The sequence below is a fragment of the Rhinichthys klamathensis genome, unplaced genomic scaffold (genome assembly GCF_029890125.1).
Source record: "Rhinichthys klamathensis goyatoka isolate OS25496 unplaced genomic scaffold, OSU_Roscu_1.1 h1tg000109l_1, whole genome shotgun sequence".
Lineage (NCBI taxonomy): Eukaryota > Metazoa > Chordata > Actinopteri > Cypriniformes > Leuciscidae > Rhinichthys > Rhinichthys klamathensis.
In genome coordinates, this window is record NW_026606647.1 from 2,594,578 (window position 1) to 2,882,935 (window position 288,358).

General features: G+C 38.6%; 14 protein-coding genes and 1 non-coding gene across 21 annotated transcripts; 11 read left to right on the plus strand and 4 right to left on the minus strand.

Annotated features, from left to right (window-relative positions):
* Window positions 1-9,635: 9,635 nt before the first annotated feature.
* Window positions 9,636-9,708, plus strand: trnaf-gaa (transfer RNA phenylalanine (anticodon GAA)). The gene has a single exon. It is a non-coding gene; the product is annotated as a tRNA-Phe (tRNA).
* A 55,953-nt stretch (window positions 9,709-65,661) lies between these two features.
* Window positions 65,662-71,015, plus strand: ip6k2b (inositol hexakisphosphate kinase 2b). The gene is made up of 5 exons (XM_056253862.1): window positions 65,662-66,192; window positions 67,828-68,041; window positions 68,572-68,720; window positions 68,879-69,054; window positions 69,571-71,015. The coding sequence occupies exons 1-5, from the start codon at window positions 65,970-65,972 to the stop codon at window positions 70,099-70,101; spliced, it is 1,293 nt and encodes a 430-aa protein (XP_056109837.1). The 5' UTR covers window positions 65,662-65,969; the 3' UTR covers window positions 70,102-71,015.
* A 5,189-nt stretch (window positions 71,016-76,204) lies between these two features.
* On the plus strand, window positions 76,205-84,017 carry sec61a1a (SEC61 translocon subunit alpha 1a). The gene is made up of 12 exons (XM_056253863.1): window positions 76,205-76,363; window positions 77,226-77,293; window positions 77,397-77,462; window positions 77,601-77,679; window positions 78,216-78,347; window positions 78,460-78,569; window positions 78,709-78,862; window positions 78,941-79,101; window positions 81,986-82,183; window positions 82,349-82,540; window positions 82,625-82,701; window positions 82,798-84,017. Exons 1-12 carry the CDS (start codon window positions 76,357-76,359, stop codon window positions 82,982-82,984), a joined length of 1,431 nt encoding a protein of 476 aa, XP_056109838.1. The 5' UTR covers window positions 76,205-76,356; the 3' UTR covers window positions 82,985-84,017.
* Window positions 84,018-84,761: 744 nt separating this feature from the next.
* Window positions 84,762-86,120, plus strand: chchd4b (coiled-coil-helix-coiled-coil-helix domain containing 4b). Its single transcript, XM_056254020.1, has 3 exons — window positions 84,762-84,783; window positions 85,435-85,533; window positions 85,673-86,120. The coding sequence occupies exons 1-3, from the start codon at window positions 84,762-84,764 to the stop codon at window positions 85,996-85,998; spliced, it is 447 nt and encodes a 148-aa protein (XP_056109995.1). The 3' UTR covers window positions 85,999-86,120.
* Window positions 86,121-87,005: 885 nt separating this feature from the next.
* On the plus strand, window positions 87,006-97,414 carry uroc1 (urocanate hydratase 1). Its single transcript, XM_056253864.1, has 20 exons — window positions 87,006-87,218; window positions 87,304-87,434; window positions 88,528-88,658; window positions 88,764-88,857; window positions 89,031-89,090; window positions 89,538-89,666; window positions 89,762-89,823; window positions 90,523-90,589; window positions 90,678-90,821; window positions 91,317-91,405; window positions 91,483-91,545; window positions 91,619-91,798; window positions 91,880-91,977; window positions 93,675-93,747; window positions 93,823-94,012; window positions 94,504-94,602; window positions 94,700-94,799; window positions 96,719-96,800; window positions 96,990-97,089; window positions 97,219-97,414. The coding sequence occupies exons 2-20, from the start codon at window positions 87,309-87,311 to the stop codon at window positions 97,357-97,359; spliced, it is 2,028 nt and encodes a 675-aa protein (XP_056109839.1). The 5' UTR covers window positions 87,006-87,218; window positions 87,304-87,308; the 3' UTR covers window positions 97,360-97,414.
* Window positions 97,415-98,060: 646 nt separating this feature from the next.
* Window positions 98,061-101,968, plus strand: si:dkey-197j19.5 (EF-hand calcium-binding domain-containing protein 12). Its single transcript, XM_056253865.1, has 7 exons — window positions 98,061-98,533; window positions 98,696-98,836; window positions 98,946-99,099; window positions 99,204-99,289; window positions 99,676-99,877; window positions 100,005-100,164; window positions 101,631-101,968. Exons 1-7 carry the CDS (start codon window positions 98,141-98,143, stop codon window positions 101,848-101,850), a joined length of 1,356 nt encoding a protein of 451 aa, XP_056109840.1. The 5' UTR covers window positions 98,061-98,140; the 3' UTR covers window positions 101,851-101,968.
* A 236-nt stretch (window positions 101,969-102,204) lies between these two features.
* si:dkey-197j19.6 (actin nucleation-promoting factor WASL) lies at window positions 102,205-106,621 on the plus strand. The gene is made up of 8 exons (XM_056253685.1): window positions 102,205-102,451; window positions 103,851-103,982; window positions 104,864-104,953; window positions 105,228-105,315; window positions 105,406-105,505; window positions 105,760-106,060; window positions 106,136-106,177; window positions 106,272-106,621. Exons 1-8 carry the CDS (start codon window positions 102,374-102,376, stop codon window positions 106,311-106,313), a joined length of 873 nt encoding a protein of 290 aa, XP_056109660.1. The 5' UTR covers window positions 102,205-102,373; the 3' UTR covers window positions 106,314-106,621.
* A 1,876-nt stretch (window positions 106,622-108,497) lies between these two features.
* Window positions 108,498-118,840, plus strand: pfkfb4b (6-phosphofructo-2-kinase/fructose-2,6-biphosphatase 4b). Of its 2 annotated transcripts, none has more exons than XM_056253867.1 (14): window positions 108,498-108,663; window positions 115,195-115,311; window positions 115,398-115,494; window positions 115,603-115,669; window positions 116,072-116,146; window positions 116,287-116,343; window positions 116,531-116,652; window positions 116,777-116,984; window positions 117,076-117,222; window positions 117,300-117,404; window positions 117,485-117,614; window positions 117,696-117,758; window positions 118,528-118,592; window positions 118,685-118,840. In XM_056253867.1, exons 1-14 carry the CDS (start codon window positions 108,513-108,515, stop codon window positions 118,742-118,744), a joined length of 1,464 nt encoding a protein of 487 aa, XP_056109842.1. In that variant the 5' UTR covers window positions 108,498-108,512; the 3' UTR covers window positions 118,745-118,840. The 2 variants fall into 2 exon arrangements, with proteins under 2 accessions (XP_056109842.1, XP_056109841.1); XM_056253866.1 differs by lacking the exon at window positions 108,498-108,663 and adding an exon at window positions 112,082-112,290.
* Window positions 118,841-120,120: 1,280 nt separating this feature from the next.
* On the minus strand, window positions 120,121-172,441 carry itpr1a (inositol 1,4,5-trisphosphate receptor, type 1a). 3 transcript variants are annotated; one of them, XM_056253868.1, is made up of 61 exons: window positions 172,286-172,441; window positions 169,010-169,118; window positions 168,216-168,286; window positions 165,063-165,178; window positions 164,047-164,133; window positions 163,736-163,894; window positions 163,521-163,619; window positions 162,300-162,383; window positions 162,035-162,181; window positions 161,843-161,938; window positions 161,646-161,690; window positions 161,287-161,441; window positions 161,101-161,200; window positions 160,852-161,012; window positions 159,302-159,443; window positions 159,047-159,205; window positions 158,743-158,915; window positions 153,023-153,142; window positions 152,082-152,276; window positions 151,747-151,998; window positions 151,515-151,656; window positions 150,934-151,081; window positions 149,996-150,186; window positions 149,720-149,846; window positions 149,584-149,638; window positions 149,334-149,499; window positions 148,433-148,600; window positions 148,241-148,318; window positions 147,989-148,126; window positions 147,765-147,890; window positions 147,460-147,660; window positions 147,221-147,336; window positions 146,716-146,851; window positions 146,426-146,551; window positions 146,224-146,352; window positions 146,013-146,133; window positions 144,078-144,262; window positions 143,577-143,725; window positions 143,281-143,392; window positions 141,545-141,580; window positions 140,791-140,838; window positions 140,419-140,545; window positions 140,164-140,336; window positions 139,488-139,671; window positions 139,037-139,290; window positions 138,618-138,818; window positions 138,401-138,511; window positions 128,798-128,893; window positions 128,512-128,640; window positions 127,711-127,806; window positions 127,413-127,605; window positions 126,938-127,060; window positions 126,662-126,837; window positions 126,348-126,512; window positions 125,928-126,117; window positions 125,743-125,832; window positions 125,426-125,538; window positions 125,179-125,344; window positions 124,910-125,070; window positions 120,804-120,965; window positions 120,121-120,616 (listed from the first exon to the last, which is right to left on the minus strand). In XM_056253868.1, exons 2-61 carry the CDS (start codon window positions 169,099-169,101, stop codon window positions 120,530-120,532), a joined length of 8,148 nt encoding a protein of 2,715 aa, XP_056109843.1. In that variant the 5' UTR covers window positions 169,102-169,118; window positions 172,286-172,441; the 3' UTR covers window positions 120,121-120,529. The 3 variants fall into 3 exon arrangements, with proteins under 3 accessions (XP_056109843.1, XP_056109844.1, XP_056109845.1); XM_056253869.1 differs by lacking the exons at window positions 140,791-140,838; window positions 141,545-141,580; XM_056253870.1 differs by lacking the exons at window positions 140,791-140,838; window positions 141,545-141,580; window positions 161,646-161,690.
* A 1,763-nt stretch (window positions 172,442-174,204) lies between these two features.
* sumf1 (sulfatase modifying factor 1) lies at window positions 174,205-180,527 on the plus strand. The gene is made up of 9 exons (XM_056253871.1): window positions 174,205-174,513; window positions 175,368-175,541; window positions 175,899-175,973; window positions 176,551-176,633; window positions 176,789-176,911; window positions 176,997-177,111; window positions 178,461-178,574; window positions 178,674-178,733; window positions 180,344-180,527. The coding sequence occupies exons 1-9, from the start codon at window positions 174,253-174,255 to the stop codon at window positions 180,443-180,445; spliced, it is 1,107 nt and encodes a 368-aa protein (XP_056109846.1). The 5' UTR covers window positions 174,205-174,252; the 3' UTR covers window positions 180,446-180,527.
* Window positions 180,528-181,656: 1,129 nt separating this feature from the next.
* On the minus strand, window positions 181,657-202,514 carry endou (endonuclease, polyU-specific). Its single transcript, XM_056253873.1, has 7 exons — window positions 202,408-202,514; window positions 200,145-200,301; window positions 199,870-200,069; window positions 198,987-199,100; window positions 198,801-198,907; window positions 198,540-198,682; window positions 181,657-181,897 (listed from the first exon to the last, which is right to left on the minus strand). Exons 1-7 carry the CDS (start codon window positions 202,457-202,459, stop codon window positions 181,783-181,785), a joined length of 888 nt encoding a protein of 295 aa, XP_056109848.1. The 5' UTR covers window positions 202,460-202,514; the 3' UTR covers window positions 181,657-181,782.
* A 1,319-nt stretch (window positions 202,515-203,833) lies between these two features.
* On the plus strand, window positions 203,834-206,822 carry tsfm (Ts translation elongation factor, mitochondrial). Its single transcript, XM_056253872.1, has 6 exons — window positions 203,834-203,935; window positions 204,166-204,318; window positions 204,914-205,042; window positions 205,149-205,265; window positions 205,354-205,435; window positions 206,185-206,822. The coding sequence occupies exons 1-6, from the start codon at window positions 203,888-203,890 to the stop codon at window positions 206,574-206,576; spliced, it is 921 nt and encodes a 306-aa protein (XP_056109847.1). The 5' UTR covers window positions 203,834-203,887; the 3' UTR covers window positions 206,577-206,822.
* A 1,088-nt stretch (window positions 206,823-207,910) lies between these two features.
* myl6 (myosin, light chain 6, alkali, smooth muscle and non-muscle) lies at window positions 207,911-213,984 on the plus strand. Of its 2 annotated transcripts, XM_056253875.1 has the most exons (7): window positions 207,911-208,041; window positions 208,355-208,382; window positions 210,117-210,260; window positions 210,742-210,915; window positions 211,700-211,777; window positions 211,871-211,906; window positions 213,594-213,984. In XM_056253875.1, exons 1-6 carry the CDS (start codon window positions 208,039-208,041, stop codon window positions 211,897-211,899), a joined length of 456 nt encoding a protein of 151 aa, XP_056109850.1. In that variant the 5' UTR covers window positions 207,911-208,038; the 3' UTR covers window positions 211,900-211,906; window positions 213,594-213,984. The 2 variants fall into 2 exon arrangements, with proteins under 2 accessions (XP_056109850.1, XP_056109849.1); XM_056253874.1 differs by lacking the exon at window positions 211,871-211,906.
* Window positions 213,985-215,131: 1,147 nt separating this feature from the next.
* Window positions 215,132-232,232, minus strand: smarcc2 (SWI/SNF related, matrix associated, actin dependent regulator of chromatin, subfamily c, member 2). 3 transcript variants are annotated; one of them, XM_056253878.1, is made up of 26 exons: window positions 232,094-232,232; window positions 230,678-230,797; window positions 230,491-230,576; window positions 228,555-228,636; window positions 228,331-228,423; window positions 227,476-227,545; window positions 227,170-227,239; window positions 227,010-227,085; window positions 226,571-226,815; window positions 225,777-225,901; window positions 225,647-225,703; window positions 225,286-225,323; window positions 224,595-224,725; window positions 224,369-224,440; window positions 223,946-224,059; window positions 223,682-223,835; window positions 223,386-223,502; window positions 223,179-223,241; window positions 222,520-222,778; window positions 222,147-222,308; window positions 222,008-222,072; window positions 221,039-221,159; window positions 220,574-220,737; window positions 220,346-220,480; window positions 219,221-219,524; window positions 215,132-217,474 (listed from the first exon to the last, which is right to left on the minus strand). In XM_056253878.1, exons 1-26 carry the CDS (start codon window positions 232,202-232,204, stop codon window positions 217,410-217,412), a joined length of 3,099 nt encoding a protein of 1,032 aa, XP_056109853.1. In that variant the 5' UTR covers window positions 232,205-232,232; the 3' UTR covers window positions 215,132-217,409. The 3 variants fall into 3 exon arrangements, with proteins under 3 accessions (XP_056109853.1, XP_056109852.1, XP_056109854.1); XM_056253877.1 differs by having other exon boundaries at window positions 222,008-222,075; XM_056253879.1 differs by lacking the exon at window positions 225,647-225,703 and having other exon boundaries at window positions 222,008-222,075.
* Window positions 232,233-235,526: 3,294 nt separating this feature from the next.
* Window positions 235,527-247,429, minus strand: c1ql4b (complement component 1, q subcomponent-like 4b). Its single transcript, XM_056253880.1, has 3 exons — window positions 247,349-247,429; window positions 246,455-247,101; window positions 235,527-235,831 (listed from the first exon to the last, which is right to left on the minus strand). Exons 2-3 carry the CDS (start codon window positions 246,986-246,988, stop codon window positions 235,652-235,654), a joined length of 714 nt encoding a protein of 237 aa, XP_056109855.1. The 5' UTR covers window positions 246,989-247,101; window positions 247,349-247,429; the 3' UTR covers window positions 235,527-235,651.
* Window positions 247,430-288,358: the final 40,929 nt, after the last annotated feature.

The window sequence follows — 288,358 nt, forward strand, 5'->3', positions numbered from 1 at the left end:
GAACCCTTCTGGATCCGCCATCAAATTGATACGTTTAATTATATCAAGTGCTGTGAGAAAAGGCTATAAATCTCCACCTCCAACATCCTCACATGCAATATAGCCTACTACCGAGACTCCTTCTTTATGTGTACAGATGTGACGTAATGACGCAAAGACATGCTCGAATCTCCCGCGGAAATCCACCAGTACCATTGGAATTAAAAAGATTATTACAAGCTTACCATTTTGAATCGAGCTAAGGCAAGCAGATAGTTTTGAACACTGGCTGGTTATGTACTTGCTCTATTTTGGATCATTTTTAACCCAAAAAAGTTACGGAATGCAGCTTTGAGTAACTTGCAATTTATGGTTTTAATTTTTTTTTTCTCTGCCAATGAAAATTGTTTCGAGCAGACAGGCTTGAATTGAAAACATCAAGCAAAAGCCGATCTAGAATACAGTATAGTCAAGTCACATTTATTTATATAGCGCTTTTTACAATACAGATTGTTTTAAAGCAGCTTAACAGAGATAACAGGAAAATAATGCAACAAAGTTTGTTTCTAGAAGAAAATAGCGTCACAGTCCAGCTTAAGCAAGTTCAGTGATGTTTCATTTTTGTTGTAAAAAAGTTAGTAATTTAGTTCATTTATATATGGAGAAATTTATCTCTGGAGAAAACCGTGATGTCATCGTCCAGCTCAGATCAGTTCTCATATAATGGTGTCAATGCAGGCAGATCAAATATTATTGTTGAAAATTGAATGAAATGTTGAATTTAATGTCCCCAACTAAGCAAGCAACAATGGCGAAAAAGGCGACAGTGGCAAGGAACCAAAACTCCATCAGGTGGCAGAATGGAGAAAAAAAACCTTGGGAGAAACCAGGCTCAGTCGGGGGGCCAGTTCTCCTCTGGCCAACGAACGAACAGTGTATGATTATGATTCAGGCAGCATTATAGGTCAGAAGCAGTAGCGGAGATAGCTTGGGTGCGGCCGCCCCAGGGCCCCGTGCCAATTAGGGGCCCCTCAAACGCCGCCGATCTTGCGTCACTGGACAGGAACGGGGCCCTCGCCAGCAGTGATGCCGGTAACTTTTTTCAGTAACGAGTAATAACGCGTTACTGTTTCCAAACCAGTACTCAGATTAAAATTACTGATCCAAATTACTGTGCGTTACTATTTTTTGTCATTTTCTTTAGTAGAAATGATGGCTGATATGCGATATGAAACCGAAATGTGAGTGAGAAGGCAGAATCGCGACACACTCCAACTCCCAGCGTTATCCTTCCCGTCCAGATCCAATGCTACCACATCTTTAAATTACTATTAGTAGGCTATTGTTTGAAGTTAACATTATAAAATACGTAGACCTACACTACACCACAAAACTAGTTGAGGATAATTTCTTTAAAATTGGGCAATTCCAGCGTTATGGACGTGACATTTGGTAAAAAATTTGAAATGTAAATTCTCAGAAAATGCATTTAATACCAATATATTGAAACGTCTGTTTATCCTCCTTAATAAAGGAGTCCAGACTCCAGACAATAGAAAAATATCAGTCTACACATGCGTTTTATATTTAATATGAGGGAAATACACGGACGTGACACAAAAAAAACGTTAACTTTTAGGTGGCAAAAGTACAAAAAGTAATATCCACCGGATGAAGAAGGGCTGGCTCTCCACAGAACAAAATATTCCTTTTGTCTTATTTTTCGTGTTCGCATTTAAGAGGGAAAAACAATGTTACGAGACAGTTCCCCATTACGGACGTGAGCGCTCTGAAAGCGGCACTGAAAGACTGCTTTAAAATTTTCCCAGAGACATCAAACATAAAGTACAAAGCCATTCATTAAGGCGAATTTTGTTTTGTATTAATAATCACGACACGGAGGCGCCGGCGCGTGAACTGGAGCTCGTCTTGTGAGTCATAAATGAACCGAAACACAGAGTAGGCCTACTTGCCTCACACACCTGAGAAATATATCTATAGAAAGCTCGAAATGTGTACTTTTACAGAACAATTCAAAACGAAAGAAAACCGACTGTTCTCTGAAAAGAACGAGATAGCCTTTGTGTTTTATTTAACATACACTCACCGGCCACTTTATTAGGTACCCCATGCTAGTAACGGGTTGGACCCCCTTTTGCCTTCAGAACTGCCTCAATTCTTCGTGGCATAGATTCAACAAGGTGCTGGAAGCATTCCTCAGGGAGTTTGGTCCATATTGACATGATGGCATCACACAGTTGCCGCAGATTTGTCGGCTGCACATCCATGATGCGAATCTCCCGTTCCACCACATCCCAAAGATGCTCTATTGGGTTGAGATCTGGTGACTGTGGAGGCCATTTTAGTACAGTGAACTCATTGTCATGTTCAAGAAACCAATTTGAAATGATTAGAGCTTTGTGACATGGTGGAAGTAGCCATCAGAGGATGGGTACATGGTGGCCATAAAGGGATGGACATGGTCAGAAACAATGCTCAGGTAGGCCGTGGCATTTAAACGATGCCCAATTGGCACTAAGGGGCCTAAAGTGTGCCAGGAAAACATCCCCCACACCATTACACCACCACCACCAGCCTGCACAGTGGTAACAAGGCATGATGGTTCCATGTTCTCATTCTGTTTACGCCAAATTCTGACTCTAACATCTGAATGTCTCAACAGAAATCGAGACTCATCAGACCAGGCAACATTTTTCCAGTCTTCAACTGTTCAATTTTGGTGAGCTCTTGCAAATTGTAGCCTCTTTTTCCTATTTGTAGTGGAGATGAGTGGTACGCGGTGGAGTCTTCTGCTGTTGTAGCCCATCCGCCTCAAGGTTGTGCGTGTTGTGGCTTCACAAATGCTTTGCTGCATACCTCGGTTGTAACGAGTGGTTATTTCAGTCACTGTTGCCCTTCTATCAGCTCGAACCAGTCTGGCCATTCTCCTCTGACCTCTGGCATCAACAAGGCATTTCCGCCCACAGAACTGCCGCTCACTGGATGTTTTTTCTTTTTCGGACCATTCTCTGTAAACCCTAGAGATGGTTGTGCGTGAAAATCCCAGTAGATTAGCAGTTTCTGAAATACTCAGACCAGCCCTTCTGGCACCAACAATCATGCCACGTTCAAAGTCACTCAAATCAACTTTCTTCCCCATACTGATGCTCGGTTTGAACTGCAGGAGATTGTCTTGACCATGTCTACATGCACTGAGTTGCCGCCATGTGATTGGCTGCTTAGAAATTAAGTGTTAACGAGCAGTTGGACAGGTGTACCTAATAAAGTGGCCGGTGAGTGTATAAGCTTACGTGGCTCAACAAGTTTAACACATTATTACATATGCATTCATCAGATATTTTACGTTTTTTTTAACGGTTTTAATTTTAAAATGGCTTAGTAGCAGAGGGCCCCATGATGAAGCTCCGCCCCCACTGTACTGAGAGTCTAGCTCCACCCCTGGTCAGAAGTCAGATTGAATTGGAACAATCAGAATATTATCCAGTTCCATCTGGTTGAAGATCGGAGTCATCACACGGTATGGAGATGGGTATGTTGAGGATCAGTGCCGATGGCTGTTGTGTTGATGAAGCCTTCACAGGGGAAGAGTCTAGTTGACACAACCTCTGCTGACACTTCAGGGATGCGTTGTGGTCGTGTCTAGGTCGCAGGTCCTCCATCTGATCTGGATACGGCCCAGATCCGGCTGACTACATCATGCGTTGTGGTCGTGTCTAGGTCGCAGGTCCTCCATCTGATCTGGATACGGCCCGGATCCGGCTGACTACATCATGCATTGTGGTCGTGCCTAGATACAGGTCCACCTGATCTGGATACGGCCCGGATCCAGCTGACTTCATCACACGTTGTGGTCGTGTCTAGATACAGGTCCACCATCTGATCTGGATACGGCCCGGATCCGGCTGACTTCATCACACGTTGTGGTCGTGTCTAGATACAGGTCCACCATCTGATCTGGATACGGCCCGGATCCAGCTGACTTCATCACACGTTGTGGTCGTGTCTAGATACAGGTCCACCATCTGATCTGGATACGGCCCGGATCCAGCTGACTTCATCACACGTTGTGGTCGTGTCTAGATACAGGTCCACCATCTGATCTGGATACGGCCCGGATCCAGCTGACTACATCATGCGTCGTGGTCGTGTCTAGATACAGGTCCACCATCTGATCTGGATACGGCCCGGATCCGGCTGACAACATGCGTTGTGGTCGTGTCTAGATACAGGTCCACCATCTGATCTGGATACGGCCCGGATCCCGCTGACTTCATCACACGTTGTGGTCGTGTCTAGATACAGGTCCACCATCTGATCTGGATACGGCCCGGATCCCGCTGACTTCATCACACGTTGTGGTCGTGTCTAGATACAGGTCCACCATCTGATCTGGATACGGCCCGGATCCAGCTGACTACATCATGCGTTGTGGTCGTGTCTAGATACAGGTCCACCATCTGATCTGGATACGGCCTGGATCCGGCTGACTACATCATGCGTCGTGGTCGTGTCTAGATACAGGTCCACCATCTGATCTGGATACGGCCCGGATCCCGCTGACTACATCATGCGTCGTGGTCGTGTCTAGATACAGGTCCACCACCTGATCTGGATACGGCCCGGATCCAGCTGACTTCATCACACGTTGTGGTCGTGTCTAGATACAGGTCCACCATCTGATCTGGATACGGCCCGGATCCAGCTGACTTCATCACACGTTGTGGTCGTGTCTAGATACAGGTCCACCATCTGATCTGGATACGGCCCGGATCCGGCTGACTACATCATGCGTCGTGGTCGTGTCTAGATATAGGTCCACCATCTGATCTGGATACGGCCCGGATCCGGCTGACTACATCATGCGTCGTGGTCGTGTCTAGATACAGGTCCACCATCTGATCTGGATACGGCCTGGATCCGGCTGACAACATGCGTTGTGGTCGTGTCTAGATACAGGTCCACCATCTGATCTGGATACGGCCCGGATCCAGCTGACTACATCATGCGTTGTGGTCGTGTCTAGATACAGGTCCACCATCTGATACAGCCCGGATCCGGCTGACTACATCATGCGTTGTGGTCGTGTCTAGATATAGGTCAACCATCTGATCTGGATACGGCCCGGATCCGGCTGACTACATCATGCGTTGTGGTCGTGTCTAGATACAGGTCCACCGTCTGATCTGGATATGGCCCGGATCCAGCTGACTACAGTAAACCTCGTAATAATCAGAAAAACTAACATTAGAGTAGATGCCATTCTTTTTATGATGTAAACGAGTACATTGGGTGTTATAGGAAGTGTTCCCGGTTCCGGCTGACCTAATTCATGCAACCTAATAATCATTTAACTGATTTGAATAATAGGAATGTATAATTTTCTATTCTAGCATAGGAGTGGTGCGGTTCTGTAATCACTCTGTTCCAACTCCACTCTGGGTTTTCCTGCTCTCTCCCAGAGAAATTGGTGTTTGTTAGGCCATAGTGAAGACGAAAAAAACTAATCTGTACATTTTGATTCTTCCTGATTAAAAAAGTTTGCTGTTTTGAATGATTAATAACAGTCTGAGTCGCTTGCTCTGATAGTTAATTGGTGTATGGTAGCGTCTTCTCATTACCTGAATTTATTAAGAAGTGCAGGCTGCTTTAATATATACAATTAGTCCAAGCTGAGAAAGGTTGACTGACTTCATCCTAGTTGATAAAAGTCAAACAGGCAATTAAGAACCTCCTGTGTCTCTGTCAGCGTTTGCAGCTTCACACAGAAGATCAAATGCCATATGAGGGATACTCAATAAAGTACCTGTTCAATCAGTGAAATGGACGCCTTTCAAACTCTCTCTCTCTCTACCGGATTCAGAGACCTTAAATGTTATTCATCTTTAAAGACTTGGTTGTGGTTCAGTCAACATGTGTGTGCAGTGAATGGGAGACATTCATTCCTTATTATGGGAGATAGAAGCTGCACTCCACTTGTGAAGTCTGATCGTATTAACACTTATTAATGTTTGATGACACATACTGACATTTTCAGGAGCCTAATAATTGGAGGGCCAATACTGGCAACGGGGTCTTGCTCACAGACGTGGATGTCTCCACATCATGAAACATGAAAAGAACTCTGACCACACTGGTTAATGAGGGTTAATAAGCATCTGGCTTCTACTTTTTCCTTAATTTCATCATTTAATTATAATTTATTTCGCATCACCACAAATATGAAATTGTAATGTGTGTTTTTATAATAGGCTATTTATTTAGTGGTCATATTGTGTGATTTGCTAGTATCTAAAATTTGTGTGTAAGGTTTACACAAAATATTGTGGTTGTACCATGCAGCTGTGGTACAATGAGGTTCTGAATGATGACCATATTCATGCATGTATTTACACCGTTCAAAAGTTTAAGGTTGGTAAGATTTGTCAATGTTTTCGGAAAAAGTATCTTATACTCACTAAGGGTGCATTTATTTGATCAAAACTGAAACAGTAATATTGTGAAATATTATTACAACTTAAAATAACTGTTTTGTATTTGAATTTTAAAATGTAATTTATTCCTGTGATGGTAAAGCCAATACTGAAGTCTTCAGTGTGACATGATCCATCAGAAATCATTCTATGCTGATTTTGTGCTCAAGAAATATTTAGCCTTATCACAGTTGAAAAATCCTTTTTGATTAATATTTTTTGTGGAAACCGTAATAACTTTTTTTTTTCAGGATTCTTTGATTATTAAAGTTCAAAAGAGCAGCATTCATTTAAAAAAAATTGTAGCCTACCACTGCAAAAGTCTTACAGTAATTTTTAGGGATGTCCCGATCCGATACTCAGGATCGGTATCGGCTCCGATACTGCCATTTTTGCGGGATCGGGTATCGATCAGACATCGATCAGACGAGGCCGATCCAAATCCGATATTGTGGGTATACTATATTATGTGTTATTGTTAAGCCCCACAAAAGGCACAAAAACATTCTAAAGTACCATAACGTTTTCGTGCACTCTATTATAAGTGTTCTGAAGCCATTATGTGAGATATAAATTAATATTTAAGTCATTAAATTCAAGATCACGTAAACTTTTCCCTCTCGCGGCTGTCAGTCATTCCCCATTCAGCATTCAAACAGCGCGTCGCGTTCGGTTACAGTCAATGATGAAACTATCTTCAAGATGATTCAATGTTAATACTATTATACTTGATCTGTAAGATAAAGGTCTATGTTTTCGCATAAAACAACTTTATCTTGCTGGACTTTATTGCTGTAACTCAATCGTGTTACTCTCTACCGGGTGTCGGACGCTGTCGGTTTGATCACAACACTAGAGTCAGAGCACTATAATTGTTCTTCACGCGCACAGTAACTGAAATTTAAAACTGTTAAAAGAAAAGGCTCAATAAACGATTGCATAGATAGATACTGTATAATACACTGTCCATCAATATGTATCTCCGTTGTGCTTTGAACTTTTCAAAGCGGACTCGACGCGCTGCGTGCTGTAACTCCACGTGGCTTCAAGCGCATCATTCTCCGCTCGGGATGCGCATAAGCGCTTTGTGCCGCACTGTATAAGCCAATTAAAGCTTATTAACATTAATAATTATTAATTTTGCTGCCTCATTAAATAGCTGTGCAATACACTTAAAACATGTCTCAATTTTATAGCAGATTTAGCTATATCTAAAATAATTATCTTTTTCATTTTTGTTATCTTGTTTTTCATGAATGTATTTTACAACAATAAAAAGAGCAATGTGTATTATCCACTAATCTAGTTTATATTAGCATTTTTGTCATAGATTATGATAATATATTTTGGGGATTTGTTGTTTATCTTTATAATGAAGCTGTCTGTATTAAGTAGATTGTGTTTAACACACACAAGAGTGATAATCAGTTTAACACACAGTTATAGAAATTCGACTTGATTTAAAAAACAAAAACTGTACTGGTATTTACAATGTAGAATGCTGCTGTTTAAATTGTTTTAACTTTAAGCCTGTTGGTAGCTAGCTAGCTTTAAGTACTGAAGTACCTGTTTTTTCTTTCATTTATATATTTCTTTATTTTTTTGTAGTGTTTGAATAAAGGGTGACAATCTTTCATAATCAACTTTTGTTGTGGACTATATAGGAGGTATATTTTAGGTGGCTAATTGAGAAAATTGCTATATTTTTTATTAGTTTAAGAATAAAATAAAACTATCGGATTAATATCGGTATCGGCAAAAGCCAAAGCTGCGGCATCGGTATCGGTATCGGAAGTGAAAAAGTGGTATCGGGACATCCCTAGTAATTTTTGATCAGTTTAATGCATTCTTGCTGACTAAAAGTATTAATGTCTATTAAAGAAAAAAAATGCTGACCCTAAATATCTGAATGGTAGTGTGTACATTGTTCCCCAAGGTACTTTAAAAATACCATAGTATTTATTTTTATTCATTTATAGGTACTTATGTACAGTACAATATAATATATTAAATTGTATAGCCACAGACATTTTATTTTATTAGGCAAATTAATTATTACTCAGTCAAATATGAGTATGCACATGCATATGTAAACACACGGAATGGAGGCCATTATTATGGCTGCATTCAAATGACCTATTTGGAAATGCTCATTTATGTGTTGATGAGGTAAAATAATGTACATAATCAAATTTACTAATTACACGTTAAATTGTTTAATCAGCATCTCCCTTCCCTCTGTCTGACAAGCTCCCTCTTTTTATTTTGAAAACTCAAGTATGCTGATTAGTATGAACGCCTTCTGTTTGTGTGCCTTCACGAGCTAGGAGAGGAAGACAGAAAAGGAGAAAAGGAGAAAGAGAGAGGGTGGGTGGGTAATATTTTTTTCTTACTGTATGCAACATGAAAATACTGCCATGTATTCATTAAAATCTCTCTCTCGCTCCCTTTCTCACTCACACAAGGATATTTTTAATCTCATATGTTCCACTCACTGTCATCATCTTTCTTCATTGCTTTCTCTCCCTGTCCTTACTCCTCTCTTCTCCAGACTTGCATAAGAACAAAAAAGATCTGCTTGTGCAAAGGGAAAGTCACCTTGAAGGAGAGAGAGAGAGAGAGAGAGAGAGAGAGAGAGAGAGAGAGAGAGAGAGAGAGAGAGAGAGAGAGAGAGAGAGAGAGAGAGAGAGAGAGAGAGAGAGAGAGAGAGAGAGAGAGAGAGAGGAATAACTAGCAGAGGGATGAATCTCATGTTGACTGAATCAGGCACATTCCTATGTGTTTGTTGCTTACAGATTCAGTACGTAAACGTTATGCCCTCTTTGTTTTCGTGTAACTAGATCATTTTCTAATCTTTTTTCTTCTAGATTTCCTTGTTCGTAATGGCTTAATTTGATTAAATTCATCTTTTCAAAAATGCTTGTAGAATTCTTGTGCGAATACTGTATACTGCATTTAACAGCATTTCTATCAATCATCTTTCTTTAATTCAGGTGTTTGCTGTATTAAAGCAAAAATAAATTCGAGTCAATTATTTCTAGCAAACAAACAATTTAATATGAATATCGTGTAGCCACTTTAGCAAACCTCCATTACCAGAATGCAACAACCGATGTTAGATTGTAAAATCGTGAATAGACACGCAAAATCCATCTAAGATCACTGGCCGAAATAGCTCAGTTGGGAGAGCGTTAGACTGAAGATCTAAAGGTCCCTGGTTCGATCCCGGGTTTCGGCAGTTTTTTTTTCTCGCCTCACAGTACCGAGCTGGTGGCTGGTGCACACGTAAAGTTTAGTTCCATCACACACATACCTGTAGTTTTCAAATACGCCTGCCCTGAAGGACTTGGTTAGCTGGATCAGGTGCATTTAGTTAGGGTGGAGTCGCGTGTTGGTCTCTGTTTTATGCAGCGTGCAGTACATATTGTGACCTGATGATGACGCTGTAGTATTAGTTCATTCTTAATCGCCACTGCGATTGTTCTTTAAGAGCGCCAGAGGGCGATGTTTTTCAACCATTCAGTAGTCTTACCACTTAGAAAACGTTAGAAAGACCGTGTACTTGTGTTGACTGCTGACCAGAAAAGCATGGAAGTCACTGGACTGCAGAATGATTTTACGGTACAGTACCTTTAACGGATTGAACCTAGTGTACCTGTTTTGATAAATACAGCTCAACTGACTGAAGTCGTCTTATCTTGTGCTTCACAATGCTGCTATGTTGGGCCTGTATATCTCTTGATACCTTAAACACAAATAGGTAGGTAATCATCTGGGTATCTGTTTTATTTATTTAACCTACAAGAAAGAGTTCAGATCCAGGATTTGTGGTGTGTCAGTAGACCCACCTTTGCAACATGTGCCATGATTCACATATAGTACACACACACACACACACACACACACAGACACACACACAGACACACACACACACACAGACACACACACACACACACACACACACACAAAGAAATAAACACATTTTAGTACTGTTTCATTTCCAAAGATTCACATGTAGTACACACACAAAAATAAACACATTTTAGTACTGCTTCATTTCCAAAGATTCACATATAGTACACACACACACACACACAAATAAACACATTTTAGTACTGCTTCATTATCCAAAGATTCTCTCACACACATACTACAAAAACGTCTTCTGTTTGGTTATGCTAAATCAATCATCACATTCTTGTCAGTCAAGCTCCCATATTTGACATTATGTACTATATGTCTTTGCGGCTGCTTATTGAAGCTGCTCGCTAATTTATGTTTACACAATTTTAATTTATGACACCGAACCCCGTGAACCATAAATTTGACACGTGAGTCTGGTATCTACTTCCAAGTTTCTACTCTTTAACATTTGGCACGTGCATAAAACATATAGGCCTAGATGTAATTTTTTTGGTCGTTAAAAGAGTGCAGGTCACAATTAAATATTGTTGGTTATCATGTAGTTTGCTTTGGACTGTATGTTCCAGGAGAATCATCATAAAATGTCTCCAGTTTCATTGTCCAGGCCCTCACTGGCTTCTCATTAAAAACGTTATGGTTCTTTATAACCCTTGGATATCTTGCAGTGGCATAAACGTAGTTGTAATGATTAGCCTAGTGCCAAGCAAATAGTTCTGACATACATGGAGCCGCCTCTTTTTTATGGTGTAATGCGCGGTACACATTGTACGATTTGTCCCAGACGAAAGATGACCAATCGTGGCGATTTCTGTGGTCAAGTCAGGTGACCTTTATAGCGTTTTTTTACAATACAGATTGTATCAAAGCAGCTTCACAGTGATAACATGAAAATAATACAACAAAGTTTGTTTCTAGAAGAAAATTGCGTCATCGTCCACCTTAAGTAAGGCAGATCAATAATATAGTTGAATATTAAATGTCCCCAAGTTAAGCAAGCCAAAAGCCAAGGCAACAGTGGCAAGGAACCAAAACTCCATCAGAATGGAGAAAAAAACCTTGGGAGAACCCAGGCTCAGTCGGGGGCCAGTTCTCCTCTGGCCAACGAGCGAACAGTGTATGATTATGATCCAGGCAGCATTACAGGTCAGAAGTCAGATTGGATCAGAACATTCAGAATATTAATCCAGTTCCATCTGGTTGGAAGTCGGAGTCATCACGCCGGTATGGAGACGAGTTTGTTGAGGATCAGTGCCAATGGCTGTCGTGTCGATGAGGCCTTCACAGGGCTGATGAGGCTGGTACTTCAGGGATGCGTCATGGATGGGTCCAGGTGCAGGTCCACCATCTGATCTGGATACGGCCGGGATCCGGCTGTAGACAGGGAAGGGACTGGTTGACACTTCAGGATTGCGTTGTCATCGTGTCTAGGCGCAGGTCCTGCATCAGATCTGGATACGGCCTGGATCCAGCGGACTGCGGTAAACCTTGGATAAACAGAGTGACTAATATTAGCATAGACGCCATCTTTCTTATGATGTAATGAGTACATCAGGATTTGTGGGGAGTGTTCCTGGTTCCGGCTGATCTAAACTATGCAGCCTAAATTGAATTATAGAAGTCTATAATGTGTTATGTGTATGCTAGGCCAAAGAGATGTGTTTTTAGTCTAGATTTGAACTGATAGAGTGTGTCTGCTTCCTGTAAAATGTTAGGAAGATTGTTCCAAAGTTTTGGTGCTAAATAGGAAAAGGATCTACCGCCTACAGTCGATTTTGATATTCTAGGTATTACCAACTGGCCGGAATTTTGAGATCATAATAGACGTGAAGGACTATAATGCGTTAAGAGCTTGCTCGAGGACTGGGGAGCTAAACCATTTTGCTTTGTGCTTTGTAAGTGATCAGCAATATTTAAAAATGTATACGATGTTTAATAGGGAGCCAATGCAGTGTTGACAGAACCGGTAATGGTCAGGGGCCGTATTCACAAAGAATTTTAAGGCTAAAAGTAGCTCCTAACTGGCGAATTTAGGAGCAACTCCTAAAAATAATGGGCGTGTCACTCCTAACTTTAGGACTCCTAATTTTTTTCACTAAGAGTAATTCACGAAGCATTTTAGCCCTAAAAGTAGCACCTAAGTCTGGGACAGCTTAAAAGAAGTCGAGAGGACTCCTAACTCACTAAGACCTATTCACAAAGGATCGTAGCGCACACCGCTGCCTCTCGCAGTCGTCCCGGGTCCGCGACACAAGCGGGAATGCTGCATTGATCTGCAAACAAATCCTCTCCCATTCTCACGCTTAGTTTTGCTTGATATCCCAGTGCCGAATTTCACTTTTATTATTTTTTTTTTTTTAGCACCAACCCGGCCAGCAGCAGTAACTGATCCTGCGTCCAGTTTGGCTTTCTTTTACGTTTTGGCGACTTCATAATCCACTGTCATTCAACTATTACATTACTTCAATTAGAGCAACATTTCCTTGCTTTAAGTAGTCTATTTAGGCTAATAGGATGTCAATTAACCAAGCAAGTGTTAATGCAAGTGTTGTTTTTCATGATTAGGCAAGTGGAGGTTTTCATTAGGGTATTAGGCTACCTTGATTTAATTTATTTTAATTCACGACTTTTCTCTCTCTCTCTGCCTTATTAGAATTACACTTCACTGGGGCCTGCACAAACATGTCATTATATATGCATTTCGATGACATTACTATTATTTATTTTGTGTAGGACACAGACATATTTAGATGTCGTATTTCCATGATTTGTTGCGTCTGTGTTATACTCTGCATAATGGCCCTGTCATCTAACAACCAATCACCGTGATCATTGCGAGGAAGCTCGTGCATGATAAGTGACGTCATCCATAGCAATGAAGACTCACTCTTAGTTTAGGAGTTGTCATTTTTCCTTACTAAGAGTAGGTCTGAAAAGCGCTGTGAATAACTTTTAAGAGAAAACTCCTAGCTAAAATATTTTAGTGCGATTTAGGAGTACTCCTAGTGGTAAGATAAGATTCTTTGTGAATACGGCCCCTGATAATTATGATTTAAACCATGCTTATGCAATTCCACTAATGCCAACATAATTTTCGAGTCTATTTAAAAGAATGTTGTGGTCGATGGTATCAAATGCAGCACTAAGATCGAGTAACAATAATAGAGAGATACAACCATGATCGGATGATAAGAGCAAATCATTTGTGACTCTAATGAGAGCTGTCTCAGTACTATGGTACGGTCTAAATCCTGACTGAAAATCCTCGCATATATCATTTCTTTCTAAAAAGGAACACAGTTGTGAAGATACTGCCTTTTCTAGTATCTTTGACAGAAAAGGTAGATTCGAGATCGGCCTGTAATTAACTAATTCTGTAGGATCAAGTTGTGTTTTTTTAATAAGCGGTTTAATCATAGCAAACTTAACTTTTTGATACGTATCCTAATGACAAAGATGAATTAATGATATTAAGAAGAGGATCTTTGACCTCTGGAAGCATCTCTTTCATTAGCTTAGTTGGTATAGGGTCTAATATACATGTTGTCGATTTAGATGATTTAACAAATTAAAAAAATTCTTCCTCTCCTATAGTAATGAATGAATCGAATTTTTCCTTAGGGAGACTACAATGCACTGCCTGATGCGATACTGTAGTAGACGGTTACAAAGTTATAATTTTCTCCCTGATATTATCAATCTTATAATTGAAGTTCATAAAGTCATTACTGCTGTGCTGCTTGGAAACTTCTGGGCTTGAAGCTTTATTTTTCGTTAGTTTAGCCACTATTTCAAATAAATACTTAGGGTTTTGTTTGTTTTCTTCTAATAGGGTTGAAAAATAAGCAGATCTAGCAGCTTTTAAGGCCTCTCTATATGCAATCGAGCTCTCTTTCTATGAAATGCGAAATACTTCTAGTTTTGTTTTCTTCCAGTTGCGCTCCATTTTTCTGGCTGCTCTCTTAAGGGCCTGAGTGTGCTCGTTGTACCACGGCGTTGGACTATTTTCTTTAATTTTCTTTAAGCGCAACGGAGAAACTGTGTCTAAAGTACTGGAAAAGAGAGAGTTAAGTTTCTGTCGCAATATCGAGTTCTTCTAAGCTATCTGGGATGCTGAGATGATGAAACTGACCAGGAAGATTATTAATAAAGCAATCTTTAGTGGCAAAATTGATAGGTCTAACATATTTGTAACACGGAGTCGGCTTTGCAGCCTTGGCTAAATGAAGTTTACACAAGACTAGATAATGATCTGAGATGTCATCGCTCTGCTGCAGAATTTCAATGGCATCAACATTGATTCCGTGTGGTAATATTAGATCTAGAGTATGATTACGACAATGAGTAGGTCGTGACACGTGTTGTCTAACTCCAATAGAGTTAAGAATATCTTTAAAGGCCAATCCCAATGCATCTTTTTCGTTATCTACATTAAAATCACCAACAATTAGGACTTTATCTGCAGCCAGTACTAACTCTGATAGATAGTCAGCAAATTCTTTGATAAAGTCTGTATGGTGGCCTGTATACAGTAGACAGCACAAATCTCAAACGTGATTTATCATTTACACTATATTGTTACATTAAGCACCAACACTTCAAAAGAATTATATTTGAAACTAGATTTCTTTGTAATTCTGAAAATATTACTATAAATTACAGCAACACCTCCCCCTTTGCCTTTCAGACGAGGTTCATGTTTATAACAGTAATCCATGGGGTGGACTCATTTAAAGTAATGTAATTGTTTGGTTTTAGACAGGTTTCTGTCAAACACAACACATCTAGGTTATAGTCTGTAATCATATCATTAACACTAAGTGCTTTTGAAGTAAGGGATCGAATATTCCAAGCTTTATCATTTGCTCATTTGTATTATGTCTGTTTTTTATTTTTTGAACATCAATTACATTTTTACCCTTAGATGGGTTTGGAAGTTTTTTGTATGTCCTAATTCAGGGAACAGACACAGTCTCTATGTGATGGGATTTATCTGACCTTAGTGACGTGAGACAGCTGGCAGACGGTCGGTTTAGTCAGTCTGTCTGCTTCCTGACCTGAGCCCCAGATTGTCATGTTTGAGCTCTAAGACTATGTGCCATATTACTAGAGAGAAGAGCAGTACCATCCCAGGAGGGATGAATACCATCTCTTTTCAACAGGTCAGCTCTGCCCCAAAAACTTTTCCAATTGTCTATGAATTCTATATTATTTTGCAGACACCACTTAGACAGCCAACCATTGAGTGACATGTAGCAGGCATATTCCTGGAACGCACTATGTGTTTTGCATGTCTCCTTAATCAAACACACCTGTTTCAGGTCATCAGCTCATTAGTAGAGATTCCAAGACCTGCAATGGGTGTGTTCGACAAAGGAGACATGCAAAATGTGCAGTGTTGGGTGAGCTCTAGAGTTGTTCCGATTCCGATACTAGTATCGAAAATGCCGCCGATACCAATAAAAATTCTGGCATCGGTATCGGCGAGTACTTCTATCCGCGTACCGATCCGATACCATTTTCTTAAACAATAACTAGTTATGCACGCTAGCTTTGCGTAACGCTGCAAATCGGAGCTCAATTCTTCTTCGCTGCTCTAAACAGTGGTTGCTTGTGGCGACACAGGAAGTCGTGCTGTTGCCACACAAGCAACCACTGTTTAGAGCAGCGAAGAAGAAAACGCGCGCGCGCCCTGCAGTATGTCCGCAGTTTGGCAGTTTTTCAGACTGGACAACCAGCTAGTAAAACGGCGACATGTCTCATATGCCATACTGCAATTTCGAGGGGTGGAACAAGTATTAGCAACTTACGCAGAACACGATTACACAAAGGCAAGGGCAGAGAAGGATGAGCCGCGCCAGAATCAACAATCTCTGAAAGCTTCATTCAAACGAAGAGAAATGTTTTCAAAAGACAGCCAACGAGCGATAAATATAACCGACAACATGTAAGTTATTAAGTTTATTATTCTGGATGACCAGCCGATGTCAAAACTGAAATGCCGTTTATTTAACAAAACTGTTTATGGACCTTAAATTATAAAGAGATCATTTTCTTATATTATTCATATATAATTTTTTTAGATTCCTAGATTTATTTGTTGCACTTTTTTATACAGTTATATATTGTAAATCTAAAATACCTTTTTTCAGTTTACATTATTAGATGTGTGGCTGCATTTTAAGTTCTTTTTCACTTAAGAAAGATAAATAATATATTGCTGTGAAATGTATGTCAGATAATAAAAATACTCTAGTTCACTCTATGTATTTGTTCATGTTTAATTAAGGGATAAGTCTGAAGCACACCATAAAATAATTTTATCAATTCATGCAGTGCTAGTATGAATTGCAGCTGTATAGATACTGTACACACCCAGGTATCGGATCAGTACTCGGTATCGGGCGATACCCTGAGTCCAGGTATCGGAATCGGTATCGGGAAGGGAAAAAGGGTATCGGAACATCTCTAGTGAGGACCTCCATGAGCGTGGTTGGCAATTCCTGGTGTAAGGCATTTGCTACGTCCCAATTCATAGGCCGCATCCTTCGATGGGCACATTCGAAGGCCGATTACGTCACCGCAGCGTGACGAAGGCTGTCCCAATTCGAAGGCTCCTTCAAATGCTTCCTTCGTTTCCAGTGAAATGAAGGATACAACAGATTGATCCTTCGCGGACTTGCCTAGCCCATAATTCATTGCGCACCAGTGTTTACAAGAGTATAATTGTCCAATATTGATACTGTTAACTGTGGTGGTAAAGCTTTGAAAGATTCACCAAATCAGTTGGATAAACTTTCATCAGAATCAGAAATCAGAAAGAGGTTTATTGCCAAGTATGTTCACACACACCCAAGGAATTTGTTTTGGTGATGAACCTGCTCGACTCAGATGTGTGGAATACCAACACTAAATATTGGTTATATAGCCAACACTAAATGATTTAAGTTGTGCTCTGCTCACTGCAGTGCAGAGCCAAATGATGACATCCAGCTTACCCTCTCTGGATGTAATAGGTGGGGCTAGACCTAGTCTGGCTCCACCTCTGTGGACTAATGGGTGGGGCTTGACCTAATTAAGTTTACGTTTAGGGATAGGGTACGTTAGGATATGACTGGATCTTCAAATTGCAAGTTTTTGAAAATGATACTGTCATCATCTCCATGTGAATTACAAAATTTGAATTTATGAAAATGGCGCCGTCATGTGCATACATATTACGTGTTCAGTCTATAAGCACATTGTTTTTTTTACAAAGTGACATTGCCAAATACTGGCCTGGCATACATAACAGCGTTTTTAGTGGTTTTCTCAGATCCGTGTGAGTGAATCTCATTTTGACAACGTTGTATGCGAAAAAGCAAAGGAAAAACTTTTCCATTTTTACTACATCAGTGTCGTGTAAACATACCATTAGTTAGTTATAGAGGAGCTCTACAGTTACCTACAGTAGTTCCTAGTCAGCCCATATTTTTATATTCTAAATTAGTTTTTGAACTATAAACCTGTCAGTATAGCACGAGTATAGAGTGAGTGTTTTGTGGTCTTATTTTTCATAATAAGACTCCTTATCCCATAGTATCTGCTTTGTTTTTGTTATTGACAGTGCAGTTATTGTCACAAAGCAAACAAACACATCAGTATGTGGTTCATTTATGCTACTTTATATATGAGGATATGCCACTGTTTTCTTATCATTCTTGTCTTAATATTATAAGCTACTAGATCAATTTAAGCACAATATCAAACTCAATAAGGAACACATTCATCTTCCTTTAACAGAAATGCTGGTAATTTCCATCTTTTTTATTGCACTCAAGCAATATATTCTGTGAGTGTGTTTACTTGTTCATACATAAAATAAAAATCACACAGCTTCAATAAATTGTTATTTGTAACTGAAACCGCACCCCACCTGCTTAGTGCTCTGGCCTTCCTTGATGTTATTGTTTTCCTGGTTTACAAATTCCAGGAAGTTTCTGTTTATTGTTTGTCCTCCATCTCAAAATTAAGAACAATATTCAGACCTCAAAAAGGAGTCAGCAGGGAGCTGGAAATTGGTTAGAGGTCAAGATTATTCCCCCTTTCCCTCTATAGTATAGCCTCAGTAAGTTTTGTATTAGTTGTCAGTAGTGTTGAGAGTTATGATTGTGTTGCCTGTCTAGACCACATTATTGTGGCCTTGGTCTGGAGGTGGGTTTTGGTTTTTGCTTTCAGACAAGGTTACAATCTGTTTCTAATTAATTGCGATAATTACCTGAACCATGTTCACCATTACAGAAAAACACGTGGCTCCGAAAGGCTACTTAGCCGCTAGCAACCTTTTTTTACTTACTACTAGCTTAAGTTCTCTAGATTGCATCTAATGTTTTTCAGTAGCCAGCACTGTAATTTAAGAAGCAGAGTCCTTACAAACCAAAAATTTTGTTGACTATTCAGACCTGTTTTGCAGGATGGGAATGCATGATAGAGATGCTCTATGACAGGTCACGAATAATAACACGTGAGAAAGATGCTGACAAGACTACGAGACAGAGATAAAGACCATCCTTTAGTCTTACAGAAGCATTTTCTAATGACGGTCCTGTCCTGCGGCAAAATCATCCATTAGTCTCGACTCTTAGTGTGTGGAATTACTTATGAGGGAATCACATGAAGAATGAATCCCAAAATCAAAAGAAAAAAATAAGAAATAATATTTTTTATAAATAATCACTTTTTTTATTTATCTTTATTTTGCATTGACAATGAATTATATTGAACCCCAAGTTCTCATCAGTTTAATGGGGGAAAAAATTAACTACTGTAATACAATAACAAAAATCATCCTGTTCATCTACTATAATGGTTGTAAAAATATGTTATTGTCTTCCAAAATCCATTTGTGGGGTTACTTTACAATCTTTTCACTTACAGTGTATATGTGTGTGTGTGTGTATATATATGTACAGTATATACAATATACACACACACACACACACACACACACAAACAAATACAGATGTACCACCTTCAAAAATATTAATATAAAGGTAGTGTTCTGTCCTTGTGTGTATCAGTGTGATTTAATGCACATCAAGGTCACCTGTCACCCTGCTGTTTTTATATTTCGTGTTTGTGAGCGCGTGCAGGTCCTCTTTTATTTGATGTCCTGTCTGAAGTATAATAGCTTCACTGGCAGTGATCCAGATTGACTGTAGGGGCCATCTGTCTTAACATGCTCTACATACAAGTAAACAAATGTTTTCAGCACTGATAGCTGACCTAAGAATAGCAGGATTTGGCAAATTACCATAGCAACTGCAATAGCTGAGGACCCTGTTTCAAATTAATAAAGGGCCTATACCTTTGTGACACATAAGACTAGGGAAGCACAAGAAAATCACATGATGGGAAAGGAAACACATAGAAACAGGAAACATGATGATTATGAGAATTTAAAATACAAAATAATACGTACACTGACTCCGGCATGGACACACCGGCACGAACACACTGGCACGGACACTGGCACCAGACACACCGAAACGGAAACCAGGCACCGGACTCCGGCACGGACACAGCACGTAACGAAACAGGCACAGACACCGACATGGACACGGACTCCGGCACCGACATGTACACGGACACCGGAATCTGACATGGACACCGGCACGGACACAGACTCCGGCACCGAAACGGACACAGACATGGACTCCGCCACTGAAACAGGCACAGACACGCGCGAACTCCGGCACGTAACAAAACTGCCACCGAAACGGACACGGCACCGACATGAACACGGACTCCGGCACTGACACGTACACCGGCGGATACAGGTTTCCGGCACGGACACTGGCACCTGCATGAACACCGCCACGGACACCGGACTCCGGCATGGACACCGGCACGGACACCGGCACTGACATTGACCCCAAAACGGACACCGGCACGGAAACAGACACTGACACCGTCATGGACACAGACTCCGACATGGATTCCGGCACAGACACCAACATTGGCATGGACACTGGACTCCGGCATGGATTCCGGCAAGGACACGGATTCCGCCACGGACACCGAATCGGGCACAGACACTGGCATGGACACTGGCACCGGTATGCGGACAGACCGGCACAGACATGGATACCGACACGTCGATTAATCAGTGGGAAAATATCATCACGTCACATCCCTAACGGACACCAACACGACGCAACAAAAAACGTGAATTTGACTTGGTTACACGAGACTCACCAACAGTGGTTACAAAAACAAAACTAGACAAGATACAATAAAAACATGAGGGCTATTTATGCACCAAGACTAATGACTAACAAGAAACGCCTGTGAACAATCAAGACGGTCAACCAAATAGAATATGTGTACAGACTTTAGCTGTTGACAGTGCCTCAATAAATGTAGGATACAGCTCTTTCTCTGTTGTTGCCTTTCAAGGGATTCTGAAATGCAGCTCACACGTGTTTGGCACTGAGAGGGAGAGATGTGCTCTGAGATTTGGACTCTTTCAGTTTTGTACACATGAGATCACTTAAAGTAAATCTCTGCAGGCTGCTGCTCTCACACAAATATATAGAGGAATAAACATCTAACATTTGCAAACTATTTTTTCTTTTTTTTTCGTCATTGTAAAGCAGTGACCATGAAAACATTTCAGGAATACTTTTTCCAACAATTAAAATTCTGTCGTTATTTACTCAGCCTCATGTCTTTCAAACCCCATCAGAAATCTTTAAATAAATTTCATTTTTCAGTTGTATAATACATCTGCGATGCTACCATACACCCATTTCTAATGGATGAAGCCTTGGCCTGGGAGAGAGGTCATCAGGTGGTCCTCAACCTTCACTGGGTGTTTCGACCCTTAACCACAACACCCTCCAGCTGGCGGGTCAGCAGTGACTGGCCAGGTCACTGCCCCTCTCTTCCAGGCTTCCAGCTTATGTCCTCTCTCTTGTGCCAGAGCCAACAGGAGGCTCTCTCTGACGCTTCTCCCAGCCTACGAATGGCTGCTTTCCTTAAGTGGCCCCTCAATCCAACCTTTGTTAATAAATTCCATGCAGATTGAGCGGGGAATCCCCGACATCCGACTTCCACCGTCATCAGCCACGCCGTCCACCCTTTGTCCCGGCAGTCTTGAACTAGTTGCTGGTATTTGGCTTTCTTCCTTTCTGCAGCTTCCTCACAGCCCTCCTCCCACGGCACCGTCAACTCCACCAGAATGATCTTCTTTCCCTCTGGAGACCACATGATGATGTCCGGCCTTAGCGTTGTGGACAACACCACCTCGGGGAAGTGGAGTTTCCTCCCCAGATCAACCTCCATTTCCCATCCCTGGGCTGATTGCAGGAGATTCTGCCTGGCTTGGCCGTGGACGACTGGTCTTTGGCCCTCTTTCACAAAGCCGAGGGTGCTCAGCAATGGTCTTGGTTTGGCTGGTTGTTTCTTTCTCCTTTCTTGCTCCAGAATGTCTGCAAGCACTGCCAACACCTTGTCATGGCGCCACCTGTATCTCCCCTGTGTCAATGCGGTCTTACACCCTGACAGAATGTGCGCCGTTGTTCCTTTCCCGCCACACAACCTGCACAGTGGGTCCTCCCTCATCCTCCACCTATGCAAATTGACTGGGGTTGGTAAGGTGTCGTACACTGCTCGGAGTAGAAAGGATATACGGAAGGGCTCCATCCGCCACAGTTCACTCCATGTGATTGTCCTCTTGGGGAGGTTCCACCTCGTCCAGGCGCCTTGGGTTGCGAGCTCGATGGATTTTGCTCTTCTCCCTTCTTCCTCAAGGTTTCGGACTTCATCCTGGATCATGGTTCTCTTCTCCCTTGGGGTGGACTTTGACCACTGCTGGAAATGTGCTGTTCCTAGACCCTGTCTTCCAGTGCAAGGGTTTCCGATGATATCTTTGGTCCTGAGAGAACATTCTGCCTGGGTAATTGCCGTGCTGGCGGCCCACTTACGGCCAGATCTTGTTCTTACTCCTGCTTCCCTGGTGAGTTGGTCTTGAGAGTGCCTATATGTCAGGGACTGTCTGCATTTGGCAACTTTAAACTCCTCCACCACTGAAGACAGGGGAAGCTGGAGCTGGCCCGACTTTATGTAGAGCCCCAAGGATGTAAAGCTCGGGGGTATTCCCAACCATTTTCTAAGGTGCTTGTTGAACTTCCTCTCCATATTTTCAACAGTTGATAGAAGCACCTCGTATACCGTGAGAAACCACATGAGTCTCGGGAGCAGGCCATGTTGGTAGATCCAGCACTTGTATTTCCCAGGCTGGCCAGACTTGTCAATCTTTTTCAGCCATTCTTCAACCTGCTTTCCTGTGCTGGAGATGCTGTTCCCGTCTGACAGGGAATCATCATACCACTTTCCAAGGCATCTAATTGGGTTCCCCTGGATGTTCGGGATCACTTCCCCTTGAACAAGTAGCTTGAACTTTCCAGTTGTTTTGCCCTTTTGGATCACCAGGCTCCTTGATTTTTTTGGCTTAAAGACCATCTTTGCCCAAGTGGCCATACGATCCAATTCTGCCAGGACCCATCTTGCCTGCACGTGAGTTGGTGTTATCACGGTAAGGTCATCCATGAATGCCCTGATTGCTGGCTGTTGACAACCTGCTGCGGTCTTCGGTCCTCTTGACTTTGTACTCGCTGCAGAGATGATCAGGTTCATTCCCATGATGAACAAGATGGGAGAGATTGTGCATCCTGTCACTATCCCCTTCTCCACTGGCTGCCACTTTGTTGTAAACTTGGCAGACTGGAATTGTAGCTTGATGTCTCTGAGGTAACTGGTGATCATGCCCTGGATGTTATGTGGGATGTGGTAGTAGTCCAAAGCAACTTGGATCAAATTATGGGGAATAGACCCATATGCATTTGCAAAGTCAAGCCAGACAACTGTTAGGCTGCCTTTCTTCTCCTTTGCTTCTTGGATGAGTTGGCTGAGGACCCCTGTATGCTCCAAGCACCCGGAGAACCCTTCAACACCACCCTTCTGGATAGAGGTGTTAATATATCCATTCCGGGTCATGTAAGCGCTCATTCTCTTCGCAAGCACAGCAAAGATAATCTTTCCCTCCACACTAAGTAGGGAGATAGTTTGGAACTGGCTGATCTGTGTGGATCCCTGTTCTTTGGGCACAAACCACCCTTCTGCCCTTCTCCAGCTTGTTGGAATGGTTCCCTTGGACCAAATTACCCGCATAATCTTCCATAGCCTTCGGAGGAGCTTGGAGCATTTTTTGTATACTTTGTACGGTATACCGCTGGGACCTGGAGCAGAAGATGATCTTGCGTGCTTGACTACCTCTTGAACCTCTCTCCATGATGGGCACTCTGTGCTGAGGGATATAGTAGGTGGGTCGATGTTAATAAGCCCATGATTTCCTTCCAGGGCATCGTCTCTTGTAGGGTCACTGAACACCTCCTCAACAGACTGCTCCACCACCTCCTTGGAACTTGTTAGAGTCCCAGACCTCGCCTCTCCCAGAAGTGATTTGGTGAAGCGGTAAGGGTCCTTTATAAACTGGGCTCGAGCAGCTTCCTGCTTCTTCCGCCTCTGCTTGAACCTCTCAGCTCTTCTTGTTCTGATGAGCTGCTCACGAAGGCTGGATGTAAGCTCTTTTATTCCTTCCTTTTCTCCTGTGCTTGCCAGTTTGAATTGTTTCCTCAGGGTTTTGATCTCCTTCCTAAGTTGTTTGATCTTTCTTTCTCTTCTGTTTTCCTGCTTTTCTGGTCTTGCTTTATTCTCTCTCCTTGGCACTGTTCCAAACCGTTCCTTTGCCAAATTGTAGGTGATGGCTGTCAGTAAATCCACCTTCCTTTCCGCTGATCCTGCTTGAACTGCTCCAAGCACTTTGTCTAGATCTTCATCTAACATGGACCACCCCTTCCCTTCACTCATTTTGGGCCACTTAATTCTTTCCTTTGTTGGCTGGGGTGGGCTTTCTGGAATGGCGTTGGAGGCTCTCCTTTTGCGATCTTGGTGGATTGCCGGCACTGAGAGATCACTAGGACTATGGTGTGCTTCCTGCCTAGGGTTCTCCTGCGTCTCACCAGACGGTTCGTCTGAGCGGTGTGCATGCATCCGACCTTGTCCACACGTGGACTTGCTCTGGTGTATTTTGAGCCCTCTTACGCCTTTGCAGATTCTTCCGCAGCTGCATTTAACTTCCGGTGCCTCCCCGGTCAAGGTGGTTTGTCTAAGCCTTCTCTGCGTCTGTGTCACTGCCCGTGTCGTTAGCCTGAAATCTGTCCTGGTGAGTCTCTCATCCTCCCCCCCTCTCGGGAGACTCTGGGGGTATTGCTCATTTGTTAATTCTGTAGCTTGCTTGGTGCCCTCTTGCGAGTGCTGCAACAGGGGTTGCTGGCCCCTGTTATCCCGCCAGTCTTTCCTGGAGGTCAGCTGTCTCTCCAGCGTCACCGACCTTCCTCGGTTGCCATCCAGACTTTCCTGGAAGTCACTGGTTGCCCAGAGAGTTCAGTTGTATAATACATCTGCGATGCTACCATACACCCATTTCTAATGGATGAAGCCTTGGCCAGGGAGAGAGGTCATCAGGTGGTCCTCAACCTTCACTGGGTGTTTCGACCCTTAACCACAACACCCTCCAGCTGGCGGGTCAGCAGTGACTGGCCAGGTCACTGCCCCTCTCTTCCAGGCTTCCAGCTTATGTCCTCTCTCTTGTGTCAGAGCCAACAGGAGGCTCTCTCTGACGCTTCTCCCAGCCTACGAATGGCTGCTTTCCTTAAGTGGCCCCTCAATCCAACCTTTGTTAATAAATTAACAAAGGTTGGGGTGGGGTGGTGATGGCGCAGTGGATAAGACACATGCCTTTGGTGTGAGAGACCCGGGTTCGAATCCACTGTGAGACACCAATGAGCAAGACACTTAACCCCTAGTTGCTCCAGAGGCGTGCGACCTCTGAAATATAGCAATTGTAAGTCGCTTTGGATAAAAGCGTCAGCTAAATGAATAAATGTAAATGTAAAAATGTAAATTCCATGCAGATTGAGCGGGGAATCCCCGACATCCGACTTCCACCGTCATCAGCCACGCCGTACACCCTTTGTCCCGGCAGTCTTGAACAAGTTGCTGGTATTTGGCTTTTTTCCTTTCTGCAGCTTCCTCACAGCCCTCCTCCCACGGCACCGTCAACTCCACCAGAATGATCTTCTTTCCCTCTGGAGACCACATGATGATGTCCGGCCTTAGCGTTGTGGACAACACCACCTCGGGGAAGTGGAGTTTCCTCCCCAGATCAACCTCCATTTCCCATCCCTGAGCTGATTGCAGGAGATTATGCCTGGCTTGGCCGTGGATGACAGGTCTTTGGCCCTCTTTCACAAAGCCGAGGGTGCTCAGCAATGGTCTTGGTTTGGCTGGTTGTTTCTTTCTCCTTTCTTGCTCCAGAATGTCTGCAAGCACTGCCAACACCTTGTCATGGCGCCACCTGTATCTCACCTGTGTCAATGCGGTCTTACACCCTGACAGAATGTGCGCCGTTGTTCCTTTCCCGCCACACAACCTGCACAGTGGGTCCTCCCTCATCCTCCACCTATGCAAATTGACTGGGGTTGGTAAGGTGTCGTACACTGCTCGGAGTAGAAAGGATATACGGAAGGGCTCCATCCGCCACAGTTCACTCCATGTGATTGTCCTCTTGGGGAGGTTCCACCTCGTCCAGGCGCCTTGGGTTGTACATTATTAGTTCAAAGATTTAAAAAAAAAACTCTGCATAGTTTTCTTTTTATAAAAAGAAATAAATTAATCCTCCTTATTAAAGTTATTTAGTCAAGGTCAGTGTGTGATTTTCTTATTCCTTTGTTCTTTGATTAACAGTAATAACACAGACGGTAGCAGGTTTATTAGGCTGCTGTCACTTTAAGACCTGAAGCTTGCATCCAGCTGTTTTCTTTCTCAACTGTTTACCTTCACTTAAAGCTGCAGTCCGTAGCTTTTTTGGGGTTAAAGATTATTCAAAATACATATTTGAGAAAATACATAAGCCAGTTTTCAAAACTATCTGCTTGCCTTAGCTCGATTTCAAAGCGGTAAGCTTGTAGTAATGTTTTTAATTTCAGTGGTACTGGTGGATTTCCGCGGGAGATTCGAGCATGTCTTTGCGTCATTACGTCACATCTGTACACACACATCTGTACACACAAAGAAGGAGTCTCGGCTAGTAGGCTATATTGAGTGTGAGGATGTTCGAGGTGGAGATTTATAGCCTTTTCTCACAGCATCATGTTGGCACTTGATATAATTAAACTTATCAATTTGATGGCGGATCCAGAAAGGTTCAAACGACAATCACCAGTGACAACTAGAGATTCACGCGCTGTAAAATGCAAAAGACTTCGTTCAGACTTCGGAGTGGCTACAGAGAAAAAGCGACTGCAACTGGCCCATGCGAAAACAAGGATACATATCGGAAGGACATTACAAGTAGTCACGCAATGCTGACGTTGTTAACATTAACAATTTGAGAACAAAGTATAATTTGCACGGTTTTGCGTGATATGATAAGCGATTGTTAGATTTAATCAGCGCGATTTACTGCAATGTCAGAACCAGAACAAAAGTGGATGTTACTTGCTTATTCAGATGACATTTTCCGCTGAAAATTATTATGTTGGTCATACTTCCAAAAAGAATAATCTGTGATTCTGAATGCCAGTATCCACAGCGGCGCGGTGACTGACAGCTGCCCACTCTCCTCAAACATTGTGTTCATCTGCGCTGTGCCGTGTCGAAGTACAACTCACGTAAAGTTGATAATTATGCGAATAACTGCAATTGTAGATTTCTAACAGAGATGGCGACAGAGGAAAAACTGCGGACTGCAGCTTTAAGACATAACGACTGTGTTTAAGAGGATATTTTGACAATTTTGTCTGTATTGGTCCGTTCAAGCACAAAAAGATGCAAAGGAGAACTCAAGTCAGTACTCGTGCACTAAATGAGAGGTGGCTTTTTGTGCTTGTGCTCTGAATGTGCCCAGCACAGAAAACGGCGCATTTAAATAAAAAATGTTTTTATTTAAATGCTCCCAAATAATAGCCAAAGTATATTTTAAACACTTAACTAGCATTGAGAGAAATTCGGTTACCCTAAATTTAGCTTTCCCTGAAGGCAGCCAAACTCCATTTATTGTAATGCCGTTCACTGAGCTGCATGCATAAAACAACAGAGTGGTGGCAAAAGCTCAACATCACTTTTTTTTTAATGCTGCTTTCAGGAAATAATGAGAACACCACTGGATGCCAGGCAGGCTTGTTGACTCAACAAGAGCTGGCTGGCATGAATATTTGAATTGCAAAAAAAGAGGGTAGTTTCCGGTAGTTCTCACATTGAAGACGTTTAATGCCTTTTCCTGACCGTGTTGAATGAGTCCGCTATTACGGCAAAACATCCTACTACTAAATGACAGCCTTTTTATCCGATTAAATCCACCTTATCAATTCAAACAAACAAAAGCCGTTGGCTAGATGTCACAGCCCTCACACAAGAACAGACATTTAAGAAAATGAACTCTTTGAAGGTTTGTTTGTATGTATGCCTGATGGATCATCGAGCACTTTTCCAGAAATAAAGTAAGCCAAGTATGTTTAGAAAAAGTGGTCTTACCTTCTGATTATCTTATAGCTGTGCTGGAGAAGCTACTTTAAATAGCTTCAAAAAGCTACAAGGTTCTCTAAATTTAAATTAGTAAAGCTGTTAATTGTTTAGCTACATGACAAGCTATTAACAGATATCTTCAAACCATATTGATGCCATTTAAGGTAATATTGCTATAATGATATATAATAATAATAATTTCATCAAAAAATCCTAAAAAATGTATCATGGTTACCACAAAAAAATTGTAAGCAGCACAACCATGTTTAGCATTGATAATAATAAAATGTTTTATGAGCACCAAATCAGCATATTAGAATGATTTCTGAAGGATTGTGTGACACTGACTGGAGAAATGAAAATCCAGCTTTGCCATCACATGAATAAATGACATAATTGCATAAAAGGATCTTTTCAAAAACATAGTCTTACCAACCCCAAACGTTTAAATAACATAATTATTTTATTTATTTATTTATTTATTTAGCAGTCATAGCAGCGTTCAATTGACACCAAACCTAGATATTACAAAATATTTTTCTTCTATAAAAAGTTGTTTTGTTTGTTTTGTCAAAACAGTGATAGTAATGTAACATTTAAATTAATACAAAAATTTATAAAAATGGCTACAAAAAGACTACCTTATTTTATGTAAAATTCCTAGCAACTCAAATTAAACTGTTAATCATTATTTTTCATCATGTTCATTGAAATGAACCCTCTGCATGTATCAATGTGCTATAACGAATCATCCGATAGATATGAGAGGGGGCATAGAGATTGTTTGATTGTTATTAATGCTGCATGACATTAAATTTAGTATTCGCTATAGTTACACTGGACTGAAGTTTTATAGTTTTTTCAATTTAACAAGTGAGGAGGGGATTAGTGTCTATGTCGTCTAATACTTCTACTATTTAAAATATAGGGAATAGCAAAAGTATATAATATAAGGAATAGCAAAAATAATACAGCTAATAATAGCATCTCTCTCTCTCTCGCTCACTCACTCACACACAACTTTCACTCTGTGTATGTTTGCACCCTACGACTGTCATTTCTCGGTTCCATTCTGTCTGGTCTTTTTGGTTATACTCCAGTAATGTGATGCTCTGGGCTAGATTTATAGTGCTTATGTTAGAGATAGCTTCAGTAGATGATACAGATCGACTGTCAGCGGTCGACCTTACCCTTTTGTGAGTTTGCCAGAAGTATTTGAACGTCTGATTCTGCACGTGTCACCAAAACATGGTCAAGTTTGTTTGCCCATAACTCTGGTCTCTGCCTGAGCCAGAATATAGAGATGTCCTACTGTATAAGTGTTGTTCTCCATGAGCTGACGCTATCCTGTGTCTGTTAGAGATTGTTCACATGACTTTTAAAATGTGGTCCGTATCAGACACCGTTCTAAACAGGTGTCTCCTGAACTGACCTATTTATACCAGTATTTCCTGGTATTTAATGCAAATTTAGTTTGATATAGGCTAATATTAGGTTATCAAAACATCTTTTAACAAAACATTGTGTGTATGTATGTGTATATATATATATATATATATATATATATATATATATATATATAATATGACCCTTTCTGTGTAATTATTCCTATAGTGTGCAAAAAAGGAAAAATGTTGAATGGCAAGTTATTGGATATGTTCCAGTATTGTTTTAGATATGAAAGAGGTTGAGATTGCAATTTAAAATTCAAATTCAGCGGGATTTTTATTGTTCACACGGTCTAAAAAAACAGATCCATGTCAGGTGGGGAAAAAAAAGCTACCTTCAACATGAACATAGCCTTAGAGTCTTTGGTGAAGTCAATAGGTCTTGTGTTTCAGAAAAAAAAATGACTTGGAGAGACCTAGATAACCACCATCTCAAATTGTTTGACCTCTTATGCCGGGAACACACTACATGACTGTCAGGACGATTATGCATGTATTGTAATTTGGTCGTGACGACTGAAACACACTGGGTCTTGTCCAGTTGTGTTTACAGTGTTTAAACTCGTGTAGTGTGCGGTGTGTCTTAGAATTTAAGAACCAGATGTTGGCAGATGTTGCCAGTCGTCTTCACAAAGATTTTTTTGAAACGTTTAATATTTTCGACTGACGACTGCTGTGGATATGCATTCCCTGTCAAACATCAGTCATCCTTATTTTTGTAATTTTGCTAAACATCTTTGTTTTGAAGGTTTATTTTATATTATTTCATAAGTTCATCGCAAGTGAATTGTTTTTAGGCTATTTATTGTGTTCTGCTGATGAAAAAAAGTGAAACTGCATTCTGTAAAAGTTCATAATAAACACTAAACAGTGTTTTTTCCCTCATTTTAAAAATAATATGATTAAATATGAAATAATATTATAAAATAATAAACTACTAAAAGTTAAACAGAAAAAATAAAATCGCTTATTTAGGTTATATAACTGCACTTGTTTCTGAATATGTATTAATTTAAATAGTCTAAACGGATAAATAAAGCAGTATTTTATATCGTAAACCGCAAAAAAATAGGCTAGTTAGCCTAAAAAACCAAACCAATCCGTTTTTTTTAATTACTGGTTTAAGAATGGCCTATCAGTTTACATTATTGCTTGGTTTAAAAAAAGCACTAGAAATGTTAATTAACAAAATTAATCTGGAAAGATATAATGAAATGTGTCCAAAAGGAAACCGTGAAAGAGAAACCTAGGACTTTTTTCAAGAAAAGATTATTCAAGGCACGTTGCCGTGGCAGCAACATGCATTTATCATTCTTACAGTCAATCCATTTTTTTTCTGCACATATTCCACTGAAAATTCCAGTCCGAGTTTGTTTCATTACATAATTTCAGACATTTGAGTTCGCCAGACCACCAATCGTTAAGTGTGTTGTGTAGTGGACTGACTCAAGTCAGTTTTTAGCTTTGTGCTCTTATCATACTGTCAAAGACTAAAATCTGCTCCAGTCGATGGAAACAGTCTTTTGTGTATTGAGTTCAGTCTTAGAATGTTTCAGCTAGTCTTTTAGTGTGTCCCCAGCTTTATTTTCCTAGATTATGTTACTGGAATGCAACTGTTGTCACGGAGACGGCTGATTCACTACAGCAAATGGAATATCAGGTGGTTTCCCTTTTAGCTTAGTGTAATGCTTGTGAGTCTGTGGACTTTCCATGGGACGTCTGCATAACAGGCTCTTTGCCTGGTTAATTTTATCCATTATTTCAGCATCTTAAATCGCTGTAAATAGAAATACAGTTCTCTCCAACTCCATCTCTGTATGCACTGAGTTTAACATGCATTCTTCACTTGGTTCACTTTATTTACACCTTTGCATAATTTCCAACATTTCATTTGAAATGATAAACGGGTTTGAACATTTTGTAAAAAATTGTTTTGCAGTGATATGATATATTTATGTCTTTTTTATAATTTGAGTTGAAACTATTGCTGCTAATATAATAATAAAGACCCTGAAAAAGGTCTTTGGTTTCAGCAGCAGATGAAATGTCATATCGCTGTTAAAATCGCCATACATGGCCAAAAAAAATTTTTGCAATTATTTTGTCAAGTTGTGCAGCCCTATATAAATCATTTTAAAGAGTAAATACTTTATGTAAAGGGTTTCGCTGACAAAAAAGATCCCCTGATCTAGACAACTGTACAATTAAGTGTCTTTCAACAACAAAATCATCATTTGTAATATCTTTTAGTTTATCAGGGAGAGCAGTCATTTAGGCATATATTTCAAATGGAAAATGAAATTTTCAAATTTCATATATTTCTATTCCATTTTGATGAATAGGAAATTGCATTTAAACATTAACAAAGTTAATAAGGGCCTTTAAAGTGTGTGAATGTATACGATGGGCACATCCTGTTTTTTAAGAATAGCAAATAGGCTTTTTAAACCATGTATTAGTGACCTTAACCTTCTGATTGAACAAAAGTATGTTCAGTGCAGGAGGAATCATCAATATTTTTGGTCTGAAAGATTTAAAACTTTTAGGCCTGGTTTCACAGACAGGGTTTAGATTAAGCCAGGATTAGGCCTTAGTTCAATAACTACATTTAAGTAGCTATTATAAACGTTGCCTTAGAAAAAAACATTACTTGTGAGCACCTTGAGACTAACCAATTGCACTGAGATATTTTAAATGTTATGAGATATTTGGTATGTTAAATATGCAAACATTATTTTATGTATAGCACAATGTAAAATAAGCTGCTTATTTCTGTAAGCATATTATTATCGATGATGGATCCAGACCCAGAGGACATTTATGGAGTGTGTCATCTGATCTCTGCACTGTGAACCTATTATGTAGGGAGAGGAGACCCATTAGCTCGACTTTCCCTGACCCAAGTGTGTGCTTTTGAGTGTGTGTTTGCATGGTTATATAAGTGAGTTGCTCTGTCTCTCGGCAGCAGGAACGGAGGCAGCTCAACTCCACTGTCATGACAAATATGCCAGCAGCTTCATTACACATATGGCACACCACATCTCCATACATCTTACTTAATTGCTGATGTGAGTGTGTCTGCATGCATTGGAAAGTGTTTACTGAGGGTGTTCTCATGTCTCACTTGATTCTGATTCACATGCAGGAATTAGCTCCATTAACCTTTGAGGAACGTCATCCTGTTTCAGCTACCATTTCCAGTTCCTCCACACACACACACACACACTCATTTATACACACTTAGTATACACAGACGGTCAATGGGGAGACTTGAACGATGCCAGACAGAATTGTGAGGACTATTAAACCCCTGGTCTGATGCGACAACATGAACACGCCTCTGCCAGTTACACAATCTGCGTTCAGAGCTAAAATAGCATATCTAATATTTTTTTCACCACTGATATTTTTAGAAGCGATTTGAATGGTTTACCTAGAATTGATCTACCTCTATTAAAGAAACTGGAGGTTTCTGTGCCCTGCATTAACTACAATTGTGTTTGTGATGCAATCGGTCTGATGAAATCTACTGTAATTTGCAATTTATTAGCACACCAGAAGTTAATGATTAATGGATTCACTTTTGAGTTGTTGCTGATCTCTAACCACAGTAATGGGAATTTCTGTCTACAGGGACTTTCTTGTGTGTGGCAGTGTACAGATGCATTTTTGGATATGGACATTGGCTCTTATGACTTAAATTAGGGATGCACTGATATTAAAACTTGATATAAGCTGATGTTACAATAGCCTATGTTATGGCCAATAATAAACATATTTTTGTCTAAATAAATTACAAACAAAACACTAAAATAAATCATTTGAAATACTACAAATGAACATAGGCATCACAACATTATAGTATGGAAAAATGGATAGGCCTATTCATTTTGAGATTTGCAAAAGATTACTTTTAACAGTTTCATTCAATTATTATTGTTTTGAAGGGATAGATCACCCATTAATTAAAATTCTGTACAAGGGATATGAGCACGCACAATTCTATGATTTTTTTTAAAACTCCAGATTTGACTTTCTAGTATTCTATTTCTTGTGGTCTTTCATTCTCAACTTTGCCATCTGTGCTTTCTGTTCTTTTTGTTGTTGTTGTTCTTTCTCTTTAAACTCTGGTCTTAGTGGGACAGTGCTAAACGTTATGCAACAGACTGATCCATACAAAAAGGTCACTCAATAGCATACACTCTCCTAAGCATGAAGCCTGGACACACTGCCAGAGGGTTATATAGGATGGAATTGAATGTTTTGTGTGCGTGTGAAGTGTGGCGCCTCGGCTTGGGAGGCGTGTTATTGTGTCTTATAAAAATAATTTTCTTGTTTCACAGGGCTGGCCAAACATAAGACGTGAAAGAATAGCAAAGAGGAGGAATGAAGTGCAGATGGAGGAGTGGAATGATGAAAGGATTTAGTAAAGAATGAAAAAGCTGCAGCGACAAAGCTTAATATCATCACTCTGCTCACGCAGCTGCTGTCTTTATAAGAGATACATTGTCCAGGTAAGAGATATAGACTATGAGCAGGCGTATGTGTGAAAGCTGTTTTTATCTGTTGGATTGCAACTCTGTTATCGCATTGCCGTCTAAGATTCATTTTCTCCTCATTGCTGTTCCTGAAAGCCTGCAGTCTGAATCATGCCTACACACTCTCAGCTGAAACTGCGTCACTTCTCGCATTTGCACGGACGTCATAAACACCAGTCGCCCTTCAGGTGCAATGACAGTCCAATCACAGACACTCCCGCACAATTACACTGTCCACTGAGCGATAAACTGTCAAAACGGCAGCATCAGCACTGCGTGACACTACACTGGCACATACTTTATGATAATGTTAGCAGGAGACTGCTGAATGGTTTTCAGAATATGACTTGTCCATTTAAGGCCATTTAGCAGATGCTGACTTGAGATCTTGTGAAGCAATTATTTTTAGGTGCTTTTATGAAATCCTCCAGTGTTATAAGCTTGCTTTTGTTACCTCCATTTTCTCACCCTCACTCACAAAACGTGCATGACTTACTTTCTTCTGGAGAGTGTTGAAGAATGTTGGTAACAAACAAAGTTGTAATTTTGTATAAAAAAAACACTGAGACATTTCTCCGTATAGCTTCTTTAATGTTCCAAAAAAAAAATCAGATTAGGAATGACATGAAGATTAGTAAAATCTATCTATACATCTATCGTTCTATCTATCGTTCTAACGTTCCATCGTTCTAACGTTCCATCGTTCTAACGTTCCATCGTTCTGTCATTCTATCTATAGTTCCGTCGTTCTATTGTTCTTTATATCTATCGTTCTAACGTTCCATCTATCTAACGTTCTATCTATCCTATCTATCTGGTGTGTGTATATTTTTATGTACAGTACGTGAATCATTCAAACCTAGTTTGACCTCTAAACATTCTCACACTATGACTGATGCTGACAAAGTCGTGGCTCTTGCTGCTATATATCCAAATATATCCAACAGAGACCATGTGGACCTTGAGGAGAATCTAGATGCTCCCCTGATAACATTTTGAATAGAATGATCATTAAAGCTTGCAAGTGAGTGAATGTAAAGGTTGAGCGTCTAATTTCTATAACAAAAGAACAGCTTAGATGTCTCTGCATATTAAACATGGGAGACGTGTCTTTCCTCTCAACAAAACACCAAGCATCTGATTTCATGTTAAGGGCAGATGGGGTCAGATTTGATATGCTCTACGTTATTGTTGTGTCATGCTTGTGTAAGTCTGCTTTGGATAAACATGTTGTGATATAAAGGAAGACTGTGTATGAAATGAAACGGCGTGACCGTAAATGCGGGCAAACGGTTACGTGTTGTCTGTGTGAAATGTGCCTCTTGTTCTATTGACAATGCAGGTGTTGAAGTTTGTGCGTGTGCGTGTGTGTCTCTGTGTCAGCCGGTATTTTTCCACTCCTGTGTCCTCTGTGTCCTGAGCTCTTTTATCAGGTAACTGGTCACATATATTGCTGCTTTCTGCTTGGAAAATTCCATGCTGCATTCTTGAAGAGGAGAGAGAACAGTAGGGAGGGAGAGAGTAGAGATGAGAGATGTGATGGAGAGAGTGTTCGAGAAGAAGTGTGAGAAGGACAGGAAGAGTGTAATGAGATGAGATTAGATCATGCTTTGGTGTGAAGAGGAACATATCGACCCTTATATCTAATCTAATGCATCTAATGTGAATGGAAAGCTCAGGAAACAAGAGCAACCACAAAGAGAATGAATGTCACAGGGAAAGTGTCTCTTCAAACCATTTGTTAGCAGAGCTTTAAATTGCCTCAAAAGTATTTTTTTTTCATTTGCTGTAGGCCTATAGAACAGTGTTCCCACAGGCATGGAAGCCTGGAAACATCAGGGAATGGATTTTTTTTTTCTTCTTCAAAGAAAAGTCAGGAAAATCTTGTGGGATTGTACATTCTATCTCTATAAAATGATGATGAAAATCCTTACTCTGTAATCATGAATTGCTAGAAAAGTTGCTTGCCAAAAAGAGGTGGAACCTTGTATGAAAATGTTACTCACTGTTGCGTATTTTTACCTATAATAATTTTTGCAAATGATAGATTAACTGTTTTTTTTTTTTTCTGCTGGTAAAACATAACATTTTATTAATCAGCCTTACAATGGTCCAAGACAGGTAAATTGATAACCTAAAGAAGTTAAAATATTAATTTTCAAGTTTCCCTTTATCTTCATTGGCCCTTGTCAAATTCTGCAGAATCTCTACCCATTGCTTAACAGCTTTTTAGGTCATTTGCATTCTGCTTTGCCAGAGCAGTCAAAGAAAATTGGTTAAACATCCAGGCAGTAACAGCCATTTTAAGGTTTATTAAGAGTGTGGTAGTTATGAAGTTCTGGTCCCCCATATATTTTCATCTGTTCCCATACAGGACTCGCATTAAAAATCTGTTGAAACGTTTTGGCCCATTGTTGGCTTTTGTAACTTCCACTGAGTAATCTATACCTGTGCCAGATTGAACACCATGTTTGCTCTTTGATTTACTGTCCAAAGATTAGATCCAGGCTTTTTTTTTCTTACCTCATAAAATCAACTAAGCGATTCTGTTTAACTAATTATTAAATAGCAAAGATAGTTTTGAAGTCCGTGAATTCACGGTTATTGCATTCAATATGCTTCAGTGTATTTTTGTTCTTGATCATCTTGTTGATAAAAATGTAGTTGATGTTCATTTACCATGTAATATTGAAACACTGGTTGGCATTATAAAAATTGTTTCAGATGTTTTCATAAGTATGTGATGTTACAATCAATTAGGCTAATGGACGATTATTTGAGAATATTTTTTTGCTTGATTAGTGCCAATTTGTCAATTTTGAGTCTATATCTGTGTCTACTTGGCTGATTAAATTGTACCACTTCACGTGTCAGTTCATATACCAGTACAATATCACTCTTTTGTGAATTTTGAGTGAATATTGTGAAAAATAAGTGCATTTAATTTCAGCACTTTAGCAAAGTCTCATAATAGAAATGCATTATGTATAGGCCTGTTGCTAATATATTGGCCAGCGGGCACCAAGCTGTCTTGATATTGGCACCATTTGACAGTTTGGTCATTGGAGATGTTTTGTTGTATAGCAGTGGATGTTTTTTGCAGAGAGGGAACAGAAGATGGATGTGTTCAGCCCTGAAGAGAGGTAGTTGCAGTATGGAGAGAGGCAGATGAGAGAAAAGCAGATAGACTACATAAGAGGATAGAGGGGAACTACTACTTTCTGTACCAAAACTGTGTGTGTGTGTGTGTGTGTGTGTGTGTGTGTGTGTGTGTGTGTGTGTGTAGAATCACGTGCTGCTCTGCTCACATGCAGCAGTAATTAAAAAATTCTGCAGTACCCCTCAAATACCAACACTGAGTCACTCATCCCTCTGGTACCAACCCATTTCAAACTGTATTCTTCAAGACACATACAGAGTCCCTACAGGATTGCCATTTTCTGCACAGTTTTATCAGCATTTCTCCAGAGAATTTTGCTAATGAGCTGTCGCACAGCGACAGAACACTGTTGTCAGTCACGTTTGGAGCACTTGGTATGGTTTGCTCATACAAAGATCAGTTTTGAAAGAGATTGATTTTCTATCTCATATAAGCGAAGATGTTTTCTTAGTTTTTTTAGGAATCAAAACCGAATTTTGAGAGTGACTTCGGTGGATATTTGCTTTATGAATGGCACCACAGTCGATAACTAGTATTTGTCATATCATCAACATGCGTAAAGGATGAGGTGCATGCTTCGTGGGTATTTTTTGCTGCCTATCACTAATGTCTGATGGTTAAGTGTTTGGGTGGAGGACAAAAATATAGATTTTTTGGGTTGGAAGTAGTTGGAGCTGCCCCAAAAAATAATTTAATAAAAATTATATTCTAATAGTGGGTATATAAGTTTGGTATATAAGAACTGAGTCGTTTACCAATGTGCAACACCACCTATGCTAGCTAACTTTAGCCTCCCTATCGCCATCTGTGGTTGAAACACAAAATTGAATAAAAGTTAGTATGGAAAATAGAAATTCTGTCTTTTTTTTAGCAATGTAGCTCAGAGGGATTTTGTTCATTTTACCCCAAAACATTAGTATCGCAGCTTTAAGTAAACTGTTTACCAGGTATAGTTTTGTTTAAAAAATGTGTTATCTAATTTTTGCATTAAATTGAAATCGTACATTATGACACAAACAAATGACCCTTTTGGCCATCTATAAAGTGACAGTGACGTGAAATGCCTTCTGCGTTTAACCCATCCAAGTTAGTGCACACTGCACACACACATTAGGAGCAGTGAGTAGTACACACACACACACACACACACTGCAAACTGTGGACAGCAGTGGGCAGCCATTCAATGCTGCGTCCCGGAAAACTTTAATATTATCTTTTGCTGGGTTCTAACTTCCAAGTCACATTGGACTGACTGGTAATGAGAGAGCGGACACGGCTGCCAGGGATGCGCTTGGCCTGGAAATATCTGACTGTCAAAATACCACCTTCTGATTTTAGACTGTTAATTAACTAATACATCACTAACAAGTGGCAGAAGTAATGGGACGAATATACAAATGATAAACTGTATGAAATAAACCCTGGTATAAATAGAAGTGTCTCCCATAACTTCAAATCGAGACATGACCAAGTTTTCTTCACTAGGTGCCGACTGGGTCACTCAAGTCTTACACTTGTGTTTTTATTGAAATGCGAAGTTCCTCCTTTATGTCTCTTATGACTGTTGAACATATTCTGTTGGATTGTAATTTTTATGATACTGCTAGAAAACGCTTTTATTCAGAAACATGTTTACATGGAATATTTCAGAATGTATCTTAGATTTTCTTAGATCTTATGTCAAGGTCAAGTTGAAATATTTTATATAATTTAATTTAATTTAAATGTTTGCCATGTAAATAACCCTGAAGCTAACATGGCGTTAAAAACGTAATAAAAAAACAATGGAGCGCCCGGGGAGTGATTGGGTTAGGGCACCTCAGTCGTGGGTGCTAAAGTTTGGGAGAGAGTGCTGTTCATTCACTCCCCCCACCTACATTTTCATGCCGGTATTGAGAATTGAACCCGCAACCTTCGGGTCGCAAGTCTGACACTCTAAACATTAGGCTACAACTGCCTAATGGTATTACAAGTGTATTATAAAGAGTGTACCTACTTTCAAATCATTTTAGGAGGATTAAAAAAGCTGATTTTTTAATTTTGTTAATGTGATCTGGCAAGTTGCAGTCAGAGTATCTGAAAGAAACTTCATGTCCTCCATTCCTAGTCTCTAGTGACCCACAAAAGACATTACACTCGTATTACAAAGTGGCCAATTTGTGCAGCAGAGATACTTCATTGGGGGTAGATATTAGAACACACACACATAAATACACACAACCTCGCAATCACTTTAAAACAGCTGCACACACAAAACTGTAGTGCTCCGCACGTACACACCCAGTACTCCCCCCTCACAGTGTCATGGATGCAGTTAATTAGAAAATGAAATTGATTGACCCAATCGCAGCACTGTCCCAGTACATCACTGGTTGGGTGGGTGTCCATGTGCACAAGAAACACATGCCAAAGGCAGCAACTGCACTGAAAAATATTTCATCATAGCTGTCTTCTCTTTTTATACACAACAAGATAGCCTTTAAGGAATTATAAAGCGGTAGAGGGACGCATAAATGGTAACACTTTACAATAAGGTTCCATTTGTTAACTTTTAGTTAACCACATTAGTTAACATGATCTAACAATAAAAAAAATTTAAGCATTTGTCAATCTTAGGTAATGTTAATTGTAACATTTACAAATATATTATCAAAATCCTCAAAAGTTGTATCTGTTAATATTATTTAATGGACCTTAGCTAACATGAACTAACAATGAACAGTTGGATTTTTATCAAATGAATAAGTACTGTAACAAATGTATTGGTAATTGTTAGTTAATGTTAATTTATTTTACTCTTAACTAATGGGAACTTACTCAGATCAGATTAACTTCTGTTACTCAGAAATGAAATGAAAGGGAGAGAGAATGTAAGTGAGGACAGACTAGATATCCAACTGTGAGACTGGTCACTTCTAGAAACGTCTGCAGATAGTGTTACTCTCAGTCTTGCTCAATGGTTTTTGTTTTGCACTTATTACCAGCAACTGCAGAGACTCCACAGTGTCTCACATAGTGTTTGGGGTTGTCTAACAGGTGTGTCAGAAATAAGGGAGAAATCATAATGCTTAAAGTGATATGGTCCCACTTTACATTTTAAAAGAACCAATTGTGTGTTTGCTTTCTGTAGAATGTGCATGTGCATTAGCTGGACCTGCCACAATTTGATGTTATTAGCTTTTTAGTAGCACAATATCATTTTAAATATGTTGCGTAGATTTCTGTCTTTCCACTAGATCGGAGATTAACATGCACATAAATACACTCACCGGCCACTTTATTAGGTACACCTTGCTAGTACCGGGTCGGTCCACCTTTTGCATTCAGAACTGCCTTAATTCTTTGTGCCATAGATTCAACAAGGTTTTAGATTTTGGTCCATATTGACATGACGCAGTTTCTGCAGATTTGTCAGCTGCACAACCATGATGTGAATCTCCCATTTCACCACATCCCAAATCTGCTCTATTAGATTGCGATCTGGTGACTGTGGAAGCCATTTGAGTATAGTGAACTCATTGTCATGTTTAAGAAACCAGTTTGAGATTATCTAAACTTTGTGAAATGGTGCTTTATTCTGCTGGAAGTAGACATCAGAAGATAGACAGGTACACTGTGATCATAATAAAAGGATGGACATGATCAGCAACAATTCTCAGGTAGGCTGTGTCATAAACAATGCTCAATTGGCACTAAGGGGCCCAAAGTGTGCCAAGAAAATATCCCCCATACCATTACACCAGCACTAACAGCCTGAACCGTGGATGCAAGGCAGGATGGACTCATGCTTTCATGTTGTTTACACCAAATTCTGAGCCTACCATCTGAATGTCACAGCAGAAATCGAGACTCATGAGACCAGGCAATGTTTTTCCAATCTTCTATTTTCCAGTTTTGGTGAGCCTGTGTGGCAGCTGGTGTGGGCTTCTGCTGCAGCCCAACTGCTTCAAGGTTCAACGTGTTGTGTGTTCAGATATTCTCTTCTGCAGAGCTCTGTTGTAAGAAGTGCTTATTTGAGTTACAGTTGCCTTTTTATCAGCTCAAACTAGTCTGCCCATTCTCCAACTTCTGGCATCAACAAGGCATTTTTGCCAACAGAACTGCAGCTCACTGCATAGTTCCTCTTTTTCTGACCTTTCTCTGTAAACCCTAGAGATGGTTGTGCGTGAAAATCCCAGTAGATCAATCTTTTGTTTTCTTTGATGGGCTTCTTATATACTCATTGATTATTTACTTGTTTTCTGGCATTATTCCCTTTCTTAACTAGTTTCTTTATTTTTCAGAGTTTTTTTTTTTGTTTGTTTTTTTTGTAAAGTGATCTTGAGCTTTGGAAAGATGATTACAGTTTTTCTCAAATGCTAAAACACAAAAGCCAATCCTCTAAATCAAATGACCAGTTGTCTAAACACATTTACTAAATCTAGCCATCATTTTCCAATATCATAAACACATTTCACATGAAGACACAATTCACAAAACACAATCCTCCGTTCTCATAAATCTTAACACATTTTTCCTTGCTAAAACACAAGTTGCAAAAGAACTCTGCTCATATTCTCAAATGAAAGCTCATGTGATGCAAAATGCTTGCCACAGTCAGCAATATTTGAACACAATGAACACACCTGGCGTCATTCATTACACACAACGACTCAAAATTGAAGACACTTGTTGCTAATGCTGTGACCACATGTATAAAAGCAAGTTCAGAGTGCACAGTTTGCTGAAGATTACAAACAAACACAATGGATGAAGGCAGAGTCAGGGGAAGAGGAATTCGAGTCAGAGGAGGGAGAAGAGCTGGCCATGGAAGAAGAGGAGCAGGCCAACGAGGAAGAGGAGAAGGTCCAGGAGGGAGAGCAAGACAACCTCGCACCATCATTACGGACGAGATGCGAGCAACAGTCATTGACCATGTCATTGTCCATGGCATGACAATGGCTGAAGCAGGACTAAGAGTCCGTCCAAACCTGAGTAGGTTCACCGTGGCCACCATTATCAGGGCATTCAGACAACACAACAGGTATTGTCAACACATGTTTCTTTCTTTAGAGTTGAAAGAATGCCACATAGAGGTGGGAGGGTTGCCATATTTACAGTGGCACAAGAAACCCTCATTGTGGATATGGTTCGTGAGAACAACCTCATTAGACTCCGGGAGATCAGAGACAAAGTCATTGCCGATAATGTCAACTTTGAGAGCATTGATGATGTCAGCTTGGCCACAATAGACCGAGTTCTCCGGCGCCAAAAGATGCGGATGAAACAGGTCTATAGGGTTCCCTTTGAGCGCAACTCTGCGCGACACAAAGACCTACGTTACAAGTATGTGCAAGTAAGTATACATCCATGTTCACAGTACAGTTAGTGGACATACTGTGTTGCTCAGTGGCCTACAGTACTTCTGGACAATACTGTGCTACCTGATTGACTGTTGTTCTGAACACCTGTGCACTTTCACATTTTCACAGAGGATATTACAGTTGGACGCGATGGCTAGACCTCATGAGTACCTCTTCCTGGATTAGGCTGGCTTCAACCTGCAGAAACGAAGGCAAAGAGGCCGTAACATCATTGGCCAAAGAGCCATCACTGAGGTTCCTGGCCAACGGGGGGGGGTAATATTACTCTTTGTGCGGCCATGGGTTTGGAGGGGCTTGTCCACCGGCATGCTGTCCTTGGGTCTTACAACACCCAACGTCTCCTCACCTTCCTAGAGGAGCATTTATGTGATCATTTGGGACAATGTACGCTTTCACAGAACAAACCAAATCAGAGAGTGGTTCACCACCAACAGTAACCACTTTTTAAACGTCTGTCTGCCACCCTACTCCCCTTTCCTGAACCCTATAGAGGAGTTCTTCTCATCGTGGAGATGGAAGGTTTATGACAGACAACCATACACTAGAGAGAACCTCCTAAGGGCAATGGAGCTGGCCTGTGTTGACATCCCAGTGGAGGCCTTCGAAGGATGGATTCGCCATTCCAGGGCGTTTTTCCCACGGTGCCTGGCAAGAGACAATATAGCCTGTGATGTGGCCCGATGCCGCACAGTGATTGTGGTGTGTGTGTGGTGTGAATAAAGTAAATAAAAAACTTCACACCCTGATCATGTTTTCAAGAGTACTGTTGTGTGCAATAGATTCTGTTTTTGCATTGAGTTGTGTTACAGTAGTGTACATGCAGAATTTATACTCTTCATATGAAACTCACAAATCTAAATGCCTAATCCTCTGCAGAGATCTAAGAAGATCCATTACTGTAAAGTTTCTAAAAATATGCATTGGCAGTTATGAAACAAAGAACCTTCTCACAAATTGAGCATTGTGTTTTCAATTGTTTTGCTGTAGTGTGTAATGATGTGTATAGTGTTTACATTTTTGAAAGCTTCGAGCTGCTCTTTTGGTGTGAAAGTTTGAGTTTTGAAGTGAGAAGGTGTGGTTGTGTTTATGTAGCTTTAGAAAAGGGTGTTGTGTTTAGACATTGGGGAACATGGAGGAAACGTTTGTGAAATGTGTTTTAGCATTTGAGAAAAACTGTAAAATACTTCTAGCAAATTTCCTAGTTTGCAGTGACTGTAGTTATTGTTGTTGCAATATACTGTAACTGTAAAAAAAAAACTGTATTTATTTATTTAAACCAGGTATATAACTGTTAGGCAGAAACATAGGTTCATAAGTTCACTGTGGTTCTGGTGTTAGCTGCAAGCTTGTAGTTTTCCTGGACATGTTTATGAACACAAGTCATAGCTTGGTGGCCAAAAGGTGTCTGATAGTTTTATTTTTATGAGAGACAGTGGAGGTGGAGAGATCAAAAAAACAAGAAGGGTTTAGAGATATATTTACTGAGCGAGCAGTAAACCTGTGGGGTGACTGAAGTTTACTGAGGTTATTTTTGGCTCCCTATTACCCTCTGAGCAACCGGGCTTGTATGTGCACGCGCACATCTGAGCATGTGTTTGCTGAGTCATCCCTGCTTTCTCCTTGACATTACTGTTGTGATTGGGTGGTCCTGAGTTGTGGAATCAGGAGAATGTGATGGAAATGGCATATGCTAGACTTCTGTTGGGTGTGAGAGGCTCTCAGCTTTCCTCTTTTAAAATACTGTTTCCTAAAAAGCATTGTTTAAACATCACCTTAATGTCAATGGATCTTTGATAATGGTCAACTATAATATGTTAATGGTAAACTCTGATGAAACTCTTCCCAGACTTTAAAGGCAGGGTAGGTGATTTGCTTTAAAAAAAAATTTTTTACTTATGCTGGTTGAAAGTCTCTTCACATCCCAATAGCAATCAAAGTGGTCCAAATGTATTTATATGCATTTATATTGTCTTTGGAAGGCCATAAAATGTTCATCCGGTCATTAACCTTGGATACGATGTCCTACCTACCTGTCAACTTGGGCTGGGCGATATATACAAAAATTTGATATCTCGATATTGTTGAAATTTTATGATATTCGATATAAATCTCGATATGTTTGCATTTGCTTTTAAATAATAAAACATTCTTTTGATTAAAAAACAACAAAAACAATTTAGATAGAACAGCTATTGTTAGTAAATACAAAAGGTTTAGTGCAAATTTAAGGAGTTAATAAAATTCTAGACCAAGTGATCACTTGCTGTTTTTTTATTAAATGAACACATGAGAATGTAACTGAAGTAGAGCGAAACAAGTACAGAGAGTGCATTCTGCGATGATCTCCCTCTCTCTCTCTAAGTCGTCCTCAGACGAGCCTTCCATCGTTGCCTCCAGGCATCCCGATTCTCCATGCATCCGGCCAGTTCGTTGGTGCTCTGGGCTCCTGTATCCCTCTTGAGTATGTCCACGTATGTTAGCGTGGGACGTCCTCTTGACCGATGGCCATGTGTTGGTTCCCATAGCACCAGCTTGCTGGCTGGCAGCTCGCGATGCCTTCGGAATGTCCTGCAAGTCTCATTCTCCTCACAGCAATCTTGTTGCTCACTCTTGATACTCCCTCATACAGGATTTTGTTGGTTACATGCACACTCTTACTGATATTAAGCACTGCACGCAGCATCCTGGTGTAGCACCCGTCCAGGGACTTCTCTAGGGTTGGATTCAGGGTCCAGCATTCACTGCCATAGAGGAGAACAGACTCTACTGTCGCGTAGAAGAAGCTGAGTTTGATTTGGCGGGAGAGGTTGGAGTTCCATTCACTGTTCATGCCGTTCAGGGCCCTCCATGCAAGTGCCTTCCTCACTTTTAGATCTTGCTCAGTTGAGTTGACCCATGCGCCCAGGTACTTAAAGTCCTCAACTTCTTTCAGCACAGTGTCTCCTACTGTTATCAGAGGTTGATGTTCTGGTGGTACGTTGTAGGTCATGACCTCAGTTTTCTTTGCATTTACCCTAAGGCCAACCTTAGTGCACTCTAGCTCCACCCTGTGTAGTAGTTCCTGAGCTTGTTCCATGTTATTGGAGAGCAAACTAATGTCATCCGCATAGTCAAGGTCTGTCAAGACTACTGCCGGGTGCCGACTTGACTTCCTTGGTGTCAACGTGAAGCCAAGTTCCTGCTCTCGCCCACTGATTGCCTTCTTGAGCGCATAATCAAGGACTATGATAAAGAGGAAGGGTGCTAATGTATCCCCTTGCATAACTCCAGCCAGGATGTCAAACTCCTCGCTGTTGCCATCTGGAGTCACCACCCTGGCCCTTGTTCCTGAGTACATGGACTCTATTGCCCGGAGTAGTTTCGGAGGAATTCTGTATGCCTTCAGGATCTTCACCATCATGCCTCGATGAATCGAGTCAAATGCCTTTTTGAAGTCTATGAAACATAAGACTGCAGTCAGGTTGTCCTTCCTCACCTCCTCTATCAATCTCCAGAGTGCCAAGATCTGGGTTGTAGCAGTTCGCCCTACTCGAAATCCATTCTGATTTACTCTCAGGTGAGGGTCGATTGCTTGCCGGACCCTGTTTAGAATCATGCGGTTGTAGATTTTCGCAGTGATACAGGTCAGGCTGATACCTCGGTAGTTGTCCGGCTTCGAGAGGTCTCCGGATTTGGGCACTGGCACGATGTTTGATAGAGACCACATATCAGGCTGCCGATTGTGAAGCAGAGCAAGGTTGCAGAACTCTAGAATGATATCATCAAGAACACAGTTCTTCAGCACCTCTGGGGGTATTCCATCCGGACCAGCGGACCCTGGTGTGTTCCCTGGTGTGTTCATTGGAAAGTAACTGGTTTGCAGACAGCGGATTTCAGCTCCCAGCCATCAATAAAATGAATGGTAAGACTGATGTAGGGTTCCCAGGTTCGGCTCGTCCATATATCGGAAGTGGTCGCGAAGTGCGTTATCTGAGAAAGCTTCTGTGACAGCTGTTGGCGAACTTTAAAATACAATTTCCGGAGTGCGTCCTGGGCAAAGTATTTACGGCAAGGCGGGTCGGGGGTCGATTGCCTTTAGCAGACGTTTGAAGCCAGGTTTTTCCACGGTACTGACAGGTATCATATCTTTGGCTTTGTGAAACGTGACCGCTGATGTAATTTCTTCCCACTTTTAACTATTTCTTCTTGATCTGCTTTACAGCAGAAACAAACTTTGTTGCATTATTTTCCTGTTATCTCTGTAAAGCTGCTTTGAAACAATCTGTATTGTAAAAAGCGTTATATAAATAAAGGTGACTTGATTTGACCCTGTTCACGCAGACATCATCATGCTATGCCGAGTTAGACAGACGTCAGTCACCAAGCACCACAACTTAAACAACAGCCACCTTTTATAGTTCCTCCTGAACCAAAACAACGAGCTTAAACTCACACCATAACTACTGTAATTTTAAATTTGAAGAATTTATGCGTTTCAATGTCAAAACGATCAGCACCGAAATGTTCTGCAGCAGTCAAGTGTTGTTTGTTCATTATTATTGAAATTTTATGTGCTTTGAATTACCAATTACGTAACACTTAAAAATAAGGTTCCATTTGTTAACGCTAGTAAACAAGAATTAACAATAAAATATACTTGAACTGAAGTTAAAATATGAATTTTAAGTATATGTTAATTTTTACATTTTTGAATACATTATTAAAATCAAAAGTTGCATCTGTTAATATTATGTAATTAGCTAACATGATCTAAAATGAACAGTTGAATTTGTATTAATGTAAGATCAATAAATACTATAAAAAATGCGTTGCTCAATGTTAGTTAATGCGTTAACTAATGTGACCTTATTGTAAAATGTTACCAACAACTTTTCTTTATTTTTTATCAAATTGTATTTTGGGGGGTGTTCACCACATTTGAATAAGTAACAATCTGAGTCTATAAAACACGTTTACACCACGAAGCACAAGCGTATCGGTGAGAAGAACACTCGTTTAAATGGCATACACACCAGGATTTTTGACTGCACATCACATTTTTGATACTGCAATCGTAATGCAAAGGACCAGTCTACAGGACATAAATTAAGCCTTTAAATAAAAGGGTTGTTGAGCTGTTTACACTGTCATACAATAAATGAGCCTACACAGTGACAGGAATTTTTTTAATAGCTCACTTAAAGTGTTTATTTTAAATAAATGACTAAATGCTAAAAATGGATAAATGTAAATGAACAAAAAATGTTCGTTGCATTTACAATCCTTGAAACCACCCCTACTTCCCGCGCCCCTGGTTGTGCTTCAGCTTTACATGACTTTGCAGATGAACATGACCCTTCACGACAGATAATGCTTTAGCATATTCAGCTCTCTAACAGAGTTCATAGTAATTTCTCTGTTCAATAAAATACCTTATTTGCCTGTTAATAAAATTACCATCTCTTAAAACATTTACAACATTTTAAATCCCTCATTTCTTGCCATCTACAAAAGCCAAGTCAATGTTGATTCTTGTTTTATTACGAGTTCTGTTGCATTCTCTTTTTGCCAGTAGACTCTCCTTTGTTCTCCTTCTTTTTTTTTTTTAAACGGCTTACCATAGTGAATAAGACAAAAACACGTTTTGGAAGAAGGATTGATGATGTAATGACTTTAGTATCCATGCCTGAATGATCCATTTTCTGGCTATGCAAAAAATATGTAGTGCTCTTTTCAATCAAATACAATCAACAAAGACCACAATCACCAGATATTAAGAGTGTTGTCTCCTGTTTTCTTAAGCTGTCTCCTCATTGCTACGGTAGATGTGCTTCGTCACAGAGCTTTACTTTCTGCTCATTCATAAGCTGCAATGTATGGCAACTGTTTATTTGGCTCATGTGATCCACACTGCTTCCCTTTACATTGAGGATGCTGCAATTTGTAAACCTCGTTTGAGATTTGGGACTGTTGTGTTTTCGTGTCCACTTTGGTTACTTGCAGAGCAGCTCTTTGTAGTTGGAGACTTTCCTGATTTGAACTCTCTTTAGCTTTGTACTGTAATCCAAAGCCCCAGTCAGTCAGGCTATCTTTGCTCCGGTGAGCTCAAACCGGACTCTCCAAATATGGCCATGAATGCCTCTCATATAAATGGCTTCTGGTTCAAAATGTGCTCTATATAGTTTACAACCCATATGCCACTAATGAGTAATGATAAAAGTCTATAACTGCATTATGTATTATGTGATATGAAATGCCAAGACTTTCCGTGTTGCTAAATGACTCTGCAGTAGTTTGGCACATGTGGTTATGACCAGTGTTTTCTATTTTTCATAAAAGGTCCCTAAAATTTCTAAATGCACTCTTTGCATTCTGCATTTGTTATTTTTATTGGTTGTCTTAAATAAGCTGCAAACAAAAAATACTAAAGCTATATCTGCAGCTAAATAATTAAAATAATTGTAATCATTATAATGATGAATATAATTATAAAGCCCTTTTATTTATGATCCAATGATCAAGTTGTTCCCAATTAAAATGTTTAGAAATGTTTTTACCTTTTAATGAAACTGTTCCAGATAATGACTGTTTGTCAGCATAAATGTGCTGTTGATTTCGTTTTTTTCTTGTAAATCTCCCAGATGACCTGTATTTGTCCTGCAGTTGTGTTGTTTGCTGATCCCTGCAAATTTGTGTATGTTTTGAATGTGGCCACTGACCTTTGGCACAAATGTTTTGTACACCCTGAACCCTGTGGTTGAATGTGAACAACCTTTTTTCTTTTCTTATTTTTCTTTTAAGAAAACTTGCATAGCATGGGAACACTCTCATAAATAATGTCTTGCTTTTGGCATTCACAACTCCAAGATAACAAACATGTGTACACACAAAGCCACAAGTGTAGACATGCCTTTATCTTGGGAACTCCTAGAAGTCCAGGGACATTGAGAACTTTAAACATCTGCTGAAAATGTACTCGCTGAACTTGCAGCCAATTAGAGGGTGTGTGTTTGTAAACTTTGGCTCACTTCTTTGTTCGCTGGAATTTATATGTTGTATTTGACTTTTTTTTTATTTATTTTTTTATAAGAAAATCTTGCTTTGTTTCTATATATATATATATATATATATATATGAATTCTTTATTTGTTGTTTGCTGCTTCATTTGTTGTTTGATTTTGTCTGTTTCATAAATGTATCTCTTTGTTTATTATCTAAAAATACTTGCATATGTTCATGTAAGTGCATGTGTTTACTGTTTATGCATGGCATTTTTAGATTTTGGGCATTTAAACATATTATTTTTCTAAATAAAGTTTATGATTTATATAACTATATTTTCCATGTGAAAAATCAGTATGTAAGAGCATGTGCATTAAGCAAACCTATAAGAGTTCAGGGGAAAAAAATTAACAGAAAAAAAAAAAAATTGACTTTATGTGATATGAAATTGTTTCTTTTGTGATGTCTAGGATAAATTCCTGCATCATAGGTAATTTACTAAAGGTAAAGTCATATTCGGTAACACTTTACTTAAAGCCTTTATATACAATGATTTAAAAAGTGTTTTTAATGCATTAATTATGTCTTGTAATGCACCTTATAATGCAAACAAACAACTAGTTATTCAACATATCGCAAGGACGAGTTGAGCAGGACGTTTCTCAGTGAAGCACTACTCATTTTGAGGTACATTATGAGATGTTGCAACTGTAATTGCTCACCATCAGCATTGACAAGAGTATGTCCATCAACAAACCGATGTGTCTATTTCTAATTTATTGCGGTGCACATGCGTTAACTGTATTAACTGTATCAATATATGTTAGCAGAGCACTATCGTGAATGACTGATGTAACAAACATTTGTAAAACAAAACTTGCTTCATCCTTTAGCTTTACTCAAAGAAGTAAGAACGACAGACAATCTGCATTAATAGACACAGTTATAGGTAGTGGCCCACAACTGCTTAGCAGAAGTATTTCAGTAGGACAGTAATAACGTGGGTTAGCCACGTTATTATACGTTATTATACCACGGAAGCTTACACAATATAAAACCAAGGGGGTAATCCATCGACCGGAAGTTGAAGCCGGCCGGGTGCTGCCATGTTGTAGCAGAACATCACTTGCGTTAGCATTTCCATTGACTTCCATTCATTTTGACGTCACTTTGACAGCGAATAACTTTACATCTGAGGCGTTTAAAGACTCCATTTGTCCATTATTTATTTCTAAAGAAACACGACAATGTATAAAGGGCTCCATTACCTTCTATGTTACATTATGGCCCCGTAGAAACAGATTTAGTAAAAATAGGCTAACGATTGCGTCATAACCACTCGACTCTCTGTCGCGCTGTACAGAAATTACCGTACAGACAGGAGGAGAAGCTCGCAGGCAATCAGGGGGACGTCCCGTCAAGGGAGAAGCCCATTGATAATGAGTCCATAAAAGCAACGGAATACTTACTCCTGCTCACTCACGCCAAAGAACTCTTTGCTCAAGTTCCCCGTCTCTGCAAGATTAACTTTGGCAATTTTCACGCACAGCTACTAGAAGATTAACGTCTGTCAGACAGGTTGCTTACGTCATCAAGCTTAGTTTGAGTCGGTTTGAGTCTGCGCGTCAGGAACGGAAGTGCTCAAAAATCGCTAAAAATGGGCTTCAACTGTCTCAACTGAGTTCCAATGAGATGGCTCTGTCCACTTCTTATACTGTCTATGTATAAAACACTAAACTGTTCATTTTGAACACCCTGTAGAAAAAAATATATACATCAATATTTATTCATACTTTCAGGTTGTGATTCTGAGGAGCAAGCTGGTCCAAATAAATTGAGTACTGACCCATCTTTCAAGAGTAAAATTTCAGCTTTACAAGTCAGTCAAATTTGAGGGCTGGTCAAGTTTTTTGCGGTGAACAACGTACAACATAGGTGGGCATTATGCAAATGTCTTTTTTAGTGACATAGACCGTCCCGCACTGGGATTCGAAATACAAATGACTCGTAGGCTATAGGCGGTTCAGAGTCAATTCTTTCTTTTGGGAGACAATAACTTTATTTATCGTGCACTTTCGACTTTACAACTTTGCAGAACGTTTACATTCACAAACAGTTATGTTACACACTGCATGAAAGGGAATATTTGAAAAACCATAATGGGGGCACTGTAAGTAAAATGTTACCTCATATTCTATTGGGTGCTATGTTATATGTCTCCATCTGTTACTGGGAGTGCGATTTGTGTGTGTCAATGTATATAGTGTGTGTGTGGGTGTGTCTGCGAATGTAATCTGGTTTTTGGCAGGCTGGATACTCTGTAGACGGTCCACGTGAGCCCTTCTGATCCACGTGCTTGTTTTGCTTTGGTACCTTCAGGCCGTATGGATTCAATCAAAGTACAGTTCCACAGAGAGAGTGGGAGGGTGGTATGGTCAGAGGGAGAGTGTTTGAGCCCGAGTGGAATAAAATGGATTCAGTAAGCTTGAAAATGTTACAGAGTATATGCCAGAAAACAGTTTGTGAACTTGAACTTTAAGACCGAGTTCATGAACAGAGAGTCTCCTTATTGTAGAGATGCAGATAGAAAGGGAAGGCAGAGTGACGTGTCCTTCATAACCTCTAATTTGAAATGGATATTGGTGTGATATTTGGTGCATTTATTTTTAGTGTTTGTAATTAATGATGCATATGGTGCAACTTAATGCAATTAACTTTTATCCTGCACAGTTTCTTTTACTGTATCCATTGTTTTGCTATTACCTTTATTTTCTGTAAAAATAAAGCTTTTGAATTTTGTTGTTTTATGTTAATGCCTTGTTAATCTCTTTATGTTAATGTCTATACAACTTTAATTCTGTGACACAGTACACCTCAACTAACATCTGGAACATAATTTTGACGTGATAATTTTTTTTTTTTTTATATATATTTTATGGCTGATTTATTCAATAATTCAGTATTCATATTTTAGAGGTCTGTATATTTTGTTGACACTAGCAAAAGCAGATTACTCAATTTTAAAACTGAAGTCCAGCAGTTGTGGCCAAAATTTCAGTTGTGTACTATTAAACCGAGAAATCAAATTCCTACATAACACATACTTTTTACTTAAAAATAACTTAAATATCAAACTAAATGGGTTAGCTTTACTTCGCTAAATTATAAAGATGTACAGAAATAAAGATGTATATGGTATGGTGACTTGCAATTAAAGATACTTTTTTTTTTTTTACTCTTTTTACTATCCATTTACTAGGGTTTGTTATATTTAAAAAGTTATTTTAGTGTTTAAAAATGTTGTTGTTGTATTATACTACTGATAGAGTGATCAATCTGTGTATTATTATCTTAAGTATTTAACCAGTTGAACAACCATAGTTACCACAAAACCTTACCTAAGTACAATAGTCAAGCTCCAGTCTCGGACCATTAGCTTATACTCAATGGAATAAATATCCATCACTTTAAGCATTTACCATTTACCATCAAGGTCTCTAGCAAATAGCTTTTATTTGCTAAAATATGAATACACACTATATGTAGCCTACTGTAGAGCTACTGCGTCTCCTGGGAGACAGAGTGATTTCTACAAGTTTCTAGTGAATTGAGGGGGCTGTGTCATTCACATACACATATACATGTCAGTACTACATCAGAGCACATTACACACGCACAGAGGCAGGGGGTCACATGAGGGTCTGTGTGGAATCGCCGCTGTAACTGAAACTATAGTCGTAAGTAACCTGCAACTTCACTATAATAGGACAGGATTGCAGGGGGGTGTGTTTAAGGGTGTTGATGGATGAAGTCCAGGACAGTGCTGAACACTCATTATAGGCCTGAACTTCAAGGTAGAATTTAAGTTTATCAAACAATTTATTGGGGCCCAGCCAACAATCCCAATACCGAAAATGCCTTAACCCATTAACATAATTATATTAATTATTATTTTTATGTTTAAAGTTAGATGTAGGGTTAAGGTATAAAAAATATCATTAGCTTAGTATTAGAACGATAGAAGTCAATGGCAATCACCATGGTAGAAAAACAAAAGTGTGTGTGTGTGAACCAGAGAATGCCTGATATTGTGCAGAGCTTGTTGATGGGTTTGTTTGTATATGTGTGTGGGAAAGTATGTCAACAGTGTCTGGGGGATATATGGGCTGGGGGTGTATTTATAGGACCTTGTCAGAAATGTCACCGCAGAGCATTGACTGCACCATCTACCCACCGTACTGTGCAGACTTCACAAGCATTGAAACACACGAATGATCTTTCTCTGCAGACATGCGTCATTGTGAAACAGAGGTCAAAATCTCCCTCCAACTCTATCATTGGTATCTCGGCTGTAATTTTTTAGGGTAGAGCTAAAGGCATTGATGCAGAAGGACTTTAAAATGGGTCAGAGTCCAGACACAATGACACACGCACATTGCTTTTTGATGTGCATCAACACAGATTGATAACGGCATGTAACACAACACATTTGGATGAGCTGCTGTAGATGCTCACTTGGTGAAAAAATCGAAATCACTATATGTTATACATTTGTTTTGTTTTTTATTCTTATTTGGGCAACTTCGTTCTGTGCAATATATGCAGTCCATGGCTATGTTCATAGTGTGAACTGTTAAATCTGTTATATTCCTTAAACATCAAACGTCACTGCATAAATGTGAATCACTGGTGTCAAAATTCAATGCCAGTGTCATCTAACTAAACAAAGTATAAAGAAATACTGAAATTGGAAAATTGAAATCTAGACATTGTGCATATCATTTCTCAAATCAGATTCACAAACACTTATTAAAAGTGTTTGTGAACTGTTATATATTATGAATGCACAAACACTAAAAGTGTTTGTGTATTCATAATATATAACTGTTCACAAAGGACTATTTCAGATTTCTCTCTCTCTCTTACTAAAAGTACTGTATTTACCTGATATTATTCATATTTATAATGGTAATGAATTTTACCTTCGTACACCATGCTACTCCAATGTACTTTGCATTTAAATAACATTTTATTCAGTTAGATGGGGTTTTTTATCCACAATGATGTAAAAACCAATAACACTTGCAGTATCAATAAACCAAATTTCAAGAGGAAACTATTACTTCAAGGAATACCTTGATACATGTACAAAGAAATGGTAATATGATAAGTACTTTTCCATAGAGCTGTAGCTGAGTGAGTGAAGGATATATGTGTGCGATAAATAGAAATGGAAACTATGGTGCCACTCCCTGTTTTTTTTAAGTTACAAAGTTAGGAACAAAGTTCAATGATTAAACTATGCACTCGTTATGATTCTTCCCTAATAATGTTTAAAAGTAGGCCATATACAGTGCTCAGGCTTCTGGGTTAAGCTTCAATGCCTTGAATGGATGTGAATTTTGTGCTTAAAGAGTACTTATGTTCACTGAAAGGGTACATGTTTGGCAGAGGTGTGTGTCTGATCCAGCCTGACTTGACCTTTTATTGTGAAGTCCATTATAAAATGTCCACCTCTGTAGCCATGTTTCCATCCACTTGTCAATCGAATTATCTGAAGTTCGGTAAAAAACCTCATGCGAATAAAGCTGGTGAAAGTGTGTTTCCATCAAACGGCTTTAAAGCGGATAAAAACCTGTGCGTAATGACGTCACATGCTGTTTTGCGATCAAATTGGTATATCGAATTGATTTGAGACATGTTAAGGTGTTTCCATTCATTTTCTCACCGAATTGCACAACATTCAAGCCAACATTTGCGAACAAAGTTTTACTAGGCAAAATGGATCGCACCATAATAACGTTTCCATCCGTGTTTATCGCATAAGCCGTATATCGATCAAGATAAAATCCGATGAGACCGATCGTATTTCATTTGAGTCGATATTCATGAAATTCAATCGAATTTTACTGTTTCCATAAGGCATTTTTCATTCGATATCACTTAATACGGATAAAAACGTGTGGATGGAAACATAGCTTGTGTCCGGGTCTTAAATCCCATACTGCCTCCAATCCTCGTAATGCATTTGAAAACAAAATGTTTCTGCTTGTCTGTCTGTGTTTCACACTCTCTGTTTTTGTCCAAAAGAAGCACATGCTTGCATGCTGTGTTGAATGTAAATACTGGACATGATGAGTGTAAATAAAGTGTTTTACAGTTCATTGCTAAAGCAACAAACAGAATTTAAACGATTTTGTGCTCATATGCCTTTCAGGAACAGAAGCGAGAAATATTCCATCACAAAGAAAGATGACTTTCTCTGGAAAATATTGATGTTTTTGTCAGAACCTAACCGTAATGTGTGTCTGTGTGTATGTAACGCAATAAGTTTGTTGTGTGAGTGTGTGTGCTATCCTTTGACGCATTTCTTTATCATTCAAATCGGTCCCATCTGTTTCCATGACGTAAAATGTGTGTTTTTTGACAACTTTTTTCTGCCTATGTTTGTCAAACACTTAAAATTTCCAAATATCAGTGTGTATGTGCAGGTGTCTATGAATAGTGAATTTTGCTTGTCTTGCATTTTCTGTTAGGTTTGAACTTGTTTTTAATCTTAAAGGCAGATTTTCTACATGTTGATGACGATGATGACCTGGTCTATCTATTCTGGATTAAAAGTGCACCTGTTAATTTTTTTTATTTGTTTCAATGGGTGAAGCAATAGTTGCCTTTAAACTGAAATGCCTTTGTAGAAACTGAAATACATTTGTAGATACTGAAATTGCCTTTGTATCAAAACCAGTGAATACTTTGTAGAGATACCACAGGACTTATACCACAATCAAAAGTGTCCTATAATAGGGGGTTACCAAAAAGAAGTTTGAAGCATTTAGCTGGTTATTGGATCTCGATATGGTGGTCACCATGAAGGAGAACTTTGGTTCTCAAAGGTGTCTGAGTGTAGAGAAAGAGGAAGTAAACACTGGTTGCAGTGGCTTGGGAAAGAGGTCTGACATTTTTGTGTCAATGTGAGAGCATGTGTGTAATTTCAGAGCATCAGTACCCTCATCACACAATCAACACGTCTATATTTTGCCACAGAAGGGGTGTGAATCTGTGGGTCAATGTGTCTGTCACGTCCTCCTTTTCTCTCATATTGACACACATTTATTGCGAATACCTTTGGCAGGAAATGTAGGCCATCATCCACATTAATCATTTTTAGCACCATCTGGGTCATACAATCTGACACGTACACACACAAGGATATGTGTCTGTGTCGCTAACTGTCACACTTGGTCAATCTCAGCATTACAAGCTTGTATTTTAGGTGTGTGTGGTGAGGGAACAGCAGTTTCTCATAGCTAATTTGATATTGCAACTAGGGATACATGATATATCAGGACCATATCGGTTATTAGTGTCTGTTGATGTCAGATATTTAATTATGTATGCTAATTTTTCCTATTTTTACATTTTACATTTATGGTTTGCAACCTTTTTTATTCTAAGCCCCCCCCAAAAAATCTCCACAATATTTGAAGGCCCTATGACTGTTTTTAAAATAGTTTTACTCACAATTTCTCCTTGATAAATATTTATTAATATTTAGAGCTGGCCATAACTAGAAATGTTACATCCCGGACGAGCCCCCATTTGTTGCGATCCCGAAGGATCATCACAAATAAGGAAAGAAGACGAGTGTAGTTACGTCAGAACATCTGAGCTTTATTTAACAATCATGCTAAAATAGAATCAAGATTTAAACCCATCTCGAGCCAAAGGGTACAGACACGATGACTAGAGAGCTGAAACTTCACCCAACTCAGGACAAAGACTGCCAGTCGAAAGGAAGAGGCTGTTTTAGTAGAGAGAGAGATATCTGCGCGCCAGTGTTCCCAATCATGCAACAATCACCCGATCACCTGCGAAAAGACAGACACAACACACACACAAAACGGATAGCGACTGACAGGGACGTCACAGTATGATAATCATATAAAAATAATTGTGCTAATTTACATGAATTTTCCAGATCTAGAAGTCACACTTTTAAATATATCCAGGGTTTTTTTTTTAAACAGTGCGCTGGGTCTTCAAAGAAAGAAGAATTTTTCTGTCATACTGTAAAACTGTATTATACAGTGATGTGATGACTAAGTCACTTGTAGAATTTGAACTGATTTTAGTTTTTAGTGTTTTATTTTTAATCAAATGAATTAAATTTTAATATTAGCAATTTATTGAATTTCAGCCATAACATTCAAATATATAGGCTTATAACAGCAGCATCAGTTTTTTTTTTTTTTTTTTTTTTTTTTTTTTGCAATCATGAGTAACAGTGTTAAGTACATATCATGTTTTTTTTATCTGATAAAGAAAAAAAAATCTCATCAAATTAATTAATCAATCTTTCTCTGTTTACATTTTTTTAATAAATGTCACTCGTCACTTTTTTGACTATCTATACAAAAAGTACTATAGAATTATCATCAAATGATAATGCCATGGTACTTCAAACTTTCATATTACCATAGTATGTGGTAAAATAACAGTAACCTAGCAAAAAAACAAAACACCTTAGCAACCACATAGCAATGCACTAAAAAACATTATTTTATAGTAATGACCTGGCAACTAACCACAACATCATGACGACATCATTTGCATGGACAAGTACCACTCAAATTTTCTTTATAAAATGTCCAGCTCTGTTGTGTCCTTGTCATGCTTGTACTGTCTTTCTTAATGTGTAGGTAGGCATTAGCCTGTGCATCTGCAAATTATGAGAATTACTATAATGAGCTGCTTTATTTGTGGGTGTCTTCTAACAATGATCTCAGGTGTTTCTATAACTTTCTGTTGACGTTACATAAGGTGTCTCTTTATCGTAAATGCACAATCTCAGTCATCTAGACTAAGTGACTTATTTATCATCTAACTTTATTGTTTCAGACAGATTCATGGATGAATGGAGTGCAGGAATAGGTGGCGTAAGAAGATCTGGCTTTGTCCATGTTGACCTTTCCTGGTTGCATAATAGTTTCCATTAGCGCCAGCTTGTATTGTCTGGACCCATAATAGTGTGTGAACCCCACTGTGGGTGCCAGGCTAATATCCAGTAATATAACGCACAAATACACCATGACCCCTACCATAAAGCCCCGTGCCCACTGGCTCATGCTCAATGGCCTAGTTTCTCATTGTCTGTGGATTACGGTTTGGCCGAACCGAAGAACACCAAAGACCTTGTGTCAACATATTTCATAATCACATTTAGATACAGCAGCTTGCTCTCATAATCATAATTATTCTAATCCATCATTATCAGATGCATCACATTCTTATATTTGGATCCAAGATTATAATCAATCAGCACATTTAACATCAACCACAGTCAAACAGTCACCATCTCCCTATTAGCTGGTTGAATGGTTATCATTCCTGCTGCTCATTGAGGTCAGTGTGTGTTAGTAGGTCGAAGCCCAAACCCATCTCATCCAATTTTAATACTGAACTTGACCTGAAACTGAAATACTTTTTTGCAACGATTCGTTGTAGTACTCTAATCTCAAGCTCAAGCTTTTCTCTGTCTTCAGGATCGCTCCGAGAGGGGTTTCTCTCAACGGCTAGTGGGGAGTGGAAAACGGAAAACCCGGAGTGTTCTAATAGAGAGAAATCTAAAAGTTATTACAAAGCGTTTTAGTGGAGTGGGGAAATGGTGGTCTCATCTCCCCCTCTCAGACAGGTTACTTCTATGCAGTGCTTGTCAAAATGCAAGAATTTTTATGTTTTTTTAATAAAGAAAATCCAATACAAACCCAAACCCATCTCAAGCCTTGACCGAGACAGAGTAGTACTTTGTCCAATCCTGTCGGGTTCAGGTCTGGCGACAGACCTCTAGTAGCTCATTGCGATGAAAGAAACTGAACAAACTTTGTGAATCAAAGAGGATTATTTTTAAAACTAAAGTAATGATTGATGGCAGTTATAATATGTATTTTTAATGCAGATTAGTGGCATTGAGGATTTATATAGAAAAATAACAATAGATAATCTGTTTTAATATATACCCCAGATTATGTGAGGGTTTTTTGAGGCAAGATTTATGTGAAAGCATGTGAAACTTTAAAGGGAAGTATGTGATTAAAATGATTTTTCCTAAAAGTCTAGATCAGCGTTTATGATTTTGTATTCACCCAACGATTGCTTCTAGATGAACAGATTATAATCTGTGTCTATGGCTCTGGATTAGGATTGAGTCTTCACCCAGTGGTCATTGATCACGCACACAAATCCCAGTCTGGGGATGTAGCACAGGGAAGATTACATTGTATTTGTGTCCACAGAGGTTTGTGTGCAAAGGCATGGTTGTCTCGTTGTCCAGTTGTCCCATTGTTGTCCCAGGGCCTCAGGGATCATTTAATGTGTTTGTATGTGCGTGTTTATGTAACCATGTGCGTCAGCCTTGCCTGCTGTCTCATTTTTAAACTGAATTACAGTATTGCTCACTTCTAGGCTTAGATTTATTATCGAGTGACTTTAGCGAGAATTGTATTGTGTGTGTGTGCGATCAAAACATTACATAAAACCGACATTAAGCGTGTTCACATGCACTTTGAAAATTCAATTTCAGTCAGACTAAAACAATAATTTGTATTTTTAATGTCTTACTGAAATCGTACCAGTTTGATTTTTGCAAGTCAGACTAACAGACATAGATAACATGTGAGAACAAGAATGCAACTTTGTCCAGCATGTGTACGTTAATCACACTACAGTTGGCCTCAGCTTTGTGCGCTTGACCCGAGAGATAAAGGACATGTGCAACCTGTATTTTATTTTTCAAATATAGCATTTTGCATTGTGTCATGTATACCTGGACATAGAAATGAAGACTTGACTGGCATGGTGCAATTTGACTATTCTGTAGCTAACATATTTGTTGAATCAACCAATGGTGTGAGTTTGGGGTGGGACTATCTGTTTGTCTAACCAATAGAAGCACTGTTCAGGATTTTTTAAGTCTCTATTTTTGCTCTCTTAACTTAAGCCCAAAGTCTACTTCAGTTTTCATGTGAGCACTTAGCATATGAATACAATAAAGCTCACAGGCAGTCAAAACATGCACACTATAAAGATTAATCCTTGTCCAGTGTCTGTGCTATTTTTCTCCAGAATCCTCTTACATACAACCTCACATACTACATAGGTGTTGTAGTTTGCTGTTCCATGTCCTTTGTTTATTTAATGGTTTGGGCTAGTGTTGTCACCTTGTGGGCAAACTATTTAGTGTAAAAAAAAAAGAAGCTGATTGAGCATACAGATTAGCGCAGATAGTGTGCTGTACTTGTACTATTCTGATATTCTGATATATAATATATATATTTTATCTTTTTATCTTTTTTTATCTCTTTTGTATATGTATCCGTTTTTATGTATGTTGCCTGTTATGTCTGTGCCTTCTGAATGGACCAAGAGTCTGGAAATAAATGTTGATGATGATGATGATGATATATATGCCTAGTTCTGTCATGAAACTCTAAATGGCGCAGGCTGGTGGGTCCTTAACGCAAGCTGATGATATTTACAGCGTTAACTACTTGGCACAGCTGATTGGTTCATGTCGCATCTGTAGCCAATGAGGTTGCTGCTCATCATTTAAATGGCTGGTTAGCATTCACTATAGCAGTTTGTAGCACCCTCCACCTTCCCCCACCTCCACCTGTATAGATCTGATATGGGTAATTGATATATGCCATTTGGGCAGCAGCAGTATGTCTTACATACTCACAGCAGCGTATTGGCGTATGTATTGGCAGTAGCAAGTTCCTGTACTTGCTCTGCAGCAGTAATAATGTACAATAACCGCAACAATCAACAGCAGCAACAATTCAGCAGTAGCAGCATAGCAGATCTATTCCGCCAATACCAAATACATTAACATTGTCATATCCATTACCATGCTAAAAATTTTCCGAAAGTTGTCATGATAGAAATGATAAATTATGTCCGACACAATGTAAGCACACCTTAGCGTACACTTACAAACTGAATGCTTTGGGCTTTAAGCTTTAAAACATTGTGAATTCCAAGGATGTAACTAAAATACTCAAGATTAAAGGGATACTTCGGCCAAAAATGATATTTAACACATGCATTACTCACCCTCAAGCCGTTCGAGATGCATATGTCAATCTTGTTTCAGTTATTTTAGAAAATGTCTTAGACCCTTCAGTGGATATAATGTGAAGCAATGGGGTCCACCTCCTTCAAGTCCCAAAATGTGCATACATCCTTCACAAAAGTAATCCATCCGGTTCCAGGGGGATAAACGAAGGCCTTCTGAGGGTAATCCGTGCGGTTTTGTCGTAAAAATATACATATTTAAAACTTTATAAATGAAAATATCTGACTTCCGGCAACGATCGACGCGCGTTGGCGTACGAGGTAGTCGGCGTACGAGGTAGGACGTAGCGTAGGAACCGTCGTGACGTAGACGTTGTTTTGCTCTGCTCTCTGGCTGCGCAGGCGCGTTCGTTCTACGTCACGACGGTTCCTACCAAGGGGGTAATCCATCAGCCGGAAGTTGAAGCTGCCTCCGGGGGCCGCCATTGTTGCTGGCTATCACCTGCTGTTAGCATCCCATTGACTCCCATTCATTTTGGCGTCACTTTGACAGCGAATAACTTTACATCTGAGGCGTCCAAAGACTCCATTTGTCCATTATTTATTTCTAAAGAAACACGACAATGTATAAAAGGCTCCATTACTTTGTATCTTACGTTATGGCCCCATAGAAGCCATTCTTGTTAGCCTGGCTAACGCCAGACCCAATTCTCGTTGAGACTTGGGTCTGGGAACCACATGTTCATTTTCTCGTATTTGAGGCGTGGTTTACGAATGCCCAGAGCCGTTTATTGGGTGCTAAGAATGTCTATCAAAATGCGCCTGTACGTAGCTCATAGTTAATCGTTTCAATTATACCAGATGACGTATGTAGAGCGACAGAAATTAGACGAGGGAGACGACGATGGCCGATGGGTCAGAGATTTATGTGTAGCCTGCCCTACACGATGGCGTGTATCTAACGGCCGTTTCACACCGCATGCGTGAGCGGCGCGTATTTTTTTCGGCGTGCATGTTAATCAATGAGTGCATTCACACCGGGAGCAGCGCGTGAGCGTCGAGCAGGAGCGGTGCGTGAGCAGCAGTGAAGCGGGGGTTTCGAATCTGTTTTTTGCTGCATTGCTCACGCTAAATTAAGTGAAAGCACACTTTTGATGGACAAAAATAAAAATGATTTCACACAAAAAGTGCCCAAAATGCACAGAATTAGCATGTCTAGTGAGTTTTAACAAGAACTTGAGTAGGCTAGGCAAATAAAAGAAAATAAAGACTCTAAAATATTTATAGAAGATTTAGGCTACCCGGTAAAAACTTGTTTTTAATTATTCAATTTGGGTGAAAGTTGTGTATTATATATATATATAAAAACTAAAGTAAACTAGCCAGAAATTATTATATATAAACGTTCTTTTAGTTCATGTAACGTTAACACACAGACAACTACAGGCTAGCACAACCCAAATCAAACCCGAGTGTGTGGTTTATTTGTGTTTTGTTTTTTATCCGCGGAGTTGCAGTCTTGTAAACATCGAAACGAAAGTATGACTGAAACTAAAAGATTGGAGCCATTTTCTGGGTTGATTTGTTGTATTACATTTAACTTGTATGCGAATGTTGTACACCTCCCCATTACAAACTTTCAAAACTATCAATGTTATAAAATGACCAACTTCTAAAAACAAATAGTTGTCTTTGTAAAGAATTACTCGCTTATATATAATGCCGAAGTCATATTTCAATGTCTTTGGAAAACAAGAAAAAACACAAAATGACTTAGGCAATTATGCTATGAGGCTAACGATATGTAGCTTTGGAGCCGCTGCTGTGACACTGTACAAAGGCTTCCAGTGTGAATACTCTCGCGCGTCTACAGCTGCAGTGACGATGTAGTTATACGCTGACGAGCTGCTCAAATGCCGCTCACGCTTGCGGTGTGAAATCTGTGTGTGAAACGGCCATAAGGCTGCATCGAAAGGTAACTTCGCGTCTACTGCCATGTTTGATCCATAGGTATAAACAAACTGCAATCGGTGTGTCGCATAGACGCGTCATCGTCTTGCTGCTCCCTCCCCGTTCTGTGATTGGTTCCCTAAATGAGGCGAAAGTTTGGTCCATGGTATCCAGACTGCCTTTCAGCGTGAATAAAATCGCGCTGCGGGAAGGCAGCATGGGGAAACCCAGACTACATTCTTGTAAAAATAGGCTAACGATTGCGTCATAACTACGGAACGCTCTGTCGCACAGTAGAGAAATTACCGTATAGACAGAAGTAGAAGCTTGTAGGCAATCGTTTACTGTCTATGATGCAATCGGGTGGACATGGAGGCATAAAGTCAAGGGAGAAGCCCATAGATAGAGAGTTCATAAAAGCAACGGGACAAAATATTTCAACAACAGATTTGTTTCAGATTTCAATTCAGATTTGTCCCGGCACAGCTACTAGAAGGTCAGAACGGTTGCTCACGTGACAACTACGTTGTCAAGCTCAGTTTGAGCCTGCGCAGAACGCTTGGCTATCAGGAAGTGAGTGCCCATGTTGGGCTTCAACCAAGGGGGTAATCCACCAGCCGGAAACTGAAATCTCCCCGGGGGCCGCCATTGGCTAACAAGCCTTCACCTGCTGTTAGCATCCCATTGACTCCCATTCATTTTTGCGTCACTTTGACAGCGAATAACTTTACATCTGATGCGTTTAAAGACTCCATTTGTCCATTGTTTATTTTTTAAGAAACACGACAATGTATAAAACGCTCCATTACCTTGTATCTTACGTTATGGCCCCGTAGAAGCCGTTTTTGTAAAAATAGGCTAACGATTGCGTCATAACACGCGACTCTCTGTCGCACAGTAGAGAAATTACCGTACAGACAGAAGTAGACGCTCGCGCGCAATCGGGGGGACGTGGAGGCATAAAGTCAAGGGAGAAGCCCATAGAGTGTCATAAAGTTGCTCCTGCTGCTAGCTCATGGACAGCTAATACTCACGAACTCCGGCTCTGCAAGATTCGGAAGGGAATGATTCAGATTCCTCTTGGCACAGCTACTAGAAGACGTACAAGTTCCCCACGTCACATCTACGGCGTCAAGCTCAGTTTGAGCCTGCGCAGTACGCTTGGCAATCAGGAAGTGAGTGCTTCTAATTGACTTCTCTTTTCTCCGTTGAAGTCTATGGGGTCGCTGTGTCCATTTCTTTTACTGTCTATGGCTTCAACTCTCTCCGTTGAAATCAACGGGGTCGCTGTGTCCATTTCTTTTACTGTCTATGGTTCCTACGCTAGGTCCTACCTCGTACGCCGACTTCCATCACCCGTGAACGCGCGTCGATCGTTGCCGGAAGTCAGATATTTTCATTTATAAAGTTTTAAACATGTATATTTTTACTACAAAACCGCACGGATTACCTTCAGAAGGCCTTCGTTTATCCCCCTGGAGCCGGATGGATTACTTTTGTGAAGGATGTATGCACATTTTGGGACTTGAAGGAGGTGGACCCCATTGCTTCACATTATATCCACTGAAGGGTCTAAGACATTTTCTAAAATAACTGAAAATGTGTTCGTCTGAAACAAGATTGACATATGCATCTCGAACGGCTTGAGGGTGAGTAATGCATGTGTTAAATATCATTTTTGACCGAACTATCCCTTTAAGGGAACCAAAAGTAACATTTTATGAATCGCTCATTAAGAAAACTGTTTTGATTAACCACTATTCTGAAGACTAGTGGCATGCCTCATTGCCTCCCCATCAATGTCCATTGTAAATACAAATTTCTAGTTATATTGTCATTTTCCATGTTTCTACTGTTTCTCAGCTTCCTAGTCATGCAGGAGAAAATAGCTGAGAACGACAGTGTACTTTCTCTTTCCTTTCCTTGTTCCTCATATCTCTTTGTTTTGGTCTTTAACACCAACCCCCCACCTTTATCTCTCTCATACACTCTCTTTCCTTTCCCTTTGTTTGTTCAGTTTCCCCTTTCTCACTTCCCACCCGACAACAGCTGCTGTGCTCTGATTGGCTGAGTTTCAGGAGGGGGTGGAACCATGTGACCTGTTGTGATATTTTCTTGCCTGCCTTGAACAAATCTCTCAGTTACAGAAGAGACGGGGACAGACGCACTCTCACATTCTATCCTCGGTGTCAAACAACACTGCTACGCGTTTAAAAAAAACATTATTGTATTGTATGTCCTCCTGGATTACAATTTCCATATTCCTTTAACAGAAAAAAACAGGAATATCTTTCTTTTTCTCTGTCTTCTTTTGGTTTTCTAAGCCTTTTGTGCCTGAACTGCCACCAGGGAAACGGGAACAACAGAGAAGGAAAAGAAAGAAAGCAAAACCGATAGACAGCATAGATCAGCCTGAGAGAGACGGATGTGTACGGAAGATGAGTCCGGCTTTAGAAGCCCTGATGGAGGGGTGTAGATACCCAGGGAAAGGAGAAATGAAGGGAGGGGTGATGTTGGAACCGTTTGTCCATCAAGTTGGCGGTCACTCTTGTGTACTGCGGTTTGGGGAACAGACTATCTGTAAACCACTAATACCTAGAGAACACCAGTTTTACAAGAGCCTGCCACCAGAGATCCGCAAATTCACACCACAGTACAAAGGTAAGTGGGCACTTGATCATTACAGCCAATCAGGCACATCTTGTTTATGTCCTATTGTGTGGCATAGTCTTCCTTTCTCTATCTTGCTTTCTATTTTGCTCTATCTTGCTTTCTATTTCGCTCTATCTGTGCATAAATTTGAATAACAAGTGCTTTAAATCATCGTTGTGAAGAATTTGAATAAGTTACACTGACTTAATTCCAACAGTTCTGCGTGACTCCTATAACAAGGCCACACAGACTTTCATATGCTGTAACTGATTGGATGGCCCTGGAGTTTTTATTTGAAATGACATTTAAATTGCCATAGATAGACAGACAGATTGATACATTTAAAAATGTAATGGATTGAAATGGTAGATTGAGTTATGCCACAAGAACACACAAAAACACTCACTTTTTGACACTCAGATTTATGCTCATGGCATCAGATGGAATATCATGTTCAGTTTTTTTAGTCTGGTATATTTAAACATACTCACCCACACAGACACTCTGGCATCTCTCGCAGTGTATTTGGCGGTGTCTTTGACTGGGCAGCGATGTAGGGCTAAAAAAAGCTGTCAGGCAGAGAGGATATGACATATAGGAAAGTATGTGCACACTCTCACATGCTTGAGCATACTTGCATTCTCTTAGACGCAAATATAAGGCTCAAATATGATTTAAAAAAATGTCTTGCTCACCATAAAGCCTAACACATCAAAGAGAGACTAAACACACATGTACTCTGACTCAGCAAGTATAGACCAAAGTGTGAATGAGCGTTGGTGCAGAGACGTGACATCACTGCTATTGATGTCATTGTTCTACCATGACTGCAGAGGTTGAGAGGCTGCAGGGTCCTAGTGCCTGGCAGGCTCCATCACATATACTTGCACACAAACACCACAGACAGGTTACAGCAGTTAAAGCTTCTGTTTTGTGATCAAAATGATTTGATTTAATGCTTATGCCATTCAATGTTAAAAAGATTTTGCTGTTCTCTTTCTTTCTCTGTGTGTACCCCCTACCCCACTCAGTTACCCATAATCCTCTTGTGACGCTTTGTTCCATCTATGGTTATCGTGAGATACCAGCTTAAATCATGTCTTAGGCCACATGCTACTTTGTATATGTATATTTTTGTATTTTATGTATTGATCTGTATTCCAAATGTATCAAAACAGTTTTCCAATTTGTTGCTGTTTGTAAATTTCAATGATACATTTTCTGTAAAACTTCTTATCTGCTTCTTATCTGTATTTGATATCTGATGTGGGAATCCTGCAGATGGTTTGTCCAATGAGTCGTAATAAAAAAGCTCATTGAATTGTACCTTCTCGCCTCCTGTGTTTTTTGTGTGTCTTTTTTTGCTTAGCACTAGAAGGCATGCAAAACACTCCTGCAGTCTTACATTTTCATGACAGTGTTGAATATTCACTATGTACACAATTACATTCTCTTCTCAAACCCTTGCTTTTATTTTGTTTTATGCATATTAAAGTACAGTTTAAGCCGGATTGGGTAAGAACTACACTTTTTTAATCATCATATGATTCATCATATTTGAATCATATGTTGTTTGTGTCAACGCAACATCCAATGTACTCATCATCTCTCTTTTTCTCTTTCTTTCCCTCGTGCTCTCTTCAGGTGTGGTGTCAGTGAGTTTTGAGGAAGATGAGGAGGGGAATCTGTGTTTGATAGCATACCCGCTTCTCAGTGATCCAGCTGATTTGGAAAACAAGGAGCCCTCTCCTGAGTGCGAGCCCAAGAATAAGCTTGTTAAGTGGGGGAAGAAAAAACCATCAGGCCTGCTCCCGGACGAAAGAGCCAGACAGAGTCGCAAAGAGGAGAAGGGCAAAAGGTGAGGGAGGGCACATGACTCAAAAATCTGGGATCAGTATGATTTTTAAAAATACAACTGTACATTGTTACAAAAATGTATATTTAGAATAAATGCTGTTCTTTTGAACTTTCTATTCTTCAAAGAATCCTGAAAAAAATATCACTGATTCAAAGAATAATATTAAGCAGTACAAATGTTTTGAACATGAAATGTTTTCTTGGATATTAGGATAATGTGACCGAATACTAGAGTAATGGCTGCTGAAAATTCAGCTTTGCCATCATAGGAATAAATTACATTTTAACGTATATTGAAATAGAAAACAGTTATTTTAAATTGTAATATTTCACAATATTACAGTTTTAAAATTATTTTTGATTAAATAAATAGTCTTGGTGAGCATAAGAGACTTCTTTTAAAAACAGCTTTTAAACAATTGTGTTTGTTGTATGTACAGTACATCCTTAACATGTAATTCAATGTTTAAGTACACACAAAAACGCATGAGGATTATAATTTGTTAACCCTTTCTCCTCTGATCTCTGCAGTAATCGGGATGATAAGGCAGAGGTATTGTACTTCAGCCTGGAAAAAGGAAACGTGGTTCCTCAGATCAAACACAACCCTTGGAGTCTTCAATGTCATCAGCAACATCTACAGAGGATGAAGGAGAACTCCAAACACAGAAACCAGCACAGTATCCTTTTTAACAAGTGAACACACAAATTACCACTGAATAATGATTAGAAAAGAATACCAGCACAAAATCTTATCATACGACATGCAAACACATTCATACAATCAGACATTCAACCGTGTTGTAGTATTTCCTCCTTGACTCCTGACCCCTCTTAGAATTTATTCTGCTGGAGAATCTAACATGGCGGTACCGGGTTCCATGCGTTCTCGATCTGAAAATGGGAACACGTCAGCATGGGGACGATGCCTCTGAAGAAAAGAAAGCAAATCAGATTCGTAAATGCCAACAAAGCACTTCCTCTTCTATTGGAGTACGCCTCTGTGGCATGCAGGTAATTACACATCTTCTAAATAGTCTATATACATGTGCACACCAAAAATGTTTTGAGGTATACACAAAATATGTAGTCATTTTTAAACTGTATAATTCACTGTTGTTCAGGCAACTGATTTTGTATATAGCCATGCTGGTTTAATGGTCGTAGTAGGGATGCAAGGGAGTAGTGCAAGTAGGGATCCCTAGTTTCTAGAATCACTCTTTGGTCTTTTTTCACATTATAAAATTATTTCAAGTCAGCTGTGTAATGTGAGAATGAAAATGTCCTGTCGCCAAGTAAACATTTTCGGGGTGATGCAAAACCTAATGGTCCTAATCACCCCATCAGAGTTTATTTTGTAATGACTGGCTTCCCTCCACGTTTTCTGCTGTGCATCGCTTTTTTTCACGCATTCCCACCAGTTATGTGCACCCCTGATTATATCTTATTAATGCAATGTGTTCTTTTTAATATTTTAGTGATTAGTAGTAAAACCCTAAGTCTAATTCTGATCTGTGTTTCTCTTAATAGGTGTATCACAACGCTACGGGGCAGCTGATATTCATGAATAAGTATCACGGGCGTAAGTTGAGTCTGGCCGGGTTCAAAGAGGCTCTGTGCCAGTTCTTCAGTGACGGCCGAGTTTTCCGCAGAGAACTTCTGACCCCAGTCTTGCAAAGACTAAGAGAAATGAGAGCGGTGCTGGAGGCCTGCGAGAGCTATCGTTTCTTCTCCTCCTCTCTTCTCGTCATCTACGACGGGGCTCCACCACCTGCACCATCTAGATCACGCCCCTCTCGTGGAGGAGAGGAGGAAGATGAGGAGGACGATGATGAAGATGATGACGATGATGACGAAGAGGGAGCCTACGGAGGGCGTCACGATCACTCCAGCGGCATTTCTCCAACGGTGGATGTTCGAATGATCGATTTCGCCCACACAACGTGCCGTGATTACGGAGAGGATGGCATCGTTCATGAGGGTGGAGATAGCGGCTACATCTTCGGCCTGCAGAATCTCATCAGCATTCTGTCACAGCTTGAGGAGCACAGCAATGACTAAGCGCTTGTGCGACATCTTACCGTGCATCTGCCATGCCATGCTTACCGTGGGCACCCTGAACATGCCATCAGGGGTTAAAGTTCACGCTTAGCTCGCCCCGCTCTGCTTTTTCAAAGCCTTAGCGGGGAGCAGTTACGTAGGCAAGGGTCAAAGGAAAATCCTGAATTCCTGGAATCCTTCAGGAGCTGAACGGACTAAACTGTTTTGTCATTTCTCGCTGCGGCGATGGAGTGCGGTCCCTCTCCACGCCTGTAGTTTCTGCTTGCCCTGAATCGCAGATGGGCGGCATTAGATGAGTTTCTGTGACATCTCATCTGCTCCTGTATCTTTATCTGTTCCTTCATCTATGAAAGATAAGAGACAAAAAGCTGATGCTTGCATTAAAAGAGCGGTTTATACAAAGACATTTGCAAAAACTTATGTTCTACACACCTTTGAAGAGAGGTGTGTTTGTAGCAACTGTAGCACAATCATAAATTGTAATGAGAAACAACTTAGCAACATACATGAAGGTGCTTTAGAAACACTAACCTGCAGGACTCAAGGGAAGAGACTTACTCTGTGCTTGTAGGGAATGATGGGTTTGTGGGAAAGGGAATTTGCATAGTCCTTTCCACATTCCGGATCATAAAAGACTTTTTCTCTTGGACATATTAATATATCTCAGTGTCTTGGATCCTCTTCATTCCATAGCCATGTGTTGAAGATTAGCATCCTCACTCCAGAGACTTTAAAGAGAGCCCTATTTATTTATAAGAATATTTCTATCAAACGTGAATGGAAATGTGACATTCCATCCTTTAGTTCTACCGTATGTTGTAAGTGATATAGGTAGATAAATGATTTTTATGTCATGGTTTTCTCTGTTTTGACATCATGAAACAAAATAAAGAGAAATCTGTTTTGTTGTGGTACATTTTGAAGCCTATTATTTCTCTGTGTGTTTGTTTTGTACAAAATAAGATTATGACATATCCCTTTGACTTGTCTCAATAAAACAACTACAAAGTACCAAAAGCCAACTAATATTAGCTCTCTGGTTAGCGCAAATGTTTGTTTACTTGAAACAATTGGCCAAGCAGCAAGTCCTCCAAAGGCAGAATAAATTTTGTCAAAGACTTGTGTAAATGGCAATGTATTTGTACAGCAGGCTCAGACCCTGGTTAGGGAACATGGTTCAAATATAGGCCGTTGCTATTGATATGAAATATAACGAAGTGAAAGGCTTTTTAAACCACAAATAAGCAACATCACTTTCATTTGACAGAAAGCACTGGATTCAGACATCAGATGTACAACTCACTGCTGCTTTATAGGCATAATACCGGTTTGCTAAACCTTTCACTAAAAGCTTTCCGCAAGCACTCTCTAAGCCTGCTATTTGTGCGTGTGTGCGCAGGAGTGAGGGGGGATTTGAGCTGGGGGACATGAGGAAACGCATATTAGAACTGCATACATGCAAACTGTTTGTTCGTTTCCTCATGTCACCTCCCTTGAGTAAGGATTTTGTGGAATACGTTAGTAGATATTGTGTTTTGGTGCATTCACCATATACAGTATGTGTGTCCTCTTGTGGCCTTGGCGCAGTCTGAGACTGTCTCAGCTGTTCTAGCCCTCACATTCCTGAGTAAAGCTCTGGATTACATTCTAAATGCCGGAAAACTACTCGTGAATGGGAAACACCATCGCCACATTTCTAATCAGGTCAGCATGTGAATGCCCGTCTGGAAGAGAGTAATTCGTTTAAAACCGAAACTATTGCCAGGTAACAAACACTAAGTGGAAAATATACATGGAATGTTGTTGTACAAGAGTCATCCAAAACAGAGCATGGATTAAAACAAAAAACAAAGAACTGCTACGTCATGATTGCTACATTTTTCCCTCGAAACAGGAAACATCTGATTACTCAGATTACTTTGAATGCCTTAAATAGTTTAGCTTTTCTCCACATTTGTGTATATACATTTTTCTCCACAGAAATGTAATTGAAAACCTCTGTCTTCAAACTCCTGAGTTATGGTAATTATGCACTTCCAGCTTAATTTAGTCTAGTTGTAATTGCTGACATTTGAGTGTAATGTTATGTTGGCTGTGACTAAAGTGGTTAGATTTATTTTGAACATTTGTGTGCTGTCTGCATGATTTTTTTTTTTTTTTTTTTTTTACAGCTCCCATGACATCCCTTCTCATCTGTTGCTGTGAGCATGTTTGTAATAATGATGGATTACTATGGAGCTAGATCCATAAAGTGAACGGGAAAAAAAAGATACTTGGCCCAAAAACCCACAAATGTTTTTGGGGCATAAACTGAAAAAAAGCAGAAATAGACTATATATAGGCCATAATGTTAATATAGGCCATATCTTCCCTGTTATGTAATACTAATGTGCATAGAGTGCTCTATATGTGTACATATGTATGTATATATATATATATACACTAGTACATACACACATATGTAGCAAAATATGTATATTATGTGCTACCGGAATGCTTACACAATATGTTCATTATCTGATTATCTACTTAATTGCCTTGTCCATCCTTATCAACAAGGCCACAGGAATAGTGAAGCACTTAAACTGTAAGCTAAACTTCTGTACTACAAACTCCCATTGTCTGTGTCCCAGATAAGGTTGTATTTTTAACTTGTTCCTTATATGTACTTTGGTACTAAGACTTTAAGAATGTGTGTAAGCACTTTATTCACAGGACATTTAGCTGGACACTCTGATGTAATGATTAAACAGAACACAGGACAGCAGTCAGGTGTTTATTGTCTATACCCGTTCCACTAATTTGAATAAAATAATAAAGATGCATAAAGACAGAATGAATAATAGCATTAGAGTGACAAATAAAATGGGAGGGAGACAGAGGTATTGGCTTTGGGGTAAGAAGGAAGGGAGAATAGAGCAAAAGAGAGAGTTATTTAATCTGACTGTGAAGATGAACATTCAGTTCTGGGCAAAGTTCATTATACTGCTGACAAACATTATGGACAACAACATCACCAACAGAGCAGAGAACACACATACATACATATTAGTATGTTTTTTCATTGTTGTTGGGCTGTTTTTTCAATCCCTGATGTTTCAGATGAGATGACCATAGCAAATATTCTCTTATTTTATAATTTCTCTTATTTTGTTCTGATGAACTCAATTAGTCTGTTTGAGATTAAGGGGTATTTAGGGCTGTGTATGATAACTTTCATAATGTGCAGAACTGATTCTTTACCCTTTTGCCATAAATGAAGTTCTACACTATTCAAATGAAATGGTGACTTAATAGTTTTGATCTATGACTAACACAATTTACAATCTCAAAATGACGTCCAAATGTTCCACTAATGAATCATCACACACAGCAAGTCCCACAGAGAGCTGACGGCTATGTGTGTGTCATGTAACAACAGAGGCGATGGCGGCCCATAATCTGGAATAATCTGGTATAATCCAAATCTGTTTACTACCGATGTTCCCAGTAGAACTGGTAGTAAAGGACAATTAGGGTCTCCTTCTGAAGTTTTATCTCATGTTTGTTTGTTTTTATTTTAAAACAGGCTCCAAAAGAAACTGACACATGGGATCGAGTAGCCTACTTTTGTGTTTTCCAGAATCTTCTTGGTTTGTGTTTATACATGAATATATGTAAAGGTTGCTTGTAATGGTCTGGGTGTGTGTTACTTTAAGAGCCATGTTTGGGTTTCCCTGAGCCTTGCATTTGTGGGAGAAAGACGGAGGTGAATATATGCTGCGGCATTTGGTTCTGCTTTGTGCTTTTTTTAAAACAAAATCGTTACCGTGTTAACCTGTCTCATGTGGATCATTTACAATGCACTAGGTTACAATGTGTGTAGGTGGTTACAGGATCCTATGATCCAACTGCCTCTAACATGACACTGTCATCACTGGTCATCAAAACCCCCTTGACATCACAGCCTTCCCACTTATCTGAGGAGACATGGAGTATGGTGAAATCCAAACTGGAAATCCTTCTGAGAATAGCATGGTTGTGTTGGCATGTGGTGTGTGGTGGTTACACCCATTCCCTCTCTGTATAACACACACAAGATGGAAAAGAAAAGGGTGTGACCACCACACGCCACACATTCCTTAAAAAGAAAGTGAGACTTATATGGAAATTTGAGTAAATCGTATGTAAAATCATTCATAAGTCCATTCATTTGGAAAGTGTCCCATTTAAGTGAGGTGACTTATATTGACACAAAATATTAAACATCAAAACTGGCTTATGATTGGAATAATGTGATAAGAATAAACTATTGTCTTGTCTGTTTTTAAATCAATGTCTTACATAATTTTTGGACAGTTTATTGTGTCTCACACAGGCCCTTACTGTAATGTGTTATGGGATGGATAAGAGAGTCAATTACAGAATGAGAGATAACCGTTTATCATAAGCATTTTTGTTGACGCAGCGTTCTCATTATTGTCGCATAGGCTGAGAGTGACCTGATATTAACTCTGGTCTCAGTACTCAGACTGTCTCTAGTTTGTTTCTTTTAACACTTTTATTATCCGTGCTCTCTTATATTGAAAACAACATTCATATTCACAAATGCATGTAACAGGTTATAAAAACCACGAAAGCCTGCCTGCCATGGATAAGACTGAGACTATAATTTTGACAACATCAGTGACCTTTGACATTTTAAGACAGTAGGTCTGACCAAATAAAGTCTGATATTGTCTGGTAGGTTAAATTGTGATTGTGGAATGTGAAGATCTAAGTCTGATTGTGTGAAAGAAGAAATAAAGGGAAGAGGGATACCGAAATTACAGAGATACCTTGTGATGCTGTCCTATAAGGGCAAATTTAGTTACGTAAACACAATAGACACTGTCCACTGTTCAGCAGTGTGTGTGTGTGTGTGTGTGTGTGTGTGTGTACTATAGTATGTAGCTATTTGCATTGTATTAGGTTGTATTAGGATCAATTCCCCATCAAAACACCAACACCAATGATATCCACAACACGTCTTGTTTTTGAATTACCATGGTCTATCCAACTCTTGCAATGTGGTACTCAGTGAGTGACAGTGTATACGCCAGAAAAATGACAAAAAATACTAGCCATAGACAAGCATCTATTTTGCTGAATACATGGAGCCCTCTGCTGGTTAGAGAAATGAACTGTGGAACAGAAAAACATGAATTTATTTTAACTTTAAACTAATGGCTCCACGACACCACTGATCGAAAGTGAAAACTGCTCGTTTAATTTAATTGGATTTGATTGGATTGGATTTAATTGAACATCATTAATAAGACTGATTCGCTGACTTTGAATTCTTCCAATTTGGCCTTTGAAAATAAGGAAGGCTCTGAGAAAATCTCTGAAAGTTATTTGTTTTTATTTATTCTTTTATTTTGGATAAAGATAATTAGGATAAAAAATAATAAAGGAAGTCTGCTGAGTTGGTGATTAAGCTTCATAAATGTTTTCAGCTTTGAAAACAAGACCAAGACAGATAACAAGACAGTTAATAATGTTGAGAATAGCCTCTCAGTTTGGCCTCGCAGCTTCAATATAATCAATAATATAAGAGCAGAATTTGATTTTAGAATCGCTGAAGTGAAAACTAATGTATCTTTAACAATATAAAATAATTAAAATGTCATAAGTGGACGTCCATTTGCTCTGGATACATTAAGGCGCAAGCCTTTTTAACCGGAAGTACATGATAATTTAATTTATTGTTTAGCGTTCCCCCTTTTTAACTTTCTTCATAACTCTTAAACTTTATTTATTTTTGTCATAACAATAAATATTCTAAATGATATACTAATTATTTGAAGAATACAATCTATTTAAACGTAACTCAATTAAATAAAATTAATTTACACAAAATGAAAACAAACACTTTAAATACTAATCTAACCACTTGAACGGGTAGCTAAGTTAACTTTTAAAATTATAATGTTTTCTTTACTTTGTAGCCCTAGATATTAAAAAATCGAAGTGAAATTATTCTACAAAGAGACACACAGCGGCCATTTGATCAAATCACAGGACGTGAAACAGAAGATCAACTCGCTGTACATCTGACGTGTGGTAGAGTATATGTAGTGTTGACGTGTCTCTAAAGCGCTCTCCTCCCTTCAGCTCTCTCGCTTCAGTCTTTCTCTCTTACCCGGGCGGCGAAGCGCACCGGCAGGGCTGTAATATCCATTTACAGCTCGGTGGGACTCCAGATAGTGACCGTGATTTCAGGGAACCGTCACCATGGGGAGTGAGTAGATGGGCTTTAAGTGTTTCTCGTATGTTTAATGGAGTTAATTAATGTAATTCTGCTGTAATATCACACTCGAGTTCTGTTAGCATTATTAGCATGCTAGCCAGACAGCTTTCTTTGATTTGGGACCTGAAAGATTGGTATCAGATGCGTGTACTTTTTCATATTTATTTAGATCTATATTTTACTGCAAGTAAAATGTTTCTCAATTTCCTTATGTTTTGTTGTGATTCGTATGTGAATTTACATGTATATTGCTTTTCTGGGGATTTAAAGGTAGCGGGCAGCTAGTGTTAGCCTGTTAGCTATTTTCTTTACACATCTGTATGGCTTTGTAGTACCACAAAATTGTAAAGGACACCTTAAAATATATATAATTAAAGGACATTTAACGGCTTATATTGTCATACCAACTTGTTTAGAGTTCAGTTGGATTGCCAGATCAGAGGGAAGCGGTCAGATATTACCCAGTCTAGCAAATAGGCATGCTGGTTAATTGAATCTAATTGTGTTTAACTTGATAATTAATTGGCACTTCATGAATACGCATACACAGATTCAGAGAAATCGTTGTGTTATTAGGTCTGTTGTACTTTACGTATTATTGTATAAAATGTCGAAACTGTGAGTTTAGCCTGTCAGTTTAATGATGACGACGCTTTAGATTGGACAGCATCTCCCTACTGTTGTCCTCTGGGAAGAAAGTCTCAGTATAAACAATTTTCGCCTCATAATGAGGTGTTAATATGTAATATTGGAATATGGTTCAGTAGATGTTATGTTGCATTTAATAAAATTGAAATTTGATGGTACCAAATCAATGCTTTGTGTAACATTTCTCTTGTTCTTCCATTTCTAGTTAAGTTCTTGGAGGTAATAAAACCGTTTTGTGCGGTTTTGCCAGAAATCCAGAAACCAGAAAGAAAGGTATGACATTGTACACCACAAATAGCATGTGGTATTTTTTTATTTATAAGATAACGCATGTAAAAACCTGCATTTTAAACCCATACTTGTGCTTGTCAATCAGATCCAGTTCAGAGAAAAGGTGCTATGGACTGCTATCACATTGTTCATCTTCCTTGTTTGCTGCCAGGTAAGTTTGATTTCTCAATGTATAAAAAAAAATGCACATAAGTACTTGGCTTGCTAATGCTTAAGTGCTCCAGATATGTTCAGTGTAAAAAAAAAAGTTAAGAGCTCATTTAATATTCTGTTTTTCTCCATCTCTCAGATCCCGCTGTTTGGGATCATGTCTTCAGATTCAGCAGATCCATTCTACTGGATGAGAGTCATCTTGGCCTCCAACAGAGGTAAGTCTGTTTCTGTACATGCAAGATTATGATTTTATGGTTTGCAGTGTTCAATTCACCATTGATATTATTGGTCTACACTACCACCTAATAGTCATGTTAATAGCTAGTTTATTAAAGCATGTAATATACACTGCTGTTCAAAAGTTTGAGTCAAAAGAGAGAAATTTTTATCCAGCAAGGATGCATTAAATCGATCTCAATTTTTAGTAAAGACATTTGTAATGTTATAGAAGATTTCCATTTTGAAATAAATGCTGTTCTTTTAAACTTTCAATTCTTCAAACAATCCTGAAAAAAAGGAAGCATGTTTTCAGCATCGAAGATAAAAAAAATTCTAAATCATTTAAAATCTTATTGAGCCCAAACCGAATAACTTTTACCAAGTTTGAGTAAAAGCAGTTTAGTCTATTTTCATCTGTGCTCAATGATTACCTATAATTTGTGAATAGAACGTATGTTTAGTTGGTTCTGTGGTGTTCTCATGATGTTAGGTATTGGGGGTTGTCCATTTTATTAATGACCGTGTTTTTCAGGTACTCTGATGGAGTTGGGTATCTCTCCCATTGTGACCTCTGGTCTGATCATGCAGCTGCTAGCTGGAGCTAAAATCATTGAGGTCGGAGACACGCCTAAAGACAGAGCGCTCTTCAATGGAGCTCAGAAACGTGAGATTTTGTTTATTTTTAGTGTTTTGCATTTAAATAGTTAAATATTATTGAGTTATGGATTCCAGTTGTTATATTGATGATAATGGCAATTATTTGAATGTTTTTTCAGTGTTTGGTATGATCATCACCATTGGCCAGGCTATTGTGTACGTCATGACTGGAATGTATGGAGACCCTTCAGAGATGGGTGCTGGCATCTGTCTGCTGATCATCATTCAGGTAAAAAAGCATGCTCAAATACACACAAAATGACGTGAGTTTTATTTGTCATATGGAGAGGCTTTTCTTGGGCTTGTGATTAGAGAGTTTGTAAATTAATAAAAGACTTCTGAAAGAAATCTATGTACTCTTCCTGTAGTTGTTTGTGGCCGGTCTGATCGTGCTGCTGCTGGATGAGTTGCTGCAGAAAGGTTACGGTTTGGGCTCTGGTATCTCTCTCTTCATCGCCACAAACATCTGCGAGACGATCGTATGGAAGGCATTCAGCCCAACCACAGTCAACACTGGCAGAGGTATGAGTTTAGGACACTGCATCTTGTTTTAAACCATTCTTTGGCGATGTAGACTGAATTCCATTTGTGCATATTCAGGTACTGAGTTTGAGGGAGCCATTATTGCTCTGTTCCACCTGTTGGCCACTCGTACTGATAAAGTACGGGCTCTGAGAGAGGCCTTTTACAGACAGAACCTGCCCAACCTCATGAACCTCATCTCTACAGTCTTCGTCTTTGCCGTTGTCATATACTTCCAGGTCAGTCTTTTTTGTATTGTTTTGTTGCAAATTAATTAGAGCCATAATATGCAAGACTTTTATTTAATAATGGAGTTAGGGCTGGGCGATAAAACTGTATCTGTATTTATCGACGGTACACCATTGTCGGTAACAATATAAAAAAATTTCCGATAGCGCTCGATTTTCATTAAAATGAAACCACCACAACGTTGCCCAATATCAAATTGGCAAACGTAATGAAAGCGGAACGAAACTGTGCTACTCATTGTTTTGTGCTTCGCGGACATTTTATCAGTTCGGATCAATGTCAGTGCAGCGCGAGCCGATCTTGATCAAGCGACACTGTTACTACACAGCGCTAAGACATCCAGTAAAGGAAGCATTTGAGCATTTAAATTCGCCACAGAAGTAATAACATCGCTGCAAGATCTAGTGAGAAGCATTCACATTTCTCTGTTATTAACAGATCAAACAGCGCTGGCGTGGAAACCAGGAGAAACATTGTGCCATGAATGAACTAGTTATAGGCTTTAAGTCCATAGATCTGTAACATTAACCATAGAAGTTTGGCAGGAGTGGTAAAATGCTTTCAAGTAACGTTACGTCTCACATGTTTTTCCAGCACTTCAAAACTCAAATAATATCATATTTAAATGTTATTTTTAATGTGATTACCAAAGCATTATTTGTTCATCGTTCAAAGATTACCCCCATTTATAAAACTAAAAGTTTTAAGATGTAGGAAGATTTTACGCCGGTCAAATGCACTCGGGCGCCGCATGATTAACATCGCGCAACATCAGCATCACACGGAACGCACATGTAAGAAACCTTGTGAATTACGGCCGTTTCACACCGCAAACGTGAGCAGCGCGTATTATTTCTGACGTACATATTAATCAATGAGTGCATTCACACCGGGAGCAGGAGCAGCGGTGAAGCGCGTGTGTCGGCGCAGAGTATTTTTGCTGCACTGCTCACGCTCAATTAAAGTGAAAGCACACTTTTGATGTACAAAATAAATATGATTTCACACAAAAGTGCCCAAAATGCACAGAATTTGCATGTCTGGTGTGTTTTAACAAGAACTGGAGTATATGTCAGAAAAGAAAATGAATTTTCTTTTTGAAATAAACACATTTTTTTAATTGGATATTGGATGTGAAAAGAAGGAAATGGTTCCTCCATAACACTGCACTTTAGATGTTTGTGAATTTCCCACACCAGGAGTAATTTATATAGTCCTATTTTATAGCGATTACTGTTCAAAAATGTTCTATGTAAAATGTTCTACTAAAGAAAAGAGAGAAAATAAATATTTGTGTGTGCTGTAAAGTGGTTAGAAAAAATGAAATCGGAATCGGCTAAAATCGGTATCGGCAGGTCAAACTCTGAAAAATCGGAAATCGGAATCGGCCTAGAAAATTGTAATCGGTGCATCTTTGTAATATTATTTAAAGCTGCAGTCCGGCATTTTTCCTCTTTGTCGCCATCTCTGTTCGAAATCTGCAATTGCAGTCATTCGCGGAATTATCAACTTTACGTGGGTTGTACTTCAACACCCTCGACACGGCGCAGCGCGGATGAACACAGTGTTTGAGGAGAGTGTGCAGCTGTCAGTCACCGCGCCGATGTGGATATTGTCATTCAGAATCACAGATTATTCTTTTTGGAAGTATGACCAACATAACAATTTTCACCGGGAAATGTCATCTGAACTAGTAAGAAACATTCACTTTTGTTCTGGTTCTGACATTGCAGTAAATCGCGCTGATTAAATCTAACAATTGCTTATAAGTTATCATTTCACGCAAAACCGTGTAAAGTAGCTATACTATGTTCTCTAATTGTTAATGTTAACAACGTCAGCATTGCGTGACTACATCATGTAATGTCCTTCCGATATTATCCTTGTTTTCGCATGGGTCCGGTTGCAGTCTCTTTTTTTCTGTAGCCACTCCGAAGTCCGAACGAAGTCTTTTGCATGTTACAGCGGGTGAGTCTCTAGTTGTCACTGATGATGATCGTCGTTTGAACCTTTCTGGATCCGCCATCAAATTGATAAGTTTAATTATATCAAGTGCTGTGAGAAAAGGCTATAAATCTCCACCTCCAACATCCTCACATGCAATATAGCTTATACTAGCCGAGACTCCTTCTTTATGTGTACAGATGTGACGTAATGACGCAAAGACATGCTCGAATCTCCCGCGGAAATCCACCAGTACCACTAAAATTAAAAACATTATTACAAGCTTACCGTTTTGCATCGAGCTAAGGCAAGCAGATAGTTTTGAACACTGGCTGGTTATGTATTTTATCAAATATGTATTTTGGATAATTTTTAACCCAAAAAAAGCTACGGACAGCAGCTTTAAGTTCAAGAGTTTCTTTAACACTTTTTTTTTTCTTAATATAAGACATAAAGAAGATATTTTTGTTTACATTTTATTTTTGTTTTTGACTTCTATAACTAATATAATTTGTTGTTCGCCTTAATAATGTGGATAAATAAATAAAAAAATTCAATAATTATCGATACTGAACGATATGAAACATTATATTGTGATATTTTTTTTAGCTATATTGCACAGTCCTAAATGGAGTTTAGATTTAATTGCAGCAAAACTACTTGATGAATATAATAAAAGACTATATATGTACATGTTTTTTTGTTCATTATGTCTTGATAAATGTTCATATATTTATGCATGTTTTTTAAATTATTTTTATTTTGTAACTTAGCACCTTTAACAAGTGTATTGGTTTCTGTTAATTTAATATTGTATATTTATTTTTCTTGTCATTAATTGTTTTGTGTAATGCTTTGGTAATATTGTACATAAACACAATCATGCCACTGAAGTACTTTAAAATTAAAAATTAAAATGGTTTTGTACAGGGCTTCAGAGTCGACCTGCCCATCAAGTCTGCACGTTACCGTGGCCAGTACAACACATATCCCATCAAGCTGTTCTACACCTCCAACATTCCCATCATCCTGCAGTCTGCTCTGGTTTCGAACCTTTACGTCATCTCTCAGATGCTCTCCACCCGCTTCAGCGGGAACTTTCTGGTCAACCTCCTGGGAACTTGGTCTGTAAGTGTCACCAATGCTTCTTTTTTTTTTTTTTGTGTACCTTGTATTGAATTTGACACTATATTTATTGTGCAAATCCAGAGCATGTTTATAGGAAACAGTCTGAAAACAAGTTGGATATAGAAAAGAAAACCTTCCTTAAAGCATATCTATTTTTTGTTGTAGGATACATCATCTGGTGGCCCGGCTCGTGCCTACCCTGTAGGTGGTCTGTGTTACTTTCTGTCTCCTCCGGAGTCGTTTGGTTCTGTGCTTGATGACCCAGTCCATGCAGTGATCTACATTGTATTCATGCTGGGATCCTGTGCCTTCTTTTCTAAGACCTGGATTGAAGTTTCTGGATCATCTGCCAAAGATGTGAGTCACTAGCGCTTGTTCATTTATCAACACTTAATTTGATTATTTGGTATGAAGTTGTAATGGGGTGTGTGTGTGTTTTAGGTGGCCAAGCAGCTGAAAGAACAGCAGATGGTAATGAGGGGACACAGAGAGACCTCCATGGTTCATGAACTCAACAGGTGAGCTGCAAACACACTTGCTCTGTAAGCTTAGCTTGTAAATACTTGATTATCAGGACCTTCATTCACCTCACGCTTTCTCTTTCTGTTATTCAGGTACATCCCCACAGCTGCAGCATTTGGTGGACTGTGTATCGGAGGCCTTTCAGTAATGGCTGACTTCCTGGGTGCCATCGGCTCTGGAACAGGAATCCTATTGGCTGTTACCATCATCTATCAGTACTTTGAGATATTTGTTAAGGAACAGAGTGAAGTCGGCAGCATGGGAGCGTTACTCTTCTAAACAAGGACACTGACAAATCACACACACACACATACTTGCTGACACCTTGTAAAACACTTTTATCATTTTTATGATTGTTGTTGTCTTCTTTTTTTTTTTTTGGTGTGATTTGAGCATTAAAAATGGTCTGTCACGAGTGCCGTCTTGGGAGAATGTGTTCTTAGCCTCTAGTTCAGGCCGAGTTTGTTCTCCTATTTGTCAGAAGTGGCAAAATGTTTCTAAAATTCAGTGATGAAGCTGAACTTCAGTGATTGGACAGTAAAGATGGACTCTGTGAGCTCTGACTAGGAATATTCAGGAATTTTCCCTTTTCATCAGTCTGTCCTTCCTCAGTCTCCATGAATCCCTTCATTCACCCTTTGCTTTATTTCCTGTCTGAACCTAGTTATGCCTGGTAAAAGGATTTTCCAGAAAGGATTGCTAATGCTGGATGAGTGATTTACTCAACACTGCCAATTTTGTCTCCACACACACACAAACTGTCTCAGTTTGTCAGTCATATCTATCTTATGTGAAGCTAACAGGCTTTTTTTTGTGTCCATAATAGCTATTGTTTAGGCTCATAACTACTCATGCCATATTTAATCATAGAAATTGTGATGGTTTAGTAATAGTTAGAGGTCTGAGAACCAAACAGGTGCCTGGTTTCCAGCCAGCAGAATAGCTTGTCAATTCTAAACAAGACAGTATCACAACAGAGGAAATGCAATACACAGTGTGGCACCAATAGTGTGGTGTTTTGTTTGTTTTTTGTGTGGTGTGTGTGTGTACACAAGCTGGAATCCTTTTGTACAGAATACATCAGTGAGAGCTTAATTGGCAGACAGAACTGGTTACACCTAAAGTCTGTTTACTTTCTAAATTAAGCCATTTCTACTGTATCATTGTGTGTCTGTATATATGACATTTAATGCAGTGCGCAACCATGTAAAATAGACCCTTTTTCTTTTTTTTCTGACTGTAAAAAGAAATGTTCCGAACAAATATATTCAGCAAAGACTGATCATTCTCAATAAAAACTCATTTTTTGGGAGAGGAGATTGTTTCATTTGTGTCTGTGAGAATGGCTAAATAGACCTTTAATGATTAAACATGGCTCAGATTATTTATTTTGGCACTTGAAATAAATTTAATTATGCAGGTTTCTGTAAAATGTCTAAAGCACCTCTCAAGCCCTCTGCATTGTGTTAGTTATTATGTTTAACTGAAAGAATTGCCACGTTTAAGGAACTCCAGTATAATATGGTATGGCTTTTTCCTTTTCTGAAATTTGGGCAAAAGCTGATGGGATGTTCAGAGTTTGTGTTAGTGACTTATGTTGTTTATTCATATTTAAGACTAAGAGTACTGTTCGTTTCATTGGCTCTTTTTAAATTTCACAACAATTATAGTAAAGTAAAATGCTTTCCAAAAACGCGCACTCAAAGGAATGGGTTTATTCTATTTTTGCAGGCATTCTGAGAGGCAAAAATTTGGGGCCCTCGTCTACTGTATATGACGTCATGTTTTTGAAGTCCTCCCCCTGGGCGACCTACCTGGGTTGTTGAAAGCTTTACTGTCTATGGTTGAAAGCGGCATGCGGTGAAAGATTGATAGGAGGACGGATAGATCAAAGTCTCTTTCAAGTCTTTGGGATAGACAGCAGCGGTTGATCGTTGCTGGTGATCCGGTCTCTTTGACACCGCAATATATTGATAACAAAGCGCCGTGAAATCAGCGCAAGCACTGCATTATATCTGCTAAATTTCCATTACAAATTGATTATACGTTAAAAGAAATGACTGCAATCAACGGGGAAGGTAATACAGAGTAAATTCCTGAAATGTGTGGGGTATTTTTCTTCTGTTTTTCTGTTGTCTGTTTAACGTTACTCGTTGAGTTTCAGTAATGTCTGTGAAACATGAATCTAGCCATAAGACGAGTGATAGCGACGACCTTCTCATAATAGCGTGAAAACTGTGACACGTGCGATTATTGTATTTTCACCTCACTGATGCCACACTAAAATATGTTTTATTATTATTTGAGGATTTTTATTTTTAGTATTTATTTCAAGAATCATGGGTTGTATTCCCTGTCAGAATAAAGTAACGAATAGATAAACTGAAAAAAATGTTCTAAAAAGGCATCATTGTCCACACCACAATAATATTGTTTAGACAGAAATAACATTAACATTACACAGTGTAACAAAAATTAACTGTAAGAGAATTTAGTGTGATGGGGGAAATCACCATGTGTAAATCTGAATGTTGACCTTGGAAGAAGTTTTACCACAACTTTATTTATTTATTTTTTATTTTATTTATTATTTATTTTTTACAAATGAATACAATTATTAACACCAGTGATGTAAAATAAAGGGGCAGGTTTTCTTTTTAAATATATATTATATATTACTTATTTACTAACTAACTAGCCTATTAATTGTCTTTATGAACTCTTTACAGGGAAGGACCAAGTCATATTTGTTACCAAGGAAGAGCATGAAATTCCTAGCACTGTGGAACTGGTTGAGGAGGATGCAAATGAGGACAATGAAGAAAAAGGTGAGAGAGGAAACAGGAAGAAAGTTAGTTAATCTGCGAATTATATATCGATAGAAAGAAATACTTCCTTCTTCAGATTCAATTTAAAGCTGTATAACTTTGTAACTTTATATCTACCTCATTATCTCTGTGTATTCAGGTCTCATCTTGCCAAGTGGTGAGATAAATTGGGATTGTCCGTGTTTAGGGGGGATGGCAAGTGGAGTATGTGGAGAGCAGTTTAAGACCGCATTCACCTGCTTCCACTTAAGTCAAGAAGAGTTGAAGGGCTCGGACTGTCTGGAGCAGTTCGGAAGCATGCAGGAGTGTTTTCGTCAACATCCTGAACTGTTCCCTCAGGAAGATGATCTTCAAACTGCAAATCCTGGGGCAGACTCAGAGCAAAAAGATTCCCCTTCTATCTCTGACTTCAGCACAAGTGAAGAGTCTGGCCCTCTGCCTTCACAGTTGCCCATAGCTACTTAAAACTGTAGAGAACCAAACTCCATCTCATATTCCACAAATTATTTTTTACTAAAATATATTTATATCTGTTTTTATCTGTTATATTTATATCTAAGATGAGACATTAAAAGGGAGACGAGGACAATGTTTACATAAATGTAGAAAGTAACATTACATGGATTATATATTTTTTCAAAACGTTTTATGATTAGGTTAAATGACAATTTGATATTGAAAAAAAAATGGTGAGAAGTCCAGAGAAATAAAGCATATAAAGGATGAAAAACTAGGATGAAAAATACCATCCTCATATTTATAAATCCATCATAGTTTGAATTGTGTTCTTTTTTATTTTTGTGTTCTATTTTTTCCCAACAAACATCTTAATCAAACTGTAACTTTGTTACATATTGACACGCAATATGTGTGAAAGTGTAATTTTACATCAACTGAGACATTGTGTCAAACATGGTGCTTTAGATTACAAGTGTTTGTGTGTACAATGTGAAATCATATTTTAATTAAAGATTATAGACACATCAATTATATAGTTTGCCCATTTAAGTATAAATGTATATAACTGTGTGTGCTTCTTTAGTCAAATGCTATCAGTAAAATAAAGAAAAGTTTATGAATCAACATTCATAGTGGGTGCAAAAGTTTAAGATTACATGAAAAAGATGGGACTCAAAACATTGCCTGTATTCCACAAGACAGAGTAAGAAGAGCCATACCAGTTTGGAATGACATGAGGGTGAGTAAATGATAACAGAATTTATTTTTATTTTTTGGGTGAACTATCCCTTTAAGGGTTCTAGAAAATTCTGTCAGGCAAGTATCTACTGACATATTTGAATGATATGTAAAAAGAAAGGTATGACCCAGAATGAGGCTTCTTGAATTATATATTTTGACAGCCAGCATTGAACATGGTGGAAGAATTGGCTTTTAAATGATCAATGACCTTAAACCAATCATCCAATGTTAGTACAATGAAATTCGTCATGTTTCTGAGCTTGGGTTTGTTTTTATGTTTTTGGGAGAGTGCCACATCATGTCTGGCTTGTTCAATGATTACCTGAAAGAGATATCCGAAGTTTCTTATTGGGTAAGACTAGATAGAAAACCAAGTAAACTGACCAATGGACTGATGGGGAGGAGGTTAGAGGGTCAGCAGGGCAGTGTTCATATGAACCTCTGTGATTCTTCCTAAAAATTTCAGACTAATCCAGTGAGAACGTGTAAGTATAAGCCTCAGCTGACAGAGAGAACTTTTAAATTGATTTCTGCTGTTTTCATTTCTTTGTATCTCCTCTCTGAATGCAGGAGTGATGTCCAGTCTAAAGGAGATCTGTGCGGGACTGCCTCTTGATCCTCTTCCCCCAAACCGTGGGAGAGACCCCAATGTACCTCATGCACCTGTCCGAACTCCAAACCTCACGCCAGCAGAAGAACGGGTGGGTCAACATATCTCTCACACCTATGCTCCGTCATTTAATTATTCATAATAAATGAAAATTTATCATTAATAAATAAAAATTTGCAGAATGTCTGAGTTGCTTTGTTTCATACAATGAAGGGGGGACCAACAAGGACAAAAATCATAAAGTGTTGTAAATGTATAGAGCATATGACTGTGCTGTATTCAGTTTTTAGAAGCCATACTATAACTTTATACTGACAAATCACACAGAAGTTTATTTATAATTTGACATAGTTGTGACTCAAAAGCAAGGCTGTTTACAATCCCCCAAAAATCAATAAAAAATGTATGTTGAAATATACAGTACAAAAATTTGGGGTCAGTAAGATATAAAAAAATGAAAATTATACTTTTATTCAGCAAGGACACATTAAATTGTTTAAAAGTGACAGTAAAGACTTTTACATTGTTACAAAAAATCTATTTAATTCATGAATAATTCGTTTTACAGTTTCCAAAAAAAATATTAAGCAGCTCAACTGTTTTGAATATAATAAGAAATGTTTTTTGAGCACCAAATCTGCATATTAGAATGATTTCTGAAGGATCATGTGACACTAAAGACAAGAGTAATGATGCTGAAAATTCAGCTTTTCCATCACAGGAATAAATTACATTTCACAATATATTAAAATATTAAACACTTATTTTAATTTGTAAAAATATTTCACAATATCAAAGTTTTTACTCTATTTTAAATGAAATAAATGCAGCCTTGGTGAGCAAAAGAGACTTTTGCCGACCCCAAACTCTTGAACTGTTGATGAATTTAAATGAATTAAATGCTTCAGGTCCACTCAGTGGTCAGCAAAGGTAAAAATAAATAAATACAGAATCTCCCTAATCTTTCCACACTGCAAGTCCTGTCAATCATTAAAGATAAGAGTCTGAATTTCAAACAGAGAAAGGGAAGAATGCTCAGTATTAGAGGGGTTGAGGGACAGAGACCAAAACCTTTTGTAAATTGATTGCATCATGATCACTCATTCTCTCTCTTCAGTTAATCTTTACTGGACTCGCTTGGGTCTCTGTCATCATAGTGTCTCTCTCTGTCTCTGTCTCTCTAGCTGGCTTTGAGGAATGCTTTGAGATACTTTCCTCCTAGTCTGCACGCGACTCTGGCTGCAGAGTTTGCGCAGGAGCTCAGGCAGTATGGACACATCTACATGTACCGCTTCTATCCTGCACTGCGTATGAGGTACAACAAAAGCAATTGCACAGCAATTTAGGCAACTGTATTGATACGGTATGTCTTGACTATGGCAGTTCACACACCAAATCCATGACTACATGTGTGTTACAGAGCCTATCCTATTGATCAGTACCCATGCAGAACAAGACAAGCTGCTTCCATCATGCTTATGATTATGAACAATCTGGATCCTGTTGTAGCACAGGTACATTTTCACATGTTGTATTATGTTTTGATGTAATAGTTAAGAAATTGCTGCAGCTTCATTGCAGTATCAGCAAGTGGGTCTGTTCCTAACTTCAAGAAAATATGTTATAGTGTAATGATCTCCAGAATTCCATTAAGCTCTGATTTTAATACTTATTTTAATTCTCCCAGTTCCCACAAGAGCTTGTAACGTATGGAGGAAATGGACAGGTGTTCAGCAACTGGGCGCAGGTAAAGTGTGAGATTTTTATATGTATTTATATATTACTTTTATTACAGCTATATCTGTCTGTGTTATATTAAATTATAACAAATTAAGCTAATTGTTATTAATTAAGTTGATGTAATGTTTATTTTTAAGTCCCGTACTTTTCCATCCACGAGGGGGCGTAAGGGTATAAATATCGCGTGAGCTCTCAGCTAACAGATGCTGATGATGAGTGACGCAAAAAAAAAAAAAGAACTAACCTGTGCGTCTCCGTTTCTCCTGTTTATTCAGGGTTTTAAACTGTCCTCACTCCCCCTGCCTTGGGACTTGTGATATATTGTAGTTGATATGTAGTAAATACTTTTAGTTTCTTTTTAAACAGAGAAAACCAAGTGAAACTAAGTATTGGGCTCAGCAATTCAACTGGCAATTTATGTCCATTATGTTTATGTGTGTGTTCGTATACGTAGTTCTGGCTGGTATTTCACTATCTGAGCACCATGACTGAAGAGCAAACTCTTGTGATGTACAGTGGTCATCCATTAGGTCTCTTTCCCAGCCTCCCCTCTTCTCCACGCTGTGTTATCACGAATGGCATGGTAAGATACACAGACACACAGGCCATTCTGCATGGGATATAAGTAAGGGAAGGAAAATAACTGTTTATTTTCTGTTTCTTCTTGTGTGGTTTCAGGTTATTCCAAACTATTCTTCCAGAGAGGAATATGAGAAGATGTTTGCTATGGGCATTACCATGTGAGATTTCACCAATACCTAATAACAATCTAACTAGGCTCTTTTAGTAATGTACATGTTTGCATACATTACCATTCAAAAGTTTGGGGTCAGTGATATTTTTGAAAGAAGTCTTTTATGCTCACCAAGGCTGCATTTATTTGATCCAAAATACAGTAAAAACAGTAACACATGTTTACTTTCTATTTTATATATATTTTAAAATGTAATTTATTCCTGTGATGGCAAAGCTGAATTTTCAGCTGTAATTACTCTAGTCTTCAGTGTCACTTGATCCTTAAGAAATCATTCTGATATGCTGATTTGGTGCTCAAGAAACATTTCTTATTATTGTCACAGTTGACAACAGTTGTGCTGCTTGATATGGAAACCATGATACAATTTTTAAAGGATCCTTTGTTAAATAAAACAATTCAATTCTTTAAAAGAATCTGACCAACACTTTTGAGTGTTAGTGAAAATTTGATCAAAATTTTTAAAGGATCCTTTGTTGAATAAAACAATTCAATTCTTTAAAAGAATCTGACCAACACTTTTGAGTGTTAGTGAAAATTTGATCAAATTAAATGTGGTTGTTGATTTTACTGTCATTTAAATGACCTTGAATGCCTTACAGTCCACATTTATCATTGTAGAACTGGGCAATAGGATAGTGTGCATAGTCTAGTAGTGTGTATGTTTCTCTGTGTGTATGGTCAGGTATGGACAGATGACCGCTGGAAGTTACTGTTACATTGGCCCTCAAGGCATCGTTCATGGCACCATGGTAAGAAGAACATACAGAACTAATAAAAATGTGCTATCCAAAACTTATCCAAAAATGTACTAAAAGAGTATCCTCTCTGCCTGTTTAGTTGACAGTGCTTAATGCAGGTCGAAGATACTTGGGCTCAGATGACCTGAGGGGTCGTGTGTTTGTGACATCTGGTCTGGGTGGCATGAGCGGAGCACAAGCAAAGGCAGCAGTCATTTCTGGCTGTGTAGGGGTCATTGCCGAGGTTAGATGATGGTGGTGTATGCTTACTCTTACCTAACCATCTCAGTGAATACTTCAAACCAATCACAACATTCAGTTTCTAGTTAAAAGCAAATTGACTCACCAATCAATCAAATTTTACAGTTTAGATTCAATCAAAGAGAAAATACTCTAATCTGAAGGGATAGTTTAGCCAAAAATTGGAAATTCTGTCATCATTTATTCACCTTGATGCCATTCCAAACCTGTATGAATTTCTATTTTCTGTGGAACACAAAAGAAGATATTTTGAAGAATGTTGGTGACCAAGCAATTATGGACAAAAATACTAAAACTGTTTGGTTTACGCTTTTCCTGGCCATAAAAGTGGGCACGGGACTCCTTTTGGTCCATGTTAGCTAGCTGCAATAACTTACTAAATAAAAAGTCTTCACATTTAAGTCCAAATTGCAACCCACCCTCAGACCCCTGAAATGATGCAAAGCCCTAAGCACACTATCATAACTGGCCTCTACAGGTTGATGAAGCTCCCCTAAAGAAAAGGCATGAGCAGGGCTGGCTGATGGAAGTCACTAGTGATTTGAGCCACTGCATCAAACGCATCAGGTACAGTATGCAAGAAAACATTGAAACACATTGAGACTTACAGACATATCTTAAACTTCTAGCACTTAATCTTATAGAGAGGCCAGAAAAGCAAAAGAGGCCTTGAGTTTAGGCTACCATGGCAACATTGTGGATCTCTGGTAAGTTGTGTACTTCATATTCTCTATTTTTTGTGAGTTTTATTTGGTAAATTATAAGTGCAATATGTTTCAGGGAGTGCCTCTACCAGGAGTATAAGAAGACAGGAGAGTTGTTGGTTGATTTGGGTTCTGATCAGACATCACTTCACAATCCCTTCAGTGGAGGATATTACCCAGTGCAACTCACCATCAGACAAGCCAACCAGCTCATGAACACTGACCCCCAGTGCTTCAAAACCTTAGTACATGAGAGGTACACACAAAAATACATCTTAATGCCACAAATAACTAAAAGTAATTTAAATCTACATAAGCTCCAAACTCCCTTGTGTAGTCTTTGCAGGCAGGTGGAGGCCATCAATAACTTGTCAGATGCAGGGATGTTCTTCTGGGACTATGGCAATGCTTTTCTCTTAGAGGCTCAGAGAGCAGGCAAGTAAAGAGTAATTGTCACAAAATAAAGCATGACACGGTGATTAGGTATTACTCTGACGGGGTTTATTTATTTTAAGATAAATCCTTCAGACTGTATATTATCCAAATACTTACCAAATAAATGAATGAGCATTAAATAATGAATAATTTTATTCAGTGAGAAGGAGACCACTAAGTGATTTGAGAGATGTAAAACTGTAGTTATGTAGCAAAAGGAAAAAAGGTAAATTCAATGTCATAATACAATTAAATTATCTGTCATAATACAAAGATAATACCCTAGACCACAAAATGCCAAGATTAGCCAGTCAGAATTAAGTGTAGTGAGACTAACATCAAACTATGCATAATAAAAGTGTGCGGTTACACTGTGTTTTAAGGTGTAATTGTTACAATGTAATTATACATTTAAGTAATGAATAACATTAAAGGTCCTATATGGAACTTTTCTTCTAAAATGAATCCATTTTTTTATTGCCTGTGTGTGAAGGGGTTGTAATCACACATTACAATGATCCACTTGTCGGGTTCTGCTATTACCTCTGAAGGCCAGTATTCCTATTTCTATGTGAATTCTCCAGGGTCGGATTTTCTGCGAAATCCATCGGATGTGACGTGCATGCGCGCTCCCGAGCCTCTCTCCTTTTTATATACAGTCTATGCGACGGCACTGCAGCTGACGACATGGAGTCTGATAACACCAAACAACGACCTGCCTCCAGCACAACACACACTCCAACACAAACTCCACATAAATATAAAAAACTAAACAAAAATGAATCTGCTGAAGCTCGTCAGGCCAAACGTGAATCGGATCGACTTAGGTCGAAAACACGGATCAACATCGGCAGAGCGTTTGAATTATGGAGAGACCTCCGCTATTTTTATTGTGATAAATTACAAGTTTTCAGATATGCTGAAATAATGGTAAACTGTAATGAAATAGCAAGGTAAACTACAACATATATGAGACATGAAATGAATACAAAAGACTGTTCCAGGATAACAAAAAGTAGGTGCTTTAGGATGTAACTTTTATTTTATGTACTAGATCTACTGTCTAACGTCACTCATCCCACTACTATCATATTGTTTATAATACACATTTCCAGACACGTTCAGTACAGTAATGTTACTTCCTACGATCTTACTGTTACACTGAAATTGTTCAGTCTAGGCACTAACCGTTTTCGTTATCATATTATACATTCACCTATGTTGACATTGCTGATTGTGAAAGATACACGAATAGTTAGTGAAATGCCTTATGCTAGATAACAACACAAATGTAACGTTATCATGGTACGTTATCAACGTCAAGCTGATAAAAGTAGCCTATTATTGTAACGTTGCAGTGGGAGTTTACATGAGTTTCCAGCATGTTGTGTGATGCTTTCTCCGGTGTGTTGAAAGTCTCAGTGTGGCCGTGTACCATGATGGCTTGCTCTTGAGTTCGAGCACGCGCAAGAGCACGAGCGCTCTTGTAAAAATTGGTTGCAATCTGAAACATCACCGATAGAGGCTGCTAAGAAATACATATAGCACCTTTAATTCACTACATGTACCTAGGGTTTAGTTTAGGGTTAGTTGCATGTAATTATGCATAATTTATAGTTATTATAGTAACTACATGTAATGTGTAATAAGGACACAGTAAAATAAAGTGTTACCAAGTTTTCTTCCGTCTCTTCAAGGTGCCAAGGTAGAGAAGAAAGGGGGAGGGGCTACTGAGTTTAAATATCCCTCATATGTCCAACACATAATGGGGTAAGTGACCATCCGCAGGCCACTCACTCACTCACTCACTCACAGACTAGTTTTAATCTTTGCCCCTTTCTGTAGGGATATTTTTTCACTGGGTTTTGGGCCATTTCGTTGGGTCTGTACCTCTGGTGACCCGGCTGACCTGGCTGAGACTGATGCAATCGCCACTGCTGTACTAGAAGAGATAAGTTCCACAGTAACTGAACGTGTCCGACAGCAATATAGTGACAATATCCGCTGGATACGTGAAGCTGGGAAACACAAGATGGTATGGCTCACAGACACCCAACTCTAAATAAATAAAATAAAATATATTAATTTTGTCGTCACGTTAATTTATTTACCCATCGATTTTGCACTTATACTGAGAGCTAGTGGAATGGACTATGGATGCAGCATAAAACAAAAGCAAATATACTAATGCTATTGTAAAAATGTGCTATTCAACCAAAATTTATTTATTCAGTCCACAAAAGTGTCCAATATAAGCGGGTTATACAGCATGTATTATTCAACTGGCCATGTGATCTCAGCATGTCGGCCACCATGAGGCAGGGTTATTATAGTTAACTAAAACTAAAACCTAACAATAACCCTGACATGAGGTGACCTACTCCATGTAAAATAAAACAGCTTTCATTAGGATACTATTTTCAAACGTATGTTTTAAAAGTACTAAACTTTAAATAAATAAATTGTCTTAAAATAATGTTTTGTGTGTTTGCAATTTTTGCTTTATCTGGTCTCTTTTGTGTTTAGGTTGTGGGTTCACAGGCCCGTATTCTCTATTCGGACCAGAGAGGGAGAGTTTCCATTGCCTTGGCAATAAACCAAGCCATTGCTAAGGGCAAAGTCTCGGTAATTTGCGTGTGCATACTACCGAACTCATTTAATTATAGTTCATTAATACACACTTTGCAACATATCAGTGCAACTGTCTCCTCTCCCCCCCCAGGCTCCAGTAGTCATCAGTAGAGATCATCATGATGTCAGTGGGACAGACAGCCCCTTCAGGGAGACCTCCAATGTTTATGATGGCTCTGCCTTCTGCGCAGGTACACAAAGACACATCTACACCATCTTTCAAATTATTATGCAAGTGACATATCAGTAGGATCTCAGTACAATAAACATTCACATTTTGTTTTAGTTCTCAAATATTTTTTAGATAACTGGTATCAATCTCAGACAGGTTTGTTAAATAGTTTGCCATGTCTTCTTAGGTAAATATGAAACCTACTTAAAGAGGTTGTTCCATATTATTAAGCAACACAATTATTATTATTAAGTCACAGTTTTCATGCAATATGGGGAGGATGAAAGATCTTTCTGAAGATGAAAAGCGTGAAAAGGTGCAGTGTCTTGCAAAAGGTATAAAAAAAACAAATATTTTGTGAAAACTGAATAGTGATTATCGAACTGTCCAAAGATTTGTGAGTGATTTATTTTAGAGCACAGAAGCACACGGTCAGATAAAGCCTTATTAAGGAAAGTTTCTGTCAAACAAATTAATTGTATTAAAAGAGCAGCTGTAAAAAGCCACTGTTGAGCAGCAAACAGGTATTTGGAGTCTCAAGCTACTGGAGTCTCAAGAATCTCGCCATGCTGGCTGGCAGTTGTGCATAAAGTGCATTTCAGACACCCTTAACCAAAGCTCACAAGGAGAAATGGTGGGTGTAGAAATACATGAAAACTCATTTTTTAATGGTTTTATTCACTGAGGAATGCCGTACTACAATAAATGGTCCAGATGAATGGATGTGTGGATAGGTTGTGAATGGACACCCCATTCCAACAAGACTGTGACATCGACAGGAAGCTGGTGGGTGATGATTTGGGCTGTAATATTGGGAAGTGAGATGGATGGTACCTTTAGGGTCTCAGAGGGTCTCAAAATGACTTCTGCAAGAGATGTGGAGTTTGTAACTGACCATTTTCTACTCTGGTATAAAAAGAAGGATAGTGCCTTCTGAAATAAAAAGGATTTTCATGCAGGACAACGCACTTATCCCATGCTGCAAAAAACACCACGGCAATAAAATTTCTACACCCACCGTAAACGTTTCTCTTTGTGAGCTTTGGTTAGAGGTGGCTGAGTGCAACTTTACGCACAGCTGCCAGCCAGCATGTAGAGGTTGTTGAGACTCCACAGACACCAGTAGCTTCAAATATCTGTTTGCTGCTCAAAAGTTTTTATTTTATTTATTTTTATTTATTTTTACAGCTGCCCTTTTGTTTGACAGAAACTTTCCTTAATTAGCCTACTCACAAATCTTTTGACAGTTCGAAAATATCTATTCAGTAAGTTTTTGCAAAATCCATTTTTTCAAAAAAAAAAAAAATTTATTCCTTTCGCAAGACACTGCACCATTTCAGGCTTTTCATCTTCAGAAAGATCTTTATTCCTCCCCATATTGCATGAAAACTGTGACTTGCTGAAGAAGAGAAGACCTGGCAAACTACTGAACAAGTTTGTCTGAGATTGATACCAGTTATTTAAAAAGATATGAGAAATAAAACAAACATTTTCGTTGAAAAACTAATATCTGAATGTGTATTGTACTAAAATCCTACTTATATGTCACTTGGATAATAATTTGGAACATAGTCTAGATATACAAATGAACTACAAGTTGTATATAACCATATACTCATACACTACTAACTATACACTAAGGGATAATGTATAGTCATATTGACATTGTAAAATAAAGCTGAGAAGGTGATCAGGAGGGGTGTTGTGTTATCCTGAGAGGGTTTATTGTGTGATAATGAATGGTTGAATATACATTATCTTGCATATTACATGCCTTCTTAGAGAACAAAAAATAAATTACCATAATTTAAGTTTAAATAATTATTTATAGCTGTCATTTTACAAAATATCTGACTACAGAATGTTGTGATTGACCAATCAGAATTAAGTTTTCCAGAGAGACTATTTAATGGATTCATGTCTGTGCATTTATTATAGACATGGCAGTGCAGAATTTTGTTGGTGATGCATTCCGTGGCGCCACATGGGTTGCTTTGCACAATGGAGGCGGAGTTGGATGGTATGTAGAGATTTGATTTGTTATTGGTGAAAATTAATTATTTTCTAGTTCTAGATAAACATGTTACTGATTTCTTGCTATTTTGTATTATTGATTGACCAAAAAAACTTTTTTGGAATAAAAATGTACCATGAAAAAAGATATTAGTTATTAGTGCTTTAATTATTGACTCTGTATTGATTTTTTTAGGGGAGAAGTGATAAATGGTGGTTTTGGATTGGTTCTGGATGGTTCTGAAGAGGCAGGGCAGAGAGCTAGACTAATGTTGAACTGGGATGTCTCTAATGGGGTAAGTATCTTTGTGTGTGTGTCCTTCTGTGTTTATATATATATATATATATATATATATATATATATCACATGAATGCATATACATGATTATACTGTTATATGTGAATACTGATGTGTATAACAATAGGTGGCACGGAGATGCTGGTCAGGCAACGCTAATGCTTATGAGGCGATTCAACGTACCATGGAGGATCAGCGTCAGTTGAGAGTCACAATGCCCAACCCAGTACAGGAAGAACACATTCTGGATCATGCACTGCTGGGATAAACTAAACTCCACATTTAAATAAGAAATTATGCATTAATATGCAACAGAATGTCTATACGCTTTCATCTTATCTTACCAGAAAAAAAAGTTCACAAGTACTGTTCTATTCACTCAGGAAAAATGGACAATGGAATGCAGACTGTAATATTAAAATTCTACAGGCAAAAGCAACGTTCAAGAGTATCCTGAACTAGTCCATTATTTACAGCTACTTTTGAATTTGATGTCATGAATGATAACAATTGAAAGCTATAATTGCTCGGTTTTGAAAATGTATTTCAGTAAATTGGTTTAAATTAAGTAATTGAGGTACCTGATGTGTATTTTATATGGTTATAAAATAATAAGCTCCCATAAAGGTAAAAATGGTCCTGAAAAATAAATTACAAGGGGCCAAATTGTCTTTGGCACTAGTGCAATTATAGTTAGTACATGTCAAATGGTATTGTGGTAGTATCGTGCTACAAACAAAAGTATCAAATTCAGATGCAAAACTGAAGGTTTGACCTTTGAGTAAGAATGGGAGTCATGGATACAAATGTCAACATGCCACCAATAGACTTTAGTTAGCCTACTTCGCAGCTTCAAGAAATGAGTGGCGTTGAATAAAAATCATGATATGTTACAATTTAGCGTCCTCTTTATTTTAATATCTTTAAGATTTTTTTTACACAGAGCCAAAACTTCAATAATGGCGGAGTGCTTACTGGGTGATCCGACGCTGAAAGAGGAATTCAGGCGGTTAAAAAAACGTGATTTGACAGAGACGTACCTATTTCAAATGGCATGTGGCTCGTTTAGACCACAAAAATGCAGTGGGAGTGCCTTTAGGAAGCATATCATGGATAAGGTAAAAACCTCTCCCGCAACTCGACCGCAACCGAAGCATTTTGACGCTCGACCTGCAATACCTACATCAGACCTCAGAGGCGCTGCTGAGTTCTACACGCGCTTCCCTGGAGACAAGCCCGCGGAACACCCGGACTGGATCCGCGATAGGAGAGCGTTTAGAGAAGCGCTTGACGGTATGGGAGATCTGCGCAGATGGCTCCATAATAAACCGATTCTCACCGACCTGGAGGTTCTCATCACGGAACGAGACAGTCAAGATAAGCGGATGTCATCACCCCCTTCAAAAACAAGCATTTTCCCTCCACCACCAGATGTTACAACTGTAGGAACATAATTTGATACTGATATTGAGTAGGCTAGGCCTACAAACTAGAAAAGTGGCTAAAAAAGGCCACAGTTAAAAATATTACAAAAAGTTCGAATTTTATTGCATTAGAAACAAATTCGTAAACCAAATATTTTGGGGGGCACTGTTTTTTGTTAGTCTCCGCGTGCGCTCGGGCGTGAAGCTGAAGAAGTGAAGAGCTTTCTGCGCGCCCGCGAAGCCTGTAATCTCTCCAAATTCTTGGACTGGTATGGGACTGGTAAATTAAAGCGTGTAGACCTCTGTGCTCTGTTTAAGAAGGTGAGCATTGTGCAATGCATAGCATTGGCAATTATTTATTTTGAATATTTTTGATTTTGCACAAATTTAAGAACATTTTGAGTAAAAACGTGTGTGTTTTGGTTTGTAGGACGGTCTCTTCATACAGCCTGAGCGGATGAACGTGCTAATGTCCTCATTAAATAGTGAGGATGGAAACTCAGTAACTGTGGAAAACCTGGCTGTTGGGATCCAGGCCTGGAACGGAAAGCATCAGGAAAGGGAAGAACACAAATCAAACGCTGGTATATATTAGTCAAGGGGTAAAGGGAGAAACTAAATAGTTTTTATTAGGAACATTATTTCTTTCAGTTTGTAACAGCATAAGGTATTGTGTATTTATGTTTAGGTTGGAACGCAGACCATGAGAAAGGGACTTGGACAAGACACCATCTTCCAACACATGGAATCTCACTAGAGGAGAAAGATGATGAGGTACTGCAACACATAAACATATAAACAATCACAGTCCATTTTTGTTAAGATTATGCTTAAAAAAAACAACTTTTCGTCATACCAAAAAATTGTGATAATTCCATGGTATATATTGTAATACTTAATATACCATGTCTTATTGTCATACTTTTATATGGTAATCATGTAAAAGCCTACCATGGTAAATATTAAAGTATTGTATTACCAACAGAAACCGTCACAGTACCATGTTCCCACCACTGCAATTAAAACTATAATTATAATCACACATTTATAATTATTACTAATAGTTTTGTATTCAAAGAATATTAATTACAGTATTGATAATATGTCAGTTGCGTTATGTTACATCTGTAATAGAGCTCTTTGAATGTGAATGTTTCTAGATGGGCATGCAGGACGTGGAGGTGCTGGCGATCATGAGGAGAGTTTTGGCAGCCACCAAGACCTCTTGCCCTTCTTCTCTGAGTGGCAGTACGGGCAGAGAAGTGGATCGTTTCAGGACACTTTGTTTTAGAGAATACCTCAAATCTATAGAGCAATGCCAACGACAGGGGCTTAATGTGAGCCAAGCCACTCTACAGAAAGGTATGTTTTTTGTTGTTTTTTATAGAAATTGCTCATACACACAAGCACATATAGAGATGACATTTTAAACCATTGTAAAAAAGCATGGTGGAATACAAATGTAACCTGACAGTGTGTCTTTCTCTAGTCCTGTTGCACCCTGGTGACATGAGCTTGTCTAGCAGCTCCAAATTGGGAGGGAAAGGTCACTTGTCAGGCTGTGGTGGACAAGAACAAGTCCTGACATTCCTCAGGACATCCAAAACACACCGAGTTGAAGGTGGAGCAAATAAGGGCCACAAAGCGATGTAAGTCTCTCTATGACAAAAAAAAAACAAGGACAATGCTGTTCTTTTGAATTTTATATTCATCAAAGGAACCTGAAAACATATATTATGGTTTCCACAAAAAATATTAAGCAGCACAACTGTTTTCAACATTGATAATAAAAAGAAATTACAAGACAATCAGCATGTTAGAATGATTTCTGCAGGATCATGTGACACCGAAGACTGGAGTAATGGCTAAATAAAAATAGAAAACAGGTATTTTAAATTGTACAAAAATATTTCACATTTATTACTGTTTTTACTGTATTTCTTTATCAAATAAATACAGCCTTGATGAGCATAAGAGACTTCTTTTAAAAACATAAAAAAATCTTACCAACTCCAAACTTTTAAACAGTGTAGGCCCATGCCTTAAAGGGGTCATATAATGCCATTTTTGTACAAGCTAATATGATTATTTAGGGTCTAAATTATAAGTTTGTAATATACTTTAATTAAAAATTCTCATTAGTATTGTAAGAAAACACTTATTTTACCTGGTCAAAAACAGCTCTGTTTTCAGCACGCCGTTTCAGTGCATATGACTTTAAATGATAATGAGCTTTGCTCACTCCGCCCCTCTGTTCTGCGCATACACCGTTTGTAACACAATAACCACGCGTTGTTCATTATAAACATGGGATTATGAATTATATTGAGAACGTTGTACATAGAAAACATGCTGTAATGTACCCTGAGTGTAAACCGACGCATTCATCGTGAAGCGTGCAGCTGGCGATTTGCAAAGATTATATAAATATTAATATAAAGATTAATAAAACGTTACACTCACTTTAGTTCTTCTGAAGGTTCAGCAGGAAGACGAATAGGTTCCGATCCTTTATTCAGGTGCAGCTTCTCAGCAAAACCATCTTTACACTGATCCTCGTTTATAAAGCAGTCCACTGAGAAATGATTCGGCAAACATGAGAGCATTGACGTTAATCGTGGGGAATATTCCCTTCGAAAACAAACTCAGCCACTGCGTCTTCAGCGGTTCGGATTTAGGAACATTAAAATGACTGTGTTCGTTATTACACCCAAGAACAAAACACCACAATCGCTTAGACGCCATTCTGCTCATAGACAGTGCTCCAGCATATCAACAATGACGGCGCCGATCCGCGCAGACTATGATTGACAGGACGAGCGAGGGCGGGTCTGTGTTGAAACTCCTGTGCTGACTCCTGTCAATCAACAATCGTGGGAGGGGCGTCCGTTTTATTGACGTCACAAAAACGAACGGCTCAATTTGAGGCAGGGGAAAACATATAAGGAGATTAAAACAAAAACACTGGATGGATTTTTATCATTATATGATGGTTGTGTACAGGCACTGCCAACACACATTTCAGTACAATCAACTTGTAAAAGTGCATGTACCATTATATGACCCCTTTAAATAAGAGTGTTTGTATTGAGTTATGTCTGTATATGTGTTGTAGGAAGAAGCAGTCAATTCGCTGGGCGGACCCTAATGCCTTCTGGCCTGGAAAGGAAGATCATGTGCGCTTGTTTCTGCCTGTAGTGACAAACTCTCCTGCAATGGTTTTATTTCAGCGTATTGATCGTGCTGTTGCGCCAAGTCCCGGAAACTGGCCCGTAAATCATTTAGGATACTCAACCTCTGGAGATATAGAAGCTCGCAAGATGTACACTCTCTAGAACATTTTTGACTGTATTGAATGTCTATATGAAGTCGGCATGAAACGGAAGTTGCAACAAGATAAATCATTTATTAAAAAAACTGCAATATTCCATAAAAAAAGAATTGTCCAATGACATTGTTGTTTTGACTTACAATGCTAATTTCCACCATTATGGCGGCACGCAAATACTTCTGTAGATGTGCTGCTCTTTTTAGCCACACAGGTCTTTATTTTGTCACTCAACATATTCTCATACATGTATGTGATGCAAAGTAGACTCACGCAGCCATGTTTGATTTAATAAATACTAAAATGTACTGTTTTTTTTATGTAGGCTATAGAATGAATTATGAACATACAAATAACTTGTGTGTGTGTGTGTGTGTTTTGTGAATAGAGCTCTGTTGTTTTTCCTTATGTCAGGATATTTGCATTAGGAAGTATGATGCAGATTGATTTGTTTGATATGGATCAGGACACCTGTGAATTTAGAAAACAGAAACGGCACACTGTTGAAGACAGACGTCAAAGACGAAGAGATGTCACGGATTTTGAGTCCGCTCCTGTCGACTCGTGAGAATGGCCTTCTCTGCAGTTTACTTAGTCATGATTGCAGTGTGAGTTCACTTTTTTTGTTATACATCAATTGATCAAAATATTATATTTCTAAAAGAAACCATACCTTGTGCAGGAATTACTGTTATTCCATTCCCATAATTCACTGTTAGTCTATAGTGTGTTGTTTAAAATGTAATTCTATGACATAATTTTCAGGTGAGATTCAGAATATATAATAAACAGTTTCAGGTCTGTATTGCATCCCACATTACTGTGTGTATATGTTTTCAAGTGAGTGTTTCTTATTCTAAAGATTCGAATTCCAACTCCACAGTACCCAGTGGGTTATCAAAACACTTGGTTATTTTTTCTAGCTCTTTTCATGCATTTGTTTCACTTTTTCTGGAACTTTTATGCAATGCTCATAATGTTTTACTGCTGTCCTTACACATCCTGATCCTAACTGATCACTGGTTTTTCTGGTTTGTTGAAAGAACACATGGTGGTTATTTTAATAATTCACAAGTAGAGCCGTAGAAGCCAGGGCTGCCGCATAAAATTGTTTTTCAACTATGCAAACTTATGCAAACAGCATATTTCGACAAAACTGCGTATTTGTACAGACAAAAAGACATGGCACAACTACACCGCTGACCGCACTGTCTGTGGTGCAACTGGATCTTTCTGGATACTTGTGGTTGAATGTGTATTTTTAAAACAATATTGTGTGTCTGTGAATATGTACTTTATATGCACTCAACATGCAGATTTAGAGACACACTCTATATTTACAGTGCTTAGCATTAGTCAACACACCCATGCTAAAGTTGAATAAAAAGAGGAATAAAAAAATCATCTTTTGGAAATTGATCTTAATGCCTTAATTAAAAAAATGAGGAAAAATCCAACCTTTAAGGACACCAATTTTCTTTGTGAATGAATAATGTATCGTAAATAATTAAATGTTCTTCCTTAAAATACAGGGTGCATAAGTCTCTTACCTTTGGCATGGTTTTATTTCAGTTAGCCTGAGAGATGATCTTATGGAAAGTACCCCATGCCAATCTCTAGGTATGGTGAAGGCTATGTGATGATGTGGGGCTATTTTAATTCCAAAGGCCAGGGGAACTTTATCAGGATGCATAGTATCCTGGATCCATGAAATAACTGGCCTTTAAAAATAAAAATCTGCCTGCCTCTATGGGAATTTAACATAGAGGTGTCCTGACTTATGCCCCCTGTATTTTAAGGAAGAACATTTATTTATTTACGATACATTATTCATTCACAAAGAAAATTGGTGACCTTAAAGGTTGGAGTTTTCCTCATTTTTTTAATTAAGGCATTGAGATCAATTTCCAAAAGATTATTTTTTTATTCTTCTTTTTAGTCAACTTTAGCATGGGTGTGTTCACTTATGCTAAGCACTGTATTTGTGTTTCTTTGTGTACATTACAGGTTTTAGCATGTGGTATTGTCCAGCTGGTAATTGCAGAGAAAAAGGAGTGGAAAAGTCACAGTTTTGGAGTTTTATGTCTGGTGCAAGATACCTCCATTCATTCAACATTCATGAGACTCTACTGTCTTAAGGTGAGGCTAACAGATATTACAGAGAGAGCTTACCCACTCAGTGTGTTTATCTCAAATGGTAAAAAAATTTCTTCTAAAAAAAATGATACGAATCAACAGTTGAAATCATTTCAATAAATTCTTTTATTAAAGGGATAGTTCACCCAAAAATGTACATTTTGTCATCATTTTCTCACCAGCAAGTTGTTCCAAACCTGTATGAATTTCTTTCTTCTGCTGAACAAAAAAGAATATATATTTTGAAGAATGTTTGTCCATTGACTTCCATAGTATTTTACCGTCAACTGTCTGGTTACACACATTCTTCAAAATATATTTTTTCTGTTCAACAGAAGAAAGAAACTCATACAGGTTTGTAACAACTTGACGGTGAGTAAATGATGACAACATTTTCATTTTTGGGTAAACTATTCCTTTAAATACTAAAACATTCAATAAAAAAAAGTGTTTTTATATATTTAACACTGATGTTCCATCACATCATTCTCACAAATCTCATAACCCTGACATTATTATATATAATACTCTCTTATAAATAAAGGTTCCAAATGGGGGTTTTCACAGTGATCCAGAAGAACCTTACAGTGAACAGTTCTTAAAATAACCATTTTTTCTTAGTGTGAAGAACATTTTAAAAATAACGAACCTTTTTCCAATATAAAGACCCTTGCCTGTACTGATTCTACTCTACGGGTTTATTTGCATGCATTATTCATTCATTCTGCACTTTTTTCCCCAGAAATCTCTTTATTGATTGTCTGCCCTATTTCCATTTCAATCCATTGTGTAATGATTCTACATTGGATGTTTAGCCCATTTCTTATTGGGATGCTACTACTTTTTTAGTACCACCTCGTCACCGGTTTTTCTCTTTCTCTCAGCAAAAGGCCAAGCTGCAATGGGAACAGGAGCTGTATACACCATTTGTGTACTCAGAAACTTGTCCTTATTTCCACACCTTTCCTGGTGACGTGAGTGACAAATGCATTACTTTTAAACTCCAAGTCTAATTCTAAGGCTGTTCAGAGTATCTCGCTAGCGTGTTTATATGCATCAGGTTTTTACTACATTATGGAGACCAACCAAGCAAACTAAATGCCTTACTCGTGATTATGATTAAAAAAAATGCTAAAAGATTTGTGTAACATTCAGGTTTAGGACTTAGGAAATATTATTAGCTGAACAATAGAAGTCAATGGAAAGTCTTCATCATGATGGAAACCAAACGTGTGTGTGTTCATGCAGGAGTGTCAGATAGGAATAAACTTTGCGGACGAAGGTGAGGCCAAGCAGTTCTACATTGCTATGCAGAAGCAGATCAGTGACAACAAAGGTCTGACCCTCTGAACACTCCTCACAAATCACATCAAATAAAGAACACTGTGTATCCGAGCCCCATTACACCTGTTTCTCTCTTCTCCAGCATCTCACTCGGGACTTACACGCAGATACAGTGTGGGGGCTATTTCTGATTGGAAAGACAAGCTTGACAATTGTCTTAGAGGACATGAAGTGCAAAAGAGGTGAGAAACAAAACAGACACAGACAGGCAACCTTGGAGTCTGTGCTGAAATCTACATCATATACATTGTAAAACATGAAATTTTCGACGTTATAAAAAAAAAGATTGGTGGAATACGTTTTGCAAGAAATTATGTTACTTACTGTTTCTTTGTAATTGTGAAATTTACTAGCAATTTCTGAGAATTGTTTCAAAGTAAATCATTAATTGTTTTCCAGTGTAGAATATTTGGGTTCTGATTCTCTGGTCATATAGTCTTTCTCTAAGAAGTGCATCCAGAGTTCCACCCCATCTTGATTCAGATGCAACATTTCCAGAGAGCAAGTCCAGCCAAATAAATAACTCATCGCAGACTCTCTCCAGCATTAACGAAGAGTCGATCTCGCTCGCCCAGAGGAAAGGGCCCCTCCCACCTCTTCCCCTTCATGCCAGGGCAGCCATGCTGAAGTTGAATCGCAGTTCTAGCATGCAACAGTTTGACTCCACCATTGCTGTTCCATCAGGGGTTCCACCCCCTCCATCTTACCGGGCTCCCACAACCCCTCTAAGTTCAGCTGTAAGTATGCTCATATATACTGTATGAAATACCGAAATGTATGTAAATACCCGTTTCAAAATGTGTTTGTTGTAGGTTAAAGATCACTCTTCAGCTAGAAGGAAGCAAACTTTTCATTATAATGGTAACTCCTCTGTCTAAATCTCATTTGTTTGACTCAGTTTTCTCCTTAAGGACTACTAAATATGGCAGACATGTTTCTATATTTACAGCTGGCATCGAGGATGAATCTGGCTATGATGATTACCTTTAAAACCACCATCCTCTCCATCATAAGGGACTTTATGACACAGCAAAAGAAGGATCTGGTCATGTTATCCCACTATTCCCTCCGGACACTTAACACATTGAATATATATCTTTATATGATAGGAATCTCTGCACCACAATGTGGTTCTTTTTTATGAATTGATGCAGTGAAGTAGTCAAATCTAATAAAAACATAACAGTGGCCCCGAACAGTTTCTGAACTAAAGAGAACTGCAAAGTGTCTAAATACTTAGTCTTAAGTTTGTCCATTGTTTTGGAATTTAAAACCTCAATAAATTCATTTTTGTGAAATGTTTTGCTTGAAATGTGTACTTGTGTTATATGCTGTAAAGGGATACTCCACCCACGCGCCGTTCCAAAACCGTATGACTTTCTTCTGTGGAACATTAAAAAGATTTTTTAGGAAATGTCTGTTTTTGTCCATTCAATGGGCTCTTATGTTGTTTGGTTCCCACTTCAATATTCTTCAAAATATCTTTTGTGTTTCATAGAAGTCATGCAGGTTTGGAGCGACAGGAGTAAATGATGACAGAATTTCCATTTTTGGGTGGAGTGTATGAGTCTGAGATTCATACATTTTAAGGTGTAGCTTAAAGGGGTCATATAATGGCATTTTTGTACAAGCTAATATGTTTCTTTAGGGTCTAAATTAAAAGTTTGTAATATACTTTAATTAAAAATTCTCATTAGTATTGTAAGAAAACAGTTATTTTACCTGGTCAAAAACAGCTCTGTTTTCAGCGCGTCGTTTCAGTGCATATGCCTTTAAATGATCATGAGCTGCGCTCACCCCGCCTCTCTGTTCTGTGCGTACGTTTTTAACACAATAACCATAACGCGTTGTTCATTATAAACGTGGGATTATGAATTAAATTGAGAACGTCGTACATAGAAAACATCCAGTAATGTACCCTGAGTGTAAACCTTAGACTCATTCATCGTGAAGCGTGCAAGCGATTTGCAAAGATATAAATATTAATATAAAGGTTAATAAAACGTTACACTCACTTCAGTTGTTCTAGAGGTTCAGCAGGAACACGAATAGCTGGTACCGATCCTTTATTCAGGAGCAGCTTCTTAGCAAAACCAGCTCATATTGATCCTCGTTTATAAAGCAGTCTGGTGAGAAAGATTCGCGCAAACATGAACGCATTGACGTTGCTAGTGGGGAATATTCCCTTCGAAAACAAACTCAGCCACTGCGTCTTCAGCGGTTCGGATTTAGGAACATCAAAATGACTGTGTTCGTTATTACACCCAAGAACAGAACACCACAATCGCTTAGACGCCATTCTGGTCATAGACAGTGCTCCTCCAGCATATCAACAATGACCACGCCGGTCCGCGCAGACTATGATTGACAGCTGGCTCACGAGCGAGGGCGGGTCTGTGTTGAAACCCGGCTGTCAATCAACAATCGCGGGAGGGGCGTCCGACCGTGTGACGTCACACGGTCGAACGCTCGATTTGAGGCAGGGGAAAACATATAAGGAGATTAAAACAAAAACACTGGATTGATTTTTTATCATTATATGATGGTTGTGTACAGGCACTGCCAACACACATTTCAGTACAATCAACTTGAAAAAGTGCATGTACCATTATATGACCCCTTTAACTATCCAAATATTTTGAATAGGCCTACTATTTATCATGACTTTACTTCATTTACGTAGACAAAGTAGAATGAAATATGTTTTGTTAGAGCTATGATGACAGCATTAGACAATGACAGCACAAAATGTATAATGTTCTGTGATAGTGACTGATAAATTATCAGCTTGAGATTACTTCCCTCACTGATTGATAAATGGCAGCATATCACCACATTTTGCCCTTGGGTTCTTGATTTTAAGTTGGCCCACTGGAAGTGTGCATTACTGCTGATGAATTTAAAAGATGAACAGTGTGTACAGATCAGTTTCTGTAAGTGGATTATAGGCGTAGAGAGAGAAACATGTTGCACTAAATTTCTCCATTATCTACAGGCCAGCTCATTTTAATTAATCTATTGCAAAGCAACTCATCTGAAATTACATAATGAGTGTGAGAGTTATAAGCGTTACTCTGCCCTCAATCTGTTTCTCTAAAGTCTGGTAGACTTCTCCTATGTGGCTGTTTTTAGACGCGCGTCTGTTATCTAAACCCGCACACAAATCCTGTACCGGAGCGCTTCTAAGCAATGTTTCCACGAACCAACGGGGACGGACAACCACAAGCTCTTCCACAAAAGCCAGTGCCTGAAGACGTTAGCCGCCCGCTGCTCTTTATTATAACCTGGACGATGAGGAATTCTAGCCGCATCCGAGACGGACAAAACCGCGACGGGACAGGTAAGACACGGTATCTTCCCTATACAGCAACCTAAACCAGCATATCTATCTATAAATTCACTTTGATTTGTTGTAAATAATGCATGGGGGAAGACTTCTAATGGTTAGTAAACAAACTTTATAATAACTTCTCGAGAAAACGAAAATTATTGGATGATACACATTTATTTGTGTTTTATATAAATGTTATATGTAGCCTATATTTAGCAGCATGGGTTAAATAAGAATTTGTAGAAAGGCACACACTCCGAGTGTTACTACGCTGGCATATATGCAAGACAAATCGGTCAGAGTATGTTAGAATGAGGAGAATTGTGTGTCTGTGTGTGTGTGTCGCGTTCTTAGATCAAAATGCATGGTATGTGCCTCCTTAGCTTAGTCAGAATTGCAACTGCACTATCACCCAAGATAACCATGATACAGATGTTTCTTTGTACTGTGCAATTGTACTGTCCAATATAATGTGTTTTAGTGTGCTGGTTTAAGATAAAGGGGTGGACAGGGGTTTTCGGAGCAGATCTGATTAAGGTCACCAGTGAGTCCTATTGGTGGGTGGATTACTATGGTAACACACCGAGCAAAATATTGCAGGCCTTTGTGTGAGCCAATAAATCTTACTGTGGTCTGTGACCCGTGTGATAATTTATCTCCTTTTTGTTTATCTTTTCTTTCCTGAGATATGAAGCCTACTTCCTATCTGCTCTCATACTTATACTTTTCTTGTGCTCTATATCCACAGAGAGTTGTTCCTCCTTCTGTGCTTTCCCATTTTCCTCCTCCTTATGTTGTTTATTTCTTGCTCATGTGTGGCACACTCTCCACCTCTGTCTTGCTCCCTCTCCCTTTCTGGTTATCTGTGTGAAAGTTCAGCTCTATTCCTCCAATCCCATTTAAGGATTCAGATCTAACTCGGGTTTTGTGTCTGCGTTTGTGTACGTGTCTTTTTCGCATGTCTATTGAATTTGTATGTTATATGTGCAAAGTCTGCTGAATCATAGCTGCATACCTAATGCAGTTTCAGCCCACTCCCATATACAGAATACTCTCATCTGTTTCTGAGTTTAAAAGGCTCTGATGTCACAGGCTGCAATGTGGGCGGTTGACATCTAGAGGAAACCTAACCTCAACCCTATTTTTGAAAAACAAATGCACCATGCTCGTTTAAAAAACTCAAAATTAACAGGGCGGAATATTTACAATTTTAAGGAAACATTTACTCAAACTAGAGAATTTGATAGTGATGTCTTTTTTTCAAAAGCTGGCTGGATGGTGAAATTGTGCTGTACACTGTGTCTATAATGGCGGAAAACATTTTATACACATCATTATTCTATAATAATCTAATATTATTTTACAAACTATATTTCTTTATCTTTTTCATCTTTCTGTGGACCTAATGCCTACTTATTTCTAAAAAATTGTCTATGATAACCACACACAGATCTCAGGTGGAAAATATCTGAGTGTCTGAGTACCTGAGCTGCTTGCTGTTGTCCCCCTGCTAAGGAGATTAGTCCTCTTGACCCGCTGACTGGACATTCACCTTTTCCCCCCTCCCTCCCTTTCTTTCTTTCTTCATCACCTGTTTTGTGTCTTTGCCATCTAAAAAATAACTGTGGATAGTTTTTTTTTAAAGTATAATTAAGACAAATTATAGCCTGCATATATTTTAGCAAAATCTTGAATTCACTTAAACAACATAGGCCTACATCTTTTACACAAGTGTGATTCATCATTCAACCACAAGATGGCCCTATTATCCTGCTGTTTTGTTTAACCATTTTCTGTTAAGTAGCCTATCCCATCCGCGGGATATCCCTCTGAAGCACCTGCAAAACCTACTAACAATAAATACACTACTTGTCTAAGTTTAGACACATCTGACCTTTTGATGTACAGGCTTATACTAAAATGGTTGAAACAATTTTTTAATGGATGAGTTGGACTGGATAATAAAGGAAAAGCAGCCAACAAATGACCAGCACACATGGAAATGTTTAAAAAGCAAAAGCTGGTTGATTGGCTGGCTAAAATAAGATAGTTGTTTAACTTTTTTTTGGTCACTAAAAATACTTTGATTTGTGTTGTTGCATTATTTTGATAGACTTACTAGGCTATTATTTGACTTGACTGGAAGTGTAGCTACATACTAATTTCATTGTATTATAAATTATTATGCATAGTAGCTAATATTACAGTATGCATAGGCCTATATGTATGATTATTTTTAGTAAACCTATACAAACTGATATAGTTTATGTACAGCCAGAAATATTGCTTATGATGGTCTAAAATCAGTTTCCGTACTTGATACTGCACTATTTCTCAAAACTATTCACACAAAAAAGCTTTTAAAGAGAGGAAGGTGCTCTTATTCTTATTCCCCTTTAAAACCAGCTGCTAAACCTGCTTTGACCAGGCTGAAACACCAGCTAAGACCAGCTAACCAGATTAGGCTGACTTTAGCTGTTGTTTTTTCAGCAGGAAAGACCATACAAAACATTACTGTCCACAATATGTCTGCTTCCAACGATGAACCTGTACTTGCTGCGTATATATTTATAGGGCAAAGTTCTTAGTAATATTATTCACGGGTTTGGTGGCGAAAAGGAACAAAATGTTCAAGTCTTGTAGATATTTACCATACTGCATTCATGCCGCACGCCTCCTCGTGCAGTGTTTTTGATATTCTATTGGTCGACTCATTTCTGTCGAGGGGCTTTGATTGGACAAAGACACATCATCATTCACGACCCATGTGCAATTCATGTGAACAGCAGCAGAGCTGTTTTCAACCAAACTTCTGCGATCACTTGACTTAGGCTACTTCTTTTTTGCCTTCCTGAGCAGTTTTTCTTTTTTGTTTGTTTGGCCACATCATTGAGTGGTTTTACGGTAGATTTTAATACGATATACAATGTGATATTTGAACTGTAAATTGTGTAATTTTCAGCGCATGTGTACCCTCTAACCCAGTACTAATAATAACCAACGACCAACCAACGAGTTTAAAATATTCAGCGAGGTAGCCTATTATGCTTTTTTTGCGTGCAATGAATCGCTATTCAGCGAAAATAAAAATCATGTTAGTCATCATGTTAAATGCAGGGGACTTATTCGTTCTCATAACAAAAGATTGAGTATTCAACTTAAAATAATCAGTTTTATTCATATATTATTGGCCAGTTGCATGAAATACGTAGAGTCACATATTCATCTAATTTGTTTAACTTATACTTTTTCTAAAATCAGATAAAAACGTATATTGATCTCATTTTAACCCAAAAGTAGTGGCTGTGTTGATGCACCTAGTCTGCCTGATTATGAAACTTTTTTTGTAGCAGTTGCGCGTTTTTTGTTGGTATTACGGTAAAGTCTGTCATTGATAACGCTCAGCCGATATGACATGTTACACAGCCCACATTGAGCAGCTCGGCTTCAGTCCGCTCAGTAACAGCGATCAGTGGCAGGAATCGGAAGAACCTGGTCATGATAACACAGCCAGGATGAGTTCTAATGAAGATATTATCATGGCGATTCCCAGAGAGCTTACACAAAACCCACTGCGGAAAATATGGATGCCATGCAAGAACGGGCTGCCGGAAAAACACATTTCTCAAAAGAGAGGTATGTGTTAGCTTTCGTCAAATACCAGCTTTCCACGACTAATTGATCAGACACAATGTGGTTATGTATAGCACTACGTGTTCGCTTTATATGTAATTGTCCCAAACGCCTAATTTTTTTTAATTTTTTTTTTACAAATTCCCGCTTAATTAACGATACTTGCATTTTACATGTGATGTATCTTTTAGGTTTGGGGGAAATATGGGGGAATATGTTCAAGTTACCATCTGGAATTGAGTAATAAAATACTCCCGGTGCGGAAGTAATGGTGCATGTTCTGTATTTAGAAAAAATCTCAAAATATGTGCTTATTTATCTCATTGATTTTATTACCAGGAAATTTATTCGAATACTATTCCAATTGCACTTTGTAGCCTTGCATATAAAGATGAAGAACCATACTGTAAGTAAACCCAGTGATACCTTTAAGTAGGTGCAGCATAATAAGACGGGAATTATGCAATCAGAATGCACCGAAATCTACCGGTTAGATAAAGTACAGTAAGTTACCTTGAAGCTCCAGTCTAAGTACTATATTTAGCTACAGTATTTTCCTCCCGGTGTCTGGTATTAGTAAACCCTGGGTGTTTGAGAATAACATGTGTCCAAAACGTCACAAGTCTAAAGTGCTGTATCACTATCAGCTCCGCAGCCTCTATTTGCTTATTTACTTAATATCAGTATCAACTCGGCATCATGAGCATATCAGCTGAATATCCTGTACTGATACAAGCACAACGCGGGCATGTTTTCAGCACCGGACCGGTACAATGGCTGCGTGCATTGTTTTGCGTTGCTGGTGTTCTATTGGCTGAACCCTGACTGTAGACTGTCTCTGATTGGTCAATGGTGCATCAACATTCGCGGCCCATGTGTGCAGAGTGTGAACACGGAACAGCAGCGGGGGCCTATGCTATGAAGCCGGTTTAGGTCTTTAGGTGGCAAGCCAGGTATGTTTCAGTTTAGTTTGCGCCAACCCTGGGTTTTAGGCACCATGAAAGTGGTTTGGCTTTTAGCAGTGTTCATCGCCATTGTAAATAACGCTCCACCTGTTTCTACTCCAAATTAAAGTTCACTACATAGCAAATGATTTTTAAAGACAAAATCGTCTGGCTTTTAGTAACGCTGATTTAGATATTATTTATGTAATTATTAATCGATCAGACATGTACAATTTTAGTTTATCAATTATTATTATTACGCACAGTTTAAATGAATAAATATATAAAAGGTAATATAAAATCAATAGATAAAGCTATAAAATGACTACATGTGTGCTTAAATGTTCAATTCTCCCTAAACCTTTATCAAATGTATTTAAACTAACTTCACAACTTATACTTGCATTGATATAGCAAGACTTTTTTCTTTTAGTTGTTGTTTCATAGACAGCTATTTTCTTCTTGCTGTGTACATTTATTTAAATTCTTAATATTTTTTAATCTCGTAATATTCTGCAGAAGAGAGAAGTGAATTGCGCTGCTTCTCTCACGAGAAATAAATCGCAGTTTCGCTCTTTCTCAGCATGCGATCAAGCCTGAGTTGACAGAGAAAGTTGATGATCAGCATCATGGTACCAACAAAACCTGGTTGGATTGCTTTGGTTTTGTCAACTCGAAACTAATCCTGTAACCCTGAGTTTGTTTAACTACCATCATGGTACTCATGATGATCAGACATCCGGGTCTCAGATGATCAGTGACCTAGTGTTTGTCATTTTTTTATATACAGAATGTAAGAATTCTTTACAGTCTTCTAGTTTTCTTGGCTACTGGGATACAATTGTATATTTTGTAATATTTAAGAATCTACAACTCTTGGTTTCTAATCAAAGCAATCTCAGCAATTTGTGGCTTTGATAATGATCCTTTTGGAAGTATTTTTGGAATTATTTTATAGTGGAAATTGTGTTTTCTTGTCTCCTGCTGTCTTACCCAGTGTGGCTGTGGGTGGAAAATCAGGATTGCGGTTTGACTTTAGGGATGTCCTTTAAATTCCTTGGGGCCTGTTGCGTTTAAATGGGCAAAAAGTAACCGTGCAGCAGTTGAGGTTTTTTTCCCCCAGATCACTGTCACATCAAAGCTGCTGCCATACAGGATTTTAAGAGGAAGTTTATAGCCATTTAAAGAGCAGGTTTGCTGAGCGAAGGCTGCTTATAAAGACTGTTTTCACTTGTATGGTTTCACTTAATTATATGCTGATTTTCATCTAATTAACAGATTTGTTTTGAACTCCATGAACCTGGTTGAATAAGCTGTACATGCAGCACAATCTGATGCTGAACAGTCTCAGTATGTTTCCTATTTAACTAGTCAGCAGAAAATAAAGTACACCGTGCACATGATCTCTCAGTTTTTGAGGATTCAGGAGAAATCGGCAGATATTGAGAAGAGCTTGATAACCATGAGTTTTAAGGAAATTAAGTTCAGTAAATAAAATATCTTATAAGTCAAATAAGTATCAGAAGGATTGAAGCAAATGTATTAAAATGGAGATAGAATTTGAGGTTGTTACATTGTATATAAATCAAAAGATTTAGTCCCGGCCATAAATTGATATAATTCTGCAGAAATAATTTTGCATGTCAATATTTTGGTTGAATTTGGTCAAGGTAAAACGTATAAAGGCAATGAAACCAATGTTTCCAAAGACTATTTCACAATAATCAGAATAGATTTATGAACATCAAAACATAAACAAATAAAAATTCTTTCAGAAGCTGCAGAGACGCTTCACGTCTGTTACCCTGACCAACAATAGTCTGTGTATGCATGGTTAGCTCTGTCAGATTCTTTATACTAACTAAAAATGAAGCAAAGACAGAATTCACTCTCCTTTCTGCTGTACACAGAACAGTTGACATTTACAGATGCATTTGTATTCTCGTTCTCTGTCTCTTGGCAGTTTGCATGACCAACTGTCCTACTCTCATTGTGACGGTGGGCTTGCCAGCGAGAGGAAAAACCTACATCTCTAAAAAACTCACACGCTACCTCAACTGGATTGGTGTACCAACAAAAGGTACGGTAATGATGCACAATGCTCACATACTTATGAACAATTAAACATTAAGTCTACAGCCAATAAATCTGTGTATTTTTTTGCAGAATTCAATGTGGGACAGTATAGGAGGGAATGTGTGAAAATCTACAAGAGCTTTGAATTCTTTCGTCCGGATAATGAGGAAGGGCTGAAGATAAGAAAGTAAGATGCAGCATGTTTTATTAGTTTGTGGATGCTTGTTTTTATATTTTTGCTGTTGCTGTGCATTTTGTGTTGTCATATGATTTAAAAAAAAAAAAAATTCTTCAGGCAGTGTGCTTCGACAGCACTCAATGATGTCAGACAGTATCTCAGTGTTGAGGGTGGCCATGTTGCTGTGAGTAGATTTTTTTTTTTTTTAAAGAAATTAATACATTTATTCAGCAAGGACACATTCAGTTTGATCAAACGTTATAATGTTAAGATTTCTATTTCAAATAAATGCTGTTTCGAGCTGTTTCTAATAATCAAATATTCTGTATTACAACATTGATAATGTTTGATCAACATTGATAGCAGCAAATTAGCATAGTATTATGATTTCTGAAGGATTTCATCACAGGAATAAATTACCTTCTAAAATATAAATAGAAAATAGTTATTTTGAATTGTAATACTATTTTAAAGTATTATGATATTATGGGGTTTGATCAAATAAATGCAGCCTTGGTGAGAATAAGAGTTTTTTTTTTTCAAGAACAAAAAAAAAACTTATTTATAAGTGTGTTGATTTTTTCAGGTGTTTGATGCTACGAACACAACCAGAGAACGAAGGGCCACCATCATGAGATTTGCAGAACAAAATGGCTATAAGGTAAAACACCATGTTGCGCAGTCATGTGAAATTTATAAACCTTTGGCATTATTTTGTAGAAGGCTAAATCACAGCAGTGTTTTTTCCCCCCACTGTTTTACTCACTAGTTTTTATATTCAAGTCTCTGTTTTTTCCTTAGGTGTTTTTTGTTGAGTCTTTGTGTGAAGACACCAAAGTTATTGCAGAGAACATTGTGGTAAGGCAGTGATTAAATACTGACGAATGATTCAAAGTTGTAATATTCCAGTGATTTTAATCAGTGATTGGATGATTTTTATTTTTTTATCTAAAAAAATCTCCAGCATTTGTCCTCAATACATTACTAGTTTTTTATCAAATTATCTCAGCATTCATTTCTCTTCTTTTTGTGTGTTGGAGAACAGCAGGTGAAGTTGGGAAGTCCTGACTACACTGACCGTAACACTGAAGAAGCCATCCAGGACTTTATGAAGAGGATCAAATGCTATGAAAACAGTTACCAGCCACTGGATGAAAACCTAGACAGGTCAGAAATCCAATTTCATTGGTTCCCTCTTTCTGAGAACGAGTTCCACTCGAGAGTAAATGCAGCATCATATTATTTATGCGGTTTGTGTTCTGTTTCTTAAATATTGTGTATTTTCTTACAGAGAGTTGTCATACATTAAGATAATGGACGTGGGTCAGCGGTATTTGGTGAACCGCGTGCTCGACCACATTCAGAGCAGAATCGTTTATTATCTGATGAACATCCACATCACGCCACGCTCCATCTACCTCTGTCGCCATGGAGAGAGTGACCTAAACGTCAAAGGTCGTATCGGAGGGGATTCAGGCCTGTCGCCCCGTGGTAAAGAGGTGCGTCATGGTATATGCGTCTGTGAAAGAATGTCTACTAGATTGGTCATTTGGATTCACCATCTCTCTTTCTGTTTCTCGTATGTATCAGTTTGCTCAGGGTCTAGGGAAGTTTATTCAGGATCAGAATATAAAGGATCTCAAGGTGTGGACGAGTCAGATGAAGCGGACCATTCAGACCGCTGAAGCGTTAGGTGTACCGTATGAACAATGGAAAGCGCTCAATGAGATTGATGCTGTAAGTGTTATACGATGATGTTCTCTTTGTAATCGCATTTAAAAGTACCAAGTCAGTGACTTTCAGCGTGTGTGCAGGGCGTGTGTGAGGAGATGATGTATGAGGAGATCCAGGAAAATATTCCTCTGGAGTTCGCCCTCAGAGACCAGGACAAATATCGGTACCGCTACCCTAAAGGAGAGGTGTGTTGAAAAGCTAGATTTACAATCAGAAAAAAATCCTTATTAAATCTGAGAAAATGTAACATTCTCTCTCTTTACAGTCTTATGAGGATCTGGTCCAGAGGTTGGAGCCCGTCATTATGGAGCTTGAACGTCAGGAGAATGTTTTGGTTATTTGTCATCAGGCTGTTATGCGTTGTCTACTTGCCTACTTCTTGGACAAGAGTGCAGGTGTGTAGATGGGAACGTGATCGTGGTCAAGGAACTATTTTCATATTGTTATGATCTTTAACCTTTTTATTTGCCTTCCAGAAGAGCTTCCGTATTTGAAATGTCCTCTACACACAGTCCTGAAGCTTACTCCTGTGGCTTATGGTGAGAAACTCATCTCTCTCACACGCATAGACATTTACTGTGCATGTGAACAGCATATTCTTGTATCTTCACCCAAAAAGGAAATTTGAGATTGGTTATGATCTCAATATCTCATATGTACGTAGCCATGCACATTACAACAAATTAATTATTTAATATTAAAGGGCTTTACGCTAACTTTTATTTTAACATAGCACAGGCCACACAATTGTAGCACAAGTATAAAACGTCTGTTACCATCTCTGAAAACAACCACAAGTGGTGCATGCAGTTCATCACTTCAACAGGCATGTTCTGACAAAGGACATTAATGTTCCATACTGGGTACACAAAATATAAACCTTAGTAAGAATTGTTTTCAGACAAACATTTTCTTTAATTTCTATTCTTCTGGATCAGTATAATAGCTTTATGTGAGTCCAAAATTAAGTAAAAAAAGAAAAAAGAATGGGCTTACTGTACATTTAAGACGACCTTGACTATGAGAGGTGATGAGGTGTTGTTCTGTGTGAAACAACAGCACTGACAGCAAAAACTATTTAGTTTAACACTAAGAACAGAACGTGGAAAGCCGACCTTAAGTAGTTTTAGAGAGGGTTTTACGGCAGTGATTTATGAAACCAGTTCAAAGACGCATTGAGAAATTTGCAGGATCCTTGAGGGAGCATTTCTCCCTGGTGTCTTATTTGTTGAAGAGTTAATTTAATTACCTGGAAACATGACCTCTTGAAATGTACTTTAATGTAACCTAGATTCTCTCCTGCACTAGGCTGTAAAGTGGAGTCAATCTATCTTAATGTAGAAGCAGTGAACACTCACAGAGACAAACCTGAGGTAAGGAAACCAGACAGTCATTTTACATGTATACATATTAATTCTGTTGGTTTTTGAACCTAAATTAAAAATCCATTCTTTGACGGTGACAGAATGTGGACATCTCCCGTCTGGCAGAAGAGGCTCTTCTCACTGTTCCGGCCCACTATTGACCTATGACATTACAAACTGTTCATCAGCAACACTCCATCATGCTCTTCCATCCTTTTTATGTGACTCCTCTTATTGGTTTCTTTGTGTTTGAACAGTGGGGAAAAGTCAGTTTTGAGTCCTGAAGATGAGCAACTTTAGGCCTTAGATTTGTATTTTCTCTCTTCTCAATTGCCACATAGGTGACTGGAATCCAGTTATTGATTTATTAACCCTAGTGTTGGGGTGTGAGTGTGCGTTCACGCGTGTAGGTCTGCTTGCATTTGAGACTGGTTCAGAACAGATTTGAATGAGATGCAAGTATTGTTTCTATACATTTCTACTTAAGATTTTTGCTAGAATCATTAACGCTTTGTTGAGTATGTGGGACTAAATGATCAGTGCAGGTGTGTGTGTGTGTGTGTGTCTTCAGATAATGACTGTTTAATGCTTTTGTTTTTTGATTTGCTTTCTGGCTTCACATTTCTTTAAGCAATACTTTACATCTCAGTCATTCACACAGTGGAGTTTCAATTAAGTGATTTGGCTTTCATTTAACACTAAATGCTATTCATAAAAATAGAATACTAACTTGGTTTATAAAAAATGACTGCAGATTTATCAGCGCACATGGACTTTACTTTGTACAGTGTTGAAACCACCGGGATCTTTCAGCTCTTGTGACGTGAGCGTTTTAAAAATGCTCAAAATGTAGCAAGAATTTTCAAATATATTACCTCTGTTACATTTCCTGCAAGAGCAAAATATAATGTTTACATTTTTAAAGTCTTGTTACAATAGTTGGGTGATTTTTATTTTATTTTTTTGCACATTAAGCATACTTATTTTCTTTTACTATTTTTTGACAAACTATTTCCTAAATCTCAACTATATATTTGAAATTGATTTGTGCTTAAATTTTTATTTTATTTTTTTTACTCTACAGTCTAGTGTTTAAGGAGATAAGGTGATTGAAATGTGTTCATCTCAATTACTGTCATGCTTATTACCAGGACTATTTCTTCTTCATCTATTATTTGAAGAGAACTAAATGTGAAGAGCTCTGTGAATCTGTGATGTATTCTGTTCTGCAGGTCGCTGTGATCAGTAGGGCTGAATATGCTCATGGTTCTCAAATTTGATGCACAATGTCACATTTTCTCATTAAATCATTCTGTCATGTAATATTGTCTCCAAGTTCTGCTGAATTTACTTATTTCTGCATCTTTATAGCAGACATGTTCCTATAAAGTGAACCCAACTTTTAAAGCCAGTTTAGTCTCAGTCATTGTTACATGTTACTTACTAGAAAAACTTGTCTAAAAATATTTTAATCAGTGTAGGTGTTTATTAAACATTCATATGGATGTCAATCAATCACAGTAATATAAATTCTAAAAGAGAAATATCAAAACATCAAAATAAATATATAAAATATACAAAAATTTCACACATTATATTAATCTCAAATTGAATCCATTTTGATAAAAAGGTGCGAAGAAAACCAGAGGGACATAATTCTGAGAACCACTCTGTGAAAGCATCCTATAATACTATACTTATACACAGTGCAAAGATTCATGTGATCATGTCAGTGCTTAAAATATGAATATACCACATCATACAGCAATGGGGGCCAAAATATCACGATTCAAGTCCTTTGATTGTACAGATCTAAGTATAACTTCATGACCATTTTAGAGTCCATACTAAGACAATTTAACATGCTTTTAAGGCAGTGACACTATGCGCACATATATGCTTGTCTGGTGCTTCCATTATGTCAGTCAGACCTCAGGCCCCGCCTCTCATGCCGGCTGCTGTGGGTTGATATTTAGGTGGGCGGGGTTTCCCAGCAGACCAATCCGTTGCTTGTGTTTCCTCTGCTCAGTCATCTTAAGATTGACACACACAAGGATGAGTTCAAACAAAACAATTAAGTTAGATATACACACATCACACCACAAGTTGACAACTTATGCAATTTAGGTGTAGTACAGGCTTTTTGATTTATAAAAAAAAACGTTCTAAGAATTTATAGTGTGTATTCGCATACCATTATTAAACAAGTCGCACACTCACCTGCTCTTTGAGCTCTGTGAGCTGATTGGTCAGGTTGGAGACCAACCTCATTGTGGACTCTAGTTTCTCCTGCAGACTGCGTAGTTCATTCTGCTCACCCTCTCCATCACTGCTGACCAGAGACATGGCCCTCATACGAGGAAACCAGTCCAAATTGTGTTCCTGAATGGAGGTTAAAGAGGTCATGCACCGATAAACATTGAATGATTTATGGTTTTATTTAGCTGCCTTGGCGGTTGGTCTCTCTCTCTCTCTCTCTCTCTCTCTCTCTCTCTCTCTCTCTATAATAAAAGTTGATATATTCTTAAAAGTTACTATAATTATACATAATTACTACAATTATACACATTCGAATGTAAAATTATATTTACATTTGAATTATATATATATATATATATATATATATATATATATATTAGGGCTGTCAAATGATTAATCACGATTAATCACATCCAAAATAAAAGTTTTTTTAACATATATGTGGGTGCACTGTGTATAATTATTTTGTATATATATAAATACACACACATGCATGTATATTTAAGAAAAAAATATTATTTATATATAACATATTTATATTTATATATAATATAAATGATATATAAATCTATATACAGTATATACATTAAAATATTTCTTAACCCTCTGGGGACTAAGTCCTTTTTGGTCAATTTTCTCTATTTTTACATTTGGGCTTATAAACCATATGTAATGGAGATGGATCACTATGTGTTTGGTATCTATGGATTCAGAAGACCCTAAGATAACATAAGCATGCATGTAATGTGTTTATAAAGGAAGTATGAGTGAAAAATGTACTATAAACTAGAGAATTTCAAAAACGGAAATTAGATTTTTCTCATTTATTTCTGAAAATCACACATCACAAAAAAATAGTGAACAGTTTTTAAACAAAAAATATATTTGTCAAAGCCTTTGCTTGACAGACATGTGTAATTGTTAAATAAAATGTGTAAAGAACAATGAAAAATGTAACTTTATTTACAAATAGTCCCAGGCGTTTTTCTTAGGAATGCTTAGAATTTTCTAAGCAATGCTTTCTCCTCGTCACTCTCCAGTAATTGTTCCAGAGCTTGTTCCACCGTAAATCGTTTACTGCTTGCCATCATAAAAGTGCTAAAACAATTAATAATGCTATAATTGTATGTATGTGTATATAAATATATATATTATAATTGTTCTGTCTCTCTCTCTCTCATATAAATCTCTGATAATCCGCTCCGTAAGCCTCCGTTCGCTCTCTCTCCTTCTCTCCATTCAACGCTGTTTGCGTCATATCCCTAACTATATAGTAGCCTACCACCCCTTGCAAAGCTACAGAGTCCTCTAATTTGCTAGAAAGGTCATGGTAACCTTCCTCTGATTGGGTAAGAAAAATATTTCTCCATCGGCAATTTTTCAATTGGTTGTTGTTCGCGGAATCTGCCAAACAACATCGATTTCATTGGCCTTTTACATAGTGGTATTGCGCAACAAGGAAGTGTGTATATTTACAAAGCCGGGCATCACTGTTTTCAGCGGAATCTGAGAAAGACGGTAAAAAAGACCGCAGCTCTCTATCATTAATAGTTTTTAAGATAATTACACATTTGTAAAAGTATGCCATTTTGGGCGGTACCGCCCAATCTGTCCCCAGAGGGTTAAATATATACAAGCATGTGTGTGTATTTATATATATAAAATAATTATACACAGTGCACCCACATATATTATGTAAAAAAAACTTTTATTTTGGATGTGATTAATCACGATTAATCATTTGACAGCCCTAATATATATATATATTAGATTTTAAGGTCAAGGTCAAGGTCACTTTTATTTATATAGCACCTTAAAATAGCATTTCTGCTGACCAAGGTGCTTCACAAAAACACAAAATAAAAACACAATAAAAACAAACATCATACAAATTTCATAGTATAAAATTTTAACTCACTAAGGCTACATATACACAGTTATGAGTACGCCAGAGAAAAAAGATGTGTTTTCAAAGCTGACTTGAAAGCATATAAAGAGGAAGCTAACCTAACAGATTGAGGTAACGAATTCCACAGCCTCGGACCCAAAACGGAAAAAGCTCTATCACCTTTCGACTTTAAGCGAGAGCGAGGGATAGTTAATAATTTTTCAGAAGATGATCTAAGAGTTCTTAGTGGAGAGTATGGACAAATGAGGTCTGTGATATAAACTGGAGCAAGACCATGCAAGGCTTTAAATACAAAAGTCAAAACCTTGTACTCAATTCTGAACTTGACCGGTAACCAATGCAAATGTGATAAAATAGGGGTGATATGCTCACGTTTTTTCTTACCCATTAAAAAACGAGCTGCAGCATTTTGTACCAGTTGCAAGCGCATTAATGAAAAATGGTTGATACCGGCATACTTAAAATTACAATTGGTTGTTGTTCGCGGAATCTGCCAAACAACATCGATTTCATTGGCCTTTTACATAGTGGTATTGCGCAACAAGGAAGTGTGTATATTTACAAAGCCGGGCATCACTGTTTTCAGCGGCAGTCGGCAAGTCTGGCAGATTGAGCGGCAGTCGGCAAGTCTGACATTTTAAAGCTGCAGTCGGCAAGTCTGGCAGATTGAGTGGACTTTGGCAAAATTTTGAATGTTTACAACTCTCATGCCCCTCCCCCACTATCAACGGATACCCTCCCACCGAGTTCATGCTCGTCAGTTCGTGTGCACCAGATTATCTGTGAACGCGCCCGTCTCATCAGCATCCATCAACACCATGGAGTATTTGGAGGTATGCTGTCCTGGCTAATCTACTGATAGATTGCAATTGCTAACGTCATTTATACTCTAAATGAGCTTACTTGATTTGTTAGTGTTTTGAAAGCGAGATACATCCGCCATCACTCTTCGTTACTGCGCGAACTTCAGGCGTGCGCATGTGATTGTAACGTGCGCGAGGGCAGGCGTGTGCCCGATCTCTGATTGACAGTCAGATCTCACACCCCCCCCTGCGCTGATTGGACCCGATGATCCGGGAGCTGTGGATTTTTACAAAACAAATAATACGCTCCAGGTGGAGTTAGAAGCTCGTTTTTTTTTTTTAAACCACTTTATTTATGTTGTTCTGTCGGATTATAGTGTCGATTTCACTGAATATGTTAAAAAAAAATTTGCTGACGGCAGCTTTAATATAATATTTAGAACAATTTTTTTTGATGGTCCTATACACTTGCTTCGTCTTCCTTCCCCCATTTCTGTAATGTGAAAATAAATACTATCCTCATTATATTAATGCAGTATTTTTGCAGTAATTTTAAGTTGTTATTCATGATGATTCTCATCAATGTAAAAAGCATAATAAAAATCAGACTGCCCAGATATAATGATTTTGGAATTCTAATCAGTGTAAAAATAAATTCATACAACAAACACCTGTACTACCATGATGATATATAAATCTACTACTAATAATAATATACACTTTTCACATTACAGTAGGTTAATGAGAGCTATTCGGGTCTGTGGTTCAATGTCATGGTTCTATATATATATATATTTCAATCATGACCACTCTTGAAATAGATTTAAACAACATTTATTGATAAGAATGGAAAATACATAGTCTTGGCGGACTAGATCTGAAGGCTACTGCTGAAACATGCACATAAATATTGTGAATAGAATGCAAGCTGCTGCAAGGAAAGCAGGGAGAACTGCCTAGCAGATCTAGGCGGGTGGTGCTAGGGAAAGTGGAGGGCTAGGAAAAGTTGGTTCGATATGGAAATAAATAGGTTATGTAGACAAAACAGATCCATTAGCCAAAGCGGTAAGCTTTAAGAGAACCAAACAGCTGCTCGGAAGAGTTTCATGACTGAACTATGTATATATATTTTTTTTCTTTGGGTCTTGATTGTGAATTATGACCTGTATGTGTCCTTGACATTCATATGCCGGGTTATTTTTTATACCATCTGCAAACTGGAGAAAAAAACACTACTGACCCGCTAAGGACAATGAGCTTCAGCTTGATTAGTATCAGATCGCACACAAAAGGTTTTCTCTTAAAAGCCTCATGATAATTTCAAAGTAGACAGTCGTCACCACGGATGCTCTCACCTTGATCATCTGAGCGACGTAGCTCTCAGGCCCTGTGTATTCAGTGGAGTCCTTGACCCGCACCAGCACAATGAAGAACAGGTAATGCCACAGGTTGTGCTCTTCCTTTATGTGCTCCTCAAACGTCACCGTTTTATTATCAAACTTATCTCTCTCCAGACCTGTGGGTGGACAAGAAAATGACCCAAAAATAAATTCCCAATCACATGTAAAGGCACATATATGTTCATGTATAACTGATTGTTGAGAGGATTTGCATTTCATCTCACCGCAGATGAAACATGTAGTCTTGAGGATCTCTTCTTTTCTCTGCTTCTCACTTCTCAGGTCAGCAAATGTGTCAATGATGACACCAAAGATGAGATTCAACACAATGATGATCACCAGGAAGAAGAACAGAAGATCATACACGACACGTGCGGCGAACAGATGCTCCTGGAAGCACACACACAGGTTTCAATTGAAGTTGTTTTTAGGAAAAATAAACTATCACTGTAAATATATTTTTGTGCGTACCTCTTTGGATGGCTTGCGCAGAACATCTCCAACTCCACCACCACTCCTGAGACCATGACTCAGTACAGTGATCATACACATCCACAGAGAATCACACGCTCGCTCTACATCATCTATAAACACACAAAACACACAATGTAGAGGCACTATTTCCACTCACTGCCAGCGTACGACGGATGCACAAAATATTGCCTAAAATGAATAAGTTAATATTTAAATGATTGGATGACATGGTTAAAATAACTGGATTAGAGCTGGTAAATTTAATACAATTTAACCAATTGACAGCCCTAGTATGGATGAATTTCACTGCTCACCCTCCTCCACTTCCGCAGGCAGACAGGACCCATTTTTTCCATTCCAGACCCCCTCAGACACGAAACCAGCAGCCAGATTTACTCCCTCCTCTGGCACACACACATTCAAATACAACAGAAAAGATTTACAAAACCACCAGTATGAACACTGTGTCTGTGTGTGTGTGTGTGTGTGTGTGTGTTACCCAGAGTGCTGTTGGGGATGCGGTTCACCTCCAGGATGAAGTCATCCTTAAAGAACATATATCCAACAATAGAGAAGAGGTAGACTAGGATCAGACCCAGAACAGCTGTCAGAACAATAGAGCGGCCGTTTCGTGTCACACTCTTGATTACGTTCAAAAGAGTCTCTTCCCTGTTCACCAGGTCAAACAACTACACACACACACAGAAGTACAATTAATTTACATTAATGAAGTAAATTTTTGCTCTGACAATGAATTGATTCTATACTAAATGGTTACTATTCGTTATATATAATAATTATATTGTTAAAAACCCCATAACACAAAATATATATTATTAAAAAAAATACAATATTATTATGTATTTTTTAATTTGTTCCTTTATTTTATTAAACAATGTAATAAGCTTTTCAGACAGACCAGTAGACTGTAAAAGAAGACGTGTCCAAAAAGGCCCAGAGTGCAGATGAGAAGGTACAACAGATGAAACAGGAACTCTTTATCCATCACCATCACCCAGTAACCACGGGTAAACGTCCCACGGTTTCCCACAAAGCTCAGCATGAACACTATCTTATTACAAACCTGTGCATACACAAAATGAGGTCAGTGTCAATAAAGATGCGTAATAACAATAAGACTGTAATTTGAATTTTTAAAGAAACTGTACAGTGTATGAATGTATATTGTATGCACTCAAAATAAAGCCCTCCCATGTGTATTTGTGATCGTACATTAAAAGCTCCCAGGAGTGTCAGCATATGCTGCAGGCCCACTGAGAACCCCAGCTGCAGAACAGTGGAGATGACCAGGACTCGCACTGCGTTCGGCCTCGGTGACATCAACACAAAACTCAATGAGCCCAACAAACACACCCACAGCAATAGAGAAAGAGAAGGATCCAGTGAACCTGAAACACACCACGTGTGAGGTGTAAATGTTCAAACAGGTCAGGGATATTGTGGAAAGAAAGGCTGAATCGTGAGGAGGACACTATAAAGAGAGCTCACTTTCGTTCATTCCGTCCAGAGGGTAGAAGAACGCCACCAACAGATTAATGAGAACAGCCAGGTTAAAAGATACATTACTCCAGAAAGACATGTTCCGACTACACCAGTACAAAACTGGCTGTGCTAAAAACAAAATGAAAGGGATGAAATTCAGAAATAACGATATAGAAAACTCCTAATGTACAATTAAACAACAATTTGCTCAGAATGGCTCAGTGTACAGCATAACTTTAACTTTTTTCATAATTACAACAATAAAAAAAAAGACAAAAGACAATTAAAACACTAATATTAAAACTTTATGACATGTTTAAACTATAAAACATGTTGGTTCATGTTAACTAATGAAACCTTACTGTAAAGTGCTACCAATTTTGCAACTAATAAGAATGTATACCTAAGACAGAAGAGGGCTGAATTAAACCATTTTCAAACACCAGAGAATGACCATGCAAACAAACTAACACACATTTACCTCTTAGTTTTTTCTGCCACCTCATTTCATTGAAGAGGTCGTCTGCGTGCAGGAAGAAGTCATTTATTTTACTGCCCTGTTCGTCTCTCTCTGTACCATAGTACACACGCAGCTTGGATTCATTTGTCAGAAAAGAACAGATATTTGGTACGGGAAACACAATCTGTTCCATAGTGCGATCCTGGCGGACTATCTGTGTATATAAAAACACAAAAGAGCACATGCAAAGACGAGAATTTAAAAACAATAAATAACATGCATATCAAGGTTTTATGTCAGAAGCATTTGAGTGTTTTACCTCTATCTGTGAGGTGTGTTTCGTGTAATACTCCAGGGCCTGGTCCTCCCCACCTGGTTTCAGTAGTATTTGCAACTCCTTATTGTGACGTGACAGCTGAAATGGCAGGTTAATCAGATCACACTACTGATCTAATGAAGTGCTCTTAGATAAAGAGATATGCCATTTGGAATAATGGTCAGGGCCGTACCCACCATTGAGGTTTTTCGAGGTGTATATTATAAAGGTTTTGAAATAATTGCCTGATATTAATTCTGGTGCTGCAAGGATTATACACAATGCCAAGACTACCGACTTCTCGTCTGAGCTGCCTCAGCAGTCTGACACCGCTCGTTCACCTGATTCTCATGTTTAAGAATCTGTTAATCTTAAATTAATTAAGAATCTTAAACCTATTGTTATCCAGTTTTTTTTGGCCTTTAAATGTCTTAAAATGCACACATATAGATCAGGAAAATCTCAATTTTCTAATAAAAATGTTCTTATGAAAGGCCCAAAACTGACACTTTCCAACTGGCTTTGGTATAGTAAATACTGTACCAAATAAAAATATACTTGTCAGTTAGTAACTTTATTGTGGTTTAAAAAGAATCAAAGGAATGGTAATCTAACTCTTGCTGATAGAAGTGACATGCGTTATTCAAAGTATTAAAGTAAGACATCTGTTGAACATTTACCATATATTGCAAAATACAGTTTCACAGCTAGAAATATTTATGGCCGGAAAATGTTCTCCTTATACCCTACACTTGCAGATGTGGAAAAAGTTATTTTTGTTCATATGTACAGGAGTGTGTGTACCTGATGTGCAAGGATATAGATGTTGTGTCCAACATTGCGTGGTGAAGCCGCATGGTCCTCTCCGTTCTCTTGTTCCTCATCCTCAAACTCTGTCTCCCCCTGCTGGTAGGCCATTTTCATCACCTCCACCTTGAACATGAGCACACACAGCTGGAGTTGTGCAAATGTTGTATCCAAAGAATGTTAATGTTTATGGTTTACAATCTGTCTTTATAGAATGACTCCAATATATAGTTAAAGCAATGAGTGAAGCAGGATATTCTGGCATAATAACTAACATACTCACAAGTTCTTTTGGTCTCATGTTGTACAGAATTCTTTCTGCGTTCTCACTGTCGTGACGGCTCTCCATGATGGCCAGCAGTAGCTTAGATGCATTATTCTAAGAAAAAAGACAATTGTGTACATTTATTGGTAACTAGTGCAATGCCCGTGCAAAATCAGTTTTTGTGTGTTTTTAGTAATTGTTGGTTTGGTATGTTTGAGTTGCTGAATAGCCTAGGCTACTATTACACAGGAGCCTAAACTATAACGTTAAGCGCAGCAGAATAAAATATAACATTCAGAATTAAACAGTGTAGCTGACTTACAGATTCAATTAAATCGCTACTTTTCCCAAAAAGAATCGATACTTTTTCAAAAATGAATCGCTACTTTTTCCAAAAGTGAATCGCTACTTTTTCAAAAGTGAATCGATACTTTTTCAAAAATGAATCGCTACTTTTTCGAAAGTGAATCGATACTTTAAAAAAAATTAATCGATACTTTTTCAAAAAAGAATCGATACTTTTTCAAAAAAGAAATAATAATAATAATAATGTAACAAATGTATAACACTGTAATAAATGTATAATTACATTGTAATAAACGTATAATAACACTGTAATGTATAAATAGATTGTAATAAACGTATAAGAACACTGTAATAAATGTATAATTACATTGTAATAAATGTATAATAACACTGTAAACAACATATAATTACATTGTAATAAATGTATAATAACACTATAATAAATGTATAATTACATTGTAATAAATGTATAATTACATTGTTATAAACGTATTAGTCTCGCGTAGCCAGACCTTCAGACTGACGGTTGAAGGTCTGGAATTCATAGCAGCTTTCTAAGGGCCAAGGCCGTTTGACCGACATGTCAAACAATCAATTACAGTTCGTTTCAGCGTCACGTTTCGGGGCGTGGAAATGTCCCCACAACAACAGACCGGCGTGCAACAAGTCAGTCAGCATTGAAAATCAAAGGAGAAGAAAACTTCAAGAGTCTATGCCGTGAACCTCGCATACTTTTGAGAATCCTACGTTTAGCTGATCTTGATAAATGCTCATTGTCACTCATGTAAACACAACAGTTTTTCTTCCGCAATCACACGTCTGCGCTTTGTTTCCCGGCGGACCGAAAATAAACGCGACACTCGCGCCCCGCGGAAATCCGATAAAATTCAACCAATCAGATGACGACTTCGACATTCCTGAAGTGTTTCCAGTTAAGTACCATATGCATCAGACGTTTAGCCAACGTTCCGTGGGCGTGACGTCTGAGGCTGAGACTATAAAAGTATAATTACATAGTATTAAATGTATAATTACATTGTAGTAAATGTATAATTAGACTGCAACAAATGAATAATACAATTTTTTACACTACTTTTTTCAAAAGTGAATCGCTACTTTTTCAAAAAAGTATCGATACTTTTTCAAAAGTGAATCGATACTTTTTCAAAAATGAATCGATACTTTTTCGAAAGTGAATCGATACTTTAAAAAAAATTAATCGATACTTTTTCGAAAGTGAATCGATACTTTTTCTAAAATTAATCGATACTTTAAAAAAAAGAATTAATACTCAAAAATGAATCGCTACTTTTTCAAAAGTGAATTGATACTTTTTCAAAAAAGAATCGCTACTTTTTCAAAAGTGAATCGATACTTTTTCAAAAAGAATCGCTACTTTTTTCAAAAGTGAATCGATACTTCAAAAGTGAATCGAAACTTTTTCGAAAGAGAATCGATACTTTTCCGAAAGTGAATCGCTACTTTTTAAAAAATGAATCGCTACTTTTTCAAAAAAGAATCGCTACTTTTTCAAAAAGAATCGCTACTTTTTTCAAAAGTGAATCGGTACTTTTTCGAAAGTGAATCGATACTTTAAAAAAAATGAATCGGTACTTTTTCGAAAGTGAATCGATACTTAAAAAAAAAAATAATCAATACTTTTTCGAAAGTGAATCGATACTTTTTCAAAAATTAATCGATACTTTAAAAAAATGAATTGATACGCAAAAATGAATCGCTACTTTTTCAAAAGTGAATCGATACTTTTTCAAAAAAGAATCGCTACTTTTTCAAAAAGAATTGCTACTTTTTTTCAAAAAGAATCGCTACTTTTTCGAAAGTGAATCGCTACTTTTCAAAAAGAATCGCTATTTTTTTCAAAAGGAATAATGTAACAAATGTATAATAATAATAATTTAACAAATGTATAATAACACTGTAATAAATGTATAATTACATTGTAATAAACGTATATCACTAATGTATAATTACATTATAATAAACATATAATTACATTGTAATAAATGTATAATAACACTGTAAAAAAACATATAATTACATTGTAATAAACGTATAATTACATTGTATTAAATGTATAATTACATTGTAATAAATGTATAAGACTGCAACAAATGTATTACATTTTTCACACTACTTTTTTCAAAAAGAATCGCTACTTTTTCAAAAAGAATTGCTACTTTTTAAAAAGCGTTACTTTTTCAAAAAGAATAATGTAACAAAATAATAATGTAACAAATGTATAAAAACACTATAATAAATGTATAAATACATTGTAATAAATGTATAATAACACTGTAATGTATAATTACGTTGTAATAAATGTATAATTAAATTGTAATAAATGTATAATTACTTTGTAATGTATAAAAACACTGTAAACAACGTATAATTACATTGTAATAAAAGTATAATTACATTGTAATAAATGTATAATAAGACTGCAACAAATGTATAATTACATTTTTAACACTACTTTTTCCAAAAAGAATCGCTACTTTTTTCAAAAAGAATTGCTACATTTTTCAAAAAGAATCACTACTTTTTCAAAAAGAATAATGTAACAAAATAATAATGTAACAAATGTATAATAACACTGTAATAAATGTATAATTACATTGTAATAAATGTATAATAACTAGGGCTGTCAGTTAAACGCGTTATTAACGGCGTTAACGCAAACCCATTTTAAAGCAATTAATTTTTTTATCGCGCGATTAACGGTCTTTTTGGCCTTGCAAACTTTGTTGTTTTTTTCACATGCTTTTGCAACCGGACGCAGCATGCGCTATGAAACCCATTAATTTCAATGGCTTGCGCCGCGCGAGGACGTTTTGTTGCTTCGTCGACCAAAGCGCAAGAGCAGCGGCACGCACACCGCGGTCAAAATTCAAAATAGTTCAACTTTTGCCGCTGTGGCGATTACCAGCACGGCCAATAGAAACGTTTTGGCATCCAAAAAGTTTTGAAAACTGGCGTAGCGCCGAGCATTCTGCGTCCTGTCTGAAAGCACCTAGAACGGACCGGATCTAGCTAGACCGGAAACACACTTGTTGCGAGCCGGCCAAATAGTAGGTTAACGTTACGTTTTGAGTGGATGACGAGCGCGAGATGCCGAAAGGGATGCCAATAAGATTCTGAATGGAAAGTTTACTTTTAAAAAAGTTGCCAAATGGTCCCATTGACAAGACCAAAGTGATCTGTGTGTTTTGTCGTTGTGAACTGAGCTATCGTCATCGCAGCACTTCCAGTCTGAAATACCACTTGATGGCCAAACACACACACAGCTGATGCGAATTCTCCGCCCCCTCGTCAATATCAGGACCTCGTCAGTATTTCTATCACCCTTTTATTGATGGACAGTGTTACATTATGTGAGAGATTATTTGCTCCAAGTGAGAATGTTAGTGTGAAATTGAACACTGTATATGTCAATGTTGTTTGCAATAAAAAACATTTGCACAAAGCAAGCCGATCCACTTTTTCGTGTTGATAAGAGCATTAAAATTAGAAAAAAATAATGGGACAAAAAGAAATCAAGAGACATTTAGAATAGATAAAAATGTGTGATTAATTGCGAGTTAACTGTGACATTAATGCGATTAATTGCGATTAAATATTTTAATCGTTTGACAGCACTAATAATAACACTGTAATGTATAATTACGTTGTAATAAACGTATAATTAAATTGTAATGTATAATAACACTGTAATAAATGTATAATTACATTGTAATAAACGTATAATTACATTGTAATAAATGTATAATAACACTGTAATAAATGTATAATTACATTGTAATAAATGTATAATTAAATTGTAATAAATGTATAATTACATTGTAATAAATTAGTGCTGTCAAACGATTAAAATATTTGATCGCGATTAATCGCATTAATGTCATAGTTAACTCGCGATTAATCGCATTTAATCGCACATTATTATCTATTCTAATGTCTCTTGATTTCTTTTTGTCCCATAATTTTTTCTCATTTTAATGCTCTTATCAACATGAAAAAGTGGATCGGCTTGCTTTGTGCAAATGTTTTTTATTGAAAACAATATTGGCATATACTGTTCAGTTTCACACTAAAACATTATCACTTGGAGCAAATAATCTCTCTCACACAATGTAACACTGTCCATCAATAAAAGGGTGAAATAAATACTGACAAAGTCCTGATATTGACAAGGGGGCGGAGAATTCGCATCAGCTGTGTGTGTGTGTGTGTGTGTGTGTGTGTGCTGGCCATCATCAAGTGGTATTCAGACTGGACGTGCTGCGATGATGATCAGTTCACAACGACAAAACACACAGATCACTTTGGTCTTGTCAATGGAACCATTTGGCAACTTTTTAAAAGTAAACTTTCCATTCAGAATCTTATTGGCATCCATTTCGGCGTCTCGCGCTCGTCATCCACTCAAAACTGGACGTTTTGAACGTTCCTATAACATTCAGAAATAACGTTTTTATAACTTAATGGGAACGTTATGAAAACGTTCTTATAACCTAAAATTGTTAGCTGGGGAAGAGGAGAGATTCGCGATCGCACTGAACACGTTTTAAGTGCAGGCATATTCTCTGAGCGAGCCCAGAGACAATTCTTACAAGAGCAGCATGTATCTGAGAGCGCGCGACTCGAGCAGAGAGATTTGTGCTCGGCACATTATATTCCGCGCGCGAGCAGAGAGATTCGCGCTCGCGCATCAGGCTCGCAAGCCCAAACAAGTGTGTGCAGCGTGCCTGTTGTTTTGTAGATCCGCTTGCGTTTTCAAAACGCCCGCATGCCGTCCTGTTGCAAAAGCATGTGAAAAAAAACTACAAAGTTTGCTAGGCCAAAAAGACCGTTAATCGTGCGATAAAAAAATTAACGCCGTTAAAATGGGTTTGCGTTAACGCCGTTAATAACGCGTTTAACTGACAGCCCTATAATAAATGTATAATAACACTGTAATAAATGTATAATTACATTGTATTAAATATATAATTACATTGTAATAAATGTATAATAAGAATGCAACAAATGTATAATTACATTTTTACACTACTTTTTCAAAAAGATTAATGTAACAAAATAATAATGTAATAAATGTATAATAATAATAATAATGTAACAAATGTATAATAACACTGTAATAATAATTACATTTTTTACACTACTTTTTTCAAAAAGAATTGCAACTTTTTTCAAAAAGAATGTGACAAAATAATAATGTAACAAATGTATAATAACACTGTAATAAATGTATAATTACATTGTAATAAATGTATAATAACACTGTAGTGTATAATTACGTTGTAATAAACGTATAATTAAATTGTAATAAATGTATAATAACACTGTAATAAAGGTATAATTACATTGTATTAAATATATAATTACATTGTAATAAATGTATAATAAGAATGCAACAAATGTATAATTACATTTTTACACTACTTTTTTCAAAAAGAATAATGTAACAAAATAATAATGTAACAAATGTATAATAACACTGTAATAATAATTACATTGTAATAAATGTATAATAACACTGTAATGTATAATTACATTGTAATAAACGTATAATTGAATTGTAATAAATGTATATTTACATTGTAATAAATGTATATTTACATTGTAATAAATGTATAATAACACTGTAAACAATGTATATTTACATTGTAATAAATGTATAATTACATTGTAATAAATGTATAATAATAACAATTACATTGTAATAAATGTATAATTAAATTTTAATAAATGTATATTTACATTGTAATAAATGTATAATAACACTGTAAACAACGTATAATTACATTGTAATAAAGGTATAATTACATTGTATTAAATGTATAATAATAATTACATTGTAATAAATGTATAATAAGACTGCAACAAATGTATAATTACATTGTAATAAACGTATAATTACATTGTGTTAAAGGTATAATAACATTGTAATAAATGTATAATTACATTGTAATGTATAATAATAATAATTACATTGTAATAAACGTATAATTGAATTGTAATAAATGTGTATTTACATTGTAATAAATGTATAATAACACTGTAAACAACGTATAGTTACATTGTAATAAAGGTATAATTACATTATATTAAATGTATAATTACATTGTAATAAATGTATAATAATAATTACATCGTAATAAACGTATAATTGAATTGTAATAAATTTATATTTACATTGTAATAAATTTATATTTACATTGTAATGTATAATAACACTGTAAACAATGTATAATTACATTGTAATAAACGTATAATTACATTGTAATAAATGTATAATAACATAGTAATAACCGTATAATTACATTGTAATAAACATATAATTTGTAATAAATGTATAATAACACTGTAAACAACGTATAATTACATTGTAATAAATGTATAATAAGACTGCAACAAATGTATAATTACATTTTTTACACTACTTTTTCAAAAATAATCGCTACTTTTTCAAAAAAGAATCGCTACTTTTTCAAAAAGAATCGCTACTTTTTTCAAAAAGAATTTAACAAATGTATAATAATAATGTAACAAATGTATAATAACACTGTAATAAATGTATAATTGAATTGTAATAAATGTATAACAGTAAACAATGTATAATTACATTGTAATGGATAATAACACTGTAAAAAATTTATAATTACATTGTAATAAATGTATAATTACATTGTAATAAATGTATAATAACACTGTAATAAATGTATAATTACATTGTAATAAACGTATAATTACATTGTAATAAATGTATAATAAGAATGCAACAAATGTATAATTACATTTTTACACTACTTTTTTCAAAAATAATCGCTACTTTTTCAAAAAGAATCGCTACTTTTTTCAAAAAGAATAACAAAATAATAATGTAACAAATGTATAATAATAATAATAATAATAATAATGTAACAAATGTATAATAACACTGTAATAAACATAATTAAATAGAGGGAATGCATTAACGTCACTTTCCCGCAGTAACACGCCCCCCTCAGCCGGACTGAGTGGCAAAAGAGCTGCTGCGTGACTGGAGTTAATAGGGTAAACTGCGAAAACGCGAGTAAAACAAACTATTATAAGTTTAAACTAAAAGTTGGACTCGATATAGTGTTCCTTACAACTTATCAAAGATCCAGTGATCCATGGATATTGACATGCAGCCAGGAGTTGTGTTTCCTGACATTTATATGTGCCTGATTTCGACACCGGGGAAATAAATTAAGAAAATTTGCCTGTAAACGTTTTATATAAATACAATATAGATAGGTCTAAATCCGAGTGATCACTTAAATTAATGTAATACTGTATATCATATCGTCCAGCCCTAAAACTTGTATAGTTTTTTGTCAGTGTTTATTTAAAAACATCCAATTATGCAGAATATAGTCTGTTCTGTAGCTTTTTGCAGTCTGTAAAAATATACAGTACCTCAGATTTCTGGTCAAATCTAGTTGTACAGTCACTCGCAAAGCTCTTTCCCGTTTTAGATGTGTCTTGTGTGTTTTTCACGGCATTCACGCTGAAAACAAATGCTGCCGCTCAGTCTTTTTGCCACTTGTGGGCGTGACCGCATTCACTCCGGCCGACAGTGACGTCATGCGCATACCCTCTATTCTAATAAATGTATAATAACACTGTAATAAATGTATAATTACATTGTAATAAATGTATAATTACATTGTAATAAATGTATAATAACACTGTAATTACATTGTAACAAACGTATAATTACACTGTAATAAATGTATAATAACAACCTTGAAAAGAATCGCTACATTTCTCGTAAAGAATCGCTACTTTTTTACATCAGAAGTAATCAGTGTAGCTAACTTAATGTTTAGCTGCCAGAATGTTTATTTTTTAAACCACAATTTTTAAACCACAACCCTCTCTAATGTCAGAATGTTTATTTTCAAACCACAACTTCAATGTGTGCTTCTTTTACAGATATATTTAACGATATCTTTGGCATTTCTAATCCAAACAATGTAAAACTCGGCACTGCACTTACTCATGCCCGTAAAGACACCTGTCAAGTTTGTTATCAATCGGACTAACGGTTTGAGAGATATTCGATTAACAGACAGACAGACAGACAGACGTTCCTGTAATTTATAGATAGATAAAAATATAAAACCCTAAAAAAATCAGTTATTTAAGTTAATTATTTATAATTATTTTTATATTTTACCACTTTAAAATAAAAAGCAATTATGAATAATAACAGCGGAAGTACCAAAAATATATTGAGGGGCCTTCAAATATTGTCTTCATTAGGTGGGGGATTAAAAAAGGGTTGAGAAGAACTGCTTTATAGGACTTGAGGCCTGACCAATTTGTATTGCATTGTTAATAATTTGATGTTACCAAGAGATGGGGGGGGGGGGGGTTGGCATACTTGAAATTGAAAAAGCGATTGAAGCCTAATGTTACTATAGCAATGTCGTAACTTCAATTGTAATATAAATGCCACGCAGAATGTGTCTTTTTCATTCCATTGCACTACTTTTCCATAGTTTTTAATGTAAACATCAACCTAGACGTACGGTTAGGAAAGTGATTGACTGTTGTGCTCTCATCTCGAACCTTTTGCAGAGTAGGCTATCGTATGGCGCGGTTTCTAAAACGCGGCACTCAAGTTAAAATAACTTTTAAAAAACGCGTCTCTAGACCTGCACTTAAGTGCGTCTCATGTGAGTAGCCTATAACGCACTGCGCCGTTACTTTCAGTTAATAAAGGAAAAATACGGCAAATTTCTGGTGTTATTAGATGGTTTGGGGCATTCTACAGCCCTTCATCCAACCTGTCAACACAGAACCCACCTTAAAGGAGCTGTATGTAAGAAATGTATTTCAATTAATCATAAAATGGCCCTGATGTGTCTCTAGACATTAAGAAATCATGTTCATTTCAAATACTTATATCACTGACAACAGTAGTACGGCCACGATATTGTCATTTAAAAAGTGAAGTTGCAGCCCTCAACTGATGTTGATGTTGTCATCTTGTGTTTTGGCCTGAAGCCCCACCCTCCACCTATCTACCAATCACGAAGTCAGTAGTGTTTCGGCATCCGGGTTGCCAGCTCTGCTCTAGTTGAAAGCTCCTTGTAGCAGCCTACGTTCCTGCTGGATCCTGCAGCCGATCTGGCAACCTCGAGTCAGGGGGGAGGGGGAGGGGATGCACCGCTCTACAGTCATTTGAAAGTGATTGCAGTACCAGTTTTGGCCACAATCTTACATACAGCTCCTTTAAGGTTTAAGATTAAAGTGACGTACCTTTAATTCTAGAACCAGATCCATTCTCTTTCTGCCCAGAGGATTAATATCATTCAGAATCAATGCAATGATGATGTCGATCCCATTAGACTCATGGGTGGCGATGCAATTCTGCAAAAAATACATATGGCAGAACACATACAATATGGAAAGCAAGTATGTTTATGAGTGATGGAAAGATAATATTTTATGATTGTTTTAATGTTTATGTACATGCCTGGTTATCATGGCAGGGCCCTTGACAGTATTCAGTGAGGCTCTCTACAGTCTGATTAATGAGAGCCACATTCTGCTGGTTGATATAGAGTCCTAACAGCCCCAGGCCTCCTGTTGTGCTGCCACAGATACAGTCCAGGAACTGCAGGGTCTCACACACCAGGTTATAATTGTTCTTGTTGTTCTGACAGCGCAGGAAATTCTGCAGGGAAAGAACATATATGATGTATAGAACCGGACCAAACCAATATATCAAGATTAACAGTCCATAAACAAGACCAAACACAATACTGATACTGTCAAAGTTTGAAGCCAAAAACAGTGTGCTGAGTTCCTTCAGGCCCAGGTCAGGTTGGTAGTGGACCTCTAATCAGATCAGAACAATAAAAAAAGATGTAAATGTGACAAACACACACACACCTGCAGGTCTCGATTGTGATTCTCACACAGCAACTGTAGAAAGCGTAGGATTGGTTGCATGATGAGAATGACAGGACTCATCTCGCCCTGCTCCGTTCCTTTATCTCCGCTCCCTTTGTCTCCATCAGCAACGCCATAAACCTCCTCAGGGTCAGCATCTCGTCGATACGAACTGAAGGCCTTCTTAGTCACAGCAGATGCCTCCAACAACTGCTCACGAGCATCATCAGTCACCACAACGCCTGAATCTTTTCCTGGAGAGAAAAAAAAGAGGCTTTGAATCTCATCATAATGACAGAACTTCTCATAAAGTGCTGTACTGAGATTTAATAGCAACATACTTCAACATGTATTTGGACACTAAACAATGAATGTCATTATCAAAATATCAAACTAAGAAAGATAGCATATGAACTGTATGAACTGATAACAAAGTATTGACAGCCCAGACCTCTCGGGCGTTGTGGGGTTTCTTTGTCTGGAGTGTTGTCATCACGCCGCTTGTTTCCCAGGTCACTGGTGTTGACTGTAACCGTGGCTTTTATCTCAAGCTGAGCTGCTTTCATTCTATCATAGAACACCCTGAAAAACTTTTCGGAATTTTTGTCTTCTGTTAAACGTTTGAAGAAGGAATGCTGCAACGAGATAAAATACAAACATAAATCCATCATTATATTTATATGTTATGTTCTATGGAAAACTTCAAATGTAATTCAGAAGTTTATGGTCTGCAGGTTTTTGAAAGAAGTCTCTTATGCTCACCAAGCCTGTATTTATTTGATCAGAAATTCTGTAAAATGATGTGATCATGTGACAGCTCCTTTACAAATCATTCTAATTTGCTGATTTGGTGCTCAAGAAACATTTCTTATTATTATCAATGTTGAAAACAGTTAACCCATGATAATTTTTTTAGGGTTCTTTGATGAATAGAAAGTTCAAAAGAATAGCTTTTATTTTAAATATAAATCTTCTGTCAGTTATCAATTTAATGCATCCTTGCTGAATAAAAACATTAAAAAATAAAGCCCTACTAACCTTTTAAACTCTAATAGACATATTAAATAACATAATGCCATAACATTCGATTATATCACTTTATCGTTTCACTGACAGGCCTATCTGACCTGTATGATGGTGTTCCCACCCTCCAACAGTGCGATGGCCAATAGGATGCTTTCGTGGAAGACACGGTCACTGGTAGCATTCATGATCAGATCAATGACAAGGTCAGATGCCCCTTCACGGTCCAGATGGCACTGCACTTCCATCAATGACATCTCAGCCCTGCTCAAACCCCCTGAAGTCATACAAACACACAAAAACATACGTTCAATTATATCACAAACATTCCCAGAAGGTACAATGAAAAATGAACTCACCTGTCTGGCTCTTGATTGGTCCTACTGGTGTCAGGGCAGAGTTACTGAAGGAGGTCAGACTCTCTCTCCGCCCGCCACTCCTGAAGCCATAGTAACGATTGACGAGCAGCTGCCGAAGGGCCTCTCCCTGTGGTGAGAGCGAGAGTGTGTGTTTCAGTGTGCATCTTATTTTGGGGAATTTTTTCTTTGCCATTGTTGTCTTAGCTTGTTCACTGCATGGCTGTAAAACACTATTTTTTGGAACAATTTGTATTATAAGAGCTATACAAATAAACAGGATTAATATCAAAGGAATAGTTGTGTTGAACCGGGGCAGCTGAGAGGTACAGGTGTGTGGTTAAAGAGCAGGGTTAGGTGATGTTAGTGACCTACCCTCCTCCGATCCTCCAGCTGTTTGGGTGGCAGACTGACATCCACCACCTGAGTGAGTGAGCAGAGTGGACAACAGAACACTAACACAGAGTTAGTAGAGTATCATCATGCAGCAATCTCCAGATCTATCCTAGCAGCATGCTTGTGTGTTATAATAATGACCAAAATTATATGGTCAGCTCATAGTAACCTAGTTTGTTATGATATGCAAGTGATTTAAGAGTTGCATTAGGATAATATAGAACGGAATATAGAGGAGTAGAGTTGGAAAGTACAAGATGAGAATGTTACGGTCAGAATAAAATGTCTGTTACATAACACTTAATATCCAAACTGTCCAAATACTCAGTTATTACCCAAATAGTTGGTAAATATTAAGGTAAGCTCACAAAGAGTGTTTTTATTTTATTTTTAAGAACAATTACTAATTTTACTACATCATACTGGATTAGCAGACTATTAAAGCACCACAAAATGGTTTGAAGAAAATTTTCTTCGTATTTCTTATTGAAAAAGGAAGTTAGAGCGAGGGCGTGCAGATTAAAAGACTTGCCCTTCTTATAAATACTCTTTTCTTTCTTACTTTTTATTTGGTAACAAATGGTTTTAGGGGACACACCGAACCACAACAGATCCATATCCATACCACATCTAACAAATAATGTGTATACTCTCAAGGATGGAAAAAGAAAGAAGATACACAGATGATAAATGAACAAGGGGAAGATGGGATGAATGACAAAAAGGGGACAACCTCAGTGACATCCATCTCATCATCAAATCCCAGTAGCTGAAAAAGAGGAGTGAAGTACGGGGTTAATGAAAGGGTGGACATTCTTCAAATTAAGCCAGTAACTATTAGTGACATGAGTGGTAACAGAAAGACATAACACAGGAGATGTGACCATTAACTCTAACTTAAAGCAGCAGTCCGTAACTTTTGGCACTCTAGCGGTTAATAAACAGAACTGCATGAGTCTTGCTGAAGTACTGGGCTACTCCACAGTGGTACAACCTGTACCAGTCTAAAATAGTCTGAATATAAACACTTATTATAGGTGTACCGTAGTGATTCAGGATAAGACATAAACACGGTTTGAAAAATGGATTCGTGATCTACTCGCTTATTGAACACAAAAAAAGTTACAGACTGCAGCTTTAAGTAAACATGCTTTAGCAGGACTTGCATTTGTGATTAAGATCACACATGCAGACACTACAAATGAAAACGGTACGTGTAGAGGACAATGCCATCAACCTCTCACAACACTTAAGATGTTTTGCTATCACATCTGTATTATACCTTAAAAGGAACCCCGACTAGTGTGGCATGTTGGCCGTATAACATTAATGTGGGCGTCAGCTATAAAAAGGTGATACAAAAACACTCCAACTGTTTTTGCTTATATTTTAAAAAGCCGAAAATCCGTTCACTCGTAGGCCGCCATAGTTATTTACGTCTCAATGCATTCTGGGTAGTGACGTGTAAAAGTTGTAGCCGGTTGTAGCAGCTTCATTTATTTGTTTTTCCAACGTACCGGCTAGCTAGCTAAGTTTTGACAGTAGCGAGATGAACACGTCTGCCGTTCAGCCTTTTCAGTTTGAACCCGAGCGCACCGTAAGCTTAAATCAGGAGAATAACGAGAACGTCAGTTTACATGGTGGATGCATGGCTGGCTAGGGAGAGGAGTCCGCAGAGTCATTCCATCATGTGCAGTTGACAAAATAAGAAATGTAATTGTAAGATTGAAAATGTACAGGAGGTAGATGAGCAGAACAGTGTTGACTTTGTTCAGTGTAAGGGCGGAGAGGGTATTTCTGTGCAGGGTTAGGTTAAAATAAAGCAAACGACGGCGGTAGATGACTTATTCAATTATTTATACCGATAGTACGATCGTCTGATCTATACTTAGCCTTCCCTGGACAGCTGCTGACAAAAAGTGGAGCTCTTTACAGCAAACAATGTCGTTCTCGCTTGGCATTGGCAAGCAGTTGCCGCACAGACACCATCTGTTTTGCCCCACTCTCGCTTCCTCAACTCTCTGATAATCTTCATTTTCATGTAACTCTTGAGTAGGCCTATCGTCTTCCGCGTTATTCTCCTGATTTAAGCCTACGGTGCGCTCGGGTTCAAACTGAAAAGGCTGAACGGCAGACGTGTTCATCTCGCTACTGTCAAAACTTAGCTAGCTAGCCGGTAAGTTGGAAAACAATAAAAGAAGCTGCTACAACCGGCTACAACCTTTACACGTCACTACCCAGAATGCATTGAGACGTAAATAACTATGGCGGCCTACGAGTGAACGGATTTTCGGCTTTTTTTAATAAAAACAAAAACATTTGGAGTGTTTTTATATCACCTTTTTATAGCTGACGCCCACGTTAATCTTATAAGGCCAACATGTTGCACTAGTCGGGGCTCCTTATAAGATAAAAAAATGTTTTAACACATCTCTCAGTCCTTTTATTACTGTTTGCTGTGTTAAATACCTTCTCTCCATATCCTCTGTCTTTGGTCATCATCTCTCTGAGTGTCTGCAAGACTTTGATACAAAGCCTCTCCTCATTTTCCTCTAGAAGTTGCTTGGTATGTTTTATCAATCTGTACAAAAAGCAGATAAAAGTGTGCCAATGTAATTAAAACATATAATCAATGAAAATATAATAAAATAGTGATATATTTTACAATTAATCAGCATGTTAACCTATAATAAATAATATAGTATTTTATTATGTTATTATATAAAGTATTACATTGAAGATATTGCAACAAGAGCTTATCATACTTGCAAATGAAGCCTCCACTCTCACACTTGCGGTGGGCTTCAGTGTGCTCTGGGAACAGCAGTTCTGGACGATGGAGAACATCCACCAATACAGACAACTCAGCCTGAACTAGAGGCCTCAACCGCTCCTCCAAGGCAGACACAATATCCTGAAGACACACATACACAAATACACACAAAAGCACACATTCACCACACACACTAACAAAGTAAGGCACTGAGGCAAAACAATTGAATACAGGTTTAATAGGAATTAAACGAGAGACATGGGTGATCACTGACAAGACAAACAGACATCATAGCTCTGTTCTGAAACCTAATGAGCTGCGTCACTGTTTACCTAGTAACTCCACACAATAACTCCACACAAATAGCACTTCCCCATCTCACTACTGATTTCAGAGGAAGCATGTTTTTAAGATAAATGCATGCACAATATTCTAATAAGCATAAAATACATTGCAAACATATATGAAAACGCATGCAATATCACTTATTCACCTGGAGTCTTTCAATGATGTTGCGGTAGTCTCGGGAGGTGGTCAGAACGGAATCTCTTCGCGTAGCATTACGGACGGACAATCTCCAGCTGAGGGCTGTTTTCTGCACTATGTTGTTGGACTTCATGAACAGATTATTCACCTGACAGTCCAGATCCACAGGAATGGCTATGGCTCTGCCTTTGGCTGCACAATACAAAATGGTAAAAGACACACACATCCAGAAATTTTGGGCTATTCTGTTTGGTGCCACTAGTTCGGCACCATACAACTTTCTAGAACCGTGGTTCTTAACCAGGGGCCCACTAGGGGCCTCAGCAAACTTCCAAAATGACTAAAAAGGTATTCAGATTAAAGCTCCTGTTGGTTAACTTTTGAAAACATGTATTTGCTAAAACTGTCATTATGTCAAGCTCCTCTGGCTCCTCCCAGTGGGCCTATTGCCATTTGCAAGAAATACACACTCCCGGTCAGAAACAACCAATCAGAGCCAGGAGGAATGTCTTAGCAGTGTCAATCACGCTCGTGTACGCGCTGATCACACCCCTCTCTTGCACAGAGCAAGCCATCGTTCAAACTCAAGATTGCCGGCGAGCTGCAGCTGTGCTTATGACGGAGAAACAACCTAAACTGCCAATTCTCGAGTGACACCAGCTCATAAAACAAAGAGGTGAATGGAAAAAGACTGATGACGATAAACAAGCGAAAAAGAAAGAATTACACAGAGCCCATTGACTCGGTGTCAAAACTCTAGCCGCATAACATGTAGATAAAATGTCACGCACTCTGCTAAGCAACAATTGAAACCTGCTAATTCACTGGCTTGTCATGTTGCTGAAATAATGTACTAGCACACCTTATCTAGCATTATATATCGCTAGAATAATTACTTACATACTGTAACGTTAGTTACCGTTATATTAACTAGCTATTTATAACTTATAGAAAGAGTGCAACGTTATAAAGTTACATGTAGGCTATTGCAAAATACATAATGATTTGAGGACCAAGTTTGTAGTCAAAGTATGGGCAGGCCATAGTCAATGTAAAGCATATTATTGACGTTTAGTCCCTATTAGTGAATGTGCCATATAACTTTTTCTCGGCCGTCATTGGTGGCCCTGTTTACTAGTTCACGACGGGCTCCGCTGTGGAGGACGAGCTGTGGAGGGAGGGCTGTAGCGCAGCAGAGAGCAAGGGGGTGGGACCTGTAAGTTGTGCTTGTTCAAATTTTCAGGCTAAGTCAACGTTTTCTCAAAACTCCCTACTGCAGCTTTAATAAAATATAATTAATATTTTAAAATAATCATGATTTCCATTACACGAGAGTAGATTTTAAAACTTCATGCTGATTTGTACTCGGCTTTCGCCAAGATAAGCAAAACTAAGACGTAGCTTAACAGCAAACTATGCTTCTCCATTCATTTACGCTTCTTTCCATATGGTGGTGTGACTCCCCTTCTGTCCGGCGTTAACGGCTGCAGTGTACTTGGCGCGTCAGCACACGAGACGGCTGCAACTACAGGACCAGCACGACAACCGTCTGGATTGAGCCGAGTAGGGGACATCTCTAGGGTCTTCAAGTGGGCACCTTCCGTCCTCAGTGTTTCGTCGACTAGCCCACGACACCTCAAGAGGGCTCGACAGTGACTCTGGCGTCCCAGAGTCACCCCCCTCCGTCCCCCACTCAACTCAGCCCAGCTTACTGACCTCTACATCCCTCCTGCTGCTGAGACCTAACCACAATCTCACAATCTCTCCGCAACCCAACCATACGCGCCAACCCGTTTGACTAAGGCTGTCGAGCCCCACTGGTGCGTTAAAGCAGTTTCAGTGGCAACGGTTCCACGTTCCAAATCTTATGATACAACACAATAATACAATTCAAGGTAATATTAAGAAAGTTACAAACAGCTGGTGAAATTGATGCACGTACCCACGTCACTAAGCACTTTGATGCAGGCTTCCACGTTCCCCTTCTGACCTGGGAGCAGCCAGTTGCAGTGATACACTCGGAAAACTCCCTGCAGCAGCTGCACAAACACTGGCTGCCGGGTCTAAGCCACATACATGGATGAATGTCACTCTTACAGATGGTCTAAATGATGTTGAGTTGCACTGGGCAGCTGGAAGACACTGTGTGTTACCTGCAAACTTGTGCTCTGGTCTGAGAATGGTGAGCTGAAAAAGGTGGTGACGATACTCATGATGGTCTCAGTAACGTAGCGCTCTAGAACTGTGTCAGCGTGCTTACGGTCACTCGTGTTATTGCACACCTACAAGAAGTCATGTTGAATGTGCGAGTATCAAGACCACATTATGAGTATATCTTTGAGTGCCTAGTCTTACTCTGCAGATGTCCACCAGGAAATCATCAAAAAGTTTCCACATGTGATTGCTGGTGTAGATCTCCTTCATCTCAACCTCTGTATCCACATAACAGTGATTCAGGAAGTTCACATAGGCCATCTTCACCTACATAAAGTAATATATTCACATCTTATGAAGTCACACAGATCTACAAATGACTTCTGTTATAATACAACAAAAGAAAAAAACCTTTTACAACCTAAATCTAAAATTATTCAACACATTCAACAAAGACAAACACTTCTAGCCTTTTCCCCTGCCACACACACCTCAGGGATGCAGTCCTCATGTGTGACCACACGTACAATATCATCAAGGGGGAGCAGGGAGTTGCATTTGATCTCAGTGTAAACGTTCTTCCCTTCAGTGCACACAGCCAGCAACTCCACTAAGTGAATATGATACCTGCAAGAGTCAGTGAAAACAAATCTAATACCGATGATGGCAAATATTTAGCAGGAAAAAGCTTACAAACTTTGTATGACTTTGGAAAACATAAAAGACAGATAAGTGTAAACACTAAGATACATAATATATATATATATATATATATATATATATATATATATATTTTTTTTTTTTTTATAATTTTTTTTTATATATATATATATTTTATTTTATTTTTTGTAAAAAAATATATATATATTATATCATATTATATTATCATACTAACATTTGCATTTTTGTATAGCATTTTTGTTTTTTATGTAGTGTTTACATTTAGAAGTATTAATAGAGTGGAGACAGGGACATTAAGCAAAGGCGCCTCCTTACCTGAGTGCACTGCTCTCATCAAGTCGTTCCCTCTCAAGACGCATCATTTGGACCAATGATTGAAAAGATGCCCGGTCATTATAAAACACCAGCACATCCTCACCTGCTGTCACCAACTACACAAATACACACACATTTTTATTTCACTAAGAACAGTCTTCACTAGTTTGAAAAGTAGCAATGTGGGGCTAGTAGTTAAAAACACTAATCTCTAAAAATTGTTTGCCTGGCCCACAGACCTCAGCCATGACAATGTCTTGGCATTTCTTGATGAACTTGTTCTCAGCCTTGACGATGGTTTGCAGGAACTTGAGGTAGTGAACACTGCGGCCGTGCGTTTCGATGCAGTGCACAAAGTGCTGCACCACCCGCTCATTAATCTCACTACACAACTGGAAATTATTCATGAAGATATGCTGCATGGTCACTGCCTCCAGTATCTAGAAACAGAAGGAGAAAAAAAGACAAACAGAGGGACAGAGAACTGAGTGAAGAATAGCTGAAATGCACAGATGAAAATGTGTTTATTTGTGATTGCCCTCACCCCAGGGTTGAGGAACAGATTAATGTGTTTGTGCAGAAGTGTCTGGTTCTGTTGATTTCCAGCACAGAAGTTCTGAAGGAACTGATGGGCTAAAGTCATAATCTCCTGCATCTGAATATCCTCTCCCTAAAATTTCAACAAACACACATATAACCATTTAAATCTACTTCAAGTGTTCAATGATGAATGTTAACCCTTTCAGTTGCACAAAGGCTGACACGCACCTTCTCGTAAGGGATCTGCAACAGTTCCAGGACCACACTGTGTGCTCCCATGTTCCTGAGGAGCCGCTGCTGCTGTTTCTTATTCTTCTTGCCAGAGATGCCCTCCAAGACACACAATTTGCTCAGCCTCAGCAAGATCTACACACACAAACGTAACAATACTTCCAAACATAAAACTTACTTCACACTTCACAGAACATCCTGTTTTCTTGTCAAACCTACAAACTCTATAAACAAAAAAACACACTGCACCTCTTTCACGACTCTGTAGTTTGAGCTGCTTGTACTCTCCACTTTGGGTTTGTCTGATCTACTTGAGTTGATGACAACCTATTGGAGGAGAAAAACTTTCATTCATTATATAATTCACTAGGCTTTGAAAAAGATCAATTGTGTTTCTTCTTCGTTTTTTATGGACAGATAATAATGGGAGCACATCGTGACCTTGTGGTGAGCTTCCGTGTTGACCTCTCCAGGGTCCAGTCCAGAGTCTGACCCCTGTCTCTTATACACCCACAGCTCTGATTTCTCTACTATAGACCTCAGCTGGTCCAGATCTGACTTGATCTGTTTATAATTTTCCACATCCTGACTGGTCACCAGAAGCTGAACCTGGACAAGTACAACAGAAAATGTTCATTTATTACAATGGTATTATTCATCCGAAATACTGGGTGCTTTCTTCAACTTTAGGGGATTTATTATTCTATAAAAAATAAAATAAAATAAATTAAGTTTGTAAAATAAAATAAAATAAATAAGTTATTATTTTAACAAATATGAATTATCAAAGAGTGAAATAACCATTAACAATTTTAACATTTATTAAACTGAACAAAAATAGTATATTTATCTAATACATTTATGTCTATTGTTATTAATGGGAAGAAGACTAAAAATACGATATGAATAACATAAGATGGCCTTTTAACTTTATTTAAAAATTAGTGCTGTCAAATCGAATTAATCGTGATTAATCGCATCTAACTTAAAAGGTTTTGTTTACATAATATATGTGTGTGTATTTATATTATTATATATTACAGTATATATATATATATATATATATAATATATATATATATACTGTATATATAAATATAATAATATATATTCACACAAACATATTATGTAAACAAAAACGTTTATGTTAGATGTGATTAATCGATTTGACAGCACTATTAAAAATGCATAAATACACGATGGATGGATGGATGGATGGATGGATGGATGGATGGATGGATGGATGGATGGATGGATGGATGGATGGATGGATGGATGGATGGATGGATGGATGGATGGATGGATGGATGGATGGATGGATGGATGGATGGATGGATGGATACCTGCTTAAAGGCCTGTAAAACCTCCTGGCGTTGGCTAAAGTGTCGGAAGAGGAGGTGAAGGGCTCTTGACACCAGTGGAGGATAGTCATGCATGGTCAGGTGCAGTAGGACCCTCAGAAACGTCCGGCCACCATGATCATCAAGATCCAGTGGGGTGTTCTCTTCACTACAAACACAAACACACACACAGATTCACACACATACATAACACAAACATGAGACAAACTATTAATGAGCACAGCCTTCTTACCTTCCACCAAAAATACCCTCCGCCTGCTCTTCAATGTGCTCAAAGTCCAGCGCACCTAACAAAGATAGAAGTTATTCACACACCACTTTATCCATACCAGCTGATACTGACACAAACACACACTTGCTCATCTTACCTTGAACACTGGCAGTAGAGTCCTGGCTTACAGACGGCTCTGTTTGAGAGTTGCTCTCATCAAACTCTGTCTTAAAGATACAGAGCAGGCAGGAGATCCTGTAGTCCAACCGCACATTCAGAATGAACTACACAGAAGATGAGAGAGTGAAAACTGCTATTTGTACTTCTACAAAACTAATTTAGCATTTCCTAGACATTTAAGATATAAACTTCTCAAATATTAAATTATATGGAACATCACAATCCAATTGTTGGCTAGGGTGTGTTTTAACACCTGCAGGATCTCAATGATCTTGAGTTTGGTGTCCATCACAAGTATGTCCTGTTTCTGAGGTTCACTTTGGGCTTTAACTTCATCTCTATTGGGAGGGTTGTGGGAGGTGGCTGGCAGAAATCCCCCACCCCTCAACACCACCTGTGTCATCAGCTCTCCAACCCCATGGATGGACCGCATCACATTACTTCCTGCAGGCACAAACAGGACACGTTCACACTAAAGCTTTTGTTGCTGACATTTTTCAGTTCATTTTAGTAGGACTTAAGTTTGTGTGCTTGGAGTGGACATATAATCTACACAATAAAAACAAGTAACCTGCAACTGTTACTTCAAAGCTATTTCTCACTGATATAACCTTTAATTTAGTTTTGTTGGTGTGACTGAATGTATTTATGTTGATTCAGTGATAAATATTAATTATTACATTATTATTATTATAAATACATATTTTAAAGAATATTTTAATATTATTATAAAATAGTATTAAATTACTAAAATATTAGAATATTTTAATACTATAAATAATATGTTTGACTTGAATAAATCAATTAATTAAGATGTTACCACATGAAGCACTTTTTAGGCTCTCTTCAGAGCCAACAGTTTAGTGGTGTTTCTATGGAGCCCCTAAGGGGACATGGTGTCGATGCGTTCCCCCAAGAAACTTTGCGTTCGCTCGCAAAATGTTTGCATTCCCCTGAGAAATTGCGTTCCCTCGCAAAACCTTTGCGTTCCCTCGCAAACATTTTTTTTTCTTTTTTTTTTTCTTTTTTCGCATTCGTTTGCAAAACTTTTGTGTTCTTTGCAAGTGAACGCAAGTTTCTCGGGGGAACGCAAAACATTTGTGAGAATGCAAAAGCACTGCCAAATTATTTTTCCTCCCATCTCATTTTTTCCTTCACAATCTGCCTTTAGGGGCTCTGTGTATTTCTGACCTTTGCCGGGTTCTCTATCCAGTTTGATTGGGAAGGGGTTGCTGATATGGACACAGTCCAGGATTGCCAACAGGATTTTGGTCAACCTCAGCAGATCACTGAAGTTATAGAAACCGAAATAGATCAGGTTTCTTGCCAGGTTCACCACCTATAGAAAGTGGGAAAGCATGTCAGAAAAGTATTCTTGTTTTAAAAACTAAAGAACTAATATTATCTATATAATATACTTTTTTAATTATTTTTATTATATAGCATCTCTTTTAAATAAAATGCTGATTTCTGCAGCTGGAAACAATGTTAACTGTGCCAGGAAAATGTTGCATGTCAAGTAAGTCAAGTCACCTTTATTTATATAGTGCTTTTTACAATACAGATCGTTTTAAAGCAGCTTTGCAGTGATAACAGGATAAAAATGCAATAAAGTTTGTCTCTAGATGAAAATACGATCACAGTCCAGCTTAAGTAAGTTCAGTGATGGTTCATTTTTGTTGTAATTTAATTTCATTTATATATACATACATATATATATATATATATATATATATATATATATATATATATATATATATATACACACACACCTCAAAAGTGAGCTTGTTTTTCTCCTTGTCTGAGAATGGGAAACTTTGGCAAACAACATCCCGCAGGTAATTCTCCACAAACTCCATTGTCAGAGAGAAGCGCTCCTTCACCTCATCACGTGATGTCCCATCATTATCATAACTGGTCAGAAACAGGAAAACATCTGGATAGTAAACAAACCACTCACTAAAAGGGCTTCACCGTTTACTGTTTCTAAAGTGAACCACTTACTCATCAATGGCAATTTGTGAAGGGATTTCAGACCACAGCCGAGCATATTTGACAGGGGTGACCTGCTCCTGAGGGTCACGGTCTACATGCATGTGCAGCATCATGCGGCAGAATGAGGCTCTGAGGTCAAAGGGCAAGTCTTCATCTGACATGCAGCGTAAGATCAGATCCACGTCCAGTTGTGCTGATATTTTATTAATGGCTAGGTACTGCCGATCCAGACACATCCGTGCAAACAAATTCAGCTGATACCTGACGGAGAGACGTTATCATTTTATATCTGTGTATCTTTCCTTTCATCAAATGTTCATGTAAATGTAGGTGTGTGTGCATGCCTGTAATAATTGATAACTTCATGGTCCTCTGTATGTCCCTCTTTGGCGTCCTGTGCAAGCTCTCTGATGCTCTTACTCTTCACCTCTCCTCTACTGTCCTTCCAGAACAACCATACCTCTTCTTCATCCTCCTCTTCCTCTTCTGCGCTCTCACCAAGCACTGTTCCTGCCACCTCAAACCGTGATAACACAAGCCTGGCACACAAACACACATTAAGTAAATACCACACCCACAGACTTCTATTCTTGTGGACCACACAAGCTAACTATTTTTAAGCACTTTCTGGTTTGATTCAGTGTGTAGATGAGATGTTTTTTTTTTTTTTTTTGCCCTCAATAATGGCACTACATGTTCGATATTGCGCTTGCTGAATTATATGAGCTGTTTCAGCTGTTCTGCAACACTACCATTCAAAGGTTGGGGCCAGTAAGATTTCTTTTAATCTTAAGTAAGGCGCCATTTATTTAATCAAAAATACAGTAAAAACAGTAATATTGTGAAACATTATTTCAATTTAAAATAAATGTTTTCTATTATAATATATTTTAAAATGTAATTTATTCCTGTGATGGCAAGGCTGATTTTTCAGCAGCCATTAGCATCTAGACTTCAGTCACATCCTTCAGAAATCATTCTAATATGCTGAATTCGTGCTCAAATAATATTTCTTATTATTATCAATGTTGAAAACAGCTGTGCTGTTTATTATGGAAACCGTGAAACATTTTTTTCAGGATTCTTTGATGAATAGAAAATGAAAAAGAACAGCGTTTCTAGAATAGAAACAATAGAATACTTTTGTAACAATCCATCAATTAAATGAATTCTAGCTGAATAAAAGTCTTAATTGCTGATTTCAAAACAATCTTACTGACTCCAAACTTTTGAACAGTAGTATATATTGTTCTAAACATGCACATAGTCAGTGTAGGTGTTGTACTTTGTTTCGATGAGGATGTCTGCATTAGCTGGGTCCAGCACAGCATTACAGATGAGTTCTTGAGTGACAGGGATGGATTTATTCATCGACACACATAGATCTGATAAGTAGTCCAGAAATCTAGAGAAACAGGGACACAACTCAATCATTCAGGATAAGACACAAAACTATTACAAATATAGTTCAAATCATTCAATCATTAAGAAACATCTGAAGACACAACTTACTACACTTCTACTGTACTTCTAAACTCTTGGAGTGGTCCAAGGTTGATATAGCCAGGGTGGAACTGGGGATAAGCGCCCGCTTCTCAAGAAATGCCCCATACAGCGTGCGTCTCTGATTGCCTCTGTCAACCAAAATCCACCTCCTGGCCAGCTCCTGGCCACATGTGGCTTAGTTTCTAAGCCGGTGGACCAAGTTTTTCCACTAACAGGAGAAGGGGTGAAGGCAGGTCACTGGCACCTTAAAACCAGTTGTTTTGGCCAGATGGGGCTCGTCAGTCTTGGTTGGCTGCCCATCTTGGAGAAGGAAAACTCTGAATCCAAACCTCCGCTGCCTTGCGGCTATACCCATTCATGGGAAAGCTAGGGGAGTCAACCCCAACATCAAATCCGGAGACGGAGTCCCTAAGGCAGTTTGACATTGTATTCAGTGTCACTCTTGCAACTCCTGCAACGCTTCTGGTGCCTAGCTGCATTGACTCATGTCTTTCCCTTGGATACACCTGCTGCGTGGAGAGGGAGAGTCTGCTGCATGGGCAACAACTGATTCTCCATATCACCTTGCCCAGGCTTTGTAGCTCCCCTGGAGAGGACACTCCAGCGACGCTGTAAGGTGACGACACAACACGGGAAGTGGCAGTTACCGGTGATAAACTCATCCAATTGGCGTAGGAAACGAGTGCCACGGGGAGATCATCATATATCATTGGACAGTGACCACCCACCTCAAGCTGGGGAGCCCCCAGCCAGTAAGGTGCCGTCGCGCCATGGCCTGCCTGCTTCACTGGGTGCGTGGAGCTTAAAGAGCTATCTCAACAAGTGGGTTACATTTTCCGCACCAGGCAAAAATACTCAAAAAAGAAGGAAGACTCCAGCTCTTCGATTCACAAGCGGAATGTCAGGACCTTGTGCCCTGGTCTCACTGCTGACCTGCAGCAGATTGACGATGCACGCAAGACTGCCGTCATCGACAGGAAACTCTCTCGACTGAACATCGACATTGCCTGCCTACAGGAGACCCGACTGGCTGACAGCTGTAACATCAGGGAAGCAAGTTACACTTTCTTTTGGCAAGGGAAGTCCTCAGACGAACCAAGGCAGCACAGTGTCGGTTTCGCTGTCAAGAACACGCTCATCGCCTTCATTGAACCTCCATCATCAGGCACGGAGAGGATCCTTGCACTCTGCTTGTCAACATCCTCTGGCCCAGCTAACATCATGTGCATGTATGCCCCAACTCTCTGCTCCACCTCAGAGGAGAAAGACCAATTCTATGAGGCACTGGATGAAACAATATCTAGAATCCCCAGCACTGAAGGACTTTCCCTGCTTGGTGACTTCAATGCTAGAGTGGGAGCCGATAACGCATCATGGCCTACCTGCCTAGGTTTTCACGGTTGGGGTTAGATCAATGAGAACGGTCAGCGTTTGCTGGAGATGTGCTGCTTACATGGCCTCTGTGTGACAAACACCTTCTTCAATGCAAGGAGATCCATCAGGTGTCATGGAGACACCCACGGTCCCACCATTGGCACCAGTTAGACCTTGTTATCACCAGGCATGCGGAACTTGCCAGTATCCTCCTCACCCGCAATTACCAAAGCACGACTGCGACACGGACCACTCCCTTGTGGCCAGCAAGGTGCAAGTTACTACGAAGAAGCTGCATCACACCAATAAGAACGGCCACCCACGTATCAACACCTGCTGTGTAAGCAACCCAGAGAAGACACAGCAGTATGTCAGAAACTTACAGGAGGCTCTCACCAAGGAGTCACCTATCAATGACACCATTGTCTCCAGGTAGTCCCACCTCCGAGGCGCAGTGTACAACGCAGCCATTACAGCCTACGGGAAGAAGGAGCGTAAGAACGCTGACTGGTACGAGGCCCACTGGGAGGAAATGGAGCCCGTGACTGAGGCGAAGAGGAAGGCCCTTCTGCTTTACAAGGCGTCGCCTTGCCCCAGTACACTGGAAGCCCTCAGGACAGCCAGGAAGAACGCCCAGAAAACCGCCCGCCACTGCGCCAATATATATTGGCTAAATCTCTGCAGCAGCATACAGACAGCTGCCGATACCGGGGACGCAAGAGGCATGTACGAAGGCATAAAGAAGGCGATAGGCCACACAACCACCAAGATCGCCCCACTCAAGTCCAGGACGGGAGAAGTCATCATAGACCAAGGGAATCAGCTGCAGTCGCTGGGTTGAGCACTATCTCGAGCTGTATGCAACTCAGTACGTCGTCACTGACACCAGCTTGGACGCCATCCTAGATCTACCAGTCATGGAAGCACTGGACACCCCACCTACCCTGGAAGAGCTCCGTAAAGCCATTGACTGCCTCGCTTGTGGAGAGGCCCCCGGGAGTAATGGCATCCCGCCAGAAGCCTTGAAAAATGGCAAACCGGCGCTGCTTCAGCCCCTACACAAACTCCTCTGCCTATGCTGGGATCAGGGCCACATCCCTCGGGACTGCAGTGAGGGAGTATACAGCTGTTCAATATAAGCTGTTCAACATCGCTCGCCTCCGCGCCAAGACTACAAAGGTACTCATTCGTGAGATGTTCTTCGCCGACGACGCAGCCTTGACGGCCTACACCGAAGATGGCCTGCAGCAGCTTGTCAGTCGTCTTTCCTACGCCTGAAAGGAGTTTGGACTGACCATTAGTCTGAAGAAAACCAAAGTCATGGCCCAGGAAATAGACTCCCCTCCAACCATCGCCATTGATGGGTGCAACCTGGAAGCTGTCGAGAGCTTCACTTACCTCGGATCCACCATCTCCATCGCTCTCTCTCCATCGACACAGAGATAAACTGCAGGACCGCCAAGGCAGCAGCGGTCATGGCCAGACTGAACCAGAGGGTCTGGAACAACGCTAACCTCACAGAGAGGACCAAGCTGCGCGTCTATAAGGCCTGCGTGCTCAGCACACTCCTCTATAGCAGTGATGCGTGGACCACTCACGCGAGGCATGAGAAGAAACTCAACAGCTTTCACTTGAGGTGCCTGCGTGTATTTTGCGCATCCACTGGCAGGACAAAGTACCTAAAGTGGCTTCGTTGGCTCAGCCGCGTCAGGAGAATGGGACCAGCGGATTCCCAAGGACCTACTGTACGGCGAGCTGGCAGAGGGCTCCCGACTGACTGGACGTCCAGGACTGCGCTACAAAGATATCTGCAAGAAAGACATTAAGCTTTTTGACATCAACGTTGGTACGTGGGAGAGCTTGGCAGAAGACCGCTCCGCCTGGCAGCTTGTTGTCAGACAGGGCTTACAGAAAGCAGAGGAAACCAGAAATAAAAACCTTGCCGCAGAGAGAGTCAAGAGGAAGGAAAAGCAACTGCAGCCTCACCAGGCATCATCTTTCACCTGCAGAAAATGCAGCAGAGATTGCCATTCTAGAGTCGGGCTTGATAGCCACTCGCGAAGGTGCAGATAGATAATCTACAGGAAGCCGTACTTCATTACATCGTCTCCAGTAGACGGAAGGATGCCGCCGTAGCCGCCGACTGTACTTCTAAACTCTTACTTTAAAACATTTATTTCACTTTCGCTTAAACTGCCAACATCTCTGTACTGGATTGTACTTAAGATGAATCACTTACATCATAACATATCTCATTTGTTTGTTGCTTTAGATCAGGGGTGGTGAATGTTGGTCCTAGAGGGCCACAGTCCTACAGAGTTTAGTTCCAACAGGGTATATGCAGGAATCTTGAAGTTAATTTTAATACCTTTTCAAGACTTTTTCAAGACCTTCTCATTATTTTTTAATACCTCACCGCCACTTCAAGCTGTAACCATTTACATCAGTGATACTTTTAACTTAACAGTTTTAGTTTGTGATAAAGACTATAGACCACTCTGATAAAAAAAAAAAAAAAAAAATAGGCTGGGATAGTAAATCAAAGCGAAGTTTATTAAAAAACTAAACAAAACTTTGCTCCACCCTCAACAACAATCATGCTGACATGTGACTCAGTTCTTCGTTTAAAAAAATAATAAAAATGACTAAATTCAAGCACTTTTACGATGTTTTTGGGACTCAAACTGTTGGACAGCTAATTCAGAAAAAATTAGGGATGCACCGAAATGAAAATTCTTGGCCGAAACCGAAAACCGAAAAAGAGGAACCCAAGGTCGAAAAAACGAAAACCGAAACACCGAAAGAAATTATGCCAATTATAAGTACCATTGCATTTATGGTTATGACTGTGTACAAACTTTACTTAAATCAAGGCATTGCAATTGCATAAATTAACATTTTCAAAGAATAAATCAATTACAAATTATGCAAATATTTATTTAGCACAATGCACAGTATAAATCAAATTAAAACTAAAATGTTTAACTTGACCCCACTCATGTGTACATTAAATAATAATCTACTGGCCTGCAGAAAGGTTTTAAAATGAAATGTTCTCTCATAAAAACAAAGCCGAGCACGAACTTCTCATCACACCAGCACCCAGTTTGCACGTCTAAATTAGTTGATTACATTTTAAAAATGAGCATACACTAGCATAAAAAGCCATTTTAATGAACAAAGGTCCATGTTTAATACAAATGTACACGAAACGTAATGAAATATGTTTAGTGAAATTAGAAAATATTTAAGAGAGCGTTAATTTAGTACATATTCCTATACATATTTTGTTGTAATGTCACAAGTAATAATCTCAGGGTTTACTGGGTTTTACATGATTATTTTTGTATTTGGTGGTGGTATACTAAAAAATAAACATTGTCACGTGTTTATCTTTCTTCTTCTCACAGATTCCTGATGGTTAGAGGACAGTTACTTGAGTCGCTCCCTGTCGTTTCAAAGAATAGTACAACAGCGAGCGCGTCAAGTATAAACTCCTCGACCGTTTGGAGAGGTGCGCGCGCTGTCTGTGGAGACTCGCGCTGCGGAGGCAGGCGAAAGTATAAACAAGGCTTCCGTCTCCTCGCGGGTTCAGATATACTGAAATACGTCCACACCGCAGACATGTTGCTTCAGACAAGCACGTGCAGGTCGCGGTTTCTGTTTGCGTCATCACAACATTTCGGCCGTATTGTTTCGGTGATAAAAGTATTTCGGCCAAAAACCGAAAATGCACTTTTGGGCTATTTTCGGCGGCCGAATATTCGGTGCATCCCTAGAAAAAATACTTTCAAAATTTAAGACTTTATAAAGCCGTGATAAGACTTTTTAATACTTTTTAAGGGTCTTAATTTTCCCAAAATTTATTTATCACCTTTTAATACTTTTCAAGACCCCGCGGATACCCTGTCCAACCCTAATCAAACACACCTGAACAAGCTAATCAATGTCTTCAGGTTCACTAAGGCTACAATCAGGTGAGTTTCTTTCAGGGTTGGAGCTAAACTCTGCAGGACAGCCGCCCTCCTTGACCAATGTTTCCCACCCTTGCTTTAGATGAAAGGGTATGCTAAATGAATAGATGTAAATGACCAAGAACATTTATGCAGATCTATTTTTGCACACCTGGGCTCTCTGTTCTTGCGGACCAGGCTGACGAAGGTGTCTATCTCAGCTGCAGTGATGTGTTTCTCCAGAAGCTTCCTGTTGTTGTGCAACAGGGCTGTGATAGTGTCTTCAGCAAGCACATCATATCCTATCTGCTTTTGCATGAAGCGGAACTGCTTTGCTATGTACTCCTAAACACACATAAGAGAAAAAGGACATTTTGGCATTTAGTACAATATATAGTACAAGGGGTTGTAAGTGAATTTTGTAATTGCAGTAGTGTAATTTTGTTTGCATTTATTTTGTTTCACAGTAGTTTAACCTGATTTTTGCGATAGTCCTGCTGTGAGTGACGTAGGACCCTGTAGCAGAGCCGACAAATGTGACGAAAAGGTGCGTGCCGTTGGTCTGCAAGCTCTTCAAGTCGCAGCATAGGGCCATCCCCACTGTCAGTGAATGGGGCCTGCAGCAGCTTGAATATCTGGCCAATCACACAACAAGATGGATTGAAAGGTCATTGAAAAAAATGTTAGTGAGATGTTTGAAAACTAAACCCTATAAGAGAGGCAATATGAACCTGTTTGAGTATGTTCTGCTCTCTCATGAGTTTCTGACGCTCTCTGTTGGGTTTGTTGACTGTGATCTCCAGCACATCCTGAGCACTGCTTGGAATGTCCACCACAAAATACACCAGATCCTCCAGTAGCTTTGTCACTGACCTGTGTGAGAGAGCATGATTGGCAGACAATTTTTTTTAAGTGTGAGCAGTTTAACAAGAAAGGGGCATAAAGATGGATTGGTAAAAAAAAAAACCCATAAGATTGTCAGATGGACAGATGGACGGATGGAAGGATACATTAATAAACAGACTAATGGATGCATGGATGGATGAAGAAAGAAATAATAAAAGATCTAAAGAGAGACGGATGGAAAATTGGATTGGAAAGTCAAATGCACAGACGAATAAATGGATGAACTATTGGATGACTGCATGGTTGAAGGAAAGAAGGACAGACAGACAAATGGATGGACAGATGGATAGATGATGGGAAGATACAATAGTTAAAGGATGGAATCTGGACAGACAGATGGATGAATGGACAAATAGACGGACGGACAGATGAAGGAAGGAAGGAAGAAAGAACAAAAAGATGGGAAGATATATTTAAAAGTCAAAGGGACAGATGGATGAAAGGATGAATGAAAAGATGAATAAATGGTTGAAGAAAGGATGGAAGGACAGAGACAGACAGATGATGAATGAATGGATGGATGGATGAATGAATGGGTGGTTGAAGGAAAGACAGAATGGATGGATGGATGGAAAGATGAAATAGTTGAAAGAAGGATGGACAGATGGACAGACAGATGAATGGATCAATATGGATATATGAAGAAAGAAAACAGAGGGCAGATGAATAAATGAATGAATGAGGCATTTATATAGCACTTTCATATGTACTACTGTACACCCAAAGCGCTTTACAATCATATCAGGGAATCTCTCCTCAACACCACCAGTGTGCAGCATCCACTTGGATGATGCGAAGGCAGCCACAGTACAATGGCGCCAGTGCGCTCACCACACACCAGCTATGGGTGGAGAGGAGAGAGAGGGATAGAGCCAATTCAGTGTAAGGGGATAATTAGGAGGCCATGATGGACAGAGGCCAATGGGTGGAATGTGGCCAGGACACCAGGGTTACAGCCCTACTCTTTACGAGAAGTGCCATGGGATTTTTAATGACCACAGAGAGTCAGGATCTCGGTTTAACGTCTCATCCGAAGGACGGTGCTCTTTAACAGTATAGTGTCCCCATCACTATACTGGGACGTTAGGACCCACACAGACCACAGGGTGAGCGCCCCCTGCTGGCCTCACTAACACCTCTTCCAACAGCAACCTAGTTTTCCCAGGAGGTCTCCCATTCAGGTACTGACCAGGCTCAGCCCTGCTTAGCTTCAGTGGCCAAAGGGCTACAGTATCTGGCAGATGGATGGAAAAAGGTCAAATGGACATATGGATGGATGAATGAAAAGTTGAATAAATGGTTGAAGATGGATAGATGGAGGGACGGAAGGACTGATGGATGGACACATGGATGGATAGATGAATGTAACCTTTACCTCCTCTCATTTTGGGTGATAGTGCCCTTCTCCAGTTTTGCTGCGATGGAAGCTAACACTTTACTAGCATCATTAGCAAAATCCAGATCCCGAACTTCAGCCGGAGACACTGGCACTATGGCAAAAGCCTCTTTATCTTCCTTCAGAGGAGACGTTCCGATCTGAGACACAAATACAGAGTGAAGGAGACACACTTCAGAGAATCAATAAACCAATGTTACAGTCATACATAGAGAGAACCTGACTCACTCTGAGCATGACTGGTTTCTCTTCCTCTTTATCTATTGGCTGGTTGGTGCTGTGGACCCACGTATTGGTGCAGAGATGCCTGAGCCTCACATATGAGTTTCTGACAGGCACAATACAAAATACAACAAGTTTAATATAAGTGTAATTAATCAGAAGATGTCACAAGAAGTCACAATCTCGCTGTACCTCGGCACAAGCGAGTCTCCGCCTCTCAGAGTGGTGGGGTCAAGCTCAAAGATTGAAGAAATGTCATTGCCATCAGGAACAGACACCAGTGTATACATAACCTTATCCTGAGGGTTACGTGTACGTGCCCGCATCATTTCTTGCTCCGAATCCAGCTGCGAGAGAAACAATCGATCAACTGTGACTGTGCATTCAAGATGACAGTCTGCTTTGTCTCAACTAATGTGTGTTGAAATGAGTGCAATATGGTAAAGAGACCCTCAAATTGCTCGCTCATACTATGAATTCAGAAGCTCAGAAGATGAAAGGGGAAAAACACAGAAACACACAGTCACACACGCTCTCAAGCACACACTCACAGAGGAACGGGACTCCAGGCATTCTTCTTCATAGTCTGGATTTACCTGATCACAATAAGGTGAGAATAATTAGATAAATGTCGCAAGTCACCTTCTCTACTCTTTCTAACATCAAGCTCTCGAACTACACACTCTTTGATTCATTTGCATGTGTGTATGTGTGTGAACTCTTATTCCAGGTAACATATCGGTCTAACCTCTGCAGCAAGGTAATGGCCGGTGGCCAAGTGTTTGAACCTAAAGAGGCTGTTCCAGTAGCCGGCTCCGCCTCTGCAGGGATCATGCTGAACCACCTGAAAAGTATGCAGACATCTGTTTAGATTCCCAAACCAACAATCACACTCACAAAAACAACTGGTCAACTTCACAAAGCTAAGTCCTTAACTTACCTCTACCTCCCAGAGTGCTTTGCTACTAGTGGCGGAGGTTGCAGACTGGCGCCCGGTGGTACGCAAAAAGACATACTGCTTTTTTCTATGTTCATCACACGTCAGAAACTTCTCCTGCTCCGCATGAAAAAGCCTCACCACGTCACCCTGATAACATGTATTTCATTAAAAGGCCATTAAAACGCAAGAAAGTAAAATATAATTTCTTTAAAAGTAAGTAAATGTAAAGGTCATTGTGTGCATCATGTTTGTGTATGAAACATACTCCTTTCAAGACAATCTCCTGGTTGTCGCTCCATTTCATGAAGAGAACGATTTTCCAACTGGTGGTGCAGTTCACTGAATTCACCTGAGAGAGAAAAAGACAATGGAATAGACCGGTGGTTCTCAACCTAGGAACAGGGGCCCACTATGGGGCCTCAGCTTCCAAAGAGGCCTACATTGTTTTAAAAATAAGACAATATAGCATTAAAATAAACTAAAACAACTAAAACTCAAGATATTTTTTTATTTTAATACAGCCCCTCATCAGCTGTTTTTTCTTTGAATAACCAGGACTTTATCATATAAAGTCTTATATGAGGTAGCCTAATTTTGAAAGGGTTATTTCTAGATATTTTTTTTTTAGATTTTATTTATATATTTTCCATTTCATTTTCATTTTATTCAAAGGTTTAGCAATTTTGTTGTGTTGTTGTGATTTTTAATAGTGTTTTTTTTTTTTTTTTTTTACTATATGTCTACCGTATATATTTAACTTTAATATCCCTGGAAGAAAGGCTATGGGCCAGATGTACTAAACAGGGCAAATTAGTGTGAGAGCACAATTCCAAAAAAGCACAAATGGGATTGGAAAGTTCTGCAAGTGATCTGCTGACGACGCGCAAATTAAAGAACACAGACGCAGCCGGATCAATCCCATAATGACCAACGCAATCTATCAAGAGCAGCACAAATTAGCGTCTGATTTAAGACATGCTTTTTTGGGAGCGTTAAATAATGCCGCAAATACCAGTAAATTGACTAACGCAAACCTTAGTAAATCACCTTGCATGATTTATTTAAATTCTCTCCTCCCATAAATTTTGCATCTAAAAGGGAAACTCATATAAATGCATATGCATTCAAATAAAAAATAAAAAAGAGTTAAGACACTTTTGTCCAAAAATGAATTAAAGATGCAAAATATTTGTTTTATTTTTAGATAACCTGATGTCTCTGACTGAATTAAACACCAACCTGAATTCAACTGAGGTCATGTGACATTGTTTATGTGATGCTGTCAAAATACTGTTTGAAATGTTTATCATTTGCATACTACTTTAAAAAACTCTAGGCCGTATGCAGTACACTAGTATTTCTTTCTTAACATAGCCAGAGAGAGGGAAAAAAGAAAGATATGGAAAATCCAGTAATATCTGAACTCTCTCTCTCTCTGTGTGTGTGTGTGTGTGTGTGTGTGTGTGTGTGTGTGTGTGTATTTTACTTCATTGCATCCTGGATTATCCACAAGCTGATGGCTACTGGCATGCAGCGGCTGTCCAGCGTTGACAGGGTTTAACACAACCTTATCGCCAATGACCACCTGAATCGCACATTAACACACACAAAATATTACAAGTGGAACTCTAATGTGTGTTTATCACGCAAGAACTAGAAATACACAACAAATCAAATAATCAGAGTTGATGACATACTCACATTGTCTCCTATAGAGCGGAGCTTGTAGAAGGGCTGGATATAGAACCACGAGCCTTCATTCCCTGCAGCGTCCAGCGTCACACGCATGGCGTTCTTCTCAAGGAGAGCCGGTAAGCGCTTATTTACTGTCAGATACTTATTACTCTTCAGATGGAGAAGCTGCAAATATATATGAACAGATACACAATTTATTTGACTGCTAAATATTCAGCTTTTCTACATTAAAGTCCTTATAAATGTTCTGTATTATATATACAGCTTAAATGTTAGTGGAAGTAATATTTGTGCTCATGTGTAAATGAGAGATTTACCTGGATGACATTGCCATACTGAATGACTGTTCCTAGAAGCTTTTTGTTCTCAGATTCATTTTGTTTCTTCTCTAAATCAGCAGCATGCTAAACAAAACACAGTAAGAAAAAAAAATGAGAGGGGGAAAACTGCAAATGCAATACACATGAGCACCAAAGAACCATGTGACAAGAGCACATTCCGTTTCGACTGCTCTTCAGGACAGCTTCAGAGAAGTTGATAAATATACTGTCCTCCAAAAAAGAAGCTGTTGGGTAGCAAACAAACTGTGCTCTTTTAAATGACATGTCTTGTAACATTGTTCAGATGGCCCACAGAGCATTCTTCACATTCGGTTTCATTTACAAGCACATCTTTTTTTTATTGTTAGCAACTTTTCTACATTCTTTCTGTGTATATATAAGGTCATAAGCAGAGCGTGAACCAACTGCAGGGTGAAGCTATAGGTGTCCCTCCATGGCTTCCTTTCTTTGGATAAAAGATTGTATGTGCAATTTACTTACACATGCAATCCAATCAAATACCACTACTCACAGCATTTTGATAATTAAGCTACTCAAGAGCAAGTATGAATGCATGATTTGTTATTATCGGCATGATAGGCAACTAATATACCTAATACTACTGGAAAGTGGCCAATTTATCAAAATGAGATATTGAAGTTATTTGTAAAGGAATGTTTTACATTCTTGGATGAACTTGTTTCTAATGCTACCGTAATCTACAAAATACGAATTAATCCAATAAATTAATCCAATAAATAGAAAAGATCTTTGTTCCTTGTTTCATCGTGACTTTAAAATCGCAGCTCATGGTAGTCATTATTGAAGGGGTAGGGACTGTGTATGTTCTTGTGGTGCCATCAGCCAATCATTTGAGGTATGGATAGTGGATACTAATTCTAGACCAGCAATTATGAGCAGCGTTATTCCAAGAAAGCGATTGTAATTCCCTATATTAGTATAAACAAACAGATCATGTCCGTGGCCAGGTGAAGACTAAGCTTCACACTCACATGGAGTTTGTTGAGCAGAACAGTCTCTGTGGTGCTGTTTCCTCCAGGTTTGGCAGCTTTCCAGAACTGTTTCTGTGCCGAGTATCTGTTCATGGGACACAGTCTGAACAGACAGTCTACAGAGAGAGAAAGAGAGAAAGAGATAAAACACATTTCATCCCAGCCACAGACAAGCAGAACACAAGCATCACTCATTACTCCTGTAAGCACATACACAATCACACTGTGTTTAGACACACACACGCACAGCTTTCAAAACCTGCTGATGGGATGACAAAGGTGATCATAAATGGTAAGGAAGAAAATCAGTATGAAAATCAATATGTAAATTGTGTGTCTGTGTGGTTTACATGTGCAAAACTGTTAAAACAGAACTATTCCCTCATACGAGCAGATGCAAAAAAAAAAAAAAGCCTTTTTAAAAGAACTTGATTACATAATGAAGGTAAATTCAGAAGCACCTAACATGACAGAAAACAGACACAGACTGTCTTTCAAAAGTGATGAGAAAAGAGCTATTCAGACATAAAAGTGAAAATGCACTTCTTTTCAGCAGAACTCCAGTCTTACCAAATAAGGAGAGAGGGGGAGCCAGAGAGAGAGAGAGAGAGAGAGAGAGAGAAATCTGGTCTCTGTTTCTAGTTTCTGGAGATTGGGCTGATAAAACACCAAAAACCTCTAGGGTCATTGGAGGAATGTAGAACATACACGTGTATAAAAACAAGAGTGTTTAAGAGTTTCCCATTACAAAAAAAGAGCTAGATTTCTAGATTTTCCCTGAGATTAAAGTTGATGCTACAATGCTATGGTGTTATGGGTGGTTGCCAGGCTGTTGCTTTACTGGTCCTAAACTTAAAGATTCCACACATCAATTCCCTATGATATAGCTCCTTTAGTGCCAGTCTATTGTACTAGTTTGCTTATTTATCATCTGCCAAAAGTTGTATCGTTTTGAAATCAATGCATACCCAAACAAAACAAACATATTCATGAAATAATAGCAATAGAAAATGAACCCATCACATGCTTTCATTTTGCTTTGGTGTGTGTTTATATTTGAAGGAAATACTACGCATTCCTCTCTGCTGGGGCCCACTGACCATCAGACAATTATCTCTCCTTTTCTTCCTCCCTTCATCACAGACTCAAGCTTTGATAGAGAAGTATATAAATGTTAAAGGGGTAGTTCCTCATGGTATTAATATACTACTGTTCAAAAGTTTGGGGTCAGTAAGATTTTTTTTTAAAGAAATGTTTACATTTATTCAGCAAAGAAGCATTAAATTGATCAAGTCACAATAAAAACATTAAAAACGTTACAAAAGATTTTTTTAATTCAAATAGAATGTTGTTCATTTGAACTTCTATTTATCGAAGAATCCTGAGAAATGTGTTCCACAAAAATAATTAAACAAGAAGCACTTGAACTTTTTAACATTGAAAATAAGAAATGTTTCTTGAGCACCAAATCAGCATATTAGAATGATTTCTGAAGGATCATGTGACACTGGATTTCTGAAGGATCATGTGAGCTTTGCCATGCTGAAAACTCACAGCTTTGCCATCACAGGAATGTATTATTGTTTTGTACAGGAATGTATTACTAATATTTATTAAAATAGAAAACAGTTATTTCAAATTGTAATCATTTTTTTAAAATACATTTTTCTGCATTTTTAATCAGATTCCTTTTGAGCATAACAAACTTCTTTTAAAATAATTTTTCAATCTTTCTGACCCCAAACTTTTGAACAGTAGTGTATCTCAGATGCACATTCTAGTATTTACCTAAGCTTTGTTCAAAAAGGTTACAAGAACCAATGGTGGTTGGCGTCTCTAAAGTTAAAAATGGCTTGTTTCTTGATCTGCCAAGTTTAAATATGCACAAGTGAGAATAAAATTTAAGAGCTGTGATGGAGGGAAAGATTAACAAAGAATAACATAAGTTTCATGTTCAAATCTCTATCATATGGCTTTAGAAGATTTGAGAGACTTTGTAAAATGTACTACTTTGATACTTTTATGGTAGTTTTTTTGTCATTTTTTATGGTCATTTTGTATGGTTTTGTTGTGTGGAAGAGCAGTGCGAACTTCATTCAAAGCAAAGGTTGCACATAAGATATAAAATCATATGTGTTTTGAACAACATGAATAAATAATGAGAGGAATTTTATTTTAGGACAAACTCTTCCTTTAACATTCAGTGGCCAACTAGTGATGGAAACCAGTTCTTATGTACTTATATACACGCACCCCTACTAGTGATGTGAGTTTAGATGGTAGTCGGCCTCAACCACACACAATCTTGTGTGCAGCCTTTGAAGTACAATAATTTATCAAGTCCTTTAACTAAGTAGATCTGTGATTTCTGTGTTGGTAACAATTTCCACAGCAAAGTAAACGTAGACAGAAATTAGATCAGACTGTTCTACACAGATTTATGCGGTCAAAGATTTGATTGACAATAATAACTACAAGTTTTGGAAGACAATGTTATAATAATTCCTAAGAATGAAGGATGACATGCTAAATTAAGTGGTTTTCATGGAAATTACAAACTTTTCTCTAGGGTACATCATCTGACCTCTGACTTCAAAGTCCAATTTAAGTAACTGAACTTCCTGTCTTAACTGAAAATAAACCAGCGTAACATCCACATCCACACACACGTTTACTTAGCTATCTAAATGGGGACATTCCATAGATGTAAAGGTTTTTGGAGATTTTGTCAGGTTTTGGTCACTTCTGGGTACAAATTTGTCCCCAAAATATAGTTAAGTAGGCACACACACACACACACACACACACACACACACACACCATGTTGGTGCAACAGCATTATGAGGACTCTCCATAGGCGTAATGGTTTTTATACCGTAAAAACTATATATTCTATCCCCCTACACTGCCCCTATCCCTAAACCTACCCATCACAGGAGACATGCAGCATTTTTAATTTTTTAATAAAACATTGTTTTTTATGTTTTTTAAGCCATTTGATTTATGAGGACTTTTGAAATGTCCTCATAAACCACCCATAAGTTGTAATACCAGTGTAATACACATGTCATTATACAAATTTGTGTCCTCATAAATCACATAAACCAACTCACACACACACACACAAACACACACACAAACACACAAACTCACCCCTGAACTTCTTGGGTGGGTTGTTCAAGTCTCCTGCATCTGGTTGAACAACACATCGGTCATCAACCAACCTGAAACCAATGAGAGTGTTAATCTGTAGAAGTTTTTAATTTTGGTTAGTCTGAACATCTGTGTGTTTGTGTGAGTAAATAATGGTGTGCATTTGTAAGTGGGCATCTTTATTTAGCCTTTTCTGGCCCAAAGAAGCAGCTTACTGGACATAATCCAAATTCCAAGACCAGTCAGCCAAAAACACACACACACACACACACATAAACAGGGTTAAACTGCTGACAGCTGGTTATTCTTAACTACATATTAAATATTAGCATTCAACCACAGCAAACTTCATGCAGTCTTGATCTTCAAAAGGTTAGATCACCCAAATGTGCAAAATCTGTCATTAGCTAATTAACTCATCCTCTTGTCATTCCAAACCTGTTTTACTTTTGTTTCTTCAGAGGAACACAAAAAAGAGGACTTTTTGCATTAGTTGCTTTTTTCCATGCAATTACAATTAACAGATGCTTTAAAAAGAATGATGGTTCAATTATTTCTCTTGAGATTTTTGTCAGCAGAAAACAGAGAGAGTTCAATGTTGAAGAATTAACGGGAAAAAGTATTTACCAAATAAGCTGGTTCTGCTTGTTAATCATTTATTTGCTGTAATAATTACTCTTGGAACAAATGCAGTTAAAATGTCCTGCTCACAATTTTCACTGATCTGCTTTCAATTGACATGTGATTTTTAAAGCATTCCATAAGATCATAACAGGCAGTGTCAATCAACTCACCCCAGAGTGCTTATGAAGCCACTGGTAGAGCCTTCAGCATAAAGGGAGCACACGTCCCCAATGTGTAGGAAACTTGACATTTTATCCACCATGGCAACCACTCCACCACCTGCAGAGGTCAGAGGTCAAAGACTCATGACTGTGTCTGTGTGTGTACAGGTTTATCATTAAGCAAACAAGACAAACAGGAGCTCTAACCATAAAAAGACATATAGGTTTACACATTTAAAACAACACATATATGATGTGTGGTTAGAAGTGTCTTTTCATACAGTACAAAATACAAAAACAAAACAGTTTCAAATAACATATAAAAAATGTATAGATTTGCAGGGCTCAAACAGAATGTTTCCACAAAAACAAAAGAAGAATATTCATGTCTAAACTATTTTGATGTCTTTAAAGACAACACAATTTGATTAAAACCACATGTGGCCCACTGCATGCCATGAACTAAATAACAATAATGTGATCATTGGTAACCCATGATGCAAAGAAAGACAAACAAGCTGAGGACTCTAAAACTGATTGCAGGACTTTTTTAATAGTCTTAGTATAATTACAGTCTAAGCTGAATCCATCCTGAATATACACTCACCGGCCACTTTATTAGGTACACCTGTCCAACTGCTCGTTAACACTTAATTTCTAAGCAGCCAATCACATGGCGGCAACTCAGTGCATTTAGGCATGTAGACATGGTCAAGACAATCTCCTGCAGTTCAAACCAAGCATCAGTATGGGGAAGAAAGTTGATTTGAGTGACTTTGAACGTGGCATGATTGTTGGTGCCAGAAGGGCTGGTCTGAGTATTTCAGAAACTGCTAATCTACTGGGATTTTCACGCACAACCATCTCTAGGGTTTACAGAGAATGGTCCGAAAAAGAAAAAACATCCAGTGAGCGGCAGTTCTGTGGGCGGAAATGCCTTGTTGATGCCAGAGGTCAGAGGAGAATGGCCAGACTGGTTCGAGCTGATAGAAGGGCAACAGTGACTGAAATAACCACTCGTTACAACCGAGGTATGCAGCAAAGCATTTGTGAAGCCACAACACGCACAACCTTGAGGCGGATGGGCTACAACAGCAGAAGACTCCACCGGGTACCACTCATCTCCACTACAAATAGGAAAAAGAGGCTACAATTTGCATGAGCTCACCAAAATTGAACAGTTGAAGACTGGAAAAATGTTGCCTGGTCTGATGAGTCTCGATTTCTGTTGAGACATTCAGATGTTAGAGTCAGAATTTGGCGTAAACAGAATGAGAACATGGAACCATCATGCCTTGTTACCACTGTGCAGGCTGGTGGTGGTGGTGTAATGGTGTGGGGGATGTTTTCCTGGCACACTTTAGGCCCCTTAGTGCCAATTGGGCATCGTTTAAATGCCACGGCCTACCTGAGCATTGTTTCTGACCATGTCCATCCCTTTATGGCCACCATGTACCCATCCTCTGATGGCTACTTCCACCATGTCACAAAGCTCTAATCATTTCAAATTGGTTTCTTGAACATGACAATGAGTTCACTGTACTAAAATGGCCTCCACAGTCACCAGATCTCAACCCAATAGAGCATCTTTGGGATGTGGTGGAACGGGAGATTCGCATCATGGATGTGCAGCCGACAAATCTGCGGCAACTGTGTGATGCCATCATGTCAATATGGACCAAACTCTCTGAGGAATGCTTCCAGCACCTTGTTGAATCTATGCCACGAAGAATTGAGGCAGTTCTGAAGGCAAAAGGGGGTCCAACCCGTTACTAGCATGGGGTACCTAATAAAGTGGCCGGTGAGTGTACATTAAACACAATACATGGGCCTTTTCACATTCTCAGTACAAATTTAATTAATCACAAAATCTAATTCCTCCACTGGGTTTCGATAACAAGAAGCTGCAAATAACAAGTTGGCAAGTTATTTATTAACTTAACTGACTAAACACTTATTCCAAGTCCAGTGCATTGGAATACCATACTAAAAATACACATTCAGTATCCAATTTACAACTGACAAACATGCCAAGTTAAATCTGAATGAATATATAAATACAAAATACAACAGGAAGACAAAAATGCATTAAAATTTAAATAAAGAGACTCCTTTTCTGAAGTGCTAAATTAAAATAAAAATAAGCTGAAATTATTGGCTAAAAATACTTTTCCTGTTTTTTTTTTTAAATAAAATAATAGCCTACTTCATAAATAGCTGCCAGAATATATATTTTAATTTTGATTGAAGATTACAAGAACTGTCAATTTTGATTTCATGCTGACTTTAAATACTATACTATCCCTGTCATTCCTAAGGTCACTTTCAAATATTGTGGTTTAATCAACATATTAGGATATGTGGACATTGAAATGTAGCCTGCATAACAGAAATAAACCAAATGATAAGAAATAGGTCTACTGTATGACAATACGAAACTGGGTTTGAGGGCATACTGACTGTAACCGTTCCGTTTGACGCCTGTATCATCACCAGACTCTTCCTGTAACTACTAGATTTGATTAACAAATGATTAGACAAGAAACCCGTAAATATGGAGAGAGAGAGAGAGAGAGAGAGAGAGAGAGAGAGAGAGAGAGAGAGAGAGAGAGAGAGAGAGAGAGAGAGAGAGAGAGAGAGCGGAGGAGGGATTTGCATGTGAATACTTTTCGCTCTATCTAACTGCAAAGCAAAAAGCATCTTATTTTACATGAAAACTCCATGCTATTGTTACTTATTGCGTTAATTACAGCTTTGTCTGATGCTGTTGTAAAACACAGAATTCTGTTCCATCTGTTGAACATCGGCAGATCGTCCGTCTTTGAAAACGGAAACTAACAACTCATTTTTCTACCCATGTCAACAACGTCACAACGAAATAAAAAGACAGAAATCCGACTAATCATGGGCACATTAACTATATCCAGCAAACGCATTTATGAAAAGCAGAGGGTTTTTTTTATGAATGCGTGCCCGAAATGCGATTAAACTAACGGCATCATAACATTGGTTTGGACTGTTGCATTAAACAGTATAAAAAAAAAAAAAAAAAAAAAAAAAAAACGGCTTAACTGAAACACTTGTGTCTTCCTCGCTGAATTTGTATCTTTTTTCCCATCTTTCTACAGGCTCCGTGAGTTTCTCATGGCAGTTTTTCTAACCTAGGGGCGGGTTCAACAGGGCGCGCACGATGCTCTCCCGCAGATATGATAAATATTTAATAAAGCATCATTCCTGAACAAAACTCTTATTAGTCCGTTTATTCTTGCGTAGCCTAGATCTCACCTCTCTCAAACGAAGTTGGAGCAAACGTGTCCGCTGTTTTTCCCCCAAAGTTGCGTCTTCTGTTTGAGAAAGTTATTATCCCGACTCTTCATAGAGTCCAGCACAGCGGTCCATCGCCCCGATGTTCGTCTCTTTTCGGCTAGCCGAGTGACTCTGTAAACGGTGGAGTGCGATGGGTTTCTGGGAAATTGTGTTCCAGCGGTGCCACGCCACGGTTATTTCAATAAACTGTGGCATTCAAGAACTACAAGACCCAGACATTCCCTTTCAATTGACTAAAATAATTTATTTTTTGTTGCAAACAGTCTATAGAGACTTTAAAGAAAAACTGCATTTCTTTATAGCTAAATAATGCAAAAAAGTAGAGGTGACTTGGGAGTGATCATGTAACAAACTTTGATCTGTTAATGCTGTTGTCACAACTTGCCCCGCTGCCATTTAAAATTGTATGCAATAATTTGTTTGTGGTAATCAAATTTACCTGGAATAATAATTTTAAGTAAATTTTATTTTATTTAATATAAGTAGGCTATAATGTAGGCCTATATATGTAGGCTAGGCCTACTACAAAATAAGTGCATGGAAACAAATTATTAATTTATGTTCAAAGTATACATATTAGCTAAAGACATTTAATATAGGCCGAAGTGAGACCCAAAATGAGGTAACAGATTACGTTTATGCTGCCATATCAGATAGGCCTACCTTGACCAAGCTGTAAATATGCTACAGAAAAGAGAAGTTAAGATTTCGCAAGAATATATTTTGATTTCATTAACCATTAACATTAAAGTCATTCTGTGACCCTGCTGTAGTATGTCTGTTGCGGTTTTCATCCGCAAATGCAGAAGAGAGAATTTTAGGCATCAACAGAGTTCATTTGGGATCACAACCAAGTTTTGTGTGAAATAGAATAGGGTAACAGATTTTGGCACCTTCAAATGCTGTGTTGTCGGATGTGGTGAACCTGCTGTATATCTGCAGCTGTTCACGTCAGACCAAAATTATTTCTAGGATATAAAGATTAGACATCATCAGAGTGAATTTGGAAAGTCAATCTAAGTGAATGAGGGGAAGAAGGGAAAAGGATTTCCACAGCCTGTTATGCTGCCTTGTCAGATTATGTGACCCGGCCTGCTGTTATCTGCTGCTGTTCAAATCAGACCAAAATTATTTCTAGAGTATGAAACAGAGAGGTTTAGAGTATGCTATATCACCATAGTTAGAAAAACATTAAAGCCATTTTGAGTGAAATAGCCCAGAAGGGAACAGATTTAGGAAACCTATGCTACCTCGTTAGATTCTGTGACCCTGCATAGGCTATATCTGCAGGCAGCTATTTCTAAAATCCAGAAGAGAGAAGGTCAGACAGAGTGGATTTCAGTGACCATGTGCTGTATAGGCTCATGCAGCATATCATATGTTCACATAAGAGCAATCAGACCAGGATGCTTTCAAAAATACAGAAAAGTTTAGATATCACAAGTGTGACTTTGAAGAGCATAAATAAATAATAAATAATACTCCAAATGTAATAGATCGTTTTATTTGTTTGACAGAATCAGAATTGATGAGCAAGCATTGCACTCGGACAACTTGTCTAAAAATATTATTTCTTGAAGTAGCCTAGGTAATGAACCTGTTTCTCCCCGCCAGTGCACGCGCGCCTGGCGCATTCTCGCACGAATTTTAGCCTAATGAACAGCGACCTCTAGTCACAGATTTCTCTAGTCATCAATTTCAACACAACACCAGAACTGGGTTACTAAAGCAAACGTTACACGACATTAAATGGCAGTAATTGCCATTGAGATGAATGGGAAAGTAAACAGATATCTTTATAAATGTTAGATGAATTCAGGCTAGTGAACTTAATCATTTCAGAAAGACACGTCACCTGACTGATCACATGACCATAGCCGCTTAGCCGGAAGTGCAATACAACACGAGCAGAGTTTAAACTGGTTATGGCATCAATATTGAACAGCTCTGTGGTTTTATTTCTATGCATTGTGGCAGCACATTGTGATATAGGCGACATCGTGCTCGAACAGAGTCCGCAGTCTTCGGAGTCGCAGAGCACGGGTTGTGGTTGTCAGGGACTGAAAAGGGAGGTTGCTGTTGATGTGAGTTATGAAAACAATCTGGAACATCAAGATGATGCAAATATATACTCCAAAACAGCAAATGAAAGTCCACACACGATAGAGCCTGGTGTACACACTAAGGTAGGTTTGTTATCATTATCATAGGCTAGACAAGTAAAGTATTGTTTAGTTAAAGTTCATTGAGGAGAAATTATATTAAAAAAATAAATTAAAAAAAATTGATAAAGGGGGCGTGGGACCAGTCACCAGTGTATGTCAATCTAAAAAAAATAGAGAAAAGCGCAATAAACATATTATAAAAGTAGTTCTATAGATTTGAATGCACTACTCTAAGGCCTGGTTTCACAGACAGGGTTTAGATTAAGCCAGGATTAGGCCTTAGTTCAATTAGCATATTTATCTTGTTGTATATTGTCTTTTAAATGTTCCTTTAAAAAAACATTACTGGTGTGCATCTTGAGACTAAACAATGGCACTGACATATTTCAAGGTATGTCAGTGCAAAGTTGCTTTGAGTTCACTCATAAATGAAAATTCTGTTTTTACTCTAATTTACTCAGCCTCAAGTTGTTCTAAACCTGTATGAATTTCAGGCTTGGAACAACTTGAGGGTGAGTAAATGATGGCAGAATTTTCAGTTTTGGATGAGCTATCCCTTTAAGACAGCTCAAACATGTATTTTACTCTGGGACTAGGCTTAGGCTTAAGTCTTGTATGTGAAACCGGACAGAAATATTCTATAGCCATATAACAACTTTTTGTGTGGAATGACTCAAATGACAGCCTTGGTCACCATTTACTTTCATTATATTGACAAGAACAACATTCTGATGTAAATAACTTATCATGGAGGAAAGAAAGTTATATGAGAAAAAGACATGATGATAAAAAAGTATTTTCATTAACTTTTGCATTAAACATTTAACAAAACAGCCACAGAACAATCTGAATGTTGTGTATGTATGTGTGTGTAGCTGGTGCTTCTGCAGGGAGGTTGGTTTATGATGGGAACAGATGACCCAGGAATACCACAAGATGGAGAGGGGCCGCAGAGGAGAGTGAGGCTGGACCCTTTTTACATGGAAGAGCACGAGGTCACAAACAAGCAGTTCCAACACTTCACCAACCAGACAGGCTACATCACAGAGGTACAATCCCATTGGCAGAAATGCTTCTTTTTTTAACCCGATAACAATACTCTCACCTACAGTGTTACCAATTCACCTACTTATTGTGGCTTATCTTTTTTGGAGTGTGTTGCAGTCATCAAAATCAAAATGTTTATATTTACAAAATACAATTAAGTTGGTTAATCTTTTCTTTGTACTTTTGTTAGTTAAATAAAGGTTCAAGAGAATTAACGAATCACAGATTGTTGATTTTATAGCATTTTACAAAATGTCCCAACTTTTCTGGAAATTATGTTGTAAATAATATCCATTTACAGGGCCATAAGACAAATAATCAATACTTATGCTAGCTCAATCGGCTATTTATATCTTCAGGCTGAGCGTTTTGGAGACTCTTTTGTTTTTGAGGGACTGCTGAGTCAGGAGGTGAAGAGCGCTCTTTTACAAGCGGTGAGAAATGTCTTTCTTTCTTTCTGTACAAATGACCAACTGGCTGCTGGTTATACATTTTATTTATTTATGTTTGTAATATATATATATATATATATATATATATATATATATATATATATATATATATATATAATATATATATATATATATATATAATATATATATAACATTTGTCACGCTGCAGGATTATTATATGAATGACTATTAGTACATAAATACAAATGATCTGAAGAAAGATCAAAAGAGACTCAAAATTGTAAAGAAATAAAAAACAGATGTGATGACCAATTAGAGCATCTAAAAATATACTTTCCGTTACATGTATATATTTTAAACCTAAAATCTCAATGTAAAAAAAAAAAAAAAAAAAGGTTATGTCCATCCTATTTGTCAATACCTAAATATATTTCAGTGTAAAATTGAATCGATATGAATTCAAGGGGAGCCAGGGAAAAGAATGTCTTAAAGACATTGAAAAACTTAAAAATGAACTACAAATATAGTCAACTTTTGCTATAGCCAAGAATAGACTACTGACTGTGCTACAGTTTGCCTGTTTATTTATGGTCAGTAGGTGGCTGCTGCTCCTTGGTGGTCACCAGTGAAAGGTGCAGACTGGAGACATCCAGAAGGACCAGATTCAGCCATAGAGCACAGGTAAAGAAAATATATGTAAGCAATATCACATGAGCAAGCAGTGAATGATTGCAATACAACGGCAACTATATTGCATACACATATGCTTATCTGTTTATAAGTCATATACCTGTGTAAGAAGTCATATTAAATATAATCTCTGTGTTTGTATCTAGGATGAATCACCCTGTTCTGCATGTGTCATGGGCTGATGCACAGGCGTACTGTCACTGGGCCAAACGCAGACTTCCTACTGAAGCTGAGTGGGAGTTGGCCTGTAGAGGGGGACTTCAGGATAGGTGTGTTTGTGTCTGTGTTTTGTTCTCACTTTTTGTCAATTTGAATGTATTTTTTAACATATTCTCCCTCTATCACTCTTGTTAGGCTGTACCCATGGGGAAATAAACTAATGCCTAAAGGGCAACACTATGCTAACCTGTGGCAGGGAGATTTCCCTAAACACAACACAGCAGAGGACGGCTATGCTAACACATCACCGGTAACGCTAAGAATAAATTAGCAGACAAAATACAAAAGATACTTATACATGTACAGTATATTGTCATAAATGAATGCAGTTTTGTTTTTGTTTATAGTTTTATTTAAAGTTGTAGATATTTATAGTAGCCCTTTATCCTGATTTACAGCTCAACCCTTGTGTATTTGATTTGAGAGAAGATAAGTTAAAGCAGTGACTGCAGATGTTTAGCATGTACATTGGTTATAAAAAAAATACACACACCCCTGTTAAAGCAGCATTTTTTGTGATGTAAAAAATGAAACAAAGATAAATCATATCAGAACGTTTGCACCTTTAAAGGGTCACTGTGTAGGAATTTCTCCTATCTAGCGGTGAAAATGTATTTTGCATTCAAACGAATAGTGCTCTCTAGTGCCTCGCTTTTCCAAATGAGTGTTGCAACTACGGTAGCCGTTATGTACCAAGAAGCCATGACAACATCCAATTGCACTTCATCGAGTTTAACTATACATGTTCTACAGTTATGCTGCCTATATAATTAATTACACAACCAAGCATTGAAAAAAACCTTGTAATTTAGACCGTAACAATGACTTACTTGTCGAGAAGAAAGCAGGCAACTTCAGGGTCCCTTTCAAAGTCTTTCTCCTTCATTAGCTCTTTCCACCTGGGAAAAGCTATCCCGATATTTACCCTCGTTTTTTTAATTCGCCAGTCACGTTTCCTTTGAAATTAAATATTGTGCTTTTTTGGCGTGTGCCGTGCAGTGCAGCCTTTCAAATTTGCCAGGGCAGTGCCAAGCGCCTCTCACTGATCTCCTTGTCCGTTTCAGCTGGTTTGAGTCATGTGACGCTGGCTCTGAATGAAAACGCGTTGAGGTAGGCTAGTGCTTTTTGTCCCTTTATCACAGCACTCTGCAGTCTGGATAAGAGTCTATCATCTTTACAAGGGAATATTTTCCCATTCTTCTTTGCAAAAAGGGTTCAGGGCTGCTTTTCTCAAATGCATTGTGAGCCAAGTTGATCGTTGAGGCTATGCAATGGTTCTTCTACGATCTTCTTAGGTTTACGATGCTTGTTTAGGGAAACGCAGCCCAGATTTGTTAAATTAAGAGGGCACCTCCCTTGAAATTTGTTTGTAGCCCTCACACAATTATAAAGGAGTGTGCAAACTTTGTTGTTTGAAGGTTTTATTCGTATCTATTTTCTTTTAATTGGTTTTCAGTGGCATTCCATACGCTGAAATTTTTACATTAAAGGTGAAAAAGTATGATAATTTTTTACATCGAAAAAAAAACTGCTGTTTTAACAGGGGTGTGTAGACTTGTGTATATCCACTGTAAATAATTTAAGTGATGTCTTGGGCAGGTGATGTCATTTCCTGCCAATGGCTTTGGTCTGTATGACATGGTGGGGAACGCATGGGAGTGGACTGCAGACTGGTGGAATGTACATCACAATACAGAAGACAGATATAATCCTGTAAGGAAGCATGCACACACATCCACGCTTAACAGGTCTTTCTTTATACTTAAAAGGAATTTTAACCCATTATACTAATGCTGCAAATTTTTTCCACAGAAAGGACCAGAATCAGGGACAGACAGAGTCAAGAAAGGAGGATCGTACATGTGCCACAAGGTAAAACATACACACAAAGCCATCTACTGTATGACTGACAAACGGACCTCAGGGTTTTTGAGGCGATGGGATATTTTATGTCAGATAAAATAGTGCTGGAAGTACACTACCATTCAAACGTTTGTGGCCAGTGAGATTGTTTTTTTCCTTTAAGAAATTAAAAAATTTTAATTAGCAAAAACTGATTCAGTTGATCAAAAGTGACAGTAAAGACATTTATAATGTTACAAAAGATTTCGATTTCAAATAAATGCTGCTCTTTTCAACTTTCTATTCATCAAAGAATTTTTTTTAAAATATTATGCAGTACGTTTTCAACATTGATAATAAAAAATGTTTCTTGAGCACCAATCAGCATTTTAGAATGGGTTGTGAAGATTATTGAATTGCTAAAAGCTCAGCTTTGACATCACAGGAATAAATTACATTTTAAAATACATTAGGATAGAAAACATTTATTTTAAATACAACTGTTTTTGCTGTATTTTTGAGCAAATAAAAGCATTGGTGTGCATAAGAGACTTATTTTACCGAATTTTGAACAGTATTGTAAAGCTGGTCTGTCTCTAGACTCTACATATTTAGTCTGCACATATATCCACCTAAGTGGAAAACACAACCTTCATCTGTAAAAACTACAGGGTTCATACGGTCATGGAAAAACCTGGAAAAGTCAGTAATTTTTCAGGTCTGGAAAAATAAATAAACTCAGAAAGTTTTGGAAAAGTCATGAAAATGTATGTCAAAGTATTTATATAATAGAATATGTTTAAATGATAATATTGGTTAGACAAACTACAATACTTAACGTTCATTCGATCTATCCAACTGTGGCATTCCATCAGATTTTGTTTTGCAGCGTTGAGTATTATAACCAATCATGCAAGTTTCTGTTGAGCTTCTGAATGTGATGGCCAATCAGAGACGTTCAGATTAGTCATCGCTAAAACAAAGAGTTAATTTCTGACCCTGGCGTGGGGTAACATCTGGTAGTTGCAGTTTGTACTTTGGTGTAAAATGCAGAAATGGAAAAATAATTGACTGTTTTGGGGGAATTCACATAGGGAGGGATGTTATCTTGTTGATGATTGATGGTTATCCAATGAGATTAATGGTAAATAAGAGGCAAAGCTGTTTTAAAATGTTCTTAGTTACCAAATTTTGTATTCCAAAAGTTTGTCTCTGGCACTGCCACCTTGTAAAGTTACTGTCAGTGTTACTGGACACTTACTTACCTATTTAACATTGTTGCCTCCCGTTGATGTATGTTAATCCATTGCTACACAGTGGAGTTCTGAGGATCAGACACAGTATTTTATCTAACCGTCTTACTGATATGTCAGCATTATTTAAATAAATGTTTATTTTGTAATAAACCACATAGCTTGTCATTAATTGGTTAAGCTATGCTGTGATTTTGAGTTTGAACATGGATTTTTATTCCTATTTTACACAGGCGTTTCATGGAACATTAGGTCATGAATATTTGCCTTAAAAATCATTGAAATGTCATGGAAATGTATTTGTAGAAATGGGTATAAACCCTGAAACAAGCTTTTTTTCAACTTATTTACATACATGATTGTAAAGACATTTTTCTCTCCCTGTAGTCTTACTGCTACAGATACAGGTGTGCAGCCCGTAGTCAGAATACCCCGGACAGTTCTGCCTCTAACCTGGGCTTCCGTTGCGTCTCTGACCCTGATCCATAACCTCATCATCAGTTCTCTCACTGTCAAATGCTTGAAGTCTAGAGGAATATTACATTTTATGTAAATAAAACATTTTGTAAGAGTTTGGTGTTATTTATTTCAGTTCTTTTATTTCTTCCTTTTTTGTATAATTACGGAAGGTATTGAAATGTAAAGATACGCTTAGATTATCAACTGGAAATTCTGTTTTGAAGTCAAATCTAAAAATGTAGAAAAAATTCTGTGACCTACAATTTATTGCAGAAAAGTTAAAGACATCGTTCAAATAGTCCAAGCGACTACAGTGGCCCTATCTTTAAGTTTATCAAGCGAGAATACTTTTTGTGCGCAAAAACCCCCCAAAAATAACGACTTTATTCAACTATTCATTGTCTTCTCTGTGGGCCTCGAGATTTTACGTAGTGAAACTGCTCAAAGCTTCTAGGTTGTACGTCACACACGACCAGCGTCGGCCAATAGTGAGCCTACGTGTACAACGACGTACAACTCAGAAGCTTTGCGCAGTTACACTACGTGAAATCTCACGGCCCACAGAGAAGGAAATGAATAGTTGAATAAAGTTGTTATTTTAGAAAGAGACAAAAAGTCCAGGGTGCTCAAGGAGTTCAAAAAAAGTATTAGAAGGTGCTCTTTGGGGTCGAGAGTTCAATGTCATATAGAAAAGGGAATCCAAGGCACTCTTCTTTGCCGCTACGCGTGGGTTGTATTTTCCCCCACATGTTTTAATAATTTTTTCAATCATAATAGAGCCAGTTTAATAAAGGCTTTTTAATTTTCTAAAGAAGAGTGCCTTGGATTCCCTTTTCTATATGAAAGTTGTTATTTTTGTTTGCTTTTTGCGCGCAAACAGTATTCTCGTCGCTTGATAAACTTAAAGATAGAGCCACTGTAGTCACTTGGACTATTTTAACGATGTCTTTAACTTTTCTGGGCCTGCCAGTTTCGATCCCTTAGAAGCCTATGGTCTAAGAAGCCTAAGTGAGAGCTCTCAGATTTAATCAAAAAATATCTTAATTTGAGGTCCGAAGATGAACGAAAGTCTTAAGGGGTTGGAACATCACGAGGGTGAATAATTACTGACAGAATTTTCCTTTTGGGGTGAACTATCCCTTTAACAGCAGACTAAAAGATGTGTACAGTTTTGACAGTTGTAGCTTAGGAGAATGTGTAATGAATTAGATCCCGACAAGTAAAAGTACAGACAGGAGGGGTGTTTTTCTGTTCCTGTTTTTTATTAGATCCAACATCAACCTCACATAATCAAGTGAAGAATTAAAATTGCAGATGAGTTGTGTTGGTTGTGAGTTTGTTGATGCTGATATTTAGATGACAGAGAATCAAGGTGAGGCAGGGTAAGCGGAAGCAATGTACTTCTTTCCATCCCCATAGCTGCTCTTGTCCCATGTGTAGGTCTGAATGCCAAGACTCTGCCCTCCCAGACTCACATAACACCTGAAAGCAGACAAGCATTTCAGATGGTTAAAGATACAATATGTATTTTTTTCGCCGCTAGGGATCGCTAACCTCTTACAATAACAAAGGCGTAGGTTGATGACGCATAAGCGGAATAATCATAGACAGGGAATAATGGATCTTGTCAAAGTTCAGGACTTCAAGACCGCCCTCACTTCTTTTGTTTGCTAAAATATATTTCTTCAATTTGTGAGATTTATTGTTCCAAACAAAATCAAGAAAAATTGTATCAATATTTTTGGAGGTGTGATTATCTACAGCTAAAGACAGGGAAGGGTACACAAACCTGGATAATCCCTCTGCTTTGGATAAAAAGACTCTGCCTAAAATTGACAGATCTCTTTGTAGCCAACTATTAAAAATAAATTTAGTTTTGGACAGACGTGAAGAAAAATTCAGAAACTGTCTACTAATTAAATTTTTCGTTATATGAATCCCCAAATATTTCACTTCATTTTTAACTGGTATATTTTCAATTTCAGATTCTACATTGTCAAATAAGCAAATAATTTCACACTTGGATAAATTAAGTTTGAGTCCAGAAGCATTAGAGAAGGCATTAATTGTAGTTAATACTGGAGAAACTTGCATTTTATCTTTTAAGAATAAAGTAGTATCATCTGCTAATTGTGAAATACGAATCTCTCTGTTAAAGACACTAAGACCAACAAAGTTATCATTACGCAAAATATCAATGGATAATGTTTCTACAACCACTAAAAATAACAATGGGCTTAAAGGGCAACCCTGTCTTATTCCGCGAAGAATAGGAAACCTTGGTGATGTTCGTGAATTTAAAATTAAACAGCTATCAATATCTTTGTACAAGATTTGGACAACATTAATAAAACTGGATGGGAATCCAAAGGCCCTTAAAGAGCTTATAAGGAACTGGTGCTCTACAGTGTCGAAAGCCTTGTAAAAGTCAAGGAATAAGATGATTGCATCAGACTCAATTTCTTCTTTGTAATCAATAAGATCCAGAACAAGACGAGTATTACAGCTAATATGACGTCCCTTCATAAAGCCGGTCTGCGTTTCATCAATGATATGATGTAAATGTTGTTTTAATCTCTTGGCAAATATAGAAGCAAATAATTTATAATCAAAATTTAAAAGTGTAATAGGACGCCAATTATCAATTAAAGTTACATCTTTGTCCGGTTTGGGAATAAGAGATATCACTCCTTGTTTCATAGTGGGAATCATCGTTCCAGATTTAATACATTCTTGAAGCATTGATAAAAAGGGTTGCTTTCCCAGAAGTGTATAAAGAATTCTAAAGTGAGGCCATCGCAACCAGGCGACTTCCCTTTTTTCATCGATTTCATTGCATCCCTAATTTCATTTAATGACACAGGAGCCTCACATAATAATTTAAATTCATCACTAATTTGCGGTATATAGTTCTTAATTTGATGTAGGTATGAATCACTTTGGCTTGCTTGAAAATCAGAGTAGTATAAGTTTCTGCTCCACCACCAGGAGACGTTCCAGAATTAAAGGAGCGAAACGTCGGTGAACGGTGGTTTCTGGCTGATGACCCTGCAGCTGACCCATGGGCACTGGAGGAGGTGCGACAGGCAGCAATGCCCAGCAGGTGGTAACATCTTCCTGTGCAATTACTGAAGTTCTGGCGAACCCAGTGACTACTGTGAATAGGGCAGTTGGAGTCCAGGGAAGACTGGAGGACAGCCAGGAAAGACTGGATGGCAGCAGGGAAAGACCGCACCGGGAGTGGGTGGCTAGTTACCTAACCCACTAGTCTTTTGCGAGAGAGACACCCAAACCTAACTACAAAGAAACATAACGAGAAACAACCCGCGGGCCCTCCGAGAGGTGGGACGAAAGATGGGCCCAACAGGACAGACCACACGGTGACGACGGCAACGAACATGGACAACGAGAACACCAGAACTCCAGTAAACGAGGAGAAGATCCTCAGAATGTGTGCATGTGGATGGGAGAAAGTGACCACGTTTAGAGGCTTACGGATCCATCAGGGGAAAGCAAAGTGTGGACAGAAAGGCCAACAGCAACCTTGCACTGCGTTAGCAGGTGAGACAAGAAGGACCAAAAGCCAGGGAAAAAACCACAGAGCCGAAGGACCTAACGTTGCTGAAGGCATGAGAGTCACAGAGGAAGGTCCCCTGGTGGAGGCTGAGCCTCCACGTGAGCATGAAGACCCAGTCCCCAACACGTTAGACAGAACAGAGCCAAATGAAGAGACCAAAGAACCAGCCAGAAGGAGCAAGCTGAAGTGGCCGAAGTCAAATGAAGCAGAGGCATGGCGCAATTTGGACTTGAACCTGATCAAGACCCTAGAGAGATCACTGCGAGGAGGGGGCGAGACTAAGCTTAACCTGATTGGAGACATAATATACCAGACCTGCAAAGACAAGTTTGGCGAAATTGTCCCCAAACAGAGGACCGCCAGGAGAGAGAAGGGAAGGAGGGAAAGGGAAATCCTCCAACTTGTGCAAAGGCGTCGGCAACTCCGCAAGAACTGGAGGAAGGCAACCCACGCAGAGAGAGAGGGTCTGAAAGTCCTGTGGGAGGAGGTCCGGAAAAGGCTAGCCGGGCTTCGCAGAGCTGAACGCATCCGCAAGCGCAGCCAGCGGAAGCAGAGAGAGCGAGCCAACTTCTTCAAGGATCCCTTCAAGCATGCCAGACAACTACTGGAGGAAAAGAAGAGTGGCAGGCTCGAAACCACCAAGGAGAAACTGGAGCAGTATGTCAAAGAGCAGTACAGTGATCCACAAAGGAGCGTCCCTTTAGGAACTCCAGGATACGTGCCCCAGCCGGCAAAGCCAACAGTTGAGTTCAACATCATGCCCCTCAAGCTCAGCGAAGTCAGGCAAGTCGTGGAGAAGGCAAGGTCCTCTTCCGCACCTGGTCCCAATGGGGTCCCCTACAAGCTTTATAAGAACTGCCCCAAGGTACTAGAGCTACTATGGTATCTGATGAGAACTGCCTGGAAAAAGCCAATCATTCCATCTGAGTGGCAAAGAGCGGTAGCAGTCTTCATACCTAAGGAAACGAACTCCAAAGACATTAGCCAATTCCGGAACATTGCACTACTGAATGTAGAAGGAAAGATCTTCTTCTCAGTGCTAGCCAGGAGGATGACTAACTATCTGCTCGAGAATGGCTATGTTGACACCAACTGCCAGAAGGCAGGAGTTCCAGGTTTCCCAGGATGTGTAGAGCACTCCACTATGATCTGGGACCAGATCCAGAAGGCCAAGCGGGAGAAGACCGACCTGTATGTCATCTGGCTTGACCTTGCCAACGCGTACGGATCAGTTCCGCATCAGCTGGTCAACTATGCCATGGAATTCTTCCACATGCCCACCTGCGTCAAGAGCCTGGTAGCTCAGTACTTTAGCAACTTGCAGATGTGTTTTTCCCTCCAGGACTTCACCACCAGATGGCAGCGGCTCGAAGTAGGAATCGCGATGGGGTGTACTATTTCTCCAATACTGTTTGTAGCAGCCTTTGAGATAATCCTCATCGGGGCAAGGCAAATGGTTGGGGGGATCAAACTCCCAACTGGCAAGAGGCTTCCCCCACTGAGGAGTTACATGGATGATGTCACCAGCCTCCTTCAGACATCAGCATGCACATCAAGACTGCTGAAGAGGATGGACGAATTGATGTCATGGGCAAGAATGAAGATCAAGCCCTCCAAGTCTCGGAGCTTGTCCCTCAGGAGAGGAGTCAGAAATGACAATACCATCTTCGTCATTGGAGGGGAAAAAATCCCACTTCTATCAGAGCAACCGATCAAAAGCCTGGGGAGGCAGTACACTGCAGACCTATCTGACAAACAGATGGGGAAAACCGTCATGAAGCAGCTCTCCGACGGACTGGCAAGGATCGACCAAAGCCAACTCCCTGGGAAGTTTAAGGTCTGGTGCTACCAGTTTACACTCTACAGGAGGGTGATGTGGCCCCTGAAAATGAGTGAGATTCCCTCATCAACTGTAAGTAAGATGGACGGAAAAGCCAACTCATTCATCCGAAAGTGGTTGGGGTTGCCACGGTGCCTATCTGAAACCGGTCTATTTGGAAAAAACATGCTGCAGCTGCCACTGCAGTCCATACAGTTGGGCTACATGTAAGAAAAGACCAGGTTGGTTCTCGAGCTGAGGTAGTCCACAGACGAGTCAGTAAAGAACGCAAATGCCAAGGTTCCTACTGGCCGCAAGTGGAATGCCCAAACCGAGGTCGATCAAGCTGTCGGTCGGCTACAACACCGGGAGATCATGGGCAGAGTTCAGGTAGGAAGAGCAGGTCTAGGATGGGGAGAGACGCCACGCTTTTGGTCCAAGGCCAATCACAAGCAAAGGAAGGAGATGGTGGTAGCAGAGGTGACGAGGATGGAGGAAGATCGCTACAAAATCAAGGCCGTGGCGCAGGGTCGACAAGGAAGCTGGACAACCTGGGAGGGAATCATGAACCGGAACATCAGTTGGTCAGACGTGTGGAAGATCCCACAGGCAAGACTTAGTTTCCTTATTCGTTCAACCTACGACACGCTTCCCTGCCCTCGGAACCTCCACCAGTGGTTTGGAAATGAAGAATCCTGCGTACTCTGCAATGCTCCCAACGCAAGTCTCCAGCACATCTTGGCAGGCTGTAAGATCGCTCTCTCACAGGGACGCTACAGATGGCGCCACGATCAGGTCCTGAGAAAGCTAGCCGAAGTACTTGAGGAGTGTCGACAGGGTAGCAAACAACCACCATCAGCAGAGGACCCCACCATCTTTGTGTCGGAAGGAGGGGTAAGGAGAAGCACCAGATCAAGAGAAACAGCAAGGCTCTTCTCCCCCAACCAGGAGTGGGACATGAGGGTTGACCTAGATAAGCAGCTCCGGTTCCCCACGGAGATAACCACCACATCTCTCCGGCCAGACATAGTGGTGTGGTCAACCAAGGCGAGATCGACGCACCTCATTGAGCTCACTGTACCACTGGAGGAGGGGATCGAGGCCGCCTTCGAACGGAAGAAGGCCAAGTACTCGGAGCTCGCTGCCGAGTGCCGGGAGGCTGGCTGGAAGACGACCATCCACCCAGTGGAGGTCGGATGCCGAGGTTTCCTTGTGGTGTCAACCATTCGCCTCTTGAGGGAAGCAGGAGTGGCCGGAGGGAGGCTAAGGAGGGCAACAAAGGATCTGGCAGAGGAGGCAGAGAAAGGTAGCTTTTGGCTCTGGCTGAGGAGGAAAGATAGGTGTTGGGGGAAGAACATCTAACCCCAGATAACAGCAGCAGGGAGAACAGCTATCAGCTGCAGGGGGTGACAGGGAGACGTCCCTGTCACTGCACCGCCACCAGGAGACGTTCCAGAATTAAAGGAGCGAAACGTCGGTGAACGGTGGTTTCTGGCTGATGACCCTGCAGCTGACCCATGGGCACTGGAGGAGGTGCGACAGGCAGCAATGCCCAGCAGGTGGTAACATCTTCCTGTGCAATTACTTCTATAAAAATTTGTGACAAAATTCTCTATTTCTTCGGGGTGTTTTGAAACAGAATTTTTAATTTGCAAAGCAGAAATGCTTTTCCTTTTAAAATTCCTTTTCTCAAGTGAAAAGAAATAGCTTGTATTTTTCTCTCCCTCCTCAATCCATCTCGCCCTAGACCTGATGAAGGCACCTTTAACTATTTTAATATATATCTGGTCTAATTCTAATTGCATGGTTTTTAACTGATTAATTTCTGTAACAGAGAGATTCTCTTTTTTGATTAAGTCAAAATGTCATCCTCGGTAAAATGGGCGTGTCAAGAACACATCCGGGATTTTTAACTGTTCTTGCCAAAATGCAAACTTGTGTATTGGGACAGTACTTGGGCCACAAAATATGACGTTTCACAAGAACACAAGTACAGACAAGAACACAGATTGAGAAAGGCCCTCAGTTCACCCTTTGAACGCGCGTCGATCGTTGCCGGAAGTCAGATATTTTCATTTATAAAGTTTTAAATATGTATATTTTTACGACAAAACCGCACGGATTACCCTCAGAAGGCCTTCGTTTATCCCCCTGGAGCCGGATGGATTACTTTTGTGAAGGATGTATGCACATTTTGGGACTTGAAGGAGGTGGACCCCATTGCTTCACATTATATCCACTGAAGGGTCTAAGACATTTTCTAAAATAACTGAAAATGTGTTCGTCTGAAACAAGATTGACATATGCATCTCGAACGGCTTGAGGGTGAGTAATGCATGTGTTAAATATCATTTTTGGCCGAACTATCCCTTTAAAGGCACACTGTGGAACTTTTCAACCTTTATAATATATTACCAAACCCCATTGAGATGGTACATCGACTTACAATAGGTTGAATGACACGTCTGCCTTAGCCTGAAGGTGTCTGTATCGCTTTTCCTAGCACTATGTAACTTCGGGTTTCGGGTAGGAACCCGAGCACAAAAAGAACTACAAAATTCAACCACTTTACGGCATACGTCACTTCCCCCACCACTTCCTCAGATTCTGACGTGAGTGCTCAACTCGCGTTTGATTGCCGTCTGTATGTTTTCGTCATGGCCGAACCAACAGCTACAAGGAAGAAGACAAAGGTTTTGTCAGAGGACACAAAAAAAAAAGAAAAAGCATAGTGACAAATGAAAAGCCAGGACGAGGATCACCATTGGTCCAGCGTTCGCTCGCTGGCGTGAGCTACAGGAGGAGGAGGGGTGCCCGACCGATGCTGACGCTTGCCTGCACGCAAATGCCGTTTCCAAGGTGACCCAGATAAATCATATATGTATTGTAGTATTTTCTGGTATTCCGGCCACAGCCGATGGTGTTATCACTGTATTCCGGACACTTTGCACAGTAAAACGTCCCGTAAGATATCAATCCGCAGAAAGATAAACCTGATTGGCTCGTCTGTCTCTGGGGACATGCCTTCCACATGTTCCAAAGTTTGATTGACACATTTTGGACTAATCATTTTGGAGAAATCTTGAAAAAACTGCCGGGAGACGCAGTGTCCGGATTACCGTGAGAACTCACGGTGTTCCGGACCCGGACGGCTGAAAATTTCTACTCACTGTGTTTCGGACAGTTAAGGAGGAGTCATTTCTAATGTAAAACACATACGTTTTTACCAACTATAAGTTGGTAAAATAATCATATTAATCTCATAACTTTGTTGTCTATACACTCTTTTAATCGACGATTGCTCATGTGAGCATTATATTCTAACGTTAACGTTATATTTAAGAGTTTTAAATATTTAAAAATTTTAAATCCCTTAAAAAAAGTACAAATATTTGCAAATTGTAACTCATAATTATTTTATAAGACCATAAGAATGTTTTTTTTTGTCATTTTCTAGTGGGTGAACATGTTTTAAGAGCCGTTTTCTACGGAGGTATTCTCCCCTCTTCCTTTTGTCCTGCCGGAAAACCTTCCCCCCGCAATTTTCTGAACAGTCATTGGTGTACGTTAGAAACTCACATTGTTCTCTTACGAGAGGTTCTCTCGTATTGCGTAAGCTAGCTTACGCTGCGGGAAAGATTCATCTTTTCTGAGAAATTGAAGCCAAAAATTATCCTATAATTTTGTATCTATTGTCAACGCAGTTCAGCTGCAGCAGAGCATGAGCAGGCTAGCTAGCAGCTCATTGGCTCGCTCACAGGGAACTGCTTAAGCCTATGAGGGGACACGAATGAACTCTCGGCCAATGAGAGTCTGACCTGCTCTCATTGCGTCAGAGCCCGCCGAAACGGGCGTGGCCACAGAGTATAAATTCGCCTCTCAGGCTGTAAACTCTGATTTTCATCTCTTCAGCGAGGCTACACGCATCTGCTGATCCTGAGAGAAGCCGCCGTCGTGGAAAAGGCACCTTCTAGCGAGCATCTGCGAGACTGAGGAAGCCGGCCGTCTTCGCCACCTTCAGCCGTCCTGCAAGCTAGCGCCATCCGACGGATTCATATCCTTTTATCAAAAGCTTCTTGTTTTGTGTGTGTGTGTATCTAAAAGAGCCGAGCGTCTTTGTAAAGATGTCTCGTTTTTCCTCCTGCGGTTCTTGCCGCGCTCCCCTCGAGACTGGAGACCGCCACGTCATCTGCGCTCTCTGCCTCGGATTGGAGCACGCCGAGCTCGCCCTCGCCGATGGCGGCTGCGATCTCTGCGAGGAGATGCCGTTGTCGACCCTGCGGGCTCGACTTCAGGCCACAAAAGCTGCTTCCGCGCCGCCTTCGACTACGCCGCGTAAGAAGAAACGCCGCTCGCAAAGGCCGCCGGAACCCCAGCCAGAAGCGTTCATCCCGCCGGAGCCTGTCGCCTCCCGCTCTCCTACTCCGCCGCTTCCGGACATACAGTTGCCGCCGAGTGGCCGCTCTGTCGCCTCCGACGACGCCGCGGACATCAAGGAGACATGTTCGCTTCTCGCTTCAGACAGTGAGGATTGGTCCGTTCTCACGCCTCTTCGGCCCGAGAATCCTCTAGGACCCGCGCTGGAATTGAGGAGGAATTAGTGCGCCTCCTCTCACAGGCCGTCGAACGCCTCGGGCTCGATTGGTCTCCTCCCCCCGAGCAGACCATCAACTGTATGGACGGCAGCTATTTCCGCCAGCGCTCGACTCCCGTCACTAAACGGGCCGCGCCCTTCTTGCCCGAACTGCACGCGGAACTCACAAAGTCCTGGAATGCCCCGCTCTCTGCCAGAACTCGCTCCGACTCTTCCGCCCCGCTTCGCGTTGTGGACGGAGCCGCAGAAAAGGGCTATCTTTCCATTCCCCCTGTAGAGGACCTGGTCGCCGCACATCTGTGCCCGCCCTCCACGAGATGGCGCTCATCACCTGTTCTTCCTTCTAAAAGCCTGCAGAGCGACTTCGAGCTTCCACGCGCGCGCTTACTCAGCCGCCGGCCAAGCAGCCTCTGCACTTCACTCCATGACCGTCCTCCAGATTCTACAGGGTGATTTACTGCGTGAGTGGGACGAGAGCGGAAAAAATCCCCCCTCAGTCGCGGATTTGAGGAGCGCTACGGACATTGCCCTTCGCGCTACAAAGTCTGCTGCTCAAGCCCTGGGGAAATGTATGGCCGCCATTTGCGTGTCTGAAAGACATTTGTGGCTCACGCTCGCCGACATGGGAGATTCCGAGCGCGCCGCTTTTCTCAACGCCCCGCTCTCTCCGTCCGGCCTCTTCGGATCTGCTGTCACGGGTATCGTTGACCGTTTCTCCGAAGTGCAGAAAGCCTCCCAGGCCATGAATCTTTTTCTGCCTCGTCGCGCTAGCTCCTCTGCAGGCCGCTCACGTGACCAGCCTCCTGCACGAGCCCCACCCCAGTGCCCAGCTCAGCACAGTCAGACTTCTCAGCGACGCCAGGGCGGCCGCCCTCGTTCTCGCTCCGACAGCCGCCACAGACCGCCGCCTCCCCGTGGGCCTCGGTCCAGGATCACGCTGAAACCTGATCACTCTAAGTCTGCCTAGCACAGCTGAGAAAAAGACGGCGCTCTCCCGCCGAGGCCGGACCGCCGTCAAAGTTTCGCCCTCTGTTAGTCCCCGCTCACGCGGCTACTACAGCAGTGTACCCCGCCATTACCAAGCCGGTTCCCTTCCCGCTTGCATGAGCACAAACGCCGTTTTCACGGCGACCCAGAGAAATCTCAAAAAGAGCATAAAAGCCTCACGTGTAGGAAATGTGCCCACAACACTGTGTTCACTCATACACAAAAGCATTTCAGTTCCCGTGTGTCTCACAGAGCCCACTCTCATAAAGCGGTTCCTACCCGCTCGAGTGTCAGAGTACATAAGCGCGCCCACGGGCTCCTCTGCCCACTCTGTTACACGGCCCTTAAACTCATCTCTGAGTGTAGGTCCCGCTGTCATAAACACGATGAGCGCGCCCGCGCGGCCCGCTGTGTACAGCAACGGGGACCATGTAGCCATTCACCCCTTAGCGTTACGCTTCAAAGCGTGGGAAGCTATTCCGGGAATTTCCCGCTGGGTGCTAAACACAATAAGGCTAGGCTATCGCTTACAGTTTCACCGCCGCCCTCCACGTTTACGAGCTCGGCTAGAGACTATTGTGAACCCAGAAGCAGTGACTCTGCTCCGTTCAGAGATAGCAAAACTATTGTGCAAAAGGGCTATAGAGAGAGTCCCTCTATCTATGAGCGAGTCGGGGTTTTACGGCCGTTATTTTCTGGTTCCAAAGAAAGACGGCGGCCTCAGACCAATCTTAGACCTCAGATTTCTGAACAAAGTTCTCATGAAGAGACCGTTCAAAATGCTCACTATCAGAAAACTCCTCGCGCATGTGCGCCAGGGGGACTGGTTCATTTCACTAGATCTGAAAGATGCTTACTTTCAGATTCAGATAAATCCCCTTCACAGGCCATTCTTACGTTTCGCCTTCGAAGGCCAGGTTTATCAATACACCGTCCTCCCGTTCGGCCTATCCCTAGCACCCCGCACATTTACGAAGTGCATGGATGCGGCGCTCGCCCCCCTGCGGAGTCAGGGGCTGCGAATACTGAACTATTTGGACGACTGGCTGATTTTGGCACAATCACAGAGGGAGCTACTGTCTCATCGTACAGTCCTCCTCGACCATCTGAAAAGCTTGTGCCTCTCTGTCAACTGGACAAAGAGCGCACTTCAACCCAGTCAGACTATCTCCTTCTTGGGCATAGAGCTAGACTCGGTCTCGATGACGGCTCGCCTGTCTACACAGCGCGCGCGCCGTGTGCAGCGTCTCGCCGCATCCTTTCAGATGAACAGACTCACACCTCTGAAAACTTTTCAGAAGGCGCTGGGTTACATGGCCTCAGCCTCCGCAGTGCTCCAGCTGGGGTTACTGCGCATGCGCCCGCTTCAATTCTGGTTGAAGAGCCGTGTGTCTCACCGCGCGTGGACCACGGGCCGCCAGCTGATAAAGGTAACGCAGACCTGTATCACAGCTCTGCAGCCGTGGACCATGACAGAATGGTTTCAGCGGGGCGTTTCCATGGGGACCTTTTCTCGCCGAAAAGTCATTTCGACAGACGCATCCAACATGGGTTGGGGTGCGGTCTGCGAGGGCTCACCAGCCTTCGGCCCCTGGTCAGCTCAGGAGAGTCTCCTCCACATAAACTGTTTGGAGATGCTGGCGGTCGAGAACGCGCTCACGCGCTTTCTGCCGCGCATTCACGGTCACCATGTGCTGATCCGTTCGGACAATATGGCTGTGGTCTCCTATCTAAACCGTCAGGGCGGTGTCAGATCCAGAATTCTCTTCCGGCTGACAGAACGCATCCTAGTTTGGTCCCAGTGTCACCTGCTCTCGCTCAGAGCGACGCACGTGCCGGGCCATCTGAACGACGATCCAGACAGTCTGTCCAGGAACCCCATTCCCCCTGGCGAATGGTCCCTGCACACTCTTACAGTCCAAAAGCTGTGGCGAATATTCGGCAGAGCAGAGGTGGACCTCTTCGCCTCAGAAGAAAACACCCACTGCCCAATATTTTTCTCAAAACGCGAGGACGCGCTAGCCCAGACCTGGCCCAGCCGCCCGCTTTATGCATTCCCTCCGGTTTCTTTGCTACCACAGGTGCTTCAGAGAATCAGGGAAACACGCCACTCGGTGCTCCTCATAGCCCCGCGTTGGGAAGGTCAGACTTGGTTTCCGGAGCTCACTCAGCTGTCACAGACAGCCCCGTGGCCCATTCCAGTCAGAACAGATCTCCTCTCCCAAGCTCGCGGCACGATCTGGCATCCCCACCCAGAGCGCTGGGCGCTTCATGCGTGGGTGATCAACGACTACCCGTTGCTTTGCCAGAAGGAGTGTTAAACACGATCATGCAGGCTAGAGCGGCTTCTACTAGAAGGCTCTATGCGTCTAAATGGTCTGTGTTCTCTAAGTGGTGCACCGACAGACACTTGGACCCACGGTCATGCGAGGTTCCTTCCTTGCTAGTTTTTCTCCAAGAGATGCTGGATAAGGGCAGGTCCCCTTCCACTCTCAAGGTGTATGTGGCAGCCGTCGCAGCGTTCGCTGAACCCCGGCGCGGCCAGTCACTGGGCAAAGATGGCTTAGTCATCCGCTTCCTCAGGGGAGCTAGAAGGATGAACCCCTCACGCCCCCCGTCGGTGCCGATTTGGGACCTTTCCATAGTTCTCGAAGCTATGAAAGCCCCCCCATTCGAACCGTTAAACACCGTGGAGCTCAAATACCTTTCGCTCAAGACTATCTTCCTGCTCGCGCTCGCGTCAGTGAAGCGTGTGGGAGACCTTCACGCGCTGTCCAGCAGCGCTTCCTGTCTGGAGTTTGGGCCCAATGACTCCTTAGTCGTTCTCAAACCTAGACATGGTTATGTCCCAAAAGCGATTGGTACCCCATTCAGGGCACAAGTTATTTCTCTATCGGCTTTGCCTGCATCCGATAGCGAATCTGACTCTAATCTCCTGTGTCCGGTCAGGGCCCTGAGATTATACTTTACTCGCACTGCTCCGGTCAGACGAGCTGAGCAGCTTTTTGTTTCGTTCGGTGGGCGCACCAAGGGGTTGGCCGCCTCGAAACAGTCTCTGTCCAGATGGATAGTTGATGCCATTGCAGCCGCATACGCGTCAAAAGACCTGCCATGCCCTCTGGGCATCAGGGCCCATTCCACTAGAGGCATGGCCTCATCGTGGGCTTGGTCCAGCGGAATTTCCATTCATGATATTTGTGTGGCAGCGGGATGGGCTTCCCCCTCCACCTTTATCAGATTTTACAATCTGGAAGTTCCCGCCTTGCAGGCTAAACTACTAGCAGTCTAGTATGTTACAGCTCTTCTGGTTGAGCTGCACTATAGGGAGTTATTCACGCAGACCGGTCTCGTTCTGTCCCTCCTTATCATGTGCTTATGTACTTCACAAATCCCCGGCCCGCTCCGCTGGCCTTTGTCACATGTACATATTTTATTCCCACTCATAAGGGTTCCCCGGGGTCCCCCCTGGGACTCATAGTGGATGCTTAGCACGCACGGCGTTGACCAGGTGTTCCCGCAGCGTAAGCTAGCTTACGCAATACGAGAGAACCTCTCGTAAGAGAACGAATCGGTTACCTAACGTAACCTCGGTTCTCTCTAGATGAGGGAACGAGTATTGCGTTCCTGGCCGCGCTTGTGCTACTAGCGTTCTCGCTTCATTCTATGAAAACCAGCGTTTACAGCCTGAGAGGCGAATTTATACTCTCTGGCCACGCCCGTTTCGGCGGGCTCTGACGCAATGAGAGCAGGTCAGACTCTCATTGGCCGAGAGTTCATTCGTGTCCCCTCATAGGCTTAAGCAGTTCCCTGTGAGCGAGCCAATGAGCTGCTAGCTAGCCTGCTCATGCTCTGCTGCAGCTGAACTGCGTTGACAATAGATACAAAATTATAGGATAATTTTTGGCTTCAATCTCTCAGAAAAGATTAATCTTTCCCGCAGCGTAAGCTAGCTTACGCAATACTCGTTCCCTCATCTAGAGAGAACCGAGGTTACGTTAGGTAACCGATTCGATTTCTTTGAAACGACTGGCTCTGGAAACATAGGATTGGTCGGAATCGAAAGAGGAGGCAAAGATGACACGGATATATATATATGCCGTGACCTGAAAGTTTTTATTTATAGAATTTCCGAGAAAAGGTCAAGTGTCCGGAATACCGTGATGTCCGGAATACAGTGAGTCTACGTTAATGCATGTGTTAAATATCATTTTTGGCCGAACTATCCCTTTAAAGGCACACTGTGGAACTTTTCAACCTTTATAATATATTACCAAACCCCATTGAGATGGTACATCGACTTACAATAGGTTGAATGACACGTCTGCCGTAGCCTGAAGGTGTCTGTATCGCTTTTCCTAGCACTATGTAACTTCGGGTTTCGGGTAGGAACCCGAGCACAAAAAGAACTACAAAATTCAACCGCTTTACGGCATACGTCACTTCCCCCACCACTTCCTCAGATTCTGACGTGAGTGCTCAACTCGCGTTTGATTGCCGTCTGTATGTTTTCGTCATGGCCGAACCAACAGCTACAAGGAAGAAGGCAAAGGTTTTGTCAGAGGACACTAAAAAAAAAGAAAAAGCATAGTGACAAATGAAAAGCCAGGACGAGGATCACCATTGGTCCAGCGTTCGCTCGCTGGCGTGAGCTACAGGAGGAGGAGGGGTGCCCGACCGATGCTGACGCTTGCCTGCACGCAAATGCCGTTTCCAAGGTGACCCAGATAAATCATATATGTATTGTAGTATTTTCTCGTATTCCGGCCACAGCCGATGGTGTTATGAGTGTAATAAAATGCCCACAGCCCATTGTTCATTTCTACACACAAACACAGCCCGCCACAGTGCAGGGCTCGCACAAATAGTCGACTCATGTCAAATGTACATTAAATGTAGTGAACGTGCCCACGACTCAGTGCCCACAAACACTACACACAACATGTCCCACGGTTTCTGTAAAACGAAACCAACATACATAAGTTACAGTCAGCTCAGGCCGACGGTGTTTTTAGTGCAGTAAATGTGCCCGCCGTCCCGCGCCCACATTCACTCACAGACATGTTAGAACTAAGCCCCACGGGGCTCGCCCCGCTCGCTCTCTCTCAGCAGACTGCTATAAGGGAATCGAGCGCGGCAAGGCTGCCCGCCTCAAACACTGCAAGCACACACAATCTAAAGACACGGGAGGCTGACCCACTGTCTAGGGGCTGACCGGTTGACTGTTTGTTGACTTTTGCGACAGTGCTGCGGAGCTTGTGGCCGCTAGGGACGCTAGACGTGAAAGTTACAGGTCGAGCGCCACTAGTGGCCAAAAGTTCCGCGGTGTGCCTTTAAAGGCCATCTTTCAATTTAATTGTATAATAATAATAATTAATAATAATAATTCATCACATTTATATAGCGCTTTTCTGGACACTCAAAGCGCTTTACATAGAAGGGGGAATCCCCTCAACCACCACCAATGTGCAGCATCCACCTGGATGATGCGATGGCAGCCATATTGCGCCAGAACGCCCACCACACACCAGCTTACTGGTGGAGAGGAGACAGAGTGATGAAGCCAATTGGTATATATATACATGGGGATGATTAGTATAACTTAATTTATACAGAATCTTGTATGAAAATGTCAATTTAAAAAGACATACATAAGAATACATATGTTTTACAACACCCACAGGCAGAAATTCAGGAAAAAGTGTACCTATTCTAAGCTAGGCTCAAAAAACCGCCCTTTTCCAGAGAACGCGTCATATGACGCAACGACAGGCAAACAAATAGGCGTTGCTGCCCTGGTTCTCAGTGTGGGTTTACGTAGTCTGAGAGGTGGTACAGAAAATAGAGCTTGTAGTTATCGTTATAATGTTAGTTGAGTTGGTTTGAATTGTCACAATGGTGAAGTCTTGTGTTTGTTTTGGATGCAACCACTCCAACTTGTCTGGTCATCGGGTCCACCGATTTCCAAACAAGAAACACAAAGATTTCTGTGCTTGGATACGTTTCGTCCAGGCAAAGAGAAGCAATTTCTCTGCCTCCTCGGTGACAAGACACACGGTGGTATGTGAAAAACACTTCACACCGGATGGGAACGGGCGGCAATGGTCAGAAATTCGGCGGGAACGGGTGGTAATGGTCAGAAATTCGGCGGGAACGGGTGGTAATGGTCAGAAATTCGCCGGGCGCGGGCGGGAACGGGTGGTAATGGTCAGAAATTCGGCGGGCGGGCGGGAACGGGTGGTAATGGCATTTATCTGCATGCCTTACACCCAGTCCACATGACAATAAAAGATCATTGTAACAATGACTATATTTACATGAACAGCATATTCCCGTCCCAACCGGAACACTAACTGCTTTCATACATACTCCGCAGTACATGCGAGCTCATTTACATAATGTCCGTCGGAAATACTATTGGAGTAGTATAACAGCCGGCTAAGTTCAGAAAATCTGGGATCTAAATTAAACATTTTAAGACGCATGTTGCTAGCATAGATGGTGACAATATACATGGATGCATGAAAAACAACAAAGTCGACAGCAATATTGCTAAATATGATTTATTAAAGATACTGCAATGTGATAAACATGGAGACAACGTTAGCCACAATTAGCTAGCTATAGCCTGTGGTCACTCACCAAGACACCTGCCTAATTCTCCACCGATTCTCCTCACACCACAACTCTATCTCTCTCCTCTGTCCATTTACCCTTCCCCTTAACTCTGCCTGACCCCTTTCTCGCCTAGGTGGCTCATAATTATACGGCAATGGCCCATCGGAAGAGTTGACATGAACTCCTACTGCAACCTCTTCAATGTCTGACTCCATTACGAAGAGATGAGATTTACCGGCCGTTGCGTCACTTCCGATCAGAGCGTTTTTGACAGCGGAAGTAATTTTACTCACAATTTCTTTTAAAAAAAATTTTTTAATGCACATTTATGATTAATTTCTTCACGCAAATCGAGTTCCTACACCATTTATCTACACATCTATTCACAGGGATATTCAACTTGAAAGATGGGCTTTAAGTCTAGCCATTTTGATGGATGTGTTATATACAGAATGGATGTTTCTAATATAAACAAAAAAGAGTTTTATTTGATGAATGGTTGAAAGTGAATAGAGCGAGAACAACAACTCACCTCTTCCCAGGGCGGGTGATGTAGCAGAGACTGTAGATAGCCAGATCAAATTCAGGACTACAGCCAATAAAGGCAGATCCAACCTCTTTGTAATAGCCATTCCAATTAAACTGCATTCCCAGTACATCAGGGTATGTGGTCCACTGAGAGAGAGGGGAAATTTGACCTTTACTAAATCAAAACTTCTACATGCAGACATCCACACCACACTTTTAAAATGCATGTTGTATTAGCACTGGTTAGTTTTGATGAAGTACTCACAGGGCCATCAAAACTATGGCTGTAGTAATTCAGGAGTCCCTGTTTCTCACTCTGATAAAACTGCAGCCAGTTGTGGAAACCAGACACCTTGCCACTTTTAATTTCCCCTGTTTACACACTACATGTCAGACAAAGACATACAAAATGCATTTTGGCAGCCAATCACGTGGTCACACGCAGACTGACCTACAAAGATGTGCTCAAACCCGCTGGAGTCCAGCTTGCCATCAGATCGAGAGTAAAGGCCGAACCACATCATCTTCAGATCCTGGATAAACTCGCTCTGTGATGCGTATGCACCTGATCCATAACACAATAAAGTATGTGTATAGTCATTTGACAATCCAAATCAGCAATGTCTTGCATAAACTATTGACATTACAGTTTGATGTCATTTTTTTTTTACATTTTACACCCCAGTTTATTATTTATTCTAGTAAATAAAGGAAAATTAGTCAAATATTAATACTACTGTTCAGTTTATATCATTTTTTATATTTTTGAAGGAAGCATCTTATGCTCACATGCTCACAAAATACAAAACAAATAATATTGTGAAATATTATTAAAATTTAAATCTGTTTTCTATTTTAAATTGTAATTTATTCCTGTGATGGAAAAGCTGAGTCTTCAGTGTCACATGATCCTTCAGAAATCATTTTAATATGATGATTTGATACTCAAGAAATATGTCTTATTATTATCGATGTTGAAAACAGTTGTGCTGCTTAATATTTCTGTAAAAACTGATGAATAGAAAGCTCAAAAGAACATCAATTATTTGAAGTAGAAATCTATTAAAGTATAAGTAAAAAATAGAAATTATATTAACAATGTCTTTACTGTCACTTTTGGTCAAATTAATGCATCCTTGTTGCAGAACAAAAGTATTAAATGTTTTTATCTGACCCCAAACTTTTGAACGATAATATTATTTCAATATAATTTAATAAATACTAATATATTCAAAAATATTTATTTGGCATTATTGTGATTGCAGCATTTTTATCACATTGAGATCACTCAAATTCACAAGGTCCAAAACAAAAAGAGTTTTGGTGTCACATACCTTTAGAGTGGAGGAAATTGTAGAGCTCCCTGCCCAGTTCAGTGTTCATGGTCTGTTGGAGGAAAGTGTCCTGCTCCTGCACTTCCTGTGAGGGCACATCCTCCACTTCTCCTGTCATCCTTTTATAGTTGTCCAGTAGATTCAGGAGAGCTTTATACGTGGGCTTGGAGAGCAAAGTACTACTAACTTGCTTGAACAATCTAGAGAATATAAGAGAACATTATATTACATAATTACATGATGCACACATGTGTATGGGGTTATGTGTGTCTTACGGGCGTGATGACAGGTCATTCCCGGAGCCGGTTGCAGAAGAAGAGATCAGTGTCTGAGGTTCAATAACCAGCTCTGAGGCTGTGGCCCTGTTAGAGTCTAACTTGTACAGTGTCTCAGACAGAGACTTGATCTCAGCGTCAGTGACACTGGCTAATGCTTGGAGATACACAAAAAAAGTGTTAGTACCTGAGGAGCAAAGAAAAGTCTGACAAAACCTGAGCAAACTGAAAGAATGAAGGGAAGAATTAACATAATTACTGCAAATAAATTAACCAAATAATCACTGCAATTGTTTTTCTTTTCTTTTTGTTGACATGCGCCATTCGATTTCTATGTTGTCTTGTAGTCAAGAAAACAGTGTTAAATTAATCATCACTCAAAAGTCTGAACATGTTTAGTGTTTATCACTTTACATCTAACTGGATTTGAGTTTATGTTATTGTTTGTTGTTATATGTGTGTATCACACAAATGTGTGGGTAACACTTTACAATAAGGTTAGCTATGAACTAAGAATGAACAATTCTTCAGCATTTATAGTTCATGTTAATTTCAACATGTACTAATACATTATTAAAATCAAATGTTGTATGTTAACATCAGGGGCGTAGAATTTAGTAGGGACGCTAGGGACGTGTCCCTACCAATATCCAGTGACACATATATCCCTAGCAATATTTTCGATCAAAACTTTAAATTTATTAAATATTGATGTCCCCGTCCCCACCAATTTCAAAATCAAACCTATACGCCACTGGTTAACATTAGATAATGCACTGTGAATTAACATGAACTATGAACAGCTGGATTTTTAACATTAACAAAGATTAATACAATGTATTGCTCATTGTTAGTTCATTAATACATTAACAAATTAGACCTTATTGCAAAGTGCATTGTGTGTAGTGCAGATTTTTTCATTAGAATTAATATGAGATTTGTCTTGTAGGATTTGTAGACTTGTTTTATGACAATAAATAAACAAATTAATTTTGTCTAAATATAATTGTAATTGCTTTCTGTTACAAATAACCAAAGTGAAACCATGATTCATTGCAGAATATAGTGTGGCTTTTACGGCTGTGGTGTTTAGTACTTTGAAAATGAATGCTGAGATGAACTAAGTGTGTGAAACTATAGCAGTTGACACAGCTGAGTTCCATGCCACTTTTGGCATCCAAAAAAAAAAAAAACAGGACTCATGGTTACACTGAGTATCTTATCACAGATAAACCCAGAATATTTAGAACTATATCTTTTATAACTCCTATTTTTGTGCCTATAAAAAAGCTGATTTGCAATGCACGTGACTCAACAGACCTTGAACATTTTATGTAAGAGATAAAAACTGTCCGTGTTTGTTTGGAATTCAGATTCATCATCAGTGTGTGTGATTCGTCTGATTTGTAATTCGTTTGTGTCTTTTGTCTAATTGGACATAGCTTTACGGGGTTAACAACGCCAGCTATTGTGTACAGTCGAATAGCTTTATTTTATCCTATATCAAACCTATTTGTTTTCATTTTGTTGACCCTTTAACAATACAAATATGTACTGTATAATATTTGACAGAATTACAGATGTTGAAGCTCACCTCGACGACCGACCACTCAATCTGGAGTTGAGGTATATTTCACATGCTGACTGCGTCATTAAAACATTTAATCAGACTATTTTGAGTTACATGTTATGTGGACGAAAACATATAGGCAAATTTTGTCATTAACCTATTATTTGTATAGGCATACTAGTAGTTATTAGAGCTTGTGAAATGAACTCAATTATGTCACAATTAGACATAAGGCGCATTATTTGATTAATGAGATTTGGGCATGAATCAATATGAGTAAAAAATAAAATAGAAAGATTCAGTGCAAAATTCAGTATCACACTTACAGAATTCCAGAGAATCTGAGAGAGAGAGAGAGAGAGAGAGAGAGAGAGAGAGAGAGAGAGAGAGAGAGAGAGAGAGAGAGAGAGAGAGAGAGAGAGAGAGAGAGAGAGAGAGAGAGAGAGAGAGAGAGAGAGAGAGAGAGAGAGAGAGAGAGAGAGACTTTTTTACTCTTGAATCTTAACTACACTTCTTTAATTACAAAAATGTAAAAACATTCCTCAAAAACATCTGAGAGAGGGGGGGGGGGGGTAACTGCATTTGCATTGGGATAATTGCTATGCTATAAAAGAACAAAAGACACATGGACATGCTTAGTTTAGTAACTTATGAATGTACATTAGGATGGAAATTGTAATATGAACTTACCACTGTAGCCCTGAGAGATCAGGGTGAGAAAGAGGATGACGATGACCTTCATCATAGGCGTTAGACGATCCAGTTGCACGAACTGCAGATTAAGACCCAATTTGGTTTTTATACCATCTCATCTCTGATAAATAAATTCTTAGGAACACCTCCCATGCACCAAATCTCTGTTGCGGTAAGATAGGACCAGTTCCAAAAATTTGCTATGAGAAAAAAGTTAATATTAAGAGTGGTGAGATGATTAAAAAAAAGTTAAAATAAATAAATGAATCTCTGTTCCTCTTGTTTCAGTCTCAAATCTATGAGAACAAAGAGGTGTTAGTTGTCAGGTTTATGAATAAACTTTAGCATTTAATACAATTATATATATATATTATATATATAATATATTCTTTCTTCAAATCATGGTCTGCCTCCATTTGGCAAGAACGTGTTCCATAATGTTTCCATGAGCTGATGAGTGCGGGCAAACAGTCAGCAAGACCAGGTGGTTCCATTCACACGGCAATCAAGATACTTTTTTTTAGGTTTTCATCTTGCCTTCTTGCTTTCAATTTTTCAGCTTTTATTTATACATTTATATCCATAATCCTAATGTGATCATATATATATATATATATATACTATATATAGACTACCGTTCAAAAGTTTGGGGTCAGTGAGAATTTTATTTTTATTTTTTTTGGAGGAAAGAAATCAATACTTTCATTTATCAAGGACAGTAAAGACATTTATAATGTTACAAAAGATTCTATTTCAAACAAATGCTGTTCTTTTGAACTTCCTATTCATCAAAGAATCCAAAAAAAAACAAACAAAAAAAAACTGTACAACTGACAGACCAACAACTGTTTCAACATTGATAATAATAATAAATGTTTCTTGAGCATCAAATCCTCATATTATACTGATTTGTGAAGAGTCATTTGACACTGAAGACACTGACACTGGTGATGCTGAAAATTCAGCTTTGATCACAGGAATAAATTACACTTTACTATATATTCACACAGAAAACAGCTGATTTACACTGGAATAATATTTAATACTATAACTGATTTTTGTTGTATTTTTAATCAAATAAGCGCAGCCATGGTTAGCAGAAGAGAATTCTTTTAAAAGTATTTAAAATCGTACCGACCCCAAACTTTTGAACGGTAGTGTATATATATCTGATCACATTAGGATTGTTTCCGAATAATAATAATAATAGATTTTACAAACAAATATACAGTTATTACAAATCAATAACACATTAGCACATTATCATTGACCATTAATAACATAGGCCTACTCAGTTTTTACTCAGCTGTAGGTGCATCTTAAACTCCTGTGCAGTAGATGGAGCTACATGTGAGCCTGAATTCTCTTTTATATGACCTTCCTCTCTCTCTGTAGAAAGCGTGGTTCAATCGTCTATGGGTTCAATGACATCTCAGTTACTGATGTAAGGAAGCCTGTGTTAGTTGGTGAAGATATAGAAATGGCTTTATATTCTTTGTTTCGATCTGTCAGGACTGAAGTAGTCAAGGTGGGCTTTGACGCATTCTAACCTTTTAATGCCTTTGACTAGATGCTTTAGAAGTTATACTATTTTCATGCTAGTCTAGTTTGATAAAAAAATGTATAAATCTTGTATCTTATCTTGTATTTTAAATAATACATGACAGTATTTGCTAAACGGTTTCCATTCGGCTGTGTTATGTCCTGTACCATAATTTAATCACGTGTCTTATTAACAATATGTTATGTTATTCATAGGGATGTCTCACACAGCATGTCCAGTCTCTCTACACCAGCTGCCCGAGTTTAGCAGCGGAGAAAACACTTCTCCTGAAATTACGCAAAGCTACGGGCTACACCTTCATCAACTGCAAAAAGGCACTGGAGAAATTCAACAATGACATTACACAGGTGCGATCCAATATCTATCTATCTATCTATCTATCTATCTATCTATCTATCTATCTATCTATCTATCTATCTATCTATCTATCTATCTATCTGAAATTCAACAATGACATTACACAGGTGTAATTTCATTGTTGAATTTCAGATCCAATATCTATCTATCTATCTATCTATCTATCTATCTATCTATCTATCTATCTATCTATCTATCTATCTATCTATCTGTCTATCTGTCTATCTATCTATCTATTATAAATGCTGTTGATTGCGGGTTTAACTTGGTTTAAACCTTGGTTTGATTGTTAAATAATTTTACTATTTTGATAACGCAAACATGAATTTTAAACTCACTGTATCATTTTTAAACTTGAAATGGAATGCAACGGTCATTTGATTTGTCAAGCACACAAACACATCCTTGTAGTTGTTTTTGTCTTTATATATATATATATATATATATATATATATATACTATAATTATATCTTTAAATGTGTATGACATAAGGGTGTGCATTATTCTGTTTCACAGGGTGTGCAGTCACAAGTTTTACATGGTAAGGGATATGAACTAATTATGAATCAAATGCGATGTTTGCAGGCAGAAAGCTGGCTGCATGAACAAGCACAAAAGGAGGGCTGGAGCAAAGCAAGCAAACTGGAAGGTCGGAAAGCCAGGGAGGGGCTGATTGGTCTCATTAAGGGTGATAATGCAGCTGTCATGGTTGAGGTAGACTTAACATGCCAATCTTACCACACAATGTGATATTTGGTCTCCAAAATGATGTGGTGTGTGAATGAACTAATGTTCACTAATGTTAATGTTTTATGTTCAGGTGAACTGTGAGACAGATTTTGTTGCGAGAAATGAGAAATTTCAGCAGTTGGTGAAGGATGTTGCTTTGTCAATAATGGCTCATCTCTGCAGCAAAAAGCAGACAGGGTATCTTAAGGTACAGGCCCTTCATTTGCAGTTTGAGAAATGTGCATTTCTTCCACACCTTCTCCAGTCTCTGAATGCTGATCTGTTCTCTGATTCAGAGTGAGCTGTCATCTGAGGACATTTCTAAGCTCCACATTCCTGAGGGACCCTCACTGGCAGATCAGGTGGCTTTGACTATAGGTGAGAATAAACCTTTTACATTATATTAATTTCAGCATAACCTTCCAGCATTCCAGCATAATTTCTTGCTCCTTAGAATGACCCTGAAATGTATTTAGACACTTTAATCCAAAAATAAAAATGTATAAATGGACACTGCTGTTTCAAGTTTTGGGTCCGTAAGATTTTCTTTTTCTTTTATTCAGCAAGGTTAAGTTTATTCAGTTAAAGTCAAACGTTAATATAAAGACATTCATAATATAAAAAAAATGTTTCATCAAAGAATCATGAAAAAAAGGTTTTCAGCTGTGATAATAATAATAAATGTTTCTTGCATCAAATCAGCATATTAAATGATTTCTGAAGGATCATGTGAGACTGAAGACTGGAGTAATGATGCTGAAAATTCAGCTTTACCATCACAGGAATATTTTAGAATATGTTAAAATAGAAAAGTTTTTTTTAATGTAATATTATTATTTCACAATATTACCATTTCTACTGTATTTTTTATCAAATAAATGCAGCATTGGTGAGCATAAGAGACTTTTTAAAACCATTTTTAATAATCGTACTGATTCCAAACTTTTAAATGGTAGTGTATTTATCTGTACAGTACAGGAAATTACATATTTACAAAATGTTATTGTCTTCACAAAATGATTTACACAACATGTGAAGCTTTTCAACACACCGTGTCCTCTGCTACCTTTCACCTCCTAATAATTAAATACAAGCATTAAAATAATAATATTTTTTTCCCCCTTCAGGGCGTCTGGGTGAGAACATTGGCATGCGGCGAGCCGTATCACTTGTCGTGCCCTCTGATTGGCACATTGGCTCATACGTTCATGGAATGGTTCCTGGGCAGTTTGGCATTGATATGGGGCGCTATGGATCGCTAGTTGTGTTTCAAGGTGGACCAAAGGAAGGGACAGATACTCTGGGAAGGAAGCTGGGGCAACATATAGTAGGTGAAGCACCTGTTTCTCTTGGCAACATGGATGATATACCATGTGGTGAATCTGAGACAAGACTTTTGCCCCAGACCTTCCTCCCAGATCCCAAATACACAGTGGGACAGTACCTGATTTCACAGGATGCACGTGTGCTAGACTTCATACGTTTCAAATGTGGAGAGAACACCAGTCAGGAGGAGTGAGCAGAGCCATTTGAATGAGAGAATAAACGGCTTGTAAAAATATGAATTATATTTTCTGTAAGGATCAACTTCGATAAAATGTATGTCTCATCAACTTAGTTCAAAACTATATTTTCAGCAAAATGTATCTGAAAACTGACACATTACTGGTAAAACAACAGCTAAACTCTGCCTCAGATAGATGAACAACTAAACAACTGCTGGTTCTGTGCCACCACAAAAAATAAACATTTTACAAACTAAAAATTCTGATGTCATAGCTTTTTATTTGACTAAATTCAAAATTGTATAGTATGAGCACCTAGTTAATTTAGCAACTGACTTGGGCAGGTGTCTGTGTAGTTAGTTATGTGCAATGATTGTGTAAACTAATCAAGTGCTTTACTGCCACTTACTGAAGAGTTTATTTCACCAGGATGATTGCTCTTTCATTCTTATGTGCTATTATCCATCCTAACGGAATCTTTAGTGCCATCTAATGGAGTGCAAGAAAAATGTGAATATTTCCTGATTTTACCCCCGGTTTCACAGACAGGTTAAAATAGTATAACAATAATTGGCAGTATAATAATAATTGTTATTATTGTTTTAAGTCTAGTTTTTAAAAATGAAGACAAAATATATTACTTTTGTAAATCACAATTTTACTATAAGTAAAGAAATAATATTTATTATTTATTTTACAGTAAAAGTTACAATACTAATATGTATTGTCTTAAAGTCAGAATGACACCGAAGTTGCCAGTCTTTTCTTCCCTATTATGACGCAAGAAAGGAAATCGAACAAGAAGAAATGCAGGGATAGACAGTACGCCAGTAAACATGTCATAAGAGAAGAGAAGAGATGTTGTTGCAAGGAGGGAAAGTTATTTTGATTAAAGATTACGAGGACAAAGAATTTTAAAAAAAAATTTGCGCGCAAATAAATAATTTATAATAGATACTGCAATATTCCATAAAAATAAGAATTGATAATTTTCACTGCCTCCGAAACTTAAGTTTCTACGTCATTAAAATTAATTTATCCGTCAAGCATTTTAAGCATTTCGGACTCAGTGTGTGTGCAAGGACCTTAAATTGCATTGCAGCTTTCGATTTGATAACCGCACTGACTTACCTATATCACAACTTCAGTTTTATTTCAATTCAGCCCCGTTCATTTATTTATTTGTTTCAACTTAACATTTGAACTCTAAACAGTTCCCACGCGAACCCCCATTTGGGAAACGCAAACAGCATTACGGTATTCGGGTTTTCAGCTGCGTATATAATACTGACTTGCCGGTAATGACAGTAGAGGGAAACCAGCGCCCGCACTATTTGATTGGCCGATTCAGCTTGAATCGAGTTGACATGACATCATCGTGAAAATAGCGGTGTCACAAAGTGTGTTCGCCCACACTGTAATTCACACAGCGCTCATACTGACGCTCCCTCTGCTCCATCCTCAACCACTGCAGTCATGGTAAGTCCATTATCATAGCCTGTCATCTCTCATTTTCACTACAATGCAGGTAACGTTAACGCCTATTAGTCACACTGTCGGTAGGTGACCGTTAAACAGAATGTTGATCTCATAAGGTTTTTTAAACCGCCAAGCTCTGCTATCAGGCCAACACATTTCATTATCACATGTGTCTTGGTTTGCTCTGTGTGGTTTTTTTTTTTTTTTTTTTTTGAGCGAGAATCTCAATACCCTTTATTGTAAGATAAAACCAATGCATATTCGGTTTTAATGCTGATCTTCTCTATTGCCATCCTCATCCTGGCATGGACAGTCTGACTTCTCAGAGGACCAGATTTGTGGTGAGTAATGTTGACTACTTGAATATATTGTTATTATGAATTCGTCGAGGTTATATAGTTGCGTTTGAGTTGCCGATTAATGCAAAATAAACGTAACGTTAGGCCTGCACATCAGCTTACTCTGGCTGAGTCTGACAGATGTGCAGTCAATGCTTAGCACTTGGACACACTATTGTGTAGTACCTCATGTCCAATGTAACATAGCAAAATTCGACCGGAGGTTTCTTTTAAATATCAATTTGTGATGCTAAATTGCTGAGGTTACAGTGCAGAGACAGCTTTCAGATGCGGCGCTTTTGAAGCACCGGAAGCTGCTGCTGTGGAATGTGTAGCTAGAGACGCTACGTATGAACAACATCAAAATGGATTGGGTGTGAATTCAAGAAAATAATGATAATGTGATCTGCTGAATTTTAGCGAGCTGAGATGGAGTAATATCGTGAGTTATGTTTTTTTAAATTGGTCGTAGTTCCAGCACAAAGCTCCAAGTTAAACGTTTAGGCGAGTGCTGCGGATTTGATTCATATCAGTGATTCGAATCTTTTGAATCAGGTCGCTGAAAAGATTCATCCACTGACCCGTTGAAGTGTCTTTTGTGTTAAGAGTGAGTTTAATCATTCACACAAACGATTCGTAAATAGCGATGAACAAACTTTTTATTCTGTATTGTGATATACATCCAAATGCAACGGGTTATTGAAAAATTATACTGCTGGGACTTGGTTCGATGCATCAGTTGTTGATTCAATTGGATATGTGGGCTTTGCACTCAAAAAGTAAAGGAAGATGAATGGATGATGGTAAATTAATTCTATACAATTCTTTTTGATGATTTATTAAAGTTAATTGAAAAGTAAAACTTTGAGTTTTTACAATAAGTCTTTATTTATTTATCTATTTATTTATTAGCAAAAAAAACATGCATGAATGAATTGTTCACAATCAGTAACTTGCATTTAGAAAATAGATAGGATAAAATGACATTTTGATGAAAAATTGTTGAAATGGATGAAATTGTATCAAGCTATAAAAAAAAACATTACCGTTCTTATGTCACTGTAATTGAAATCTTTAGTCGCTTTAACACATTTCTAATTCTTGTGTTAGTCCATTATGTATTATTCTACCTTGTTTATTAAAAAAAAACCTCACACATGACATTAGACTGTAGAGTACATAGTGCATAGTGTCAGTGCAAAGTATTTAGTGTGTCATTTGAGACACAACTAATATTCCTGTTGATGTAGTGCTGCGATCTCTCTTCTGCCCATATATGGTTAATCGCAGTGAGTGTGTGTGAAGTTTGACTCAGGCCGGCCTGGGAAGTGTCGCATTCCTGTAAGCTGCTCTACCAAGCATTATGATAGTAATCTCAAATCTCAAATGCTTTAGAATAGAATAAATCACGTAGGCCTGGTTTCACAGACAGGGTTTAGATTAAGCCAGGATTACGCCTTAGTTTAATTAGGACATTTAAGTTGCTTTTATATAAAAAAATATTACTGGTGTGAATCTTGAGACAAAACAATGGCATTGACATATCTAAAGATATGTCAATGCAACTTGCTTTCAGTTAGAACATGTATTTTAGTCTGGAACTAGCTTAAGCCTTGTTTGTGAAACCAGGGGATTAAGTTTTTTTAACCCATTTTCTTTTTTCAGTCCAGATAACTACACATAATTTTCTGCATCACTTGCTTATGCATTTTCTCACTCTCTTTCTCTCATTAACAGAGTTTAAGGAGGCCTTCCTCCTGTTTGACCGAACAGGAGATGGGAAGATCATGTACAATCAGTGTGGGGATGTGATGCGTGCTTTGGGCCAGAACCCTGTCAATGCTGAGGTCCTCAAAGTCCTGGGAAACCCCAGTAATGAAGGTCAGACCTTTCTTTTGCTGCAATGTCCTGTGTTACTTGTTAAACAAAACATTTCTTTTAGTACAGGAAATTGTTAAAGGTTGTTGGTGTAAGCACGGTTGAATCATGCCATTTTTACTGGCTAAACAACAATGTTTAAAAGCCCTGTTCTTTTAAAGGGATAGTTCATTCAAAAAGGAAAAGTCTGTCATCATTTACTCACCCTCATGTTGTTCCAAACCCGCATGACCCTGTCACTTCCCTTGATCAATAAGCTATACTTCTCCTTATTCTGTCAGACAAAAGCAATTTGTCTCCTTTAATCAGTCTAAGATGCAATCAGGACAACTTCAACAGTCCCACTGAATTAATCTAGTTGTGTCTTTATCTTCCACAGTTATAATTAAATTATTAAGTGATGATTTTCTAGCTTAATTCTCAGTGTGTTAAGATGTTGGTGTGAATACAAATAAGAGTGATTGTAATGTTCTTTTTTTCTCAGATATGAACATGAAAATGCTGGACTTTGAGCAGTTCTTGCCCATGCTGCAGGCCATCGCTAAGAACAAGGACCAGGGTTCCTTTGAGGACTTTGTGGAGGGGCTGCGGGTGTTTGACAAAGAGGGAAATGGAACGGTGATGGGTGCTGAGCTGCGACATGTCCTCACGACACTGGGTAAAGAGTCATGGCCTCTTTTAGAATGACATTACAATATATTTGGATATAATCTTTCTTTGATTACTCCCAAAGTTTCTTCTTCATAGGAAGCGTCTTAGGTTTTTTTTTTTCTGCTCCTTTGAACAGTTCACTGAGAGTTCTTTTTGAGATTTATTTTGAAAACCTGAACTAAAATAAAGTGCTTATGATTGTTTGACAAAACTGTGTGCATGGTATAGGGAGAGTGCAAGTATGGATGCAACGAATAAGAGATATTGGTATTTGTATTTCTACCTGAAAAATCTTTCTTAAGATTTTTTTTTTATGCCATTGTTGTCAGATTTTGTTCATTTGAAATTTGGCTTTTACCTACCCTTGTGCACAACAAAAGATTATTAAAAAATTATTTGAAATGTTATCATGAAATGAAACACAGCAAGTTTCGCCCTACTCTTTTTTTTGTTTTTTTGTTTTTTGTTCAAGAAGCCGTTTCACTTAGATATGCATCACAATACAAAAGAAAACACTATCACAATTTCCGTGTCATTCCATTTCAAGTTTAAGAAACTGTCATGAATGTGTTCTCTCTTTAAGTAGAGTATTTTTGAATCATAAAATCCGATTTGTATTTAATGATTTTTGTTGGATATAATATCAGTCCTTTCAATCAAACAGATTGACCAACACCAACAAAGCACTAGAAGCACCTTACAGCTGTACAGAATGACATTCTGTAAAACAGGTTGAAATATATTTTTGAGGAGAATTTGATGCATCTTCTTTGATGCGTGTTTTATGATAGGTGAGAAGATGACAGAGGAGGAAGTGGAGACGCTCTTGGCAGGACATGAGGACGCTAATGGCTGCATCAATTATGAAGGTACAACAATCACAAATGGGTCTTTTTTGTTCTCTGAACATCAAGACTAGTGTAAGTGTCAAAGTTGAATCCATTTGCTTTTCCTTCTGACAGCGTTTGTGCGCCACATTATGGCTGGTTGAGGAGAGGGTACGAATGGTCCTCAGTTTGTTTTTACTCATTCTTCTCTCCTACAGCTTCCTCTCTACTGTGTCCCCTGGCTTTAGCCTAGCATGTAGCATTTCTGCATGTGCATAATGTAGGCGTCTCCTGACTCCGACTGTTGCCATGGTGATGCTGTGCCAGTGCTAACAGAGTTTGCTGGTCACTCTTATGCCCATCTCCCCCAAACCAGCCATTCCCCTTTATTCGGAAATGCTGTGTTCCAACTTTAATATTGTATATTCAGAACCCATTTGCTTGCACTACTTCTAATAGGCCACATACAAACTGCAGCTAGTTGTCACACTGCTGAGTTTGGTCTTTTTCAGTGGCGGTCAAAAGTTTGGAATAATTACGATTTTTAATGTATTCGATGAAGAATGCTCTCCGAGGCTGCATTTATTTGATCAAAACTACAGTTAAAATAATATTGTGAAATATTATTACAGTTTAAAATAAGTTTGAGATGTAATTTACTCCTGTGATCAAAGCTGAATTTTCAGCATCATTACTCCGGTCTTCAGTGTCACATGTTCCTTTGGAAGTCATTTTAATTCTTTGATCAACAGAAAGTTCAAAATAACCGCTTTTATTTGAAATAGAAATATTTTGTAACATTATAAATGTCTACTGTCATTTTGACCAAATTAATGCTTTCTTGCTGAATAAAAGCAAGAAAGCTTTTTTTATTTAAACCTTACCCCAAACTTTTGAATAGTAGTGTATCACAGTTTCCACAAAAATATGAAGCAGCAAAACAGCAGTTTTGATGAACATTGATGACAATACAAAATGTTTCTTAAGCATCAAATCAGCATATTAGAATGATTTCTGAAGGATCATGTGATACTGATGCTGAAAATATAGCTTCGCCATCACAGGAATAAATTACATTTTAAAATATATTACAATAGAAAACAGCTCTTTTAAATTGTAATATTATTTCACAATATTACTTTTTTACTGTATTTTTGATCAAATAAATGCAGCCTTGGTGAGCATAAGAGACTTTTTTCAAAAGCAATAAATCTTAATTATTTCAAACATTTGACCAGTAGTGTACATAAGTGATAACTGTTTTTAAATGTGATTGTCACTCCTAAATCTCTGCAGTGTGTACGCAAATAAACAGTATATAGAAGCTGATGGTATTGTGATAGAAAAATGACTATTGCCATCATATTTCAAGGCTAAACCGGTGCCAGGGTAGTGGATTCGGATGGGTCCTTTATAGAATCTCCTGCTTTCTGGTATGAACATCTGCTGTTACCGTAGGAGGCTTTGTAAGGAGATGTATTGTAGTTCTAATATCCAGTCCTGTCACAATGTTGTTCCTGCTTTCTCTCTCTCTTCTGTACTTGTGTATCTGATCTATTTATGCCTTTATAAGGTATGCTAACCCATTCTAATTTCTTTTAGGCCTGGACAATCTCTCTTCCTCCCCTTTCTGTCAAATCATCCCGGGGCTTCTACATTTCACCCCTAGTTGTTGCAGGGAAATGTAGTTTGACTGCCAGTCACTGAACTACACATACTGTGCGATCTTTGACTGTTTATGGGTCTAAATGTATCTAGAACTTCATGTGTGGTGTCCATGGCAACATTTGCTGATCTAGTGGGTTGAATTTTGTTGGATCCCTGCCTCATTTTTCTTCTTCTTTTCTCTCTTCTACAGAACTCGTAAGGATGGTCATGAGCGGTTGAAGATTTTTTTTTTTTTTTTTTCAGTCAGGCCCCCCATTTATGTGATTTCTTCATTTCCTTATTAGCTTTTTTAATTATTTGTTCTTTATTTTTTCCTTAAGTGCCTTTTATCATGTTTCTGGAGGATTATGGCTCATTTAATTCCAAAAACTTTCATTGATGTTCATAGGTTTGCTTGAATACCTTCCATTCAGCCATTGCATTCTTTCCACAGGTCATTGTATTTAGCCTCTGTTTGTCTTAAACTGTGAGGGACATTTTGATAGGCTCTTATTGCAGTTTTTTTTATTAACCTGTTATCTAAATGTTTGTAAGTCATTTGACATCCCTCCTTAATGGTCATCATAATAAATATTCAGAATCATCTTTGGTTTTGTTGATTTCTCATGTCAGAGTTGTGAGTGGGGGTGTATGTGTGGGTTGCCTTGTAGGGCATTGTTGCACCAACCACTCCATTTTAGTAAAGATATAAAGTAACACAGACTTCTCTCTCCCGATAAACATGATACAAAACAATACCAAATCAGGAGTATGTGAAGGTGTTTGAATGTGCTGGCTGAGAACATAATGTTGCCTACATGTTTTAGTGGTCCTGTGTTTACCTTAAGAGATAAGTTGACTTACTAAACAAAACCTTTTATGACATGTATAATAACACTCAAACACTATGTGTTCTTCAGCTGCAGTGTGTTGTGAGTATGAGGGAACGTGTAAACGGAAAGAAACTTCTGATTGGCTGTTGTGCGATCCATAGTGTCGCGTCACGTTCCGTTTTCACATTCAATTAAAGTCAACATGAAATCAACATTTACAATTCTTATTTTTTATGGACTATTGCAGTGTTTATCACAAATAATTTATCAATGCATATTGTTATTTTTTAAATTCATGTGTTTTTCGATATTGTTATCATTATAAGGCCTGTTCACACCAAGGATGATAATTATAACTAAAGTTTTAATAATTGTTCTAATTCTATGAGAGTATAAACCCATCAGTTATGTCAACTGCTGTTTTAAATGTTCAAGTGGATTCTGATTGACTAATTTTTTTGAATGCTCGTCAGCTGATAAAAAAAATTCTGAGAGTGATTCCAATGATATTGTTTGTTCCCCTGTGCTGTTATCGTTATGGACTTCCCTATTCTCATAGAATTCAAATGATTATTAAAACTGAATAGTTATTGTAATAGTAATACACCAGTAACTCGAGTTATGTAATCAGATTACTTTTCCAAGTAACTAGTAAAGTAATGCATTACTTTCTAAATGTACAATAAAATACCCGAGTTACTTCTTCAAATAAGTAACTCAAGTTACTTTTTACCCCAATCTTGGTTTCTGCCATATATTTTTTTTTCCAAGTTCAAATCTGGCACATTCCGGATAGACCCAAGAGCTTTTTTGTACAGCTGTAATAACTTAAATTTGTATTATGATAAATGTTAAACTATCCTTTTAATCAGAAATATAAGAAGGGTTTATATACTGAGTACACTTCACACAGCTCTTATCACTGATGATGCCTTTTATTGTGCACAACCGTTCAGTATTTACCAAAATTAATCCATTCTTAGTCAAACAGGTGCTAGACAGCTCCAGCTACATCTCCTTAAAAGACAAACCGAACGTCGCCAAACATTCACACATCTCAATGCAATGGTTACCAGCTTTCACCATTAAAAAAAGTATAAACAAAATGTAACAAAAAAAACTACTAATACAACAACAAATGAAAAAGACAAAGACCAAAGAGCTGAGCAAATTGATCAAATGAGATATTCAACACTGGTTGAGGCGTGCAAAAAATGTGTGAGGTTGATGTGAATCTGTTCTGTCAGTAATACTGCATGTTGGACTACTGCATACATGTGCATTCACATACGTGTGTGACGATGTAAACTTCAGATACGATCACAGCGGGAGTGTATATGTGTTTGTTGGTTATGATATTGACAGAATTGATATCCATCACCACTAGCATTTGTAGTCTGGAAACATGGCAAATGAATGTAGAATAAAAAAACTAAAAAAACATACATACACAAAGACGTGTGGCAAATCATAGAGTGCATGCACACCACACACACACACACACACACAGAGTCCAGCTTCATCTTATAAAACGACTGACACTTTCACATGAACATGTCAATAATACGACAACATCCACAATCAGAAAGAGAAGGAAACATTACAGACATGTATAATATGATAACATCATTCGTAATAGTGTAAAGAAACATATAAAAATACAAAAATAGGACGGTTACAATATGAAGATATGAGATACACAGACCACAGCTGCAAACGTAACTTTAATATCTGTCTACTCATCAGGTAGTTGCCACTTACTTGTAACAAAACAAAACGGTTTTTCCTTCATGTCGTAAATACTTTCTGTGGGTTTGGCCTGATACTAAAACACCCGTACACACACACACACACACACACACACACACACACACACACACACACACACACACACACACACACACACACACACACACACACACACACACACACACACACACACACACACACAACACATAACACATTCTGAACCGAAATATCATTCAGTTCTGGCATGAACACTGAATACTAAAATGTGTAATGTGATCTCAAGAAAATGATTAATTCAACTCAAAAATACAACACACATAATCAGCGTATTGTTTTCCTGGAAAGGAACCAATGTGATTTCCTGCTGCGTTTCCCATAATTTTTTCATTGTCGATTAGTCATACACTCCCATAATTAAGTATTCTAATAAGCATGGCAATGAGATGTGAATGAAACAAGACTACTTTCACCTGTTAGAAAGGCAGAGTAACTTGTGATATTTTGTGGCAGATGACGTGCACCCAAAAAAATAACATGCAAACATCAATTATTGATGACATGACTTCCAGGTTTACAGTACATGTTGTCAGAGATGGTTCATACAAAGTAAACAGATTTAATACTAATTTGTAATCTCTTTTTTTTTTTCTCATGCTAAAATCGAATTGTACATAAAAAAAACCCAGGCCAAACCACTAAAGCTTTCACATTGTCCCAAAAGTAAAACCGACATTCACCCGCACACATACAAAGTAACGATTACAAAGTCAAGTTTCTCTTCGGACTTACTCCAAATCGAGTGCTTCTATTAAAACAAATACAAAGTGATAAAAAGAACATTGAAAAAGAAAACATTAAGTCAGGACTAATTTTGACTTTATGCTTCATCCCTCCAAAAAGTACGATTCGGGAAACATTCTGAAAGTGCAATTTGTTCTTGGTTTTCTTTTGTTTTTGTTTGTTTCCATGTGAGTACCTAGTGTACATTGAGATGCTTCTGAAGTGCAGATCACAGGTACCTTGGATCCTGTAGTTTGACTCAAAGTTAAGTGATGTTACTCAAAATGGAGGACAGACAAGGAAATATTGAGCCTTGTGTCTGGTACTTGGATGCAGACTGTTAGGGTCAGGAGTGCTTTTGTTGGGTTTTAACAGGGGTTTGGGTTTAAGACCTTTCCAAAAGTCCAAACAAAGGTCTTTTTTTTTTTTTTTTTTTTTTTCTCTCAGTCTTTTTCAAGGTTATCTGTGTTTAGCTTTAGCTATTTATTTTTAATCATGTCATGTTCAAGATGCTGGCAAGAATTCATTTATATCATTTTCTTCCAAAAATGATGAAAGTGACAAAAAAGAAGATATCGCTCCAGTTATCTCTATATCTTTTGCTTTCTATCTCATTTCATTTCTTCTCTGGAATCACTGATCCCCTTTAAATCTCACCATCTCTTTTACTGTGGTGGAGGCACAGGGGCGTTTGGATAGAGAGAATCCCCTGGTAGTGGAGTGCTGGAATCTGGACGGGAAAAAAACAAAATAATCTATTAGACAATTATACAACAATTATATTAGTATAAATATAATTATACATAATAAATATATTATATTAAATGTAATTATCGGGGCCAAACACAAAAAAGCACAACGAGTTATGCAAACATGGCTGCGACCTTCATTATTTTATGCAAAATGGCTGAAAAATCATTAATACAATCACTAGTAATACGATTTAATTGCTTATCAGTTTTGACCAATAGTGGCGCAGTTATCAAATTATAATTGTGTGGTCAGTGTGAGTTGACAATGACAAATTCAAAGTTTGGTGTCAATATGCAAAAGTGTTAAAAGATGTAAAAAAAAAAGTATTAATATTTGGATGATGCGTTATGCAAGAACATTTTGGTCAATGAAAAAGTTTTTAACTGTTATGGTTATATCTGTTATGGTCTGAGCTAATTTTGGTGAAAATTGAACCAATGGTCTAGGAGGAGTTTGAAAAAAATAGGTTTTCAAAGAAATCCAAAATGGCAGACATAATTCACTCATTGTTTTCTGTATGACTCAAGGAATCTATAAAAAAACAGTTTCAAAACTACCTTTTAAGTACCTTCAGGGCATGGTGCTGATGACACATACACCAAAAAAATCTTTCTAGCGCTTACGGTTAGAAAAGTTATTAGCATAAACGTAAGTGCAACTTTTGACAGTTGGTGGCGCTAGAGGGATTGAGCATTTGCTGTGGTGAATGCTGGGACTGTCCTCAATCTGTGTGCGAAATTTCACAACTTTTTACAATACGGTTCTATGGGCTGCCATAGAAGTCGCGAACGGAAGAAGAAGAAGAAGAAGACGACGACTAACGGATACAATAGACGCCTACTCACCTTCAGTGCTTGGCCCCTAATAAGTATTATTATTTATATTAAATAGAAATATAATGAGCATTATAATAAATAATAATTATATATATATATATATATAAATATAAATACAAACAATAAAAAAAGTAAATTTATACCTGACAAAAATGGCAAAGACAAACACAATGTGACAGAATTAAAAAAAATATTAATCTGATTTTAATAAACAATTCTAAACCATAAGAACAATTTGGACCTATTTTAATTGTAAAACCAAATTTCATGATGCTCATTCACTAAATGTTTGTATCAAATCATTGTCAGAGCAAATACACTACCGTTTACTTTAATTCAGCAAGGACACAGTTAATTGATCAAAAGTGACCGCAAAAAGTTTTACATTGTTACAAAAAAGTTCTAAATCAAATAAATGCTGTTCTTTTTATATTCATCAAAAATGCAGAAACGTATCACGGTTTCCACAAAATATTAAGCAGCACAGCTGTTTTTAACACCGATAATATTAAGAAATGTTTTATGACAGGAAAAAAAACATATTAGAATGATTTTTGAAGGATCATGTGACACTGAAGAGTAAAATGATGCTGAAAATTCAGTTTTGCCACCACAGTCAGGAATAATATCTATTTTAAAATATATTAAAATAGAAAACAGTTATTTTAAATTGTAATAAAATTTCACAATATTACTGTTTTTATAATATTGTATTTTTGTTCAAATAAATGCATCCTTGGAGAGCATTCGAGGCTTTTTTCAAAAACCTTTAAAAAATCGTATCGACCCCAGACTTTCGGACGGTGGTGTATGTACACCCCTACTGGACAGGTACTGTATATATATACACAGTATATCACCCTCACAGCGTGTGTACGTGTCATTACCGTGTGCTGCTCCAGCCTGTGCGTTGGTCGGGGGAGAACTGTGAGAGGCAGGTGGAGGAGCTTCACTGTGGGCATTAGAGGCGGGCACAGGGGCGGGGCTTGCCGTTGGGGGCGGGACAGATGGAGTGACAGGTTGGTGGGGTACAGATGGAGTACTGCCAGACTGGTTGCCAGGCTGGTTGCTATGATGCTGGTGTTGGATCTGCTGGAAGTGTTGCTGTCTGGCTCTCATCTCTGCATACTTCAACTGCTCCATATGAAACGACTGACGATCAGCAAGAAGCTGCTGCCTCTGATACTCCAACTAGAAACATAATATACATATATGCATATTCATTTTTAATTAAAGGAACAGGTTTCCTAAAAATATGACGATTTTCAGTGAATAATGATGACTTTGATTTCTGTCTGTTCCTCACATTGTTTTTAAAAGACTTGTAATATAGTGGGAAAATAATTTGAATTATTTTTGGAGCTTGACAGCCCTTGGTCACTGTACGATTTCTTTTCCTTATTTTTTCTTATTTTCGGGCAGCAAAAATCATCATTAAAAGAAGATACATTTCATTTAACTTTTTTTTCAAGGCAATTTGTTCCTTTTTTTTTTTATCTGTCTCATAAATTTTCATGCTTTTCAAGCCTTTAGAAAATATAATGCATTAAAACACATGACAAACAAGCAATTTCAGATGTGACAAGGAGTCTGGAAATTTATAATACATTTTAACTTTGGTTTTGATTATTTATAAAAAAAGATATAGTGCATTATAATGTACATTATGAATACATTTATAATGCACTATACATAAAGGCTTTAAGTGTAACCAAAAAAACTAATAGAAAATTAAAAAAAAAATGTAATTAACAGTTATTAAATTATAATAGTTATTAAAATGTTCTTATACTTTTAAGAATGTTTACTTTTTTACAGGAAAAATAATTGTAATTAGATTTTTTTTTTTCAAGTGCATGAAAGAAAGAAAATCATACAGGTTTTGTAAAAATGTTGTTCTTTTAGGCAACAGATCTACAAAGATGTTGTTATAATTTAATGAACCTGACAAACCACTGAAAGTAAATATGCTTGATTATTAAACAAAAACCACATTAGCCATGTGACCTTACCGCCTCTCTCTCTCTGTCCATGATGGTCTCCAACTCTTCAAAGTGTCTGAGTTTGATCTCCAGTTTCTTCATCTGGGTCTCCACCAGCAGAGCCACCAGAGACTTGATCTTCCTCTCCTCCACCGCAGCCAAGTGCTGAAAGGAAAGAAATCAAAGAATATAGGGTTCAGTGTTTAATTTGCAGGAAAGCTGTTTGTTTTCTCACTATGATGCTGCCTTTTCACGCACCTTAGCTTTCACGGCAGCAGCAGCAAGCGCCGAAGCAGCAGCAGTGGACAGGTTTCCCTCTCCTACATCTCTCTCCACCTTTGCCTTCTTCTCTCCCTCACTCTCTCCATCCCTCTGACCCTCTTCGGATCCCTCCTTCCGTTCTTTCTCCTTCTCGCCATCGGCTGTAGGGATCCAAAAGAGTTCAGCTAAGTAACTTCACCTCTGTCTCTATATATTCGTTAACTATAACGGTTAATGAAGGCAACACATACAGTGGCAGTTTTGTACATGTCTTCTAAGACATTTTTAAGTACATGTCTTCTAAGATGTTTTTTTTTTTTTCTAGTGCATTTATATGCATTTTAGGCAAATAATGGATTAGTATATCTGCATCACACTACACATCTGCATATTTTATAAGTCCTGTTTTTTTATTCTGCTGGACTTTTATCTTAAACATATATTTTATTGCTGTAAACACACCCATTTCTGAGTCTGTTTTCTCCGTCTCTCTGTCTGTCTCCCCTTCTCTCACTCTCTCTTCCTCTTTCTTGCCGTTCTCTCCTTGCTTTTCTTCCTCCTCACTGGGTCCATCTTTGCTCTCCTAAAATATAAGAGACACAGGAGATGAATGTGTTAATATTAAGAAAATATCATAAATCTCATTTGAACTGAAAGATGAAATATCTGAGACCGCTATTTCATTTGTCTAATTTAATCCAGATGTAAATTTTTTAATACAAATTATATTCATTGTTAATTTTTCAAATACTTTATTAAAGTTTGGGGTCAGTAAGATTTTTCAAAGAAATTAATAGTTTTATCAATAAGGATGCAGTAAGTTGATCAAAAGTGACAGATATTTATAATTTCTAATAAGGATTTCTATTTCAAATAAATTATTTTCTAATGAACTTGATAAAATAATGCTGAAATAAATATATATCACTGTTTCCACAAAGATATTAAGCAGCTCAATTATTTTCAACATTGATGATATTATGAAGAAATATTTATTGAGCAGCAAATCAACATATTAGAATGATTTCTGATCATGAGACTGAAGACTGGAGTCATGATACTGACATTTTTTATTAATATTGCCATCACTTTAATAATTTAATAATTACTAATAATAATAATTACATTTTAAAATATATTATGAAATTATTTTATATTCTAATAATATTTCACAATATTTCTGTTTTTACTGTTTTTATCAAATAGATGCATCCTTAGTAAAAATAACAAACTTTTAAAAACATTTAAAATCTTACAGATCCCGTGTATGCATATGTGTATGCATACTGTATATACATATTATATATACACATTTTCCAAAATCCTAAAAACCCTTTTCCCCTTCTCGGTTTAAATCAGATTTTTAATCCAACATTTTCAATGCAGTCTCAGACTTTTGGACTACACTGTACATATTTAGTCTGTACACACCTTATTGTCTTTCTTATCTTGGCTGGATTGACCATCACTGCTTTTATTCTCCTCATTTCCATCCTCCGCTGAAAAAACAACCATACAAAGTTAAGTTCTCTCACTATTTACTTTAGGGAGAATATGTTTGTTTACTTACCGGGTTTGTCAGAGTCTTCAAGACCAGTTCCTGCGATGCCGCTGCCCTCCAGGCCGTAGAGAGGGTCTGACCTTCCGCTTGCTCTGGCCGCCTCCTCCACTCGACGCACATGAGCCTCCACCAATGCAGCTGGTACCTCCTCCTTCATTCGAGAGAACTCCTCTGAGAAAGAGAAGAGGAACATTATGTTCATGTAGGAAAATACAAAATACAACTAGTTTTATGATACATTTTCACCTTTTGGAGCTTGAGCTCAGTTACTATTTACTATTGTTGTATATATAAAAAAATACAGTTACAGTGATTTCGAGAGTAAGTATATAATGGTTTTCATTTTTGTTTAAACCATTACTTTAATGATGTAACTTCTCACCAAGCGCAGATTTAGCTGCAGCTGAAGCCACTCGAGGGTCAACCACAGAGGCCAGGAACGCCACAGTGCTCATGACAGGGTTGCCCGCTTGACTGAACGGAACCGGCTGATAGGCTAGCGGGCCCAGGGAGGCGGAGCTTTCCTCCAGGTAGGGATCTTCAATCGGTAGACGCAGGAAGTGGAGAATGCACTCATCCTGTGTGCGGCTGCCCACGTGCTCCGATACTTTATTCCAGTCATCTTTATACATCTCTAGACCCTGAGAACAGACAGGACTCGTTATGTGAGTGTAAAAGAGCAGCAGTTGAGTCAACACTACAGAAAATTTGCGGTCAGTAAGATTTGCATTAAATTGATCAAAAGTGACAGTAAAGACATACAGTAAAGACATTGTTACAAAAAAATCTATTTCAAATCATTTTAATTCAAAACTTTTTATTTATCAAAGAATCCCAGTTTACACAAAAATATTAAATATTATATATAACAGTCATTTTAAATTGTAATAATATTTCACAAATTTCTGTATTTTTTAACAATTAAATGCAGCATTTGTGAGCATACAAGACTTTTGAACGGTAGTGTAATTTGTAATAAGAAAAAAAGAATATTAAATAAGAAAAAAGAATTTTGACTTTTTTTATATGTATATACAGTACCTCCAGCAGTAGCAACGTCTCCTGGTCCGTCCATTCCCGAGTGGCACTGGCAGCATTTTTATTCTGTGCAATGACAAAAGAAGGTCCTTAATCTTTCCCACAGTGATCAAAATCATCTCCATACTTCATATTGCAAAATTCCTTTCAACCTCACACATCCTCACACTCTCTCTACACCATGTGTGATATTTAATGGGCGGCTCTTACTTTAACTGGACCACTCTTCTTACTGTACACATCTGTCCTCAACCCAAAGTTCTGTAAGTCGGCAGGTTTGTCCTTCACTTTGTCAGGGAATGAGAGCATCTGTTGAGAAGATGAAGTCTAGAGGGAACGAAGAGAAGAAAAGAGCTTAGATAAGTGAATATAGACAACAATTTACATGGAAAGTGTGTTTTTAAGGGGTGTCACAGAAAAGAAAGAAAAAATAAAAGAAATAATCAAAATTCTAAATTTTGGGTGGATGACACCTCTAGCAAGAATACATGTGTGCTTTATTTGACCTGGGATGCTTTAGGCTGTAGTGGTACCAGACTTGATGGAGTATCTGCCAGTACGTGAAAGTGTGAGGTGGGTGGAGGCCCCATGGGAGTGGGCCGACTTTCTGAATCCACCTGATAGTTAATCAAGCCCCACTGTTCCAGAAACGCATGGACTCTGTTCACACACACACACACACTTTCACAGTCAAAATTCATCAAAGTCAAAAAGAACCATTCATATTTAATATAAACAGATATTTTAGAGGTGTAATTCTTTTCCCAGACCTCATAATGGCACAAACATCTCCAGCCAGGTTTCTACGGCAAGCTGTGGAGGTCAAATACTCTTGTGGGTTCAGTCTGTACGTGTCGATCATGAAGTTACGGTATGCCAGATAACTGTAACACAGCAAAGTGTGAAGATGAAACGGGGTGGATAAAGCTAATTAAAGTGCCCCTATTATACTTGTAATATTAGCTTTCATGCAGTATCTAATAAAGCTGTTTGTGAATATAAAAGGTCTAAGTTTTAAAGATCAAAGTGCACAACAAATAAAGTTATTGTTTCCTAAAAGAAAAAAATAGACCCCAAAACAAAATGAATTAAGTTTAAAATAGCAGAATACGGGCATTTTAATGAAGGTCAATAGAGACACATTTAAGTTCAAATCAATCTTTGTGTATTTGTTCACCAGCAGATATTCTTACATTTCAGGAGTCTTCGACTTGTTCTTCCCATTGAAAAACTCAGGCAGTGCTCTGCGCTCTATAGCATGGACACTAAAAGAGATAGAAATGGACTGTTACATTCAGACTTTGTTTTGACTCTTGCTTTTCCTATAGTGTCAAAAAAGAATGGCCAATTGCTTCCAGTCTAAATGGGCGATTCTTGATGAGAATATGTTTCAAAGCTGTGTGTGTGTAGTCGCAGTACCTGTTATAGTCAAACCAAGCAGCATAGCTAGGGATAATGATATGATGGGTCTGTTCAGTGACATTATCCTCATGAAGATCCGATCCCTTCACCGGTTCTCCTTTCACACTCTGGGAACCTTCTTCTTCCTCCTAGAAACACACAAACGTAAAGCTAACCATGAATGCTGCTCATGAAACACAGTGGGATTTAAACATCTGACACCATATTGATAACCTAGTCTAATTTAAATCTCGAAATTAGCTAAATGTTAAGATTTTGATCAATTCAAATCTTTCAAATTAAAGGTTAACAATCAAATCCTGTTGTACTAACTTATGGAGTTCATACAACTAGAAATACTAAGAAATTCTTAATTTTTTATGTAATATTTTCTCTCAAATTGTTATGATTCTTTAATTTATATATAAAAAAATGCAACTAATAATAAATTAACATGTATTATTTATTTATCTATTATTTAAGTATTACATAATAAAAAATACATTTCCATTAAATGAAAAAAAAACTGCAAAACAGAAGCATGGTTATTATTTGGTCTCTGATCCAACAGTATATATAAAAATTAACTGATGCCGCGTTTACATGAAGGGAAGACGCAGATATTTCCCTGCGGTTTGGCCTCTCATTTACACGAAAACCCCGTGAGCATAAAAACTGTGAAATGTGGTTCATATAATTGCTGCTATACCTTTCCAACAGTCTCCATTGATTCATCCTCTTGCTCATCTAGGTGTGATACCAGAAGAAAAAAAACCTCAGAGTTTAATTCATTTTGCATATACACTAATACTTTAAAGTACAAAAAAAAAAATATTGTTAATTAGCAAAGAAAGGTGAAGTGTGTGCTTTTTATGTGCCCGTCATTAAAATGCTTCCTCCTATTCCAGCTGAATGTGCGAAGACAGCTTTAAACAGACATTCATAGGTTGACATCCTTTATTTTCGCAATTCCACTTGGTGCCATTAATGGCACAGAAAAGACACACTTCACCTTTCGGTTAGTCTGAGTGGCAGGTGTGTTAGAGACAGAAGCTACTGTAGAGACATACCCAGGTCAGTCATAGTGCCTCCTTTCACTGGAGTAGAATCTGAATCCTTCTTAGTCACTACACACACAAATATCAAGATTACACACAATAGAGACTAGATTGTTAGGTAAAAAGATGTGTGTGAATTTACCTGTTTTAGGTAGTGTAGCTTCCTCCACTGCAGGCACAGGTGAGGGTTCATCTAACTCTTTAGTCAGATCTTCCTGTTCTTCCTCTCTCTGTCCTCTTTTGGACTTAGTGTAGGGTGTAGTGGGCCTGAAAACACACACACACACACACACACACACACACACACACACACACACACACACACACACACACACACACACACACACACACACAGCATCGTACAAAGACACAGAGAGAGTGTCATCTTTACATTTCCAGTGCATCCATTGATTTCAAGAAATAACATGCCAGATCTTAAATACATTATTTGATAGACACAAACTTAAATTCTTCCAGTATTCTACTTTTATTGAAATTAAAATATCATGCTTTTAGTGTTTTTAAATGCTTTATGCATTTTCTGACAAAATGCGGAATTTTTATTTAGATGCCCCGTTTTTATCTTTCTGAAATAATTTCTTCTCAATATTTTTTCATTGTTTCAAAATATTCTGTATGTAACATGTCTTGAAAATTGTGTTTAATGATATTTAAATTTATATAGGGATAACAGTTTAGGAATCCATTGAAATCCCCATATTTGTTAGCCACAAATCTGAATATTAAGGGCAGACACTTCCTCATATGGTGGATACGGCCCTGGTATTTTTGGGCCTGTGATGTGAAAATAAGATTTCATATAATTCATACATTTAAATACATCTAAAAAATAAATACATTTCAGAAATTCTCTGAAACAAATATCACTATTGTTTCATGAGAATCAATGGTTAAAGATTCCGTAATAAAAAATACCCTTTCTTGGTGTTTTTCTTCTTGCTCTCCTGCGGTGGAGGGGTAGGAGATGGAGACGGGGAGCGCTTCCTCTTTTTGGCACTGCTGGGTTTTTTATCCCTCCTTTCATCTGGAGTGCTCACTTCATCTGTGAGAGTCTTCGCTGAAATCCTCTTCCTCCTCGGTCCTCCCTCTCCCACCTCATAGTCTTCCTCATTCATCCACTCATTAAACTGATCCAGGTCCAGAATCCACTTGGCATGAACCTACACACACAAACACATAAACTTGTAGTCAGGTGATAAATGGCTGGATTTCTCAGATAACCATCAGCTAATCAGTGGTTTTATAAAAACAAAACATGAAAGGGAGAGAGAGCATGTGCAAGACAAAAGAGACAAAGAAAAAGAGAGGTAAAGGACCGGAGACAGATGGAGAGAGGTATGGGGGGGTTTCTAACCTTCCTGGGCTTCTCAGCAGTGGGCGGATCCTCCACAGCAGCCTCCACCTCACTGGCTGAGATCCATGTGTCATAACTGCATCATGAACACAGCACATTAATCCTGCATTCATATACACACCTGAACTGTGTGTGTGCATGTGTATGTGTGTGTGTTCACCTATCCGGCCAGTAGCCCCAGTGTAGCAGCATCTGTTTGTCTCTCTTCATTACAGGACGGACCCACTCTTCTGAAAACCACACACATACCAATTACAATATTACTGCAGAAAACCATTCTTCTTTTTAAATGGAGGGATACAAAGGGGCCAAAAGCCTTGACAAACAGGCCTTTTTAATTAATTTTGGAAGAATACAAGAGGAACATTTTAACCTAGGGGGGTGTTTAGCCCCGTTGTACCCTACACATGTGTGTGAACTGTGAATGTATATTTTTACACTATGAACAACACACAGCAGAACGTACCGTCCTCCAGACTAGCAGGAATAGGCACCACTACATGAGAGCTAGAAAGCTTATCTTCAGTCACAGACCCCTAAAACACACACATACATGTCAAATAAGATGTCATTTCTTGATCCAAATTGACTTCAAAGAAATAAAGTATTGAAATATGGACTGGCCGATATTTCAAATGTAAAAATCATAAAAACGATTTTTTTATAAACTTAAGCGACATTGTAAATAAAGCTGTATCAGTAGGTTAGTTTATACCTTAACTTTTAATGTATTTCAGGGCAAATATATATATTTATACCATGATGGTCTGTCAGAATACTCGATTCTGATTGGCTGGAAGGTGTGCTATAAAGCTGTATAATGCACAAGTAGTTCTAAGTCAATTTAGTCACCGTTCTAGATTAATGCACTGATCTCACTGAAGCACACACACACGACAAAGAGATCGGAGATCATGCGTGTGCACACATAAAAACTTGTTGTCAATGCTTCCCCATAACTTTTATTAATAAGTTGACTTCGCAACTGAATCGTTACATTTTATTACTCAACAAGGAGGTTGTAATGTCACTGTTTTTGAAGTAATTAAACTTACAGCTTCTATGTTAGTAGAGAGATGCTGCTTAGATGCAGGTAATCGCACATCTCTCTCTCTGTCTGATGTGATATCAATATGTTTCTTATCTATATGAGATACATATTGAATATTATAAAAAGCTAAAAAAAAATTTTTTACAAACCCTGAAATTAATAAATGGATAATATACACACACACACACACAAAAACTTTTTAAAAATACATTATCCAGCCATAACTAGATGGCCTTTTTAACAACTAAAACTAATGGGTTTTAGAAGTACCTGGTGTCGTTTAATGATGTCCTTCAGTTTTCCCAGTAGTTTGGGCTCTATCTCTGAACTCAGGTAAATCACAGGTCGGGACAAACAGTTATTCTACAAAGGAAAAAACACATTATTCAATCTCACATATGCACATACTAATAAATCCAACCATTTGATGACTAAAAGTAAATGTTCATCTGACTGAATGACTGTGTGTGTGAAATTGTGCGTTTGATACACACCTGTACCAAAGATTTCTCTATAGTCATGAACATTTCAACATTGCGGTCCATTCTCGAAGGGTTCTGGAAGTCAAATCTCCTCCTGATGGATACAAAAGTGAACAGCTAATGAGTATGAATTAGGTTTTTGATCCGTAATCATTGAAGTGGCACTTTATGTATCACTGGTAAGTAGTTTAACACTACAGGATTACTACACTAATAGAAAGTTGAAATGCAGCAACAAAAAAATGTCATGCAGAATCTATTCAGGAGCATAAGGACCACTTGACACCACGATGGAGGCGAATCACGACTCTCTTGGTGAGTGTGTCATAAGGTTAAGTGCCAGAGAAATTATACAACAATTGATTAAGCCACTCAAATAAGTGGCAAACATACATGTTAAATTAATAGATTCTTAAGTAGTTCACATAATGAATATATTTTACATTACATCCTACCTATAACCTATATAAGTGGCTGAGGATGGTGTCTAATGAAAAACATTTTTACCATCATCCTAAAATAAAGATCTAAAATATTTTGTTGATTTAAAAAAAAAAAATTGAATAATAATTAGAATAATAATAGTACTGACATTTCTAAACTTGCTCTATGGTAAAGTATTAAGGCATTATAGACATTATAAAAGTGCTATACAAATAAATTTGACTGGACTTGATTTATTTATATATATATATATATTTATACCAATGACCCAAAACATTATAACCACCTGCCTAATATGCTGTTGGTCCTCTGTATGCTGCCAAAACATAGCCGACCCACTAAGGCATGGACTCTACAAGACCCCTGAAGGTTTCCTGTTGTTTCAGTCACAAACACGTTACCAGCAGATCCTTCAAGTCCTGTAGGTTGTGAAGTGGAGCCGCCATGGATCGAACTCGTTGGTCCAGCACATCCCTCAGATGTTCCATTGGATTAAGATCAGGGGAATTTTGAGGCCAGGGCAACACTTACATCATCTCTTCATCATGGTCCTCAAAACATTCCTGAACAATGGGTGCAGTGTGGCAGGGTGCTTTATCCTGCTGAAAGAGGCCACTTCCACCAGGGAACACCATTGTCAAGAAGGGGTGTAGGCCTACCTGGTCTGCAACAATGTTTAGGTAGGTGGCATGTGTCAAATTTGTATCCACATTAATGGCCGGACCCAGGGTTTCCCAGTAAAACATTGCCCAGAGCATCACACTCCCCCCACTGGCTTACTATTGTCCCACAGTGCATCTTGGTGCCATCACTTCCCTAGGTTAACGGCAAAAAAGTACACAGCCGTCCACAGGTTGTAAAAGAACACAGGACCCATCGGACCAGTCGACCTTCTTCCACTGCTCAGTCCAGTTCCGACGCTTGCGTGCCTATTGTAGCCGTTTTCTGATTGGTCTGCGATACACTGTGCATTGTGACACATTCCTCCCATAGCCATAATTAATATTTTGTGTGACTTGTGCCACAGTAGACCTTCTGTTGGCTCGACCAGACGGGATAGCCTTCGTTGCCCTCATGCATCGATGAGCCTTGGGCACCCAACACCCTGTCAATGGTTTGTGCTTCGAACCACTGCTGACAGGGAGCAACCCACAAGCCTTGCCATTTCAGGGATACTCTGACCCAGTCGCCTTGCCATAACAATTTGGCCCTAGCTTGTCAAAGTCGCTCAGATCTTTATTCCTGCCCATTTCTCCTACATCCAACATGTTGATTATGAGAGCTGATTGTTTGCTTACCATCTAATCTACCCAGATCTTAATATGTAACCTTCTTAGGAGATCGAAGTTCGCTTCCCCCATGACTGGTCATAATGTTTTGTCTCAGCAGTGTATATATATATATATATATATATAATTTTTCGTTTTCATTATTAATTTACATAATTATAATGTCAAATAATAAAGAGGAGTGAAAGAAAGAGAGGGAGACAGAAGACCATTACCATCCTTGATCACTCTTAAACTTGTAGGCAGCAGCCAGAATATGACACAGGGCTCCTCCAGACTTGAAATCCAAAAAACACTTCATCTACGGGAGAGAGGAGAGCATCATCAGAAATCTACATGGTGCACTGATTACTTTAATGCATTCAACTCAATACTGTTATGAAAGAAGGCTTGTGTGAGTACCGGTAGTTTAGTAAGGGGAGGGTTGCTGACATGTCGGCCAAACACTTCCTCCTGAAACTGAAGCAGTTGAACCACCAGACTCGACAAAGATTTATTGGTGGGGGGCTCTGCTTGAATATACTAGAAAGAACCACAGAAAGTTTAAGGAGCTAGACACCATAATAAAAGGAACATACATAAAGATGAATCACAGAGCAATACATCAACCAGGCAGATTAATCATTCATTATTTGGCCATTCTGATTTATCAGAATTATATTGTGTTGATTTTTGTGACCATTGCAATCATTATATTGTATTACGTATACTGTGGGGCTCAATTTCATGTTAATTCAAACTTTCGCTCAAATGTAATGCTGATAATATAAATCATGAAAAGTATATATTAAATTAGAAAAAATTTAAATAAATACACATGGACATCCTTGATCTGTCAGCTTTCCTCCATACATAAATGGAACATTTAGATTTATCACAATCTGCATCACTTGACTATTTAAAAAATGTTAAAATCAGTACCTTTAAACTACATAAAAGTGAAGCAAGATGAAGCAATGAGCTCTGAACAAGATGTAAATGACTGAACATCAATGCATCCTCAAACGCTGTGATGACAGTGCACATATTTTATAAATAAGTTTCATATTTTTATTTGAAATTTAAATTCATTCATTTATGTTTCTGTATTGTAACCTTAATTTCATAATATTATTATTGTAATAATTCCAGTGTAAATCCATTCAAATTAGGTTTGCTTTGAACTAGATTATATAAAAAGACGTGTTATGTGTAAAGAATGTATTTCTTTACCTCATATATATGAAATACATTAACAATTTCATGCAACTGAGGTGTTTTGTTAGCGGAAAATTAGATTTCGTTGCACACTATAGTCGAATTCCACACATTGTTTTATCGTATCAAGTAATTTCCAAGAGTAAATTATAGAGAGAAAAAACATTCTTTACATCCGACTGTGAATTTCTCATCGTCTGTATCACATTGCTGCTTTTTATAAGCACAGCGCGCGAGATTTGGCTGCACATCTGGATTCACGCACTTGCGCTGCCAATACCGCAGCCCCGTTACACGAGCTGGCCTCTCTTGAATAAAAGAGAAAGGCCATTCATAAAAACCTATTAGAGAAGGTCTAATGACTAGCCAGAGATGTAGAAACGACATCAGATATTGAAGATGAAGCCGATTCTTGGGTACGTCTTAAGACTTTTCTCAAGACACGCATGCAGCATCTTCTATTGTCTGAGACGCGTCAGACTGGATTTTAAACAGCTGGATTTCTCTCCATCTCCTTTCCTGCCCTCCCCTCTCCTTTCTGCATACCCGCATCGAGTCTGTCCTTTCCTGCACAAATAACTCAATGACCGTTCGTGCTGGTTACAAATAAACGAATGGTACCTTTTTATAATTCTTGCCCAGCCAAACCCGGACATTGTCGAACTGCGAGACGGTATCGGACGCTTCGAAATATTTTACATTCGGGCCGCCGTCTTTCTTCCGTACCGCCATCTTTGTCTGCTCCAAAGTTTTGCCACCCACCGCCCTCTGGCGGTCATTTGTTTTTTACTAGATTGACTATGAAACGACCCCCATTCTGGCTCAAATTCTAGGTTTACGCTTCTCTTGCAGCTTTGAGAAAACTTGAGCCAAAATGGCGGAAAAAGGGGGCCAGTGACTTCCCTGTATCCCAACCCCCTTCTCCAAATAGTGAATCACATCTCCACATTGAGCTTTGCACAATAGATTGTTGTAGTAGCCCAGTCCTCGTATTTTAGTAACCTTGATGGACCTCTACCACCTGGTTCAGAGTAGCCCCATATTTCTCTCAAGCTGTAAAAATGTAAAGGCAAATCACCCAAATCACTTGATTTTTTAACGCTCAATAACAGTCTTGTAGGCTACTTACCACGCACCAGCAAACAGCAGGTCATTTTGAATGGCTAAAATGAGGAACGAAATGTGTCTGTCAGCATCCCATAAATGCTATAACTCACGATGTTGTTAAACTGGATGCACTTGACCATCTCTTACTCTTCAAGTTCAAGTCCAGTCTTCAAATAGCAATACCTAAAAGTATCCAATAGGTGTCGCTGCTGTCTAAAGTAAAGTTGTCAGTGCTGCGTTTGGTTTGCTTAGTGCTGGTTGTTCGGTAACATTACCTGCTGGCAACATAGTTTAATCTCATGTTCTGCCCATTTAATGGCCCAGTAAACATGCTTATCAATATGATAGGCCTACCTCTTGACTTTTCCTAATCTATCTATCTACAGGTGAAACTCAAAAAATTAGAATATCGTGCAAAAGTTCCTTCATTTCAGTAATTGAACTTGAATGAACTAACTATTAACTAATAACTAATATATTAGTGAAACTAATATATTATATAGACTCATTACATGCAAAGTGAGATATTTCAACCCTTTATTTGTTATAATTTTGATGATTATGGCTTACAGTTTATGAAAACCCCAAATTCAAAATTAGAATATTGTGAAAATGTTTTCATAGCTGTAAGCCATAATCATCAAAATTATAACAAATAAAGGCTTGAAATATCTCACTTTCCACGTAATGAGTCTATACAATATATTAGTTTCACCTTTTAAGTTGAATTACTGAAATAAATGAACTTTTGCATGATATTCTAATTTTTTGAGTTTCACCTATCTATCTATCTATCTATCTATCTATCTATCTATCTATCTATCTATCTATCTATCTATCTATCTATCTATCTATCTATCTATCTATCTATCTATCTATCTATCTATCTATCTATCTATCTATCTATCTATCTATCTGTCTATCTGTCTCTCTGTCCGTCCATCTATCTGTCTGTCTGTCTATATGGATAAGTTTTCATGTTCATGTCTACAGAATACATTTGTGAGAATCTTACCCTTCAGTGCTTTTTCAAATTATATTTTAAACTGTGATTGTGAGGCCTTGCGTACACAATAAATTTGAGCTGCAGAGACCTGCAATGTCAGTGTAGATTGACAAACAGTGAAACTTTCTCCTTCCTAACCATGTTTCTGCCAGAGTCATCATAATTTCAGAGAGTGTTGGTGTTGTGTCTTGCCAACATCTCTTTGACCTTTTTACTATTGTCCTTCAAAGGATGCCCAGCCATCTATTTCCCCTCATTACCAAGGAAAAGTGTCTGTGTCTGGGTGGTGAATAGTAATCAACACTGTCAATGTCTTCCTCACTAATTAGTGGTGTTTTTGTGTGTGAGAGAAGGAAAGAAAGCTAATTTTGTTTGCGATTTAAATCTATTTTAACTGTATTTCTACCTTACATGTTCTTTTTATAGGAGTATTAGGAGCTCAGTTTCAAATTGGGGGAGACATTTATTGATTATATGTTGGTTAGATAAGTGGCTTTCCTGGCATTCAGTACAAACACACAAACTCAAATGAAATTAACTAGATCATCAAATGTCCAGCTTTAATTAAAAATGGAAGGCAATTAGTTGGCAATTTAATGTGTGTTATACTCAGAAATAAAGACTGACGCGAAAGTGTTTATTTTTTATTTACAACATGTAGGCTACTCTTTAACATGCCAGAATAAAAGTCTGCAATAAGTATTAATTACACAACAGCAAGGCTTTACAACAGCAATCAATCTACAAGTCAAATATTTAGAAGCAAATTTCAAACACTTTTTATTGATATGGACACACACTTAAAAACTTAAATTGCTGATACATGAGCACAGACGCACGCACACACACACACACACACACATGGATCAGGTCACTTTTACTGTAAATGTATACTAACAACTGACTCTACAGGATGTTTTGTGCCATTATACAGAGAGTGAGTAATATATATATATATATATATATATATATATATATATATATATATATATATAATTTCACAATAGTCTCAAAATTTCTCCAGTATAAACACTGTGTACATACTTAGTAGACATAGAGGTTAAAAACATACAGTTTCCATGCCATGGAATGCATACAACCTTTTCCAAGTTACGCACACACATACACATGATGCAGAGGATGGAGATCTAGTAAAATGCAACAAAAATAATTAGGTAATCCTTAAAGGTAGTTTTCTTTTTTTCAGCCTAATGATATATGGATCTGGATGAGCTTTGCACACATGATTTTAAAAGGCATACTGTAGCATAACATTATCTAAAATAAAAATATCAACTTAATAAATGTTCACCATTGTTCACTCAAAATAAAACAATTAAGCCCCAGTCTATTTCAAGTTAAAAAGTAAAATCAATTAAAAAGTAGTAAATACACCATGACCACATCAAGAGGACTGTTAGCAATGTTTCGAAGCGGACCCCTATTTACTTTCTTAATACACATTCATGGTGTTTTAGTGATCGATTCATCGATTCATCGATTCATCGATGCACAATATTCCAAAGAAAAAGCATGTTTGTCTACGTGATCTTTCATTAAAACTAACTTGCTCTGCTTGCGAAATGAGAAAAGTAATATTTTCTTTTCAGAACCATTTTTTGGCTGTATATGGTTCATGCATTGGTTACAATGAAGAAGAAGAAAGTTCTCAACTATTAAGATTTGTTTTCAGAGAATGCATGTTGTCATAATTCATTGGCAGTTTTTTTTCCTACTTTAAATTACATTTAGTAAGCTTTTTTTCATCTTTAGATTGTACACCTGTCAGAGAGACCACTTTTTTCAATCCAATTAATTGCCAGTGGATCAAATCAATTCCCGGCCTTTTTTTTCCTCATTGAAAATACTGTTTTCCTTAGGTTGTCAATGCTGATGCCTTTATAGCTATAATCGGAATACTTTCAGCTGTAAAGTTAATTTTACAATGTTTCCTCTTGATGTTGTATCAAGTGTTGTATCACATGAATCAAATGTTTTTGTTTATCAATCAGTCTGATGTGAGGGAGTTAAATATGTGATATTGTATTTGTGTTTTTGTATGTTTGTTAGTCGGGGTAGATGAGAAAGCCGCTGAATGTGCTATATTTGTTGGTGTTTCCTCCATGTACTTTTCCACCATCCAGCTGCACACAGACCTCATCTCCCACATCTAAATGTAGGATCACACTGTTAGAGGCGTAGTCATAATTCTGATCTGCGTCCTGAGCGATCGCACTGGCCCTCACCTGAAGAGAGAGAGAGAGAGAGAGAGAGAGAGAGAGAGAGAGAGAGAGAGAGAGAGAGAGAGAGAGAGAGAGAGAGAGAGAGAGAGAGAGAGAGAGAGAGAGAGAGAGAGAGAGAGAGAGAGAGAGTAATGGTTTTAATGTTGGATAAAAGGAACAATGATCAGGAGGACAAAATACACAACAAAATAAATCCTGTTTGGATTTTATAGGCAAACGCTTAAGAGTCTATATTGGATCATTATTGCAGTGACTATTATGCCATGTTATATGTTTGGCAACAGTTCTTCTAACACTAATTGATGGAGTGTGTAGCTTCTCATTTCTTAAACAACCATGTAGGAAGACACATCACGGCCATATTCCAGGATGACAATGTCAAGATTCATCAGGCTCAGATTGTGAAAGAGTGGATGAGAGGGAGCAGGAAGAATAATTTTTTGATTTGATTTTCATCATCCTTAAATTCATTGAAAGCCTTTGGGATGTGCTGGAAGAGACTTTACAGAGTGCTGGACTCTTGCATTGTCAAAACAAGATCTTGACCAAAAATGTTTGCACCTTTTGATGGAAATAAATGTTGTGATGTCCTATGGAGTGCATTTATGTTATGTATTTAAGCTCTAAAGCTTTAACTTTATAATATCACAGCAGTCTACAACTTCCCCTTTAAATCCTTTAATCTCTCTGTAAACATGGCACTCTTTCTCTCTCTCTCTCTCTCTCTCTCTCTCTCTCTCTCTCTCTCTCTCTCTCTCTCTCTCTCTCTCTCTCTCTCTCTCTCTCTCTCTCTCTCTCTCTCTCTCTCTCTCTCTCTCTCTCTCTCTCAAAATTCAAATGAGCTTTATTGGCATGACTTATACAGTATTGCCAAAGCATTGGCCATTACATAGGCAATGAACAAATAATCGATAAATTAATAATGTAAACAAATGCATGAATATATTACATTTATATCATAATGAATCAAAATGAAATATATCAAAATAAAAATAAACACACACAAAAAAACAACAACAACAACAACACACAGTTTTGAACCAACATTCAGACTTTAATTTTGTCCACTGGCTGACTCTCGTAGTTTGTGGCAGGCTATTACATACTTTGCTGCTGTTGTGATTGAGCAAGAGTTTTCTCCCAAAATATGAATTAATTTTTCAGAATTTGGCAATGCCATAAAATTTGGTTCTAGCTGTTGAAATCTAGTGAAATAGTCCGATCTAATGCTGTGATAGTGATCGCAGTGTATGAGGAAGTGTTCTTCTGTCTCCACCTCTCTCTGAGAGCACAGAGAACACAGTCTCTGCTCTCTCGGCTGCCATCTCTGCCGGTGCCGTCCTCTCTCTACAGCCAGACTGTGGTCACTCAGCCTATATCTGGTTAGGGTCTTTCTCACTTTATGCTCTTTCACACAGCTCAGGTATTCTGCTGGTTTATACTCTCTTTTCAGGTTTAAATAGAGTTCCATCTTCTTTTGTAATTTAGTAGCATCTTTCCAATAGTTAATGTAATTTAGTTTTTGTAATTGTATAATTTGGTTTGGCCAGAGAGTGCTGTGCTGGTCTGGCTGTAGTTTGAGCATCAGCTGTGAGAGTGCGCTCCGGGGCCGGTTCTGCTCCTGACACCGCAGGGCTTCGGCCTGGTAAGAGCTCGGGTCACTGCGCTTCAGGTGCTGGTAGAACTTTATAGCTCTTTTTTGGATAGTGATCAATAAGGGGTATTGTCCTAATTCAGCTCTGCACGAGTTGTTTGGTGTCGCTCTGTTTACTTTTAGGATGCTTTTACAAATTTGGGTATGCAGAGTTTCAATTTCCTCTTTTTCCCATTTTGAGAAATCTTGGTTTTTAGAGGTCCCCATACCTCACTGCCGTACAGAGCAATCGGTTCGATTATTGCTTTTAGGATTTTTAGCCAGGTTTGAATTGGAATTTCATGTCGAATAGTATTTTTAATCATGTAGAAGACCCTCATCGCTTTCGCCTTCAGTTCAGTCACAGCCAGATTAAAGTTCCCTGTCGAACTCAGTTTTAGCCCCAGATATGTGTATTCGTGGGTGTGTTGGAGGACTTGGTTTCCTGCTCTGAAGATGTATTTATTTTCCCTACACCTGGATCTATTTTGAAAAATCATTATTTTAGTTTTTGCGAGGTTAATTTTGAGAGCCCACGTTTGACTGAATGTCTCTACGACGTCGAGGAGCTGCTGTAGTCCCTCTTTTGTTTTTGACAGAAGGACTAAATCATCTGCAAAGAGGAGACATTTAACTTCTGATTGCGTCAGGGTTGGGCCGGGGGCCGTGGAGTTATTTAAGGCTTTGGCTAGTTCGTTTATATAAATGTTAAATAGAGTGGGGCTCAATGGGCAACCTTGTAAAACTCTCTCTCTCTCTCTCTCTCTCTCTCTCTCTCTCTCTCTCTCTCTCTCTCTCTCTCTCTCTCTCTCTCTCTCTCTCTCTCTCTCTCTCTCTCTCTCTCTCTCTCTCTCTCTCTCTCTCTCTCTCTCTCTCCCCCTCCTGTCTTATGATTTCTCGTCTCCTCCCTACGTAGGATATCTAAAGACCAAGACAGACCAAGGTCCAAGGGAATAAGGCTTATTGATCTGCGTATTGTATGTGTGTGGTGTGTAATTTATTGGAAAGGCTGTTAAACACTGAGGTCTTCAGTCATTCACAAATGTACACATTTGTTAAATTGTTAAACTCATGTAATTTTATTTGTGGTAACACTTTATTTTAAGGTGACATAATTACACATTACTACATGTACTTACTATAGTAATAACAGTAAATTATGTGTAATTACAAGTAACTATTCCTAAACCAAACCCTAAACGTAAGTAGTTAATTGATATATACTCAGTAATATCAATTAACTGATAGTCCGTATAGTTGCATACATGCATATGCTAAGAGAAAAACACTCAAGTGGTGGAAGGGAAATCAGGGAGGAGTAGCCTACAAAAAAAGCACGGTAATAGTTTATTTCAGTGTCTTTGTTATATGTTACATGTAGTTGCTATAGTAAGTATACTATTAATTGTGCTTAAGTACATGCAACTAACCTAAACCACAACCACAACCTAATCCTAACCCTGACCCCATAGTAAGTAGGCTACATGTAGTTAATTGTTATACTTAGTACACTTTAAAATAAAGTATAACCAAAAGCACTAACAGGTCATTCTTTTTTGAAAGTCAACAATAAAATCAACACATTTGTCTTAAACCATTCAGATCAAAACACTGATTAATGCCTAAAGCTTCAAACACGGCCTAATTTTTGCACTGCTAATTAATGCATGATCTTAGTATAAGAACCAAAGCTTAATTAATATTTCCATTCATATGTATAATTAATGAGTAGGCTAGTAATTCAGATTAATCTAGCCTATAGGCTACTTCTCACTAAGCTCTGCTACCATAAAACAATCTATAAAATATTTATCTTTTTAATTCTAGAGTATGATACACTTTGTACTTTTGAAGAATAATGTTTTTCAAATGTATTTCAGTCGCGTCTTCAAGTCATCGACATTTTCTAGAGTTTGCGCTTAATTCTTCTCACATATACTCATTAATTATCCCTGTCTTTCCCCTCATCTTTCTTTTCCCTCCACCTCTTCCCCCGTATCTGTTCATTCCTTGCACCATCTATCCATCTTTTTCTGCGGGAATCGTAATAAAATGCAGGTCACGCGCGTGTCTCCACTGCGCGCCTCGTGTTGGCGCGTGTCCCTGTCCAGTCTAAATCGGATTGATTAACGGCGCGAGGTGGCAGGTCCCGCGGGAGGCCTGGGTCTGCGTCGGGGCCTCGCTGGCTCGGTAATTGACCGGCGCTGTGGCTCGGCTGTTGCTCCTAATGGGACCCACTCCTCAATAACTCCACTGTATCACAATAAACGGAGCTTCGCACCGACCACCGGTCAAATGGAGTCACTAACTATTAACTGGCTGTGTGTGTGCGCGCACGAGTGTGTGTGTGTGTGTGTGTGTGTGTGTGTGTGAAATACAGAGATATAGCTAGCTGGTAATAAATGTCTAAACGATATGGAAGTTGTGTTTTATTAAATGTGTGTTGTTTCCCCCCAGTGATTTCAAGGACCCGTTATCAGATTAAATAGCAGTTCTTCGGTTTAAACTATACAGACAGCTTCTGACAGAAAAGAGTGATGATAATGTAAAGGCTATTCGTTAAATAAATTCAAGAGCCAAATAAAACAACCAATTGCAAGAAGTGAAAGTAATAGTCTACACACTTTACACAGAAATGCACACAACGAATTGGTTGTGAACTTAATTTATTTTATTTAGTTGTGTGAATGTAATTTATTTTACATTTGACTTTCATGAAAGCCAATAAAATAAACATGACACATGGCTACGGCTACTTTTCAATCTATTTTCTTTTTTTCATGAGTTTATTTGTTTAAATAATGTTACTTGGGATTTTATTTGTTTGGCCATTCATAAAAGTACAAAAATGTATTTAAGGCATTTCTGTAAAAAAAAACAACAACAACTGTGTACTAAGCTGTGCTGTATATAATATTCATAAAGTTTCAGGACTAAGTATATTTCTTATCAAGTAATAATGATAATTATAATAATAACACTAATAATAATTATAGAATGTCAGTCCTCTCAAATAGAGGGCATGTAGCGTACCAGTGTGTAACCTCAGAATATATCATGTTCTGTTTCATGAATGAACAATTTATCTCCTGTAATTTTGTATTCATACAAATCCCCTGTTTCTGAGTAACATTTAATGGGCTAATATGACTGATTTAGCTTTTCTGATGCAAGTGTTTTTCATTTTACAAATTCGTAAAATGAAATACAGGGGAACTGAGAAAGACCAGTTTTGTGACATAATCAAAAGTGGATATGAAGAATACATTCAGTTCTAATGGTCTTTCTCCTTTTCCCTTATGTTGTCAGACAATATAGAGTTACATTTGTGCAAACAGTCTTTGTTGGAATGGGTGACACTGCTACATCCATGAGATAAAACAAGAGATGAATGAAAAGAACAAATTTAATGTGCTACATATAAGTACAAAATTGTTTCCTCCTAAACAGTCCAAACAAATTTACCATCATTTCCAAGCAGAATCTCATAATTCTTTTTTCCTGTCCATCCTGCTTCAAGGTTAAATTCTTCAAGTGTGTGTTTCTCAGTATATGTCCTTGGTAAAAAAATGTAAAAAGGGCTGTTCTTGAGAATGAAGCCTTGCAGCAGCAGGTTCATGTACAGTATGTGTGTGTTTTGTACACAATGTTCTCTCCTGAATGGGCCTCTTATAAACACACACTGATGTTAATCTCAGAGTTTGTTTGTGACCGACCTTTGGCCATTCAAAGGGCATGCAGTGAAAGTACAGGAAATGAGAGCTAGAGATATGAAAGAAGAAAACAGGGGCGGAGAAAGTGCAAATATACAGGGAAAACGGATGTACAAGTGTCTATTGCAACAGCTGCAAAAGCCTGTCAAGATACTGTGGGATTACCTCATTAACTATATTAATTAATTAATTGGAGGATGTAAACTCATTAGCTGCTGTGTAATTGACAGGATGTTTGAAGCTTTTCTAACAATTTCTCTGCATCACACCGTAATTAGTGCTGCGCTACTCTGACGAGACCATAGAGAGAGAGTGGGAGGTTTTCAAAAGTGGCAGGGAGGTGAAGTACTAAAGCTGAACCTAGTATAACGATAGTCATACTGTGGGATGAGAAGAGACATGTTTACATAGCCAAGAATCAATTACTGATTTAATTAATTGAATTTGTAATGAGAAGCAAATTGGCTGGGTATTCTGCTTGAGTGACATTAATTTGTGGATGTTGAGCTCCCTGCTGCACCCCTCATGATGCTGTTTTCGTTTCTTATTCAGCCCCATGCAATCTATTCCTGCCATGAGGAGCCAAACTTCAACTAATAAGTGGCATTTCATAAATACATTAATATTCAGGTCTCTAAAAATAAAACTAACTGCCATGATCTCGCTGCAGTTACAGGCCGCAGATTTTTGCTCGTCTCAAAGTGCGTTGGAATCTACATGTTTTAGATAGAAGTTCATAGACTATGTTTGTAGTAACAGCTTGTGCAAGTCTATGACCTGCAATGAGGTCAGTAGTCATTTCTCGTTCTCTCTCACACGCGCTCACACTTTCTGTCGTTTTGCTCATCTATCTTACTTACATTGATCTGATGCTGTCTGTGTCTCTGGCCTCGGAGTAACACTTTCTCCCGACCTCTCTGTCGGCTCTCCTCTGATTTGCCATCCATCTTCCTCTCCTCCGTTCATCTCTCTATCATCCCACACCATCTTACCGCCTCCCATCGCACGCCCTCCTCATCTGGGAGGGCTCACACTTTTAGATTTTTTCTTTTGCCTTTTTCATTTGCTATTTCAATTTAAAATAGTTATAAATAGTGTAAATATTGTTTTTCACCTAAAACAACAGTGACATGGGCAGGTTTTCCAACAGTTTACACTCTAAAATGAAAATTCTGTCATCCTTTAATATTCGCCCTCATGTCAATCAAAACTTATATGGCTTTCTGTTCTCTGGAACAAAAAAATATTTTTTGTAAATGCAATGAAAAGTCAGTGAGGCCCCAAACAACATTGAACCCCATATACACTCACCGGCCACTTTATTAGGTACACCTGTCCAACTGCTCGTTAACACTTAATTTCTAAGCAGCCAATCACATGGCGGCAACTACGTGCATTTAGGCATGTAGACATGGTCAAGACAATCTCCTGCAGTTCAAACCGAGCATCAGTATGGGGAAGAAAGGTGATTTGAGTGACTTTGAACGTGGCATGATTGTTGGTGCCAGAAGGGCTGGTCTGAGTATTTCAGAAACTGCTAATCTACTGGGATTTTCACCCACAACCATCTCTAGGGTTTACAGAGAATGGTCCGAAAAAGAAAAAACATCCAGTGAGCGGCAGTTCTGTGGGCGGAAATGCCTTGTTGATGCCAGAGGTCAGAGGAGAATGGCCAGACTGGTTCGAGCTGATAGAAGGGCAACAGTGACTGAAATAACCACTCGTTACAACCGAGGTATGCAGCAAAGCATTTGTGAAGCCACAACACGCACAACCTTGAGGCGGATGGGCTACAACAGCAGAAGACTCCACCGGGTACCACTCATCTCCACTACAAATAGGAAAAAGAGGCTACAATTTGCAAGAGCTCACCAAAATTGAACAGTTGAAGACTGGAAAAATGTTGCCTGGTCTGATGAGTCTCGATTTCTGTTGAGACATTCAGATGTTAGAGTCAGAATTTGGCGTAAACAGAATGAGAACATGGAACCATCATGCCTTGTTACCACTGTGCAGGCTGGTGGTGGTGGTGTAATGGTGTGGGGGATGTTTTCCTGGCACACTTTAGGCCCCTTAGTGCCAATTGGGCATCGTTTAAATGCCACGGCCTACCTGAGCATTGTTTCTGACCATGTCCATCCCTTTATGGCCACCATGTACCCATCCTCTGATGGCTACTTCCACCATGTCACAAAGCTCTAATCATTTCAAATTGGTTTCTTGAACATGACAATGAGTTCACTGTACTAAAATGGCCTCCACAGTCACCAGATCTCAACCCAATAGAGCATCTTTGGGATGTGGTGGAACGGGAGATTCGCATCATGGATGTGCAGCCGACAAATCTGCGGCAACTGTGTGATGCCATCATGTCAATATGGACCAAACTCCCTGAGGAATGCTTCCAGCACCTTGTTGAATCTATGCCACGAAGAATTGAGGCAGTTCTGAAGGCAAAAGGGGGTCCAACCCGTTACTAGCATGGGGTACCTAATAAAGTGGCTGGTGAGTGTAGATTGTCAATTGTGTGGACAAAAAACACTTATGTATTTTTTGGTATTCCACAAAAGAAAGTACATTTGTTACATTGAGTGACATAAGGGTGACTAAATTATGACACTATTTTAATTTTGGAGTGGAAAGTGTTGAAAAACCTGCCCATGTCACTGTTGTTTTAGGTGAGAAATAATATTTAAATGATCTATTTTACAACTATAAAATTCATCTTTGGATGAACTATCCCTTTAAGAGCAACCCAAACTTATGTTGGCGCGGTTGTGTATGTTTATGAGAATGCTTTGAGAGGACCTTGAGATGGGTTAAATAATTTAGCTAAGGGGAGAGATAATTAATCGAAGGGCAGAGATTGGCTGAGTGGCAGAGTGTGGCTCTGTGTGTGTGTGTTTGTGGCCCAGGTGGAAAAAAGGGAATCTCATCTTAAAGACATGAATGATTTAACATGAGAGGAGATCACTGGAATGACAATATCTGCAATACAACATGCATGCCATACACTGCCTAAGCTTACTCTCCTCATCTTCTCATTTCTGCATCTTGTCCTCCACTTAATGGAGGCTGTGTTGAATCCCCAAGCCTGGTTATGGGCCACAGCACAACTGCTATTGTATTTTTCGCAATACAATGTTTTATATGAGTAGCAGAGACAATCTGCTCCTCTATGTCATGTAACAGATAGACTGTTTAATCAGTCCATAACAGATTTAACAAATTTGATACTGTATTAATGTTGCTATTGTTCAGTAAAGTCAATTCAGGTCACTTGATCTGCATAACTAAATTAAACAAGTAAAATTTCCATCTGAACAGAAAAAATATTTTCATTGGTTAACCAATGTCTATATAAATTGAACCAGTTAATTTAGATGTTTTCTAGAATGCATTAAGGTTACCTAACAAAACATCTTTACAGTATGACAAACACTAATTTGATGTTTAGTGCAGAGGTGGTTTTTCGTTTTACTGTTGAATCTATTGGACCAATGTAAACATTTATTTTTTCTTTTCATAAGTTTAAAAAAAAATGAATTCACTGGCTTAAAATGTGATTCTGAGATTGGCTTTACATGCAGAGCTTGTACATTTGAATCAATATATTTAACTGAGATGGCTCATATGCTTTTGAAAAGAACCAGTTCCACCTCTTATTTCACAGATACCAGTTGTGGATTCATTTTCTTTTGTTCTGGGATTATGTATGATGAATAGACATGGGGCATTAATGGCAGGTGTTATGTCATGTTAATGGCTGTGTTGAAGGGAAGCTGACAGATTGCTACAGACTCATTAAAGGGTTTTCATCACTTCCTGTCTGATATATCTGTCACAAAACCATGTGTGTGTGCGAGAAAGAAAGAGACACAGTGTGTATGTAAACAAGTGTTGCCAAGGGAATTTTCTTTATATCTCTTGGATAATCCCCGCTTTCTGTTCAACTACTAAAAATCAAAACTGAGCGGTTGAGTTGAGAGAGCCTGAATCCCAGATCCGTGTCATGTTTCACCAGATGGAGAGTTTTTTTCTCCCCTCACTTTTTCCATTTATTCTAAATCCACGGGTCCTGTGAGGACTGTCTCCAGCTGTTGCATCTCGTTCCACTCCAGAGAGAGACAAAGAGACAGTGTTTGCTTGTTTGTGTGTTACTAATGTCCTTTTTTTCATTGGAAACTGTTAACCTAATGTTGTTTCTGACTATGCAAAATGTATTTATTTAAACAGACCCAAATTGACTTCTCAATAAAAGGCACATCTCAAATCACATTTGAACCAATTTGATATGCTTTGATATGTTATGCCCTTTGTAAGTCTTCATTTTCTTATAAAACTGAACATTTTAATTGTTTAATGTTTCCATTGTCCTTTTACCCACTGTAGGTATCTTCAGTAAGGCTACAAGTGATAGACAGACAAAAATGACTGCTAAATAATTGAGCAGCTGGCTTACTGGATCCTATTTGAATGTTAAACGTATTCCTTAATCCCTACCTCGGTGAATCTAATATTCGTTTGATATTTCAGTCAAATCAGACTCAGACTTTATTCACATCTGACCTTTGTCTAGTTAAAGTGCCTCTAAAAACTTAGTTAGCAAACTCTACCTTTGGGTAGAGTGAATCCAAATGCTATTTTCACCAGGGATATGCAACACTAAGAATTTGGTCTCTTTATACACGAGTTGGAATTTGAATTTGAATTGGTCATGGCCCACAGAAACTTAAATTGGAATGACAGGAAGAGGAATTTACTGGATTGTAATTCAACACAGGGATTCTGGTAAAGGAAGAATTTACACTGTTCCACAAAATCAACCGGTATCTATCTATCTATCTATCTATCTATCTATCTATCTATCTATCTATCTATCTATCTATCTATCTATCTATCTATCTATGTTTGATTATGTCATTCTGTTTATGGCAATACATCTGTCTACCTGTCAATATATCATTTTGTCATTCCATCATTCTAACTATCTATTATTGTATCTCTCTGTAGACGTTTTTTTAAAAACTTTGTAACAGGGTTAGTCAAGCCAAAGTTTGATTCAGGAGTTGAACTGGAATTTAAAAGGCATCCTCAAAGCAGCTCTAATGGCACACAATCCTTGTGTTCACACACACACACACACAGAGAGAGAGAGAGAGAAATTCACATGCTAGTTCTATCTCTGTCCCTCATGAGCATGTGATAGGTGAAGAGAGAGAGAGAGAGAGAGAGAGAGAGAGAGAGAGAGAGAGAGAGAGAGAGAGTCACATCTCCTACCTGTCCATTCTTCTTGAGGTCGGCCCACATGCTAGTTCCATCTCCGCCCCTCATGAGCACGTGATAGGTGAAGAAGTAGATTCCAGGAAGAGGGCAGGTGAATTTGCCTGTGGTAGGCTCATAGTAATTCCCTACATTTGTCACCACATCATCAAACTTGAGTACTTCGCTCCCCTCATGCTGTTTGCGCAGACCAGCATAGAAGGCTATTTTGGGGCTGTAGAACGATGGGATGTATCCCCCTGGGCCTGGACCTGGAGGTCCAGGCGGACCTGGTTTTCCTGGTTCTCCAGGTGGCCCACGTGGGCCTGGTGGGCCTTGGTTTCCGCGAAAACCTGACTTGCCTCCCCCTCTGCGTCCAGGGATGTCGTGAGGAGGAGGTGAAACAGGTGTTAGTTCATTGGTGGGCGTTAAAGAGTCACAGACCATCTTACAGCTTCCAAGCATCTCATAATGTGTACCTCCGCCTCCAGAACCACCCAGTTTGGTGCTGTGGACCAATAGTGGAATAGCGACCAGTAGCACCAGTACCATGGCCACGCCCACTGCCGCGCCAATAACGCGCTTCCTGCGGCTGAGGCGTGAGGCAGCAATAGAGAGGAAGTCCTCCTCCCCTTTAGAAGAAACAGCCCCGGCCAGAATGAACTCTGGGAAGGAAAAGGGACTAAGGTAAGATAGAAAAGATAACGAAGGAGTCAGATACGATGAAACGTGGCTTGTGTCTCAGAAATAAACTAGAAAAATCCACCTTTAGCAACAAACTAATCAAATGTCCTATGGAACAAGGTCTTAAAGGATGTTTGTGTTCATTCCCTTTTCAAAGTTTCAATTTCTGCGGTTTTATCTTTCTGCTTGTATTTACTACATTAAAATCATAACAGTCAGCCCTCTAACCTGTACCAGCTCTTCTGAGTGACACACATTGGACACAGTTATCGCTATGAACAGCAATTCTGGATGATCCAGTAGGTTTATATTGTCATCTAAATATATATTGCTTGTCTGATATAAGCAACATGAGGGATTTGGTATCTCCGATTTTGTCCAAGGATGGAGATTCTATCAGGTGATGTGGATGTGTATTTCTCAGGGGTTGCTGTGTGCCGGGTATGTCTCCTTATGGATTATTGGAGTGACAGCGGTGTGGCTCATTTTTCCATGAGAAATTCAAGAAGTGTTCTGGAGAATTCCCAGAAAAGTCCATATCCACTGCAGCATTTAAACAAACTCGGCCCCTCCTCTCACAGAAGAAAGCTGTGATTGTGATTCAGATTCATCAAAATGCTTATGTTTAAGTGATCCGTTTGCAAATGTCTTATAAGCCGGATGGTAAGTGGATTGTGAAATATAATTTTAAATCTGGCTCACAGCACTCGTGGTTGATTTTCAATTCCTGCTGGTCTTCATCAAACTTCAGCTGAGTAACATTCAGGTCCCAAGATCAAACACCTCTGGCATCTTGACATGTTTGTCACTGAGTTGAAACATAAAAAGAGCTAAATTAGATGAATTAGAAAACCTATGAAATAATTGAAAAGCTCCCAAAAGATTCCCTGATGCTGATTGTGTAATGAGGTTATTTATTTCTGTTCAATACTGAGCATTTTACAGTAAAAACAGGCACAATATATGCATAAGACATCTTGGTGACTTACATGAATAATTTTAATAGTCATTACTATTATATTACAGAGTTTGCAGATTCATTACTACATAACAGACACAACTCTCCAAAACTACAAACAGTAGCCTATCTATCATCACAGATTTCTTAATTTAAATAATCAGAACAATCAATGTTGTGTCAGCTACTTGTTTCCAGGTCTTGCCCATTTACACTCAAATGTCTTTAAACTTCTGTAGCCTATGGTAAATGCAGGATGCTAATTAGACCAAATATTTCTTTCCTGAAATATTTTTTCTTCAATTCTGATGCCAACTAAAAGGCAAATAATCGAGAAATTCTATAGAATAGTATACTAAAAGTTTGTAAAACATTTCTGAAGAACAAATGTCAACTGCAAAACAATTCTGCCTACCTTATAAGTTCCCAGAGAATATGAAAATTGAAGAGTAACTCCGCACGACAGCGCAGCTCCTCTCGCGTGCGCGAACAGCTCGGAATAGCCTATGTCAGAGAATCTCGCGCCTTCGGGTTTTCCTTTACCGGTCACTCTGCTCAGACTGTTGTCAGCTTGAAATATCTATTGTTTTCTCCTGTTGCTGCTTCTTTGCAGCGTCTTCAAGTCAGTTCACTTTAAACACGCAGGCTACTTCTATCGTTTATTATCTTTGGGAATCATTAAACTTCTACTGGCACTTGAAAAATATTATTTAGTAGCCAAATTACTATTTAAAAGTAGAATATGCCGATTTCTTTGTTAAGATATCACCAAGAAGCAACAGTTTCTCACTTGTTCGATTTCTGTGAGGAAAAGGCGCTTCCACCCGCGGGATGTCTGTCTCGCGCTTCCCCCGCCCTCCGTACAATTACGCGCTCGCGCTCACTCGCACCAGTCTCCGAAGATCAAGAAATCGATTTCCCGAGGAGATGTGCATTCTAATAGGGTTGCTGTCTACCCAATTAGTAGCCTACTTATATAAATAAGTCAGGTTGTACTGGTATGCTGTCACTAATAGCAGTAGTGAGGGGTGATCGCAGCTAGAAATATAGGACCCACTGTAAATTAGCTGTTTAACTATTATAGCTTAGGCTATAGGATTCGAAGATGGGGTGAATCAAATTCCAAATGAAAAACGTATATTAACTGCTAAATTGTAACATATTTAGAGACTAGTTTAGCATGTAGGCCTACAGGATGATGTATCATCTAAAAGTTTTGCAAGAGTGACTACCCTAAGCTTACCCAACGTAGGCTAAAACTTAAACTTAATTTGTAGCAGCAAATGTAAAGCGTGTGGTGGTTGAGAAGATTAATAGTCTATGTACATATATAGGGTACATAGTTTTAAATGCGTTGCATTTTAATTTTAATTTAAGTATACCTTCATACTAGTTTAAAAGCAAATAATATGTGTGTAGCCTGTAGAGAAAAGCACATACAGCATGTTCTGTCATAATCGACCTGTAGGTTAAACTCAACATGAACTGATTAGCAGGACCTGAGCAGAAAAGGTGCATTAATTGTTTGACTAGTCAAAGAGAATGGACATGTCCTCTGGGCATTTTGCTAACTTAATTGTCTTCCTCTATACTCAGTGGAGTCATAAAAAAATATATATTAAAATTTTTTTATTGAATGTCTTAAATTTCAACCCCTTTTTAAGCCCTCTCTCGCTTCACTGCATGTCCCATGTCCTTCAGGAGTCGATTGCCCTGCAGAACACACTTGCCATAGCGAACCAACATCCTTATATCAGCTTACCTAATAATGGCTGCTTAGGCATCTGTACACTTACATAAATTATAGCATGAGATGTGTTCATTATACGGCTGGTAAAAAAAAATGGAAATCCTCTTTGCATTCATCTGTGGTGTTGTTAAAAGGGGGAGAGGGAGGGGAAAAGGATGAGATAGCTTGGCAGAGGGAGAGAGAATGACAGTGTGTAGGGTGAAAGACGGTTTAGCTGTGTCTGTTGTCAGTGTCTCGGTTTCTTTAGCCTTCAGAGCTCATTAGCAACGATAGACACATTGCTACTGACAACCTCCCCCACACTTTAGCTCTCACCTTACTCTTTTCCTATCATCCCACTTTCACCATCATTTATATCTCCATCACCATCCCCGTGTGCCCTTCTCTATTTTACTAAAGCCCTTCTTCACTCTTTCATCAACGTTTTTAGTTTTATCTCTCACGCTGGAGAATCAGTCATGGTCGTATCCCCTCTACTGTAAGTGGAATTGTTAATTAAAAGGGTCGGTTCCAGCACGTGCGATCATTGATTAAATTCTGTGTTTTTGTCTTTGTTGGTTTAATATGTACTGATAACTGATGATTGTACTGTCCTTAACAATAAACGCTACTGTTGGAACTAATTGTTGGTGCTGAAATTGACAGTTGTAGTTTTCGACACATAGTTGTAGTTTCAGATAGATAGATAGATAGATAGATAGATAGATAGATAGATAGATAGATAGATAGATAGATAGATAGATAGATAGATGGATAGATGGATAGATGGATAGATGGATGGATGGATGGATGGACGGACGGAAGGAAGGACAGACAGACAGACAGAGACCAGTGGTGTCAATTGACCAATGGCTTTTGGCAGCATTAACGCCAAAGCAGCGTGAAGCGTTTCAATGTGTAAGTTTGAATAAGTGCAAATGAGATTTTAGTGGAAAACAATTTTCAATGGAAAACAATTTAAGAGTTAGTTAACCCAATCTGTCATGGATTAATAACCCTTGTGTCGTTCCAAATCCATGACTCTTGTTCATCTTCAAAACACAAATCAAGACATTTTTAATAAAACCTGAGAGTTTTTTGTCCCTTCGAAAGTCCAATCCAGCAAAACTATAATGGTTTAAAAAAGTTTATAAAGCAATAGTAAAAGAAATCCATATGAATCATTATGATTCAAGTTGCTTTATCTGTTATTTAATTTAGGCTATTTCACACTGATCAACACGCATCAAGAGTACATCAAATATGGTAATCAGAAGTTTAAACAGGCTGCTTGACAACCAGTTTAAACTTCACCAATGAGGTTTGGACACATGCGTCAAGCATTTAACGGTTGAGCTTCCCTTTACCATATTTCATGTGCTTATATAAATATGTGCACGGATCAGTGTTTAAATGCAATTATAAATATATATAAATATAGCTGCGAGCAGCGATTGCGGGCCCAAGCCGGTGGCACCGCAACCCCGGTGCCTTTAGTTACCTAAAGGCACCGGGGTGGTGGTGCCGCCGGCTTTGGCCCTTCATCGCTGCTCGCAGCTATATTTATATATATATATATATATATATATATATATATATATATATATATATATAAAAGAAGCCGGCGGCACCGCCACCCCGGTGCCTTTAGGGTTATTGTGCACGTCGTGCATAAACGTAACCCCGCTTTGACTGTCGAAAAGAAGTGTGCTGTAGAACTTGCATCAGTGTGGGCTCTGCAAAAGTGCGCATCGAGGGCACATATCAACCACAATGTATGCATGAGCAACCTTCTGAAACCTAAAATGAAAAATGAAACGCCCTACAGACGGTCTCATGGATTTAACGGACACATGAAATAAGCACACAAGAATGAAAATCTGCCGAACGGCTCTGGTAGTTTCGCTTCAGCACTGATGATGTTGTAGGAAAAGTGCACTCTAGTTGGTCTGGATTATTCAGGATTTTTTATTTTATAGAGAAATAAATTATTTATAATTCAGATGAGAATAAAGTTAGTGTTGATTAAAATGAAGGAAAACATTGATTGTATTGATCTCAAATATAGCACGTTAATTTTAAATTCATTTAGGTTCAATTACCAAACATACAATCTTAATTTAATTTAAAGCAAACCATACACTTAAAAGATATGGGTTATATGAATATTTTGGAGAGAAAAAAAAAAAGATATATATATATATATATATATACACACAGACACAGACAGACACACACACACAGTTTAAAAGCAAAAGATCTCTCTCTCTATCTCTCACCCTCTCTCTCCTGCGCGCACACACACACACACTCCAGCATTGCAATCTTGACATCGCAGCCTGTTCATTATGCTGCGTTCACACCAAACGTGAATAGAGCGAAATTTATCGCTATTTAGACTGAATAGATGATGAAGGAATATTTTGTGTAAAAGCGCCTATTTAAGCCAATCTGTCATTATACTCTTTTGTTGAAGTGTTTTCCATGAAGAATAATAGGCTATTGAACTCACAATTCAAGCAATCGGCCCCAGAAAAGACGCTATTTTTGAAATGAAACTAACGGCTGCACGGGCATTCATAACACACACCGTTCGATCGCGCCCGCGCACCCCTCCCTCTCTCTCTCTCGTGCGCGCACACACACACACACACACACAATTCAGCGCAGCATTGCAATCTTGACATCGCAGCCTCTTCATTATGCTGCGTTCACACCAAACGCGAATAGAATCATTACACTCTTTTGATGAAGTGTTTTCCATGAAGACTAATAGGCTATTGAACTCACAATTCAAGCAATCAGCCCCAGAGGCGCCAAAGGCGCTAATTTTGAAATGAAACTAACGGCTGCACGGGCATTCATAGTGGTGCGCGTCCACGGCGATGAGCGAGCAGAAGAGCGAACGTTTTTTAGTTCATTCCTACTTCCATAGGAATTCCCTCGAGCGCTCTGCAAGCGCCACCATTATCAATGTCCATGTGGACGTCCGTATTTAAAAGCTCTCGGTCCTCAGTCACATACCAAATATGTATATAATTTTGGACACAAGAGGGCAGTATGGCCCTATGTATGAGTTGGTGTTTAAACTAAACTATCACTCGAAGAGTGATATATATATACATATATATATATATGTGTGTGTATATTTATATAAAGATACAGAGAATATTACTTGCTTTACCTGATTAGAATGCTACCTTGAAAAACAATAATTTAAATTAAATCTCACCCAAAAGAGAAATCCCCCTGCCACCTCCCCACACAGGATTGTCCTCAAACAGAGCACTAATCTGTTTATTTTTAAAGGGGTCATATAATGCCATTTTTGTACAAGCTAATATGATTCTTTAGGGTCTAAATTAAAAGTTTGTAATATACTTTAATTAAAAATTAAATATTGTAAGAAAACACTTATTTTACCTGTAGGGGTGTAACGGTACACAAAAATCACGGTTCGGTACGTACCTCGGTTTTAAAGTCACGGTTCGGTACGTTTTCGATACAGCAAAAAGTAAGAAATGCCAGAGAAATTTCCTATTTGTTAAAAGAAAAAATATTTTTTAAATAAGTGTGAGTTTTCCTACATCTTGAAACTTTCAGGTTTATAAATGGGTGTCATCTTTGAAGGATGAACAAATAATGTTTTGGTAATCACATTAAAAATAACATTTAAATATATGAAGAGTTCAGATGCAAAAGCCATTTGAAATTTTCTCCTAGAATTATCATTTTTATCAAGCTTGTATATTTAAGTTCAGTAATTTCACTTAAATGGCAATGAAGATTACCTATTAATTGTCATTTGAGTGAAATTACTGAACTTAAATATACAAGCTTCATAAAAATGATAATTCTAGAAGAAAATTTCAAATGGCTTTTGCATCTGAACTCTTCATATATTTATTTATATAATATTTGAGTTTTGAAGTGCTGGAAAAAGATGTGTGAAGTACTTGAAAGCATTTCATTTCACTATTCCAGCCAAACTGGTTACATTTAGTGTTACTATATTAAATCCATGGTGAATGTTGCTGGTCTGTGGACGTAAAGTATTACTAGTTCATTCACGGCACACTATTTCTCCTGGTGTCCACGTCAGCGCTGTTTGATCTAATAGAGATCTACGGTTAATAACGGAGAAATGTGAATGCTTCTCACTAGATCTCGCAGCGATGTCATTACTTCAGTGGCGAATTCAAATGTTTTCTTCCCTGGATCTCTCAGCGCTGTGAGCTCCAGCATATCAACAATGACCGCGCCGGTCCACGCGGACTATGATTGACAGCTAGCTCACGAGCGAGGGCGGGTCTGTGTTGAAACGCGGCTGTCAATCAACAATCGTGGGAGGGGCGTGCGAGCTTGTGACGTCACAGGCTCGAACGGCTTGATTTGAGGCAGGGGAAAACATATAAGGAGATTAAAACAAAACCACTGGATGGATTTTTATCATTATATGATGGCTGTGTACAGACACTGCCAACACACATTTGAGTACAATCAACTTGTAAAAGTGCATGTACCATTATATGACCCCTTTAAGATACACATTCTACATTGATTAAAAAATAAACATCAAATGTGTTTTTAGTCAGAGTATTATTTTATACAGAAAAAAAAATATGTGTAATTCAGATGAGAATGAGGTTAGTGTTTTAAAATTTTAAGGAAAACAAATATATTGAAATATAGCACATGAATTTTAAATTCATTCAGCTTCAATTACCAATACAATCTTACTTTTATTTAAAGCAAACTATACATTTAAAAGATGGGGGTTATATGCATATTTTGTCATTTAAAAAGAAATACAAAATTGTTATGCAAAAAGACAAGGACTTAGAGATTTCTTTATCCTTTAATGCAGGAAAAATCATACCAGCCACACACACACACATAAACACAGACACCAACCCTCCCTCCACTCCCCTCCCCTCCACTCCCCTCCCCTCCCCTTCCCTCCCCACACAGACACACACACACACACACACAAACACACAGAGAATGGCAGGGGGACAATAAATCCATTCAAACTACAATATCTGACTTTCTGTTGCTCAGAGCTAATGACTTTAAATTAGAAAATTGATCGGCTTGATGAGAACAATATGCGTGGCAAGTTTTGTAACTGTAGGTAAAACGAGCTAAGTTATAACACACTTTATGTGTCCTTTTTTAGTCATAAAATTAATTTCCTCGCCACGACCAAACCGTTCGAGATATCAAAAATCCCTCCGGAATTTAGCATCCTCAATGTCTTGACTTCATGCTGACCGAGTTTGCTTGAAATCCGATCAATTCCCAAGGAGAATTAAATATAATTTCAGGGGTATGCGTTTCCAAACAAACCATGATAGCCGGCTTCCTGTTGGGATGTCGTAAAACTTAGAGCACGAAAGTTGTTCATCCCAATGAGATCTATAAGTGTACCGAGTTTCATATTATTACATGCAAGTGTCTTTGATTTATGGACAAGTGTTCGAATCCCAGTCCAGGGGGCGCTGTCGGTCCGCCCTGCCACGCCCGGGTACCAGCTTCAGTCCGGCCCTGATGGCCGCGGGTTCTGACCCGTGTGCAAAGTTTCAAGAGTTTTAGAGGATGTTAAGGGCCCCAAAAGCCCTCGAAACCTGTATCAACAATAATTAAAAGCATTGTCACTCAAACAGACACATCCCCCTCCCCCCACAGACACAGAGGTACGCAGAGAGAGGGAGAGAGGGACAGAGATTACTCCAAAGCATCCACATTCAAACCAAAATATCTGACTTCCTGTTGTTCGGAACCAAAATCTGTAAATTAGAAAGTTGTCCGGCTTGATCTGAACAATATGCCTACCGAGTTATAAGATTGCAGGTAAAACTATGAAACTAACCATCTCACTTTTGTCAAAAGGTGGCGCTACTGAGTCCCTGCACCACGCCCGTTTCTGAAACTTTGCACATGTCTACTGGCTAATAACAGACATCCCAAGTCTCCCGGAAGTTCCGGGAGTCTCCCGCATATTGATAGCGGCTCCCTGATGCCCGCAAATTAGTTAAAATCTCCCGGAATCAAGAGCGCGCGAGCAAGAGCGGTTAGACTGTGCTCCAAACCGTGTAGCGCGCACGACACGACAGAGAGGGAGAGAGCGAGAGACTTTGCGTGTGTGTGTGCCGCGCGTGTGTGCATCAAGAAGTGCATGTAAGACAGAGAGCATCCTGATTGGCCTGTTTTGGTAAGTCAACCAATCAATTGTCAGTGTGGGCGGGCTTTTATCTCTTCTCCCGCGGAACCTATCAGTTCAGTGTATCTAGACACAGGAGCGGCATCATGGCAGAGGGAGAGTGCCCCAAAAAGCGAAAATATAAGACACATTTTACGCCAGACTACACAAAAGTGTACCCCTGTCTTATAAGAGTGAAACATAATGACAGTCTTGCACGCTGTACAGTTTGTAACAGTGACTTCAGCATTGCCCATGGCGGGTTAAATGATTGTAAAAGACATGTTGAGGTGAGTTAAACAAGTTTCATTTCATGTGCATATTATTCAGGCCGGCTAGTTACCTAGGCTACATGAAAACAATAAACTCCTTAGACCTGTTTAAAGTTGCAATGGAATATAAATAAAAGCATTTTACATAAATAGTATGAGCAGTTTATATTAAAAGTAATCTACATAATTAACAAATAATTGCATAGACCTATAGCCTAAAGAAATGATATATTATGCTTTTATATATTTTAGGGACCACAACATGTTAGGGAGGCTAAGCGCAGGGAAGGCTGCTCCAATATATCCCAGTTCTTCCATTCAGATAGGCAAGGTCTCACTGAGAAGGTGACTACAGCTGAGGTGTATTTCACATCTTTTATTGTGGAACATAACCTGCCGTTCCATGTGTGTAGGCACACTAGGGGTGGGGGAAAAAATCGATTCTTAGATGCATCGCGATGCGGACGTGGACGATTCTGAATCGATTCACAATTGTCAAAAATCGATTTTCAAAAAAAAAAAGAAAAAATTTAGATATATATTTATAATAACGTAATATTGACGGAACGCGAAAGACGGAACTCTGAAGCGCGGAAGTGCAGTGGCCGGACCGTCTGTGGCGTGCACGTAACAGACGCGGACGCGATGGCTGAGCGCCAAATCCAAACACCCTCCTCGTTAAAAGCTGACGTGTGGAAATATTTTGGCTTCTGACGTTGAAGGGGGAAAGGAGCTGGACAAGAGCCACACTAGTTGTAAGCTTTGTAGAGTAAAACTAAAATATTTCGGAAACAAGACACATATGAGAAGCCATATGACACGTTTCCAGCCAGAGGAGGAAAAACACTCGGCTGTAACGTTACCGGTCGTTGTTATATTATTAATTTACTACAAATATGCTGCTGCTAGTTCAGACACACATGTATTTTCCTGTTGGTTCTTTGCAATGTTAATAAAATATATTGTACGTTAATTCTTTATGGGTCATTACTTTCTACTTTTAAAGCAAAGTATTTATAGTCACACACACACAAAAAAAAGATTCTGATAATCGATTTAGCATCGAATCGCAGCCCTCTGAATCGTAATCGAATCGAATCGTGAGGTGCCTAGAGATTCCCACCCCTAAGGCACACAGGCAAGTTATTTAAGAAAATGTTTCCAGACTCTGAGATTGCAAAACATTTTGCCTGCTCTTCCACTAAGACGGCAGCTATGATGAACCTGGCACTGGAACCTGAATGTTCAGAGGATTTGTACAAGTTAATCCAGACAGAAAAAAGGCCATACAGTATTATGGTTGATGAAAGCAATGACATCATGTGTGAGAAGGAGTGTGCCATTTTAGTCAGGTACTACAGTGAAGCACAGGATAAGGTGACAGTTGGATTTGTAGACATGCCAGTGTGCAATGATGCCAAAGCTGCCAACATATTCAACTGCATTGCATCATCCATGCATGACAAAGGCCTTGAATGGTCTAATTGCGTAGGATTCAGCAGTGACAACTGCAATGTCATGATTGGTAAAAACAACTCCGTCTTATCAAGAGTGAAAGCACAGGCACCATATATATACAGTGTTGGCTGTCCAAGTCACTTGGTTAACATATGTGCCAAAACTGCTGCTAAAGAGCTCTCAATGTCACCTGAGGAATTGCTAATTGACATCTACTACTACTTTGAGAAAAGTTCAAAAAGAAGAGAAGACCTTAAGCAGTTTCAGGACTTTTGCAATGTAGCCCAGCAGAGAGTACAAAAGCACTGTCCAACACGTTGGCTTTCTTTGGGAAAAGGTTTGGACCATCTGCTCAACCAATGGCCAGCCTTTAGTTCTTATTTTGAATCGCATAGTGAGAATCAGAAGTCCTGTGACATTCAGAAGAGGTTGACAGACCCCACTATGAAACTTTACACTTGTTTTCTCCACAATGTCACACAGTGCTTTGATAAATTTAATTTGATTTTTCAAAACAAGGCACCAGTTCTGTTCAAGTTAAATGACAGTGTGGAAGAACTCCTGCATGACATAGCAAGCAGATTTATTGTTCCAAAGGTATTGAGAGAACTGAAATTGCAGGAGATAGATGTGAGCAACCCTGAAATTCACTGTCCAGATGAAGAACTCTTTGTTGGGTTCTTGGCGAGGAGGCATTTGCTAAGTGAGGAAGCACTCTCCACTCACAAGACAAAGCAATTCTTCAAAGATGCCAGAGCATTCTATGTCAAAAGCTTTCAAAAAGTAAAGGAAAAGTTCCCAATAAGAGACCAGATCTTGACAAATCTGCCAGTGGTCAATCCAGAGAACCAAAATGATGTGAAACCAGAGCAAATTTTGACTTTGGCAGAGAGATTTCCAAATGTGATGAAGGCAGATGCCAGAGAACAACTCAATTTAGAAATCCTGGATTATGTCTCAACTAACCTGGAAACACTGGTGCCAAATTACAAGAATTTACCAGTCGATGAGTTCTGGGGGAAGCTGTCCAAAGTAAGATCTGTGAGCTCAGGGCAGTTGAGATTCAGGGAGATCTGTCAGCTGATGAAGGTGCTATTGGTGCTGCCAAATTCTAACTGTGATGTGGAAAGGGCATTCAGCATTGTGCGTCACATCAAGACAGAATTTAGGAGTCAGATGTCTCACCAAACACTTGTGAATCTGATGTCTTGCAAGATAAACAAATTCATTGACACAGAGTGCTATGATGTTAATGTTTCTGGGAAGTTGCTAAAATCTGCGAAGCAAGCAGCAACAAAGTACAACGAAAGCAAGCAACAAAAGTAAAAGGCATTGGATGTAGGAAATAGGCCTACATGTAGGCTACATTTGGCGCTTATGTAAATAGTTAATTTATTTTTCTGTTATATTAAACTTTATTTCGGTATACAAGTAAACTTTTGTTCTGTGGTGATATGCCGGGGGGGGGGGGGGGGGGGATACCTCCCTGAAATGACTTGTTGCAGGTTGGGATGTCTGTAATAAATGTGACGTGTCTGTCGAGTTTCATGCAATTTCAAGCATGCTAAGAGTCTCAAAAGCATCAAAAAAGAATTTTAAAGTTTGATGTGTTGCCACGGCAACAGTATCAAAGATATCAAGAATCCATTCACAGGTCTACATCTGGCGTGTGTTTACATTATACAGATGAAGTTTGAAGCAAATTGGGTTAAAATAAGAGGGTGATTTCGAAGCATTTTGAAAGTGACACACTTCCTGCTGCCAGTTGGTGGCGCTATAACTTTGACTCACAATAGTCACATCCATGTGATCGCCCTCTTACAGCGAACACACTGCTGAAGTTTCATTAAGATCAGTTAATGTATGCAGAAGTTATAACACACTTCCTGTTTCACGTTTCTCGCCATAATTTCGTTTCCTCGCCACGGCCAAACCGTTCGAGATATCAAAAATCCCCTCGCAATTTTTCATCCTCAATGTCTTGACTTCATGCTGACCGAGTTTCGTGGCATTTCTTTGAATTCTCTAGGAGAAGTACTTTAAATTCCATTGCATGCGTTTTACAAACAACCCTAAATAGCCGACTTCCTGTTGGGCTGGGGTAAAAAGTAAGAGTATGAAGTATATATGAACTGATGAGATCTATATGTGTACCGAGTTTCATATTCTTACATGCAAGCGTGTTTGATTTTTGGACCAAGTTTTCGGACCCCGTTCCAGGGGGCGCTGTCGAGCCCCCCTGCCACGCCCGGGTACCAGCTTCAGCCCGGCCCTGATGGCCGCGGGTTCTGACCCGCGTGCAAAGTTTCAAGAGTTTTCGGGCACGTTAAGGGCCCCAAAAGTGCCCGAATAGTCGTAAGAAAAATAAAAGAGGAGAAAAAAAAAAAAATATATAGCTGCGAGCAGCGATTACGGGCCCAAGCCGGTGGCACCGCAACCCCGGTGCCTTTAGTTACCTAAAGGCACCGGAGTGGCGGTGCCGCCGGCTTTGGCCCTTCATCGCTGCTCGCAGCTATATTTATATATATATATATATATATATATATATATAAACAAGCCGGTGGCACCGCCACCCCGGTGCCTTTGGGGTTACTGTGCATGACGGGCAATAACGTAACCCCGCTTTGACCTTTGAGAAGATGTGTGCTGTAGAGCTTGCATTGGTGTGGGCTCTGCATAAGTGTGCATTGAGGGCACATATCAACCACAAAGTATGCGTGAGCAACCTTCTGAAACCTAAAATGAAAAATGAGACACCCTACGGTCTCATGGACTTAATAGACACATGAAATAAGTACACAAGTTTGAAAGTTATATGAAGTGTGCCAAGACAGAATATTTGCCTGATCTGATTAGAAAAATAGTTGGTGTGTGTGTGTGTGTGTGTGAGGCGTGATTGAACAATGTAGACATAAAAACATACTCCGTCCTTTTGTTCATACAGGACATTATTCAAACTGCAAAGTGTTTACTTATATTTGTGTACAATCGCAATAAAACACAACATTGTGCTTTTGTCAAACTGTACTGCTAAACTACAACTGTCACCCAACCAAAATCTCTTACACACACACACACACACACACACACACACACACACACACACACACACACACACACACACACACACACACACACACACACACACACACACACACACACACACACACACACATAGTTTAAAAGCAAAAAAATCTTTTGGACATTCATCATATTGCATTGGTTTTCATTTCTTGTCCTCGAACAGAGCCCTAATCTGTTTATTTTTTCAGTTACACATTCTACATTGATTAAAAAAGAAAAATCAAATGTGTTTTTATTTTATACATAAATAAATAATCTATCATTCAGATGAGAATAAAGTTAGTGTTAGTTCAAATTTTAAGGAAAACAAATATATGATCTGAAATATAGCACATTCATTTAAAATTCATTCAGGTTCAATTACCAAACATACAAATCTCAATGTAATTTAAAGCAAACAATACATTTAAAATGTATGGGTTGTATGCTATTTTTTTTATATAAAAAGATATATATCCAAAAAGACAAGGCCTAAACTTTAACAAGGGTTAAACAATCACTGTAACAGACACAATCACACACACACACACACACACACACACACACACACACACACACACACACACACACACACACACACACACACGTCAAATCACTTACATTTTAGATGCAATATTGACTTTTTTTCTGTTTCAGCAGCGAAAATAGTTAAACAAAGATCACAGCAGAACCATCGAGGATCTCACAGCAACGCGTTCTCATTACTGAATGATTCAGCATTTTGAACGAATTGGTTGACTCAAAGATTCAACGACCAATCCATAATCTGTCTCATTCATGAATGACTCAGCCGTTCGAACGAATCGTTTGAACGAATGAATCAATGACTCGCTCATTAAGACGGTCGCCTGGCGACACCTAATGACGGTTTAGTGTTATGTTTAAAAGTATCATTCTTTCCAACGATTGTTAATTAACTCATATTTGAAACATAAGCTATATATATATATATATATATATATATATATATATACACACACATGTATACACAAAAATAAAATAAAAACACATTTGAAGCGTGTTTGCTTACTAAATTGTGAGCTGAACGAAAGTTGCAGCAAAGATCAGCAACAGGAGTCAAAATTCATTAATCACGAGAGTGAAGAGCTGACTGAAAAAAATGATGACGGAATATTTTGTGTAAAAGCGCCTATTTAAGCGAATCTGTCATTTACTCATTTGTTGTTGTGTTTTACCTGAAAACCGGAAACAATCGGCCCCCGATATGGTGCTAATTTTAAAGTGACACTAAAAAGTATGCGGCTGCACTGGCATTCATAACGGTGCGCGTCCATGGCGACGAGCAAGCAGAACAGAGCGAACGTTTTTTCATTTCTACTTCCATAGAAATTCATTCGAGCGCACTGCGAGCGCCACCACTATAAATGTCCGTGCGGACGTCCTTATACTTTACTTTCACTTTTATATTAGCGATTTAAAAGGCCTCGCTGGTGTCTAACGTCGATTAACCGGTGGGAAAAGATCCTCACAGCCACATACCTAATATATTTATATTTAATTACAATAGCCATACCTGATAAAAAAGTTTTATGTACTGAGTTGATATCATTTTGGACACAAGAGGGCAGTATAGCCCTTTGTATTACTTGATGTATTTATTTTTTAACTGAATAGCACATTCTGGCTGTTTTTAAACTTGTACATTATTCTTAAATTGAAAAATTCCCATTAATATTGTAAGAAAACACTTATTTTACCTGTAGGGGTGTAACGGTACACAAAAATCACGGTTCGATACGTACCTCGGTTTTAAAGTCACGGTTCGGTACGTTTTCAAAAAGTAAGAAATGCCAGAGAAATTTCCTATTTGTTAAAAGAAAAAATATTTTTTAAATAAGTGTGAGTTTTCCTACATCTTGAAACTTTCAGGTCTATAAATGGGTGTCATCTTTGAAGGATGATCAAATAATGTTTTGGTAATCACATTAAAAATAACATTTAAATATATGAAGAGTTCAGATGCAAAAGCCATTTGAAATTTTCTTCTAGAATTATCATTTTTATCAAGCTTGTATATTTAAGTTCAGTAATTTCACTTAAATGGCAATGAAGATTACCTATTAATTGTCATTTGAGTGAAATTACTGAACTTAAATGACAATTACATTTAAATCTTTAAATTTTAATTTTTTTATTTTATTTAAATCTTTAAATTTAAATCTTTAATCTTTTAAATCTTACATTTAAAAGATGGGGGTTATATGCATATTTTGTAATTTAAAAAGAAATACAAAATTGTTATGTAAAAAGACAAGGACTTAGAGATTTCTTTATCCTTTAATGCAGGAAAAATCATACAGCCAGCCACACACACACACACACACACACACATAAACACAGACACCAACCCTCCCTCCACTCCCCTCCCCTCCACTCCCCTCCCCTCCCCTTCCCTCCCCACACAGACACACACACACACAAACACACAGAGAATGGCAGGGGGACAATAAATCCATTCAAACTACAATATCTGAATTTCTGTTGCTCAGAGCTAATGACTTTAAATTAGAAAATTGATCGGCTTGATGAGAACAATATGCGTGGCAAGTTTTGTAACTGTAGGTAAAACGAGCTAAGTTATAACACATTTTATGTGTCCTTTTTTAGTCATAAAATTAATTTCCTCGCCACGGCCAAACCGTTCGAGATATCAAAAATCCCTCCGGAATTTAGCATCATCAATGTCTTGACTTCATGCTGACCGAGTTTGCTTGAAATCCGATCAATTCCCAAGGAGAATTAAAAAGAATTTCAGGGGTATGCGTTTCCAAACAAACCATGATAGCCGGCTTCCTGTTGGGATGTCGTAAAACTTAGAGCACGAAAGTTGTTCATCCCAATGAGATCTATAAGTGTACAGAGTTTCATATTATTACATGCAAGTGTCTTTGATTTATGGACAAGTGTTCGAATCCCAGTCCAGGGGGCGCTGTCGGTCCGCCCTGCCACGCCCGGGTACCAGCTTCAGTCCGGCCCTGATGGCCGCGGGTTCTGACCCGTGTGCAAAGTTTCAAGAGTTTTAGAGGATGTTAAGGGGCCCAAAAGCCCCTGAAACCTGTATCAACAATAATTAAAAGCATTGTCACTCAAACAGACACATCCCCCTCCCCCCACAGACACAGAGGTATGCAGAGAGAGGGAGAGAGGGACAGAGATTACTCTAAAGCATCCACATTCAAACCAAAATATCTGACTTCCTGTTGTTCGGAACCAAAATCTGTAAATTAGAAAGTTGTCCGGCTTGATCTGAACAATATGCCTACCGAGTTATAAGATTGCAGGTAAAACTATGAAACTAACCATCTCACTTTTGTCAAAAGGTGGCGCTACTGAGTCCCTGCACCACGCCCGTTTCTGAAACTTTGCACATGTCTACTGGCTAATAAATGTGACGTGTCTGTCGAGTTTCATGCAATTTCAAGCATGCTAAGAGTCTCAAAAGCATCAAAAAAGAATTTTAAAGTTTGATGTGTTGCCACGGCAACAGTATCAAAGATATCAAGAATCCATTCACAGGTCTACATCTGGCGTGTGTTTACATTATACAGATGAAGTTTGAAGCAAATTGGGTTAAAATAAGAGGGTGATTTCGAAGCATTTTGAAAGTGACACACTTCCTGCTGCCAGTTGGTGGCGCTATAACTTTGACTCACAATAGTCACATCCATGTGATCGGCCTCTTACAACGAACACACTGCTGAAGTTTCATCAAGATCAGTAAATATATGCAGAAGTTATAACACACTTCCTGTTTCACGTTTCTCGCCATAATTTCGTTTCCTCGCCACGGCCAAACCGTTCGAGATATCAAAAATCCCCTCGCAATTTTTCATCCTCAATGTCTTGACTTCATGCTGACCGAGTTTCGTGGCATTTCTTTGAATTCTCTAGGAGAAGTACTTTAAATTCCATTGCATGCGTTTTACAAACAACCCTAAATAGCCGACTTCCTGTTGGGCTGGGGTAAAAAGTAAATGCACGAAGGATATATGAACCGATGAGATCTACATGTGTACCGAGTTTCATATTCTTACATGCAAGCGTGTTTGATTTATGGACCAAGTTTTCGGACCCCGTTCCAGGGGGCGCTGTCTAGCCCCCCTGCCACGCCCGGGTACCATCTTCAGCCCAACCCTGATGGCCGCGGGTTCTGACCCGCGTGCAAAGTTTCAAGAGTTTTCGGGCACGTTAAGGGCCCCAAAAGTGCCCGAATAGTCGTAAGAAAAATAAAAGAGGAGAAAAAAAAAAAAAAATATAGCTGCGAGCAGCGATTACGGGCCCAAGCCGGTGGCACCGCAACCCCGGTGCCTTTAGTTACCTAAAGGCACCGGGGTGGCGGTACCACCGGCTTTGGCCCTTCATCGCTGCTCGCAGCTATATTTATATATATATATATATATATATATATATATATATATATATATAAAGCCGGTGGCACCGCCACCCTGGTGCCTTTAGGGTTATTGTGCACGACGTGCAAAAACGTAACCCTGCTTTGACTGTCGAAAAGAAGTGTGCTGTAGAGCTTGTATCAGTGTGGGCTCTGCAAAAGTGTGCATTGAGGGCACATATCAACCACAAAGTATGCGAGAGCAACCTTCTGAAAGGTCAGGTCTACATCCAGGTCTACATCTGCCGTGTGTTTACATCATAGTAGTGAAGTTTGAAGCAATCAGGTGATTTCAAAGCTTTTTGAAAGTGACAGACTTCCTGCTGCCAGTTGGTGGCGCTATAACCGGGGTGGCGGTGCCGCCGGCTTTGGCCCTTTCATCGCTGCTCGCAGCTATATTTATATATATACACACACAAACACACACACACACACACATATATATATATATATATATATATATATATATACATAAATATATATATATTGTTTTTTTAAGAGACAAGACAGAATATTACTTGCCTGATCTGATTAGAAAAATAGTGTTTGTGTGTGTGTGTGTGTGTGTGTGTGTGTGTGTGTGTGTGTGTGTGTGTGTGTGTGTGTGTGTGTGTGTGTGTGTGTGTGTGTGTGTGTTTGTGTGTGTGTGTGTGTGTGTGGCGTAATTGAACAATGTAGACATAAAAACATACTCCGTCCTTTTGTTCATACAGGACATTATTCAAACTGCAAAGTGTTTACTTATATTTGTGTACACTTGCAATAAAACACAACATTGTGCTTTTGTCAAGCTATAAACTCTTGTCAAACTGTAAACTACAACTGTCACCCAACCAAAATCTCTTACACACACACACACACACACAGTTTAAAAGCAAAAAATATCAAACAATCCTATTTAAAAACAGTCTGTGGGAGCCATCTTTTGGACATTCATCATATCGCATTGGTTTTCATTTCTTGTCATCAAACAGAGCCCTAATCTGTTTATTTTTTCAGTTACACATTCTACATTGATTAAAAAAGAAAAATCAAATGTGTTTTTATTTTATACAGAAATAAATAATCTATCATTCAGATGAGAATAAAGTTAGTGTTAGTTCAAATTTTAAGGAAAACAAATATATGATCTGAAATATAGCACATTCATTTAAAATTCATTCAGGTTCAATTACCAAACATACAATCTTAATGTAATTTAAAGCAAACAATACATTTAAAATATATGGGTTGTATGACTATTTTTTAATATAAAAAGATATATATCCAAAAAGACAAGGCCTAAAGTTTAACAAGGTTTAAACTCTTATCACTGTAACAGACACAATCACACACACAATCACACACACACACACACACACAAGTCAAATCACTTACATTTTACATGCAATATTGACTTTTTTTCTGTTTCAGCAGCGAAAATAGTTAAACAAAGATCACAGCAGAACCATCGCGCATCTCACAGCAACGCGTTCTCATTACTGAATGATTCAGCATTTTGAACGAATCGGTTGACTCAAAGATTCAATGACCAATCAATCCATAAACATCTATCTCATTCATGAATGACTCAGTCGTTCAAACGAATGAATCAATGACTCGCTCATTAAGACGGTCGCCTGGCGACACCTAATGACGGTTTAGTGTTATGTTTAAAAGTATCATTCTTTCCAACGATTGTTAATTAACTCATATTTGAAACATAAGCTATATTTATATATATACATACATATACACACACATACACAAAAATAAAATAAAAACACATTTGAAACGTGTTTGCTTACTAAATTGTGAGCTGAACGAAAGTTGCAGCAAATATCAGCAACAGGAGTCAAATTTCATTAATCACGAGAGTGAAGAGCTGACTGAAAAGATGATGATAGAATAGGCTATTTTATGTAAAAACGCCTATTTAAGCGAATCTGTCATTGTACTCTTTTATTGTTGTGTTTTCCGTGAAAAATAATAGACTATTGAACTCACAATTCAAGCAATCGGCCCCCGAAATTGCACTAATTTTAGTGACACTAAAAAGTATGCGGCTGCACTGGCATTCATAATGGTGCGCGTCCATGGCGACGAGCGAGCAGAACAGAGCGAACGTTTAGTTAATTTCTACTTCCATAGGAATTCATTCGAGCGCCACCATTTCAATGTCTGTGCGGACGTCCATATTATACTTTCGCTTTCAAGTTAGTGTTTTTAAACCCCCCAGCGGGAGGTTTACACAATTGGTTTACACAATCACACGTTGATTAACCGGTGGGAAAATATTCCCATAGTAACATCCCTAATATATAAATATTTATAAATTCAATAGGCCTACCTGATTTTGAACACAAGAGGGCAGTATAGCACTATATATGATTTGGATTATTATTATTTTTGACTAAACAACCATTCTGGCTGTTTTTAAACTTAAAAATAATTCTTAAATTGAAAAAAGGAATAAAATGGGTTTAGTTCTAATATTTGTATAATTTTATATAAAAATAAATGGTGTATAATTACATTTTAGAAAGATATGAGACATGCCCTGATTCTTTTTTTGACATTACTTGAATCCCTCAACCATAGCAAAACCGTTTGAGATATTCAATATCTGTTCACAATTTAGCATCTTCAATGTATTTTCATCATGTTGAAAAAGTTTGGCATGAATAAAATAAACTACTTAGGAGGAGTAGCTAAAAACTCAGAATCTGAAATCCACATTCAAACCAAAATATCTGACTTCCTGTTGGTCGTAGCTAATTACGGTAAATTAGAAAGTTGTCCGGCTCGAAGAGTACAATATACATATCGAGTTTTGTTACTGTAGATAAAACTAACCCCCCCACTTTTGTCAAAAGCATTTAGAAAGTGACACACTTCCTGCTGCCAGTTGGTGGCGCTATAACTTTGACTCACAATAGTCACATCCATGTGATCGGCCTCTTACAGCGATCACACTGCTGAAGTTTCATCAAGATCAGTTAATGTATGCAGAAGTTATAACGCACTTCTTGTTTGTTGTTTCTCGCCATAAATTCGTTTCCTCGCCACGGCCAAACCGTTCGAGATATCAAAAATCCCCTCGCAAACTTTCATCCTCAATGTCTTGACTTCATGCTGACCGAGTTTCGTGCCGTTTGTTTGAATTCTCTAGGAGGAGTATTTCACATTCCATTGCGTGTGTTTTACCAACAACCCTAAATAGCCGACTTCCTGTTGGGCTGGGGTAAAAAGTAAGAGTGTGAAGTATATATGAAACGAGGAGATCTACATGTGTACCGAGTTTCATATTATTACATGCAAGCGTGTTTGATTTATGGACCATGTTTTCGGACCCCGTTCCAGGGGGCGCTGTCGAGCCCCCCTGCCACGCCCGGGTACCATCTTCAGCCCGGCCCTGATGGCCGCGGGTTCTGACATGTGTGCAAAGTTTCAGGAGTTTTTGAGCATGTTAAGGCCTCCAAAAGTGTCCAAAAGGTAGCAGAAAAATAATAATAATAATAATAATAATAATAATAATAATAATAATAAATAATCCTAAGGAAAACAATAGGGCCTTCGCCCTTTGGGCTTGGGCCCTAATAATCCTTAGGAAAACAATAGGGCCTTCGCCTTTTCAAGGCTTGGGCCCTAATAATCCTTAGGAAAACAATAGGGCCTTCGCCCTTTGGGCTTGGGCCCTAAATATATATATATATATATATATATGAATATAGCTGCGAGCAGCGATTACGGGCCCAAGCCGGTGGCACCGCAACCCCGGTGCCTTTAGTTACCTAAAGGCACCGGAGTGGCGGTGCCGCCGGCTTTGGCCCTTCATCGCTGCTCGCAGCTATATTCATATATATATATATATATATATATATATATATAAACAAGCCGGTGGCACCGCCACCCCGGTGCCTTTATATATATATATATATGTCTACATTGTTCAATCACGCCTCACACACACACACACACTTTTGCAGAGCCCACACCAATGCAAGCTCTATAGCACACATCTTCTCAAAGGTCAAAGCGGAGTTACGATATTGCCCGTCATGCACAGTAACCCTAAAGGCACCGGGGTGGCGGTGCCACCGGCTTGTTTATATATATATATCGTATTATTCTAACTTGTAAAAAACTATTAACTTTTGTTAATATTCAACCATTTCACAACTAACTTTTTTCCATAGATCAAACACAACATAATTATATGATGGACTGAAACAAAAATTATTAATTAAATAAAATTATTGTTTTCCTCTGAAATAGCAAAAGCATCACACACTAGCTGTACCTGCTCTAAATAAAAAATAGTAATTCAATAAAAATACAAAATCGAACTAAATAAAATAAATTATTACAAAAACAAAATCAAACCAAAGAAAATATATCTTCGAAAAAAAAAGCGAGTGTCATGAGGAAAGGCGCCTCAGGAATCGTCAGGATTAACTCCATGTGTAAGGAATTTTGATTGATTTTATTTGTCACTTGAAAATTATTGTTAAATGTGTGCCTGCATAACTTTAATAAGATTTATTTTCTTTGATTTGATTTTGTTTTATATAATTTATTTATTTCGATTTTGTATTTTTATTTAAATACTATTATTTATTTAGAGCAGGTACAGCTAAGTGTGCGATGCTTTTGCTATTTCAGAGGGAAAAAAACACATTTTATTTCAAAAAGGCTTTTCAATTAAATAAAATGTTCAAGCTTTGTTTTCGTTTTATTATTTTGTTTGTTTTAAGCTTTGTTTAATTTATATTGTTAATCATCTGACACAAAACAAATGCATAAAGTATCATTTTAACTTTTAAAAAACTATTAAGATTTGTTAATAGTACATTGCCTGTCTTTTGTTAATAGGACAAAACATAGTTATTATATTTTATAATATTTTATAAATATATAAAATAAACATTTGTAATGAAATCGTTCAAAAAAATGATATTAGCATTGTTTTAAACTTTGAAACAGAAGTAGCGCAATGCCTGGCCACTCCCGCGCCGCCTCCTTTTCACAATCCGAGGGAACCGTCTCCGGAATATTAACCTCACTCCTAGAAGTCCAATTCTCATTATTCATGCCTCTTACCTGGGATTGATTGCACACACACACACACACACACACACACACACACACACACGCACGCACGCACGCACTCACACGCACACACACACACACACACACACACACACACACACACACACACACACACACGTGTCAAGTCACTTACATTTTAGATGCAATGTTGACTGTTCTTCTGTTTCAGCAGCGAAAATAGTTAAACAAAGATCACAGCAGAACCATTGCATCTCACAGCAACGTGTTTTCTCATTACTGAATGATTCAGCATTTTGAACAAATTGGTTGACTCAAAGATTCAATGACCAATCCATAAACATCTGTCTCATTCATGAATGACTCAGTCGTTCAAACGAATCGTTTGAACGAATGAATCAATGACCCGCTCATTAAGACGGTCGCCTGGCGACACCTAGTGACGGTTTAGTGCTATTTGATTATACACTCAAAATATTCCACAACAAATCCTTTAAATTTAATGATATTCAGAACAGAACACGAATAAAAAAATAACTATAATAAAGCCAAAATGAAATAATTTAAAACAAAAGTAAAAGTAAGTGGTGTTAGGCTCACGTAAATCTCTCTTTAGAATCTAAATGTTGCAACATTTGCGATGTATTTGGATGCTAAACTATTCTTTATTACAGGCTTTGTACTTCACTCACGTTCCAATATCGACGGAAAAAATCATCCTCTTCACTTGTGCAAAAATGTGCTTGGAAAAATCACAGTGGAGCGGTGCTTACTGTGAATGATACAAATTGTACTACTGACTATTTCAACATAGCAGTGTAATTTGTATATGTTAGGTTGAATGTTTTATTATTGTGTGTGTGTGTGTGTGTGTGTGTGTTTGTGTGTGTGTGTGTGTGTGTGTGTGTGTGTGTGTGTCAGTGTGTGTGTGGGGGTCTGGGTGGCTCAGCGCGATTGAACAGTGAAACACACTCCGTCATTTTCTTCATACAGGACATCATTCAAACGTCAAAGTGTTTACTTATATTTGTGTACACTCGCAATAAAACACAACATTGTGTTTTTGTTAAATAAATTAAAGTAATACGTCCCCCGAAATGGCGCTAATTTTAAAATGAAACTAAAATGCTCACGGCTGCACGGGCATTCATAACTCTGCGCGCCCACGGTGAGGGACGAGCAGAACAGAGCGAACGTTGTTTAGTTCATTCCTACTTCCATAGGAATTAATTGAAAAAGCTCACTCTACTCTGCACCATTATTAATGAATTGTGCAGACGTCCTTATTTTACTTTCGCTTTTTACCTGATTTTGAACACAAGAGGGCAGTATAACACTATGTATGATTTGGAAAAAAAATTTTTTTGACTAAACAACCATTCTGGCTGTTTTTAAACTTAAACATTATTCTCTAATTGCTCTCACCATGCCCGTTTCTGAAACTCTGCACATGTCTACTGTCTAATAAATGTGATGTGTCTGTCGGGTTTCATGCATTTTCAAGTATGTTAAGAGTCTCAAAAGCATCAACAAAGAATAATAAAGTTTGATGCGTTGCCACGGCAACAGTATCTAAGATATCAATAATCCTTTCTCAGGTCTACATCTGCCGTGTGTCTACATTATACACATAAAGTTTGAAGCAAATTGGGTAAAAATAAGAGGGTGATTTCAAAGCCTTTAGGAAGTGACACACTTCCTGCTGCCAGTTGGTGGCGCTATAACTTTGACTCACAATAGTCACATCCATGTGATCGGACTCTTACAGCGAACACACTGCTGAAGTTTCATCAAGATCAGTTAATGTATGCAGAAGTTATAACACACTTCCTGTTTCCTTTATTCGCCATAAATTCGTTTCCTCGCCACGGCCAAACCGTTCGAGATATCAAAAATCCCCTGGCAACTTTTCATCCTCAATGTCTTGACTTCATGCTGACCGAGTTTCGTGGCGATTGGTTGAATTCTCTAGGAGGAGTATATCGAATTCCAGGGGCATACGCTTCCAAACAAACCATAATAGCCGACTTCCTGTTGGGCTGGGGTAAAAAGTAAAAGTACAAAGGATATATGAATCGATGAGATCTATATGTGTACCGAGTTTCATATTATTACATTCAAGCGTGTTTGATTTATGGACCAAGTTTTCGGACCCCGTTCCAGGGGGCGCTGTCGAGCCCCCCTGCCACGCCCGGGTACCAGCTTCAGCCCGGCCCTGATGGCCGCGGGTTCTGACCCGTGTGCAAAGTTTCAAGAGTTTTTGAGCATGTTAAGGGCCCCAAAAGTGCGCTGAGAGTCTCAAAAGTATCCAAAAAGAATATTAAAGTTTGATGCGTTGTCACGGCAACAGCATCTAAGATATCAACAATCCTTTCACAGGTCTACATCTGGCGTGTGTCTACATTATACACATCAAGTTTGAAGCAAATCGGGTAAAGCCTGTTTGATTTATGGACCAAGTTTTCGGACCCCGTTCCAGGGGGCGCTGTCGAGCCCCCCTGCCACGCCCGGGTACCAGCTTCAGCCCGGCCCTGATGACCGCGGTTTCTGACCCGTGTGCAAAGTTTCAAGAGTTTTTGAGCATGTTAAGGGCCCCAAAAGTGCGCTAAGAATCTCAAAAGTATCCAAAAAGAATATTAAAGTTTGATGCGTTGTCACGGCAACAGCATCTAAGATATCAACAATCCTTTCACAGGTCTACATCTGGCTTGTGTCTACATTATACACATCAAGTTTGAAGCAAATAGGGTAAAGCGTGTTGGATATATGGACCAAATTGTCTGACCCGTTCAAGGGGGCGCTGTCGAGCCCCCCTGCCACGCCCGGGTACCAGCTTCAGCCTGGCCCTGATGGCCGCGGGTTTTGTCCCGTGTGCAAAGTTTCAAGAGTTTTCGAGCACGTTAAGAACCCCAAAAGTGCCCGAAAGCATAAAAAAGCATGAAAAAGCTTAAAAAAAGGAATATTAATGTTTGATGCATTGCCATGGCAACAGTATCTAAGATATCAATAATCCTTTCACAGGTCTACATCTGGCGTGTGTCTACATTATGCACATGAAGTTTGAAGCAAATCGGGTAAAAATAAGAGGGTGATTTAAAAGCATTTTGAAAGTGACACACTTCCTGCTGCCAGTTGGTGGCGCTATAACTTTGACTCACAATAGTCACATCCATGTGATCGGGCTCTTACAACGAACACACTGCTGAAGTTTCATCAAGATTAGTTAATGTATGCAGTAGTTATAACACACTTCCTGTTTCACGTTTCTCGCCATAATTTCGTTTACTCGCCACGGCCAAACCGTTCGAGATATCAAAAATCCCCTGGCAATTTTTCATCCTCAGTGTCTTGACTTCATGCTGACCGAGTTTCGTGCCGTGTGTTTGAATTCTCTAGGAGGAGTATTTCACATTCCATTGCATGTGTTTTCCAAACAACCCTTAATAGCCGACTTCCTGTTGGGCTGGGGTAAAAAGTAAGAGCATGAAGTATATATGAATCGATGAGATCTATATGTGTACTGAGTTTCATATTATTACATGCAAGCGTGTTTGATTTATGGACCAAGTGTTCAAACCCCGTTCCAGGGGGCGCTGTCGAGCCCCCCTGCCACGCCCGGGTACCAGCTTCAGCCCGGCCCTGATGGCCGCGGGTTCTGAGATGTGTGCAAAGTTTCAAGAGTTTTCGAGCACGTTAAGGCCCCCAAAAGTGCCCAAAAGGTAGTAAAATAATAATAAATATAGCTGCGAGCAGCGATTACGGGCCCAAGCCGGTGGCACCGCAACCCCGGTGCCTTTAGTTACCTAAAGGCACCGGAGTGGCGGTGCCGCCGGCTTTGGCCCTTCATCGCTGCTCGCAGCTATATTTATATATATATATATATATATATATATATATATATAAACAAGCCGGTGGCACCGCCACCCCGGTGCCTTTATATATATATATATATATATATATATATATATAAACAAGCCGGTGGCACCGCCACCCCGGTGCCTTTAGGGTTACTGTGCATGACGGGCAATATCGTAACTCCGCTTTGACCTTTGAGAAGATGCGTGCTGTAGAGCTTGCATTGGTGTGGGCTCTGCAAAAGTGTGCATTGAGGGCACATATCAACCACAAAGTATGCGTGAGCAACCTTCTGAAACCTAAAATGAAAAATGAGACACCCTACGGTCTCATGGACTTAATGGACACATGAAATAAGTACACAAGTTTGAAAGTTATATGAAGTGTGCCAAGACAGAATATTACTTGCCTGATCTGATTAGAAAAATAGTTGGTGTGTGTGTGTGTGTGTGTGTGTGTGTGTGTGGCGTGATTGAACAATGTAGACATAAAAACATACCCCGTCCTTTTGTTCATACAGGACATTATTCAAACTGCAAAGTGTTTACTTATATTTGTGTACAATCGCAATAAAACACAACATTGTGCTTTTGTCAAACTGTAAACTACAACTGTCACCCAACCGAAATCTCTTACACACACACACACACACACACACACACACACACACACACACACACACACACACACACACACACACACACACACACACACACATAGTTTAAAAGCAAAAAAAATCTTTTGGACATTCATCATATTGCATTTGTTTTCATTTATTGTCCTCGATCAGAGCCCTAATCTGTTTATTTTTTCAGTTACACATTCTACATTGATTAAAAAAGAAAAATCAAATGTGTTTTTATTTTATACATAAATAAATAATCTATCATTCAGATGAGAATAAAGTTAGTGTTAGTTCAAATTTTAAGGAAAACAAATATATGATCTGAAATATAGCACATTCATTTATAATTCATTCAGGTTCAATTACCAAACATACAAATCTCAATGTAATTTAAAGCAAACAATACATTTAAAATATATGGGTTGTATGCTATTTTTTTTATATAAAAAGATATATATCCAAAAAGACAAGGCCTAAACTTTAACAAGGGTTAAACAATCACTGTAACAGACACAATCATACACACACACACACACACACACAGACACACACACACACGTCAAATCACTTACATTTTAGATGCAATATTGACTTTTTTTCTGTTTCAGCAGCGAAAATAGTTAAACAAAGATCACAGCAGAACCATCGAGCATCTCACAGCAACGCGTTCTCATTACTGAATGATTCGTTGATTCGTACTGATATCGAATCGTTTGAACGAATGAATCAATGACCCGCTCATTAAGACGGTCGCCTGGCGACACCTAGTGACGGTTTAGTGTTATTTGATTATACACTCAAAATATTCCACAACAAATCCTTTAAATTTAATGATATTCAGAACAGAACACGAATAAAAAAATAACTATAATAAAGCCAAAACGAAATAATTTAAAACAAAAGTAAAAGTAAGTGGTGTTAGGCTCACGTAAATCTCTCTTTAGAATCTAAATGTTGCAACATTTGCGATGTATTTGGATGCTAAACTATTCTTTATTACAGGCTTTGTACTTCACTCACGTTCCAATATCGACGGAAAAAATCATCCTCTTCACTTGTGCAAAAATGTGCTTGGAAAAATCACAGTGGAGCGGTGCTTACTGTGAATGATACAAATTGTACTACTGACTATTTCAACATAGCAGTGTAATTTGTATATGTTAGGTTGAATGTTTTATTATTGTGTGTGTGTGTGTGTGTGTGTGTGTGTTTGTGTGTGTGTGTGTGTGTGTGTGTCAGTGTGTGTGTGGGGGTCTGGGTGGCTCAGCGCGATTGAACAGTGAAACATACTCCGTCATTTTCTTCATACAGGACATCATTCAAACGTCAAAGTGTTTACTTATATTTGTGTACACTCGCAATAAAACACAACATTGTGTTTTTGTTAAATAAATTAAAGTAATACGTCCCCCGAAATGGCGCTAATTTTAAAATGAAACTAAAATGCTCACGGCTGCACGGGCATTCATAACTCTGCGCGCCCACGGTGAGGGACGAGCAGAACAGAGCGAACGTTGTTTAGTTCATTCCTACTTCCATAGGAATTAATTGAAAAAGCTCACTCTACTCTGCACCATTATTAATGAATTGTGCAGACGTCCTTATTTTACTTTCGCTTTTTACCTGATTTTGAACACAAGAGGGCAGTATAACACTATGTATGATTTGGAAAAAAAATTTTTTTGACTAAACAACCATTCTGGCTGTTTTTAAACTTAAACATTATTCTCTAATTGCTCTCACCATGCCCGTTTCTGAAACTCTGCACATGTCTACTGTCTAATAAATGTGATGTGTCTGTCGGGTTTCATGCAATTTCAAGTATGTTAAGAGTCTCAAAAGCATCAACAAAGAATAATAAAGTTTGATGCGTTGCCACGGCAACAGTATCTAAGATATCAATAATCCTTTCTCAGGTCTACATCTGCCGTGTGTCTACATTATACACATAAAGTTTGAAGCAAATTGGGTAAAAATAAGAGGGTGATTTCAAAGCCTTTAGGAAGTGACACACTTCCTGCTGCCAGTTGGTGGCGCTATAACTTTGACTCACAATAGTCACATCCATGTGATCGGACTCTTACAGCGAACACACTGCTGAAGTTTCATCAAGATCAGTTAATGTATGCAGAAGTTATAACACACTTCCTGTTTCCTTTATTCGCCATAAATTCGTTTCCTCGCCACGGCCAAACCGTTCGAGATATCAAAAATCCCCTGGCAACTTTTCATCCTCAATGTCTTGACTTCATGCTGACCGAGTTTCGTGGCGATTGGTTGAATTCTCTAGGAGGAGTATATCGAATTCCAGGGGCATACGCTTCCAAACAAACCATAATAGCCGACTTCCTGTTGGGCTGGGGTAAAAAGTAAAAGTACAAAGGATATATGAATCGATGAGATCTATATGTGTACCGAGTTTCATATTATTACATTCAAGCGTGTTTGATTTATGGACCAAGTTTTCGGACCCCATTCCAGGGGGCGCTGTCGAGCCCCCCTGCCACGCCCGGGTACCAGCTTCAGCCCGGCCCTGATGGCCGCGGGTTCTGACCCGTGTGCAAAGTTTCAAGAGTTTTTGAGCATGTTAAGGGCCCCAAAAGTGCGCTGAGAGTCTCAAAAGTATCCAAAAAGAATATTAAAGTTTGATGCGTTGTCACGGCAACAGCATCTAAGATATCAACAATCCTTTCACAGGTCTACATCTGGCGTGTGTCTACATTATACACATCAAGTTTGAAGCAAATCGGGTAAAGCCTGTTTGATTTATGGACCAAGTTTTCGGACCCCGTTCCAGGGGGCGCTGTCGAGCCCCCCTGCCACGCCCGGGTACCAGCTTCAGCCCGGCCCTGATGGCCGCGGTTTCTGACCCGTGTGCAAAGTTTCAAGAGTTTTTGAGCATGTTAAGGGCCCCAAAAGTGCGCTAAGAATCTCAAAAGTATCCAAAAAGAATATTAAAGTTTGATGCGTTGTCACGGCAACAGCATCTAAGATATCAACAATCCTTTCACAGGTCTACATCTGGCTTGTGTCTACATTATACACATCAAGTTTGAAGCAAATAGGGTAAAGCGTGTTGGATATATGGACCAAATTGTCTGACCCGTTCAAGGGGGCGCTGTCGAGCCCCCCTGCCACGCCCGGGTACCAGCTTCAGCCTGGCCCTGATGGCCGCGGGTTTTGTCCCGTGTGCAAAGTTTCAAGAGTTTTCGAGCACGTTAAGAACCCCAAAAGTGCCCGAAAGCATAAAAAAGCATGAAAAAGCTTAAAAAAAGGAATATTAATGTTTGATGCATTGCCATGGCAACAGTATCTAAGATATCAATAATCCTTTCACAGGTCTACATCTGGCGTGTGTCTACATTATGCACATGAAGTTTGAAGCAAATCGGGTAAAAATAAGAGGGTGATTTAAAAGCATTTTGAAAGTGACACACTTCCTGCTGCCAGTTGGTGGCGCTATAACTTTGACTCACAATAGTCACATCCATGTGATCGGGCTCTTACAACGAACACACTGCTGAAGTTTCATCAAGATTAGTTAATGTATGCAGTAGTTATAACACACTTCCTGTTTCACGTTTCTCGCCATAATTTCGTTTACTCGCCACGGCCAAACCGTTCGAGATATCAAAAATCCCCTGGCAATTTTTCATCCTCAGTGTCTTGACTTCATGCTGACCGAGTTTCGTGCCGTGTGTTTGAATTCTCTAGGAGGAGTATTTCACATTCCATTGCATGTGTTTTCCAAACAACCCTTAATAGCCGACTTCCTGTTGGGCTGGGGTAAAAAGTAAGAGCATGAAGTATATATGAATCGATGAGATCTATATGTGTACTGAGTTTCATATTATTACATGCAAGCGTGTTTGATTTATGGACCAAGTGTTCAAACCCCGTTCCAGGGGGCGCTGTCGAGCCCCCCTGCCACGCCCGGGTACCAGCTTCAGCCCGGCCCTGATGGCCGCGGGTTCTGAGATGTGTGCAAAGTTTCAAGAGTTTTCGAGCACGTTAAGGCCCCCAAAAGTGCCCAAAAGGTAGTAAAATAATAATAATAAATATAGCTGCGAGCAGCGATTACGGGCCCAAGCCGGTGGCACCGCAACCCCGGTTCCTTTAGTTACCTAAAGGCACCGGGGTGGCGGTGCCGCCGGCTTTGGCCCTTCATCGCTGCTCGCAGCTATATTTATATATATATATATATATATATATATATATAAAAAAATATATATATATATATATATATATATATATATATCACTTGCCTTACCGGATTAGAACAATGAAAACAATAAAAAAATAACTAGGGAATCACTAAACCGAGAGAATTAATCTGTTTTGATGATACACTCAAAATATTACACAAGCAATTCTTTAAATTTAATGATATTCAGAACAGAACAAGAATAAAAAAAAACTATAATTAAGAAATAACCGAAATAATTGAAAGCGAAAGTGAAAGTAGGTGGTGTTTGGCTCACGTAACTCTCTCATTAGAATCAAACTGTTTCAACATTTGCGATGTATTTGGATGCTAAACTATTCTTCATTATGGGCTTTGTACTTCACTCAGGTTTCAATATGTGTGTGTGTGTGTGTGTGTGTGTGTGTGTGTGTGTGTGTGTGTCTGTGTGTCTGTGTGTGTGTGTGGGTGAGGTGCGGGTGCGGGTGCGGGTGCGATTGAACTGTTACACATAAAAACATACTCCGTCATTTTGTTCATAGAGGACATCATTCAAACTGCAAAGTGTTTACTTATATTTGTGTACACTCGCAATAAAACACAACAAAGTGCTTTTGTCAAACTATAAACTCTTGTCAAACTGTAACCTACAACTGTCACCCAACTAAAATCACACGCACACACTGTCTAAAAGCAAAAAATATTTATCCAACCCCATTTAAAACAGTCTGTGGGAGCCATCTTTTGGACATTCACCATATCGCATTGATTTTCATTTATTGTCCTCAGAGCCCTAATCTGTTTATTTTTCAATTACACATTCTACATTGATTAAAAAAGAAAATTCTAATGTGTTTTTATTTTATACAGGAATAAGTTATTTATAATTCAGATGAGAATAAAGTTAGTGTTAGTTCAAATTTTAAGGAAAACAAATATATTGATCTGAAATATAGCACATTCATCTCAGGTTAAATTACCAAACATACAATCTTAATTTAATTTAAAGCAAACGATACATTTAAAATATATGGGTTGTATGCATATTTTGGAATTTAAAAAAAAGATATATATCCAAAAAGACAAGGCCTTAAACTTGAACAAGGGTTAAACTCTTGTCGCTGTAAGAGACACAATGATTCAGCATTTTGAACGAATCGATTGACTCAAAGATTCAATGACCAATCCATAAACATGTATTGTCTCATTCATGAATGACTCAGTCGTTCGAACGAATCATTTGAACGAATGAATCAATGACTCACTCATTAAGACGGTCGCCTGGCGACACCTAATGACGGTTTAGTGTTATGTTTAAAAGTATCATTCTTTCCAACTCATATTTAAAACAATCTCACATTATTTAATGCATTGTTATTTTTCAGTGTAAACGATTTAATTTGATCACCCCTACCTAGAGTAACAGCCATATAGTGTCTTATTATTCTAAATAATTGAATTTATTGATCAAATTTACAAATTAAAAATGAAAGATGAAGCATACATTTAATAAGACTAGACTAGGGGTGCCCAGCAGATATTACAATTGGCAGATTTAAATATACCATGGCCCCCCACCGTCAATTTGGTGTGTGTATAATAAAATCATTTAGTCACTACAATTAAAACTTGAACGTATTTGCTTACTAAATTGTGAGCAGAACGAAAGTTGCAGCAAAGATCAGCAACAGGAGTCAAAATTCATTAATCACGAGAGTGAAGAGCTGACTGGAAAAATTATGACGGAATATTTTGTGTAAAAGCGCCTATATAAGCGAATCTGTCATTTACTCTTTTGTTGTTGTCTTTTCCCTGAAAACCGGAAGCAATCGGTCCCCGATATGGCGCTAATTTTAGTGACACTAAAAAGTATGCGGCTGCACTGGAATTCATAACGGTGCGCGTCCATGGCGACGAGCGAGCAAAACAGAGCGAATGTTTTTTCATTTCTACTTCCATAGAAATTCATTCGAGCGCACTGTGAGCGCCACCACTATAAATGTCCGTGCGGACGTCCTTACTTTACTTTCACTTTTAACTTAGCGATTTAACACGTTTTACACGTCAAATAACCGGTGAGAAAATATTCTCGGAGTCACATAGGCTACCTAATATATTTAAATACAATAGGCCTACCTGATTTTGAACACAAGAGGGCAGTATAGCCCTATGTATTATTTGATATATTTATTTTTTTAACTGAATAGTGCATCCTGGCTGTTTTTAAACTTGTACATTACTCTTAAATTGAAAACAAGAATAAAATGGGTTTAGTTGTGATATTTGTATAATTTTATCTAGAAATAAATGGTGTATAATTAAATTTTTAGAAGATATGAGGCTTTTAGTGTTTATTTTTTTTTTACATGATTTTAATCCCTCGCCATAGCAAAACAATTAGAGATATTCAATAGATATTCACAATTATGCTTCTTTAATGTATTTTCATCATGTTGAAAAAGTTTGGTGGGAATAAAATAAACCACTTAAGAGGAGTGGGTAAAAATGTAGAGCCTGGTTTTGCAAAACATCCACATTAAGACAAAAATAGCCCACTTCCTGTTGGGCTGGCTTAAAGTTGTTTGGCCCGATGAGATCTATATACCGAGTTTCATAATATTACATGCAAGTGTGTTTGATTTATGGACCAAATTTTCTGACGAAGTTTATGGACCAAGTTAATTTAATTAATAAACTAATTATATAAAACTATTTTCAATGCACTACAATTCAACTGGTTATATGCCTTTACTTATTAATACAACTTATTTAAAAAATACAAGGCGTAAGACATTTATTTTCTTTTTTAATGCAGGCCAAACAACACAGCAGTCAAATGGTTAATCTAGCCCCCCTCCCCCTCCCCACACTCACAGACACACACACACACAGAGACGTAGGCTCAGAGAGAGAGAGAGACATAAAATGACAATTTTCAAACCAAAATATCTGACTTCCTGTTGGTTGGAGCTATTGAGTGTAAATTAGAAACTTGTCTGGCTGGAGGAGAACAATACACATACCGATTTTTATTACTGTAGATAAAATTAATCCCCCCACTTTTGACAAAAGGTGGCGCTACTGAGCCCTCAACACGCCCGTTTCTGAAACTTTGCACATGTCTACTGGCTAATAAATGAGATGTGTCTGTCGAGTTTCATGCAATTTTAAGCAATTTCAGGCATGCTAAGAGTCTCAAAAGCATAAAAAAAGAATATTAAAGTTTGATGCGTTGCCACGACAACAGTATCTAAGATATCAAGAATCCATTCACAGGTCTACATCTGCCGTGTGTTTACATTATAGTAGTGAAGTTTGAAGCAAATCGGGTAAAAATAAGAGGGTGATTTCAAAGCATTTAGGAAGTGACACACTTCCTTCTGCCAGTTGGTGGCGCTATAACTTTGACTCACAATAGTCACATCCATGTGATCGGGCTCTTACAACGAACACACTGGTGAAGTTTCATCAAGATCAGTTAATGTATGCAGTAGTTATGACACACTTCCTGTTTCACGTTTCTCGCCATAATTTTGTTTCCTCGCCACGGCCAAACCGTTCGAGATATCAAAAATCCCCTCGCAAACTTTCATCCTCAATGTCTTGACTTCATGCTGACCGAGTTTCGTGCCGTTTGTTTGAATTCTCTAGGAGGAGTATTTCACATTCCATTGCGTGTGTTTTACCAACAACCCTAAATAGCCGACTTCCTGTTGGGCTGGGGTAAAAAGTAAGAGTGTGAAGTATATATGAAACGAGGAGATCTACATGTGTACCGAGTTTCATATTATTACATGCAAGCGTGTTTGATTTATGGACCATGTTTTCGGACCCCGTTCCAGGGGGCGCTGTCGAGCCCCCCTGCCACGCCCGGGTACCATCTTCAGCCCGGCCCTGATGGCCGCGGGTTCTGACCAGTGTGCAAAGTTTCAGGAGTTTTTGAGCATGTTAAGGCCTCCAAAAGTGTCCAAAAGGTAGCAGAAAAATAATAAGAAGAATAATAAATAATCCTAAGGAAAACAATAGGGCCTTCGCCCTTTGGGCTTGGGCCCTAATAAATAATAATCCTTAGGAAAACAATAGGGGCCTTCGCCTTTTCAAGGCTTGGGCCCTAATAATAAATAAATATAGCTGCGAGCAGCGATTACGGGCCCAAGCCGGTGGCACCGCAACCCCGGTGCCTTTAGTTACCTAAAGGCACCGGAGTGGCGGTGCCGCCGGCTTTGGCCCTTCATCGCTGCTCGCAGCTATATTCATATATATATATATATATATATATAAACAAGCCGGTGGCACCGCCACCCCGGTGCCTTTATATATATATATATATGTCTACATTGTTCAATCACGCCTCACACACACACACACACTTTTGCAGAGCCCACACCAATGCAAGCTCTATAGCACACATCTTCTCAAAGGTCAAAGCGGAGTTACGATATTGCCCGTCATGCACAGTAACCCTAAAGGCACCGGGGTGGCGGTGCCACCGGCTTGTTTATATATATATATATATCGTATTATTCTAACTTGTAAAAAACTATTAACTTTTGTTAATATTCAACCATTTCACAACTAACTTTTTTCCATAGATCAAACACAACATAATTATATGGTGGACTGAAACAAAAATTATTAATTAAATAAAATTATTGTTTTCCTCTGAAATTACAAAAGCATCACACACTAGCTGTACCTGCTCTAAATAAAAAATAGTAATTCAATAAAAATACAAAATCGAACTAAATAAAATAAATTATTACAAAAACAAAATCAAACCAAAGAAAATATATCTTCGAAAAAAAAAGCGAGTGTCATGAGGAAAGGCGCCTCAGGAATCGTCAGGATTAACTCCATGTGTAAGGAATTTTGATTGATTTTATTTGTCACTTGAAAATTATTGTTAAATGTGTGCCTGCATAACTTTAATAAGATTTATTTTCTTTGATTTGATTTTGTTTTATATAATTTATTTATTTCGATTTTGTATTTTTATTTAAATACTATTATTTATTTAGAGCAGGTACAGCTAAGTGTGCGATGCTTTTGCTATTTCAGAGGGAAAAAAACACATTTTATTTCAAAAAGGCTTTTCAATTAAATAAAATGTTCAAGCTTTGTTTTCGTTTTATTATTTTGTTTGTTTTAAGCTTTGTTTAATTTATATTGTTAATCATCTGACACAAAACAAATGCATAAAGTATCATTTTAACTTTTAAAAAACTATTAACATTTGTTAATAGTACATTGCCTGTCTTTTGTTAATAGGACAAAACATAGTTATTATATTTTATAATATTTTATAAATATATAAAATAAACATTTGTAATGAAATCGTTCAAAAAAATGATATTAGCATTGTTTTAAACTTTGAAACAGAAGTAGCGCAATGCCTGGCCACTCCCGCGCCGCCTCCTTTTCACAATCCGAGGGAACCGTCTCCGGAATATTAACCTCACTCCTAGAAGTCCAATTCTCATTATTCATGCCTCTTACCTGGGATTGATTGCACACACACACACACACACACACACACACACACACACACACACACACACACACACACACGCACGCACGCACGCACGCACTCACACGCACACACACACACACACACACACACACACACACACACACACACACACACACACACACACACACACACACACGTGTCAAGTCACTTACATTTTAGATGCAATATTGACTGTTCTTCTGTTTCAGCAGCGAAAATAGTTAAACAAAGATCACAGCAGAACCATTGCATCTCACAGCAACGTGTTTTCTCATTACTGAATGATTCAGCATTTTGAACAAATTGGTTGACTCAAAGATTCAATGACCAATCCATAAACATCTGTCTCATTCATGAATGACTCAGTCGTTCAAACGAATCGTTTGAACGAATGAATCAATGACCCGCTCATTAAGACGGTCGCCTGGCGACACCTAGTGACGGTTTAGTGTTATTTGATTATACACTCAAAATATTCCACAACAAATCCTTTAAATTTAATGATATTCAGAACAGAACACGAATAATAAAAGTGTTCACATTGAGATTACATGAAATTTTAAGTTAAATGTATGAATTAGTGTACTCAAACATTTCAAGTTAAGAACAATTCAAATGTACAAATACAAAATAAAAATATGTCAGTTCTGCTTACTTAAACTTTGAATTTCTTAACTTAAAAAATTTGAGGCAATTTATTGCCTTAAATTTTTTGAGTTGTGCCAACTTATTCGGGTTTACAGATGCAAATGTAATAGGCCTACCCGTGAATGTATTTTAAAAGCATTTTCTTGCAGACATTTATAATCATTAACTATTTTAAGTTGCCTTTCATTTAGTTACAATAATCACAATGATATAGAATTAAAGTTGAGAATGTAAAATGTTGTGCTTAAGTTTTGTTCTTTAAAGGGAAGAAACAAATATATTTTCACACATATTATTACTTCATCATAGTGATTTTTTTTTTAACGTTACTGTATGCGTCACTAGATTGGTGTCTTTAAACAGTTTGACATTGACAAATATTGGAATATGCTTTCAAAATTGTGTGCATTCATTATGCTTTTGTTACATTTATTTGAATAGAATTGATATACCTTTGATATAGCCTACTATACATACACTGTAAATGTTAGAAGCAATTTAGTACATGCAATTATCTTTAATTAAAATACTGCAAAACTACTCCTGCTGTAGGCCATAGCTTAGAAAAAGGTTTCTCTTTCAAATGTATTTATACATCAGTCTAATCAAATAAGCAAATAAAAAAAAAATGCTTGATGAAATTGATTAAGGGTTAAAACCAACATATACATACCATTGCGAATATTTGCCTTTGTAGCTTTCCACCTCCTCCGTTTACTTCTCCTCAAACAATAATGGGCTGACTGAGTCCAAAAGGCCCTTTTGGTCTTTTCAGCTGAACAAGAGAAAAGATAATATCATTATGTATAACATAGGCCCCTATAGGATTATTTAAAGGAAAAAGTAATAATTTACATAACAAATATTGGATTTCACATTATTAGGCAGGCATTAAAAGCAAGTGTTGTGGTTACTATGCATTTACAACAAATATCACAGTACAACTAAGGTTACTGTGGTAAAAGCATGGTAAGTGTTGTGGTTGCTGTGCGTTTACAACAAATATCACATTAAAACTACCAATAATGTGGTAAAAGCATGGTAAGTTTTGTGATTACTGTCCTTTACTACACCCACCACAGTAAAACTAAGGTTACTGAGGTTTAAAGCATGATAAGTGTTGTTTTTACTGTGCATCTACTACAAATACCACTTTGGAACTTATTGTACTACTTTGAACCTGATATGATTAACTGATTGAAAGTCTATAGCATGTCACGTGACAGGCATTGTTTAATCACCGTAGTTTAGTAAGGTGCATGAGGGAGCTAATCTGATTAATATCGACCAGAAAAGACATTATAACATTATAACAAGGACAGCGTATTTACGACTACTTACCAACATCTGGCACACGTGAACTGATGCCAAATATCGCAATGTGTTCGGAATGAGACTTTTTCAGCGCGATTTCCTGATAAAATTTGGGTCTGTTGTTGACGCCACAGGTTTCCCATTTAAAGCAATGGACTTCCCAATTCGTCCATAGAGTGACGCAGAGGGGCGCCATTGTGACACCGGGGGCGCTTGACCATGCTTCTATTTATGACGCCTTGGGAGTGAGAATGGGTTGGCATTCAGGTTGTTTAGGTCCCCACAAGTCTGTGCACATACAAATCAATGCACACTGAAAAAAATTATGACACTGAACATTTTGAGAACAAAAAGACAAAAAAAATATCACTGCTGCAAAACAGAAAAAAAACCCTAAAAAGATAAAAGAGGAATCTCCAAACCATGACAAGGGATAGAAAGACAGCAGGGGAGAAGAGAAAATGAGGGAACATCCAACAGGACTGACAAGAATAAGAGAGACTACAAAACAATGATTCACTTGTAAACCTTGTCCGTCTCTGTCTCTCTAATTTAGATTATATGTATTAGACATAATAGTTTTTGACAAATGTTTTTTTTTTTCATTTTGAAAAAAAAAAAGATACATGCCGTATTTTTAAAATACTATATTCACCTATTTTCACACATTCCAATTTGTCAAATGCTCAAATGTGCATGTCCTCATTCAGAAAGTCCTGAACAAATAACAACCTGGACTCAAATAACATTTCTTGGCATGCACGAACAGTAAGCAGCAGCAACAAAAAAAAAAAAATCCAGATTTTCAAGTTAAATGACAACAAGGGAAGCCAGGCAGAGAGTCCAGCCAAATCTGAGCTGTTTCATGATTGTGTCTCAGTCAGTGATCTCACTGGTGTGTAATGGGCAGTGCAATAGTCTGTGCATTTGCTGGGTTTTGTGTTTCATTTGAAGCCTTATATTGATTTTGAAGGAAGAGAATGTTTTTGAGTAAACTATAAAGCGTTTTATAATGGAAGTCAGAGGTAAAAATTGATGTGTAGTTTGAGATTGTTTATGGTGGTTAATCAAAATGCATGTCTGAAAGGGTATTGTCAAGCATATACAATTACTGGAATGGCCATCATAAATAATCTGAACTGAATCAGCACTTCGGCATTTTATCTAAATATGATCATTTAGATATCATAGCTTCTGAACTCTCTGGTCCAGGTTTTTGTATGTACGTGGGTGTCTAAGGTGTTTTAATTAATGCATTAATTTAAGAGATCATTCAAAAAACTCCCACCTTCACTTTCTCTTCTTCTCTTCTCTCTTTCTGTCCCTCTCTGTCACCTCCTGCCCAATTTATTATTAACGAGTGTTGTCTGTCTCGTTAGTGTTCAGAACACAGCACTGTAAACACAAAACAAAACCAGACGCACTAGGCTAACCTCAGATAATTGCCATCTTTCTCTTTCTTTCTGCATTCCCCTATTCTCTTTCTCTCCACTGTTCTGCTGACACCTGCACTTCAACTTTCATTATTAACCAACTACAGTTAGCATAACTGGCCTGTTTCACAACCCAGCATGCTTATGAATCCATCCAATAATTAATGGCTGCAACTCCTTGTTGCAACCCTAACTCAAAATTGATTTCAATCAGTCTGACACGAGCATGTTGCTAAGCGAATTACTTTAATAGCATGTCTAAGCTAATTATTTTAATAGCCTGTCAGTCTGTGTATTAGTAGTGGGGATCTGCAGTGTTGCTTTCTAAAAGGTCACATACACCAGTAGGTGGCGCTAAGTTACTGTATAAATGAGTAATTGAATCATTCATTCGATTCGTTCAAACAATGATTTGTTCATGAACAAAACGGAGAGTAGCGGTCTTTTGTGGCTGTTCGAATGCCTTTGACCACATGAGTGTTTACATGATTGTGATTTTAACGGTAAA

Bases quoted from the DNA above. Each gene is read 5' to 3' on its own strand.
- sumf1 (XM_056253871.1), top strand. From the start codon at position 174,253: ATGGCATCAATATTGAACAGCTCTGTGGTTTTATTTCTATGCATTGTG. The intron at 175,542-175,898 runs GTACAATCCCAT...TTATATCTTCAG, and splicing joins AGACAGGCTACATCACAGAG to GCTGAGCGTTTTGGAGACTC. The intron at 175,974-176,550 runs GTGAGAAATGTC...TATGGTCAGTAG, and splicing joins AGAGCGCTCTTTTACAAGCG to GTGGCTGCTGCTCCTTGGTG.
- myl6 (XM_056253875.1), top strand. The intron at 210,261-210,741 runs GTCAGACCTTTC...TTTTTTTCTCAG, and splicing joins GGGAAACCCCAGTAATGAAG to ATATGAACATGAAAATGCTG. The intron at 210,916-211,699 runs GTAAAGAGTCAT...GTTTTATGATAG, and splicing joins ACATGTCCTCACGACACTGG to GTGAGAAGATGACAGAGGAG.
- itpr1a (XM_056253868.1), bottom strand. From the start codon at position 169,101: ATGGTGGATAAAATGTCAAGTTTCCTACACATTGGGGACGTGTGCTCC. The intron at 153,143-158,742 runs GTGTGCAAAAAT...CTGTTTCTCTAG, and splicing joins CGCAAGAACAGAGAGCCCAG to ATTTCTGGACTACTTATCAG. The intron at 126,118-126,347 runs GTCTGTCTGAAA...GTGTGTGTGTAG, and splicing joins TCTTCTTTTACAGTCTACTG to TTGTTTGACCTGGTGAACAG.
- c1ql4b (XM_056253880.1), bottom strand. From the start codon at position 246,988: ATGGTACTGGTGCTACTGGTCGCTATTCCACTATTGGTCCACAGCACC. The intron at 235,832-246,454 runs GTAGGAGATGTG...CTCTCTCTTCAG, and splicing joins ACCTCAAGAAGAATGGACAG to GTGAGGGCCAGTGCGATCGC.
- pfkfb4b (XM_056253867.1), top strand. From the start codon at position 108,513: ATGTTTCCACGAACCAACGGGGACGGACAACCACAAGCTCTTCCACAA. The intron at 108,664-115,194 runs GTAAGACACGGT...GTCTCTTGGCAG, and splicing joins ACAAAACCGCGACGGGACAG to TTTGCATGACCAACTGTCCT. The intron at 117,615-117,695 runs GTGTGTAGATGG...TTTGCCTTCCAG, and splicing joins CTTCTTGGACAAGAGTGCAG to AAGAGCTTCCGTATTTGAAA.
- uroc1 (XM_056253864.1), top strand. From the start codon at position 87,309: ATGTCCAGTCTAAAGGAGATCTGTGCGGGACTGCCTCTTGATCCTCTT. The intron at 90,590-90,677 runs GTAAGAAGAACA...CTGCCTGTTTAG, and splicing joins GCATCGTTCATGGCACCATG to TTGACAGTGCTTAATGCAGG. The intron at 91,978-93,674 runs GCAAGTAAAGAG...CGTCTCTTCAAG, and splicing joins CTTAGAGGCTCAGAGAGCAG to GTGCCAAGGTAGAGAAGAAA.
- chchd4b (XM_056254020.1), top strand. From the start codon at position 84,762: ATGACTGCAATCAACGGGGAAG. The intron at 84,784-85,434 runs GTAATACAGAGT...AACTCTTTACAG, and splicing joins GACTGCAATCAACGGGGAAG to GGAAGGACCAAGTCATATTT. The intron at 85,534-85,672 runs GTGAGAGAGGAA...CTGTGTATTCAG, and splicing joins TGAGGACAATGAAGAAAAAG to GTCTCATCTTGCCAAGTGGT.
- sec61a1a (XM_056253863.1), top strand. The intron at 77,294-77,396 runs GTATGACATTGT...CTTGTCAATCAG, and splicing joins TCCAGAAACCAGAAAGAAAG to ATCCAGTTCAGAGAAAAGGT. The intron at 78,570-78,708 runs GTAAAAAAGCAT...CTCTTCCTGTAG, and splicing joins GTCTGCTGATCATCATTCAG to TTGTTTGTGGCCGGTCTGAT.
- tsfm (XM_056253872.1), top strand. From the start codon at position 203,888: ATGGCTTTATATTCTTTGTTTCGATCTGTCAGGACTGAAGTAGTCAAG. The intron at 203,936-204,165 runs GTGGGCTTTGAC...TGTTATTCATAG, and splicing joins TCAGGACTGAAGTAGTCAAG to GGATGTCTCACACAGCATGT. The intron at 204,319-204,913 runs GTGCGATCCAAT...CGATGTTTGCAG, and splicing joins TCAACAATGACATTACACAG to GCAGAAAGCTGGCTGCATGA.
- endou (XM_056253873.1), bottom strand. From the start codon at position 202,459: ATGATGAAGGTCATCGTCATCCTCTTTCTCACCCTGATCTCTCAGGGC. The intron at 200,070-200,144 runs GTAAGACACACA...TATATTCTCTAG, and splicing joins AATGACCTGTCATCACGCCC to ATTGTTCAAGCAAGTTAGTA. The intron at 198,908-198,986 runs GTCAGTCTGCGT...GTGTGTAAACAG, and splicing joins GTTTGAGCACATCTTTGTAG to GGGAAATTAAAAGTGGCAAG.
- ip6k2b (XM_056253862.1), top strand. From the start codon at position 65,970: ATGAGTCCGGCTTTAGAAGCCCTGATGGAGGGGTGTAGATACCCAGGG. The intron at 66,193-67,827 runs GTAAGTGGGCAC...TGCTCTCTTCAG, and splicing joins ATTCACACCACAGTACAAAG to GTGTGGTGTCAGTGAGTTTT. The intron at 68,042-68,571 runs GTGAGGGAGGGC...TGATCTCTGCAG, and splicing joins AAAGAGGAGAAGGGCAAAAG to TAATCGGGATGATAAGGCAG.
- smarcc2 (XM_056253877.1), bottom strand. From the start codon at position 232,204: ATGGCGGTACGGAAGAAAGACGGCGGCCCGAATGTAAAATATTTCGAA. The intron at 230,798-232,093 runs GTACCATTCGTT...GGTTCTTTCTAG, and splicing joins TGGGCAAGAATTATAAAAAG to TATATTCAAGCAGAGCCCCC. The intron at 224,060-224,368 runs GTAAGAATATCT...GCTGTGTTACAG, and splicing joins AAGTCGAAGACTCCTGAAAT to TTATCTGGCATACCGTAACT.
- si:dkey-197j19.5 (XM_056253865.1), top strand. From the start codon at position 98,141: ATGGCATGTGGCTCGTTTAGACCACAAAAATGCAGTGGGAGTGCCTTT. The intron at 98,837-98,945 runs GTGAGCATTGTG...TTTGGTTTGTAG, and splicing joins TCTGTGCTCTGTTTAAGAAG to GACGGTCTCTTCATACAGCC. The intron at 99,100-99,203 runs GTATATATTAGT...ATTTATGTTTAG, and splicing joins AGAACACAAATCAAACGCTG to GTTGGAACGCAGACCATGAG.
- si:dkey-197j19.6 (XM_056253685.1), top strand. From the start codon at position 102,374: ATGTCACGGATTTTGAGTCCGCTCCTGTCGACTCGTGAGAATGGCCTT. The intron at 103,983-104,863 runs GTGAGGCTAACA...TCTTTCTCTCAG, and splicing joins TGAGACTCTACTGTCTTAAG to CAAAAGGCCAAGCTGCAATG. The intron at 105,316-105,405 runs GTCTGACCCTCT...TCTCTTCTCCAG, and splicing joins GCAGATCAGTGACAACAAAG to CATCTCACTCGGGACTTACA.